The following is a 288,358-nucleotide window of genomic DNA, read 5'->3' as shown; positions in this document are numbered from 1 at the left end:
GGTTTCTGATAGTCTTCCTCAGAGACCCAGGGCCAGAAGAAAGGGATGTAAAGGGGTGTCCGTGACAGGAAGCTATGGACTGGTGGCCGAGAAGCCAGCCAATCAGAAGCAGGCAGGAGAGCCGGAGAGAGAGGTGAAGTCGCAGAGGCGTGGCCAGAAATGGCTGGAGAGTGAAAGCTGCCCCCCTTCAGCTGGGAAACAAGTACTTTTGTGCAGAACCGCGGGGGAACTGTGCGCACAGACCTCATGCCATAGCCGAGTGCCTGCCCACTCACTCCCTCTGTGCCCTCGGCAGGTTCCTTCACCTCTTTGTGCCTCAATATCCTGCCCTCTAAAGTGAGGACAAGGGGAGCGACCCTCCCCACCCCCCGACTTCTGGGGTTGCTCTGAGGATTCCATGAGCTCGTACATGTAGAACACTGGCCCACAGTGAATGTCATCTGTGTGTCACGCAGCAACATCACCCCACGTCCATGGCCACACACACCCTGAGTGTGGGGTTAGGATCTTAATGGGACCGGCTGACGCTCTGACAACTTCTTTTCCCAGACACTCTTGCTGCTCCTTTTTTCCCCTTGTAGAAATCATCGGTAATTTTTTCAAGTGAATGTCTTCATCCCCAGATTATTCACAGCCTTTCTACACCTTCCATTTATAGTGAGCATTCACAACTGTTTAGTGAAATCACGTCTCCACTGGTGGGCGATCAGGGCACCCTGGAAAAGTGAAATATCCATCGTAGGCAACTGTGGTATCTCCTCCTGCCACCACTGGAGCGACTGACTGGCAGGAAATGTCATTGGTTTGTGTTTTCACTACTCTTGCTTCAACTTCACTTCTGCTGATAGTGGTGCTTGTGTTCAGTGAAACAGAAAGTAGCCAGGTGAGCTGAAAGAGCAAGCAAAGGAAAGGGCCAGAATAATCTATGAATTCCAATTGTTTTTTAAGCCACCAGGATGAATTTTCACTGGTTCGTATCAAAACAGGGCACACACGAGATAACTGTATGAAAGCGGGAATGTGGCCGAAAGGGAACTGGTCCATCCTTAAGTTCAACACATCTTCTCAGCAACACACAGGTCCAGTTGCCAACAGGACATCCCTCCTGGAAGTCAGTCGGGCATCACAAGCCAGCATGGCCAAGGTGGACCTCCTTATCTTTCCCCACAAACCTGCCTTTCTTCCTCTGTTTTCTGTCTCAGCTAAGCATCAACATCAGATGAGTTGCTCAAGCCAGAAACATCAAGGTCAACTCCTCTCCTGCTTTTCCTGCTCCTACCTCCAGGCCTGTGGGCTCCACATGCTTCCTAAATAGCCTGTGAGACTAGCCCTCTTCTGTACACCCACTGAAAGTGTCACTGTGTGTTTTGAGCCAACCCCAAGCAGTGGCTCAAAACAGCAGTCATTTATCATTTCCCATGTGTCTTGGGTTAGCTGTTCCAGACCAAGATCTGCTGGGTGTCTTTGTGTGTCTTGAGCCTGGCTGATGGAGGCTTGGCTCAGCTAGGCTGGCTCGGGTCCACGTCGCCCTCATACTCCTTTCTCGCCCCAGTGGGCTGGCCCGAGCATGTTCTTCTCATGGAAACGTTAGAAGCACCAGAAACAAGCCAAAACACATGCCACTATTTCTGTTGGCCGAAGCTAGGCGTATGGTCTCACTTGAAGTCAAAGGGTGGGGAAATGCACTACAGCCATTTAGTGGAAGGAACTACAAAGCCACATGGCAGAGAGCAAGGTGACAGGGTAAGATAAAGAACCAGGGCCAATAATGCAATCTCCCACGTCCTTGTTATCCTGACCTAGACTCTTCACGCATCTTCTAACTTCTTGCTTTGCCTATAGCCAACCGCCCCTGACTTGATCCCAGCATCCCTTTATTAAAAATTTCCACTGCCCCTTATCACTGCCAAATTGAGCTGAAGCCCTGTACAACTTGGCTCTAATCCATTTTTCCTGTTGTATCTGTTGCCATGTTTCAGAATTACTCACCACCCCTTTCCAAATGTGCTTGTGTTTCGCACAGTTCTGTGCCTTCATAAACAGTCTTCCCTCTTCCTGCGATGATCTCCCCCATATTTGAGGTTCTTGTCAGTGAGATATCATCGACCCTTCAAGACCCAGTTCACCTGGAGCACCTTCCAGAAAGCCCTCTCAGAACCCCCCTGGGGAAAAAATTGCTCCTTCCTTTGTGATGTGGTCGTCAACTGACATTGCATCACGCTCATCCTTAACTCATAGCGATTCGAGAATACATGCTCAGCCAGAGAGAGAAAGAAAGGCAGAGCTTCAATACTTCCACCCACCATTCTACTCCGTGACTGTGGGAGCACTGAGACTTGACTGTGCTGCTACCTTAGTCATCCTTTGGTTTCAGAATCCTCTTCAGCTCCCAAAAGCCTCTTGTAGCATAAAAGGCACAGCCGACTGAGCGGGGGTCTAGTGTTTAATGATACAAGACTCTTCTCTTATAACAGCCAGGCAGCAAGCCTTTATTTCATCTGCTGTTCAACCAAAGGAACATCTATCTGGATGTGTGGGCTTGTTGCAGATCAGGACCTTCCAGTTCTCTACTGGAAATTCAAGGGACTATCAGTGGTAATAGTGTCTATAGTAAATGTTTATGTCATGGTGACTTTAGAATCTTCCCTTCACCTGAGATGCTACTCTATCATGTTTCCTACAGACTTATATCAGATTGAATTTTAATCTTTATGTCGGTGTTTCCCAGCCAAGTCATGAAGTTCTCATTGTGGCTTATGGTTCTTTATGGCTGCTGCCTGTGGCTATGCAGGTCATACACTGTACAGCTCTAAGGGGGCACTAGTCACGCCAGAGTCTATGTAAATGGGACCCCTGTAGTCATGGTGCCAGCTTCTGTGTCTCCCAGTGACTGGTACATATTGATTGCTCAAGAAATGTGTGGGTGAATGAGTAAAAGAGAAAGAAGGCAACAAGAAACCGAGCTAACTGTTCCCAAGTGAGATATTTAATAGTCAGGGTTTGAATGAAAATTCAGACAGGTTTTGCTCCAGCAAAATGAAGATCCTGTTATCATAGGTGCCTGTGATGAAATGTACCTGTAAACCCACTTGGAATGTCTTGTTTAACTACAAAAAAATCACCTTTCATCCTGCAAACTGATCAAGGTGATGGTTCCGGAAAGCACATCATGCTTCTCAAATGTTACCGACCCCGTGATCGCCCTATGCCTGATACCCTAGCGGACATCGTGAGGCATGTGTGTGGAGACAGGTCTAGATTCTAGATGAATCTTGCCCTCCAAGTCACAATAGACTTAAAGTTTCCTTGATTTCCCTTGGATGGTCATACAACTTAAATACATGCAAGAGGAGCCATCATGAACAAGAACAAGCCTTTTATCAGGTTACTTGATGAAATACGCTGAATATTTTTAAAGTAGAAGTATGCCAGTGTGGCTGGCAAACTGTTCACCCCATGGGAGAAGGTTGCCAAGGTAAATGGTCACCTTCACACTTGGAATTCGCTGTTCTGCCAGAGGACACAGGGAGGGGAACTGACCCAATCAGGACGTATGGGCTTCTGGGTGGACATGGCCTGAGGAGGGGCCCAAAAGGCAGCAGGACACAGTCAGTGATGGTCTGACCATGAGTCATCACCCCACCCCTAACCACAGCCCCTGGAGGCTCTGACCGCAAGAACACGGTGCTCGCCGCCCCCCTCCCCGTGGGGTCTCGAGCAGCAAGATGGTCACCACCCGGCCACCCTACCATCAGGACACAGTTGGCAGCATGCCGCACCAGCCAGGGCTTGATGTGTCCATTAGAGTAAGTGCCTGGTGAAGAAAGGATTCCATAAATGTTAAAGGGATGAACAAACCGATGAACAAACCAATGAAATAAGCAAACCAAAGAAGTGCAATGATATAGGGACCATTTGTGGGGGAAGGCACTGCAGTTACCTACGGAAATTCTAAATGGTGTGCACTTAGTGCTACAGCGTCTTCCCTAAGGGCCCTGTTTTCCTTTTCAAACCCATGGAGACTTGACTCTGTGCTGTTCAATAGAAAATACACTCAACCTGATGAAGCACCACACCAAGGTTGTCCTGACAGCGCCCAGCTTGGGAACCAGTGTGAGTAATAGTTGTTGAGTTCGGGGCTGCTAGGGTGCTGCAACAGTAGTGTTTGCACGTGAACTTGGGATCAGGATTTCAAAACAATCAAGGAGTCCGTTTAGTTAAAATTTAGCTTCTCTTCCTGCCCGAAGTCTTGCATGTTATCACAGGACACCTCAATGAAATAGTCACCGTTTGTTTCTTGGGTTTTGTTTTGTGCTGCTAGGTGAGCTCTCCGTGGAGGAAGCGCAGGACCCTTTCTTGGTCAGCATCCACATAATCTCAGACCCAGGGGAATCCCGACCCCTGCAGGAGGCCATCGACAAGGTCTTGGCTTGGATCCACCCTGACCTCCAGCTGTTCAGGGTCTCTGAGAGGAGGGCGTCCCGGCGGCGGCGGAAGGCCCCCAAGGTGGCGCAGCCAGCCCTGGCGGTGGTCCTCTTTCTGCAGGAGGAGTACGGCGAGGAACAGATCCTGCAGCTGCACCGCATGCTGCAGCGGCCGCCCTGGCGCCATCACCACACGGAGCGCGTGCCTAGCAGGTTTCTGCCCTACCTGCCCTGCAGCCAGGAGTTCTTCACCCTGGCCCCTGGGACACCGCTGTGGGCCATCCGGCCTGTGCACTACGGCAAGGAAATCGTGCGCTTCACCATCTACTGTCGCCATGACAACTACGCCGACATCCTCAAGTTCTACGAGCTGATACTCAGGCGGAGCCCCAGTCAGAGGAAAACGGACTTCTGCATCTTCCCCATTTTCTCCAGTCTGGATGTGGACATCCAGTTCTCCCTGAAGAGACTGCCCTGTGACCAGACCCCGGTCCCCACTGATTCCTCCGTGCTGGAGTTCCGAGTCAAGGACATTGGCGAGCTGGTGCCTCTCTTGCCCAACCCCTGCAGACCCATCAGTGAGGGACGCTGGCAGACGGAGGACCACGATGGGAACAAGATCCTTCTGCAGGTACCTTGGGGGAAGTCTGTCTGTCTGTCTGTCTGTGTCTATCTCCACTTGGGGAGAACAGAGGAACAAGTGAATTGGTTCTGCCAGAAACCCTGGTTAGTACCTGTTACAGAACAATGAGTTAAGAAAAAAGATCAGTGACCCTCTGTCTGGCTCGTAGATCAAGTCAAGGTGTCCATACTCTAATTAAACAGTTTTCACTTAGCTGCCGTGGCCATGTGCCCCAGGCAAGCAATGGCCGATTCCTCTAGCGCCTCTTCACCCACCTGCTTGAGCATCCACTAAATGCTTGTGGCTCCCGGGGATTTAGACTGAACTGATATCCCAGGGGATTTGGTATTAAAGATTCCTTAATCTACTCCCTCACAAGTAGGGAGTTTTTACCAATGAATTCTTCACTTCCACAAAGGAACTTCAGGAAAACCCATCTATGACAATGGTAAAATACGTTGACGTTCAGTAGAGAAGATACCTGTTTTCTTCATCGCTCTGGTGCCTCCCCCAGCTTCTACCCTTCCACCCTTCTGCTACTGGGCAATAGGTGGTTTAAATTCAGTGATTATTGGAAATGACTTTCTTGGTGTTTTAAGGAGTACGTGATGCCCCTGGAGCTTCTTTCATTCAGCTTAGGAAGGGAGAGTGTATACATGGAAGGAAATGGATGCAGTAGACTGTTCTGTTGCTTCCGTGGTTAATGTCTTGGCTCAATTACTGGACCCATTTCTCCTCCCATCCTTCCAGCGATTGTCCCAAACTCTTTAGACGTCATTAGTTATACTCTACAATTCAAAGTTCAGCATACAGATTTAAGAAGGTCCTATACTGGGCTTCCTTGGTGGCGCAGTGGTTGAGAGTCCGCCTGCCAATGCAGGGGACACGGGTTCGCGCCCCGGTCCAGGAAGATCCCACATGCCGTGGAGCGGCTAGGCCCGTGAGCCATGGCCGCTGAGCCTGTGCGTCCGGAGCCTGTGCTCCACAACGGGAGAGGCCACAACAGTGAGAGGCCCTTGTACCACAAAAAAAAAAAAAAAAAAGAAGAAGTTCCTATACCTACCCTACCTGATAAATGCTTTCAAGACCCAGGCTTTCTAGCATTAACAGGTAAATCCGTCCAGGCATATAGGATTTTGTCTTTCTGAAACACCTCTGCCTCTGGCATCTCAGTTTTCACATATGGCTACCTGACAGGAGAAAGCTGATAGCAAGTTCGGGGACATTGTCTTGAAAGGTGCTGATTGTATTTACTTGACTCACAGGTAAAGTTTCATAGTTTTTGTTGGTTTGGGCATTAAACATCAGAACTATAATCCACATATCACAAAATGAAGTGAGAATTTGTCACATGACAGATACCTGGCTCAAACTACAGCCAGGCCACATGGCTCAAGTCAAAAAGGTCACCTTGAGATATTTACGATTTAGAGGAACTAGATAATTTTCAGATTTCCCTTTGAACTGTGCAAATAAGAAATAATATTGCTTTATTATTCACTGAACTAAATGCTAGCTAGCATTTGTTTTATTTTTTAATTTTTTTTATATTGGAGTATAGTTGATTTACAGTGTTGTGTTTCAGGTGTACAGCAAAGTGATTCAGTTATACATATACATATATATATTCTTTTTCAGATTATTTTCCCATATAGGTTATTACAGAGTATTGAGTAGAGTTCCCTGTGCTATACAATAGGTTCTTGTTGATTATCTATTTTATGTATAGCAGTGTGTATATGTTAATCCCAACCTCCTAATTTATCCCTCCCACCCACGCACCTTTCCCCTTTGGTAACTGTAAGTTTGTTTTCAAAGTCTGTGAGCCTGTGTCTGTTTTGTAAATAAGTTCATTTGTGTCATTTTTTTTACATTCCACATATAAGTGATATCATGATATTTGTCGTTCTCTGACTTACTTCACTTAGTATGATAATCTGTAGATCCATCCATGTTGCTGCAAACAGCATTATTTAATTCTTTTTTGTGGCTGAGTAATATTCCATTGTATATATGTACCACATCTTCTTTATCCATTCCTCTGTCAGTGGACACTTAGGTTGCTTCCATGTCTTGGCTATTGTAAATAGTGCTGCAGTGAACATTGGGGTGCAAATATCTTTTCAAATTGTGGTTTTCTCTGGGTATATACCCCAGAGTGGGATTGCTGGATCTGTTTTTAGTTTTTAGTAGCTCTGTTTTTAGTTTTTTAAGGAACTTCCATACTGTTCTCCATAGTGGTTGTACCATTTTACATTCCCACCAACAGTGTAGGAGGGTTCCCTTTTCTCCACACCTTCTCCAGCATTTATTGTATGTTAGAATTTTTACTGATGGCCATTCTGGCCGGTGTGAGGTGATACCTCATTGTAGTTTTGATTTGCATTTCTCTAATAATTAGCGATGCTGAGCATCTTTTCATGTGCTTTTTGCCCATCTGTATGTCTTCTTTGGAGAAATGTCTATTTAGATCTTCTGCCCATTTTTTGATTGGGTTGTTTGTTTTTTTTGATATTGAGCTACATGAGCTGTTTGTATATTTTGGAGATTAATCCCCTGTTGGTCACACCATTTGCAAATATTTTCTCCCATTCTGTGGGTTGTCTTTTCATTTTGTTTATAATAGTTTTTTTGTGTGCAGAAGCTTTTAAGTTTTTATTAGGTCCCATTTGTTTATTTTTGTTTTTATTTTCATTACTCTAGGAGGTGGATCCAAAAAGATATTTCTACGATTTATGTCAGAGTGTTCTGCCTATGTTTTCCTCGAGGGTTTTATAGTGTCCGGTCTTACATTTAGGTCTTTAATCCATTTTGAGGGTTATTTTTGCGTATGGTGTTAGAGAGTGTTCTAATTTCATTCTTTTACATGTGGCTGTCCAGTTTTCCCAGCACCACTTATTGAAGAGACTGTCTTTTCTCCATTGTATATTCTTGACTCCTTTGTCATAGATTAATTGACCGTAGGTGCATGGGTTTATTTCTGGGCTTTCTATCCTCTTCCATTGATCTATAAATCTGTCTTTGTGCCAGTACCATACTGTTTTGATTACTGTAGCTTCATAGTAGTGTCTGAAGTCAGGGAGCCTGATTCCTCCAGCTCCGTTTTTCTTTCTTAAGATTGCTTTGGCCATTCAGGGTCTTTTGTGTTTCCATACAAATTTTAAGATTTTGTTGTTCTAGATCTGCAAAAAAAATTCCATTGGTAATTTGATAGGGATTGTGTTGAACCTGTAAATTACCTTGGGTAGTATAGTCATTTTGACAATGTTGATTCTTCCAATCCAAGAACATGGTATATCTTTCCATCTGTTTGTGTCATCTTTGATTTCTTTCATCAGCATCTTATAGTTTTTGGAGTACAGATCTTTTGCAACCTTAGACAGGTTTATTCCTAGGTATTTTATTCTTTTTGATGCCATGGTAAATGGGATTGTTTCCTTAATTTCTCTTTCTGATATTTTGTTGTTAATGTACAGAAATGCAACAGATTTCTGTGTATTAATTTTGTATCCTGTAACTTTACCAGATTCATTGATGAGCACTAGTAGTTTTCTGGTAGCATCTTTTCTATGTATAGTAAGTATCATGTCATCTGGAAACAGTGACAGTTTTACTTCTTCTTTCCAATTTGGGTTCCTTTTATTTCTTCTCTGGTGGCCGTGGCTAGGACTTCCAAAACTATGTTGAATAAAAGTGGCAAGAGTGGACATCCTTGTCTTGTTCCTGATCTTAGAGGAAATGTTTTCAGCTTTTTGCCATTGAGAATGATGTTTGCTGTGGGTTTGTCATATATGGCCTTTACTATGTTGAGGTAGGTTCCCTCTGTGTCCACTTTCTATAAAGTTTTTAGCATAAATCAGTGTTGAATTTTGTCAGAAGGTTTTTCTGCATCTACTGAGATGATCATATGGTTTTTATTCATCAGTTTGTTGATGTGGTGTATCGCACTGATCAATTTGTGGATATTGAAAAATCCTTGCATCCCTGGGATAAATCCCACTTGATCATGGTGTATGATCCTTTTATTTTATTGTTGGATTCGGTTTGCTAGTATTTTGTTGAGGATTTTTGTGTCTATGTTCATCAGTAATATTGGCCTATAATTTTCTTTTGTGTGGTATCTTTGTCTGGTTTTGGTATCAGGGTGATGGTGGCCTCATAGAATGAGTTTGGAAGTGTTCCTTCCTCTGCAGCTTTTTGGAAGAGTTTCAGGAGGATAGGTGTTAACTCTTCTCTAAATGTTTGATAGAATTCGCCTGTGAAGCCATCTGGTCCTGGACTTTTGTTTGTTGAGAGTTTTGTTTTGTTTTTTTTAACATCTTTATTGGAGTATAATTGCTTTACAATGGTGTGTTAGTTTCTGCTGTTGAGAGTTTGTTTTTTTTTTTGTTTTTTTTTTCTTTTTGCGGTACGCGGGCCTCTCACTGTTGTGGCCTCTCCCGTTGTGGAGCACAGGCTCCGGATGCGCAGGCCCAGCGGCCATGGCTCATGGGCCCAGCCGCTCCGCGGCATATGGGATCCTCCCAGACCGGGGCACGAACCTGTATCCCCTGCATCGGCAGGCGGACTCTCAACCACTGCGCCACCAGGGAGGCCCTGTTGAGAGTTTTTTAATCACAGTTTCAATTTCAGTACTTGTGATTGGTCTGTTCATATTTTCTACTTCTTCCTGGTTCAGCCTTGGGAGATGGTACCTTTCTAAGAATTTGTCCATTTTTCCAGGTTGTCCATTTTATTGGCATATAGTTGCTTGTAGTTATCTCTTATGATCTTTTGTATTTCTGTGGTGTCAGTTTTATAATCCCTTTTGAAATGTGAGAAAAGTTTTCTTCTGTGTTTGAAGACTGCCAATTTTTTATGCAAAACAATGCAGTTGTGTAAGTAAAAATTAATGAAAGGATTTTGTTTATACTAAAAGATCAAAATGAATGTGATTGTTTCTGAGGGACTTTTTCCTTTTTGCAGTATTTAGAATATTTTTTGCTCTCAATCCCTGTAATAATGTAAATGAAAGAATAAAGTAGGAAAGCTTGGCCTGAACTCCACTCAAAGGAATAATTGAAAGAATATTTCAAAGAAAAGCCACAGATTTAAATGGCTATACAATCTGTATGGGTGCAGGCTTTTGAATTTAGAGCATCCAAGAGTGAAAAGAGTAAGAAAAAAAGATTTGTATCACGGGGTCTCAGGAATTTGGGCCTTTGTTCAAAATAGTAATATGCCAGAGAGTTAAATTAATGTGGGCAGAAATGACTAATAGTCCCTCTCACAGTTCTTGATTATGGCTGTTTGAACAGGTTACTATTTACTGCATCACTGCAGAAAGCCATCCTCTGCTCTAGCATGAGAGATACGCCTGCCCACCTCTTTAAATTACTTTTAAAAGTAAAAATTTATACTTCATTCTTTAGCAAAATTAATACATTTTGGTCATGGAAGGAGGGACACAGTTGAGAGTACGCTTTTTTTTTTTTTTTTTTTTACATTCTCCTTAGCAGTGTGTTTCCCAAGTTTCATTTTCAACATACATGCTTTTGTTCCATTGGGTGCAGTTATACGTTGAAGGCAATCTTGGTTGGGTAGTTTCTAGTTGCGTTCTTAAAATATAGATTGCATTTCAGTTCCTCATCCTGCCCCGTTGAGTTAACGTTCCATATTTCAGAGACCTCCTCCAGCCGTTTAATTCCTCTGGAGGAGAAAAACTGAGAGGTTTGTTTCTGGGAGCTACTCAGCCTCTTATAAGAATTTGGAAATGTTTTTAACTAAGATCTGATTAGATGGAAAGAAAGCCTTCTACCTCCTGAAACTCACCTCTCCTTTCTTGGCATTGCCTGATTCAGGGGGAAAAAGGCGGAGAGGAGGTGGGTGGAGAGTTGCCAGCATCGGATATTGCCCGAGATCCTTCTAGAAAATGCACCTTAGGAATTTGCATCAATGCTTGATGATCGAAACTACAGCTTTATATAGCCAAGATCTGTGTTACACGAACTAGAAGTAAACTAACACTGTACTTGGAACATAATAAGTTCTCTTTATACATTTCTCTTTACTTTTTGTTGAAGAATAATATAAATGATATATACAAGGAAAAGTGCACATCACAAATATATGCTCAGTGAATTTTCACAAATTGAACATTTTCATAAGCAACACCCAGATGAAGAAACAGAACATAGAAACAGAAGAGAAGTCTTCTCTTCCCCCATTCCCGGGACTCCCTTCCCTTAAATGAACATATTAATTACTCTGTATTTCACAAAAGTGGGGGGAAGGAGTATCTGGTCAGAAAAGTTGGGAACATGGCTGTGTTATCTGGGGGTGTTTTTGTATTTATAGGTAGCTCCCACATTTTTGTGTAAAAAGACTTAGGTTGGCTGACAAAGATATAGATCATACAAGAAAGAGTAATAAAAATAATTAGATACCAAAGGGACTTGAAGTAGAGGAAAAATAATGATAGGAAAGTCAGGTAAACCAAGTATGACATCCAAAGTGCATGTCATTTCCTATCTGAGAGCTCTGCTGTTTAACTGGTAGCCACTAGCCACATGTGGCCATTTAAATTTAACATTTAAGTGAATTAAAATAAAAAATTCAGTTCCTCAGTCTCACTAGAACATTTCAAGTCCTCAGCAGCTCCATGTGGCTGGTGGCTACCATATTGGTTAGCACACATACAGAACATTTCCATCATTGCAGAAAGTTCTATGGACAGCATTCTTCCAGAAATAGGCCCCAATTTTGATTTTGAGTTCTCCAGCAGCAAAAACAGAATGGAAAATCAGCAGTGATACAATTTAGAATCCATGAGGCAAAAATAAACTGTGCTTCAGATGCACAGCTATTCCAGGTTCTGCATCCTGGGAGCAGCGTTGCTCCCACCTTCTCACGTCCAGTGAGGTGTCAGCAGCCTGCCCTCAACCGTGCTCTAGAACAGCTGCATCGAGGCCTCGCAAGGCTTTCTTACACGGAGCCTGCAGGGTGGGCAGGGTGCCCAGCCAAGTGTCGTGCAGCAAAGCCACTGCACAAAGGGAGGCTGGGCAAAACAAGGTGGTCCCTGCCTGTAGCTCCTGGGGCCTTGGCTGAATCCCAGAGGGAGGGACACACCTTCAGAGAATCTCCCCAAATTTGTTTCTCTCAGCTAAGCTTTTGGTAGATCGCGAGGGACAGTGAGCTTGGCTTGTTTCTTTGCAGCCGAGTCCCTGGAGTTCACCTGTTCCATGTAGCTGGTAAAGGATGGAGTCATATGTCTTGCGACTCAGCCAAGCTGGGTTGTATGTTGATGTCTTCTTTTTTTTTAAATATATTTTATTTATTTATTTATTTATTTTTGGCTGCATTGGGTCTTTGTTGCTGTGTTCTGGCTTTCTCTAGTTGCGGCGAGTGGGGGCTATTCTTCATTGTGGTGTGCGGGCTTCTCATTGCAGTGGCTTCTCTTGTTGTAGAGCATGGGCTCTAGTCGTGCAGGCTTCAGTAGTTGTGGCTTGCGGGCTCTAGAGCACAGGTTCAGTAGCTGTGGTGCACAGGCTTAGTTGCTCCGCGGCATGTGGGATCTTCCTGGACCAGGGCTCGAACCCATGTCCCCTGCATTGGCAGGCGGATCCTTAACCACTGCGCCACCAGGGAAGCCCTGTTGATGTCTTCTTAGGGAGCTCTAAGGAGCCTGACAAGGACACGGGCCTCAACAATAGGCCACCGCCTCCCTTGGAGGTCTTCCACGGGAGTGCCATGGGCAAGGCCAAACTCCTTAAGAAGTGATTTGGGGTCCATCCAAACACAGAGAAGCACAGTTGAGGACCCAAAGGTCAGTTTCACAAAGAGAATGCAGCTGCAATTTTAGGCTGGAAAAATGTGGAAAGCAGGTCACTCCATGTCTTTGAAGAGGTAAGGTAATTTAACAATGGCGTCTAAGCCTTTGCAAGACTTCTTCCATAGAGGATGGTCGCCAGCTGTCCTTTGCATCCTCATAAGGCAGAACAGGGAACTGGCTTAAACCAAAGGTTTTAAGTAGCATTTAAAAGACAAGAAATCCCGACAGGCAGAATTGTTACCCGTTGAAAGGGCTGCCAGGTTCAGTCTCGAGGACTGTCTTCACTGGAGAGCTTTTAACATTTCATTCACACCAGCTCATGTACTTGTCTTCTTCACCCAGCGAGGAGATTGTCTAGACAGTCAGTCCCGGAATACTGGGGCCATCAGCGCTGTGAGGACAGGGAGACGGGTGCTAGTGAGGATGCAATTGAGGGACTAAGTGGGCTTCAGAGACTTAAAAAATTTTTTTTATTTGTGGTAAAATACACAGAACAATACAGAGAACGATCAGATTTACTGTCTTAACCATTTACAAATGTATGGTTCAGGAGTGTTAACTACACTCACATCGTAGTGCAGCCGTCACCACCTCCATCTCCAGAACTCTTTTCATCTTGCAAAATGGAAACTGTCCCCATTAAACAGAAACGGCTCATACCCCCTCCCTCCGGCCCCTGGCAACCACCATTCTACCTTCTGTCTCTATGAGCTTGACTGCTCTAGGGATCTCACGTAAGTGTGATCAGACAGTATTTGTCTTTTCGTGACTGGCTTAGTTCACTCAGCATAATGTCCTCAAGGTTCATCCAAGCTGCAGCATGTGTCAGATTCCCTTCCTTTTTAAATCTGAATAATACTCTGTTACGAACGTGCCACATTTTGTTTAGCCATTCACCCGTTGATGGACAGGTGAGGCACTTCCATCTTTGGGCTATTGTGAATAATGCTGCTGTGAACATGGGTGTGCAAATACCTCTTTGGGTCCCTGCTTTTACTTCTTTTGGGTTTGTACCCAGAGGTGCAATTGCTGGGTCACATGGTAAGTGTATGTTGAATTTTTTGAGGAGAGGAACTGCCATACTGTTTTCTGTAGTGGCTGTACATTTTACATTTCCACCAGCAACATATGAGGATGGGACATGTTTTTTAAGAAAGCAGAGAGAGGCTTGCTCTTTGTTTGCGGGGTACAGTACACCGTATTCTGCACTAGGAGATAAAGAGGGCTATGGTTGGAAAGAATTGAGCAAATACTGAAGTGAGGCATTGACGCTTCACCCGACACACTCCGGATCTAGACTCTACAGCAGAAATTCTTAACGTGCTGTCCTTGGATCCCAAGCACCACTTGTATGCATGTGTTTATGTGCCTCATCATAAAAGGTACATCATATCATGTCTCTCAAAATTAACTCTCCAAAGGGTTCCCACTCTCTGGCAGCCCTTCTAGACGTTCACCAAGGCTTTCCATCAGCGGCTCACCTCTCTGGCTTTACCTCGCACGTCTCTCCCTCTGCTCCCTCTGTGCCTTCCACGTTGGCCTGCTTTCTCTTCCTCAGATGCAGCAAACTCATTCCTGCCTCAGGACCTTTGCACCTACTGCCTGGAATGATCTCCTCCAGGATCTTCACATGGTTGGTTCCTTCTCATCATGCAGGTTTCAGAGATGCCTTCCCTGCCCGCCCCACCTAAAGTAGCTCCCAGATAGCCTCCTGACCAGTTACCTTACTTCTCCACTGGACAGCTAGAAGGTCCTTTTGGAACGTAAGCCAGACCATGTGACTCCTGTGCCCAGAACCCCCGGGGGCACCCTGCCCCTTCTCTCGTGCTGTATACGCCAGCTTCCTCGCAGTGGTAGGTTGCCTCCCTGCTCCGCTCTTCTCCCGTCACTGCCCCAGCCGCCCTGGCCTCCCTCTTGACCCTTCAGAACATGCTGTGTCTGCTCTGTCCCTCTGCCCACCATCCAGCTGGCCACGTGGCTGTTCCTTCTCCCCCACCTCGTCAGGTCTGTGCTCCGTGTCCCCTCCCTAGCGAGGCCTTCCCCGGCCGCAGCATGAAGGGCACCTCCCTCTCCTGTTCCTGCACACACAGACGTGCCAGCGGCCGTACTCCTGCCCTGCTTGCCTTTTCCCCATGGCGCCATCCCCTTTAACTCACTGCATGTTGACCGAACAGAGGCTTGTCCGTCCCTCCCACCAGACCCTGAGTACCTGGAGGGCAGGGGCTTTCCCTGTTTTGCCCACCATTGGGTCCCTAGTGCCTCTAACGGTGTCTGGCACACATTAGACACTCAGTGTTGAATGAATTTGTTAAAAAAAGGAGACAGAACGGGAGAGAGGTGGGGACTTGGGGCTGTTCCGGGCAGGCCCACGGAGGCGGGTTGAGCAGGGGGAGAGCCCTGGCTGGTGGTTACAAACAGAGGAAGAGTGACCAGGGCCCGGAGGAGGGGACCGTGACAGGTGCCCGTGGGAGGACTCCTTGGGCCACAGTGCCTGCTGGCTGATGGCAAGGGGGACTCCGGTGCTAAACGCAGGGCAGGTGGCAAAGAGGATGAGTGGGAGGCCTCCCACCACCCCTCAGGTCAGGCTGGGGGCCCCAGGGAGAACAGTGGCCATGCGGACAGGAGCCCTCCTCCTGCTGAGGCCCTCTGCTCCCAGGAGAGGTGGGAGAGGAAGGGGTGGGTCAGCCGGCATCTCTGGGAGGGCCAAATGACACACGCGACAATGTAACACTGTCCCCCCTGCAGGCTGGGCACCTCTGCTTCTAGCTGCCAGAAACGGACACAGACCGTCTCCAGTTGGTCAGCTTCTTGTCTGGGGAGGAGCTTATGCAGGGAAGAGTTTACCCAAGAAATAATAACGGTGTGATAGTGAATATTAATTGCTTGCTTAGGAGCTGCCACACTGTAGGCTAAGTGCACTCTAATACCTTCCTTACTTAACCCTCTCAGCGCATCTACCATCCGGAGACCACTCGTATCCCCATCCTGCAGACGCACACCCGGAGATGTAGGTCAGTAACTGCCATGCCCAGAATTACCAACAGCAAATGGTGAGACTGGGAGCAAACTTGGGGACATTTGACTCAGGAACCCGTGCTGGCTGTGCTGTTCCCTATTCTTTTTCTTTTTTAAAAAATTTTATTGATTGATTGATTGATTGATTGATTGCCTGTGTTGGGTCTTCGTTGCTGCACGCGGGCTCTCTAGTTGCAGCGAGCAGGGGCTACTCTTCGTTGCGGTGCGCGGGCTTCTCATTGCGGTGGCTTCTCTTGTTGTGGAGCACGGGCTCTAGGCGAGCCAGCTTCAGTAATTGTGACACGCGGGCTCAGTAGTTGTGGTGCACGGGCTCAGCAGTTGTGGCTCACAGGCTCCAGAGCGCAGGCTCAGTAGTTGTGGCGCACAGGTTTAGTTGCTCCTCGGCATGTGGGATCTTCCTGGACCAGGGCTCGAACCTGTGTCCCCTGCATTGGCAGGTGGATTCCTAATCACTGTGCCACCAGGGAAGTTGCACGTGCTCTTCCCTATTCTTTTCCGAGGAACACAGCCGGGACCTGGGTGTTCCCTCTGCTGGTACCTCTCAAGCTTCAGCAGACCTGAAAATCACAGATCCCTGGGCTCCACCTCCAGAAACTTGGATCTAGGAGGTCCAGGGTGGGGCCCGAGATCCTGCATTTCTAACCAGCTCCCAGGTGCTGACGCCTGTAGCATCCTCTCTACATGTGCACTGGGCTCAGGATATTCTAAGCAGGACTACCCAGTTGTCGCTTCGTGTTTGATAAGCGCTGCCTGGGGCACATTCCCTTTTTAAAAATTATTAGAACCGTACTTAGTAGCAGGCTCAGGACAGAACATCAGGAGTACAAGTCACAGTATTGTGATGATCATTCGCAACTTAAACTACATGCATTGAATCATTGTTGCACACCTGAAACGAATATAATGCTATATGTCAATTATATCTCAATTAAAAGAAAAAAAAAGAGTACAAGTCACAAGAGGTGTCTGTAAGATGAGCCCAGAGCTTCCTGAAACTGTTTGTATCCTGTTCCCAGCCCCAAGTGCAATGCCCAGCAGCTACTCAGTACACGTTAGCTTGTCCCTCCTCCCCCTTGGTCTCTGGTGTTCTCAGGGCAGGTGCAGTGACCCAAGGGGCAGGGCATCCACACGTGCAGGCAGGGAGGGGTTTGAGTGAATGGGAGGCCATTGGGCATGCCAGCATGCTACAGCCGCCCTGGGGTTTTGGCTCCCAGTCCAGACTCTGAAGAAAATTGCTGTTTTCAGTCAATCGCATTGCCTGCACTGGGTTATTTTATCTGTGCAGATTGCCCAGGCTGGCTGAAAGTCACCCCTAGAAAATAATTTCCCAGAGCATCATCTGAGTTTGCTATTCCCGCAGAATGTGTAAGTGACATCATAGCTCTTTCAGGCCTGGAAGGAAGAGTAATTTGCCAAGGTTTTTAAGGAACCTCCATACTGTTTTCTGTAGTGCCTGCACCAATTTACATTCCCACCCATGGTATAGGAGGGTTCCCCTTTCTCCACACCCTCTCTAGCATTTATTATTTGTAGACCTTTTTTTTTTTTTTTTTTTTTTTTTGCAGTACATGGGCCTCTCACTGTTGTGGCCTCTCCCATTGTGGAGCACAGGCTCTGGACGTGCAGGCTCAGCGGCCATGGCTCACGGGCCTAGCCGCTCTGCGGCATGTGGGATCTTCCCGGACTGGGGCACGAACCTGTGTTCCCTGCATCAGCAGGCGGACTCTCAACCACTGCACCACCAGGGAAGCCCCCTATTTGTAGACTTTTTGATGATGGCTATTCTGACTGGTATGAGGTGATACCTCAATGTAGTTTTGATTTGCATTTCTCTAATAATTAGTGATGTTGAGCATCTTTTCATGTGCCTCTTGGCCATCTGTATGTCTTCTTTGGAGAAATGTCTATTTAGGTCTTCTGCCCAGTTTTTAATTGGGTTGTTTGCTTTTTTGATATTGAGCTCCATGAGCTGTTTGTATATTTTGGAGATTAATCTTTGTTCATTGCTTTGTCTGAAAATATTTTCTCCCATTCCAAGGGTTGTCTTCGTCTTGTTTATGGTTTCCTTTGCTGTGGAAAAGCTCTTAAGTTTCATTAGATCGCATTTGTTTATTTTTGTCTTTATTTTCATTACTCTAGGAGGTGGGTCAAAAAAGATCTTGCTGTGCTTTATGTCAAAGAGTGTTTTTCCTATGTTTCCCTCTAAGAGGTTTATAGTGTCCGGTCTTACGTTTAGGTCTTTAATCCATTTTGAGTTTATTTTTGTGTATGGTGTTAGGTAGTGTTCTAATTTCATTCTCTTACATGTAGCTGTCCAGTTTACCTAGCACGACTTATTGAAGAGGCTGTCTTTTCTCCATTGTATGTTCTTACCTCTTTTGTCATAAATTAGGTGACTATATGTGCATGGGTTTATATCTGGGCTTTCTATCCTCTTCCATTGACCTATATGTCTGTTTTTGTGCAAGTACCATTCTGTTTTGATGACTGTAGCTTTGTAGTATAGTCTGAAGTCAGGGAGCCTGATTCCTCCAGCTCGGTTTTTCTTTCTCAAGATTGCTTTGACTATTCTGTGTCTTTTGTGTTTTCATACAACTTGTAAAGTTTTTGTTCTAATTCTGTGAAAAATGCCATTGGTAATTTGATAGGGATTGCATTGAATCTGTAGATTGCTTTGGGTCATATAGTCATTCTCACAGTAATGATTCTTCCTATCCAAGAACATGGTATATCTCTCCATCTGTTGGTGTCATCTTTGATTTTTTTCATCAGTATCTTATAGTTTTGTGAGTACAGGTCTTTTACCTCCTTAGGTAGGTTTATTCCTAGGTATTTTATACTTTTTGTTGCGATGGTAAATGGGATTGTTTCCTTAATTTCTCTTTCTGATTCTTTGTTGTTAGTGTATAGGAACGCAAGGGATTTCTGTGTATTAATTTTGTATCCTGTGACCTTATCAAATTCATTGATTAGTTCTAGTAGTTTTCTGGTGGCATCTTTAGGATTCTCTATGTATAGTATCATGTCATCTGCAAACAGTGACAGTTGTACTTCTTTTCCAATTTGGATTCCTTTTATTTCTTTTTCTTCTCTGACTGCCATGGTTAGGACTTTCAAAACTATGTTGAATAAGAATGGCGAGAGTGGACATCCTTGTCTTGTTCCGTTCTTAGTGGAAATGCTTTCAGTTTTTCACCATTGAGAATGATGTTTGCCATGGGTTTGTCATATATGGCCTTTATTATGTTGAGGTAGGTTCCCTCTATGCCCATTTTCTGGAGAGTTTTTATCATAAATGAGTGTTGAATTTTGTCAGAAGCTTTTTCTGCATCCATTGAGATGATCATATGGTTTTTATTCCTTTATTTGTTAATATAGAATATCACATTGATTGATTTGTGTATATTGAAGAATCCTTGCCTTCCTGGGATAAATCCCACTTGATCGTGGTGTATGATTCTTTTAATGTGTTGTTGGATTCTGTTTGCTAGTATTTTGTTGAGGATTTTTCCATCTATGTTCATCAGTGATACTGTTCTGTGATTTTCTTTTTTGGTGATATCTTTGTCTGGTTTTGGTATCAGGGTGATGGTGGCCTTGTAGAACGAATTTGGAAGTGTTCCTCCCTCAGCAATTTTTTGGAATAGTTTGAGAAGGATATGTGTTAATTCTTCTCTAAATGTTTGGTAGAATTCGTCTGTGAAGTCATCTGGTCCTGGACTTTTGTTTGTTGGAAGATTTTTAATCACAGTTTCAATTTCAGTACTTGTGATTGGTCTGTTCATATTTTCTATTTTTTCCTGGTTTAGTCTTGGAAGGTTATACACTTCTAAGGATTTGTCCAATTCTTATAAGTTGTCCATTTTATTGGCATATAGCTGCTTGTAGTAATCTCTTATGATCCTTTGTATTTCTGTGGCGTCCATTGTAACTTCTCCTTTTTCATTTCTAATTTTGTTGCTTTGAGTCCTCTCCCTTTTTTTCTTGACGAGTCTGCCTGAAGGTTTTTCAATATGGTATATTGTCTCAAAGAAACAGCTTTTAGTTTCATTGATCTTTGCTATTGTTTTCTTTATCTCTAGTTCATTGATTTCTGCTCAGATTTTTATGATTTCTTTCCTTGTACTAACTTTGGGCTTTGTTTGTTCTACTTTCTCTAGTTGCTTTAGGTGTAAGGTTAGGTTGTTTGAGATTTTTCTTGTTTCTTGAGGTAAGATTGTATTGCTATAAACTTCCCTCTTAGAACTGATTTTGCTGTGTTCCAGAGATTTGGATCATTGTGTTTTGTTTTGTTTTGTTTTTTTGCGGTACGCGGGCCTCTCACTGTTGTGGCCTCTCCTGCTGCGGAGCACAGGCTCCGGACGCACAGGCTTAGCGGCCATGGCTCACGGGCCCAGCCGCTCCGCGGCATGTGGGATCTTCCTGGACCGGGGCACGAACCCGTGTCCCCTGCATCAGCAGGTGGACTCTCAACCACTGCGCCACCAGGGAAGCCCGATCATTGTGTTTTTATTGTCACTTATCTCTAGGTATTTCCTGATTTCCTCTTTGATTTCTTTAGTGATCCACTGGTTATTTAGTAACATATTGTTTAGCCTCCATGTGTTTGTGTTTTTTGCAGTCTTTTTCCTGTAATTAATTTCTAATCTTACAGCATTGTGGTCGGAAAAGATGCTTGATATGATTTCAGTTTTCTTAAATTTACTGAAGCTTGATTGGTGATCCAAGATGTGATGTATCCAGGAGCATGTTCTGTGTGCACTTGAGAAGAAAGTGTATTCTGCCACTTTCAGGTCAAATGTCTTATAAATATCAATTAAATTAATCTGGTCTGTTGTGTCATTTAAAGCTGTGTTTCCTTATTTATTTTGGTTGGATGATTTGTCCATTGGTGTAACTGGCGTGTTAAAGTCCCCTACTGTTATTGTGTTACTGTTGATTTCCCCTTTCATGGTTGTTAGCATTTGCCTTATGTATTGAGGTGCTCCTGTGTTGGGTGCATAAATATTTATAATTGTTGCTTCTTGTTCCTGGATTGATCCCTTGATCATTATGTAGTGTCCTTCCTTATTTCTTGTAACAGTCTTTATTTTAAAGTCTATTTTATCTGATACGAGTATTGCTACTCCAGCTTTCTTTTGATTTCCATTTGCATGGAATATCTTTTTCCATCCCTTCACTTTCAGTCTGTATGTGTCCCTAGGTCTGAAGTGGGTTTCTTGTAGACAGCATATATGTGGGTCTTGTTTTCATATCCATTCAGCCAGTCTATGTCTTTTGGTTGGAACATTTAATCCATTTACATTTAAGATAATTATCGATATGTATGTTTCTATCACCATTTTCTTAATTGTTTTGGGTTTGTTATTGTAGGTCTTTTCCTTTTCTTATGTTTTCTGCCTAGAGAAGTTCCTTTAGCATTTGTTGTAAAGCTGGTTCGGTGGTGAATTCTCTTAGCTTTTGCTTGTCTGTAAAGCTTTTGATTTCTCCATCAAATCTGAATGAGATCCTTGCTGGTAGGAATAATCTTGGTTGCAGGTTTCTCTTTTTCATCACTTTAAGTATATCCAGCCACTCCCTTCTGGCCTGTAGAGTTTCTGCTGAAAAATCAGCTGATAACCTTATGGGGATTCCCTTATATGTTATTTTTTGCTTTTCCCTTGCTGTTTTTAATTTTTTTTCTTTGAATTTAATTTTTGTTAGTTTGAGTAATATATGTCTTGGTGTGTTTCTCTTAGGGTTTATCCTGTATGGGACTCTCTGCACTTCCTCGACTTGGGTGGCTGTTTCTTTTCCCATGTTAGTGAAGTTTTCAACTATAATCTCTTCGAATATCTTCTCAGACCTTTTCTTTTTCTCTTGTTCTTCTGAGACCCCTATAATTCGAATGTTGGTGCGTTTCATGTTGTCCCAAAGGTCTCTGAGATTGTCTTCAATTCTTTTCAATATTTTTTCTTTATTCTGCTCCTTGGCAGTTATTTCCACCCTTCTGTCTTCCAGCTCACTTATTCATTCTTCTGCCTCAGTTATTCTTTTACTGATTCCTTCTAGTGTATTTTTCATTTCAGTTATTGTGTTGTCATCTGTTTGTTTGTTCTTTAGTTCTTCTAGATCTTTGTTAAACACTTCTTGTATTTTCTCAATCCGTGCCTCCATTCTATTTCTGAGATTCTGGATCATCTTTACTATCATTACTCTGAATTCTTTTTCAGGTAGGTTGCCTATTTCCTCTTCATTTATTTGATCTTGTAGGTTTTTACCTTGCTCCTTCATCTGTGACATATTATTTAGTGATCTCATTTTTTTTTTGATAGGTGGGATTGCGTTCCTCTCTTACTGGTTGTTTGACCTGAGGCTTCTAGCACTGGAGTTTGTAGGCTGTTGGGTAGAGCCGGCTCTTGGTGCTGAGATGAGGACCTCCAGGAGACCTCACTCCAGTGAATATTCCCTGGGGTCTGAGGTTCTCTGTTAGTCCAGTGGTTCAGAGTTGGAGCTCCCACCACAGGAGCTCAGGCGTGACCCCCAGGTTGTTAACCAAGATCCCGCAAGCCATGCAGGGCAGAAAAAAAAAAAAAAAGAGCAGAACAGTAATAAAGAGTAAAAAATTAGAAAACTAACAAATAAGTTAGAAAAAATATATATAGATGAAACAACAACTGGAAGGTGAAACAGAACCACAGTAGCAAAAAAGAAAGCCAGGAAGGGCCTTGGCTGTGGGGGATGGGGTTTAGGTGGGGACAGGGCCTATGTTTAGGACCCACAGGGCTGGAAGAGCCCCGGGTCGGGGGCGGTGCTTAGGCTCAGCACAGCCAGAGGGGCCCAGGAGTGCCTCTGGCCTCAGAGGGCAGAGGACCAGGTCCGGGACCCCAGCAGGCTTCCTGGGCCCAAGTGGGCAGAGGAAACGCTAGGCACATTTCCCCCAATCCTCAGATCCTGGAGGGTCCCTCACCACTGGCCTCTCCTCTTCTTCCCCCCCACTCCTATGCCCCTAGGACCCATGTGGTCGGAGGGGGCCCCAGAAGGCAGGGGACCAGGCCTGGAAGCCCAACAGGCTTCCCAGGGCCTGAGTGGGCGGGGAAAATGCCCGCCACATGTCCCCTGATCCTCCGGTCCTGGAGGGTCTCCCTCACATCTGCCTCTCCTCCTCTTTTCCCCTCCTCCCTCCTTCCTATGCCCCTAGGACCCATGCGGCCAGAGGGGGCCTCGGAGGGCAGAGGACCAGGTCCAGGAGCCCAGTAGGCTTCCTGGGGCCCAGTTGGGGCAGGGGAAACGCTATCCATGCTTCTCCCTGATCCTCTGAGCCCCCAAGGGTCCCTCCAGGCATGGGAACCCCTCTCCTCTCCCAGCCACCCCTCAGGGGCACCAGTCCTGTCTGGCCTCCACTTCTTCTACCCCCCTCTCCCCCACCATGTCCTACTTGGTCGCTCAGGGGTTCCTCCCATCTCTTTGGGCATCGAGGTACCCCACCAGCATCTGGTAAGTGCCCTAGTTGTGGGGAGACAGGAACTCCGTGTCCTTTCACTCCACCATCTTTGCTAGTGTTTTAGAATTTTTACATCAGTATTCATTAGGGATGTGGCTTGTAGTTTTCCTTTCTTGTAGTGTCTGTTTCTGGTTTTGGTGTCAGGGTAATGCTGGCTGTATAAATAAGTTTGGGAGTGTCCCCTTTTTTTCACTTTTTTGGAAGAGGTTGAGGATTCACATTCATTCTTTAAAGGTTTGTTAAAATTCATTAATGAAACCATCTGGTTCGGGGGTTTTCTTTGTTGGAAGATTTTTGATTACCAAGTCAATCTCCCTACCTAATTGGTCTGTTCACATTTTCTATTTCTTTATGATTCATTCTTGGTAGGTTGTATGTTCCTAAGAATTTTTGCATTTCTTTTAGATTGTACAGTTTGTTGGCACATATTTTTTCATAGCAGCTTCTTACAATCCTTTGTATATCTATGATATCAGTTATACTGTCTCCTCTTTCATTTATAACTTTTAATTTGGGTTCTCTCTTTCTTTGGTTTGTCTAGCTAAAGTTTTGTCAATTTTTGTTTATATTTTCAAAGAACCAACACTTAGTTTTGTTACTCTTTTCTCTTGTTTTCCTGTTCTTTATTTATTTCTGCTCTAATCTTTATTATTACCTTCCTTTGGCTAAACTACAGTTAGTCTTATCTTTTCTAGTTCTTTGAGGCATAGACTTAGGTTGTTTATTTGATATATTTCTTGTTGCTGTGTAGGTGTTTATTATTGTTAGGAACTTTCCTCTTATAACTACTTTTGCTGCATCCCATAAGTTTTAGTATGTTGTTTTCATTTTCATTCGTCTAAAGGTACTTTTCAATTTCCCCTTTGATTTATTATTTGGTCCATTGGTCTTTCAGAAGAGTGTTGTTTAATTTCCATGTATTTGAGGGGTTTCCAGTTTTCCTCCTGTTACTGACTTCTAGTTTCATGCCATTGTGGTCAGAGGAGATACTTACTATGATTTTGATCTTCTTGAATTTGCTAAGACTTGTTTTATGGCCTAACATATGATCTATCCTAGATAACGTTCCATGTGTGTTTAAGAAGAATGTGTGTTCTGCTGCTGTCAGAATGTTCTGTATACATCTGTTAGATCTATTTAATCTATGGTGTTGTTCAAATTTGCTGTTTCCTTATTGATTCTCTGTCTGGATGATCTAACCATTGTTGAGAATGTTTTACTAAAAACCCCAACTATTATTTATGTTGTTCATTCCTCTTCTGCTCTGTTAGTTTTTGCTTTATATATTTATGTGCTCCAGTGTTGGGTGCATAAATTTTAATATGGTTGTATCTTCTTGAAGGATTGACCCCTTTGTTATTATATAATGACCAGCTTTGTATCTTCTTACTACTTTTAGTTTAAAGTTTATTTTGTCTAACATAAGTATAGCTACCCCTGCTTTTTTTGGTTACCATCTGCTTGAAGTATCTTTCTCCATCCTTTTTCTCTCAGTCTGTGTGCATCTTTAAGGCTAAAGTCAGTCTCTTGTAGGCAGTATATCATTGGATCTTGTTTTTTTAAATCCATTCAACCATTCTTTTTCTTTTGATTGGAAAATGCAATCCATTTATGTTTAAAGTAATTATTGATACTTAAGAACTTAATAGTGCCATTTTGTTAATTGTTTTCTGGCCATTTTGTAGATCCATTGTTCCTCACTTCTTATTCTGCAGTCTTTTTTGTGTTTTGATGTCTTTTGGTATCAATATGTTTTGACTTCTTTATGATGTTCTTTTCTGTAATTACTACAGGTTCTTCCCTTGCGGTTACCATGAAACTTAAATAAAATATCTTAGAATTATAACACCACACTTTAAACTGATAACAATTTAACTTTAAGAGCATTCCTAAAACTTTACACTTTCATTTCTCCTCCCCTCACATTTTAGGTTTTTGATGTTACACATTTCATATTTTTTATATTGTATATCCCATAACAGGTCACTGTAGTCATAGTTTTTACTACACTTGTTTTTTAACTTTTAAATTAGAGGTGTAAGTGAATTACACATCACCATTACCATATTACTGAGTTTAACTTTGATTATATATTCACCATTACCAGTGAATTTCACACTACCTTCTTATGTTTTTATAATGTTAAATAGCACCCTTTTACTTCCACTCAAATAACTCCCTCTAGCATTTCTTGGAAGGCAGGGTTAGTAGTTGACTTTCCTTATACAAACTTTTGTTTGTTTGGCAAAGTCTTTATCTCTACTTCATTTCTGAAGGAAAGCTGTGCTGGGTATAAAATTATTGCTTGACAGTTTTTTCTTTCAATATTTTGTATATATCATCCCATTTTCTCCTGGTCTGAAAAAATTTCTGTTGAGAAACCCACTAGTAGTCTGTGGGGGTTACCTTGTATGTAACTTGTCTCTTCTCTATTGTTGCTTTCAGAATTCTTTGTCTTGACTTTTGACATTTTAATTATAATGTGTCTCAGTATAGTCTATTCAGGTTCAACCTATCTGGGCTCCTTTAGGCTTCATGGATCTGCATGTCCATTTCTCTCCACAGGTTTGGGAAGTTTCCAGCCATTATATTTTAAATATACTTATTGTCCCTCTCTTACTCTCCTCAGGAATTCTCATAATGTAGATACTGTTTCCTTTTGTTGTGTTCCATTAGTCCCATAGGCTTTCTTCACTATTTTTCATTCTTTTTGTTTTTATTCCTTTGACTGGGTAATTTCAAATATCCTGTCTGCTAGTTCATTGATTTTTTTTCTTCTGCATAGTCAAGACCATTTTTGAAGCTCTGTATTGAATTCTTCAGTCATTGTATTTTTCACCTCTAGGATTTCTGTTTGTTTGATGCCTTATGTTTCTTTGTTGAACTTCTTGTTTTGTTCATGCATTGTTTTCCTAATTTCGTATAGTTGCCTGTGTGTTCCTGTAGGTCATTAAACTTCTTTAAGAGGGTTATTCTGAATTTTTGTCCAGGTCTTCATAGACCTCCACTTATGGGGGTTAGTTTTTAGAGCTTTATTAGTTTCCCATGGTGATGTCCTACTTATCTGATTTTTTTTGACCCTTGATTCCTTACGTTGATATCTATGCATTTGAGTGTTTTCTGTTCCAGAACTTTGCAGGTTCACTTTGGCAGGGGCAGTTCTTTACTAGTTTGCTCAGCTTAGTGTTCTGGACATGTCAACTGGTACCATACTTGGGCAGGAAGGGCTTACTGTCAGGGTCTGTTTTTGGATGAGGCCTCTGCCTGGGCTCTGAGGTCATGGGGAGGGGAGTGTACCACTGGCTGTGAATACTGGATGGGACTCTTGGCTGGGTTCCCTGCCCAAAAAGACTGTAGGATGGGCTCCACGTTTGTCTGGACTCTCTAGTCAGGCTTCCTAGATGGTCAGGACTGGGTATTATACTCTGCAGTTGGCTGAGCTATGAATTAGTTTCCCTGCCTGGGGATGCAGCAGAACAGGGCCCAAGGCACTGTTTTGGGGACCCAAATCAGGCTGGACTGTGCACTGAATATCCTGGTCAGACGGGGCCTTAGTTTTGCTTGCAGACAGGGAAAGCCCTGTGCTGTGCTCTCTGTTCATGTGCCACTGTGAACAAGGCTGTGGGGTGGGCTACGTAGCTTCTCCTGTGTTCTGGTTAGGTCCCCTGGTCAGGTGGACTGAAGGCCATATTCAGCAGTGGATGGAGCTATGAGTTAGTTTCCTTTCCCAGGCAGGGCCCCATATAGTCCCCAAGGCCGGCAAGGCTCTTGTTTCCAGATCAAATTGGGCAGAACTATATTCTAACTTCCCTGGCCTGATGGGCCAGCATCCTAGCTCTGCTGATGGGCTGGGCCATTGGCCAGGTTCTCCACTCAGTGCTGCTGTAATTGGAGTTGCAGATGGGCTACACAGATTGCCAGGAGCTCTGGTTAGTTTCCCATCTTGTTTCAGGCTAGAGGCTGTATTCAGCTTTGGGTATGGCAATAAATGACCTTTCCTGCATGGTTGGGACTGCAGAATAGTCTCCAGGAACAGCAAGGCTCTCTGGGAATCAAATCAGACAGACTAACACACTAAACTCCCTGGACAGATGGGGCTACCTTCAGATGCAGAGTTGCTGGTCAGGTTCTCCGCTCAATTGCTGCTGGGACCAGGGCTGCCGGGTGAGCTACTGAGATTCCCAGAAACTCTGTGTAGGTTTCCTAATTAGCGGAGTTGGAGGCTGCACTCAGCACTGGGCAGAGCGGCAGGTTAGCTTCTCTGCTAAGGGGGTGGGGGTGGGGAGTGGGGATGCAGAGCACACCTCAAAGCTGAGAAGACGCTTCTCTGGGAAGCTAATCAGGCAGACCCGTGCACCAGACTCTGCTCAGACGGGGTCACCGGCTTGTCTCTGCAGACTGGGGGGGCTGCTGGCCAGGCTCTCTGCTTAAGTGCTGCTGGTCCTTGCCATTTCCCAGGTGGTCAGGCAGGGCCCAAAGCTACCTCAGCAGTGGGCAGAGGTATGAATTAGCTCCCCTTCCCGGGCAGAGCAGGAGAGTTCACGGCAAGCAGCTTTCCAGGTGCTCTGGAAGGCTTCTGGTTGGGCAGAGCCAGGAGCTACACTCAAGTAGTTTGGCTATGAATTAACCCTCTGCCTGGGCGGAGAAGAGAACTGGCTCCCAACCTGGCAAGGCTCTTTGTTTGTGGTCTTGACTCAAGCCAGCCTACACCCCAAGTTCCCTGGCTGAACAGTGCTGCTGGCTTTGCTCTGTGGATGATCAGCTCTGCCTGCCAGACTCTTCGCTCGAGCGATGCTGGGCTACGCAGCTTTGAAGTGTTCCCGCCTGGCTCTCTGGTCGGTAGGGCCAGGAGCTACCCTCAGCAATGGGTGGGCTCTGACTCAGCTGCCCTGCCTGGGCGAGGGGACAGACCTGCTACAGAGCTGTGAAGGCTCTTCATGTGAGGTCCCACATGAGGCAGACCTGCGCCCTGCTGAGTTCCCTGCTTAGTCCGTGCCACCATCTTGGCTCTGCACGTGGGCAGAGCCGCTGTTGGGACCACTACTTGGGTGCTGCAGGTAGGAACTGAGGCTGCCAAGGTCCCAGCACTGGTTGTTTCAAGCCCCTCCCACCTTTTCCATCATAGTCAGATCCCCAGGGTCAAACCCCACAGGTTCCCCTGCCATCCTCATGAGGCAGGACCAGAGTGGGGCCTCCCATGAAGGGACCCGCAATGCTGGGGGAGCTGGATGTCCCTGCTGGGCTCTCTTTTCCCACTGGGGGACCCAGGGACCCAGGGGAGACCTCTCCGTGCGGTGCTGTGCTGGCCTGGAGGAGGGGCAAGGCTGGCAGTGTGTAGCTGCTCCTCTTACCCTTCCAGTGCAGGCTGTCTTGGTCTCTGTGTGGAGGGGAGGCTTTAGCCTCACCCCATGTTCTAGAATTTCCTCAGTGGCGTTTTGCCCATGAATGGTTTGTCGACAAAAGTATTAATCCGTCGATCTAAGAAAGAGATGGAAAATTTTATTCTAGCCAAGTTGAGGATTATAACCTGGGAACAGCCTCTCAGAAGGCCCTGAGGACTGTTCCGCCTGTTAGAGGTCAAACACAGTTATATAAGTTTTTGAAACATAGGGCTGCACATTAGATGATGTATTCTTGACAGTTTACACAATCCAGACCTAAGCGAGTAGTGGGTTGTGGTTCATCGTGGCCCCTTACAAGATTAAGAAGGAAAGTTACCTTTTAAGGAGTTGTCTTGTTGGTGCTAAGAGAATGTGGCTCTTTATGACTGACCAGGTATTTCTGCCGATGGGGAGGTTTGGTCGATGCATAATGTGGATACAGTAGAGGGTAGAGAGGAGGCCGAAGGGCAGAAAAAAATTTTTTTCAGTTTAAATTTTTCTTGTCTTGCCATAAAATACGAATTATATTTCACAGATTGTTAATTGTTCTTCTTGGGAGGGGAGCAAAGTCAGGAACAACCTATGTTGCCATCTTGGTGATGTCACTCCTAGGAAAGGATCTAGAATAGTAATTCTGGCGCACAGTAAGGTCTATTAAGTGCTTGCTGCTGCTGTATCATCAGCGTTATCACCACCACCCCCATCATCATCAGAGCTAGTAAGCCACTTGCCCCAGCAGCCTAATAAGCATTCAGATGCACAGAGGAGGCTCTGCCATTAGCTGAGTTTGGTGGCTGCCCAGGGCCTCCCAACCTCAGGGCCCTCTCTCCAGACCACAACAAAGCACCTTCCTGCCTGAGACAAGAATGCAAGGTGCCTGCTTGGTACATGTGAACATCTCAGCCACATACATGGGGTTTACGTAAATTATTCTTAGAGATGCAGGCTGAAATACTTAGGAGTAAAATGTTACAGAAGCCACAAGTTGCTCTCAGGTGGTTCAACAAAAAGCTATATATAGATTCTACTACATATACATGTTCTCATACATATATGTAGACATATAGATAATCAAATGGTAAAATATGCACATATAAAACATATCTGTACATTGCAGATAAAGGGAATAAGACAAAATAATATTTGTATCTAGGGTGTTCCTTCTATTCTTTCAATATTTTTTGTATATTCGAAAAGCTTCATAATAAACACTGGAGAAAAGTACACATATTTTTTAACCAGTTTAAGGGATAGTTTTGGGGGCCTTTCATCTGTACAGCCCACTGCACGGATATTGTCAGATTTTTATTTAGAATGTATAAAAGCTATAGTATGGTAGGCAAAATATCAGAAAAATTCAGTGCTTCTCTACTCATGAATTGGACAGCTGAAGCTGCATTTCAATATGCATTATTGGAAGACCAGGAATCTTCCCATTTGACCCCAAAGCCAATTGAATTAGCAGGGCTCAGTAATGCTATGAGGATACATGTGCAGTTGTTTGTTTACGGCAGAACTTGGTAACTAAACTTTGTGATGTGGCCGATTATGAGTGATGTGGATTAATGATTTGCAATACTGTAAGTTTGTAAAAATGTATGCAATCTGCCATTGTAAAAATGTATGCAAGTAGGAATGGAAGTAGCAAGGTCAGAAACTTGAGTTTTATCACACTGAAAGACCTACTGATTCATATTCTTTTGGCTGAGGCCAGTGAATCTGCCTAAGATGTTTTATTCAGGTTTGTACTTCAGGAGTTTTGATGTTGGTTTATTTCCTTGGTTTTTTTAATCGAGATATAACTGACAAAAAATATTAGTTTCAGGTGTACAACACAATGATTCTATATTTGTGTATTGCAAAATGATCACCACAGTAAGTCTAGTTAATATCCATCACCATACATACTTATAATTTTTTTTCTTGTGATGAGAACTTTTAAGATCTACTCTTTTAGCAACTTTCATATATGCAGTAGAGTATTATTTAACTATAATTACCATGCTGTACATTACAGCCTCATGACTTATTTATTTTATATCTGGAAGTTTGTACCTTTTGACCAACTTAACCCATTTTGTCCATCCCCAACCCCCTGCCTCTGGCAACCACCAATCTGTTCCCTGTATCTATGAGTATGGTGTTTTAATTTTTTTAGATTCCACATATAAGTGAGATCATACAGTATTTGTCTTTCTCTGACTTATTTCGCTCAGCCTAATGCCCTCAGGGTCCATCCATGTTGTCACAGATGGCAAGATTTCATTCTTTTTTATGGCTGAATAGTATTCAACTGTGTGTATGTATATGTATATATACGTGTGTGTATGTATATATACACATATATGCCACATCTTTTTTATTTTTTTTAATTGAAATAGAGTTGATTTACAGTGCTGTGCCAATCTCTACTGTACAGCAAAGTGACTCAGTTATACACATATAGACGTTCTTTTTTTAATATTCTCTTCCGTTATGGTTTATCCCAGGAGATTGGAGATAGTTCCCTGTGCTATACAGTAGGACCTTGTTGTTTATCCATTCTAAATGTAATGGTTTGCATCTACCAACCCCAAACTCTCGGTCCATCCCTCTCCCCTCCTCCCCCTTGGCAACCACAAGTCTGATCTCTATGTCTGTGAATCTATTTCTGTTCTGTAGATAGGTTCATTTGTGCCATAGTTTAGATTCCACATATAAATGATATCATCTGGTATTTGTCTTTCTCTTTCTGACGTACTTCACTTAGTGTGATAATTTCTAGTTGCATCCATGTTGCTGCAAATGGTATTATTTTGTTCTTTTTTAGGGCTGAGTAGTATTCCATTGTATGTACATACCACATCTTCTTTATCCATTCATCTGTCGATGGACATTTAGGTTCTTTCCACGTTTTGGCTACTGTGAATAGTGCTGCTATGAACATTAGGTGCATGTATCTTTTTGAATTATAGTTTTGTCAGGGTATATGCCCAGGAGTGGGATTGCTGGATCATATAGTAATTCTATTTTTAGTTTTCTGGGGAACCTCCATACTGTTTTCCATAGTGGCTACACCAATTTACATTCCCACCAACAGTACACAAGTGTTTTGTTTTCTCCACATCCTCACCAACACTTGTTCTTATCTGGTAGATAAGAGCCATTCTGACAGGTGTGAGGTGATATCTCATTGTGCTTTTGATTTGCATTTCCCTGATTAGTGATATTGTGCACCTTTTCATGCATGTGTCGGTCATGTGAATGTCATTTTTGGGAAAATATTTATTCAGATCCTCTGCCCATTTTTAAATCAGATTGTTTGGGGGTTTTGTTGTTGTTGTTGTTGTTTTGCTATTGAGTTATATGAGTTCTTTATATATTTTGGATAATTAACCCCTTATCAGATATATGACTCGTAAATATTTTCTCCCATTCAGTAGGTTGCCTTTTCATTTTGTTGATGGTTTCCTTTGCTATGCAGAAGCTTATTGGTTTGATATGGTCCCATTTGTTTATTTTTGCCTTTGTTGCCTTTGCTTTTGGTTTCAAATCCAAAAAATCATCTCCAAGACTGATGTCAAGAGCCTACTACCTATTTTTTCTTCTGGGAGTTTTATGGTTTCAGGTCTTATATTCAAGTCTTTAGTCCATTTTGAGTTCCTTTTTGTGCATGGTGTAAGACAGAGGTCCAGTTTTCCCAGTGCCATTCACTGACGAGACTGTCCTTTCCTCATTGCATATTCTTGGTTCTTTCGTCATAAATTAATCGACAGTAAATATGTGGGTTTATTTCCGGGCTCTCTATTCTGCTCTGTCAATCTAGTCTCCATTTTTATGCCAATACCATACTGTTTTGATTACTATAGCTTTGTAATATAGTTTAAAATCAGGAGGTGTGATACCTCCAACTTTGTTCTTTCTCAAGATTGCATTGGCTATTCAGGGTCTTTCTGTGATTCCATACATATTTTAGGAATGTTCTGTTTCTATGAAAAATGCTGTTGGAATTTTGATAGGGATTGCATTGGGAGGTTTTTTCTACTGATTCAATCTTGTTACTGGTAATCTGTTGAGATTTTCTCTTTCTTCATAATTCAGTCTTGATAAGTTGTATGTTTCTAGGAATTCATCCGTTTCATCTAGGTTGTCCAGTTTGTTGGTAAATAATTGTTCATAACAGTGTCTTATGGTCCTTTGTATTTTTGTGATATCAATTGTGACACCTCTTCTTTGATTTCTGTTTTTATTTATTTGAGTCCTCTTTTTTCTTGGTGGGTATAGCTAAAGGTTGTCAATTTTGTTTATCTTCTTAAAAACCAGATCTTAGTTTCATTGATCTTTTCTTTATTGTCTTTTTAGTCTCTATTTCATTTATTTCTGCTCTGATCTTTGTTATTACCGTCTTTCTGCTAACTTTGGGCTTTATTTGTTCTTGTTTCTCTACTTCCTAGAAGTGTAAAGTGAAGCTGTTTGAAATCTTTGTTTCTTTTTTTTTTTTTTAAGATGTTGGGGGTAGGAGTTTATTAACTTATTTATTTATTTTTGCTGCGTTGGATCTTCGTCTCTGTGCGAGGGCTTTCTCCAGTCGTGGCAAGCGGGGGCCACTCTTCATCGCGGTGCGCGGGCCTCTCACCATCGCGGCCTCTCTTGTTGCGGAGCACAGGCTCCAGACGCGCAGGCTCAGTAGCTGTGGCTCACGGGCCTAGTTGCTCCGCGGCATGTGGGATCCTCCCAGACCAGGGCTCGAACCCGAGTCCCTTGCGTTAGCAGGCAGATTCTCAACAGCTGCGCCACCAGGGAAGCCCCAAAATCTTTGTTTCTTGATTAGGTGTTTATCACTATGAACTCCCTCTTAGAGTTGCTTTTGCTGTATTCCGTAAGTTTTGGTATGTTCTATTTTTATTTGTCCGAAGGTAATTATTACTTTTCTCTTGATTTCTTCTTTGACTCATTGGTTGTTCAGTAGCATGATGTTTATCTCCACATATCTGTGGATTTTCCTGTTTTCTTCTTGTAATTGATTTCAAGTTTCATACCATTGTGGTTGGAAAAGATGGCTGATATGATTTCAGTCTCCTTAAATTTATTAAGACTTGTTTTGTGCCCTAACATATGATCTACCCTAGAGTATGTTCCATGTGCACTTGACAATATATGTATATGATTTTGAATATTCCAGAATGAAAGTCATTTTAGTCTAAAATCAATGTATTACTTAACTATTTGTTGTCAGAAATTGCAAATAGATTTTTCTCTCTTGGACCTGAAAAGATAAGGAAATATTCCTAAAAATGAGAAGCAAAGAAAATACCTAGAACTGCTGGGCTGAAATCACACCTCAGTCATTAGGCTATTGGCTACCTGTTCATTTCCTACAAATTTTCAGGAAGTAAGCTTTTGCAGTCTTAATTGCCACCTAGCTTTCATATAAATAAGATTTTTAAAAATATTCTATTTTGATACAGAAGACCTTCTAATAACGTAAAATGAGAAATATAATTTATTTAAGAGAAAGCCTAATGTTGGACCATCTAAGCAGTGATCTGAAGTGTAAGGATTAGGATGCCCTTCTGTTAATGTTCAGCCTGGTCATCTCCATACTGTGGCCAAGTAAGGTATTCCCTTCCCAGTAGTCCTTTGTTGAGAGCCCCCTCCCCCATTCACACAGGTACAGCCAAAGCCCCATGTTAGACTAACCTAATCCTGCCTTCCAGCTGTAGTTGATGTATGTCGACTATCTGTGCACTGTCATTTTCGCATTGGGGAACTGGTATTGATTGAGAAAATAAGTTAGTCTCTGTCCAGATGGCTGAAGCTCTAACATATAAAGCTTGGGAGTGGTCAGCAGCTGTGTTTTCTACTGTGTAGAGAAAGCCACCCTACCATGAAAGAAAAGAATAGTACTGACCTACAAGAAAAGGCCTGAGAAGAGAAAGAATGGGCCTTATTGTGTATGAATCCTTAGCTCGGCTCATTCCCATGGCTTGCTGTCCTTCTGCAGTTATGAATGTCTCCTCAGTATTCTTACATAAATCTTTCTTTTTAATAGTTTGAGATGAGCTTCAGTCCTTGACAACCAAGGGAGTAATACATTCAATCTTAGAGGACAAAATTCAGTTTTGATTGCCATCTTTTGAAAGGGCCATAGAAAGGATCAATGGGAATAGCTGACAAAATAGTAAACAGGATCAAGGAGTAGGCTTCAAGGGCTTGGGATTGTTAAATAAAGAAACACTTTTACAGCGTTTTCCTAATTCTGTAGAAAGACGGTCTTTAACCTCCTTTCACCAGAGAATGTGGGTTAGGTCAGAACTAATACTTTTTCTGTTAGACAAAACTCCAGACTCCTGGGACTTCCCTGGTGGTACAATGGTTAAGAATCCGCCTGCCAATGCAGGGGGACATGGGTTTGAGCCCTGGTCCGGGAAGATCCCACATGTCATGGAGCAACTAAGCCCGTGCGCCACAACTACTGAGCCTGTGCCCTAGAGCCCGTGAGCCACAACTACTGAAGCCCACGCACCTAGAGCCCGTGCTCCGCAACAAGAGAAGCCACTGCAATGAGAAGCCTGCACACCGCAATGAAGAGTAGCCCCTGCTCGCTGCAACTAGAGAAAGCCTGCACGCAGCAACGAAGACCCAGCGCAGCCAAAAATAATGAAAGAAAGAAAGAAAGAAAGAAAGATAGATAGATAGATAGATAGATAGATAGATAGATAGATTTTAAAAACACTCCAGATTCCTGCTGTGCCATTGGTGTGACCACGTTGGCTACGTGTCTTCGTTCAGGAGGGAATCCAGTTGTTCAGCCCAGTATTTTTGCTTGTTTCCCTTTGGTCAGGTGTCCACTCTTGGCTCAGTCACTTAGGTAGCAGGAGCAGGATCATGTGACATGAACACATGCAGCTGGGACCTCCGAGGAGGTAGAGACACTGGAGGCCTGTGGGTCCACGAGTGGCCACAAGAGGATGCCATGTTGGAGGGTCCTGGAAGTCAGTCTGTGAAACTGTTTTCCCAAGATCCCCTTAAGTCTAATAACATTGATAGTTGAGTTATGAGCCAGTCTAACACCTTTCTTTCCTGAACCTACCTCTCTCTTCAGTTGCCCAGCTGCTTTGGGGTCACTAACACCTGATCACATGGGACATTTTTTTAAATTAATTTTTATTGGCACATAGTTGCTTTACAGTGTTGTGTTAGTATCTACTGTACAGAAAAATGAATCAGCAACACATATATCCCCTCTTTTTTGGATTTCTTTCCGATTCAGGTCACCACTGTGCATTAAGTAGAGCTCCCTGTGCTATACAGTATGTTCTCTTTAGTTATCTATTTTATACATAGTATCAATAGTATGTATGTGTCAATCCCAATCTCCCAATTCTTCCCACCGGCCCCCCCCACCCCAGTGTGGGACATTTCAAATGGCTGGGCTTTCCAGGCTCAACTGGCTCATCCTTCCATGAACCCAAGAACACCTAGTTAATCAGCAGACTGCAGAGACAGCAAAGCCCTGGGAGATGTAGAGTCCAATGGAGTAACATGTAAATATCTTAAGCGAAGCAAAGACTTGCAGAGCTAATGAAGCATTGATGGAAGTTGCCACAGTCTGAGGGGAGGATGCAGAAGTCTGTTCATAGAGAGAAATTAGATAACGATTTGACTTAAATCCAGCAAGATGGACCACGCAGATAACCTCTTTAACTCCTGGAATCCCTGTTTAGCAACCATAAAAGAGGGCCCTCTTTGTCCCTTCTTGTTGGAACTCCTCTTGGCCAAAAGAGCTGTCCACATGCAACCTCGGTCAGCTCGAAAAGCAATGCCAAATTGTTTGGGATAACAGTTATCTCCTTAGTGGATGTGATGTCTTAATCCCAGAATAAAATAGGATTAAGTATAGAAATAATAAAGTAAACAAAACCTGCGTTAAAAAGTTTGTGTTAGGTTCAGAAATAATTTGTTCATGTCTGGTATTTAAGAGTTTGTTGTGTTTTCGAGAATTTGGTCTATGAGAACAAGAGATCAGTATTGTGATTCCAATTTAAAATGTAGCTTAGAATTGATTTATATTTGTTGTTTTAAGTAGAGAGATATGAGAGCCAAGTTAGTAAATTTGTAACATTGAAACATTTAAGAGGATTTAATAGTCGACATCTCTGTTTAATTGATTAGATTTACTAGAGTTATTTAGGGACTGAAAAGGTTTTGTTTATTAATCAGACCACTGAACTACTTAAAAAGAAAATCAATACACTAAATGTATAAATGCAGTTTAAGATGTTAAAGGAAGTTAATTAAGCTGCAAGAGCCCTTTTAAAAATAAGTATTAATTATTAACATTTGCTAGATCTATTAGTTGAGTGATAAGATTTGGGAATTGAACTCAAACTAGTAAGTTTAAGGAAAATTTGGGCTTGAAATGGGTAGCTGTATTTAATTGGATATTAATTTTTCAGAGGTAGTTTTTAGATAGTTTTCTGTGCACAAAAGCAGATCAGAAAACCTAAGTTGATAGTCAAGAATTTTCACTGAGTGACCAATGGGATGTTAGTTTAATCCCAGCCAGAACTAGTCCAAGTACAGCCAGGCTGTTCCCCAAGACAGTAGAAGGTCCAAGGACCCAGCTACTGAGCTGGGTGAGCGTGGGACCAGGGAGACAGTTCTGTGGGCCACTCTTACTCATGATGTTCTGGGAGAGGCCCTGTTTACTCCGGGCACTCCCAGATTGCATAGAAATGGGGATCTGGCCCATCCTCTCAACGGTTCTCTGAAACTTCAGCGTGGGCCCAGCCCAGAGCAGTGACCCCAGACCCATATTCGTCCTCCAGTCCTGATAATCCCAGCGGGTTAGAGTGGCTGGTGCTTCTTCAGGCAAATGGGCCAGTGACTGCATGTCAGGTTGTTGCCGTATCTGAATATGCAAGCCTGAAATGAGCCATCCTTTATGACATCTGAAGATACTTGCATCCTATCTTGTCTTGAGTAAAAATGCTTATTTAATTGGCATATTTGTCGCACATCTATCAGGTTGTCCCATCTTTAGATCCTTCTGTTTCCGCATCTGTGTTTTGAATAGTAAGCACTTCAAAGACTGGATTTTTTTTTTATTTAATATTTTTACTTGCTTTTCACCACCCAAGAAAGCCCATACATAATTCTGGTCGGGAAAGCTCCTAAGGACATAATGAGTACTGCTGCTTTGCAAATAATAGCCACAGTGAGTTCTTGACATATTCCTGGCATGCTTCTCATTAACTCAAGAAATTGGAGGCACTGTCCTAAATTCTGTTTGCTGAGTAGGGGCATTGTTACTACAGGACTAATCTCAACAATCAACATTTTTCCCCAGTGAGGCGGATTCATGGAAAAGATTAGATCCATCTTTGCTCTTTAGAATCTACAGTGACAGTGATGTCCGTGTATTCTGGGGAAGGCTAGATGGAGCTTTTGTTCAGCCTGGGTCTCTTTTCTGTGGGGCAGTTAGTTGATCTCTTCTGATGTAGGCAGCCTTGTGTTCCTGGCCTAAGCATTACAAATATATTCAATAGTTCTCTGTTTTAAGTGAGTTAACAGACAATACTGCAAGAGGAAGCTTAGGTAAGCCATAGCTTACCAATGTGGCAGTGGAAACTTATTCTTCGGAATTTCCATTATCCATATTTTCCAGACAGAGGTTGAGAGGACAAGTTCAGTATATTTTAGCCAAAATAATTGTATAAAACGAGGGGAAAAAGTGAATGCTAACCTAATTAACATAGTGGGGGGTTAGACAGAGAGAAAAGGATATTCCTGTGCGCTAACTCTGCTTCTCCCACCAGCTTTCTTAGTGAAAGTTACATAAGGCACAGTTTTCTGGGTCTAGGTTTTCAGAATCACAGATTTTTGGAGCTGGAAGGTGGCAAGAGTTTACTTCACAGAAAATAAGAAAGAGGGTTTTTAAATTATGAAGAGCATACAGTTATGAAAATATATACTCTCAAGTCATTCAGAATATCACTTTCGGTAGCCATAAAAATAGTTACATGCCCTGGGCACAAGAGAAAATCAGGAAGTTGGACTAAAACAGCAGTCCCAGTTCTGGCTGGACGTTAAAATCACCTGGGAAGTTTTTCAACTGATGCCTGGGACCCATCCCAGAGATTTTGTTTCATTTGCTCTACAGTGGGGTATTTTTAAAAGCTTGCCAGGTGATTCTTATGTGCAGCCAGAATTGCAAACTACTGGCCTGCCTATATACAAATAATTCCACTCTCACTTCTCTTGGCATGACTTCATGACAGCCTCGGTCTCAAGGACTCTCTGCCAGTATCTGTTCTGGCACATGTGTGTGTTCACTGCCCTAATGACAGTGTCAGGGGCTCAAGTTGAGAGTGGCCAGGAGGGGAATAGTAGTCTGGCAGTAATGTAACCTTGCCCAAGTCAACTGGAAGGTTTTGAAGATGGTCACTAGACATGACTCATTGGTGTTGCCTCATTTTAAGTGTGGCTCCTTATCTGATATGGGCAGCTAGCTCATCCCTGCAATAGCGTTGCCTTTGAGTTTTGATAATCCATTTTTATTTATTTATGCCAGACAGTAGTGATGGGTGCCTAGCTATCCCTGAATTAGTCATTGGAGTCCAGGCAGAAAAACAGAGGTGTTAAGAACCCTCCACTTGAAATTTTGAGAAGCTCCAACTGTGAGACCAGCCGTTTCCCTCTACAAGGCATGCCGGGTGACCCAGTTCATTCAGCAGAACCGGAACTTCTTCCAGCCCCGTCTCCATATAAGAGGGCTGGGGGCATTGTCAGGTCAATAAGTTACCTTTGGGAGGATACAGCCCCTCTGCTTCCTCTAAGATTGAGGGTCCCCAAACCACACTCCCTTCCTGCCTTCATGAACTAGGGGACTAGTGACTGTCTCTTGTCACTGACAGGCTGATAGCTTCCATACCAGACAGCGCAGATATAAAACATTTACATCATTGCAGAAAGTGTTATTGAACAGCACTGCTCTAAGAAATAAGACTCAGGGGTAAAAGTAGAACCTTCTTTTTTTCCGACTACAAGCTTTGTAGAACCACAGTTGACCCTTGAACAAGGCAGTGGTTAATCCACATATAACTTAGAGTCAGCCCTCAGTATCCATGGTTCCTTTGTATTCATGCCATATAGTACTGTAGTATTTAGCATAGAAAAATATCCACATATAAGTGGACTCATGCAGTCAAACCCGTGTTTTTCAAGGGTCAACTGTACTTTGTTTTTAAAACTGTCTACATATTAGTTTATAAAAATAAAAATTAAAAAAATGATGATGAGGGATTCCCACAGAATTTTTGACTGCTGAGTTTATTTAAAGGCATTATGTTTCCATAGTACAAAAGCAGTGGTTCTCAGCTGGGGGCATTTTTGTACCCCTCCCATGCCTGAGAACACTTGGCAATGTCTGGAGACATTTTTGGTTGTCTCAGTATGGCAGGGGGGAGAGGGATGCTACAGGCATCTGTTGGGCAGCATACAATGAATGCAGAGGGCAGCCTCCCACAGCAAGGCACTCTCCAGCCCAAAACATCACTTGTGCTGAATTGAGAAACCTTGAGCTAAACTAAATCTCTAAGATTCCAATCAGGTTCCCAAATATATATATGTGTGTGTGTGTGCATGTTGACTGACTTAAATGAATAATCCTCTGACCTACAATATAGTAATTAGTTAAAGGTCAGTCCCACAGGCTAGCATTACACCTTCAGTGCACTAGAAAACTAAAAGGAAGAATTGAAACAATTATCTGGATAATTCAAAACCAAAAATACACTTTCTCTTGATTAATGCTCAAAGTAAAAATGGGATTTTTAAGAATTTCAGGTGCACAGTGTGTTGCTTTGATAACATTTATATATTACAATATGATTACGTCAGTAGTGTTAGCTAAAAGCTTTATCATGTCTATTATTTTCTGTGTGTATGGAGAATAATTAAGATCTACACTCTTCGCAACTGTGAAGTTTATAATACAGTATTGTTGACTATAATCACTTTGTTGTGCATTAGAGCTTCAGAACTTACTCATCTACTAGTTACAGGTTTGTACCCTTAAATAACAACCCTCCAATTCCCCCACCCCCAGCCCCTAGTAACCACCATTCTACTCTCTGTTTTTACAGGTTTGGTGTTTTTAGATTCCACATATAAGTGATGTTTGTCTCTATCTGACTTACCTTACTCAGCATAATGCCCTCAAGGTCCATCCCTGTTGTCACAATGGCAAGACTTCCCTTTTTCTCATGGCTGAATAATATTCCATGGGCATATATATCATATTTTCTTTATCTGTTGATGGACACTTAGGTTGTTTCCATGTCTTGGCTATTATACATAATGCTACCATGAACATGAGGGTGCAGATATTTCTGTGACATAGTGATTTCATTTCTTTTGGACATACTCCCAGAAGTGGAATTGCTAGATCATATGGTAGTTCTATTTTCAATATCTTGAGGAAACTTCATATTGTTTTTCATAGTGACTGCATCAGTTTATATTCCCACCAACAGTGCACAAGGGTTCCCTATTCTCTGCATCCTTATCAGTGTTCCTAATGTCATCTGTTTGATGATAGCCTTTGTAACAAACAAGAGGTGATACCTCATTGTGGTTTTGATTTGCATTTCCCAATGATAGTGATGTTAAACACCTTTTCCTGTACCTGTTGGCCATTCGTATATTTTCTTTGAAAAAATGCTTATTCAGGTCCTTTGCCCATTTTGTTTGGGTTGTTTTGTTTTTTTTTTTAAGAAGATGTTGGGGGTAGTTTATTTATTTTTGCTGTGTTGGGTCTTCGTTTCTGTGCGAGGGCTTTCTCTAGTTGTGGCAAGCGGGGGCCACTCTTCATCATGGTGCGCGGGCCTCTCATTATCGCGGCCTCTCTTGTTGCGGAGCACAGGCTCCAGATGTGCAGGCTCAGTAGTTGTGGCTCACGGGCCTAGTTGCTCCGTGGCATGTGGGATCCTCCCAGACCAGGGCTCGAACCCGTGTCCCCTGCATTGGCAGGCAGATTCTCAACCACTGCACCACCAGGGAAGCCCTTTTTGTTTGTTTTTGCTATTAGGTTGTGTGAGTTCTTTATATATTTTTTGATATTAACCCCATATCAGATATGCGATTTGCAGATATCTTCTCCCATTCCATAGGTTGTCTCTTCATTTTGCTGATCATTTCTTTTGCTGTGTAGAAGCTTTTTATTTGATCTAGTCTCACTTGTTTTTTTTTATATTGTTGTTTGTGCTTTAGATGTCATATTCAAAAAATTACTACCAAGACCCATGTCAAGGAGCTTTTTTACTATGTTTCTTCTAGGAGTTTTATAGTTTCAGGTTTAAGTCTTTAATCCACTTCAAGTTAATATTTGTGAGTGGTGTAAAATAGGGGCCTAGTTTCATTCTTTTCCAAGTGAATATCCAATTTTCCCAGCACCATTTATTGAAGAGACTGTCTTTTCTCCATTGAGTATTCTTGGCTTCTTTATCAAATAATAGTTGACCATATATGCATGGACTTATTTCTGGGATCTCCATTTTGTTCCATTGGTCTATGTGTGTCTGTTTCTATGCCATACCATAAAAACAGACAGTTTTGTTTACTATACCTTTGAAATATAGTTCACATCAGGTATTGTGATGCCTCCGGCTTTGTTCTTCTTTCTCAGGATTACTTTTGCTCTTTGGGGGTCTTTTATGATTCCAAACCCATTTTAGGGTAATTTTTTCCATTTCTGTAAAAAATGTCATTGGAATTTTGATTGTGATTGCACTAAGTCTGTAGATCACTTTGGGTAGTATGGACATGTTTACAATATTAATTCTCCCAATCTAGGAACACAGGATATTTTTCCATTTATTTGTGTTTTCTTCAGTGTCTTATAGTGTTCAGTGTACAGATCTTTCACCTCCTTGGCTAAATTTATTCCTAAGTATTTTGTTGTTTATAGTGCCATTGTAAATGGAATTGCTTTCTTTTGTTTTTTGGTTTTTTTTTGGAAAGAAACACTTGTATTTCTCAGATAAGTAGTTTACATGGATAATATTTTTGCACAGTTCATTATTACTACTGACACATGTATTAATCAGCTTGCCATATGTTGGCACAGCTGTGGTGGATTTGTCCAAATCTCTACAGATTTTTCTTTCTCTGCTCAGAGATATTTTTCTTTTTTTTTTTCACACTGTATTTTATTTTTACAAGAGATAAATAAACTGACACCAAGCATTGTAAATGGATGACCACAACAAAAGCAACAATGATTGCAATTACCAAACATGAAACACACTCATACTATGTCATAATATTGACATTCAGTCCAGTAATCCTCCACTGTAACAGTTCCTTTACTTTGCAGTGAAAATTGATTTGTATATTTTTTGCCTCTGAGTCCTTGTGGGTTTTTTTTTTATTATTCAAACAGAAAGTCACAAAGATTATAATCATCCTCATCAGTCACTCAGTCCCATGTAATTAATTTTTTTTCATCTTGATCTTTTGTTAGCACTTTTATGAATTCATCAGTTTTCCATTAGAGTTCTGAAAATGCTTATTCATTCAGTTCAGCAGTATAGTCAGTTACCAGAAACCTGTACTTGTCAGTCTTTTCCATGAATTCCTTGAAGATGAAACACTTTTATAGGAACACTTTTGCAAAAGCATCAGAGTACACCCAGAACTGTCTGTAAATGACAAAAGACTTAAAAATGACCACGGTTAAAGATTTGATGAAAGTTCATAATAGTGCAATTGACAAGGAAATTTAGTTATTTCTTTTTTTTTTTTTTGCGGTACGCAGGCCTCTCACTGCTGTGGCCTCTCCCGTTGTGGAGCACAGGCTCCGGACGCGCAGGCTCAGCGGCCATGGCTCACGGGCCTAGCCTTTCCGCGGCATGTGGGATCCTCCCAGACCGGGGCACGAACCCGTGTCCCCTGCATTGGCAGGCGGATTCTCAACCACTGCGCCACCAGGGAAGCCCTGTTATTTCTGAGATATACATTTTAAAGTAATAACTAGAATTATGACTTATAACATTATACCAGAACATATAAGATTTTTAGAAATTTCATGTAATATCTGAAACATTTATATTAATATTTCCATACAAATAACCCAAAGAAAGTTTAGTATTAGTTGTTTTTTTTGTTGTTTGTTTTTTTATACTGCAGGTTCGTATTAGTCATCAATTTTATACACATCAGTGTATACATGTCAATCCCAATCGCCCAATTCATCACACCACCATCCCCACCCCACCGCGGTTTTCCCCCCTTGGTGTCCATATGTTTGTTCTCTACATCTGTGTCTCAACTATTGCCCTGCAAACCAGTTCATCTGTACCATTTTTCTAGGTTCCACATACATGCGTTAATATACTGTATTTGTTTTTCTCTTTCTGACTTACTTCACTCTGTATGGCAGTCTCTAGATCCATCCACGTCTCAACAAATGACTCAATTTCGTTCCTTTTTATGGCTGAGTAATATTCCATTGTATATATGTACCACAACTTCTTTATCCATTCATCTGTCGATGGGCATTTAGGTTGCTTCCATGACCTGGCTATTGTAAATAGTGCTGCAATAAACATTGGGGTGCATGTGTCTTTTTGAATTATGGTTTTCTCTGGGTATATGCCCAGTAGTGGGATTGCTGGATCATATGGTAATTCTATTTTTAGTTTTTTAAGGAACCTCCATAGTGGCTGTATCAATTTACATTCCCACCAACAGTGCAAGAGGGTTCCCTTTTCTCCACACCCTCTCCAGCATTTGTTGTTTGTAAATTTTCTGATGATGCCCATTCTAACTGGTGTGAGGTGATACCTCATTGTAGTTTTGATTTGTACTTCTATAATAATTCATGATGTTGAGCAGCTTTTCATGTGCTTCTTGGCCATCTGTATGTTGTCTTTGGAGAAATGTCTATTTAGGTCTTCTGCCCATTTTTGGATTGGGTCGTTTGTTTCTTTAATATTGGATTTTTTCAAAAATCCTGCATTTTTGTTTCTTTAATATTGAGCTGCATGAGCTGTTTATATGTTTTGGAGATTAATCCCTTCTCCATTGATTGATTTGCAAATATTTTCTCCCATTCTGAGGGTTGTCTTTTCGTCTTGTTTATGGTTTTCTTTGCTGTGCAAAAGCTTTGAAGTTTCATTAGGTACCATTTGTTTCTTTTTGTTTTTATTTCCATTACTCTAGGAGGTGGATCAAAAAAGATCTTGCTGTGATTTATGTCATGGAGTGTTCTGCCTATGTTTTCCTCTAAGAGTTTTATAGTGTCTGGTCTTACATTTAGGTCTTTAATCCACTTTGAGTTTATTTTTGTGTATGGTGTTAGGGAGTGTTCTAATTTCATTCTTTTACGTGTAGCTGTCCAGTTTTCCCAGCACCACTTATTGAAGAGACTGTCTTTTCTCCATTGTATATCTTTGCCTCCTTTGTCATAGATTAGTTGACCATAGGTGCGTGGGTTTATCTCTGGGCTTTCTATCTTGTTCCATTGATCTATGTTTCTGTTTTTGTGCCAGTACCATATTGTCTTGATTACTGTAGCTTTGTAGTATAGTCTGAAGTCAGGGAGTCTGATTCCTCCAGCTCAGTTTTTTTTCCCTCAAGTCTGCCTTTGCTATTTGGGTTCTTTTGTGTCTCCATACAAATTTTAAGATGATTTGTTCTAGTTCCATAAAAAATGCCATTGGTAATTTGATAGGGATTGCACTGAATCTGTAGATTGCTTTGGGTTGTATAGTCATTTTCACAATGTTGATTCTCCCAATCCAAGAACATGGTATATCTCTCCATCTGTTGGTATCATTAATTTCTTTCATCGGTGTCTTATAGTTTCCCGCATACAGGTCTTTTGTTTCCCTAGGTAGGTTTATTCCTAGATATTTTATTCTTTTTGTTCCAGTGGTAAATGGGAGTGTTTCCATAATTTCTCTTTCAGATTTTTCATCATTAGTGTATAGGAATGCAAGAGATTTCTGTGCATTAATTTTGTATCCTGCAGCTTTACCAGATTCATTGATTAGCTCTAGTAGTTTTCTGGTGGCATCTTTAGGATTCTCTATGTATAGTATCATGTCATCTGCAAACAGTGACAGTTTTACTTCTTCTTTTCCTGTTTGTATTCCTCTTATTTCTTTTTCTTCTCTGATTGCCGTGGCTAGGACTTCCAATACTGTGTTGAATAATAGTGGCGAGAGTGGACATCCTTGTCTTGTTCCTGATCTTAGAGGAAATTTTTTCAGTTTTTCACCATTGGGAATGATGTTTGCTGTGGGTTTGTCATATATGGCCTTTATTGTGTTGAGGTAGGTTCCCTCTATGCCCACTTTCTGGAGAGTTTTTATCATAAATGGGTGTTGAATTTTGTCAAAAGCTTTTTCTGCATCTATTGAGATGATCATATGGTTTTTATTCTTCAATTTGTTAATATGGTGTATCACATTGATTGATTTGCGTATATTGAAGAATCCTTGCATCCCTGGGATAAATCCCACTTGATCATGGTATATGATCCTTTTAATGTGTTGTTGGATTCTGTTTGCTAGCATTTTGTTGAGGATTTTTGCATCTACATTCATCAGTGATATTGGTCTGTAATTTTCTTTTTTTGTGTGGTATCTTTGTCTGGTTTTGGTATCAGGGTGATGGTAGCCTCATAGAATGAGTTAGGGAGTGTTCCTTCCTCTGCAGGTTTTTGGAAGAGTTTGAGAAGGATGGGTGTTAGCTCTTCTCTAAATGTTTGATAGAATTCACCTGTGAAGCCATCTGGTCCTGGACTTTTGTTTGTTGGAAAATTTTTAATCACAGTTTCAATTTCATTACTTGAGATTGGTCTGTTCATATTTTCTGTTTCATCCTGGTTCAGTCTTGGAAGGTTATATCTTTCTAAGAATTTGTCCATTTCTTCCAGGTTGTCCATTTTATTGGCATAGAGTTGCTTGTAGTAGTCTCTTAGGATGCTTTGTATTTCTGCATTGTCTGTTGTAACTTCTCCTTTTTCATTTCTAATTTTATTGATTTGAGTCTTCTCTCTGTTTTTCTTGATGAGTCTGGCTAATGGTTTATCAATTTTGTTTATCTTCTCAGAGAACCAGCTTTTAGTTTTATTGATCTTTGCTATTGTTTTCTTTGTTTCTATTTCATTTATTTCTGCTCTGATCTTTATGATTTCTTTCCTTCAGCTAACTTTGGGTTTTGTTTGTTCTTCTTTCTCTAGTTCCTTTAGGTGTAAGGTTAGATTGTTTACTTGAGATTTTTCTTGTTTCTTGAGGTAGGCTTGTATAGCTATAAACTTCCCTCTCAGAACTGCTTTTGCTGCATCCCATAGGTTTTGGATCATCGTGTATTCATTGTTACTTGTCTCTAGGTATTTTTTGATTTCCTCTTTGATTTCTTCAGTGATCTCTTGGTTATTTAGTAACGTATTGTTTAGCCTCCATGTGTTTGTGTTTTTCACGTTTTTTTCCCTGTAATTCATTTCTAATCTCATAGTGTTGTGGTCAGAAAAGATGCTTGATATGTTTTGTTTTCTTAAATTTACTGAGGCTTGATTTGTGACCCAAGATGTGATCGATCCTGGAGAATGTTCCATGTGCACTTGAGAAGAAAGTGTAATCTGCTGTTTTTGGATGGAATGTCCTATAAATATCAATTAAATCTATCTGGTCTATTGTGTCATTTAAAGCTTCTGTTTCCTTATTTATCTTCTGTTTGGATGATCTGTCCATTGGTGTAAGTGAGGTGTTAAAGTCCCCCACTATTATTGTGTTACTGTCAATTTCCTCTTTTATAGCTGTTAGCGGTTGCCTTATATATTGAGGTGCTCTTATGTTGGGTGCACATATATTTATAATTGTTATATCTTCTTCTTGGATTGATCCCTTGATCATTATGTAGTGTCCTTGTCTCTTGTAACATTCTTTATTTTAAAGTCCATTTTATCTGATACAAGTATAGCTACTCCGGCTTTCTTTTGATTTCCATTTGCATAGAATATCTTTTTCCATTCCCTCACTTTCAGTCTGTATGTGTCCCGAGGTCTGAAGTGGGTCTCTTGTAGACAGCATATATATGGGTCTTGTTTTTATATCCATTCAGCAAGCCTGTGTCTTTTGGTTGGAGCATTTAATCCATTCACGTTTAAGGTAATTATTGATATGTGTGTTCCTATGACCATTTTCTTAATTGTTTTGGGTTTGTTTTTGTAGATCCTTTTCTTCTTTTGTGTTTCCCACTTAGAGAAGTTCCTTTAGCATTTGTTGTAGAGCTGGTTTGGTGGTGCTGAATTCTCTTAGTTTTTGCTTGTCTGTAAAGCTTTTGATTTCTCCATCGAATCTGAATGAGATCCTTGCTGGGTAGAGTAATCTTGGTTGTAGGTTCTTCCCTTTCATCACTTTAAGTATATCATACAACTCCCTTCTGGCTTGTAGAGTTTCTGCTGAGAAATCAGCTGTTAACCTTATGGGAGTTCCCTTGTATGTTATTTTTTGTTTTTCCCTTGCTGCTTTCAATAATTTTTCTTTGTCTTTAATTTTTGCCAATTTGATTACTATGTGTCTCAGCATATTTCTCCTTGGGTTTATCCTGTATGGGACCTGCTGCACTTCCTGGACTTGGGTGGCTATTTCCTTTCCCATGTTAGGGAAGTTTTTGACTCTAATCTCTTTAAATATTTTCTCTGGTCCTTTCTCTCTTCTCCTTCTGAGACCCCTACAATGCGAATGTTGTTGCATTTAATGTTGTCCCAGAGGTCTCTTAGGCTGTCTTCATTTCTTTTCCTTCTTTTTTCTTTATTCTGTGCCGCAGCAGTGAATTCCACCATTCTGTCTTCCAGGTCATTTTTCCGTTCTGCCTCAGTTATTCTGCTATTGATTCCTTCTAGTGTAGTTTTCATTTCAGTTATTGTATTGTTAATCTCTGTTTGATTGTTCTTTAATTCTTCTAGGTCTTTGTTAAACATTTCTTGCATCTTCTCAATCTTTGCCCCCATTCTTTTTCCGAGGTCCTGGATCATCGTCACTATCAGTATTCTGAATTCTTTTTCTGGAAGGTTGCCTATCTCCACTTCATTTAGTTGTTTTTCTGGGTTTTATCTTGTTCCTTCATCTGGTACATAGTCCTCTGCCTTTTCATCTTGTCTATCTTTCTGTGAATGTGGTTTTTGTTCCACAGGATGCAGGATTGTAGTTCTTCTTGCTTCTTCTGTCTGCCCTCTGGTGGATGAGGCTGTCTAAGAGGCTTGATGGGAGGGACTGGTGCTGGGTAGAGCTGACTGTTACTCTCATGGGCAGAGCTCAGTAAAACTTTAATCTACTTGACTGTTGATGGGTGGGGCTGGGTTCCCTCCCTGTTGGTTTTTTGGCCTGAGGCAACCCAACACTGGAGCCTACCTGGGTTCTTTGCTGGGGCTAATGACAGACTCTGGGAGGGCTCATGCCAAGGAGTACTTCCCAGAACTTCTGCTGTCAGTGTCCCTGTCCCCACAGTGAGCCACAGCACCCCCCCCCACCTCTGCAGGAGACCCTCCAACACTAGCAGGTAGGTCTGGTTCAGTGTCCCCTGGGGTCACTGCTCCTTCCCCTGGGTCCTGATGTGCACACTACTTTGTGTGTGCCCTCCAAGAGTGGAGTCTCTGTTTCCCCCAGTCCTGTCAAAGTCCGGCAATCAATTCCCACTAGCCTTCAAAGTCTGATTCTCTAGGAATTCCTCCTCCTGTTGCCAGACCCCCAGGTTGGGAAGCCTGAGGTGGGGCTCAGAACCTTCACTCCAGTGGGTGGACTTCTGTGGTATAAGTGTTCTCCAGTCTGTGAGTCACCCACTCAGCAGTTATGGGATTTGATTTTACTGTGATTGTGCCCCTCCTACCATCTCACTGTGGCTTCTCCTTTGTCTTTGGATGTGGGCTATCTTTTTTTGGTGAGTTCCAGTGTCTTTCTCTCGATGATTGTCCAGCAGCTAGTTGTGATTCTGGTGTTCTCACAAGAGGGAGTGAGAGCACGTCCTTCTACTCCGCTGTCTTGGTTCCTCTCCACTGGAATTGCTTTCTTTTTTTTTTTTAGTTTCTGCTTTATAACAAAGTGAATCAGTCGTACATATACATCTGTTCCCACATCCCTTCCCTCCTGCGTCTCCCTCCCTCCCACCCTCCCCATCCCACCCCTCCAGGCGGTCACAAAGCACCGAGCCAATCTCCCTGTGCTATGCGGCTGCTTCCCACTATCTATCTACCTTACGTTTGGTAGTGTATATATGTCCATGCCTCTCTTTCGCTTTGTCACAGCTTACACTTCCCCCTCCCCATATCTTCAAGTCCATTCTCAAGTAGGTCTGTGTCTTTATTCCTGTTTTACCCCTAGGTTCTTCATGACATTTTTTTTTCTTAAATTCCATAATATGTGTTAGCATACAGTATTTGTCTTTCTCTTTCTGACTTACTTCACTCTGTATGACAGACTCTAGGTCTATCCACCTCATTACAAATAGCTCAGTTTCGTTTCTTTTTATGGCTGAGTAATATTCCATTGTATATATGTGCCACATCTTCTTTATCATTAGAGAAATGCAAATCAAAACTACAATGAGATATCATCTCACACCAGTCAGAATGGCCATCATCAAGAAATCTAGAAACAATAAATGCTGGAGAGGGTGTGGAGAAAAGGGAACACTCTTGCACTGCTGGTGGGAATGTGAATTGGTACAGCCACTATGGAGAACAGTATGGAGGTTCCTTAAAAAACTAAAAATAGAACTACCATATGACCCAGCAATCCCACTAGGCATATACCCTGAGAAAACCATAATTCAAAAAGAGACATGTACCAAAATGTTCATAGCAGCTCTATTCACAATAGCCCGGAGATGGAAACAACCTAAGTGTCCATCATCGGATGAATGGAATTGCTTTCTTAACTTCTCTTTCAGAAAATTCATTGTTAGTGTATAGAAATGCAAATGATATTGATTTTGAATCCTGCAACTTTACTATATTCATTCATTCTAAGAGTTTTTTAGTGGAGTCTTTAGGGTTTTCTTTTTATTGCGGTCTAATTGGCATATCACATTATATTTGTTTCAGGTGTCCAACCTAATGATTCAATATTTGTATATATTGCAAAATGATCATAATGAGTCTAGTTAATATTCATCACCAAACATAGTTGGAAAGTTTTTTCCTTCTGATGAGAACTTTTAAGATCTACTCTCTTAGCAACTTTCATATATGCAGTACAGTATTATTAACTATAGTTACCATGCTGTACATTACATCCCTAGGACTTATTTATTTTATAACTAGAATTTTATAAGTCTGGGCCCACTTTACCCATTTCAGTGACACCCCCCCCACCACCAACTAGCCTCTGGCAATTAACACCCTGTTCTCTGTATTGATGCGCTCATTTTGTTTTCTTTTTTGGTATTTGTTTTTTATATTCCACATATAACTGTCCACATATGGTATTTGTCTTTCTCTATCTGACTTGTTCCACTTAGCATAATGCCCTTGAGGTCTATCCATGTTGTCAAAAATGGCAAGATTTCCTTCTTTTTATGGCTGAGTAATATTCCACTGTGTGTATATGTGTGTGTGTGTATGTACATACCACATCTTCTTTTTCTATTCATCTATTGATGGACACTTAGTTTCTTCTGTGTCTTGGCTATTGTAAATAATGCCACAGTGAACATGAGGGTGAAGATATCTTTTCGAGTTAGAGTCTTTAATTTTTTGAGAAAGCTCCATATTATTTTCCATAGTGACTGTACCAACTTACATTCCCAACAGTGCACAAAGGTTCCCTTTTTTCCATATCTTCCCCAACACTGTTATTTCTTGTCTGTTTGACAATAGCCATTTTAACAGGTGTGAGATGCTATATCATTGTTGTTTTAATTTGCATTTCCACTGTTGAGCACCATTTTGTGTACCTGTTGGCCATCAGTATGTCTTCTTTAGAAAAATGTCTGTTTAGATCCTCTGACTGCTATTTAATTGGATTTTTTTTTTGCCATTGAATGTGTGAGTTCTTTATATATTTTGGATAATTAACTTTTTTTTTCAGTTTGGTTTGTTTAATAATTTACAAAATGGGTCGTCAGGGGAGCAGCCATAAAGTTTACACCATATGGGTCTGTTGGGAAAATAGAAGGACCCCCTCCTTACTCTGCCCAGGAGAAGGGAGTGTGAGGTCACCAAGGACCCTAAGGGAGGTGGGCAAGAGCCTGGGGACGAAGGAGTCTGGAGAAGCCTGGCTCGTGCTCAGAAGACCACACTGGGAGGAGCAAAGTCTGGATCAGAGGTGGGTGGCACCACTGGTGCTCAAAATTGTGTGGTTTACAGAATTTCTTCTATTGAATATTAGTCTTCTTTCTCATTTGTAGATCAAAAAATTTAGTAGGGAGATTGGGACACATCATCTTGTCAAATCACTGCTTTCTACTTCTGAAACTCCAAACACGTTTTCTGCTGCCCATTTCCTTCCCTAACCCATCATCTGACCTGAATTTTCTATTATTCTAAGTACACCACAGTAGGCTGCAAAGTTCCTACTAGCTTCATTTTCACCACCTACTCCTCCCCATGCATCAGTCACAACTCCGTTGCTCTTGCCAACTTCTATGTCTTCCTCCTCTCAAAGTCACATTCATCCTCCTATTTTACTATTTCAAATCCTGTATGTTCCATGAGTCCAAATATTCCCAGCCCAAGAGACTCTTTCCATCTCCTTCACACTTTGTGACACCTACCGTGTATGGTCACATCTGCCTATAGATCAGTGGTCCTCAACCTTGACTGTAACTAGAGTCACATTGATAGTTAAAAAAAAAAAAGACAGGGGCCTAAACACAGAGAATCTGATTTAATAGGTCTAGAAGGGGCAACATGGATCAGTACATTTTGTTTTGGTTTTTGTTTTATTGGAGTATAATTGCTTTACAATGGTGTGTTAGTTTCTGCTGTATAACATAGTGAATCAGCTATACATATACATATATCCCCATATCTCCTCCCTCTTGCGTCTCCGTCCCACCCTCCCTATCCCACCCCTCTAGGTGGACACAAAGCACCAAGCTGATCTCCCTGTGCCATGCGGCTGCTTCCCACTAGCTGTGCATTTTACATTTGGTAGTGTATATATGTCCATGCCACTCTCACTTCGTCCCAGCTTACCCTTCCCCCTCCCCATGTCCTTAAGTCCATTCTCTAGGTCTACAGCCATACCACCCTGAATGCACCCGATCTTCTCTGGATAATTAACTCTTTATCAGATATATGATTTGCAAATATTTTCTCCCAGTTGGTAGATTGCATTTTCATTTTGTTGATCATTTCCTTTGCTGTGCAGAAGATTTTAGTTTGATGTATTCTCACTTTTTTATTTTTGCTTTTGGTGTCAAATCCAAATCATCATCATCAAGACCAATCTCAAGGAGCTTACTATGTCACTCCTTAGTTCCTCTTGCTGTCTGTCTTTTCGAGTTGATGATTTTTTTGTAGTAGTTTGCTTTTCTCTTTATCTGTTATCTAGTTTTGGTCTGTGGTTATTACAATGAGGCTTTCATAATATGTTATAACCATCTATGATAACTTCAATTACATAAGAAAGTTCTACCCAATTACCTGCCCCCCTCAGATTTATGTTGATGTCCCAATTTACATATTTTTATATAATTATATTTATATATTATACATTTATGTATTTATAAATACTATATTAACATAATATTACAGCTATAGCTATGTTCAACACTGTTGTCTTTAACCTATATGCTAGATTTCAAAGTGATTTACACACCACCATTGAAGTATTAGAGTTCTTTGAATTTGACTATATATATTCACCTTTACCAGTAAATTTTATATTTCAATATGTTTTCATGCTACTAATTTGTTTCAGTTTGAAGAACTTCCTTTAGCATTTCTTGTAGGGCAGGTCTAGTGGTGATTAAATTCCTTCATGCTTTTGTTGGGTAAGATATCCTTGGATGAGTTTTGTTGTTGTTTATGTGCTTTGAATGTATCATCCCACTGTCTCCTGGCCTGTAAGGTTTCTGCTGAGAAAGGTAAAGCCTTATCAGAATTCTCTGTATGTGATTTTCTTTCTGACTTTGGTTTTTGAGAGATTGATTATAATGTGTCTCAGTGAGGATCTCTTTGGGTGGGATCTCTAAGCTTCCCATACCTGGATGGCTGTATCTCTCCCCAGATTTGGGAAGTTTTCAGCCAATATTTCTTTGAATAAGATTTCTGTCCCTTTATCCCTTCTCCTCTGGGACTCGCAAAGTGAGGATATTGTTTCTTTTGATCATGTCCCACATAGTTCATGTATGCTTTCTTCACTCTTTTTCATTCTAATTTCAAAAATGGGAGTCTTGCTTAAGCTGCTGTTAATCATTTCAGTCAGCTACTTTTAGGATCTGCTCATGGAACTGTGGTAAGGAATATTTCTCTTTTGAAAATCCTTACATCAGTGATACTTAAATTCTGATGATCCTTTGTTGATATAAAATCAGTCTACCTCGTGTTTTACAGCCAACAGCAGGGTAATTCATAAATCATACTGAAAAATAAATATTCAGGGAACATGCAGAAGTTATACAAAGAGAAAGCTTTGCATTTGGGCAAGATATGTTTGTTCTTTTTCTGAGTCGTCTTTTCAGTTTTACAGATTCTGTCATTTGATCTGTCAGCCTCAGCTCCTAATCCTGAGATCTATGACCTTGATTTTCTCTCCTGTTCCTTCTTAAATGGATAGCTTTTTAATATATATCAGATCAGCAGTCTGATTGTGTCCTAGCAGTTCTAGGTGTTCACACTCCCTCTATTTAGTATCTTCTGTGATGCTTGCCACATTTTCCCAAGAGCTGATGTTAAACAAAGCTGGTCCCTGAGGCAGCCCCTCAAATACTTCTTGACTTGACTTAAAACGTTTTCTTTGTTAGATATTGCTACTGCTCTCCAGTAATACTAAAGTCCTCATTTTTTTCCATCAAAGCCACATAATAACTGTTGGTATTTATGACTTATAATATATATGTATATTTATACATATATAAGCACCTTAAAATTCCCTTGATCATAAGCGATCTTAGAAGATACGTATTTTTATCTCACATGTATTTATTCAGTATGAATTTGAGTGCCTGTTATGTGCAAATATGATTATTTTTTAAAATACTTATATAAGTACAGGTGCTAGAGGTCAATCGACCCAGCTCCTAAATACCTTAAAGCACCAAGTAAAAATTTTACAGTTAAAGCCAGTTCCTTTAAATATGTAAATGTACTTCTGTGCAGAATGTTTGTTGTGGTGATATGTAAGCTCAGGTTCAACTGAGAAAGACAGAGGCTTAATAACAATAGATGCTTACTTCTCTTCCTATGTATGGCAGCCCACAGTCCTCAGGGATCCAAGCTTCTTTTCATTCTGTCCTCCACCCTCTGGTTCAGAATGGCTGCTGGGTGGAATAGCAAATATTACTAGTCTTAAAAGAAAAAAAAGATAAATAACTTTATTAAAAAATAAGAACTTCTGTTCATCAAAAGACACCAAGAAAGAGAGTAAGATGGCAAGCCACAGACTGGATAATGATATTTACAATACATTACATCCACGAAAAGAATCCAAAATATATACAAAGAGCAGGTGCTTCACTAAAGAGGGTATTCAAACAGCCAATAAAAAGATAATATCATTAGTCATCTGGCAAATGCCAATTAATAGCATGATGAAACACCGTTACCTATCAGAATGATTAAAATTAAAAAGAATGCTAACAATAAATGTTGGCAAGGATGTGAAGCAACTGGAATACTTATAAGTTCCTGGTAGAATTACACATTTTGATGCAATCAGTTTGGAAATTTGTTTGGAAGTACCTACTAAAACTAAAAACTGCTCACCCTATGCCCCAACAATTCCACTCCTAGTTATATGCCCAAGAGAAATTAGTGCATTTTGTTAACAAAGGAGAGTAAGTGGTCAGATAAGGCTTCACAGCATCAGGTTAGGCTTGGTCTCTGAAGATGAGCAGGTGTCTCTAGGCAGACAGGCATCAGGAGCAGCATGAAGTCAGTCATGGAGATATAAGCCAATCTGGTTTGTTTGGTTGTTTGGGAATGATGGCAGTTCCAAGTGTCTGGATTGTATAGGTTGCAATTCCAGAAAGACACAAGGCCTGAAGGAGTAGACAGGGTCTTGTAGAGCTTGCTAGTTAGTCTCCTCTGCCCAGAAACATGGTCAGGTTTGTATTTAGAAAGGTCATTCAGAGAGGTGGGGGGGGGAGCTATATAACTGTTGGTAGGAAGACAGTCCAGGTGGATAGTTGTCACTTTGATGCCATTTTGCCAATTCTGGAGAATAAGTACTCTTCTTATATTCTGCATTATCCTGTCTTTCATTCTATGAGGAATGGAATTAGTATGTTGCTCTGATAATTCTTCAGAAAGTCTTACAATTCCATAGTGGCAGAGAGGAAAAGAATGGACAAATAACTGTTCAGCAAAGATTTGCTTAAACCACCATCCTATGTGGCTTAGAATCTCTTTGAAAATTTTCAAACTTCCAACCTAGAAATGTCACTCATTTGACAAAATGTACCCAGGCTTTGATTACTTTTAGAGTGAATCTTGCCTTTTTTCCCATAAGTCCTCCTCTCTTTCTACTAACCATTCAAAAAAGAACCCCAGCATTCCAGTTCAGGAGGGTGACATAGGAGGATCCTGAACTCACACCAAGTCTACAGCTAGCTATGGAACAGTTTCTTCTAAAACTATCTGAGCAATTCCTACACATTAGGTAGGAGAGGCTGAGACACAGTATCACCATGAACCCTGGCATGGTGACCCACAATCTGGAGGGCTCTCACAACTTCAAGCCTCTCCCTGAGGAGCAAAGGCTTTGAACCCCAACTTTTAAGGCCTGCACCTGAGAGACAATTACCTCTAACTTTGAGAACATCTAGCTTTGGAAGCCATTGGGGCTTGTTTCCTTGAGACCCAGAAGGTGATTGATTGATAGTGATCTGGGAAAGTTTTTGAAGGGCTTAGGTAGAATCACTCACCCCAGGGCCCAGAGCAGAGGCAGCCAACTAAAACGTACCCAGTCTTTCTGTTAAAGAGGCCAACTTGCTTATCTTAAAGCTTGAGCCTGAGGGGAGGCATCTAATTTAATACATTTCCAGGGACTTACTGAAACTCTCTCCAAAACAGAGGCGAGCAGGTGCCATCTTTACAGTCTCCCTTGCTCCAAGCTGCTGGTATCTCCCAGAAAGGAGCTTGTGTACTCCTCTCATGTCCTGCTTTTTGCAGCTGCCACCCAGGGGACACCCCTTGATCACCTGGCTCTGGTGGACAGCAGGGCTTACACTCACAGGTACCACAGGATTGTAACAAATAGAGAAGACTTCATAACCACCTAACCCCAGGGTACAGCAGAGTAGCAACAGACTTGAAAGTCCCAATCCTTCTATACAAGAAGCCTCTTATCTTCATAGCTGTGGCCTGTGGGCCAGGCTTCTTTCTAATTAACACACACACACAGGGTGACAACAATTCTCTCCAGAGACCAGGGAAGCTGGCAAGTATCATCTTCATGCTTTCCATCTTCCAGCCCCAAGTCGCCAGTGTCTCTGAGAAAGGAGCTTGTGTAAATATCTGGTGACCCACCTTTTGTGGCTGCCACCCTGAGGACACATCCTTTGACAGACTGGCTCTTGCAGCCAGTGAGGCTTGTGTTCACAGGTTCAATGGGCACAGTAGCAAACAAAGAAACAGTTCTTAACTGGCTATCACCCCAAGGCTCAGCACAGAGGGAGAAGACAGATTCTCCTCTCTGGGACACTGACAGATCTAGGAACACCCTCCCTTCTTGGAGCCACTAAGAATAAAGTAGCCTGCTTAAACAAACACAAAGGTTTGAGAGAGAACCAACTAGGGCAGGGTTGAACAATAATTTTATCTATTACATGAGGCCACTACTTCAGACTGGGAGAGGTGGCTGATTTCTCTAGTGCATACATACCAACACGGAAAGTCAAAGAAACAGAAGAATATATTCCAAATGGAAGAACAAGATAAAATCTCAGGAAAAAACCTTAGTGAAATACAGATAAGTAATTTACCTGATGAAGAGTTCAAAATAATGGTCCTAAAGATGCTCACGAGTTCAGGAGAACATTTGATGAACAAAGTGAGAACTTCAACAAAAGATAGAAAATATAAGAAAGTACCAACGGAAGTCACAGAGCTGAAGAATATAATAACTGATGTGAAAAATATACTAGAGGGGTTTAACAACAGACTAGAGGAAGCAAAAGAAATGGTTAGTAAACTTGAAGACAAGGTACTGGAATTCATCAAATTAGAGAAAGAAAAAAAATGAAAAAGAGTGAATATAGATTAAGGGACACCATCAAGCAGACCAACATTTGCATTATAAGGGTCCCAGAAAGAGGAGAGAGAGAGAAATGGGCAGAAAACTCATTTTAGATAATAGCTGAAAATATTCCTATCCTGGGGAAAGAAACAGACATCCAGATCCAAGAATTCCAAATAAGATAAACCCAAAGAGACCCACACTAAGACATATTACATGTAGTTAAAGTATCAAATTTAAATACAAGGAGAGAATCAAAATCAGCAAGAGAAAAACAATTTACATACAAGGGAACCCTCATAAGACTATCAGCAGATTTTTTCAGGAGAAACTTTGCAGGCCAGAAGGAAGTAGCATGATATTTTTAAAGTGCTGAAAGAAAAAACTGCAAACCAAGAGTATGCTAACGACAAAGCTGTCCTTCAGAATTGAGTTGATGTTTGTTAAGTCAAATCATTTTGCTATACACCTTAAACGTATATCGTAATGTATGTCAATTATATCTCAATAAAACTGGGGAGGGGGGAGAAATACAGGAGAGATAAAGGGTCTTCCAGATGATCAAAAGCTAAAGGAGTTCAACATCACAGGACTGGCCTTACAAGAAATATTAAAGGTACTTTTTAAAGCTGAAACAAAAGGATGCTAATTAGTAACAGAAAAACATGAAAGTATAAATCTTACTGGTAAAGGTAAATTTATAGTAAAATTCAGTATAATCTAATGTTGTAAAGGTGATGGGTTAATCACTTATAAAGCTAGCATAACAGTTAAAAGACAAAAGTGGTAAAAATAAATGTAACTACAATAATTTGCTGATGGATACACAAGATAAAAATGTGTAAACTGTGACATCAAAATGTGAAAATGTAGAGCTTTCAAACTTAAGTTGTTACCAATTTAAAATAGACTGTTATAAATATAAGTTATTTTTTGTAAGCCTCATGGTACCCCAAAGCAAAAACCCATAGTACATACAAAATATAAAGAGAAGGTAATCTAAGCATGCTAATGCAGGAAATTATCAAATTACAAAGGAAGAGAGCAAGAAAAGAAGGAGGAATTACAAAACAGCCAGAAAACAATGAACAGAATGGCAATAAGTACATACCTATTAATAATCACTTTAAATGTACATGAACTGAATGCTCCAATCAAAAGACATAAAGTGGCTAAGTAGATTAAAAAAACAAGATACATCTATATGCTGCCTACAAGATACTTCAGATGTAGGAACACACATAGTTTGAAAGTGAAGGGATGGCAAAAGATATTCCATGCACATAAAAGACAAAAGAAAGCTGGGGTAGGTATACTTATATCAGACAAAATAGACTTCAAGAAAAAGACTAATTAGAGACAAGGTCATTTTGTAATGATAAAAGGATTAATCGAACAAAAGGATATAACATTTGAAAATAGCTATGCACCCAACATAGGAGCACCTAAATATATAAAGCAAATACTAACAAACATAAAGAAATAGACAACCATACAGTATTAATAGAGGACTTTAATACTCCACGTTCACCAATGGATTGATCATTCAGACAGAAAATCAATAAGGAAACATTAGCTTTAATGACATGTCAGACCAGAGAACTTAACAGATATATACAGAACATTCCATCCAAAAGCAACAGAATATATATTCTTCTCAAGCACACATGAATATTCTCCAGGATAGATCATATGTTAGGCCACAAAATAAGTCTTAATAAGTTTAAGATGACTAAAAATACATCAACTGTCTTTTCCAACCACAATGTTAGAAACCTGAAGTTAATTACCAGAACAAAACTGGACAATTCACAAGTATATGAAGACTAAACAACATGCTACTGAACAACCAATGGGTCAAAGAAGAAATTAAAAAACAAATACTTTGAGACAAATAAAAATAGAAATGCAACATACCAAACTTATGGGATATAACAAGAGAAGTTCTTGCTATAGAGGGGAGTTCATAGTGATAAATGCCTACATCAAGAAACAAAAAAGATCTCAACCTATCTCTATACCTCAAGTAACTAGAAAAAGAACAAAGAAGCTCAAATTTAGTGGAAGGATGGAGATAACAGATCACAGTGGAAATAAATGAAATAGAGACAAAAAATAGAAAAGATCAACAAAACTAAGAGCCAGTTCTTTGAGAAGACAACAAAATTGACAGACCTTTAGCTAGACTCATCAAGAAAAGGAGAGGACTCAAGTCAGAAATGAAAGAGGAAAGATTAAAATGGATAACACATAAATACAAAGGATCATAAAGGACAACTATGAACAATTAGGTGTCAACAAATTGAACAGCCTAGAAGAAATGGATAAATTCCTAGGAACATACAACCTACAAAGACAGAATCACTGAACAAATAGAAAATCTGAACAGAATGATTACTAGTAAGGAGACTGAATTAGTAATCAATAGTCTCCCAACAAAACTCCAGGGTCAGATGGCTTCACTAGTGAATTCTACCAAACATTTAAAGAAAAAATTAATGCCAATCCTTCCCAAACTCTATCAAAAAAAAAAACAGAAGAGGGGGGAACACTTCCAAACTCATTTTGCAAGGTCAGCATTACCCTGAAACCAAATCCAGACAAGGATGCCATAAGAAAACTACAGGTCAATATCCCTGATGAACATAGATGCAAAAATCCTTAACAAAATATTAACAAATTAATTCAACAATACATAAAAGGATTGTACACCATGTTCAAGTGGGATTTATTCCATGGATGCAAGGATGGTTTGACATCTGCAAATCAATTGGTGTGATACACCACATTATCAAAATGAAAGATAAAAATCATAATCTTATCTCAATAGATGCAGAAAAAGCATTTGACAAAATTCAACACTCATTTATGAAAAAATCTTTCAACATATTGGATATACACGGAACATAATACCTCAACATGATAAAAGCCACATATGACAGGCCGACAGCTAACATCATACTCAGTGGTGAAAAGCTGAAAGCTTTACCTTTATGATGAGAAACAAGACAAGGATTCCAACTCTCACCACTTTTATTCTATGTAGTATTGCAAGTTCTAGCCAGGGCAGTTAGGCAAGAAAAAGTTATAAAAGCCATCCAAGTCAGAAAGACGGAAGTATTGTAAGAACTCATTTATGACTAAGGATGTTAACCATTTGTCATGCAGTGCAAATGAAATGCCATATTTTATTGCCATCAATTTACTATGGTGTTTTATATTTTGGTTTTGTATTAAAATATAATCATGTTGTGTTTTTTTCAAAAAAGGAGTAAAACTGTCACTATGTGCAGATGAAATGCTATTATACAGAGAAAATCCAAAAGTCTGTGCTAGAAAACTATTTGAACTAATAAATTCAGTGAAGTTGAAGGATATAAAAATCAATATATTAAAAATGTTTTGTTTCTATACACTAATAGCAAACTATCAGAAAAAGAAATTTTAAAAAACACCATTTACAGTTGCATCAAAAGACTAAAATACATAGGAATAAATTTATCCAAGAAGATCAATGATATATACATTGAAAACTGTAAGACTTTGGAGGGAGGAACCCAGATGGCAGATGAGTAGGATGTGGAGCTTACCTCCTCCCACAAATACATTAGAAAACACCTACAAGTGGAATGATTCACACAGAACATCTACTGAACGCTGGCAGAAGACCTCAGACTTCCAAAAGTCCAAGAAAACCTCCACATAACCAGGCAGGACAAAAGAAAAAAGAAAAAAAAAAAGAGTTGGGGGAAGCTTTCCAAGATGGAGAGGGAGTAGGAGGACGTGGAGTTCATCTCTCCCTACAAACACATCAAGAATACACCTACAAATGGAACAATTCTCACAGAGCACTTGCTGAACACTAGCAGAGGACCTCAGACACCTAAAAGGACAAGAAAGATCCCCATATAACCAGGTAGGACGAAAGAAATAAGGTAAAAGGAAGAGGAGAGGAAACAGGATGCAACCTGCACCCCTGGCAGGGAGCTGAAGGAGAGGTTCCCACATCTGGGGGAGCCCCCTCACCACCTGGGAGATCAGCTGGGACAGAAGGGAGCCTCAGGGGCTTGGAGGAGAGCCCAACAACTGGTCTGTGACAGGCAGGACAGAGTGAGACCTACACAGATGGTCCATGCCACAGTCCTGCATGCCCCAGCCTGAGACAGGTGTCTGCCGGTACACATGGGGGCTGCGTGGTGGAATGTGGGGTTTGGAGAGCAGACCCGGGGGGAGACCGTTGTTGGCTGTAAGGAGACAGCCTGTGGGGACAGGAGTGAGGAGCTCCGCAACTGGGAATGCTCGTGGAGGAAGCCCGGACCACCACAACAGAGAAGCACCATGGTTGAGTGACATGCAAAGGGCAGGGCCACCATCACACCCTCTCTCCTCACACACCAGCCCCTGCCTCCATGGGCACTAGGGAGGGCTCCACCACAGCCAGCTCACACGCCCCTGCCATCGCCTCCCCTGCACCACCCCTGCACGCCTGGGTGACCCGCTCACCCTGCTTGCCACCTGATGGGCTTGCATGTTCTAGTCCCTACCCTAGCACCCTCCCACCTAGGCAGCCTGCTTGCCCCAATCACTGCCTCGGCTCCTTCCTGCCTGATAGGCTCATGTGCTCCGGCAACCTCTGGAGCAGACTCCAGTGGGAAGAACATATGCACAGGTGGGGATGAAACCACACCTGAGCCCCAGGGGCCGTGTGACTAAGGAAGAAGAGCTGAAATCACTCTTCAAGGCTGCGTGAACCACGGAGTTACATCTCTGCTGGCAGCTTCCTAAATTCCATGCCTGTGAAACATCTGAAAGGACAGCAAGCTCTCCTGCAGCTGGGATGGGTCTGGCTTCAGCAGCTGTGGGCTTTGTGGGCACATACATGTGGGAGTTGGTCCAGGCCAGAGACTGAGCTGCCCCTATAGCTCCCACAGTGGGTCTAGGTGCATGACTACTGCAGTCCTGGGACCTGACCTCAGTGTATCTGTGCCAGTGATCTACTGAAAACACCTGAGTCACCAGGGCCAGTTGCCAGCATCCCCACAGTTAAGGGCAGACTGAGAGCAGTGGCAACAACAGTGTACTTTGTGAGTCCACACAATGGGCAAAAGGGGGCACACAACAGAGCACATTCACAGGTGAACAGCTCCAGAGCAGGAGTACTCAGTGGCTTGTCTCCCAGTGGGAGTGCTCCAGTCCCACCTGCCTCACACTGCAGATCAGAAACACAGCTAAGAAACAGATCTGGGGGCCCCTACTCCAACAACTAGGGAGCAGACCCTGCCCCTGACAGGGCAGTGACAACCACAGAGCAAAGGGGGAGCCCCGCTCAATATCCAGTGCAGGCTCTGGTCACCACAACACCAATCAAACCCCCTGTCAAGGGGATAATGGCAAAGCCTCTGAACCAGCCTCACCCACCAGGGGTCAGACACCAGAAACAAAGAATTACAATCCTGCAGCCTGTGGAAAGATAACCACAAACACAGTCTGACAAAATGAAAAGACAAAGAAATACGTTGCAGGCAAAGGAGCAAGATAAAAACCTACAAGAACAACTAAATGAAGAGAAGGCAATCTACCTGAAAAAGAATTCAGAGTAATGATAGTAAAGATGATCCAAGATTTCAGAAAAAGAATTGAGGTGCAGATCAAGAAGAAACAAGAAACGTTTAACAAAGACCTAGAAGAACTGAAGAACAAACAAACAGAGATGAACAATACAATAATTGAAATGAAAAATATACTAGAAGGAATCAACAGCAGAATAACTGACGCAGAAGAATGGATAAGTGACCTAGAAGACAGAATGGTGGAAATCTCTGCCACGGAACAGAATGAAGAATGAAAAGAGGACAGTCTCTCAGACTTCTGGGACAACATTAAATGCACCAACATTTGAATTATAGGGGTCCCAGAAGAAGAAGAGAAAAAAAAAGCGTCTGAGAAAATATTTGAAGAGATTATAGTTGAAAACTTCCCTAACATGGGAAAGGAAATAGTCACCCAAGTCTAGAAAGTGCAGAGTCCCATATAAGATAAACCCAAGGAGGAAAATGCCAAAACACATATTAATCAAACTAACAAAAATTAAACACAAAGAAAAATATTAAAAGCAGCAAGGGAAAAGCAACAAATACAAGGGAATCCCCATAAGGTTATCAGCTGATTTTTCAGCAGAAATTCTGGAGGCCAGAAGGGAGTGGCATGATATATTTTAAGTGATGAAAGGGAAAAACGTGCAACCAAGACTACTCTACCCAGCAAGGCTCTCATTCAGATTCAGCAAAGAAATCAAAACTTTACAGACAAGCAAAAGCTAAGATAATTCAGCACCACCAAACCAGCTTTACAACAAATGCTAAAGGAACTTTTCTAGGCAGGAAACACAAGAGAAGAGAACAAAAGAGGAAGGGAAGAAAAACGACCTACAAAAACAAACCCAATGATCTATATTTCTGTTTTTGTGCCAGTACCATACTGTCTTGATTACTGTACCTTTGTAGTATAGTCTGAAGTCAGGGAGCCTGATTCCTCTAGCTCCATTTTTCTTTCTCAAGATTGCTTTGGCTATTCTGGGTCTTTTGTGTTTCCATATAAATTGTGAAATTTTTTGTTGTAGTTCTGTGAAAAATGCCAGTGGTAGTTTGATAGGGAATGCATTGAATCTGTAGATTGCTTTGGGTAGTAGAGTCATTTTCACAATGTTGATTCTTCCAATCCAAGAACATGGTATATCTCTCCATCTATTTGTATCATCTTTAATTTCTTTCATCAGTGTCTTATAATTTTCTGCATACAGGTCTTTTGTCTCCTTAGGTAGGTTTATTCCTAGATATTTTATTCTTTTTGTTGCAATGGTAAATGGGAGTGTTTTCTTAATTTCATTTTCAGATTCTACATCATTAGTGTATAGGAATGCAGCCTCTTCAGTAAGTGGTGCTGGGAAAACTGGACAGCTACATGTAAAAGAATGAAATTAGAACACTCCCTAACACCATACACAAAAATAAACTCAAAATGGATTAAAGACCTAAGTGTAAGGCCAGACACTATCAAACTCTTAGAGGAAAACATAGGCAGAACACTCCATGACATAAATCACAGCAAGATCGTTTTTGACCCACCTCCTAGAGAAATGGAAATAAAAACAAAAATAAGCAAAAGGGACCTAATGAAACTTCAAAGCTTTTGCACAGCAAAGGAAACCATAAACAAGACGAAAAGACAGCCCTCAGAGTGGGAGAAAATATTTGCAAATGAAGCAACTGACAAAGGATTAATCTCCAAAATTTACAAGCAGCTCATGCAGCTCAATATCAAAAAAACAAACAACCCAATCCAAAAATGGGCAGAAGACCTAAATAGACATTTCTCCAAAGAAGATATACAGATTACCAACAAACACATGAAAGAATGCTCAACATCATTAATCATTAGAGAGATGGAAATCAAAACTACAATGAGATATCACCTCACACCAGCCAGAATGGCCATCATGAAAAAATCTACCAACAGTAAATGCAGGAGAGGGTGTGGAGAAAAGGGAACCCTCTTGCACTGTTGGTGGGAATGTAAATTGATACAGCCACTATGGAGAACAGCATGGAGGTTCCTTAAAAAACTAAAAATAGAACTAGCATGTGACCCAGCAGTACCACTACTGGGCATATACCCTGAGAAAACCATAACTCAAAAAGAGTCATGTACCACAATGTTCATTGCAGCACTATTTACAATAGCCAGGACATGGAAGCAACCTAAGTGTCCATCAACAGATGAATGGATAAAGAAGGTGTGGCACACATATACAATGGAATATTACTCAGCCATAAAAAGAAACAAAATTGAGTTATTTGTAGTGAGGTGGATGGATTTAGAGTCTCATACAGAGTGAAGTAAGTCAGAAAGAAAAAAACAAATACTGTATGCTAACACATATATATGGAATCTAAAAAAAGAAAAAAATAGGTCATGAAGAACTTAGGGGCAAGACGGGAATAAAGATGCAGACCTACTAGAGAATGGACTTGAGGACACGGGGAGGGGGAAGGGTAAGCTGGGACAAAGTGAGAGAGTGGCACGGACATAGAAACACTACCAAATGTAAAATAGGTAGCTAGTGGGAAGCAGCTGCATAGCACAGGGAGATCAGCTTGGTGCTTTGTTACCACCTCGAGGGGTGGGATAGGGAGCGTGGGAGGGAGGGAGATGCAAAAGGGAAGAGATATGGGGATATATGTATATGTATAACTGATTCATTTTGTTATAAAGCAGAAACTAACACACCACTGTAAAGCAATTATACTCCAATAAACATGTTTAAAAAAACAAACCCAAAACAGTTAACAAAATGGCAATAGGAAAATACATATTTATAATTACCTTAAATGTAAATGGATTAAGTGCTCCAACCAAAAGATACAGACTGGCTGAATGGATACAAAAACAAAACCTGTATATATGCTGTCTACAAGAGACCCACTTCAGACCTAAGGACACATACAGACAAAGTAAGGGGATGAAGAAAGATATTCCATGCAAATGGAAATCAAAAGAAAGCTGGAGTAGTAATACTCATATCAGACAAAATAGACTTTAAAGACTGTTACAAGAGATAAGGAAGGATACTACATAATGTTCAAGGGATCAATCCAAGAAGAAGATATAACAATTGTAAATATATATGCACCCAACATAGGAGCACCTCAATATATAAGGGAAATGCTAACAGCCATAAAAGGAGAAATTGACAGTAATACAATAATAGTGGGGGACTTTAATACCCCACTTGTACCAATGGACAGATCATCCAGACAGAAATTTAATAAGGAAACATAAGCCTTAAATGACACATTAGACCAGATAGACTTAATTGATATTTATACGACAGTCCACCCCAAAGCAGCAGAATACACTTTCTTCTCAAGTGTACACAGAACATTCCCCAGGATAGATCACATCTTGGATCAGAAATCAAGCTTCAGTAAATTTAAGAAAATTGAAATCATGTCAAGCATCCTTTCCGACCACAATGCTATGAGATTAGAAATCAATTACAGGGAAAAAACTGCAAAAAACACAAACACATGGAGGCTAAACAATATGTTGCTAAATAACCAGTGAATAACTGAAGAAATCAAAGAAGAAATCAGAAAATACCTAGAGACAAGTGATAACGAAAACACAATGATCCAAAACCTATGGGATGCAGCAAAAGCAGTTGTAAGAGGGGGAGTTTATAGCAAAACAGTCTTACCTCAAGAAATAAGAAAAATCTCTTAACAACCTAACCTTAAAACCTAAAGCAACTAGAGAAAGAAGAACAAACAAATCCCAAAATTAGTAGAAGGAAAGAAATCATAAAGATCAGAGCAGAAATCAATGAATTAGAGATAAAGAAAACAATAGCAAAGATCAATAAAACTAAAAGCTGCTTCTTTGAGAAGATGAACAATATTGATAAACCTTTAGCCATACCCATCAGGAAAAAAAGGGAGAGGACTCAAATCAATAAAATTTGAAATGAAAAAGAAGTTACAATGGACACCACAGAAATATAAAGGATCATAAGAGATTACTACAAGCAACTATATGCCAATAAAATGGACAAATTCCTAGAAGGGTACAACCTTCCAAGACTGAACCAGGAAGAAATAGAAAATATGAACAGACCAATCACAAGTACTGAAATTGAAACTGTGATAAAAGTCTTCCAACAAACAAAAGTCCAGGACCAGATGACTTCATAGACGAATTCTATCAAACATTTAGAGAAGAGTTAACAACCACCCTTCTGAAACTCTTCAAAAAATTGCAGGGGAAGGAATACTCCCAAGGTCATTCTATGAGGCCACCATCACCCTGATACCAAAACCAGACAAAGATGTCACAAAGAAAGAAAACTACAGGCCAATATCACTGATGAATATAGATGCAAAAATCCTCAACAAAATACTAGCAAGCAGAATCCAACAGCAAATTAAAAGGATCATACACCATGATCAAGTGGGGTTTATCCCAGGAATGCAAGGATTCTTCAAAAACGCAAATCAATCAATGTGATACACCATATAACAAACTGAAGGATAAAAGCCATATGATCATCTCAATAGATGCAGAAAAAGCTTTCGACAAAATTCAACACCCATTTATGATAAAAACCCTCCAGAAAGTAGGCATAGAGGGACCTTACCTCAACATAATAAAGGCCATATATGACAAACACAGCCAACATCGTCCTCAATGGTGAAAAACTGAAACCATTTCCACTAAGATCAGGAACAAGACAAGGTTGCCCACTCTCACCACTATTATTCAACATAGTTTTGGAAGTTTTAGCCACAGCAATCAGAGAAGAAAAAGAAACAAAAAGAATCCAAGTTGGAAAAGAAGAAGTAAAGCTGTCACTGTTTGCAGATGACATGATACTATACGTAGAGAATCCTAAAGATGCTACCAGAAAGCTTACACCATATACAAAAATCAACTCAAAATGGATGAAAGACTTGAACATAAGACTTGAAACCGTAAAACTCCTAGAAGAAAACATAGGTGGTACACTCCTTGAGATTGTTTTTGGTGTCAAATCAAAATTATCATCACTAAGACCAAAGGCAAAAGAAGCAAAAAATAAACAAGTGGGACTACATCAAACTAAAAATCTTTTGTACAGCAAAGGAAACCATCAACAAAATGAGAAGGCCACCTACCAAATGGAAGAAAATATTTGCAAATCATATATCTGATAAGGGGTTAATATCTAAAAAATATATAAAGAATTCATAAAACTCAATAGTAAAAAAGCAAACAACTTGATTAAAAAGTGGGCTGAAAGTCTGAATAGACATGGTTGCACAGAATACATACAGATGGCCAACAGGTAAGAAATGATATTCAACATCACTAATAATCAGGGAAATGAGAATCTAAACCACAAAGTGGTTTAGATACCACCTTATAACTGTTAAATGGCTTTTATCAAACAGATAAGAAATATTAAGTCTTGGTGAGAATGTGGAGAAAAGAGAACCCTTGTGCACCGTTGGTAGGAATGTAAATTGGTGTGGCCACTATGGAAAGCAGTGTGGATGTTCCTCAAAAAATAAAAATAGAACTACCATATGATCCAGCAGTTTTAATTCTATGTGTTTATCTGAAGGAAATGAAAACACTAACTTGAAAAGATATTTGCACTCTCCATGTTGATTGTAGCATTATTTACAATAGTCTAGACATGGAAGCAATCTAAGGGTCCATCTATGGATGAATGGAGAAGGTGTGGTGTGTGTGTATACACAAACACACACACACACAGAGTAGAATATTATTCAGCTATAAAAAAAAGAATGGAATCCTGTCATTTGTGACATCATGGATGTACCCTGAGGGCATTATGCAAAATAAGCCAGAGAAAGACAGATACCATATGATTACACTTATATGTGAAATTAACACAACAACAAAAAACCTAACTCATAGATTCAGAGAAGAGATTGGGTTGTTATGGGTGGGTGATCAAAGGGTACAAACTTCCAGGACTTCCCTGGCGGTCCAGTGGTTAAGACTCTGCACTTCGATTGCAGCGGGCCAGGGTTCGATCCCTGGTCAGGGAACTAAGATCCCACATGCTGCACAGTGCAGCAAAAAAAAAAAAAAAAAAGCCAAAAGGTACAAACTTCCAATTATAGAATTAATAAATCTGGCGATTTAATGTACAGCTTGGTGACTATAGTTAACAATACTGTTTTGTATATTGAAAGTTGATGGGAGAGTAGATTTAAAGTTATCATTGCAAGAAAAAAACATAACTGTGTGGTAATGGATTAACTAGACTTATTGTGATCATTTCACAATATATACAAATAACAAATCAATGTTGTACACCTGAGACTAATATATGTTATGTCAATTATATTTCAATAAAATTTTTAATTAAAAAAAATTTTTGAAGACAACATAGGCTTTTTCTGGGGGTAGTCCTCTTAGTGGGTATATGAAACCTACCCAGTGAAAGGAGAAGCAAAATATGATGCTTTTATTTAGAACAAAAATCTGGTTTCTCATGTGAACCCATTGCCCAATTTCCTTGAGACTGCACCTAATTCTTATTAGTCCCTGGGTTAAAAGGCCTTTTGCTGGCTTATTGCATAACAGACAGTGCCACACTGGTTGTGTTTCTACCCAGGACAGAACAGGAGGAAATGACCTTTCTTGGAAAGAGGTGTGAGGGTGAGAGAACATGCCCTGACCGTGATCGACCCATGAGACACTGCAGAGGCTTACTGGGTCAGGGACAGAATCACCCTTCCTAGGGATTCTATCCATATGTCTGTTGAGACACCCTGATCCTTGAAAAAGGCCTCTTTACTCCTTCCATTGCAAACTGCCCAGGCTCGAAGTTCCATGTGAAGCTCATGGGTCACTTACTGCATTTCAGCTTTTTGGTCATTTCAGGGACACAACCAGATCTCCCTGGCTGGTTGCCTTTAGGCAGAGTCATTGATGTAATGCTACTGTGTTCCTTAGAAACAGTTCCATCAACAGCAAAGAGGGAACTACTGGATTCCAGTGAGCCAGCTAGCCTGCACTGCTTGGAAGAGAAGCAAAGGAGGCCATCCTCAAGGTGCACTGCTGCTGTCACTTGGAGAAGCTCCAGAGGGCAGCCCTGAGAGCCGAAAGCTGGGGCGGGGAAGGAGGGTGTTTCAGAGTGTTGTTTCACTCTGGAAAAGTCCACTGGGGAAGAGCTTCTCGAAACATCTTTGATGGTTCATTCTCAGATTCTAGTGCTCCTGGTCAAGTCAGACAGGCAGACAGGAAAGGTCAGGAATAGAGCCATCGCCATGGGAAGGACACCAAAAGAAGGGCCATCCTTTGCATATGTGAGTTGTCATTAGACAGACAAGACCCTGCTTTTAGAAGCTGACTTCTCTGCCTCCAGGCAGAGCTGGAGAAAACCACCAGATCTGCTGCAGTCACACCCCACCGGCACAGCAGCCCTGGGCAGACCCCGGGAGCAGGGGCTGTGAAGCCTCGCAGCCACCCTCCTCCAACTCCCCACCCCAGGATCCTGCATCATCACCGGCCAATGCTGTGCCAACTGGAATCCCACCTGCCCAGCAGGCACCTCTACGGTGCACGTGGGCACCCGTCCAGTGAAAAACACTGGGTACCACCTCTCTTCAAAGCAGATATTAGGATTTATCTGGACTCCTGCCTTCACGATGCAGTAAAAAAAAATAAGAGCACAGTGATGAAAATCTCTGTGAAACCACCAAAGGTTCGTCCTCTGCTAGCTGTTCCTGATTTTAAGTCTAATTTAACACCACTCTGTCTCTGAGAGTGGAAAGCTTCAGATGTCTCCAAACAGTTCCTCAAGTGGGAACCTCGGCCTTTTGCTTCTCATGGAGCAGTATTCACAGAGGCTTCCTCTTTCAGGCAGATTCAGAGTGCAAGCATGCTCACCCAGAGCATGCCCCTCAAATAAGACTCTGGACACGCAAGTTACAGGGTGGTACATACTTATTGGGGCACCCAGGGGACTCAGCCCTTGGGAAAAATAAGATAGACATCTTAATTAATAAACACTGTCCCCCCACTGGAAGCACCCTCTGTACCTGAGGACTTCCTTCTCTAAAGAGCCTCATGACTTATTTTCTCTCTTATTTAGCCGAACTCAAATGATTGAGAAAACTGGTTTGTCTCTTCAACAGCCACTCAGCTGTCACACCTCCCAGGTACACATGGGCCTTCTGAGGCCACTCCTTATCCCATCCCAAAGCTGTGACTCTTCATTCATGCTTAAGTTCCTGCTGTGTATCGGGTACTGGTCAGGGTATGTGCTGAGCAAGATCTCCCTTGTGAAGCACAGAGCCTTGCAGAGAAGATGGATCACTAACCAGAGCAGTACAGCACAGAGTCAGAATGGCTGGGTTGGGAGTCCAGGGGATGCTGGAGCACAGAGCAGCAAGCCTTGGGGAGTGGGTCATACCCCAGGAGGAACGAGTTTGACTCAGCACCTTCCTTGCCATATTCAGTGAGGTCCCCATGCACATAAAATGCACGTAGAATGGCCTTGTGGAGTGTGATCTTTACGAGAACCATATCTTATAACCTGTACTAAAAACATTTTGCATCATATTCTTTAAGAATCTACAATTTAGACCATCAGAAATCTCCGTAATTGCTGCTCTTGACCTTCAGCTCCTTAAACCACCCTTAGCAGAACAGCTTGAGAATTTCATTATGCTGTACAGAGCCTGTTGGGCAGGAAGACAGCAGGTCACGGGGACAAACACACACCCCACACACAGAATTAGAGACTGAGGATTAAGAAGCAGATCAGTAACCCTCCCGGACTTCAGACAATACTACAAAGCTACAGTAATCAAAACAGCATGGTATTGGCACAAAAACAGACATATGGATCAATGGAACAGAATAGAGACCCCAGAAATAAACCCACACACCTACCATCAATTAGGCTTGGACAAAGGAGGCAAGAATATACAATGGAAAAAAGCAAGTGGTGTTGAGAAAGCTAGACAGCTACATGTAAACTCCCTCACACCATACAAAAAAATAAACCCAAAATGGCTTAAAGACTTAAATATAACACATGTAACACATGACACCATAAAACACCTAGAAGAGAACATAGGCAAAATGTTCTCTGACATAAATCGTACCAATGTTTTCTTAGGTCAGTCTCCAAAGGCAATAGAAATAAAAGCAAAAGTAAACAAATGAGACCTAATCAAACTTATAAGCTTTTGCACAGCAAAGGAAATCATAAACAAAACGAAAAGACAACCCACAGGCTGGGAGAAAATATTTGCAAATGATGCAACTGACAAGGGATTAATCTCCAAAATATACAAACAGCTCATACAACTCAATAACAAAAGAACGAACAACCCAATCAAAAAAATGGGCAGAAGACCTAAAGAGACATTTCTCCAAGGAAGACATACAGATGACCAACAGGCACATGAAAAGATGTTCAGCATCGCTAACTATTAGAGAAATGCAAATCAAAACTACACTGAGGTATCACCTCATACCAGTCAGAATAACCATCATCAAAAAGTCTACAAATAATAAATGCTAGAGAGGGTGTGGAGAAAGGGGAACCCTCCTATACCATGGGCAGGAATGTAAATTGGCGCAGCCACTATGGAAAACAGTACGGAGGTTCCTTAAAAAACTAAAAATAGAGCTACCATATGATCCAGCACTCCTGGGCATATATCTGGAGAAAACCGTCATTCAAAAAGATAAATCCACCCCAACGTTCACGGCAGCATTATTTACAATAGCCAAGACATGGAAGCAACCTAAGTGTCCATCGATAGATGAATGGATAAAGAAGATGTGGTACATATATACAATGGAAATATTACTCAGCCATAAAAAAAGAATGAAATAATGCCATCTGCAGCAACATTGATGAACCTAGAGATTATCATACTAAGTCAGACAGAGAAAGACAAATACCATATGCTATCCCTTATGAGTGGAATCTAAAATATGATACAAATGAACTTACCTGCAAAACAGAAACAGACTCACTGTCATAGAAAACACCTTATGGTTACCAAAGAGGAAAGGCAAGAGGGATGGATAAATTAGGAGTTTGGGATTAGCAGATACACACTACCATCTATAAAATAGATGAACCACAAGGATTTACTGTGTAGCATAGTGAACTATATTCAGTATCTTGTCATAACCAAAATGGAAAAGAATCTGGAAAAGAATACATAGAGGGAGAGGGAGCTTGCGCACACAACAGCACGCCCCTGACGAGGCTCCTCTCACTTCTCAGGGCCTGCCTCTTGTTTTGGTTCATGCCCCCAGCCTCTGCTCAGGCTGTCTCTGCGCCTGTGTGCCTTTTCATGCCACGCCCACTGCCCTCCAGTTGGCAAACCCCTCTTCCACTTCCAAGATTTTATCCAGTCGTGACTTCAAGGCAAGCTTTTTCTACCCTCTCCCCATGCTGCCTCACCCCCTCTGTAAAATCAACCCCTCCCCCCTTGGTGCCCTAAACGCCCCCATTATATCGCCGCTCACTTCATCATTGTGGCTCGCTTTATTACACTTGACCGTTGTATTGTTAATTGTTCGATGCTAAGATCGTGGCTTATTCAAAATTATCTGTGCCTGGTCCTCCAGACCTTTTTCACATCAGAGTACATAGGAGACAATAATATTTCTGTGGTACGAGAGGCTGCTGATGACAGAGACCAGTCCTCAGCACACCTTTATAACCCAGGCAAAGCTTAAGCACACCAGTGGAGGAGCTTAAAAGACTGTCAGTTAATGTTGATTGAAAAACAACGAGTCAGTCGTCTGTTTATAGGATTAAGAGATATCTGGAATTAGGCAAAAAAGATCTAAGAAATCAGTGAAAGGAATGGTCCTATAGAAAAAAACATAATCAAGAGTGAACATGGCCCCAGCAGAAGGATAAGTATGTGGATTTCTTACCCACATGGTCAGGGTCTTCTTGACAAATACTAGACTCCATCCTCGAGCTGACCTACAGCACTGCTTTCCAGGCGCCTGGTCTGTAATCAAGCCGAGCTGCTTGCTCCCCGCCCCCTGCAACTCCCTTTCTTACCTGCCAACAGTCAGCCCGTTTGTCTTGGCCTCCCTCTCCAGCACAGCCTCCTCTCCACGCGTGCCACCCACTAGGACGACAGCCGCCCGTCTCCATGGCCACCTCCAACTGAAGACTCCCGCGCTCCCGCGGGCAGGCACAGCCTCTCCCTCTTCACTCTAGTATCGTGCCTGTCATCAGGCGCCCTTGTCTGAGTTCTTTTTGTCTCCGATCCTGTCAATGAGATATAAGTTTCACGTGGTTGAGGACAGTCCTTCTCATTGTAGTTTCTCCTCCTTTACCTGTAATACGTACAAATAAGTGTGCATTGCATTGAATACAATTTCCCAGGTGGCTGTGAGAACACCAGGCTCCTGTCTAACAGGGAGGTGGGGGACTTGCCTGTTCAGGGAAGAGCCAACGTCTCGTAGCCTGCTGGGTGCCAGGAAATAACCCTCATCGTAAACTGCACTCAGCCCTCTTATTGCAGGGATTCATAAATCAGGTAATCCTATACAGAGCAGAGCCAGACCCACTGTCCCCAGATCCATTATCTGGGAAGTAATCCAGACTTTGGCCTGCAGGCCCAGTGAGCCAGACCAGGGGGAGAACCTGAGAGCAGCAGCCCCGGGGGGGCATGATCATCGGGAGTGAAGCCCCAGTTCTGTGCAGCAGAAACAGCTTCCTGCAGAGCTGCAGGGAAGGTCGGGGAGACTAGGAGGACAGGGCGGAGTGTTAAAGGGTGAGACTGCTTGTCCGAGCCCTGTGGGGCGTCCCTGGGGTTAGTCAGTAGTCAGCAGCCCCCTTTCCCATACAGTTTCTGAAAGGCAAAATAAAGGAGTATTGTGGACTTCCTTAGAGCAAGTAAATCAATGCCAACTTCCTGATAGCCCTACACTCTTTGAAGATGTGCTGCCCTGAATCATAGGCCACCCCAGGCTGTGTCCTGATGTTCACACGTGCGTGCACTGGAGTCAAGTCCTGATCCTTCCATGCTGACGTCAGTCGTATTTACAAACAGTGGGGCTGTGGTTGGAGGGAGATAAACCCTTCAAGCAACCTTTTTGCATTGAATGGTAATTCTTGTCTCCCCTCTCCTGCTCAGCCAGGCCTCATGCTTGTGGCTAATCTGTTGAGCCTCCTTGCGTGTGCACTGGAAGACGTACCGTTCCCTGTCGTGACAAGGGACGGCATCTCCCCCTGGGTTCGGAGATGTCTGCTCAGACTGAGAAGTCTGATCTGTATTCCCCCAAGCTCCGCTACCTCTGTCCTTGCTTTAGAATTTGGAGAATGGAATTTCTGGTAATGCTTTATTGCCGAGACATTGCCGGAAGTTTGCTGTCATCAGGAAATGTCTCTCACGTTCTGTAAACAGCGGAATCCCCGTCCCCGGTGACCGCCCGTCCAGCACTGATGTGATATGCCCTCTTCCCCCTGCAGGCACAGAGGGTACACAGGAAGTGCCCTAAACCCAGCAGAGCTCACCACGCCTCAGAGCAGAAAGCTGGGTCCACGCCTTCTCCGAGTGCCGCTGAACAGAGCCGGACCCCTGGCAGCGGCCCGCAGCCCCCGATGGACACTTCAGACCTGGGGCTCGGCCAGACAGGCCTGCCTACCCGGCAGCCGCAGGACTTTGCCACACCAGCCGGCAGCCCTCCCAGCCTCCCCTGGTCTTTCCAGAGAAGCAAGTCCTTGTTTTGTTTGCCCACGGGAGACCCCTCCCCGGCCTCCTCAGCTGAACCACCGTGGTTTGCAAACACAGACGGCCCGGGGCAGAGGGCGTCGGAGCGGAGGCACAGCCACCTCCTCTCCATCGATGACTTAGAGGGGGCCCAGGAGACGGACGTGGACACGGGGCTGCGGCTCTCCTCCTCTGACCTGTCCGTGGTCTCTGCGTATTCTGCACCCAGCAGGTTCTGCAGCCCCGTGGAAACGCTGCCCCCCTCCGAAAGATGCAGCAGCCTCTGGTCAGAGCGCAGGGCTTCCAGAGAAGGGCCCCTGCCCGCTGGGGGCAGCGTGACCACAGAGACCTCCTGGGCTGCCCTCCCTCTTTTCACCAAAGGGCCTTCCAGCTCCTCGGCCACAGCTGTCACCACTTCCCCAGCTTCCGACACCTCCTGGCTCCCAGAGTCACCCCCAGAACTCCCTTACGACGCTCCCGACACCCAGCAGACTGGCAGAGGAGTCCTGCCACCCTCGGTGCTGGCCGGAGGCGCGGACAACGACGTGGAGGAGGAATTCTACATCTGAACACACCCCACTCTTGTCTTTCAGACCCACAGGCTCAGGTGCCCCTGCCCCTCTGGGGTCTGCACGCCACCCGTGTTCTCGGCCCTGCTTCCCCAGGTCCCTCCGGAATCTAATTATCTGTCTCACGGGGTCGTTATTAGCACGTTTGACACACCACCCGTTCTTACCTGCGAGGTGGTGGGCTCAGTGGAAAAAAGCTGGGATTTTTATGCAAATAAATTCTCAACAAACTTAAGGCATAAAATATATGTTTTGAATACTCAGTTCCATTTGAGATATGGTTTGGTGCACTTATTTAAATGCTTCATATAATTATTTGAAATGGAAAGAAAACCTAGTCAGCTGGAGTTGATTTCACAATTTTTCATGCTGGGAAGGAAAAACAATTAAAGCCAAAAAATGTTGAATGTGAGAAAGATACCAAGTGACTTGTATGAGAGATTAGTGCACATAATTCCACCTTACTGGATTCTCCATATCTGTTTACCTTACCAGGGAGCAGTGGCCCTGAGAATTTCCAGGTACTGTTACAGTGAAAGGAGTCATTGTAGTGCATTTATAATACGATTCTGAGTTCCAAAAACTAGATTTGCACACATCTTTCAAACACATTCACTGTAACAGCTGGGGGTCTACAGAAGACTCCACTACCTAGATTTGTCTGGATCAATGAGGAAGAATCGTTCTTGGAGTTACAGAATAGTAGGTTATTAGACATAGTGGGTAGGTATTCTCAAGTTGCTTCAATTTTTAAAACCACAATCCAAGGGCTATATATACACAGATCTATGTAAATGACAGGAGCCACATTTTACACTGGTTTCTCCAGTAAACATGCATCATCACACACCCTTTTTCATTTTTAAATAATTCATAACAATTGTAACTGGCATTTTGATTGCACAGGTTAATAAATGCACTCCCCTCTTCTCCAAGCAGGAAGCTTTACACAAAATGCTGTTCTGAACCAACACTGTTGCACGCGTGCGTAGGAGCCTTAATTAAAGCTGGAGTTCTAACCTGACCTTGGCCTTTCCTGCCATTGCCTGCTTCTGTCACAGCGTGAACAGTATTTAAATATCACCTCTCTCCCACTCCAGTAAGGGTATGTTTACAATTCCAGCCTCTACAGTGCCAAGTGCTGGCATCGGGGACAATGCCGAGGTGTCCCTAGTTGCTGTATACCTTTGGGGAAGAAGAGCATAGACTTGCCTTGCTTACGTCCCACTCTGGTGCTCCCTGCCTGAATGACTCAAGGCCCAGTTTACACCTCTCTAGAAGCGCCCACACCAGCCCAGACACAGCTTCAGAATCCTCTTCAACACAGTCCTCCCGGCAGCCGTTACCAGCTCTAGACTCGAGCTGAAGCCTCAAGTCTTTGCCATCCCTGTAATGAGAACCTTACCTCCTACCGAACATCCCGCATACTCCAGGACTCCGAATTACAATATTCTGCTCTGATTTAAGTAAATAAAAATATGGTCTTCTGGGCTTCCCTGGTGGCGCAGTGGTTGAGAGTCCGCCTACCGATGCAGGGGACACGGGTTTGTGCCCCGGTCCGGGAAGATCCCACATGCCGCGGAGCGGCTGGGCCCGTGAGCCATGGCTGCTGAGCCTGTGCATCCGGAGCCTGTGCTCCACGATGGGAGAGGCCACAACGGTGAGAGGCCCGCGTACCAGAAAAAAAAAAAAAAAAAAAAAAAAAGGTCTTCTATAATTCTAGACCAGGAGTGAGCAGCAAAAGGGCTAAATAATAAATACTTCCGGCTTTGCCAGCCATACAGTCTCTGTCATTATAGTATGAAAGCAGCCTATGATATATAAATGAATGGGAACGGCTGAGTTCCAAGAAAATTTATTTTACAAGAATGGGTGGAGGGTCAGATTTGGCCCGAAGGTCGTAGTTTGCCAACCCTTGTGCTAGACTGACGTTGATTTGAGATCTCAGCCATGGTCAACGACAAAGAACAGAGGGTTGCCTCCCTCTACTGCTGTGGTGCCCGAGACCAAGAAAATACACTCTAGGGGCCACACTGGTGACTACAGAGCCACAGGGCTCAGAGCAGCGTGGGGCTTCTTTCTGCAGAGATGATGCCTAGAAGGCCGCTGCCTGTCCACCTGCTGCCCGGAAATGTGACTCACAGACAGTAGCTGATGATGCAAAACAACATGCTAATCACTCAGGGTGCTGACACAGCCCCAGGGAGCAGTAGACGAGCTCAGGATAGCAAAAGTCACCGAGGCATCCACAAGTAGACCCGCAGCCAGGTGACGGCTCCTCCTGTCTTCACCCTCATCAGCGCCCTTACTTCAGAATATTCACACACACCCCTACGGATGCTTCAGAGCACAGCGCTGATGCGCTCTGCCCTCATCCTTTCTCACCGACCCCTGCCTCAGCGCAGTGTAGTCTACCACACTGAGTGACCCCAAAAGAGGTCAGCAAACCCCTTCAAAAGCAGAAAATGCAAGATGCCCGCCATAACACCAGGGGAGAAGGGGAGAGAAGCCCACCACAGACCACACTCAGATGCTCCCTCCCCACAGACGGCAGTCACTCTGAGGAGGAGTCACGGAGACACTACTGAGGGCATCGCTCCCTCTTCTGACCTACCGCTAGCACTGTCCTCATCCAGGAGGGCTCCTGATACCCACTGGTAGATCCTGACTCTTTTGTATTATTATTGTGATAGATGCTGGCATACTGTAGGTGCTCAATAAATATGTTCAATTGAAAAAAAACATTGAGGTTGTCTCATAAATTTATTTTTCTCCTGGATTTGGCTCTGTGATGGAGGACATCTAGACTTTAACCCTAGTTTTTTGTTATTGAATGGACAAAACGTCTCCTTGACCTTGCAGTTCCCCCTAGCATTGCCCTGTGTGTGTGTGTTGGGGGGGGGGTGGTGTTAGCAAGTGCCCTGGTCTAGTTCACAGCCCACCTTGCCTCTTTTCCACATAAGACTCCCCAAATGGCTGCTCACGGTCCCACCATGGCCCACCCTACATACCACCTAGTATCTGCTTTAAAGATCAAATGTTTCTCGGGGGTCCCTAATGGACCTAGAAAGTGAGCCCCACTGAAATCATCTTGGGTCACCCATGGGGGAGGGTGGTGAGCCCCCGGAGAGACTTTTGTGACGGTTGAGAGGCTGACGTGTGGAGTACAAAGTAGGTGGTAGCACTGGCTGCTGCTTGAGCCCTGAGACCCGAGGACGAGAGTGGTCACACGGAAGCCTGCTGGGCTGCCCCGTCTAGCGCCTTCCAGGTGAGGCCAAGTGTTTACTTGTATTGGGAAGACCCTTGATTAGACCCTTGTGAATCAGGAGAAATGCAGGTACTTCCTATCCCCCTACTGGGCTTTCTGAAGATGAATGAATTCTCCATTCCACCAGGTAAGAGGAACCTGAGTAGACTCACAAAGTTCCTAGAAGAGATTTTTAAGAGCAAATAAACTGTTGAGAGCTTCTCCCTTCCAAGCCCTCAGAACTCTATCATGACCAGTTCTGGCCAGTGATCCCAAGTCTGAATTTCAGGCAAGCAGTGGGAATAGCTGGTTGGTCACCTTCCCCACCCTGCCCCGGGCCACGTTGCACCACGTTCCCGGTCTGGACATAAATGACCCCTCATGATTTGTAGGATTCCGCTTCTCTTTCATTCTCTGGAAACAACTGATCAGATACTATTAGAGGCTTGAGAAAACAACATGAGAAACTGGCATGAATAAAAATGGATTCTCAAAGGAAACATCTTTTGTCACAATTATTATAACAAATAGATTCAGGAAGGTTCAAGAACCTGAATTTAAAGGTTTTTATAGAATTACATTCTTCCAACTTCTACTGAAGGCTGTTTTCTAGTCTTGGGCATAGAGGCCTAGATACAAATGGCTTTAAATGACAATTTCTCTTAGTGAATAACAGAGGCAAACATTAATGGTAATGTCAGCACCCTTGGGTCTTCTTAAAAGCCAGTTTCTATCTTACAGGTGTGATAACTGTTGTCCAGTTATGTGCCCAATATTAGCAGTATGTTCACGTCAGACAGAAGTTACCAGAACACTTGGGGGTGCTGAAAAGCCCCTTCCCTGTGCTCCTATAACACACCCCCTAAACTCTCCATGTGTGATGAGGGTCCCACCACCCACTGCCTTGGATGGTGTAGAAAATGGAGCTGCTTCCATGGAGGATGCACAGCCCCCAGCTGGCCTAGTCTGGTTCAGAGCTGCCCCACCTTATTTGATCTCATAGGTTGAACATCTGAAAGAAGCCAGCCAGACTCCCTTAGGTCAGCTTTGCCCAGACCCTAGAACTAAACCTAGTGCGTTCTGGACAGGAGCAGCTCTCAATGTGGTTAGCACAGTCCAAGAAATGGCCAGAAATGCATATACAGAAGCGCTTTCAGGCCAAATCGCCTGGCTAAGAGGGGCTGTGGGAAGGCTTTGGTGCCACCTAGTGGCCATCGTGCCCAGGAGGGCCGACTGCCCTTTTCTTCGCAGAAGACTCCACCCTGATGAACACAGGGAGGCACTTCACTTCCATGTGTTATTCTGCATTTAATTGTTTTATTTCCACAAGGTATTGAAGCAACTGAAATTACAGTTATATAAGACGATGCAAGGGCTAAGGAAAAAGAGTCTAGAAATATTTGAACCGTAAAGAAAAACTGCTACAGATGAATTTCCTAGAAGCCAAAGCAAAAAGGGAAACATGAGCAGCTTAGTGGTGGTTCTCATTTACAATTAGAGAATCTAGTGACACTGTCTTATTTCATTGTAATTTAAGTTGCCTCAATGCTATTTCTCAACAGAAACCCAGTTTTGCTTAGCAAAGACGTCTAAAATCACTTTCTCCTCACAGACTTGGAGAAAGAACTTATGGTTACCAGGGGGAAAGGGTTGAGGGGAGGGATAGACTGGGAGTTTGGGATTGACATGTACACACTGCTATATTTTAAATAGATAACCAACAATAACCTACTGTATAGCACAGGGAACTTTGCTCAATATTCTGTAATAACCTAAATGGGAAAAGAATTTGAAAAAGAATAGATACATGTATATGTATAACTGAATCACTCTGTCGTACACCTGAAACTAACAGAACATTGTTAATCAGCTATACTCCAATATAAAATAAGTAAAATAAATAAAAATAAGTAAAATCATTTTCTCAGAAGAGCATTTTCATAAGGGATTTCCTCTGTAGGGTGTCTTTGGACCAAGTTGGTAGCGCTCCTGCTTGAAGGGTGGAATTTACAAAACCTGGAGGAGTGGACACAGCCTGCTGCTTTGGGTGAGCCTCCTTGGACATCTCCAGCCGTACTGTGGGAAGAGGGAAATTTGCCTCTGGGCAGAAAGCCTGGAAGCTGGCTTCCTCCAGTCTCTTGAGACCAGATCTGTAAAGTTCGGCAAGCAGAGGGCAAGTGGTGAGGCCCACATCCTCCTGGGAGACGGCAGGCTCCTTACCCACGGTTCTAGCCTTGTGGATAGAAAGCCCACATCGACTGGAGCCCCCTGCATCCTCATCCACATTCTGCAGTTCCAAAGTCAATTCCAATTGTCTAACACCCCTCCCCACTACCTCCACTGGTTACAAGGGCTTCTAACACTTTGAAGGCCTTCCAGGTAAGTTATAAATCCCCTCAGCCCACCCTCCACTGAGATTCCTGAAAACTGATAGGAATTCAGTTCCCTGTACCTCTTTTTTCAGTGATCTGAGTGGATTTACTTATTCATTCAACAAGAATTTACTGAGTCCCACTATGTGTCTGGCAGGGGGCTGTTTGTGGCTTTTTTTTTAATTTATAGGAGAGATTTATTTGAAGAAATATTATTGTACAACATATAAAAACTACATAAAGTCTTAATTTCCCCTCATAGGTTGATAAATTTGATATAATGAATAAACAAAAACTTTTAAAATCCAGAATGCACAAAGTACTGCACAGTTTGATCACTAAGTCAAATGAGTTGACAAACCCCACAGAACAGCTTCATGTCAGCCAAGGGGACCTGGGACTGAATGGGAGAGACGCCATCTCATCCTCAGGGAACGAACGAACTACTCCCACCGTGACTAGTTACCTCTTACCTGCAGATTTCTTTTTTTTTTTTTTTTGAAGATTTTCTTTCTATTTTTTAAAAATAATATTTATTGATTAACAAATATTCATTGAGTATATATGGTGTACTGCTATAAAGTGAATGGTGGGTTTTTTAAATTTATTTTATTTTTGGCTGCATTGGGTCTTTGTTGCTGTGCGTGGGCTTTCTCTAGTTGCAGTGAGCGGGGGCTACTCTTCATTGTGGTGCGCGGGCTTCTCATTGCGGTGGCTTCTCTTGTTGTGGCTTGTGGGCTCTAGAGCCCAGGCTTCAGTAGTGGCACATGGGCTTAGTTGCTCCGCGGCATGTGGGATCTTCCCAGACCAGGGGTCGAACCTGTGTCCCCTGCATTGGCAGGTGGATTCTTAACCACTGCGCCACCAGGGAAACCCTTACCTGCAGCTTTTATAATCCTCCTAAAGGATCTAACACAGTTACATATACGGAGTCTCGATTGTGGCATCAGCTAAACCTGGCTTCCCATTCTGACTCCACCGCTCACTCTGTGAACCCAGGGCAAGTTATTTCACTTCGCTGCACCTCAATTTCATCATCTGTAAACTATGGGCGATAATGCCTACCCTGGAGGGTCACTATGAGGACTAAGTTACAGAATTTGCGCAAAAGTCCCTATATTGCCTGTAACACAGCAGACCTTTCATAGAGGCTGATGCTCTTTCTCCTCCCTCGGGCTCCGGCAGGCACCATTCTCCTTCACAGACTCCCTGGTGCGGGGACGACAGACGGGGTTTAGCTTCCATATGCTCTTTAAAATCAGCCATTCTCAGCAACCAAGACCCAACACAGCCAAAAATAAAAATAAATAAATAAATTTATTTTTTAAAAAATGAGCAATTCCACCATCACCTCTCAGTCGCCTCTGTGGACAGAATTCCACCCGACAGGAAGTCATCTTTCCGTCATCACACCCTCCACCTCCCTGGCTTGTCTCTTTCCTCCATTTCAAGCCACTGCCAACGAAACCAGACCCTGGTGCTTGTTACCACTCAACGTTGCTCCTTCCCCCAGATCCCCAGCTCTGAGCGGCCCTCCCCTAAACACACCCTCTCCCCTCAGCCCCCCACCCAATCCCTCAAGCCTACAAAACCTCCTCCTCTCGGCCATCTCCCCACCCGTCTACCCTCCCCTCCTCTCTCCTGGTTTGCAGGCCTGCCCACCCCACCTGGAGCCCAGGGCTGACCGTCTCACTGCTGCCTGTGTAGCATCTGCACCTCTCCCTCTGTCTGTTGCCCCATCTGCCAGGCCCCCAAGCCGAGCCATCCTGCACTTTTGCTATTTCTACCCCGTGACTGCCAGACCACACTGTGGTCCATCCATCCATGGCTACTTGGCCAACTTTCACCCCACTCTTACAGGCTTCAATTAGGCCAAACTTGTTCCACCTTCCCAAATGCTCCCTAAACTGTGCACTGCTCCCAGAAGCTGACCTTGCCTCCTCTGCACCCAGGGCCAGAACCCTCCATTACCCGCTCAGGCCCCCTCCTGACAGCACAAGATGTGAGTGATTCCAACGAGGTCAGAAGCGGCAACAGACTGATGAGTAGAACAGACCTACTGCCAGATCCTCTGCCCTTGGCAGTGGTCTGAAGACTGAAAATGCAACCGGGCACAACAGAGGAAACTGGTGTGCACAGCAGGGAGACGACTCATCCTGGGGGCATGCTGAGACTTAGTCCCACTTCCTGCAAAACGAGCCTGTGGCGCCCAATGTAAATCAATCAGCCCAGGCCAGTGGCTCCGCCACTCTGCTTGGCCAGAAAGGTCATGGCAGTCCGGGCCTGTGTTCACGCCAAGCTGGCTCTGCAGACCTGTAGTGACTCCTTCGCTCCTTTGGTCAGTGTCAGAACTCACAGCCCAGCCCGGGCTTCCAGGAGTATTTCCTGGTCCAGCTGTGCCCCAGCTGGACACCGTGCACTGGATGCCACCGTGGAGGGGACCACGGCCGGGTGCCGGATGGCAGGCTCAGAACTGTGACCCAACCATGTGTGACTGTGACCATCCCCAGGAACTCTGCCTGGTCACAGCCCTATTCTGGGTCTAAGCCGGCCTTTGTGCTCAGATTAGATAAGCACTAGAGCTTCCAGCGAGGTGTGCCCTGGCCCTCTCTCACACTCAGTCACACCCCTTCCTGCCGGACAGACCTGAATCTTCAACCTCCTCTACTCACCCCACAGTGGATGGGTCTGGTCTCCCTGTGCCCCCAAATCCACGTGACCCACATTAAACTGCCACCACACCCTTACACGCCGGAAAGGACCAGCTCCTTCTCCGGGATTCCTCAGTTCTGTTTAATGGTTTCTTCTCTCTCCTCATTATACACATTCAAAAACCCAGACTGGGCTTCCCTGGTGGTGCAGTGGTTGAGAGTCCGCCTGCCGATGCAAGGGACACGGGTTCGTGCCCCGGTCCGGGAGGATCCCACGTGCCGCGGAGCGGCTGGGCCCGTAAGCCATGGCCGCTGAGCCTGCACGTCCGGAGCCTGTGCTCCGCAACAGGAGAGGCCACAACAGTGAGAGGCCCGCGTACCACAAACAAACAAACAAAAAAAAAAAAACCCAGACTGAAGCACCCAGACAGCTTAGTAGAAAGAAACAGGGTTTTGGAGTCACACGTACCCAGATCTGAATGTCATCATTGAGACTGACTGGCCGTGTGACCCTACTCAATAAACTTCATTTCTCACCCCTGGTTTCCTCATTTGCAAAGTGGAGTGAATCAGAGCTGGGTCTAGGGTAGGTGAGGAACACACTCAGCTCAGAGGCAAAATTCAAGAGGGCGCCAAAAAACTCAGCCAGCAAGATTAATAATATTTTAAGGAACAAGGCCTTCGTCATAGGGTCATTCTGAGGAATAAATGAGATCAAGAGGCAAAGCCTGGCACACAAGAGGTCATTTCCACCTTTCAACTTAGCAAAAGTTTTAAAATTAATACAGTTTATGTTTACACAAGGCTTTTAGCAGTAACTGGCACAATCTTTTTGGAAAAAGGTGTGGCAATAGATATGTCAGTGGCTGTAAAAATGCTCCTGGCTTGTAATTCAATTTCCAGGAGTCTCTCCCAAGGAAATTACCCAAAACAGAGATAAAAACATGCATCTGTTTCTCACCGTGCACTTTATAATTACAAACCATTGAGGAACAACCTGAATGTATGTATGTGTAGGTGTGTATATATACATACACATACGTAATACATACATACATAAACACATATATACATACGTAACATTTACATACATACATATATATGTAAATATATCCCTTGACCGTGTAAAACAATGCAGAGAAAAACGTTGTAAAGAAGCGTGTCAAACATTTTTCCAAAAGGAAATGCAGATGGTCAACAGGCACGTGAAACAATGCTCAACATCGCTAATCCTCAGGGAAACGCAAACCAAAACCACTATGATATCACCTCACACCTGTCAGAATGGCCATCATCAAAAAGACTACAAACAACAAATGTTGGCAAAGATGTGGAGAAAAGGGAACCCTCATACACTGTTGGTGGGAATGTAAATTGGTGCAGCCACTATGGAAAACAGTATGGAGGTTTCTCAAAAAACTAAAAGTAGAACTACCCTATGACCCAGCAGTTCCACTCCTGGGTATATATCCAAAGAAAATGAAAACACTAATTCGAAAAGATACATGCACCCCAAAGTTCATAACAGCATTATTTATAATTGCCAAGGTATGGAAGCAACCTAAATGTCCATCAACAGATGAATGGATAAAGAAGATGTGATACATACACACACACACACACACACACACACACACACACACACACACACACAGTGGAATACTATTCAGCCATAAAAAAGATTGGAGCCAGGTCTTCTAATCCCAGCCCCTTCCTTACTAGCTGTGAAACTTCAGACAGTTCTGTAATCTTCTGTGGCTCAGGTTCCTCATCTGTAAAGTGAGGACATCCAAATACTCACTTCACCTGCATATTTGTCTTCCAGGTACAGAAACTGGCTTCGTGGACCACTGCAGGACCACAAGAGACCAGAGGCCTCTTCCCCATTTCACCTATCATGTTATCCTCCAAGACTCTGATATGTCCCTATTCCAAGGAGAGCAGCCCTCAATTATAACTCAATGGAATTTCCCAGTGACACACGGGATGACAGTTTTGAGTCCGAATTGGCTGGATTCAAAAGAAAATGAAGAAATATTGTCACACCCTTGATTTGGTTGCCTGAGAGTTATGCCCACTCTCCAGTGTCTTTGTGTACTGTGTTATCCTCACCTGGGCTATGGCCATACACTCCCAACTGGTCTCCATGGCCCCAACACCTGTCCACTCCTGTCCATCTACACACGATTGCCAATTTTTAACGTGCTTTGCGCATCCTCCTGCTCAAAACCCTCCCATGGTTCCCTCTTGCCAACCAAGCAAAAGTGCCCTCTCCCCAGACACACTCTCAGGCCTTCACCGTGGTCCCCATCACCTCTTCCATCTTAGCACTTAACTATTCTATGCTTCACTAACCACACCTGGTGCTTTCCCACCCACGTGCCAAAGCTCAGGTTATTCCTCTCCAACTCTCTACCCATCAGAATCCCACCGTCCACCAAAGGCCGGTGCAAACACCTCCTCCGGGAAGTCAGAGCACCCTTCCCACTGCTGTAATGTGCTGGTACTAGGTTGTCCCTGACTCGGGACGGATCACGTGATACTTAGCCCTGTAGTTGTTCAGATACGAGATTTATCCACCCAGGCAAATTATAAAGTAGTCTTTAGTCTAAGCAGTACCTCGATAAATAAGATTGGAAGGGGTGAGTGCGTGAGAGATGTATTTGTTTGTGGCTGGCCTGGCTGGTGCTCCTTTCATGATAAATCCCCATCTTCACATTCCCAAGTCAAGGCCCCTGACCCTGATCAGGCCGCTCACTTCATAATTAATCAATCCACAGTCCTGGAGGGTTGAGAGGGGGAAAATTGTGCGCAGGGAGGAAAACTCATGAGGCCGTGACCGAGCAAGGCTGCAATTACCCTAACCTCAGCCACTTACTGTATTTGTTGGCTTTGATTCCATCTGCCTCCACGCTTCCAGTCTGAAAACGCCTGACTTTACTGCCTATTTATATGGAACTTTTTCTCCCTGTTTCCTCCCTCACCTCTTTTTAAACTTTAATTCTTTTTTCTGGGTCTTTAATTCCCCCCATTACATATTTCTGAGTCACCTATCCACTCCCACATTTGGATGCAGATGCACCCTGGTTTGGACCAAGGACTGAAACAGGACTGGTAACTCTGATCTCCAAAATGTTTGTCTTTGCAAACATTTGGAACTAAACATTGAGGGCACTTGCTCACAGAACCTTTTTCCAACCTAGAATTTACCCACTTTTCCCCACAGACATCCTATGTGTACGTAGCTATTTTTAAACTTTACACCCACAAAACTCTTGGCAAAATCACAAACTAAATGGATTCCAAACCCAACTGGCTTAAATCCACATGTTTGAAGAAGAACATTGAAATGGCATGAACGTACTTATTTGCTCTCTTTACTGTTTGTCAGGATAGAATTAGAGCCTTTTAAGGTACGGCAGGGAGGTTAGGTGCCTGACCTGCTTCTTTGCCTTGGACTGAAAATCATTTCCATTACCACTTTCCAAAATGTCCCTTGGGGCTGGCCTCCTGGACCTCCAAAGCCACACATACAACATAAAACAGCAGTGGGTCCCTTCAGAATCGTCTAGGCTCCAAGAATCTCTCAGAGCTGCACGTGCTCCCTGGAGCTGCGGTGCCCAAATTCTGTCGCTTGCTTTGCATTTTCACCATATCCATGTATTGACTGAGATTATTTACTTATTTTTAAAATCAAATGGAAAACCAGCAGACCCTCCAGCGTCAGGTTGCAGAACAATGCAGTGCCATAACCCACAGCATGAGGCCAGAGGATAATGGGGGTGGGGGTGGGGCTGCCGGCCTCTTGCAAGGATGCTGCTACCTCTGTGTGCTCAAAGCTCCGGTCTTTCCTCTCAGCACATCTACGGCTTTGAGGCTGTTCAAAAGCATACAGTGAAAATGCTCCTTGCAACAAGACAGACACTGCAGGAGCTGGCAGTGTGTCCATAACCCAGGAGGGGGAAAAAAAAGAGGAGCAGGTGATGGAATCTCTGCATTGGATCGTGTCACCATCCCCTCTTAAAGCTCATGGCAGCTTCCCATTGTCTTTGGAACAAAAAGTCCAATTGCCTGTCCCCAGGCCAAAAACCCTTGCATGGTCCAGCCCCTCCATCTCTATCCAACCTCATCTCCCATCCCCTCTCTGCCTCACTCACTATGCTTTGATCCCAACAGACTTCTTGGGGCTGGTCCATGGTGGTGGCCATCATGGCCAGTGGAGCCGAATGGACCTGAGTGTGACAAGCACTGTGCCCCAGGCAGGGTCACAGAAGGCCTCATAGCTGCCCATTCCTCTGTCCCCAAACCTTCCTGTTACAATATCAAGACATAAAAATGACCAGAAATAGATCCAAACCTTGAGTGGCTCATAGTCAACCAATAGAAACAAGCCTTTAAACATACAATTGCCCTACAATACGGTCATGGCAACGATACAAATAAGAACCATCCTGTGTTGTCCAGAGGCGGGGGCGGGGTGGAGAGAGACAGTGAACTATTTCTGGGGAACCAGGAAAAACCTTCTGGAGGAGGTGAATGCTTCTGCAGGTCTGGGAAGATGAGTGATGCCAGAGAAAAGGGATACAGAATAGCTTTGGTGAAACTGGAGAAGTTGGAGAACATGAAGGGAAGAAATGCTGAAATGAGCTCTCATTTTGAAAAAACAATCTCTAGTAAAAGAAATCGCCTCAACATCATTTTCAATAGATATCGGCCAAAACTACCTCAGCTGTTGACCTTAGGGTAGAATGATGGTGGAGGTCTCTGTAGCTCTAGGAAACTGAATGCAAAGAGAAATAAGGCATGAATTTAACTTTTCATGGAGAGTCCTTTTAAAAGAGCAGGCTACCCAAAGTAGCACCTGCATCGGAGGGAGACCAGCACAATATGCATTCACTTGATAATGGACGTAATTTCTTGGCTGTAGATCAAATTTATGATGAGGTTGAGTTGTATTTTTATGTGCTGAATGCATGCTTGAGAGTACATCAGGTCCTTCTGGAAACCTGCCCGTTATTGCATATGGAACTGAGCATCATTTTACCAGTTGAAACCACTCTAGCTTTATTGCTGTTACTTTGCTTTTATGAAATACTGTTGCTCCTACCTACCCTTCATTTACCACTATGCCCTTAGTCAGCAAAGAAACCACCCTGCTTCAAGGTACCTACTGAAAACTACATTCCATGTTAATAATGATAAAATAAAGAGCTGACATTTATGAGAATTCAGTGTGCCAGGCCTTGTGCTAAGTATTTTATATACATGATCTCATTTCATCTTAAATGTGTGAGGTTGTAGTTTTCACCATTATACACATGAGGAAACAAAGAGATGATAAGAAATCAGATGTCGAAAACAAACTATGGTTACCAAGGGGGAAGGAAGAGGAAGGGATAACTTGGGAGATTGGGATTGACATATGCACACTACTATATATACACACTACTATATATACACACTACTATATATATAATAGATAATGAATAAGGACCTACTGTATAGCACAGGGAACTCTACTCAGTACTCTGTAATGACCTATATGGGAAAAGAATCTAAAAGAGAGTGGATATATGTATATGTATAACTGATTCACTTTGCTGTACACCTGAAACTAACACAACATTGTAAATCAACTATACTCCAATAAAAATTAATTTAAAAGAAGAAATGATCATGATCACACAACTAGCAGATAGTAGACACTCATCACATATTCGTTCTTTCTTTTAAATACCTATATTGAGTATTGTTAGGTTGTATCAGAACATGTAAGTCGTATATAACAGGAACTCTCCCCTAAGGAGTTTACAACACAGCAGGTAAAGTAAAACCGCACACAAATATCTAGAAGGAAGAGTGTGGTGTGTGACAAGTGTTATGAGCACTGTTTTCTTGTAGAGAAGTGAGGAATCACTCCAGTGAAAGCAAATGACAAATGAGCTGGGTTTTGAAGAGGAGTAGAATTTTAAGAATAAAATGTGAGAACGTCCTTCTAAGCAGAAACATTTCTTAAGAAGAGCTCCCCCAAAACAGGAATAACTAAACCAGCAACATCTAGTATAACATATTTTATTATTATTTTATCATTTATGGTTTTGTTAAGAAAATATTAGGGCTTCCCTGGTGGCGCAGTGGTTGAGAATCTGCCTGCCAATGCAGGGGACACGGGTTTGAGCCCTGTTCTGGGAAGATCCCACATGCAGCGGAGCAACTAAGCCTGTGCGTCACAACTACTAAGCCTGCGCATCTGGAGCCTGTGCTCCGCAACAAGAGAGGGCGCGATAGTGAGAGGCCCGTGCAACGCGATGAAGAGTGGCCCCCACTTGCCGCAACTAGAGAAAGCCCTCGCACAGAAACGAAGACCCAACACAGCCATAAATAAATAAATAAATAAAAATTTAAAAAAAAAGAAAATATTAATGTATTGTATTTACTTATTTGCACATGTAATTGTAAGCACAATTCACAAGACTGTTCTTCTCAGACCCACACCTTAATAAATCTGATGGTCAAAATCTGGTAAGTGTAGCACATAGCTGTTTGGGACTAAATTCAAGTTTCAGAAGTTATAAGCACATTCTATTAAAATTCTATGCCTATGGCTTAATTATGGTCATTATCAAGACCAACGATAGCAAAAACTGTCTCCTTTTAAATAGGGAAGGTCCTGCTTGGATCCTATGGAAGCAGGAGTTTGCCTGGTTAAGAGTCTGACTGCCTTTGGAAGGTAGTCAGCAGTATCCGTATATAACATATGAAAGATCTGGTTCTATGAAAGTCAAATATGCAAAATGGCAAGTCCATCCATGATCAGTCAGCACACCTAGGGCCACAGAGACCCACCTGAAGTGTCTGTGTTGCACTTGTAGTTTGACAGGCGACCAGCTTCTTCCCTCTGCAACAAGGGGGACCTGGGCAAGGGGATAAGCCTCTGCCTTCCCTCTACCTCCAATCAAGAGCTGAATTCTTCCCACCACTTTGATGTTTGGAGCAAAAGGAAAGAAGAAAGGAAAATATCTAGAGGGTAAGAAAAGGAGCAAGAGGGGACTTCCCTGGAGGTACAGTGGTTAGACTTCGCCTTCCAATGCAGGGGGTGCGGGTTCGATCCCTGATCGGGGAACTAAGATCCCACATGCCTCACGGCCAAAAAAAACCAAAACAAAACAGAAGCAAGAACTTTCCTGGTGGTGCGGTGGTTAAGAATCCACCTGCCAATGCAGGGGACACGGGTTTGACCGCTGGTCCGGGAAGATCCCACATGCCGCAGAGCAACAAAGCCTGCAAGCCTCAACTACTGAGCCTGCGCACCACAACTACTGAAGCCCACGTGCCCTAGAGCCCATGCACCGCAATGAAGAGTAGCCCCCGCACGCCGCAGCAATGAAGACCCAGCACAGCCAAAATAAAAACAAAAAACAGAAGCAATATTGTAACAAATTCAATAAAGACTTTAAAAAATAACGGTCCACATCAAAAAAAAATCTTTAAAAAGAAAAGGAGCAAGAAAGAAGGAAGAAATCAAAAGCTCCCCAACAGCTCCTGGCTGCTGTGGTCCCAGAGACGGGAGGGAAGCCTTGGTGGGTATCCAGTGCTCCTGGGCGCCCTGACTCAATCCTGTGACTTCAGTACCGTTAAAGCACTTGGCACCTCTTTAAGAGGAAAATTTACATCTCCTCATTTCCCTATGGAGGACACGAAGGACAGAGGTTTTAAAATTCTTATCAAAAATAAGGACAACCAGGCACAGAAAGGAATAATAAGGTATGAACATCAGACAGTTGACAAAAGTCAGATCTGTGACATTTTCAACGAGGTCGAAGAATGTCATGAAATTTCCAAAACAAAATTAATATTAATTTGCTCTCTTTGTGAAATTATAATGTTACCTCTGGAAGGAGGGAGTGGGGTAGAGGCTGGGAGGATGTAGTGGAGGCCAGGGGTCATCGGAGCAAATGAAGCAACGAGGGTGAGGCGCCTGGAGCATGCAGGCAGATGGGTCCCCTGGCTCCACACGTGGACTTCACCCTTGGATGAGGGCCATTTGCACAGTCTAAGCTTGTCACAGAGGTCCCTCAAGTCATCAGAGTTTGTCCAGCGTTTCCCTAGCTAAGTACAATCAAGTTGGGAATGTGAGTGTTTGATTTTTATATAACAAATATAGGGTCTTCAAAGCAAGCACCCTGCCTGTCTGGATTTTTGTCTGTTCATTTAATTACACTGTCTGAGATTCCTTCCTGCATCACATCACCTCTAGACAGCATAAAGATGGCACCGTAGTTAAGACCATTCTGCTGAATTGCAAATGTCTTCCACTGCTCTGGGCAGCTCACTCCCCCACCACAGATCTCCAGCAAAGCACCGTAAATCAGCATGTTCTAAACAGCTGAACCAGAAATAACTGAAGAGGATATTTAGACCAAATGGAGTGGGAGGCCAGGATGAAAGATTTAAACATAAGGAAAAATGTATGATGAAAGAACAAAGAGAGATGAATTAAGCAGAGCCCGTTTTTATAGTACATGGAAAAAAGTGATATCTTTGCAAAAAGTCTTGCTAAAATCATGCCTGATACTAATTTTTTTAAATTCTTCCACCCCTGTCCCATCAAATTAGTGTCTTCAGGGTCACTGTAGCATTAGCCTAATTAGAGCCAGTGACAGAGCCAATGTCCAGTGACAACCTACAGAATTGGAGAAAATATTTGCAAATCATATATCTGATAAGGGCTTAATGCCCAAAATATATAAAGAACTCATACAGCTCAATTAAGAAACAAATAATTCAATTAAAAATGGCCAAAGAACCTGACACTTTTTCAAAGAGGATATACAAATGGCCAACAGGTGCATGAAAAGGTGCTCAATATCACTAGTCATTAGGGAGACACAAATCAAAACAGTGAGATATTACAGCACGACGGTTAGAATGGCTATTAGCAAGAAGACAAGAGACGACAAATGCTGGTGAGGATATAGAGAAGAGGGAACTCTAGTGCACTGCCTGTGGGACTGTAAATCGGTAGAGCCACTATAGAAAGCAGCGTGGAGATTCCTTAAAAAATTAGAACTACGATATGATCCAGCAACTCTACCTCCAGGTATATATGCAAAGGAAATGAAATCACTATGTCACAGAGATACCTGCACCCCCATTTTCATGGCAGCATTACTTACAATAGCCAAGACATGGAAATAACCTAAGTGTCTATCAACAGAGGAGTGGATAGAGAAGATGTGGTGTGTATAACAGAATACTATCCAGCATTTGCAACAACAGGAATGGAACTTTAGGGCATTGTGCTACATGAAATAAGTCAGATAGAGAAAGACAAATACTGTGTGATTTCACTCATAAAATCTAAAAAACAAACCATCAAAAATTTTTAACTCACAAAAATAGAGATCAGATTTGTGGTTACCAGAGTGGGAAGCGAAGGATGGGGGAATTGGATGAAGGTGATCCAAAGGTACAAACTTCCAGTTATAAGATGAATCGGTGCTGGGAATGTAATGTACAACATGATGACTCTAGTGAACTCTGCTATACAGTATATTTGAAAGTTGCCAAGAGTAAATCCTGTAAGTTCTTATCACAAGGGGAAGAAAACTGATTATTTTTTGTACCTGAATGAGAGATGGATGTTAACTAAACCTATCATGGTAATCATTTCACAATATATGTATGTCAAGCCATTATACTGTACACCTTCAACTTATACAGAGCTGTACATCAATTATATCTCAATAAAACTGGGGGAAAGTACCTCCAAAAAATAAATAAAAAATAAAATAGTCACTCCCTTGCAGCCTGGGGTAGTCATGTGACCCATTTTTGGCCAGTGAGGTATAAGCAGAAGTCTACTTATGTGGGATTTCTAGGGAAGCTATTATTTTGTTGATGAAAAAGGACAGACTCAACTGGCCCATCACTTTTTTCTTTTAACAGATTTTTTTTTTAGAGAGAAATTCTAGGTTCACAGCAAAGTTGAGCAGAAAGCAACAGAGTTCCCATAAGCTCCCCACCCTCACACATGAACACCTTCCCTACTGTTAACACGCCTGCCCTAGAGGGGTACGTTTGTTACAGTTGATGAACATACATTGACACATTGTTCTCACCCAAAGTCTATAGCTTACATTAGAATTCATTCTTGGTGTTGTACATTCTCTGGATTTTGACACATACGTCATGAGATGTACCCACCATTACAGTATCATACGGGGTAGTTTCACTTCCCTACAAATCCTCTGTGCTCTCCCTATTCATCCCTCCTTCCCCTCTATCCCCTGGCAATCACTGACCTTTTTATTGTCTTCATAGTTTTCCCTTTTCCAGAATGTCATAGAGTTGGAATCATACAGTAGGTAGCCTTTTCAGATTGGCTTCTTTCACTTAGTCATATGCATGTAAGGTTCCTCCATAGCTTTTCATGGCTTGATAGTTCTTTTCTTTTTAGAGCTGAACAATACTCCATTAACTGGATGTCCCATAGTTTATCCATTCACTTATGGAAAGACATCTTGGTTGCTTCCGACTGGCAATTATGAACAAAGCTGCCATAAAACTCTCTGTGCAGGTTTTTGTGTGGACAAAAGTTTTCAGGTCTTTTGGGTAAAAAGCAAGGATCGCGAATCCTAGATTGTGGCCCATCACAGCTGCACTTTGCCTAGTGCCCTTCATCCTGCCTGCAACTCAGGGGCAATGATAGAAGGCAGGGCAGCCATCCTGCCAATCCGAGCAGAGGTGCTCCAGGATAAGGAAGGAGCTGGAAGCTAGGGGGGACCTGGGTGCACAGTAGCTTCGTTAAGTAGCTACGTCAGCCCTGGATAATCCACACAACTCTTCTGTTACATGAGGAAAAACTGATCCCATTTTTGTTAAACTACTGTTCAGCCAAACACAGTCCTAACTGGTACAGAAGCCTTCTCCGTGTTCCTGAAATCACTTGGAATGGGAAGCTTATGGACGATAGACTTGGTTCATAAAATATTGTCAGCCTGGAAACAACTGTGCAGCTTCCCTTTTTTTTTTTCTTGATTTAAATTCCATCTAAATCTCGCATCTCTTGCCTTTGTTTCAAATAGGCTTTTCCCCCCTCAGAGTGAACCTCAATGACCAGAGAAAGTGCATCGCCAGTGTTGGAGGTGGGGAGAGGAGAGGGGAGTGGGACCCTCTTCCTTCTTCATTAAATACCCAGTTGGGAGCGTGAAAACACCATCTGCAATTCAGTACCTGCTGGGCAGAGGATGTGTGTTCTGAGGAGAGAATCCATTTGCTTTTATGCGACAGGGTTTTTTTCTTTCCCTGTGAAAGTCCTATTATAAAAACAATTTGTCTCATTAAAGGATTCTGTTCTGCAAAAGAAGGAATTGTCTGCACAGCTGCTCTTCCTTAGAAAAGGCCTAAGTACTGGAAGGAGGGTGATCCTGACACTTCCGCAGAATCTGCTTCTGGAGCCAGAAATAGCCCGGCCAAGGCAGGAGTCCACCCCAGGCTGGAGGCAAGACAAGCTCTCCGACCCCATCAGCGCTGCTCTGTGGTCCAGAGGCCACAGTGGCAAAATCCAAGGGAAGGAAAAGGCCTGAGGCCAGCTGGCTCATGTCAGGGAATGATTCTCTAAAACCCCAACCCTTTATCGTGTTCAGCAACTCTGAATGAAAATGGGCCCTTTTCAATATCTTTATTGTGTGGAGGTGAGTAATTTGATTAGGGAAGTCCCTTTATAAAATATAGACGTATCGCTTCTCGGCCTTTTGGCTAAGATCAAGTGTAGTATCTGTTCTTATCAGTTTAACATCTGATACATTCTCTACCCGAGAACAACGTATTAAACGGATTTTTGGAGCAACGAGTTGGAGTGAGAGCTTGCTTCGTCCACTCCACGCATCTACCTGGTATTGCAGTATTTCCAGGACTGGTGCACCCCTCCAGGGGAAATAACTGAAGTTTACAAAGTAACAGAATGGTGATTACTAATCTACACACCTTATCAAGATAGTGACTGCTGTGTTCACCTCTGGAGGAGACCAGAGTGTAGAGCAGGGGTGGCCATACCGCAGCCCTATGGCTATGTGCTGCTATTCAGTCCCAGATGTAGTCCTGAAGCAAGCATGAAGAAAAAGTCATTAGGAGTTGTATTAATATAAACCGTGGGCTTCCCTGGTGGCGCAGTGGTTGAGAGTCTGCCTGCCGATGGAGGGGATGCGGGTTCGTGCCCCAGTCCGGGAAGATCCCACATGCCGCGGAGCGGCTGGGCCCATGAGCCATGGCCACTGAGCCTGCGCATCTAGAGCCTGTGCTCCGCAACGGGAGAGGCCACAACAGTGAGAGACCGCGTACCGCCAAAAAAAAAAAAACCTTGAGGGCGAGACTGTCTCTCTGCACCCACGCGTGTGTATCTATTCACACGTACTCTTTCTCCTCCTAATAAACACTTTACTTGTTTCACTAATTTCCGTCTCTTTGTGGAAATTTATTTCTACCAAGCCGATGGGCCAGGGCCTTGTCACTGGCCCCTGGTGGTCAGGTGGCTAGGATTCAACATCTCACTGCTGCTACCTGACTTCAATCTCTGCCAGGGGAACCGAAATCCTGCTTCAAGCCACTGCAGGCCGAGGCCGTCAGAGATCAGTATCAGAGCAGGGAGAAAGGTAGGAAAGACAAAGGACCTTTCCACCCTCAGCAATATCACGGTAGCAGCACTGAGGTCACTACCCCCCTTTTACTGGTCATTATCACCAATCTAACTTGTGGTCCCCAAGCCCTGCTGGCAGAGAACAAACACATCCCTAGGCACCTCCCTCAACCACTGACAGTGACCCTGTGGCCTGGCTGTCCCTAACTGGTGACTTCATACCATCAGGCATGTCCCTTTGGCCCACTCTGCAGCCTGGCAAGCCTACAGACTCCAGTGCTGTCTGGCCTCCTGGGCCCAAGCACCTGGGCAGATTACACCTTCTATTTGTTCTAAAATGGGGACCTCAAGGGAATAACAGGGGCTCCCTCCAGGGCTCCTCCCTCTGTTCACACAGACCAGACCTGATCAGCAAACACTGTGGAAGAGCAGACATCCAGCCAGGATACAGGAGGACACCCTCTCCCACGCACCTGCCCCAACTACCTGCTCCTTCTCCAGCCTGGCTCAACACTCCCCAGAAAAGGTCACCTCTCACTCTCTCCCGTCAACCTTCTTTTATATTGGGAGGATGGATATTCGCAGCAAGTCCAGGGGAGCTGCCTTGTCTGTTAGTGGGCTGCTTTCAGGACTTGGAACATGAAGTCCTTAGAGCCCTCGTGGGCTGTCATCAGAATTGGGGAAAAACAAAGCATGCAATTATTATTAATGCCCCTTGTAACGTTCTTTACAGCACGCTAAAGGCTTTCGTGTACATTATCTCATTTGATCCTCACAACCAGTGGTCTTTAAACTGGGGTACATGTATCACTGGGGGTCTCCGAAGACTCTCCAAGAGGAACACTGTGCCTGGATGGTTCTGAGGGAATCAATTTTTAGCGCTCAGCTTTCCTCTCCTACAACTGATGTGCTGAGCGCGCCCTTTGGCGGAGCTATTAGGAGGGTCCCCTTTCCCATGTCTCCTTCTCCTCCTTTACAAGAGAAAGTAATGCCTCTCACTCATCCCAAACCTTATATTTAATTTTTATTGTAGATCACCATGTGCCTTTCAGCATATAACTCAGAAGGAGTCCAAAAGAACCGATCAATCTTGCAGTTATAAAATGCCTTCTGTTTCCATCAACTTATTTTTGTGAGCGAGATTACCAAACACCTCAACCCACACACATGAAAATTAGAATGCAACTGAAGCTAAACCCTATCCCATTTAGCAATAATATTCTTCCGCTACACGTTTTAATAACATTAAGGAATATATTTTCAGTAAAATCTGATTTATTTCATTATTTACCAAACTGTGTACTGTATGTTGTTTTGGTCAGTTGTGTTCTAACCAATAAATCATAACAATAACAATTCAAAAGAAATGTTTGTAATGGGCCTATGGTCACAGGAGATAAATTTTTTATATTTCAACTTACAGTCATATTTTTTGCTTCAGGGAAGTACGTGAGGCTCATGGAGCACACGCTCAACTGCCTGCCTTACAGCCATGTCTGCTCCCCTGTGTATCATACGTAGACTTTCCCTTCCACAATAGACTCTCACTTTCCCAGCCAACTCGCAGCTAAGGCATAGGCATATGACTAAGTCTGGCCAAAGAGAAATGAGGGAAGTTTGCCACGGGGTTCTGGAAAAGATTTTCCTCCCTGATAAAAAGAGTGCCATTTCCCTTCCTGCATTTGGATGGGTAAGAGGATGTGAAGCCTGGAGCCACTGCAGCCATCATATAACTATGAGGGAAAGCCAAGAGAACTGAAGCAAAGGCAAGCAGAGACCTGACATTATTCACCTTCTAAACCAATGCTGGAAACACCTTCCTCCAGATTCCCCATTATAAGAAAAGACCAAAGCCTTAATGTTTACGTTATTTTTAGTCAGTAATTCTATTGTTTTCAGCCCCAAAATATTCTGATATTGTCTCTACTCTACACTAAGGGCTTGGGATTTTAGGTACCCTGGGAGCCAGCAGAAGATTTTAAGATTTTTAGCAGCAGAGTGGCCTGTCTTTGAGAGCCATTTGGAGAACTGGAGGAGAGAATGAGGGCAGGGGACCAGTTACAATCACTAGTCATGATTAACTCCTACCTTCACATACAGAGCTTTCACGGAAATTTATTGTACTCTCTAACATGAGTGCTCAATTTTAACATTTTTATTAGTTAACCAACAGAGCAAGCTGCTCTGCCAAGCACTGCAGTCCACAGGTGAGTGGTCTGGGGCAAGTGAAGAGGGGACATGAGGCAACTCCGTAGCCCACAGCATGTGGTTTGCAAGGTTGCTCCATTCTTTGACTTTTCCCAGGTGGTGGGAAGAGAAAAGGGAGAAGCCAGAGCAAACATCATTTAGTAGAAACCCAGAAGTTGCATACATCACTCCCACTCACATCCTATTGGCCCAAATTCAGTCACATGGCCATACACAGCTGCAAAGGAGGCTGGGAACTGTAGTTTAGAGCTGGAGGCCATGTGCCTGGCTGAAACAGAGCTTCATTACTAAAAGGAGGAAGGAAAAATGGCTATCAGAAGGCATTTTGTTTCAAAAGTATCCACAGTATAATTTAAGGTGTTTGGGATTGGGCATCAGATTTCCTTAAAATTAGTCAATTCTTTTAGGAGTAGAATAGATGATATAAGACTCTGAGAGGTACATATTTGAAATAATTCTCATTTCATTGAATAAATATTATCATAGATTCAGTGACATACAGATTGAATTGGCCTCTGAATGTAGAGCAGGTGTCAGGAAGGAAAAAGAAAAAAAACAGTCTGGTGTAGGGTCGGCACCCGCAATAACCAGCAGAGGGGGACAAGGAATGTGAGCAGATCCGCATACGATGATGCTCTCAATTTCTATCAAACCATGGTGACATAAAAAAGAAATGCCAGGAAAAGATATTCCCAAAATATAACTGAATTCAAAAATGGTGCCCGTGGGACTTCCCTGGTGGCCCAGCGGTTAAGACTTCACGCTCCCAATGCAGGGGGGCCTGGGTTCGATCCCTGGTCAGGGAACTAGATCCTGCATGCCGCAACTAACATATCCTGCATGCTGCACCTAAGACCCAGTGCAGCCAAATTAATTAATTAATTTAAAAAAAAACGGTGCCTGTAGGTGTAAGAGACCCTATGGTGGGCACATTCCTCCAACAGGCATCTGACTCACCGAGCATTCACTGATATCTGAAATGGATGGTCATTTGCCTGTGGCTTTAAAAATGGAAAAGAAGAAGAATATTTGAGCAGGAAATCCAGGCACAGCAATGACAGCTTGCTAAAGAGCTACTGCTTTACTTTTTCTATTCTCCCAGCTGCAAGAAATCATCAGCACATCAAGGAAAAACATCGAAAGAGCTGATGAGTTGTCTTGTAAGAGCAAAAAAACCACCATCTTTCCTGGTACAAATCAGCGCTCCACAGTGAAGCTACAAGCCTGCTGGTGTCCAAGTTTTAAGTAAAGGATCTAATTTAACAGAAGAAGCAATCCCAGTGCTATTAAGCCCAATTTAATATTTATTTATACCCAAAGGAGCAGGGACACTAAGTAGTTTCCTCTCCTTGAGAGGATATATTTGTAAGAGTGTTTTGTAAATTATAAATCATCATGCAAATGCTATAGAGATGTATGCATACATCCCACATATATATGAATGTGTATTAATACTCCCCAGGAGCACCGAGAAGTTTCCTCCACTTAAAGGGTCTCTGAGATATTATATATAATGATGCTTTATAAATGCTGAAGCGCAACACACATGTAAGAAGCTGGCAGTATTTTATTTGATTTTTTTAAAATCAAGGCAGGCAGTATATCCTACATGGGGCATCCACACCCGGACCTACCCATCAGAGGCATCAGGCAAGAAACTGACAGACAGACGTACCAACAAAGCCAACGCCCACACAGCAAGGACTCTGAGAGCCTCATGGAAGCCACAGTCTTTTGCCATTTTGATAAATAAGACTCTTAAATCCAACCTAAGCAGCTATGACTTGTTCCTTTTCTGTGCTCTGACAGGCTGAAGGAAAGGATAATAAGGCTTTCTTTGCTTCTCTGTTTAATGAGGTATTACATTTACCCCCAAATTTAAATGAACAATTAATAAAGCATCTAGCATCTTGCAGACTCCTGGAGATCAAAGGCAAATTGAACAATCCAAGGTAATCATGTTTAGCAACATACTGTCTATTTTCTTCCTTTCCATGTATAGACCAGGGGCTCCCTCCCCCACCACCAAAGCTGTGAGTGAAATAAAAGAGAAGGAAGAAAGTCTAGAAGATATGTAATAAAGCGCTTAAAGCAGACTGTCACCAGAAGTGACAGAGATAGAGATGAAAAAAGGACTGTAGGTTCAAAGCATCACCATAAACAGTCTTTTACACAAAAGGAATTACAATAAAAATCTCCAAGTAGCAAAAAAAGAGATCAACCCCAGCCAGCAGTCCATTCCTCTGAAGCAACATTAAAGGCAATCAAATTCAGGTGCAACCAAGACTACGCATCATCCCTTGGAGTTGCCCTGACAGCACCTGCCCCCGCACTCCATCACACTTCACTGCCGCACACTCTATTTTCAAGGACTCCACAAAGGCAGCTCGCCTTGGGAGGCTCACTGAAGCCAGCTGGCCCTTCACGTTGCCTGACTACACGCGGCCAAATTGCCAAACAGAGTCTGGCCTCCTCGGCCTTCCATTTGGGATCATCAAGACCCTGCCCTCAACATCTATATGTTTGACTTTCATCCAATCCAAACTCTCACACTATACCCTGGGACTCCCGAACCCTTCCCAGAGCTGATTTGGCCTTCGAGTCATACTTGGAGCTTGGACCAGCTGTTCAAAGCCACAACCATTCAGTTCAGCCAGAACATCACCTTGGCTCATTAGCAAATGTGCAATTGTTGGACATGTTATCACATTCTGCCTTTATCTTATACAAACTACTGGAAAGTGGGAATTTAACTGTTGATATTAGTGCTATAGGAATGACCTTCACCAGAACCAGTGTTGGGGGCTTTTCCTTCAGCCTCACTGCCTCCACCCACCCTGGTTATTAAGGATCCAGTTTTCTGTTTAGGGGCCCTGACAAGTGTCCTAGGCCATTAGAAAAGGGGTGGCCACATAGGATGAGCAGGCATTCTGTCCACCGCCTCTGCCCAAACGTTGATAGAAAGAATTATTCCTCTTCCCCCAGAACAAGGGCCATGCAGGGCTCCCTCCAAGTCAGTGTAGCCTATGCGGAGAGGGAGAGGAACACATGCAAATTCCCTGTACTTTCTGCTCAATTTGGTTGTGAACCTAAGATGCTCTAAAGAAACTGAGTTTATTAATTTTTTTAAAAGTCAGTGGAGGGCTTCCCTGGTGGCGCAGTGGTTGAGAGTCCGCCTGCCGATGCAGGGGACATGGGTTCGTGCCCCAGTCCGGGAAGATCCCACATGCCACGGAGCGGCTGGTATCGGGAGCCATGGCCGCTGAGCCTGCGCGTCCGGAGCCTGTGCTCCGCAACGGAAGAGGCCACAACAGTGAGAGGCCCGCGTACCGCCAAAAAAAAAAAAAAAAAAAAAAAAAAGTCAGTGGAAGGTCTATAGGCATTGGTTTGCCTCCCCACGTGGCTTCCTGGTGTCCACAGTGCACCAGGGCTGGGTCACACCCCCTCCCCCGATGCTGGCCACTTCCTCTCCTCCTCTCCTGTTCCATAGGTTTGCTCCCTTCCACTCAAACCCCACAGACCCTCTTAAATCTATGCCACTGTGGTAGGCAGAAAAATGGCTCCCAAAGATGTCCTCATGGCTGGACTCTCTGAATACATTAGGTTACATGCATGGGGGAGCTAAGGAGGAGCTGCAGGAGGAGTTAAGGTTGCAAATCAACTGACCTTCATACGGGGCTGAGCCCAATGTTATCACAAAAGTCCTTACAAGTGGAAGAAGAGGGTAGAAGAGAATCAGAGAAAGAGATGGGACAACAAAAGCAGCATCAGAGATACACTATGTTGCTGTCTTTGAAGATGGAAGAATGGGCCGTAAGTAAAAAGATAGGGACAGTATCTAGAAGCTGGAAAGGCAAGAAAACAGATTCTCCCCTAGTGCCTTCAGAAAGGAATGCAGCTCTGCCAGCATCTTAATTTTAGCCCATCTTAATTTTAGTCTGTAATTTCAGACTTCTGAATCACAGAACTATAATGAATTTGCATTGTTTCAAGCCCCTAAATTTGCGGTTATTTGTGACACAGCAGCAATAGGAAACGGGCACATCGATTTCAGCCACTTCTTCCCCCTGTGCTCTCCAATGATAATAATCCTTCTACCTGAACAATGTGCATCCTTCTCACGAGCTGGATGGGGGATGCAGGCGGGGCACAGTGATGAATACTCCAAGGGATTCTCTTGGCTCTCTAGAGATATGAGGTACAAGCATCATAAGTATTACACGCTTGGAAGATCTGGCATGCCACAACTGGTGAATAAAGATTCACTTCAGGGCTTCCCTGGTGGCGCAGTGTTTAAGAATCCGCCTGCCAATGCAGGGGACACGGGTTCAAGCCCTGGTCTGGGAAGATCCCACACACCCCAGAGCAACTAAGACCGTGCACCACAACTACTGAGCCCGCGCTCTAGAGCCCGCGAGCCACAACTACTGAAGCCTGCGCGCCTAGAGCCTGTGCTCCACAACAAGAGAAGCCACCGCAGTGAGAAGCCCACTCGTGGCAACTAGAGAAAGCCCGCGCGCAGCAACAAAGACCCAACCCAGCCAAAAATAAATAAATAAAATAAAAAATAAGAATAAAAAATAAAAGATTCACTTTCAACCAGGTGTCTCAGTCAAATGCTTATACAGTCAAATACACAGCCAGGCTATGTATTTTATGAATGCTTATTATTGATATAAACTCTTAATCAATTAAATAGATGTATACTTAACTCTCTCTCTCAGCCCAAAAGCCAGCTTAATGAAGATATACTAGAAGCATTCCCATGAAGGTCAGAAACAAGATGACAAGGTCATCCACTATCACCTCAGTTATTTATTTAACCTTGTTCTGGGGTACTAGCCAATGCAATCAACCAGTAGGAAAAAAAATTGGATGTATAAAAATTGGAATGGGAAAGATAAAATTATACTTACTTGCAGAGTATAAGATTGTTCACATGAAAAAACTAAGAGAACCAAAACTATTATAAACAAACAAAAAAGAATTCAAGTGTTCTGGTCCAACATGGCAACACAGGAAGCTCCTGAACTCACCTCCTCTGACAGACACACCAAATCTATAGCTACACATTGAACAATTCTCTCTGAAGGAAATCCAGAAACTAGCTGAGTGACTCCTACACACTGGGCAACTGAGGAAAAACCCACATCAAAAAGAGTAGGAAAAGCTGAGACACAGTCTCACCATAAACCCTACCCTGGCAGAGAAACATATAACTGGGAGGAAACTCACACCCCCAGATTCTCCCTGAGGAGTGAAGGGTTTGAACCCAACATCTAGTGCCCCAACTTCCACCTGACTTCCACCTGAGCGACAGGCCCCCAAACATCTCACTCTGAAAGCCACTGAGGGATGCATCCATGACAAGCACAAGATGATGCAAACAAAGATGCAGTCCTTAAAAGGCTCATGAGGATTCACAATGGCTAGCCCCCCAGGGATCAGTCCAGAGGCAGTAGACACATATGCCTATCTTTAAATCGTTCCCTGAAAGAGGCCTATCTGCATACTTTAAAAGCTGCTACCTGAAGGTCAGGCTTCTAATTCAGCACACATCTAGGAATAGACTGCAGTTCTCCCTGCAGACCAGGGAAGCCAGGAGGTGCCATCTTCACACTTTCCCTGCCCTGCTCCAGGTCATTGGTGTCTCCTTGAAACAACCTGTGCACATGTCTGGGGCCCTGGCTTTTGGAGATGCTGCCCCAAGGACATAAATCTTTATAACCTTGGTCTGGTGGCCAGAGGGTCTCGAGTTCCAGGTTCCACAGAATTGTAGCAAACAAAGAAACACTTCTTAACCAGGTATCCCTCTCAGGACACAGCAGAGAGAAATGCCCAGCCTCACTCTTTCCCTGAGAGACGTCCACCTGCATACTTTAAAAGTTGCTGCTTGAGGGTACAGTATCCAATGAGCCTGCATCAAGATGCTTACTGAAATCCTCCCCTCTGGGACACTGACAGGTCTTGGCACACCCTCAACTACTGGGAGTCATTAAGAACAAAGAGGGTGGCTTGGACAAACACAAAGATTTGAGAAACAACAAAGAGCTAGGGCCAGTCTAAACGATAAGTTTCATTTTCTCCACAAGACCACTCCATCAAGACTGGGAAAGGTGGCTGCCTGATCTAAAGCACCAATACCAGAAAGCACCAGAAACGAATACAGAGAGTCAAGGAAAATAAAGAAACAGAGGAGTATGTACTAAACAAAAAGCAAGATAAAACGTCAGGAAAAAACATTAATGAAATGGAGGTAAGTGATTTATCTGATAAAGAGTTCAAAATAATGGTCATAAAGATACTCACCAAGGTCAGGAAAACAATGAATGAACAAAGTGAGAATTTCAAAAAAGAGAAAGAAAATACAAAAGCACCAAACAGAGATCACAGGGCTAAAGAATATAATAATTGAACTGAAAACTTCAACAATAGAGGGGTTCCACATCAGAGTAGATCAAGTGAAAGAAAGGATCAGCAAATTTGAAGAGAGGGCAATGAAATCTATTTAATCAGAGGAGCAAACAGAAAAAAGAATGAAAAAGAGTATAAATTGCTTAAGAGACTTATGGGACACCATCAAATGGACCAGTATTTGCATTATAGGGGTTCCAGAAGGAGAAGAGAGAGAAAAGGGGGCAGAAAGATTATTCAGAGAAATAATGGCTCAAAACATGCACAACATGGAGAAAGAAACAGACATCCAGATTCAGGAAACCTGGAGAGTTTTAAATAAGATGAATCCAGACATATATACACTACCAAACGTAAAATAGATAGCTAGTGGGAAGCAGCCGCATAGCACAGGGAGATCAGCTCAGTGCTTTGGGACCACCTAGAGGGGTGGGATAGGGAGGGTGGGATAGGGAGACGCAAGAGGGAAGAGATATGGGAACATATGTAAACGTATAACTGATCCACTTTGTTACAAAGCAGAAACACACCATTGTAAAGCAATTATACTCCAATAAAGATGTTAAAAAAAAAAGTAGCAAGAGAAAAACAATTATGGGCAAGGAAATCCTAATAAGATTATCAGTAGATTTCTTCAGCAGAAACTTTATAGGCCAGGAGGGAGTGACAATATACTCAAAGTTCTGAAAGAAAAAACTGTGAACCAAGAATACTCTACCCAGCAAATCTGCCCTTCAGGATTGAAGGCGAAGTTGAGTTTTCTAGAAAAACAAAAGCTAAAGGAATTCATCACCACTAGACCAGCCTTACAAGAAATGTTAAAGGGACTCCTTCAAGCTGAAACGAAGGATACTAACTAGTAACAGGAAAACATATAAAGGTATAATCTCACTGGTAAAGGTAAAAATATAAATTCAGAATAATGTATGTTGTAATGGCGGTGGGCAAATCACTTTTAAATCTAGTATGAAGGTTAAAAGACAAAAGTAGTAAAAATAACTATAACTTCAATAATTTGTTAAAGGATATCCAAAGTATAAAGATGTAAACTGTGATGTCAAAAACATAAAACATGAGGCTGGGGGCAAGAGTAAAAATACAGAGCTTTAGTATGCATTTAAACTTAAGTTGTTATCAGCTTAAAACAGATTGTCATAAATAAGACGTTTTATATAAGCCTCATAATAACCAGAAAGCAAGAACCTATCATTGTTACACAGAAGAGAAAAAGAAAGGAATCTAAGCATACCACTACAGAAAACCATCAAATCACAAAGGAAGAGACAAATAAGAAAGGAACAAAGAAAACCATTAACAAAATGGCAATAGTAAGCCAATTCCTACCAATAATTACTTTAAATGTAAATGAACTGAATTCTCCAATCAAAAGATATAGTGGCTGATTAAAAAAAAAAAAAAAAAAAAAAAGCCCAAGCTCCAACTACATGCCACCAACCAGAGATTCACCTCAGCTTTAAGGACACACAGACTGAAAATAAAGGGATGCAAAAGAATATTCCATGCAAATGGAAACCAAAAGAAAGCTGGGGATATTATACATATATCAGACAAAATAGACTTTAAGAAAAAGACTGTAATAAGAGACAGAAAAGGTAATTCTGTAATGATAAAGGGGTCAATCCAACAAGAGGATATAAAATTTGTAAATATTTATGCACCCAACATAGGAGCACCTAAATTTATAATGCAAACATTAACAGACCTAAGGGAAGAAATAGACAGTTATGCATAATAGTAGGGGATTTCAATACCCCACATTTCCAAAAATGGATAGATCACCCAGGCAGATTAACTTGTATGAGTTCTTTATATATTTTGGATATTAACCCCTTATCAGATACATAATTTTCAAATATTTTCTCCCATTCAGTAGACTTCATTTTCATTTTGTTGATGATTTCCTTAGCTGTGTAGAAGCTTTTTAGTTTGATGCAGTCCCACTTGTTTATTTTTGCTTTTGTTGCTTGTTGCTCTGGTGTTGTATCCAAAAAAATCATCGCCAAGACCAATGTCAAGGAGCTTACCCTAGAGTTTTATGGTTTCAGGTCTGACATTCAAGTATCTAATCCATCGTGAGTTCACTTTCGTGTATGGTGTAAGATAGGGGTCCAGTCATACAACTTAATAGCAGTAATCAATAAGGAAACATTAGACTTAAACTGCACACTTTTTTTTTTTTTTTTTTGCGGTACACGGGCCTCTCACTGCTGTGGCCTCTCCCATTGCGGAGCACAGGCTCCGGACGCACAGGCTCAGCGGCCATGGCTCATGGGCCCAGCCGCTCCGCGGCATGTGGGATCTTCCCAGACCGGGACACGAACCCGTGTCCCCTGCATCGGCAGGTGGACTCTCAACCACTGCACCACCAGGGAAGCCCAAACTGCACACATTTGACCAGATGGATTTAACACACACTTACAAAACACTGCAACCAAAAGCAGCAGAATATACATTCTTTTCAAGCACACATGAAACAATCTCCAGGACAGATCATATGTTTCAGGATACAAAAATCAATATACAGTTGCATTCCTACACAAATAATAACAAACTATCAGAAAGAAGAATTAAGAAAACAGTTCTATTTACAATTGCATCAAAAAGAATATTTAAAAATAAATTTCACCAAGGAGATGAAAAATCTGTACACTGAAAAACTAAGTCATTGCTGAAAGAAATTGAGGAAGACACAAATGAATGAAAAGATATTCTGAATTCATGGATTGGAAGAATTTGTTAAAATGTCCATATTACCCAAAGCAATCTACATATTCAAAGCAATCTCTAACAAATTCCAAATTTTTTTCACATAAATAGAAAAAACAATTCTAAAATTTGTATGGAACTAAAAAAGACCCCCACATAGCCAAGAAATCTTGAGAAAACAGGACAAAGCCAAAAGCTTCTCACTTCCTGACTTGAAACTATATTACAAAGCTATAGTGATCAAAACAGTATGGTATTGGCATAAAAATAATACATAGACCAAAGAAACAGAGAGTCCAGAAATAAACCCACACATATATGGTCAATTAATTTTCAACAAAGGAGACAAGAACATACAATGGAGAAAGGATAGTCTCTTCAATAAATGGTGCTGGGAAAACTGGACACCCATGTGCAAAAGAATGAAACTGGACCCCTATCTTACACCATGCACAAAAGTCAACTCAAAATGGATTAGAGACTTGAACGTCAGACCTGAAACCATAAAACTCTAGGGTAAGCTCCTTGACCTTGGTCTTGGCAATGATTTTTTTGGATACAACACCAGAGCAACAAAAGCAAAAATAAACAAGTGGGACTACATCAACCTAAAAAGCTTCTACACAGCTAAGGAAACCATCAACAAAATGAAAATGCAGTCTACTCTGACTGCAAGAGAGAATATGTTTCCACAAAAGAAAAAAAGAAGTATAACCTTGAATTAATTAAAATTATTGAAGAACAATTAAAGTGTTTTGAAAAGATTTTTTAAAATGCAGTCTACTGAATGAGAGAAAATATTTGCAAATTATATACCTCTGATAAGGGGTTAATATCCAAAATATATAAAGAACACATACAACTCAATAGCAAAAAAAATCTGATTTTAAAACAAGCAGAGAAACTTAATAGACATTTTTCCAAAGACATACAAATGGCCAACAAGTACATGAAAAAATGCTCAACACCACTAATCACCATGAAAATGCAAATCAAAACCATAATGAGATATCACCTCATACCTGTCAGAATGGCTGCTATCAAAAAGACAAGAAATAACAAGTGTTGGTTAGGATACAAATAAAAGGCAACCCTTGTACACTATTAGTAAGAATGTAAATTATCAGCCACTATGGAAAACAGTACAGTGTTTCCTCAAAAAATTAAAAATAGAACTACCACATGATCCAGCAATTCCACTTCTGAGTATTTATCCAAAGGAAAAAAAATTACTATCTCGAAATTATATCTGCACCCCCATGTTCACTGCAGCATTATTTATAACAACCAAGACATGGAAAGAACCTATCCATCAACAGATGAATGGATAAAGAAAATGTGGTATATATAAATACATACAATGGAATATTATTCAGCCATAAAATGAATATATATTACCATTTGCAACAACATGGATGCAACTTGAGGGTGTTATGCTAAGTGAAGTAAGTCAGAGGAAGACAAATGCCATCTGATCTCACTTATTTGTGGAATCTAAGAGAAAAAAAAACCCAAATGCAGAAAAAGAACAGATTGGTGGTTCGCAGAGGCAGGAATGGGGGCTAGGGGAAATGGGTGAAAGGGGTTAAAAGGTACAGACTTCCAGTTATAAGGTAAATAAGTTCTGCAGAGGTAATGTATAGCATGGTGACTGAAGTTAACAATACTATATTATATATTTGAAAGCTGCCAAGAGACTATATCTTAAAATCTCATCACAAGGAAAAAAAATTGTAACTGTGATATTGTGAATTATAAGAAGTATGTGTTTGGTCATTCAAATGACCAAAGTATATTTCTCATATACATTTGGTCTTTGCCCTTGGTTCTTGGCTCACAGCTCCTAAAACCCTTAAAATTTCCTGAGATTAGAGCAATGGGGGCATCTTTTATTATAATATTTGGTCTCTTTTCCTCAGTTCCTAAAATCACTTCAGATCCACAAAGGTGAAATCGGTGTCATGTTATTCATAACAATCCCCTTTCCACCACAATGGTGTTTATGTTAATGAGGTGACTTTTGCAAAGCACTTAAGGATGGGACTGGTGGCCTGGGAAACCCAACTTTAAACAGACAGATGGAACTTTCGGTCTCACCCCCTGATTTCCAGAGATGGGAGAGGGGCTGAAGATTGAATCAACCACCAATGACCAGTGATTTTACCAATCATGCCTATGTAATAAGGCCTCCAGAAAAACCCAAAAGGAGGGGGTTCAAAGAGCTTCCAGTTTGGGGAACCAGACTGCTTCCATGTGCCACCATGCCAGCACCAAAGTCCACCAAGACAGAACCTCTCTTGTTCAGGACTTCACTCTATGTATCTCTTCATCTGGCTATTGATTCGTGTCCTTTAACATCCTTTGTAATAAGTCAGTAATCTAGTGAGTAAACAGGTTTCCTGAGTTTCTGTGAGCTGCTCTTGCAAATTAATTGAACCCAAGGAGGGGGTTGTGGGAACCTCCAATCTGTAGCTGGTCGATCAGAAGCACAGGTAACAACCTGGGCTTGTGATTGGCATCTGAAGTGGAGGGTGGCCTTGTGGGACTGAGCCCTTAACCTGTGGAATCTGGTTCTATCTCCAGGTAGATAGTGTCAGAACTGTGTTAAACTGTAGGATATCCAGCTGGTGTTGGAGAACTGCTTGCTTGCTGGTGGTGTGGAAACACCCCCCCACACACATACACATTGGAGATTAGGTGCAAAACCTTTCAGTAACTATGTGAGGTGATAGATGTTAACTAAACTTACTGTGGTGATCATTTCACAATATATACATATCAAAACATTATGTTGGGGGCTTCCCTGGTGGCGCAGTGGTTCAGAGTCCACCTGCTGATGCAGAGGATGCGGGTTCGTGCCCCGGTCCAGGAGGATCCCACATGCCGCAGAGCAGCTGAGCCCGTGAGCCATGGCCACTGGGCCTGCACGTCTGGAGCCTGTGCTCCGCAACGGGAGAGGCCACAACAGTGAGAGAGGCCCGTGTACCACACAAAAAAAACAAAAAAACAAAAAAAACACACATTATGTTGTACATCTTAAACTATACAGTGTTCTACGTCTACTGTATCTCAATAAAATTGGAAAAAAAGAATTCAGTAAGGTAGCTGGCTATAATATTAACATATAGAAATCAATAGCCTTCATGTATACAAACCACCAATAATTAGAAGAAAAAAATGGAAGAAAAGATCCTGTTTCCCACAGCAATAATTTAAAAATCCCTAAGAATAAACTTAAGGGAAAAATTATAAGATATGTATAAAGAAAACTTTAAATCACTGCTTAGGGACAGAAAAGACTTCAGCAAATGGAAATGCCTACCATATTCTTGGATAGGAAGTCTCTATAACATAAAAATATTATCAGGGGCTTCCCTGGTGGCGCAGTGGTTGAGAATCCGCCTGCTGATGCAGGGGACACGGGTTCGTGCCCCGGTCTGGGAAGATCCCACATGCCGCGGAGTGGCTGGGCCCGTGAGCCATGGCCGCTGAGCCTGCGCGTCCGGAGCCTGTGTTCCACAACAGGAGAGGCCACAACAGTGAGAGGCCCACATACCAAAAAATATATATATATATTATCAGTTCTTCCTATGTTAGTGCATAAATTTAATGTGATTTCATTTAAATAGCAATAAGATTTTTTAATGGACCAGTTGATTCTAAGTTTATATGGAAAAACAAACGAACAAGAGTAACCAGGAAAATAATGAGGGGGAACCATCCCTATCAGATATTTAAACATAAACCTAGTAATGAAAATAAAAACAAAAATAAAGAAATGAGACCTAATTAAACTTAAAAGCTTCTGCACAGCAAAGGAAACCATAAACAAAATGAAAAGACAACCCACAGAATGGGAGAAAATATTTGCAAATGGTACAACTGAGAAGGGATTAATCTCCAAAATATACAAACAGCTCATGCAGCTCTATATCAAAAAAACAAACAACATAATCAAAAATGGGCAGGAGATCTAAATAGACATTTCTCCAAAGAAGACATACAGATGGCTAAAAAGCATGTGAAATGATGCTCAACATCACTAATTACTAGAGAAATGCAAGTCAAAACTACAATGAGGTATCACCTCACACCAGTGAGAATGGCCATCATCAAAAAGTCTGCAAACAATAAATGCTGGACCTAGAGGGGTGGGATAGGGAGGGTGGGAGGGAGGGAGACGCAAGAGGGAAGAGATATGGGAACATGCATATGTATAACTGATTCACTTTGTTATAAAGCAGAAACTAACACACCACTGTAAAGCAATTATACTCCAATAAAGATGTGAAAAATAAATAAATAAATAAATAAATGCTGGAGAGGGTGTGGAGAAAAGAGAACCCTCATACACTGTTGGTGGGAATGTAAATTGGTACAGCCACTATGGAGAACAGTATGGAGGTCCCTTTAAAAACTAAAATAGAGCTACTATATGATCCAGCAATCCCAATTCTGGGCATATATCTGGAGAAAACCATAATTCAAAAAGATACATGCACCCCAATGTTCACTGCAGCACTATTTACAATAGCCAAGACATGGAAGCAACCTAAGTGTCCATCAACACATGAATGGACAAAGAAGATGTTGTACATATATACAGTGGAATACTACTCAGCCATAAAAAAGAATGAAATAATGCCATTTGCAGCAACATGCATGGACCTCGAGATTATCATACTAAGTGAAGTAAGTTAGACAGAGAAAGACAAATATCATATGACATCACTTATATGTGGAATCTGAAAAAAATGATACAAATGAACTTATTTATAAAACAGACACAGTCTTCAGAGACTTCTAAAACAAACTTATGGTTACCAAATGGGAAAGGTGGTGGGGAGGGATAAATTAGGAGTTTGGGATTGACATACACACACTACTATATATAAAATAGATAATCAACAAGGACCTACTATATAGCACAGGGAACTCTACTCAATATTTGGTAATAATCTATATGAAAAAAGAATCTGAAAAAGAATGGATATATGTGTATGCATAACTGAATCACTTAGCTGTACCCCTGAAACTAACACAACATTGTAAATCAACTATATACCAATATAAGATAAAAATTAAATTAAAAATAAAAATAGGTAATTTCCTGGCGGTCCAGTGGTTAGGTCTCTGAGCTTCCACTGCAGGGGGCACGGGTTTGATCCCTGGTCAAGGAACTAAGATCCCATGTGCCATGGCCAAAAAAAAAGAAAAATTAAAAAATTAAAATTAAAAAAAAAACCATAAACGTACTCAACAGTGTGGACCTAGTACAAAAATAACCATACAGATCAAAGACAGAACTGAAATGAATCCAGATACACAGAGGAAGTTATTATATAATAATAAGATTTTCAAATCAGTGTGGAAAAGATAATGGTAAATTAACTGGGTGGTCATATGGAAAAAAAATTGGGACCATGTGTTATACCTTACACCAGAAAAACAATTCCAGGTGGTTAAAATATTTAAATGTAAAAAATAAAATTATAAAGCAGAAGAAATCATAGGAGAATTCTTTTACAGTCTCAGAGCAAGGAAGGCCCAAGTATGGTACTGAAAAGGAAAACCAGACAAATTTTGTTACATAAAACTTGAGATTTTTTGAGACAAGTATCATCATAAGCAATGTCAAATCCAAATGTCAAACTGTGGGGAGGGCCAGGAACCATCTGTAGTTTATATCTCAAAGAGCTGATTTACTCATATACAAAGAACTCCTATACATCAATAAGAAAAATTAGCAGAGCAAAAGAATATGATGAGACATAAGAAAATGTGCCAAATGCAGGTGGGAGTAATGTTGCTAATCAACTGATCTTAGAATTGGGGTGAACCCAGCTCATCACAAGGATTATTATTATTATTATTTTTTTTTTTTTTTTTTGGTGGTACGTGGGCCTCTCACTGTTGTGGCCTCTCCCGTTGTGGAGCACAGGCTCCGGACACGCGGACTCAGCAGCCATGGCTCACGGGCCTAGCCGCTCCGTGGCATGTGGGATCTTCCTGGATCGGGGCACGAACCTGTATCCCCTGCATCGGCAGGCGGACTCTCAACCAGTGCGCCACCAGGGAAGCCCAAGGATTCTTAAAATTATAAGGAGGAGGCAGAGAGGTTCGGAGTAAAAAACATAACCGTAGAAACAGGGTCAGAAATGTGCATTCATAAGAAAAGAGATGCATTCATAAGAAAAGAGATGCATTCATACGAAAAGAAATCCACATTAAAAACCACACTTAGATCCCATTTTTAATCTATTACGTTGGAAAATATCAAAAAGTTTTAGGACAACTTTAATGGCAAGAATGTGGGGAAAGAGGCATTGTCATATACGGCAGGTGAGAGGGTACTAGTACGACCTCTATAGGATGACAGTTTGGCAATATCTAATAAAAATCCCATGTATTTTATGCTATCAAATAGCAATTCCAATCAAATAATTTATCCTGTAGATATACTAGTACATATGAGAAATAATGCATGCATTAAAGCATTGTTTATCGTAATAGGAAAAATCACAAATGAACCAAATGTCCATTAATAGGGTACAAGTTAAATGAATTCTGACAATGGAATATTACACAGCTGTAAAAAAGAAATAAGGAAGGTCTTTACTGATATGGAACAATTTCTGAGATACATAATTAAATGAGAACATCAAGGAGCAGAATAGTGCCTACAGTATGCTTGATTTTTTAAAAAGGGAAAAAAGACATGCATATATGGTAAAAAGTTTTAAATGCAAATATGAATATGATTATATATATTTACACACACGCATGCATGCACACACACACGTAACTGTTGGCATGAACAGAACTGAAACACAAGAGACCAGTACTCTTGGCTGCCTCAGGAGAGCAGACCTGGGAGTTAAGGACAGAAGAATGAGAGAATATTTTCAATGTATACTGTTTTGTGCCTCTAATTTTGCAACCTTATAATTATAATACCTTTTCTAAAAATAAAATATAAATGAAAGATTGTGCCTAAAAAGAGAATGTATAACTTGGGATTTTACTATTTTTGAGCCCTCTGAAATTGGAATGCCTCCTCTACCCATAGGTCTCATACTATACTTTTTGGTTTTTTTCTTTTTTTTGCGGTACACGGGCCTCTCACTGTTGTGGCCTCTCCCGTTGTGGAGCACAGGCTCCGGACGCGCAGGCTCAGCGGCCATGGCTCACGGGCTCAGCCGCTCCGCGGCATGTGGGATCCTCCCAGACCAGGGCACGAACCCGTGTCCCCTTCATCGGCAGGGGGACTCTCAACCCCTGCGCCACCAGGGAAGCCCTCATACTGTACTTTTACTGCTTAGTGGATACCAACCAAGTGGGACTTAAGCTGAGGATATGCTGCATTTGGGTCTAGTGGGATATACTTATATGTTGTTTTGCAGTTTCTTGACTGTACATAGTTAAGTCATGGCTGGTGTCACAGGCTAAGAACGGCTTCCAGAAAGGTCCCCATCAGCCCATAGGTCACACTAGCATATGAACACGTCCTTTTTGGCACCTGACACTACAAGAACTTGGGTGGTCAGAGAGAAATAAGGCTTGAAATGTCCTAAGCCCAAAGCTTGTCTCAGGAAAATCCTTCCAAACCCCAGACATGTAAAAATGTGAGCAGAGAATTCAGTTCTCATAGGGGCCTTGTCAAGAATATGCTCAATAATACAATTATAAACATGCCACACATTATTTTTTTTTATTTCCATGGGAATTACATGGAACAGAATTTATTAGTATACCTGGGTCCATAAAACACAAACCTATAGTAATTTAACACAAATATTTTATACTTCAGTATATGCAGTCACATGTTTTGGGTATCCCAACTATCAATTTAAAATATTTTGATCTTATATATCAGTTATATCGCAATAAAACTGGGGGAAAAATTTGTGATCCTTTATGCTAGTAAAGTGTGAATTATCTTTCTAGTCTCTCTATAGAAAGATAATCTGATTTTGGTATAGTATTACGAAAATCACTGTTATAAGAAGGGGTGGACAAAAAACGTAGGGGAAAAGTATTATAGATGTGGGACGGGTACTTAGTTCATTAAAATATTAGACTTTTTCTGGATCTTGTGATTTGTGTGATATTGGTCAGGTATTTCCAATTTGTAATTTGTTGTGATTTCTTTCTTCATTCTAAGTATTTGTTTTCCTACCTAACTTGTTTCGAATATTTTCTATATATACTTTTTAAAGGAGTCCCCACAAATTCTGTAAGTTTCAGGCCCCAGACTCACACCTGGTATTTAGGATCAATTTAAAATTTGAATTTTCCAGTCTCTTGTGACTCCCATTTTTGTTCTAAGGACTATAAATCCCAGATCAGCGAAGTAACTTGAACCAGTGGAAACAAAGCCCCTGGTCTCTGAAACTCCCATTAACTCTCTTCTAAACCTCTGTCTCCTCGGGGCACAGAAAACAAAAAGAGGTGTCCCCCAAATCTGCTTCCACCTCAGCCTGCTTGTCCTCAAGTGCTATCACGCTCCCTACCTGCTCAAGGCGTCAGGACACTTCTCATTTTGTATCTCAAAGCAGAGATTTAACCCTAAAACTTACTTCTCCCGGCAATAGAACCTCCACACAGCTACACATTGCAGGCTCATCCGTAGGACCTGACATGAACCCAGCTTATGAGAGATGGCCCCAAATTTCCAGGCTACTGTGCCACTTTGAATTGCATTACGCGGGAGGCTTTTTCCACCTCCTGGCTATTTCACAAAATCCAAGATTTCTCAGCAGAACTTTTTACCAGTTTGTTCTGTTCAGCTATTGAAGCTTTAGTTATAACTCTAACCTGAAATCTATGAGAAACCCTCAATAGAGGTTTTCGGTTGCTGGGGAAAATCCCCCTACACCTAGCAATTGTGAGAATGCACCATTCAATTCTTTCTTGCCAAGAGGAGCTGCTGCAGGGGATGTAGTCAGCTGTCAGGATGATGCCTGGGCCCAGTGGGAGTGCCAGGCCACTCCTCCCACAGCAGGATTCTCTAGTGGGCAGTCTTTGCTTGGGGTCCCTATTGGCTGGCCGAGAGCTTCTCAAAGCTGCACCAAATTCTCCAGCTCCTTCTACCAACACTTTCTCCCCTCCAAGGTGTCAGACAGGCATCTCCGATCAATGGCTCTCCCCTCTCCCATTCTCCCTCTCTTTATTCTTCAAGGTTTCTCCCCCCAGTGACTCTCCTGCACATCAAATTTCATCTTCGCACCCGCTTCTCAAGGACTCTGATGGATACACTATCCTAGAACACTTGAATCGTGTTAGTAAGAGGAGGAGAAAGTGCTGTTTTTCTTTTTGCAAAGAAAGAAGGAAAAGAAGATTTAGAGGGCACCTACCAAGTGTCAGGTATTTTCAAATACGTTGTCTCATTTAACTCATAACAGTAAGCACTATTATTCCCAGATTTTTAAAAATCTAAGGGGAATTCTGGTTAGTAAAGTGGTTGCTGATACCCTCAGTACTTTTACAGAGCTGCCAGCCCTGCTTAGCTTTCTAGAGAAATTCTAGATTTGGAGTCAAGATGCAGTTTTCACGAGCCTCAGTAAGGGGTGCATTTTGTTGTAGGTTGAATGGAATGAGGACTGTTACCTGCAGTAATCTCATATCCTTCCTTCACCCCAGCCCCTCTCAGACAAGAAATCTGCCAGTGGGCCTTTCCCTCACTGATATGCCCACCCCTCTTGTTCTAAGAATTCTCTGGCAAAGCCCAAACTGAGTCTGAATCCACCCTGGGGAGTTTCAGCCTTCAAATCTGACAACAAAAGTCATATCAAATGGTGACTATAGAATATCATGGATGGTTAAAAAAAAACTTTTATGGTAAAACTCCCTAGCCTTTTAATTTTAAAAAGAAAATACAATCAATATGGTCAAAAAATAGCTTAAAAGGTTGGACAGCTATATTAATTATGATAGCACCAACTGCTGGAACACTGACCCCTCTCTTTTGACACCCAGTAGAAGCTTGTATCCTGCTTGCCCCACGGCAGTGGTGGCAAAGAGGATGGTGAGGGGGCCTTGGCAACAGGCAGTCAACCACTAAACCAGGTCCACAGTGGCTCTTCCATTTTCAGTGCACGGCATTTCCAAGGTTGACTTGGGTGTCAACATCCAGGTAATATGGAGAAGCAGGTAGAGAAACACCTGCTTCTTTATCACTTTTGCTAACATTAGAGCCATGGATGAGAACCACTCACGTGGCCACACCTGGATGCAAAGGAGGCTGGGAAGTGTGTCCCTGGCTGGACAAAAATGTGACACTATGAAAGAGAAATGTGAGTGTTTGGGGGAGAGCTGGCTATCTCCGCCCAGTAGGCATTGCTACCTAGGATGACTACCATCTCATTTTGCCCTGGGTACTCGCAGTTTTAGCACTGAAAGCTCCATATCCCCGGAAACCCCTCAGTCCCAGGCAAACTGGGACAGCTGTCACCCCATTAATTGAAAGTGAATTAATAATTTAAAATAATAACTTAGAAAATGGACAAAATTGCTTTTCATGCATTCAGAAGATGTCAGAAAAAACCTGAGCAGGTAATTAGAAAGATTCGTTTTGAACCATTTTTTCCAGATGGAGAATTTGCTAACAGCCAAAGGCAAAATTTTAAGAATTCATGAACACACTGATGAGCAAGTAAAAGAGTCACAAACACCTGAAAGTAAATTGGAAATAAAATATAAAAGCAATAAAATCCAAAACCATTAAAACCATTCAATATGCTAGAATATGAGCAGAAATGCTTACTAACATACAAAATATTGCTGAACTGCCTCTCTGGCAAAATAAAGTTATCAATACCTGAAAAAACTGGGGTGATGTTCATTTTTGCCAGTTCACCCTGTTGGTCAATGTGTTATTCCATCAATTTGTCTTTAACCACGTCGTGATTCTCTGCAGAGAAGCCCTCTCAAACCAACCCAAACACAGGCAATCCCTGCCTTATCTTGTCCCCAGTCCTTTCTGTCTTTGCATCTTTCTGCAGCTTTGCCTTGCTAGATTTTGTTCTCCTTGTAAAACAAGTACCATTTCTCTCAAGTACAGAGGCCAAACGTTCCCTTTTGGTGTGCTCTCCTCTCCTGCTTTCTACAACCTCTTAGTCCAAAGGGCAACTCAAATCAATGGAAGAAATAAAGCCTGAGAAGACCAGGTCCTTATTCTCTCCAGAAGGAAGTGATGCTTCTTTATTACCCTCCCATACACACACACATATCAGAATTATTACCCTCCCTCCCTCATGCTCACATCATATTACATTCAGCTGCGTCTGTGAGCGCCTTTCATGGGCTGCTGGGAATGTGTGACCTTTGCCACTCTGATTTCCTTGAGGGATTCCTTACGAATTTCACATTGCATATTACTCCTCTTAGGAGCTCAAAAAATACAAAGCCTTGAAGTTTGACTCAAAAACATTAGATGAGGAAGAGATCCACAAACTTAGTCTCACGAGAAAGTGAAATTCTCTAGGGAGACTGGAATACTGTAGCATTTGCATTTAAACAATTTTGATCAGCAATTTCTGTGAGAAATTTGAGCTCTAGAGGGCTATGCAGACAAATCAATAAATTCTGGCTTTCCACTGTAGCTTTTGAGAACCACAAACTTTTCATTCTTATCCCGTGCCTTTGAGTTTTCAGTGCACTGACTCCAGCTACATTTCCTGGGCGGTGGAGTTAGTTTGTTTAGGTCATTGCTGATTGAAAGAAAGGGAGTGGGGCTGAACCAGCTTTTCACAGCTGTGAATCCCAGTTGGGAATCCCCAGGGTGCTGAAATAACAGTCCCCTGCGCTAATCCAGTCTTGGCTTTTCCTGGGGGCTGTCATTACTGCAAAATGAGGTGAACTTGGTGGATAAAAAGTGCCAAGGCTGGGGAATTAGCAGTGATGCAAAATCACGTCTCCGGCATGATAAGGGGCTGTGAACGGAGAAGAAGGTAACCACAGAGACCGAATGGCCATACTATAGCCACTGTATATACTGCTATATATATTATATAATATGCATTTGATATACGTATATACTATATATATACACACATTATTTATATATATATATGTATGTACTATAGCCACTATATACACTACTATATATATCTACGATAACTAGGGGCTGCATGTGTATATAGATATGTGTGTGTACACACACACACACACTCTGACCACTACAGCCACTACTATAGCGGCTCCCTGACCTCCTGCCCATCTGTCCAGCACCCCTATTCCCGCCTCACTGGTCTCTTTCAGCACCCTGAGCGCCATGCTGTCACCCACTGCACGGCCTTCGTGCCCGCCCTTCCCACATCTGAATCTCTTCTTCTACAAACACCCCTCACCTACTCACTCGTACTAATCTTAAGGTCCCAGCTCAAAGGTCACTTCCTTAGAGAAGGCTGTCCTCTCAAATGAGGTCAAATCCCCCATCATAAGCTTTTTTTTTCCTGTACAGCAGTGTTCACCGTTTATTATATAATTAGGCTGGTGTTGAAATAATATCTGTCCCCCCCAATGGACTATTAGTTCCAGGAGGACAGGGATCTTGTCTAACTTGCTCACCTTTGCATCTCCAGAGCCTAGAATAGTACCTAGCTGTAGTAGAGGTTTGATTAATATTGGTGGCATGGATGGATTTGGGTCTGATAAGGAACCCAGCCAAGACGCAGTATAGGTGGAGTGGAGAGGACGCCCGGTGGAGACTTCCTCCAGGTGCCATGGATGTGCCCTAAAGTGGTGGTTCTCAAATTTAAGCCTGCAGTAGAATCACCTGGAGGGCTTGTTAAACCGCAGATTACTAAGGGCCGTCCCCAGAGTCTTCGCTTCAGTAGGTCTGGACTGGGACGGGAAATTTAAAAATAACAGGTTTCCAGGTTACGCTGAAGCTCCTGGTCCTGGGACTTCCTTTTAAGAACCACTGTTCTAAGACATCAGGCAGTTAGCCACATCAGGCAGTGGCTGCTAGAAGCAACCCAGCCACTCCCAGGCTTTTCTATAAGGAAGAGTAACCAACACACCAGATCTTGGCAATCTCACTCCTATTTACATCAGTGACTCTCAGCCATCAGTGGGCTGCAGAATCACCTGTGAAAATGCGCAAAGCTCAAACCTCGGAGATTAAGTTTCCATTGATTTGCTTGGGAACTCAACATCTACAGTTAAAAATCCTCTTCAGGTGATTTTAAAGTACAACCAGGATTGAGAATCAATGACTGAGATCATGGTTGGTAATTCAACCAAAAATTTTAATTGTTGCAGATGTCTAACCTGTAATCACCGAGGTTTTTCTAAGAACCATGTTGTGCTCCTTTATTGGACTAAAGACTAGTACCACACAGCATGATTACAGGTAAAACAGAAACCTGTCTCTTACTCCAAATAACCATGTTAAAGGTACCACACAGCATGATTACAGGTAAAACAGAAACCCGTCTCTTACTCCCAATAACCATGTTAAAGGAAACTGTGCTTGGCGTCAGAACCGGAGACCAGAGGGTAGGAGATCATTCCTTCCTTCAGTTCTTTACTGGGGGATGACTATACCAGGTATGGTATTAAGTGCTGGGGACATAATGATGACTGGGACACAATGAGGCTGGCGACTGTGAACACCAGAAGGACACAGAGATGAGGGGAAACAAGACGCCATTTGGTCCAGAGACGCAGTCAGAACTGAAAAGACCTACCTGGTGTCCTCCGGGGCCCCCGGGGTATCCAGTGGGTCGCAGCAAAGCCGAGACGCTGAATGCAGGAGCAGAGGCCTCTGAGACCTGCAATACAAACCCGGCAAAGGAAAACAGCTTGATTGGGCGCACCTGAGCAGACCGAGTTTGGCGTTCTGAAATGCTGCGTGTCAGGGTTGGAGGGGAAGGTTGATATATTACCAACGGATTGCATCTTGGTGGGGAACAGGTTGTGCCCAGGGATCCCGCTCTGCCGCAACCCCTCAACTGGGGGGTTCTGGCCATCAGAGAAAACGCACACACACGCACAAACATCACACTAGCAAAACTAGAACGAAAATCTCACTAATGTCTGAGCAAGTTCCATACCTTTGAAATGCAGGGCCCTCCAGAAGTAGCTGGTTGGGGACTAAGCCAAGCTGGAGCCTCCTACTCCCCTGTCAAATGATATCTTTGGGCAGATGTAGGTTCTGGCCACTCAAAGAGAGGTCGGAGAGCCAGCGCATCCCCTGGGAGCTGGGTGGAACCGGGCCGAGAGGGAATCAGCAGGCCAACCAGCACCCCAGGGATTGCGGGCTGTGGAAGTTGAAGGCCTGAGCTCCGCTCGCTTCTCCAGCCAGGCCTCATCTGAGAAGCACCAGAGGAGCTGTTTTCACCACTAGGGGCGCCCAGGCCCCACGCAGACCAATTAACCAAGAACGTGAAGGTGGGGTCAGACAGAGGTCTTTTTCCTGAGCCCACAGGCCCATGAGGAGTGATTGCTCTGCAGAAAAAGCCTCCTGATGGGATCCCGTTCGCAGCTGAGCCACTGCCTGGGAGGGGCTGCGAGAGGGTTGGCTCTTCCTGCCCTGTGAGGTCGGCAGTCAGCCTTCCTCCTGCGGAAAAATGTGCATCCCGGGCTCTTAAAATCAGCTGACTCATTCTTAACTCCCGTGGCCTAGAGAGAGGACGGTGTTCAACGCCCCATCCCTGCTCAGGACACACCGAGTACCCCGCTACGTTCTCTCTGCTGAATGCTGCCCCTTCCCTTATTTATTCAGCAAACATTTGTGGAAGAAGAGGTCTAGATTTACTGAGCACTTAGCCGGTTCAGACAGTGTCTGCGGCTGAGGAGAGAGCCGGGGACAGCAGGGGTGCTTACAGAAAACAGTCTAGAGCCCAGAAACAGACACCAATGTGTAAACAAATAAATGGACAATGTGTCGGATAAGGGCTGCCATACCCAGGATGATGTTATCATGAGTCGCTTGGAGGGAAGCGTTTCTGTGGATTGTCTGATCAGAAAAGGCCTCTTTTCCGAGAACATGACATTTAAGCAGAAACCTGAATTATAAGAAGACACTGGCCACCCTGGAGCAGAGAGTCCCAGGCAGAGGGTACAGCAACAATGCAAAGGCACTGAGGTGGGAAGAGCTCGTATCTAAGGAGCACAGAGGACAAGGTCAGGCAGTAGGAGGGGCCTGCACATCCACACGTAATGGGAGAGGCCACAGGAGGAGAGAGGCGATATGACTGGCAGTTGTTTTTTTTTAACATCTTTATTGGAGTATAATTGCTTTACAAAGGTGTGTTAGTTTCTGCTGTATAACAAAGTGAACCAGCTGTACGTATACATATATCCCCATATCCCCTCCCTCTTGCGTCTCCCTCCCACCCTCCCTATCCCACCCCTCTAGGTGGACACAAAGCACCGAGCTGATCTCCCTGTGCTATGCAGCTGCTTCCCACTAGCTATCTGTTTTACATTTGGTAGTGTATGTATGTCAATGCAACTCTCTCACTTCGTCCCAGCTTACCCTTCCCCCTCCCCGTGTCCTCAAGTCCATTCTCTATGTCTGCGTCTTTATTCCTATCCATGACTGGCAGTTTTTAAAGATCGCTCTGGCTGCTGTGCGGAAAATAGAATGTCATACAAGGAGCAAGGGAGGAAGCTAAGTGACCAGCACGATTCTCCAGATTAGAGGCCACATCCAGCGTCGAGGATCTGTGGTATCAAAGCACAGGCTGCTGTGTGCACCCACTGAAACCCTCACTGGACAGTTCTATGGAGGACTTTGGGGCACTGTTCCTGGCTCTGTACCATAGCCTGCTTCTTTGGCCCTCCCAGAGATGCTGTGAGCCACCAATATCCTTTAAAAAAAATTCTAATTCTGCTCAGAGCAGCCAGAGTTGGATTCTGTTCCTTGCCACTAAGAATTTTAACATGGTTAAGCACATCTTGAAATCAATAACAAACAAATCAGAAGTTCTTGTGTGTTAAATGCAAGTGATACACCGACATAACTCAGTGTAGGCTTAGAGAGCAGAAAAGTATGGTAACATGATTTAATAATAAAAAGACCAATGACTCCAGTTTGCTGGACCTGCCTAGTCTGTATCTGCTGACCCCATGTACTGCTTAACAGCTCTCTCATTCTCCAAAGCTTCCTGATTTGGAGGATAAGAATCATCCTCCTTATTAAGTCCTGGAGCATAACTTTGATTCTGGGTCCCCAAGTCAAAGCTTCCCGACAGGCCTCTGTCTTATGGCCCATCCAGCCATGACAAGAAACAGCTCCTTCTACAGTACCAAATGTCATGGCAACTGCGGGGCTGTGGGGCATCCATCAGTGATGAGCCTTTTTTGGTAACCATACCAATGCTCTCACTGTTATGGGGGTTGAATTGTCTCCCCACCCCCAAATTCATGTGCTAAAGCCCTAACCCCCAGAGCCTCAGGATGTCACTGTATCAAAAGATAGGGTCTTTAAAGAGGTAATGAAGTTAGGCTGGACACTTAATCTAACTTGACTGGTGTCCATATAAGAAGAGATTAGGACACAGACACATACAGAGGAAAGAGCATTTGAAGACACAGGGAGAAGACGGCCATCGACAAGCCAAGGACAGAGGCCTCAGGAGAAACCAACCCTGCCAACACCTTGATCTCAGACTTCTAGCCTCAAGAACTGCAAAAAAATAAATACCTGTTGTTTAAGCCACCCAGTCTATGGTACTTGCTATGGCAGCTCTAGCAACTAATACACTCACGTAACACAACGTAGACCGGCATTCTCTCAAAACCTCCACCTTAAACAGAATTTTCCATTGCCCTGACCTACAATTAGCACCACTCAGCCGAGGGACCCTCAGCTGCTGCAACGTGGGCCAGCTAATCTGCCCAGGCAGATAAGCCAAGCCAGTTAATCTTCAGTACCTGGCAGCCCACTTCTGTGTAATGACCAAATATGGAGAGTTAGGGGTTAACTGGGGCTCCTTTAATCCATGCTGACTGCCAGTCTCTGTGTATACAGGGTACAGAAGGTTAAAAAGTATTAAGAACCTTAAACATGAACTTGACTCATGCCCACTGCTCCTGGCAAAGCAGGTTTCCAGGGTTACAGACTTGATGCCCGATCCTGTCCTCATACATAATACTTGCTTTCATCCCTGTGTCCTGGAGCCAACTCATAGATCTGAAGGTTCTCAGAGAGAAAGGCTTGTCATGAGGCTGGTCAGCTGTCTGCTATCAAGGCCTTTTATGGGATCAATCAACAATATTTTATCAGGTATTCCTGGCCCTGTGACGGTTTCAAAGAACAATCACCCTTGGTTCCTGCCCTCAAAACAGTGACTGTATAGTTGGGGTTGATGTGGTTTAAGAACTTCAAAGTTAATAAAAATAAAAGAGCTGAGTAACTAAGCAAAGACCAGGACCAGCTCCTGGTTCTTTGTCTCGTTAGCTGTGTGACCAAAGTCAATTCTTCCACCTCTGAGTCTCAGGGGCCTCCTTTGCCAGTTGAGGGTAAGAATACCTTCCTCACAGGGTTCTTGTGAGAAGGGAACTAAACAGTATATGGAAAAAAGTGTCCAATAAGGAGCTGGCACCTAGGAGGTGCCCCTTTTTAAAGAGAAGAAATTGACAAGTGTAGGCCACGCTCGCAATAGCTGTGAGTGAGGGGAGACTCAGGAAGCGCATAGGACCTCGTTCTCACATTTGTCCAGTATTTACTGAGCACCTACTATGTGCCAGAAACCCAGGTCTATGTTGGGAATACAAGACCAGGTCCCAAGATGCTCCCGGTCAGCTGGAAGCAGACAAGCTATACCCAGACAGGTGTGGGGCAGGAAGCGGGAGGGGCTCACACCTGAGGAGGGTGTGGCTGAGTTTCTGTAATGCTGACTCAGCAGGCCCTTCACTGAAGAGATCTATCAGGAAGGGTGTCATTTTCACACACACACACACACACACACACAGTTTATTGAAGTTCTCACACTACTTTGCAATTCTATGTTTTGTCTATAATGGCACCAAGAGACCCACATAGATTTATATCCATTTTCAGGTTTCTGTAATGTGATGGGTTTTTGCTTTCTATTTTCTCTTCTACAGAAAATGAAAACATAGATGAATGTCTATGATGATTCGAACTATAAAACACTTACAGACATGTGGTCTGTTTTCCCCTGAAGTCCTGATGTTTATCATATGCCAAGGTCCTGAGGCAGGCAGTTTGGTCACACAGTCTGTGAGGCCTCAGCCGCTGACCTGTGGGGTGAGGAAGACGGGTCTGAACAAGCCTGGGCTGCAGTCTGAGCTGCCCCCTGCCAGCACTAACCAAAGGGGATGGACAGTTGGGTTCCATCTGCTACTGTCATTCTTCTGGGGGGTCCAGTTTGAGCAGGGGTGATACCTAAAGTCAGGTGGGGGTAACATCATAGTTCTCTGTGGTCCACCTGAATTCAGGGAGGGTCCCAGGCGGATGCAAGGTAAGGGGTCTTCACTCAGACCAAACAAAGACCCAGGGAGGAGCACTGGTCTCAAAGGGGGCCTGGGCCGGAAGCCATAGGCACAGTGGCACGTAACAGGAGGAGGCGAGGCGTTAAAGGCAACAGGAGCCCCTGCTGGTCCGGGACTTAATCCGAACGCAGTGCTTTCTGCGTGACGTCTCCCATGAGCCTCACAACAAGCTTAATGAGTAGTTCTTCGTGAACCTCATTTTACAGACGAGGAATCAGAAGCTTGGAGAGCTTAGGAAGCAGCCCAAGATCCCACGACCAGTAAGCAGAGACCAGAAACCCAGCCCAGGTCTGACTCCCAGGTTCTCATCTTTAACCTCTACACCCCACTGCCTATAGGTCAAGCCCCTGGGCTTTCAGTAAATACGGGCTCATGCCCACAACACTCAGGCCCCCAGGAGCAGGATGAGGTCCAGGCCTTGCCCACTTGGGGAGATAGGTTCTGCCTGTGTTTACTGGCCTGGTCAGCTTTGGCTTAGGAGCCGGGTAGGGCTGTTCCTCCAGCTGAGGAGGGCTGGGGGAAGTGGGATGAAGAGCTGACAGTGGAAACAGGTAAGAAGTGAAAAATTCAGGGCTTCCATTTCTTCTATTCCAAATATATAAAATAAACATTTGGATGGCAAACTGAGTTTTCGACCCGGATGTTTGATTACAGATCTTCACATTTTCCTCATGTTCAGGAATTTTCTAAAATGATATTCGGATGCTTCATGGTCATTCTGGTCATTCTGAATGCATCTGGTAAGCCCAGAATAGAAATGGCTGGTGTTTCAACAGCATATCATCCATATAGTTTTCATGAAGAGTTTTACGTGGAAGAAGCAAACCAATGGATACCCCTTGCGGTAACAGTCACTGGAAATGTTTATTTCATAAGGAAGAATGTTGTCATATTCAGATCTATGAAACAAGTTGAAATGGACTTTCAGCCAGGGGACAGCAGGTGACACCAACATGGTGGATGTCAGGATGCTCCATATCCAGAAGACAGACCTATTCCCTACTTTGGGGACCAGAAGAAGAGCCCCAGGCGTTTGGGGGGGGGTCTATCCAACCTCCAGCATGTGAGAAAGGAGGGCTCAACCCCCAATGGGGTTTCAGGAACAGGGAAAGATTGTGGGAAAAGGAAGGACCAGCCAAAGGGTCACTGGAGTCAGCAGCTAGAGCAGGGAGCATGGAAAGACTCAAACCATAAACTCCTAGGGAGTGGGTGAAGTCCTAATTCCAGAGGCAAAACAGAAGATCTGTAGCAGAGAAAGGGCAGGACTGAGTTAGCCAGAAACGATGGCCAGAGTAGACGTGATTACACAGGGATAGGCCTTTATAACCTGTCCTCATAGCCCTCGGATGAGGCCCTCGGCTGGGGGAGGGGGTCTGTGAGAGATGCTCCCTGGTTCAGACACATCCAAAGGTGATTCCCGAGCAGCTCCCTGGCACTCCCAGCAGGCATGGGCACCTCTAAACATAGGGTGATGCTCCCTTGTAGTAGATTCCTGGGGCTGCTGTAACAAAGTACCACATATTGGTGGCTTAAAACAACAGAAATTTATTATCTACAATTCTGGAGGCCAGAAGTCCAAGATCAAGTCCATCCAAACAGCCTCGTCTTTACTTGACAGCTTCTGCAAAGACCCTATCTCCAAATAAGGCCACATTCTGAGGAATTAGGGTGTTAGGACTTCAACATATCTTTTTTGGGGGGACACAATTCAGTGCATATCACCCCGTTTTTACCAGGCCTTCAAGCAGTCAGTGTTCCTCAAACCCAGCTGTCCATTAGGTATTAAAAATACCAACATCTGGGCTCTACCCTGAGACTCTGGTTCACTGGGGCTGGATGGGGCCCAGGCACCTGTACTTTCTACAAGTTCCCCCAGGCAATGCAAAAGCATGGCCCAGTCTGAGCACTTCTATCCTGGGAGTAAAACAAGGTAAGGAACCAGAGACACAGGGCTGTCCTCTGCCTGGGGGAGTCCTCTGCCTACCGCTGTCATCCTGGGCTGTTGGTTGAGCAGCCCCGAGGAGGGCGCTTGGATGGAAAACATCAACTCTTTGGAACAGCCTTAGATGATAGCTCCCAGTGTCTTAGGATGAGGGAGTCTGGGGTTTTCGTGCTTTTCAACCATTAAATAAAAAACGTGTCTGGGAGGGGGAAGGGTAAGCTGGGATGAAGTGAGAGAGTGGCATGGACGTATATACACTACCAAATGTAAAACAGATAGATAGCTAGTGGGAAGCAGCCGCATAGCACAGGGAGATCAGCTCGGTGCTTTGTGACCACCTAGAGGGGGGGGAGGGAGATGCAAGAGGGAAGAGATATGGGGATATATGTATATATAGCTGATTCACTTTGTTGTACAGCAGAAACTAACACACCATTGTAAGGCAGTTATACTCCAATAAAGATGTTAAAATAAAAAACAAACCAAAAAAGTATAACTAATCTTCCTCTTCATGAAGATGTATTTGCCTAGGCCTACCCTAAGGAGAGTCCTGGTGGTTTCCAGAGCATGTGATTGCCTGGCAGGCCAAAGAGCCAAAGGTTTTAAGTGAAGCTGAATATTATAAAGAAAACTGAGACTGACTCACCTTGCTGCAAGGTAAGACGGGAGATCACAGCCACATCTTCAGCCCAGGAAAGAGAAAAGTAATGAAAATCTAGATGCCTGTGACAAACCCCTTAAGCACCTACAGGCCTGATTGTATGCTACTCAAAATAATTTTTGCTCTATTTTTAAACACTGTTGAAATCAAAACTAAATTAATATGGGCTCAAATTTGAAGGGGAGGGAAAAAGGCACCAACCTCCATAATGAACAGACAAGCTAATTAACGTATCTGAACAGAGGAAGAAAACCATAGAAACTGATTGGAAATCATGTGGATTTCACTCATATGAGAGAGAAAGCAATTTAAATATTCTCCGGCAAATTAATTAAATCTAAAACGCACCCAGAATGCGTGTTGTTCCAGCTTCCTGCTGAGTTCCGTGGGAGAGGCTTACCTTGCCTTCTGACCAATAAGAATTTCTCAAATGCGTTCTGAAAATGTGTTTTAGAAGCAGGGCAGGAAAGACAAGCATGCAATTGGATGTATGTTATTGGGCCTGTGTTACGGTCATCCTGGTGAGGATCAAGCCCACCGCTGGCCTCTTCTTTCTTCCTATGTCCTCCACCCACCCACTGGCTGGACAGGCTCATCTAAACTCGGAGTAACCGGGCCCCACTGATGCTAAAGCCAGGATGCCCAGCTGCTGGGCTGCTTGGAGCCCCTTGGCTAATGCCAGTTAGGAGCAGCCTACAATCTAGTATTAAAATTATGCTGCAGGCTTCCCTGGTGGCGCAGTGGTTGAGAGTCTGCCTGCCAATGCAGGGGACACGGGTTCGCGCCCCGGTCCGGGAGGATCCCACATGCCGTGGAGTGGTTGGGCCCGTGAGCCATGGCCGCTGGGCCTGTGCGTCCGGAGCCTGTGCTCCACAACAGGAGAGGTCACAGCAGTGAGAGGCCCGCGTACCGCAAAAATTATGCCGCTATTCAGCTGGGAATTTTTCCTAAAGTCACAGTCATAGGTCCAGGAAGTTGTGGCCTCTGCAAGTACCTGATCACGACTTACCCAGGGAGGTGTTTAAGTATCCTCCTCCTTACCACATTGCAGGCAGGAGTCAGGTGACTGAGCCTTGATTCCCACCAGCTGTGTGAACACAGTCAACACTAGAGACAGCTCCAGTTCATGCTCTCACTGTGCCCTTTATTTTCCATACTATAATAGTAATTATATTGCTTTTAATGCTATTTGTGTGCTGACTATCCTCCCACTGGACTGTAAGTCCCTATGCAGACAGGACCGTGTGTATTTCACTGCCCACTCCCGCACCCAGCACAGTGCCTGGCATGTGGGAGGTGCTCAGTAAATGTTTGCTTAATGAAAGAAATAAATAAGGAGGAGAAAAAGAAAGGTGAACTGGTGGGGATGGGAGCGGGAGAGAGAGATGGAGACAGAGAGAAGGCAGGCAGGCAGGAAGGAAATGTTTCTAACCTCAGTTTCCTCATCTGAAAAATGGGCCAATTATTCCTATCTCCTAGGATCGTTATGGCTAAATGACTATTTGCGCCTTCATTTGTCTTCCGGAGGCCTTTGTACAAAGTGCTATGATAGAATTTTACACGGATATTCATTTGCACATATGTGTCTCCCCTTAAACTGTGTGCTTCTCTAGGGCAGGGGCTGTGTGTTTCTTTCACTGTGTAATCACTGCACCCGTGTGTTTCTTTCACTGTGTAACCCCAGCCCGCCAGCGTCTGGCACATAGCATTTAACACCTGCCTGTGTGCATCCTGCCTCTCCCAGGAGGGGACCCTGGCAGAGGCAGTCGGCCCAGACGTCCACCCTCAGCATCGCCCAGTTCTCCAGCCAGTTCTGTGCAGTCCCAGCTGCCTCACCTATGAGATGGAATGCATACTCTGCCCAGGCTTGCAGAGGGGAACACACAGGGAGAAACAAACCAGAGAGACAATGAGGAATCAGAACGATGCTGCTCTTGAGGTGGGAAAAAAGTGCCTGGACGCCTGGGCTCACTGGCTCATTTGCATAAATCTGCATCCCAGGCTGGGTCTGTCCTCCCTCTGGTCAAAGCTCCCCTATTTGGTGGGCTGGCCTTACTCTCGCCCAGGCATTTCAGAACAGAGCGTTCTGGCCACCACCTGTGCAGCTCAGCTCACTCAGCCTGAACCCCCAGAGCTGTGGCCATGGCCTTCCCAATGGGTGGAGGACTTCCCAGTACTTGCACTGGGTTATTTTTCTCCAGTAGACTTACCTTCCTGTTGATAGCAGGTTTCGCCCTTGTTCAAACCAGTTTTCAATCCCCAGCTTTTACGATAACTAACAGAAAAGTCCACTGGGCCCTGAGTCCTCACAGGCATGGAGAAGGATTCAGAGATTTTAGAAATTAAGGTTCACCACTTGTACCATATCCTGCTGTGATGTTAATTGTAGGTCTCAATTCCCATCTTACAGATTGAGGAAACTAAGGATTTGCAACGTAAGTAATTTGTCCAAGATTGAGATTCAGGTTTGCTGACTCCAGCACCTATATTTGACACCCCCTCTCCAAATTTTCCAAAATATCCATGCAGAGAATTCCCTGGTGGTCCAGTGGTTAGGACTCTGTGCCTCCACTGCAGGGGGCACGGGTTTGGTCCCTGGTTGGGAACTAAGGTCCCGTATACCATGCAGTGCGGCCAAACAAAAACAAAAACAAAAAAGCCCAAAATATCCATGCAGTTGACTGTCTCCTCCAGCAGCCAGCCCTGGAAGGCATCTTGTGGGACTGTGTGGACTTTTTTGCTTATGGGCTGGGATGAAATGGGAGAAAGAACAACCAAGGCCTGGGGTCCTGCACCTGCCCTGGGGGTTCACTCAGTTCTCAAAGAAACTGACTTCTAAAATCCACCACCTTGTGGCCTGAAGTACCTGAACCCACACAAACCAACAAACGGCACTGCCTGGGCGGACACCGCAGGCAGCAAATGTACATTTTTTATCATTTGTGTGCTCAATTGCATCTAATTGGCTGCCCAGAGAATAGCAATCTACCAGTGGTGTTAGAGACATGCCCTTTCTTTTTGCCTGGGGACAAACCCCTCTAGGCTGGGACCCCTCTGAGAGAGGGAGAAATCTCAGCAGATTGGGTGGCAAAACAGATGCTCAATGGGCTCCATTATTCTTGGAAGATGGAGGGGCTTCAAGGGCTTGGAGCTAATCTACCCAGGTTTACATCTGAGCCTGATACTCCCTAGAAGTGTTTTAGGGCAAATCACCTCTCTACGCCTCCATCTCTGATCTATACAGTAGGAACAATAGCCAGCACCTGCCTTCTAGGTGACATGAGGATTAATGAAATACAGATAAGAATCTTAGCTCAGTGCCTAGAACACAGTAAGGGCTTAAAACGGGAACCACTGTTTTCTTTTTTTATACCGCCACTCTCCTGGGCTTGGAGGTGGCCAATTCTTTCCTGACCCTTTTCCTGTTTTGATTGCCAGGATGCTGGACCTGGCCTCTGAGTAGATGGCATGATGGCTGCTGGCCCCATCACCCCACCCCAACTGTCCCAAGAGTCAGTGGCCGGAGCGCAGACCTGGGCACTCCCCTGGTACACACGTACCTTTCCCGAACCTTCTTCCTCACCTCACTGGCATTGGCATCCCAGAGGATAGAAAGAAAAGTGAAATAAACAAGTTATTCCACTCATCGGAGTGCAATCACAGGTATTTGGGGTTTTCTTTACATTTTTATTCTATTAAAATATTTCGGCCATGACCATGAGGAACATTTGCTTAACTGGCAGGATGATTATGAAGATTAAATGAGATAATGTTTATAAAAGGCTTAGCATGCCACATAGCCAGTAAACGTTGGCTCTCATTCAAAAGAAAAAGAAGTTTAACCAAAAACAAGAATATATTTTCTAGAACTTCATAATTTACAAACTACTTTCATATGGCTTATTTCATTTAGATACTCACAACTTCAGATGGGTTTATTGTTGCCGCCTTACAGATTAGGAAACTGAGGTGTAAAGATATTAAAGACTGGACCCAGGTGACTTAGTGTGTAGCAACATGGCAGAGCCAGGATGCAGCTGCAGGACCATGGCCGTGGTCCTGCTCGTGGACTCACCACGAGGGGCTGCAGAACGCAACTCCCGCTCGCGGGACCTCGCTCCTGTCCTCCTGCCCAGGGGCAGCTCTCTGAGTCTGTCTGACAAAGAAGTCCAGCATCGCCTCGCCCTTATTCCTGACTCCAGGCTCCCTGTTAACTCCTGAGTCTAGAAACCAGGCATCCATCCCTGGACCCCACAAGCCCCTCCCCCTCGGTGGAATCAGGATAAGCCACAGGCCTGATGGGTACACGAGGGGAGGCCTGTTTCCCCCAAGGTGACAGGCAGGATGCAGAACCCTAGGGCTGGCATGGGATAGGAGGCTGCCTCTGGCAGACAAGTGGCGGTTCACAGTTTCCCCACCAGGCCACGTGGTCCAGCCCCCTGGAGCCCAGGATGAGAATCCAGGAGACCCCACTTTACTATGGATCCACCTGGGAAACCAAAGGCAAAGCTATTAAAGCATTTTTTTTTCTTATTTGTAGAATGGCTCAAATACCGCTCTTTTCTTATCTCGTCACAGGAAGAAGTTTTGAGTAAAAAGTAAGATCTGTGTAGTATTTTGAATTCTTTGTTTTTTGGGCGGTGGGTGAGTTGACAAAGTATCCGTTAAGAGAGTCATTCTTCCTTCCATTCATTCATTTACTCATCCAACAAATATGTATTAAGCACCTTTCACATGCCAGACTCTGTTCTCAGAACTGGGGATACAGCTGTGAACAAGAAAGAATGCCTTCCATACCCATGGAACACAGTGTCCAGAAAATCAAAACCACAAGTACCCAAGACATTATCTCGCTGTTATTCTCCTAAGTATTTTTGGTAGCAATTTTTTCAATGAAATGCTCCCAAATGAAAGCGGCACCACCCTGCTTCCAGGATGAGAAGCCAGGTGTACTGGGAAATGCAAACGAATCTAAATCCAGATTGGGGTAAACAATAGGTGGTAAGGGTAATCCACTGTCCAGTCTGAGGTACATGAAATGATGTTTTGTAAATGATGCCTCATCCTACATTTTAAGAGGCACGAATGAACACCTGTTTGCTGTGCTTAAAACTGATAAGTGAGACTTCCCTGGTGGCCCCAGTGCAAGGGGCCCAGGTTCGATCCCTGCTCAGGGAACTAGATCTCACATGCATGCTGCAACTAAGAGTTCTCATGCCACAACCAAGGAGCCCGCCTGCTGCAACTAAGGAGCCTGTGAGCCTCAACTAAGACCCGGTGCAGCCAAATAAATAATTTTTTTTTAAATATAAGCTTTTCCACCAAAATCATTCTTTTGCTTGTAAACACGTTTTTCTCAAAATCACTTAGAATTGTCAACATGCTTATTCCATTACTAATAAGCATATGGCTATCTCTTCTAAAGGAGATAAACATCTGCTGTATCCCAAAGTCATAAACATGTTTTGGATGGTACAGAAAAAGCAAGTAATATATTGGTAAGTTGTGGCAACATGCAAAGAACTTATAGAGACAATGATGGAATGGTTTATGTACAACCAACATGGCAGATGCAACTGTAAACCAATGGACTGTGAGGGGAGCCCAGAGTACTCAGGCTCCCCAGTTGGCATCTCGTCCCAGCTGCCGGACCACATGAGCACTGACAACTCCTGCATCTACCCAGTGTAGCATGAGCAGGGTACAGTCTGCCAAGTGCTGACCATAAGGGACTCCTGCCTTTGAGGAAGGTGGAGAACAAGCTCTCTGCCAGTGGAAACCACTGGATACACCAGCTGAGACTGGGTGGCGGCCAAAGCAGTGAGGGAAAGCCACTCCCAGACAGGTAGGCATGCCTTCCACCCTGTCCCCTTGCTGGCCCCCGGGGACCCCTGAGTTCACTGAAGGAAATAAAGGCATGAACCTCATTTAGGGTAAGTGGTGCTTGTGCCTGATGGTTCCTACTCCTTGACGTCTTGCACCTGGGTCTTTGCTTTGCCTCGAGGTGTAATTCCTCAGAATAAACCACCATCACATCATTATATGCGTTGCCAAAGCCCAATAAGAGGTCGTAGGGAGCCCAGCATGTGTGAAACTCCCCACTTCTTCATGAACAATCAGGTATGGGCGCTACTGCAGTGAAGATGCTCCTGGGGGTGATGCAGTGGGCCTTCAAGGTGCAGCATTGCTCCTAAGGTGTGTGACTTTGTGATAGCCCTGACTTGTCCGCAGAGACCTCAACCCCTCAGCTAAAGAGCCAGCAGGACTGATAAGCCTTCATCATCCAAAAGACCAGCCCACTAGGCTCCCTCGGGGGCCTCCCCGGGCTCTGCCTTGTGTCTGCAGCCCAGAACCCACACCCCCTTTCCCATGTGGCTTGCTGGGTTCTTACTAAGAGCTGAATCTGTGCTTGTCACTGCTATTCCTACGGACATTAGGTCTCTGGCTTAGGCATCCATAAGCATTCCAGAACTGTGCCAGCATCTGAGGTTTCCTTGAGTGGCCCCCCTTCCCCAGCATTCACAGACTCCACTGCCAAGCAAATCACATCACTGTTAACCACTATCACTAGTGTTTTGAAAAGAGAAATAATGTTTTTAAATCTCACTCCCACACACCCCGACCTCTCTCACCTCCCGATCTCCCGTAGGGGCGCGTTAACTGAATGTGTGCGCTGGGAACTCCGCCTCAGCTTTCAAAATAACCTCCTCACATCGTCACTTGGGGCCTCACCGTAACGTCTCAGCAGCAAGTCAGAAGGTGGAGGTACAGCCTCCCAGGACGCACAGTCGGGGCTGCTCTGAGAGCTGGGCCCCCGGGGGCAGGACGTGAACCCCCCAAACCACTGTGCCAAGGGCCACTTGCAATGTTAGATTCGCAAAATGCGTTAAAACTCTTTTAATTGTTGCTCTCTCCGCCCCTTCCCTCTTCTCCCTCCTCCTTCCACCCCCCGCCCCCCGCAGAAAGGTGATCGTTTGGGCTTCCCTGGTGGCGCAGTGGTTGAGAGTCCGCCTGCCGATGCGGGGCACACGGGTTCGTCGTGCCCCGGTCCGGGAGGATCCCACGTGCCGCAGAGCGGCTGGGCCCGTGAGCCATGCGGGCTGGGCCCGCAGAGCCCGCTGGGCCTGCGCGTCCGGAGCCTGTGCTCCGCAACGGGAGAGGCCACAACAGTGAGAGGCCCGCGTACCGGGAAAAAAAAAAAAAAAAAAAGGTGATCGTTTGCATTAATGTGCCATTTGAACATAGAATGAGAATTGACTGTGTTGCTGTATCCATGTGGCTTCCCCTCACAGGCTCCTCCCTGGAGTCCCCAGGGTCTCCCCAGGGACCACACGGCCTCCCCTACCCCCAACCCAACCCCTCCCTTGGGCAGAATTTGTCTAAAGCCACAACTTAAAACACTTACCGGATTCCCCAGCCTTGCCGTCCTGCTCCCATTCATAAACCCTTGCACAGCTCCTCAGTGGCTCATGCTTTTTCCCAGATTGTGGCTTCCATGTGACCAACAGCAGACGTTTCTGACATGGTGGGCTCAGGCCACAAGGACGGCGTGTCAGAAATGAAGAGGACACAGCAGTGCACCCGCAGGGGATCACGGCCACGGCAGTAGTCGGCCCAGCCCAGAAAGAGCTCCCTTTCCTGGTCTCAGGTTTCAAGGCCTCCTAAGTGGGCTTGCGATCTGTCAGAGTCTCTTCCCTGTGTATTCACTGTATTTACACAACTTGCCCACATGCCTGTCCGGCCATGTCATCCAGCAGCCAGCAGGGTCCTGACTTGCTGGGTTCATAGGAGGCCATGGGAGTTTTCAGAGCTGAGCCGAGCCAGAGGGTCCTTTTGAGGTAATTCAGGGATGACAAATACATTTCTTTGCATAGTCTGTGCTGGACTGAATGTTTATCCCTCCACCAAATTCATATTTTGAAGCCCAAATCCCCACTGTGAGAGTAATAAGAGGTAGGGCCTTTGGGAAGTAATAAGGTCACAAGGGTGGAGCCCTCATGAATGGAATTGGTACCCTTATAAGAAGAGACATTAGAAAGGTGATCTCTCTTTCTCTCTCTCTCTCTGTTTGCCATGTGAGGATACAAGGAGAAGGTGTCTGACTGTCTACAAACCAGGAAGCAGGCCCTCACCAGACAGCAGATCCACTGGTGCCTTGATCTTGGACTTCCCAGCCTCCAGAACTGTGAGAATAAATTTCTGTTGTTTAAGCCACTCAGTCTGTGGTATTCTGTCATAGCAGCTGGAGCTGACCAGGGCATGAATTAACTATGATAAATTAGAAGCAGCACCCTCAAATCCTACTCAGAGAAGCCTTGTAGGTCAAGGCCAAGCTCCCAGGAAAGCCTGTTGCAATAAATCAGTGATGCCCACAGCTCTGTGGTGAAGGAGGAGAGGCACATGTCCTGGGCTTGCAGCGCTTGGGTTGATTTTTCCCACTGACTACAGCTGCCAATTCCTAAACATGATGCTGGCTTAGTGAGGACCAGCCTCCACTGTCTAGTTATCCCAGGCTGAAGACTAGAGAGGAAAACATGGCATAGTCCCAACTCTTCTTGTTTTATTATTATTTTTTAAATCCAACTAATAAAAATGGCCAAAATGCTAACTAATCACACAGAAATATATGAGAAAATAACACTGAAAAGCAAGCTCTACAGAACCAGAATATCCAAACACAGTTTGGTACCTTTTTCATATTTTCAACCTTAATTACTCTCTGCTTAATTTTCCCTGTTCTTAGGATTATTTGGAGCCAGCTTTGAAGCAGAGCTGTTCTCTGCACTGGTTCTGGTACCACACTGGACTGCAGAGCAGCTGGGATGAGCACCAGAGCTCATCAGCATAAACAAAACCCCAACATGCCCCAAGCACACAGCCCCAGCATTTGTAAGGTCCCCAAACCACTTCCACCTCTTTGCCCGATCACCCGCTCTCCTTTGTCCAGTTCACATCACATGGCCTGTCACCCGATATCTATATTTTAAACTTCTCATAAACACAAATATCACCCTTCCCAATCAGAACAAAAATATGAGGGGAAAAAAAATCACCATAATGGGAAAAGAGTTTGAAAAAGAATCAACACATGCATACGTATAACTGAATCACTTTGCTGTGCACCTGAAACTAACACAACATTGTTAATCAACTATACCCCAATCTAAAATTTAAAAAACACCATGAACCCCTCTGACATCTGCCCAACACAGCCTCTAACTCAGTGATATCCACCTTCCATTAGAACGACATAACCATGCATTGATCACATGACCTAAATACTTCCTTCCCTGTGACTCTTGCAAGCACTTACCATTTTGCATTCTCTAAATTTTTCATAGAAGAAAAGAATTAAGAATTGAAAGACAAGCCACAGACTGGGAGGAAATATTTGAAAAACATATCTAATAAAGAATTTGTTCCCAAGATAAACAAAAAGCACTTACAATTCAGCAGTAAGAAAACAGGCACGCTGACGCACCAAATGCTAACAAAGATGTAGAGTGACAGGAACTCTCATTCATTGCTTGTGGGAATGCAAAATGGTACAGCCACTTTGGAAGACAGTTTGGCAGTTGTTTCTTACAAAACTAAAAATACTCTTACCATACTATCCAGCATTCATGCTCCTAAGTATTTACTCAGATGAGTTGCAAACTTACGTCCACACAAAAACCTGCATGTGAGTGTTTACAGCAACTTTATGCATAATTGCCAAAAACTGGGATTGATCAAGATGTCCTTAAATAGGTGAATGGATAAATAAGTGGTGGTACATCCATACGATGGAATATTATTCAGAGGTAAAAAGAAATGAGCTATCAGGCTTCCCTGGTGGTGCAGTGGTTAGGAATCCACCTGCCAATGCAGGGGACACAGGTTCGAGCCCTGGTCCGGGAAGATCCCACATGCCGCGGAGTAACTAAGCCCATGCACCACAACTACTGAAGCCTGTGCGCCTAGAGCTGGCAACAAGAGAAGCCACCAAAATGAGAAGCCCCTGCTTGCCGCAACTAGAGAAAGCCCGCGCACAGCAACGAAGACCCAATGCAGCCCCCCCAAAATTAATTAATTAATTTTTAGAAAAAGAAATGAGCTATCAAGCCACAAAAAAGACATGGGGGAATCTTAAATGCATATTGCTAAGTAAAAGAAGCCCGTCTAAAAGGCTACATACTGTAGATTCCAACTATGTGACATTCTGGAAAAAGCAAAACTAGGGAGACGATAAAAAGATCAGTGGTTGCCAGAGGTTGCAGGTGGGAGATTGGGAAGGGTGAATAGGTGAAGCGCAGAGGATTTTAGGGCAGTGAAACTATTCTATATGTTACTGCAATGGTGGACGCAAAACATTATATATTTGACAAAGGCCATTAAACTGTACAACACAAAAAGTCAACCTTAATATAAATTATGGACTCTAATTAATAATGATAACATATCAGTTATAACAAATCATACCAGGGCAATATATTAATCACTGGGGAACCTGGTGGGGGATTGTCTGATGAAGGACTTTACGGGCATTCTGTGCTTTATGTTCAATTTTTCTGGAAACCTAAACCTGCCTTTAAATAGTCTATTAATTTTTTTAAATGGCAATAAAGTATAAAACATGGGAATTTAATCAAGAATGCATATAAGATCTCTATTTTTAAAACTTTAATGTTTTGTTAAAGTAGTCTATTACAGAAGATGATTTTAATAGGGAACCCCCTTGCACTGTCTGTGGGAATGTAAATTGGTACAACCACTATGGAGAACAGTATGGAGGTTCCTTAAAAAACTAAAAATAGAGCTACTGTATGATCCAGCAATCCCACTCCTGGGCATGTATCTGGAGAAAAACCATAATTCAAAAAGATACATGCACCCCAATGTTCGTTGCAGCACTATGTACAATAGCCAAGACATGGAAGCAACCTAGATGTCCATCAACAGAGGAAGGGATAAAGAAGCTGTGGTACATATATACAATGGAATACTACTCAGCCATAAAGAAGAATGAAATAATGCCATTTGCAGCAACATGGATGGACCTAGAGATTATCATACTAAGTGAAATAGGTCAGACAGAGAAAGACAAGTATCACATATGTGGAATCTAAAAAAATAATACAAATGAACTTATTTGCAAAACAGAAACAGACTCAGACATAGAAAACAAACTTATGGTTATTGAAGGGGAAAGTAGGGGCAAGGGATAAATTAAGAGACTGGGATTAACAAATACACACTACTGTATATAAAATAGATAATCAATAAGGACCTACTGTGTAGCACAGGGAATTCTATTCAATATTCTCTAATAACCTATATGAGAAAAGAATCTGAGAAAGAATGGATATGTGTATATGTATAACTAAATCACTTTTCTGTACACCTGAAACTAACACAACATTGTAAATCAACTAAACTCCAGTATACAATAAAATTAATTTAAATGGAAAAGGGATGATTTTAATAAATGGAAAGACATTTTATAGTCTTGGATGGGGTGATTTAATATTATTAAGACATTAATTCATTCCAGAATAATCTATACATTCAGTGCCATCATAATCAAATTTTAGTTGGATTTTTTGAATTATTTCATAAACTTACTTTCATATTATTGATTTGGAGTAATAAAAGTCTATAGAAAGCTGAATCAACATTGAAAAGGAATGGTAAGGAAGAGGAACTTGCCCTATTACATACTAAGATACATTTCAAAGCCGTAGTACTGAAAACAGTTTGATAGAGATAAATGGACCGATGGAATGGAGTGGAGAGCTCAGAGATTTAACAGATGAGAGAAGGGGCCTACAAATCAATAGGAAAGGATGATTGGAATACATCAGAATTAAGGATTTCTTTCTAACAAAAGACATCATGAAGATAGGTAATAGACAATGGACAGAAAAGGAGAAGATATTTGTGATATCGAAAATTGACAAGGGATTTATACTAGATATGGGCTGCAAACATAAGAAAAAAACCCAACTACAATATAGAAAAATGGTAAAGGATATGAATAGGTAATTTCAGAAAAGGAAACACAAAAATAAGCATACGACGGCATGCTTAAAATCATTGGTGATCACCTAAATGCAAATTAACTCAATGAGATACAATTTTGCACCTATTACACTGGAAAAATAAGAGCTGGGAAGTACCAAGTATTGGCAGGAATGTGGGATGTTGATGGAGTGTAGATGAGTTTGAAAGTGATTTGCCTTATAGTTTATGCCTATAAAAAATCAGGTTGTGAAAAATTAAAAACTATAATTAAAAGGGTGCTGCACCTCATAGCTGCCTGTCTACAGGAGATTCACCATAGCATCCCTGGTGAATGTGGGCAGAGTGGACACACATTATGAGCCATGAGAGTCTGGGCTCTCCACCAAATGTCTTGGAATCCCACAGCCATGAGGGATTTTAAGAGCCCCGTGGCTCCTGAAAGACACCACCAGGACTGTGGCAAAGAACATGAGCCTTGGCATCAAGGTGGCCCTACGTTCAAACCCAGCTTGGCCTCTAACTAACTGTGGGAACTTGGGCAAGTACCTTGAGCTCTTTGAGCCTGTTTCATCCTCTCCAAAATGGCGATAATAATACATTCCTCATAGGACTGTTGTGAGGATTCATTGCAATTATGAATTGAAAGGATATAACAGAGTACTTGGAACACAGTAAGCGCTCAATAATGTTCACTAGTTTTGTTGTTATAATTATGATAAGTATCTTCAGGAGTGGAGGCTCCCTGAGCAGTGTAACCAATATCCCAGCATGGCAGAAACAAGCATGATAACCTCTGCTTAAATGGTCAGAGAACAAAGAGACTTACCCAGGTTCACAGCTGAGCACACACACAAAAAATTGCTGCCCATCTTCCATTTCATTCACAATTTGAAATGTTTAACCTACAAAGGAAATTTTTTTTGTATGTTAATTTCCCTAGTATTTTTTTCTTGAGAATGTAAAAGCAATTTAGAATGATACATTCTTAGAGTCAGGTAGGAAGGAATGCTCGCAGAAGTCACACAGCTAGACTTTTTCGAATTTGGGAAAACTTTTCATAAGCATCTCCCCAACTCCACCACTGGCAGAGTGAATCAGCTTCTGCTCAAATAATTGCAACCACGGGGAACTCACAGCATTGGGAGACAGCCCTTGCAAGTTACCATGGTCCTCTTCATGGTTGGTTCTTTTTCTTAAAACCGTCAGTATCAACATCAAAAGTCTGCACTCAGGGAACAAGACTGTAGGTCCCCTGAGAGCTGAGCCCAGGTTGCTGGTTCACTGCTACATCCACCAGACCTGGCACAGTGCCTTGGAACCTAGTAGGCAAGTTAAGAGCTATTGGATGGATGGATGGATGGATGGATGGATGGATGGATGGATGGATGGGATACCAGCTCTGGATGCTGTAGAATAAGTTATACACATTTATTCCCCCATCATACTACAACTTAGAGTTCAAAGCATGCAAGAATGCACTATATCTACATTAAAGATTTGGGGAAATTTCATGTGAAACAGTTCTAGAGGTGTAACTATCCTAAGACATATAAACTATTCCCGGCTTGAGTGTCAACAGTTTACTTTAAAGTGAATTACCCCCTGATTACAAGGGTGGGAGTAGTCGTCAGAAGAAAAACAGCCTCATTCTTTTTCAAATATTAACTCTAACAGGTGCCTGAGAGAAAGTTACTAGATCTTCCAAATCTTTTCTTTAATCATTAACAACATATAACCTACCATGTATTTTGTACTTAATACAATGCCTAAGACCTTAATTGAAATGCATGCAATTCTGAATAGGTCACAAGGACAGACTTTGGATAGAATCTGCTTATTCTTTCCCAAAATGTGCATTCGCTTATTGACAACATGGTCTCTTTCTCGAACTGAGTCATCAGATTTATTAACTGTTGTATCTGAGAAGAACAAGATTGTTAATAGTACTTATAATATTTATTATATTACATATAAATAAGAGCATTCACTTTTATTAATAATAAATAAGGCAAGTCACCCTGTTCCAAACTGACTGTGCTATATCTTGCATTGGTTTTTTTTTGTTTTTTTTTCTTTTTTGCAGAATGCCATTTGCTAAAAGTCTCAAGTCATGCCCAATGACTGATTTATTGTTTTCTTCACAGGAGGAGGGGAGAAGCATTAGGTACCTGGTACCCAGCAAAAGCCCTAATGGCAGAGTTATCAGTGAAATTCCTCAAAGTGACAAAGGGTTAGATGAGGGGTTCCTTGCTGGTACAACCAGGTCACAAGCCTAAGAAGGCTTGACGGGGTATGGCTGGCTCCCTCCCCAGGGCCCGCTCTGTTTCCGATCTGGGCTTGGCTGGCCGGGCTGTGCTCCTTCCCCTGGCTCTCTGCGGGACCTCAGGCTCCAGGAATTTGGACCGAGTGGTAGAGACATCGCCGACAGAGACGGCAATTGCCAGCTTCCTCCCTATGCTGTCTTGTGATTCAAAGCAGATTCTGCTCCACTTTTTTAAAAGGGGAGCACGTTAACGCTGGAGACCCACAAGAACAGAAACAAGCGAGGAAACTCTGACCGTCCCATACAAGAGTCCGTGAGTAAACAGCTCATCTGTGGTGAACCACGGCTGGGATGTGGTCACGGGGAGCCCAGGGGCATGAAGGTCTAGTTGCTCTGTCCCTGCGGGAGGCGATAGGAGCTTCAAGACCACTGGGAACTGGTCATTTCACAATGACCCTGGGCTGGGACCCTCCACCTCCAAACACACACACAGAAAGACCCCCACGTCCATGCACGTCCCTCCCACTGAGACGCCAAGTCCTCCAAGCACTGCCTTTGTGCTTGCCTACAGGATGGAAGAGTTGAGAAAAAGGATGCTCTTCCATGTGGGGTCTTTATCTGAAATAAACACCTTTGAGTCCAGTGGCTTTACATGCAAATTTCTCATCCTCAGATGACTTTGGACTGGGCCTCTCTCACACCAATCCTGTCTGACACCAAAGTCAGACAACTTAGCAGAAATTGCTGCAGGCTGTCTATGTAGCATAGTCACTGAAGACACTTTTTGCTTTACCTTCTTTTCTTTGCATTAATTTCCAACTGATGCACTCTCTTCCTCGAAGGGGTACCTTTCTGTAGTAGGAGTTATATTTGTATCATTCTACTCTCTGTGAAACTGTTCTTTTTTATGAGAATAATTCACATTGCAAGAATTCTGATAAGCTGGGTACAATTAGCTCATGGCTCGATATTTTAATGTGCATTTAGATTCCCAATATTTCATGTACCACCCATAGGAGACCAGGACTGGAGTCTTGGGCCTCTTTCTATGCTCATGTATTTTTAAATGAGCCACCGAGCTCTCTAAACCTCATCATCTCTATATTTACAATATAATAACAGCTACCTTGTAAGATTGTTGTAATGATTAACTGAGAAAATATACTAAGTCCTTTTTAACATAGTATATTCTTCTTATTATATTACTATTATATTACTATTATTATTAATGATAGACACAGCCCAGCTATAAGCTGGCTAAGTACCAAGAAACATGAGTAGGATGTACTTCTTACATTTATTTTCCAACATAATGGTTTGCTTCTGGTCTGACCAGAGCTTCACCCAAGGTCACACATATAGTACGTGACAGAGCAGGCCTAAAATCCAGGCCTTCCAACTCACAGTTTGGTTTCTCAGTATTTCTAACGCAGACACAACAGGATACAGTGAAGCATCTGGTGCGGGTGGACGGGGTGGGTAATAAGCCAGCTAAGTGATCATCACCCTCAGCCTGTCCCAGCGCCCGATGCCTGCTTCCCTGCAGGATGGACCGGCTCTTGCCTCACTTGCCTCTCTTCCCTCCACTGCAGGAACCATGAGGTCTGTCCTGCTTGCTCTCTTCCTCCTTCATGCCTGCCCCCCTGGAGGAGCCAGCGACCTCCCTGAGGACCTGACGCTGCTGAGGACGGAGCTCGCGCTTCGCCTCTACCGGATCGTGGCCACGGGCGGCAACCGAACCAACCTGGTCCTCTCCCCCGCCGGCGCGTTCATCCCTCTGGAGCTCCTGCAGTTCGGAGCCCAGGGGAACACCCAGAGGCAGCTGGTCCAGGCCCTGGGGTACACCGTCCACGGTAAGCGGGCCGCTGCTCCCCCTACTCTGCTGCCCACGCCCACTGCCCTGCTCACACTTACCCTCCTCCCGTTCAGGCTGCCCCCGGGGGGCAGGCAGAGAAGGTTGCCCACGGGCAAGTGCACAGCAGAAGGCACTCAAACTCTGCATCGTTACTCCAGATGATGTTTAAGGTTCCCTCTACTCTAGGTTTGGTGGCAATTTCTCAGTTGCATTTCACAAGCCGTTTCATAGCGCTTACTAGGTGTCAGGATGTGCTTGAAGCACTTTACAAATATAATTTAATTCATTGTCCCAACAACCCTATTGAGGTAGGTAATTATCTCGTCAAACCTATTTTAGAGATGAGCTTAGTTAGGCACAGAGAGTACAAGCAACGTGCCCAAGATCACACAGCTAGGAAGCAGCAGAGTTGGGACTCAAGCCCAGGCTGTCTGGATTCAGAGCTCATGCTCTTGACCAACCTGCTTTCATAAATCTGTGACTTCAAGTCAGGGCCATACCTACCAACATAATTCTATGATTATGGGCTTCAGAACAGCTCTGTCAGTGGCGGCAAGAGTCTCATGAATGCCAGGTCAGCCACGCCTGGCCCACACTCAGGGCCTGGCAAAGCCTGGCCTTGGTCCCAACCTCCCAACTCCATACAAACACTGACACTCGTGCACACAGCTTTTTCTTCTCTTAGAATAAGATGCCAGTAAAAAAGGATGGGAGCTACAATTGTATAAATTAATACTTTTTAGAAAGTGCAGGAAGTCATGGCAAGAGCTTCCTTTGAGTTGGAATCTTGAGTTGGCAAGTAAAGGTGAGCACTCCAAACATCAGGCCACAAGGCACCAGCTGTGCATCCTGTCCCCCTCCATCCATACCCTGTCCTTTGCCAAAACAATTCTTGGGGGCCTGCTGGCCAACAGACAAATGTGTTTTCTCTCTGGGGATAAGTGAAGACAAACATAAGTTATCAAGCTGGATTTTCCTCAGCAAGTATATCACGGAAATGCACGTATCCATGGACTCACTCTTGGATAGCCACATTAGATTCAGTGCAACGCAATCCATCAAGTACTTTTGAGCTCCTGCCACGTGGGCTGGTATTACGCCAGGAATTTAGCAGCCAGGTATGTAAGGAAACCGCTGAACACAAAAGCTTAGTCTCATAGGAACGATGTGCATAGAAACACATTCTAACACAAGGCAGTGAGTGTACTCATTTGAAATAAGTTAGTACAGGGGAGGGAATGATTTATTCCACTGGCAGATCAGGAAGGCTCCCCAGAAAACATGACACCTGAGCTAGGTAATGAAGAATAAATAGGAATATGAAAGAGGGGCAGGCATTTCAGCCTTGAAACAGATTCTCCCAGAAGTCAGGGTTATGGGGAAAGTGAGAAATGCAAGTGCAGTTACCCTGCAGAGAAAGAGAACTGATGACAGTCAATTCTTTGTTTACAGGGACAATCATGGTACCTGGTTAACCAAATATGATGATTAACAGGGTTTCCATAGAGCCCATTCAAGAATTACCAAACTTCCAGAATTGCTTAAGGGTCAGACTCTGTGGAACATAATCCCACCTTTTTTTTTCTTACTCATAAATGGCTTCATTATCTTATGGAGTCATGGTTAATTATTATAAACAGGAATGTGCTGCTTACAGAGTTCTAGTTAATAGAATACCCCTGGATTTTTGTTTGCCACAAAATTGCTCAGAGAATCACATGCGTGCTGATTGAAAAACAACCTGCCACTGCCCACCACCCCTGCCCTGGCCCAGCCTTTCTTTTACAAGTGGGTGCAGACCAGGGACATGAACCCACAGTCCACGGGCTTGGGGCATTGTTCCCGTCTGATCAACAGAGATCCATCCAAGTTCACAGTGGGACCCATGGGCCCTGTCTTCTCACTGACATCCAGTCAATAGGTGACCACCAGCAGCTTTGCCAGGATCCCCACTTGCTGGTGCTAAAGCACAGCATGAGTTTCAGAACAGGCACCAGTGATATTCCCCCAAAATACCTTTGTTTTCGCCGCATGAAACACACGATTTCCCAATGATCCAAGTTGGAGGAATTTCCATTGCTTTTCCAGGTAAATTAATAAAGAACGCTTTACAGCTTTCTATTCATCACAAGAATGATGCTGGGAACAGAGGCCTCAGAGATGGAGGTAGCCTGGCCCCTGGGAAAGAATCTTGTTTGATGACGCATATGGACTCACTTTTACAGTCATTATGTCATTTGGTCCTTATAGAAACCATATGCAATCGCTAGGCCTCCTAAAGTCCCCATTTTACAAGTGAGACAAGAGGTTAATGATTTGGTAAGACTCAGCTCACCCACCAGGCAAGTGGATTCCAGTTCCAGATTTTCTGACTCCAGTCCTATGCTGTTTCCTCAACTCTTTAGCCCCACTGTCAACCACTGAGCAGTTGCAGAAACATATCTAAGCACCTTACCTTCTTGATTTTTCACCAGACTCATCCTCATCACTCTCTCAGCTCAACCAAACCCTTTGCACATCATCTGAAACTTAACCCTCTTTAATCAGCATCACAAATTGCCAACTGAGAATTTTATATACATTAATCTGACAATCCAGAACCCCTCCCCCCGCCCCTGGATTCAGCGTCACATTCAAGACGTTCAGTTCAGCTAATGTATTGAGAAGGAAGGCTCTTTCCAAGCTGGTCTCTCAAATGAGTTAAAAGGCTGGTCTGCAGCGGGACTCAGGAAAATACCATTTCTTCTAGCACTTTCCTGCCACTCTGCGCCATCCCAGGGACCCTCCCTTCAGACCCTCCACCCTCCCCACTACATTCCTGATCTACTGCAGCCCCCTGGTTTCCCTCCTTCTGGCTCAGCATTCTGTTAGATCCATCCAGCCCCTCCAGCAGGCAGGACAGCTTTGTAGGAGGGGAGGCGGGGGAGAGAGGAATTGAAGCAGCAGTTTCAAGGGCTGGGGCGGAGGGGGGAGCCGATTGTCACCACTCACGTCAGTCCCTTTTGCCCCATTACAGACAAGACCTAGGAAACGCGCAGCAAAACAGGAGGCTTCGTGAGGCTCTCCCGAGCATAGGAGCAGACTGTTCCCAGCCCACCTGTCCTTCACCAGAGGGTGGGAGTGGGGAGGGTGACGCCGGGTAACACTGAGCAAGTTTATTAATTTGCCTGAGCCCCAGCTCCCTCATCTATACGTGGGATCATAATTGCACTTAATTCACAGGGTTGTAGAAAGGGTTAACCGTGATCACGCATGTAGAGCGTTTAACAGAGTGTGAACACCGTCAACCTTCAGTATCTTTTATTCTGACGATGTCTGTTCATTCCGGCAGCATCTAGAAAAGCACTTCCAATGTGCTAATGGTAGGGACAAAGCAGGCTCAGGTGGAGACAAGATTTCTCAAGCCTCTTGACTCTGCTAATTGGACGTGCCAGGCTAGAAGGACAGCTGGTCCTCTGGGCCAGAGAGGGTGAGAGGACAGAGAGCTCTGTGACCACCCCCTAAGGTCACGTGACACCGAGGACCACAGAAATGTCTCCGTTCTCCCCTGCAGACAGTCTACATTCTACAGGGACATGATTCCATAAGTACTTATGACCTTCCTCAGTAGAGGAAAGTCTGATGGGTATTTTTTTTCATTCATGGCTTTTCTCATTAAAATAAAAAAGCAAGCACTTGAGTAGCAGCACAGTTGTCGACTCTAAGAAGCAGCTTTGGTAGTGAAAGTTCTGTGGAGTAGAATCTGCCCACAACCCCGTTCTGCAGCCTGGTGGCTGGGGACCCTGGCCAGCGTGTATTCTGGATGCCTGTGTCCCCAGAAGGACTCTGGCCGGCACGTCAGGGGTAGGGGGTCTGCTGCTGCCTCTTGGCCTGGCCTCTGTGACATGAAGGAGGAGACATGGTGTGCACAGACCTCCAAGCCAAGACAGAGCGTCACTCTACCTGGCACCCTGGGAGAGCCAGTAGGGGCAGGGTGGGGCAGGAATAGGGTGCAAAGCCTGGGTGTCACGGGGGAGATTTGTGGGCAGCCACTGGGCCATGCCTAAGACGAAGGGGAGGCCAGGAGGACAAGGGAAGGGCTGTATTCCAGAGGCAGCCTGCCTGGGAAGGGGTCCTGACTGCTGGAAAAGCCCGGCCTGCACGTCTCAGGAGGATACTCAACTGTGTCGTGACTCAGCAGCAGGCGAGAGGCCTAGCTCCAGCTCCAGATGCCCAGGGCTGGGGGAAAGAGACCCGCAGTTGTGAACAATAGCATGAAAAAGAAATCTACTATTGATTATGGAGAGAAGGAAGCAATCTCCTGTGTACGTAGTGAATAACCAGAAGTCCAGCTGCCATCAGGAAGGTGGAAACCATCGACTCTCTCAAATACCTATTATTTCCTCAACATTCTTGCAGGTTCTCGCTGACATGAATAACGGGCTGTCTGCTGGGGCTCAGGGGGATGAGGGAATGTAGCACTGGGCTACATTTCTGACTCAAGGTGTTTAGGAAGCATAGTCTCTGGGAGGTTGGTAGTCTTTTTCTATTTGACTTAATCCCAGGCTGATTTCTTTCAAATCTAGCACAGTTTCTTCCCCCTCAACTTTTAATCTGTGTATCCAGGCTAATTCCTGAGCAACTTAGCTATGACTTTACCAATTTGACTGTCTATGGTGGATGAACCATGGGAAATAAGAGTGGAGCCTCTGGGGTCCCATTCCCATGCAACGTGCAAGCAGAGCTGGGGCTGACTCCTCTCTTACACTCACCATTTTGATTGATCTCAACATCTTTTTTGCAGACCCAAGGGTCAGAGAGTGGCTTCGAGCTGTTTATGCCGCACTACCCAGCACCAGCCCTGGCACCAAGCTGGAGCTGACCTGCACCCTCTACGTGCAAACAGGGATGCCACTCACCCCCTGCTTCGTGGAGCAGGTCTCCCGGTGGGCCAACAGCAGCCTGGAGGCAGCCAACCTCAGGGAGCCCAATGGCACCACCATCCTGGCCAACGGATGGGCCCCCAGGCAGACCACAGGTAAAGGAAAACCGTCCACCTTGATGAGGCTAAAGGCGGAGGGCTGAAGAGACAGGTCCCCCCCGTTACTCATCAGAAGCCAGGCGACAGGTACTCAGGCCGCCCTCAATTGCAGCAGAAGCTTCTGTTGGAAGACCTTACCCTTGAGTGAAGCAAAGCTCCCTTTGGGTCCCATTCTGCCCCTCCCCCACCCCAGAGACACAGGCACAAACGCAGGCACACCCAGAAGGGCGCTCTTCAGAGCCTCCCACCCCCAGCCGAGCCCTGCAGGCTTTGTTCCATGCAGTGCCCCAAGGTGTGTTCCCACTGAGCTCTGTTCTCATCGACAGCTAACTGCCTTCAGAGCAAGATGCAGTAGGAGCCCCAAAAGTGGTACCTTGGGAATTTAGCTTAAGGAAATACTTGTATGTAATAAGATGGTTAGCCCAGTATTATCAAAGAAAAAGACTGATACATAACCTACCTGTCCAGAAATTAGGGATGATTCAATGAACTATAGCACCTACATATCATGCAGCTGTAATCACCATCAAAGAGGATGAACATCATTAACACCTACTGAGTGCTCAGTTTATCCAGAACCCTTCTAAGTGCTCCGTGCCTATTAGCTCAGTTCCCCCTCACAGTAATACTAAGAGGTAAGTGCTATTATTGTCCCCATTTTACAAACAGAGAAACTGAGGCACAGAGAATCATGCCTCCTGCCCTGCACCCGCAGAGCCAGGATTCTAACCCAGGCAGTCTGGCTCCAGCATCCTTGATGATTACAAAGGTTACACAGAAATAGGAAGAACGTTGAAGACCCAGGGTTTAAAAGACAGAACAGGGGGCTTCCCTGGTGGCGCAGTGGTTGAGAGTCCGCCTGCCGATGCAGGGGACGTGGGTTCGTGCCCCGGTCCGGGAGGATCCCACATGCCGCAGAGCGGCTGGGCCCGTGAGCCATGGCCGCTGAGCCTGCGCATCCGGAGCCTGTGCTCCCCAGCGGGAGAGGCCACAGCAGTGAGAAGCCCACGTACTGCAAAAAAAAAAAAAAGACAGAACAGGGAATACGTACTTTACGAATTGAGAACAATATGTTTGCCGGCAGGAGTGCAGAGTTAAAATGCAGACGTTAAGATCTTTATTGATGAGGAGGTTTCCTCTCTTTCAGTTTTCTCCAACGTTTCACAATGTCTTTCAATTGACTTAAAAACGTTTAACTCCCTGTTGCAGCTGTTGTGCTGCTGGGAGACGCAAGGCCACGGTTTGCTGCTATCAACCCTGCGGGTAGGGGTCGGCGTGGCGCCGGGGGAATGGATGGTCCTCCAAGAAAGAGGGGTAGTTGGTGCCCCGAGACCGGGGCCAGGCTGCTTGGGTTCAAATCCAAGGTCTCTGTCTTGGGTAACTGGGCGGATGGTGACTTTGTAGCTCACAAGTATGAGACCTTAGACAACCTATCTGAGTCATGGTGCCCCATCTTTAAAACTGGGAATAACAATAGAACTGGCAGGGGGAGTTGGGGAGCGTTTGCTAAGCACTGAAAACAGAGCCTAGCGCAAAGTGTGTGTTTAGTAAATGAATAACGAGCTGGAGCAACGTGGCCGCTTGACGGGTGGCCAGCCCGCTCCGAAATTTCAAGCCCGTGCCCTGGACGTTGTTGTGTAAACAAAAGCTCTGTCAGGCATAAGGCCCAGCAGCATTTGGGGCCATGGGGGTGGGGGGTAGAGGTGACACTGTGCAGCGTCTCCCATCACAACGCCCAGTCCCTCCCAGGGGGCTGTCTGAGCTGCGCAGGCCTTGCGCTTCCTGGGAAACGGTCCCAGCTGGAACACAGCTGGAACAAGCCAGAGCATCCCAAGCTGTTCGGGAAAAAATTAAAGCATGGTCTCCAACCACAGCTCATTACAAACACTACAGTTCCACAACTAAGTACTAAAAAGCAAGCTACAAACCCAATTTCGGGGATGCCTCAGCACCCGGGAGGGTGTGCACGCAGGCGTCAGCATCACAGTGGCGCTCCGCTCTCTGCCTGCAGGTGAGCGTCCCGGGGGCTCCACCTGGGAGCAAGGCGGCAGCGGCATGGAGTCCGCACAGCTGGTGCTGGTGAGCACCGTGTCCTTCCAGAGTGCCTGGCGGCACCGATTCTCCTTCTCGGACACTCAGCTCCTGCCTTTCACCTGTGCCCAGGACGTCGTCCTCCAGGTCCCCATGATGTACCAAACGGCCGAGGTCAACTATGGTGAGCCGCGAGAGCCCGGGAGGGAGCCGTGAGGGCAGGAGGGGAGGCCAGAGCTTCGCTCTGAAAGGATGGGGCTGAGCATCACTGCGATACCCTCGGCTGTGCGGGGCCCATGGAGGAAGGACAGACCAGGGAGCAGGAGATTGTCAGGATAGTGAGGGAGCAGACGGGGAAGAGAAACCAGAGTTCATGCCTGGCCTTCCCTTCTGCGCTGAGTGAAGGGGGGAGTTAGTGTGAAACCAAGAATGTTTGGGCAAACCCCTTCCCCTGGCAGTCACTCCCGTAAAATGAACACCGGCCTCAGTGTTCGGTGCTGAGAAAGGATGGAAGGTTGAGAGTCCAGTCTAGAAGGTTCTCGAGAGCATGTCCACCCGAAAGTGCCACTGGCCTGAAATACCAGGGTTCTCTGCCTGCCCACCCTGCCCACTGTCCCTCACTCCCCTCGCGGTGGAGGTACGCCAGGCTGCCCCCCATCCCAGCAGACTAGTGAGTGCTGTGGATGCTCCGGTGGGGCCCCAACGAGGCCAGGGAGGGAGGGACCCCGCTGCCCATCCCCCGCTGCCCTGCCCCCTACACACCTCCTCTCCCCGGCACCCCGCCAAACCCTGGTTTGCAGGCTCAGCTCCCTCCGGCTTGCGGGACTAATTATGTTGTTATTCACTAATTAAGCCAGTGAGACTTGAATCAGTGTTTTAGGAACTTTGGTGTTTAGAAAACTTGTTATCATCCTGGTTTGATTCCATACAGGACCCTTGTGAGTTCTCAGTGAATTTATTCATTAGCTTATTCAACCAATACTTATTCATTGAGGTCAAGTAAGATGGGAATGAAAGAACGTCTATTGAATAAGTAAAATGTACCTTCACAGCGGATTGTAGTTCTTGCTCCTAACATTTTCCCGTCGCTGCTGTGACCCAGGCTGCTTGATCTGTCCGCTGGGTGGTGGCTGGCAGGCAGGCTCTGAGAGGCTCTTACTCTCCCCAGCGTACAGTGCACAGTGGCTGGCACATAATGGAGGCTGAGCAAATATTTATTGAACAGATACCATAAGGAGTATGAACCATGCCCCTGTCTTTCCCCACTGACCCTAAGATTTTGCCTTAGTGACCCGCCAACTCAGCTGTCCCTTGACATTAAGGCCCAGGCCCCCCGGTCCTCCCAGGGAAGGGATCAGGCCTGGAGCTCCACCCAAGACCGGGGCTGCCACAGACCGCCAGGTCTCCCCAGCCCAGCTGGATGCTGCATGTTACTTGCCCATCTTGCCCTGTCACGGAGGCTGGCCACTGCCTCTGCATTCACCAGCATCCCTCGCCGGGTCTTCTGATCTCTGGCCATCTGGGTCTGCTGCCACCTGCCGCCGTCCCATCACACGCTTCTGAAATCAGGCTCTGCCCAGTGGCCTGGACTTGTCCTCAGCCAGCCATTGCCATAGCCCACAAGCTCCCAGCTGTCCGTCCTGAGACCCACAGGGTACAAATTACATCAGGTCAAATCCAGCCCGGACTCCTGTTTCGTTAGGCCTGTACAGTGCTTTCGAAATTGAGAAATTTCCCGTGACATCTGGGTTTAGAGCTTTTGTCGAAAGACAGGAAAATCTGGCCCAAAGAGCCTGGGTCCTGACATGGCAACAACAAGCCAGGACTGGACTGGCTGCCCCTTTAAGACAGGCTCTCCCGTGTGCCATCATCCCCGCCCTGCCCAGCCGCTGCCGGCCCTGCGGCTCCGAGCCCCATGAGAATATCTTAGAGATGTTCTAGGTCTTAGGAGTAGAAAAGATGGCCACAGCTACCCACAGTCTTCGGCCTCAAACTGTTCCCTGAGGCAGAGGTGGACACCGTGTTTGTTAATAAAATGCATTGTTTCCAGTTCTGTGAGCTGGCCCTTCCCAGGGTCTGGCACTGTTAGGTTCCCTGGGCTCCTGGGACAGAACTAACCCCCCATCCGCTGAATCCCCAGGCCAGTTCCAGGACCCTGCGGGCCATCGGGTAGGGGTGCTCGAGCTGCCATACCTGGGAAATGCGGCCAGTCTCCTCCTGTTGCTGCCAAGAGACAGAGACACCCCACTGAGCCACATTGAGCCTCACCTCACAGCCAGCATCCTCCACATCTGGACCTCCAGCCTGAAGAGAGCCAGGATGGACGTGTTCCTGCCCAGGTGAGCAGCTGCGTTGTCCTGACGGGGGGCTCTGCAGCCTGCTCCAGTCAGCCAGACCTGGAGCCCAGGCGGCCTGACTTGAGGGTCTGTACAGTTACCTTGGAGGAATGTGCCCTAAATCTTATCACATCCTAAGAGTGTACAAACATCATTATCAAAACCAAAGAGGCAAGATCGCTTATGCAGTTGAGCAAATACAGATATAATTCTGATCCAAAGGCAAATTAAAGCATACAAATTCAAGACTTTAAGTCTTTGTGCTGAAAGTTTTATTCTTTCTAAATAAAGGTGAGCCTTTCTTTAAGAAAACCCAATGGGTACCAATACAAAACCCCAATAGGTCAAAAAGTTAAACGATGGTGCTGGATTTTGCTTCTGCAAAACAAAACCTATTTGCAAACCTCATTACTTTACAAAGGATTCCTCAACAAACATCTTTAAATGATAAGCTTCTCCAGTACATTTGAAATCAGGGTAAATGCATAGTTAATTTGTACACCAGCATTAAGCAAGAAAATTATCCAAGGGCTCATTTGCAGCATGTGGATTCTTCGTGTGCCTTCGCACTGGCCGCCTTGGGCTCCTCCACTGACCAGGCTGTCAGCAGCGCTGAGCCAGAGGCCTTGGCAGTGGTCCCTCGAGGAGTTAAACATAAGTCCAGGCACTGGAACAAAAACACATAGAGACCCAGTGAGTGAAGGGCCAAGGTCTAAAGTGGGATCCGGTATAGCGAGGGCAGAAGGTGAACTAAACTCGAAGACAAAGCCTATCTCTCCAAGCGAAATATTTAGACCCCAAATCAAAGTCCAAAGACTGGCTACTTCAACGGATCTCTCTGGCATGGAGCAGAAGCAGCCCTGATCTTTCTGTTACGTTTGAGAGAAGCTCAGCAAAGGAAGAAGAGGGTTCAAGGCTAAAAGTGGAGAGAAAATGCAGCCAGGTGCAGGAATTTGCTACAGTCTTTTTGAGCATATGAGGCAGATGGCTGGCCTTGTCCTGGAGCAGCTGATATAAGGAAGAGGCCTCAGGGAGGTGCCTAGCTCCATTGCGAACTCTTCACTGGTGCTGAATCTGCCTTTAGAACTTGCAAACCCTTGAGTAATGATCCTAAAAAACTTTGGAGGACAGAGAAGGGACAGGAAGGCAGAGGTCATGGTAACCCAAGTATTGCTTCACACTTGACCTCATCCAGATTAAAAAAAAAAAAAAAATTAAGCTCCCTAAGACTGCCTGCTGTCTGAGCAGGATAGAAGATTTTAGGGAAATAAAACTCCCCTTCCCTTTTAGGGCTATTTCACAAGCAAAACTAACCAAGTTTTAAAAAACTAGCTTTAAGCCCTTTAGGGAATAAAGAAAGAAGTAAAAACTATTTTAGGTCTAGATTTGGGTACAAAACTTTGGACCATGGTAGACGCAAGTCAGCTTTTGGGCAAGAATTTTCCTCTAGTTCCACAAATCATTGATTCATCACTTAGTATGACCTGCTCTAAAGTCAGCCTGCAAGAGCAAAAACTTGGGCACTCTGTGGGTAGCCAGGCAAAAATTGTACGGCAATGACGTGTGCCTTCTGGTTAAACATCACCAAGCAGGGCATCAGTAGGTTCTGGATGAATTATGATATCTACCTTCCAAAGTAAACTTTTATTTATAAAGAAATAAAATAGAACATATAAGGACTGTCAGTCTTCATTAGGAACATTATCATACCAAAAGAATAATCAAGAAAACCCACAAGAAAGACTAATTATGTCACATATATATTTGTTTAATGAGTAAAACACTTAGTTTTTAGGTCAACAAAGTGGGAAGCCAGGTTTCCTAACAATGAGCATTTTTTTCTTATATTAGACATGATATGTGCATTTTCTTAAACCCACCAGATCTCACATATCCCAGATGAGTTTGCCCTTCCTTCAAGGAGCTGCTGATCATCATCATGTGTAGCTTTTCTGAGGGTGTTTCCTTTCTTTCTTTTTAAATTGAGAGATAATTCACATACCATAAAACCCATTCTTTTAAACAAATTTACAATTAAAGTGTACAATGCAGAGGTTTTTAGTATATTTGCAAAGTTGCGCAACAACCACCACTATCTAATTCCAGAACATCGTCATCACCTCAAAAAGAGACTCCACACCCTTTAGCAGTCACTCGCATCCCCCTCGCCCCAGCCCTAGGCAATCTACTTTCTCTCTCTGTGGATTTGTCTTTTCTGGACATTTCACATAAATGAAATTTTGCAATACATGGCCTTTTGTATCTGGCTTCTTTCACTTGGCATAATGTCTTCAAGGTTCATTCTTGTTGTAGCCTGTGTCAGTACTTCATTCTATTTTATGGCCAAGTAATATTTCATTGTGTGGATATACTACAGTTTATTTATTCATTCATCCATGTATAGACACTTAGGTGCCAAGACACTTTTTGGCTTGTTTCTGTTTTTTGGCTGCTACAAACATTTGTGCACATTTTTGTGGCTATATATTTTCAATTATTTTGGGTATATACCCTAGGAATGGAATGACCGGGTCATGTGTTAACTCTACACTTTACATTTTGAGGAACTACTAGACAGTTTTCTAAGTGGCTGCACCATTTTACACTCCCACTAGCAATGTATGAGGGTTCCAGTTTCTCCATATTCTTGTCAACACTTGCTATTGTCCTTTTTTTCCCTAAGACCCTCTTCATGTTTAATGGGTACAGAGTTTCAGTTTGCGATGATGAGAAAGTTCTGGAGCAGATACTGGTGATGATTGGACAACAATGTGAATGTACTTAACACCACTGAATTATACACTTAACATTGTTAAAATGGTAAATTTTATATAATGTATATTTTACCATAATTTTTTTAAAGGCCCCTCTTTATGGAGGCAAGGGTGATAGGGAAAGGGAAAAGACTGCCTTCCCAAATTGTGGATTAAAAAGTAGGGATGTTATAAAGCTTGCACTCAGGAACTGTGTTGTTATTCTTAGTTATATTAGTCAGGATGCGTTCACCTCCTCTGCCCTTCAGCAATGCCCTCCAGCAATGCCCTCCTCTGTGCTTTGGCCTCCTCCTCAGGCTGGGGGCAAGTCACTGCAGCCTGGGTGACCTCACAACTGTGTGTGACAACAGCTGTAGGGGGAAGCCCCTGTCTTTTTGATTAGAGCCATAATGGCACGTGAAGTGGTCTCTCAGTCTGACTTTCATTTATATTTCCCTAAAGACTACTAATGTCAACAATCTTTTCATGTGCTTGTTGGCCATTTATATATCTTTTTTGGAGAAATATCTGTTTGAATTCTTTGTTCATTTTTAAATTGGTTATGTGTCTTTTTATTGTTGAGTTACAATAGTTCTTTCTATATTCTAGATACTAGCTCCTTATCGGATACATGATTTGTAAATATTTTCTCCCATTTTGTGGGTTGTTGTCTTTTCACTTTCATAATGGTGTCCTTTGAAGACAAATGTTTTTATTTTGATGAAGTTTAATCTATTTTTGTTGTTGTTTCTTGTGGGTTTTTTTGGTGTCATACCTAAGAAACCATTGCTTAACCAAGGTCACATAGATCTATGTCTATGTTTTCTCTAAGAGTTTTCTAGTTTTCACTCTTATATTTAGGTCTTTGATCCATTTTGAATTAATTTTGGGTATGGGATGAAGTAGAGGTCCAACATCATCCTTTGCATGTGGCTCTCCAGTTGTTTCAGAGCCATTTATCGAAAAGCCTATTATTTCTTCCCGTTGAATTTTCTTGGCGCCCTTGTCAAAATCAATTGACCATAAGTGTATAGGTTTATTTCTAGACTTTCAATTTTATTCCATAGGCACAAATATCTATACTTTTGCCAGTACCACACACACTCTTGACTGATTACTATAGCTTTTTAATATGTTTAGAAATCAGCAAGTGTGAGTCCTTCAACTTTGTTTTTCTTTTTTAAGATTGTTTTGGCTATTCTGGGTCCCATGCGTTTCCATATGAATTTTAGGATCAGCTTATCAGTTTCTGCCAAATAAACAGCTAGAATTTGGTAAGGATTTTGTTGAATCTATAGATTAATTTGGGGAATAATTTCTTTATAACAACATTAGGAGTTTCAACCCATGAACACAAGATATGTTTCATTTTATTTAGATTTTCTTTAGTTTTTTCCAAAAATGTTTTGTAGTTTTCAGTTACAAGTCTTGCACTTCTTTCATTAAATTTATTTCTAAGTATTTTATTCCTTTTTGATGCTATTGTAAATGGGATTTCATTTTCAGACTGTTCATTGCTAGTATAAAGAAACACAGTTGATTTTTGTATCTTGATCTTGTATCCTGCCACTTTGATGAACTCACCTATTAGTTCTAATAGTTTTTTTTTTTAATTAATTAATTTATTTATGGCTGTGTTGGGTCTTTGTTTCTGTGCGAGGGCTTTCTCTAGTTGTGGCAAGGGGGGGCCACTCTTCATCGCGGTGCGCAGGCCTCTCACTATCGCGGCCTCTCTTGTTGCGGAGCACAGGCTCCAGACGCGCAGGCTCAGTAATTGTGGCTCACGGGCCTAGTTGCTCCGCGGCATGTGGGATCTTCCCAGACCAGGGCTCGAACCCGTGTCCCCTGCATTGGCAGGCAGATTCTCAACCACTGCACCACCAGGGAAGCCCTAGTTCTAATAGTTTTGTGTGTGTGTGTGTGTGTGTGTGTGTGTGTGTGTGTATTCCTTAGGATTTTCTATATACAAGACCAAGTCATCTGTGAATAGATATACGTTTACTTCTTTCTTCTGATTCTGGATGCATTTGCTTTCTTTTTCTTGCACAATCACCATGCACACCCTTCAGTACAATGTTAAATAGAAGTGGTGAACATCCTTATCTTGTTGCTGATCTGGGGGAAAGCATTCAGTCTTTCACCGTTAAGGATGATGCTAGCTGTGGGAGTTTTATAAATGCCCATTTTGAGGTTGAAGACGTTCCCTTCTATCCCAAGTTTGTTGAGTGGTTTTTGATTTTATGAAAGAATTCTAGATTTTGTCAAATGCTTTTTCTGCATCTCTTGAAATGATCACGTGGCCCTTGTCCATTATTTCATTAATATGGTGTTTTACCTTGATTGATTTTCATATGTTAAACCCACCTTGCATTTCTGGGATAAATCCCACTTGCTCATGGGGGATTTATATGTCGCTGGATTCAATTTGCTAGTATTTTGTTGAGGATTTTTACGTCTATATTCATAAAGGACACTGGTCTGTCGTTTTCTTGTGATATCCTTGTCTGATTTTGGTAAAGGGTATTTTTTTTTAACTCAAGATATTTTTGTAGCATTTCTTCTGGACTGGCCTTCGTAGCCATACAAAAAACAAATCACTGCCATCTTTCAGAGTCATACCTCACTTTTACTATTGTCTTTAGTTACTAAAAGTGATATTACCCAGTTTTATCACCTACCATAACCACCATACTTGGCTTCAAATGTGCCTTAGCTCTTTCTCAATATCACTGCAAAACAATAAAACCACAGTGGTAACAATGAAGTGCATGAGCTGCACTGGGCATTGTTCTGAAGACTTTACAAGGACTGTTTCATTTAATCTTCACAAAGCTAAGAACTAAGCACTAGTATTAAGCTCATTTCACAAGCAAGGAAACTGAGGCAAAGAGAGGCAAAGTAACTTGCCCTGGGTCCCTCAGGTAGTAAGAGGCTGAGCCAGCTTTCAGACGCCGGCACTGGATTCCCAAGTTCATGTTCTTAACCACTGTGTTTCAGCATTGAGAGTTCTCAAAAGAATGCAGTTTAAGGAAGAAAATTTCAGAAAAGGTGATCCAAATTTTTTTGAGAAATATCAGCATACTTAGAGAAAGCTTGCGCCTTTTTTTTGAAACTACTGAACAGATTCAAAACACACATATATGTGAAAATCTGATTCCTTTGTTTAAAATATTGGTTACATTGTCTTGTATGGCAGTGAAGAACTTTGATATTGTGCAGTATTTTTATTCTTCTACAAGTTCTGCATGGTTTATAGAAACGACCATCTAAATTCCATTTTGAACTTTTTTATTCTCAAAGAAAAATAATGTCAGCCGTAGTTTTAAAGGCTCCTTCAGCGTTGAAGTTTTAAATGCCTTGCCCTTGAAGAAACATGAGGAAGTTGGCATGCTGATTCTTCCCGCTCTCGGGACTTGCTAGGAAAACCAAAGACCCACGCTGCACACAGCAAACATGAAAATATGTTGTATCAAAGATAAACACATTAAATGAGACACTCTATCAATTGGCAGTTAATCAACAACTTCTTTTCTGCACCTACTGTGTGTGAGAAGCCACCCGGGATGTGAGGTAGTGAAGTGTAGACGCCAAGAGCACAGGCTCTGTGCTCAGCCTCATCTGAGTTGAGCTCCACCACGTACTCAGGACGTCCTCTTGGGCAAGCTTCTTAAACTCTTTAAGCCTCAGTTTTCTCATCTGTAAAATGAGGATAATAATAACATAGTCACGTGAAGATGAAATGAGAGAATGCACATAAAGTACTTGCTGTAGTGCCTAGAACATGGTAAGCACTCATTAAATATTATTATGAGGAACTAAAAACTGACCAGCCTCTCTTCTCAAATAGTTTACAGTATCATAAATAACAGTAACAGGAAGCAGAATGTTCTATACATCAGAAGAGTAGAACAAAGTATTTAAAGGGGCCTTAAGAACTGACCATTACAAAACAGCTGGGGAAGAGGAGGGGTAACAATTGAACTGAGCTTAGAGGAAAGGTCTCAAGGGAGACCTGGAAAAAACAACAGAAGCAAAGGTCCAGAGTTGGGAGAGAGTGCTGTGTGGTCAGATTAGTCAGGGGGTCTGGGAAGGAGCAATGACAGATGAAGCTGGAAATGAGCCTGGAGATCCCTGACTTTCAAGTGAGGGGGTTTGGTTGTCATGTGATGTGTATGAAAGTCCACTGAGTGAGAATTTTAAGTGAAAGTTGATGGTTTGTTTTTGTTTTTTAGGTTTAGGATCCAAAATCATTTCAACTTGAAAAACATTTTATATTCCTGGGGAGTTACCGATCTCTTCGACCCACTCAAAGCTAACTTGAAAGGAATTTCAGGTAATACCAGTTCTTCTTCCAAGCTTATTAGCATTGTGTTTGGGGCAGTTTTTAATCAGTAATCATGCACTGATGAAGGGATTCTCATCTACAGAGCCTTCAGAGGTAAACAGCCAGAGTTAACATCATTTAAAAGAATTTAAAAACTGCTTTGCTTTATATAAGAATTTATTGCTTCAGATAACAGATTTCGGTTGGACTTTGTTGAGGAGGGGGTGGTTCTTGAGACCACCTTGAAGCACCGTTTTCGGATGCCACCTTCAGAGTAAAGTCAGTGACCACAGGACACAATACAACTCCCCTCCTCTGCCCGGCATGACTAGGAGATGCCAGAGACATTGGTGCAACAGAGCCCTTCGTTCTGACCTCCTGCCGTCCTGATGGCCTCACGGTCACTCTGTCTCTACCTCCCCTCCCCCCCCCCACTTCCTGTACCTCTCAGTCCTCTTCTAATGAGCTAACCTCAGAACTTACCCTCATCCATCCAACTTCCTTTCTTCAAATTACTCATCCATCTACAACCTTGCCTTAAAATGTCCTCCCTCCCAGAGTCTATATTCAATTTCTTGGCTTGCAGTAGACAAGCTACTCCTAATCAATAGGATCTGTATTCATGTATGGTCTGACAGACTTACATCTAATGTTAAAAGAGAGTGGAATGCCAGAACCTTATCTTCCAGAATCCTCTCAGGAGACCACTGGCTAAACTATTGCCAACTCCAAAGGCTCAGGTTCATTTCTGCTCTGGATGGTAAATTATCTATACGAAGATGACACTGGAGCAGGCATAGCCATTGGCCTTGATGTTTTCCTTGCCTGATGAGCTTGTGAAATCTCTGTTTTGAATGCTAGAACCTCATAGCACAGATAAGTTTTCTAAAGGCTTGCTCAGATTTCTTTAAGCAATCACAGAAAAACATGGGAGTTTGGTCCACAAGAGAAGTCTCAGCTTGGGCATTAGATGTGACCAGTTAGACTACATGGCACATTAAATAAAACACAGGAGGAAGGATCTATTCTAGATTGTTTATAATCCACCAGCTCTGAACTCATTGCCAAAACAAGCAAAGAGATAAGCAAGGTGATACTCCAGTTTGGGCACAGTGCCCCAACAATGCCTGGCACACAGTGGATATCCAGTAAATACTGTTGACTTCGTTGAATGACTCTACCAGAAATTTTGCCTGGTGACACAGACATAATCTAGCACTGCCAGGAAAAGAGGAAGATTAGAGCAAAAGGATGAGAAGCAAGGAAGGAGCCAGGGATGAAGAACTTGAGTGCACTCTGTCTTTAATAACCTGCAGAATCCAATCACAGTATCTTTTTGTGGCTCTGGAGCTCAACTGTGGCATTCCTGTTTTGATCATCCTAGTTCAAAACTTTGGGGCCGTTCTGACCTTTTCTTCCACAACACTACGTTCAAGTAATCACTGTGACTCACTGCTCCTTCCTGGTTCTCAAACCTCTCTGCCTTTATGTCTTAGAAGTGCATCCTAAAATGCAGTCAGTTCTGTGTCCTCAAACAGGACTGAGCGCAACCCACATCGTGCAGTTCCCTTATTGGTAAAGACTTCTGAGGCCCATGGCTCCTTTGATAAGATCTAACAAGCAGCTTAGCTTTAAAAAGAACCTTTTAAAATACCTAACCTCTTGTTTTATAATGCAATTAAAGCCTACTTATATTTGCTCCAATCAACAGAAACATAGGCTCATGGATCTGGCTTGTTAAATAATTGTCAAGCAGTTACCATGCACCAAGTGGGAAGCTTGCATGCATATTTCCTACAGATAAAACACATCCACCTTACAATCTTCTCCCATAAAGTTTTGTTCCTCTAATGCAGGGGTCACCAAATGATGGCCCACCACCTCTTTTTATAAATAAAGTTTTATTGAAACACAGCCACTCCCATTCATTTACAAATCATCCGTGGTTGCTTTCCTGCTATGACGGCAGAATTGAGATGTTGCAACAGATGCCACATGCTCTGCAATGGCTAAAATATTTAATATCTGGCCTTTTACAGATAGACTTGGCCAACTAAAATATTGCTTTCCAATGCTGTTATTTAAACATAATCAAAAGACGAGTCACTTCTGTGCCCGAGTAAGCTGTTGACTTAATTCTGGAGACATGGCCACTGAATCTCTCTAACAAATCGTCGTATCATGCCTGAATGGGGTATCCACCACCCACCTCACATCTTACTTATGGAAATGAAATTCTTTATCATATAGCAAAGCATCAGCAGAGAGCCTGTCAGAGAGTAAATGATCAGAAAATCTTGGCCTCCCATCTTACACTTAACAAAGGGTTGCAAACAGTTTTGTGCTATTGATGGAAACTAAACAACCACGGGGAACATTTGGCTTTTTCTTTCCATTTGGTTCCAAAGCCCAGAATCATTTTACTCAAGTTCCCCTGCTCCATTTAAAAGTCACTCATCTCTCCTTTCATGGCATCAGATCCTTTTTTGGCTGCATGAAGAACTTGCTTGATATCATTTCAAGGCCCAGCTGAGACCAGGGTATAATTTTCCTCCCCAGACAACCTTGACACTATATGTTATGAAGCTTTTAAGAATAATTCCAGTTTCACTTACACTAAAGACATCAGCTAGAGATACCCTTTTTGAGCAATCCCACTTCCTATAGGATCAGCAGGCTTTGATACCAACCCATGCTTCCTAATCCAAGAAATACTCCTCGTGCACCAACTTGAAACTTTGAAGAAACTGTCTTATTCTTGATTTTTTTAAGTGAATAGTTTTCAATCTCTGCTCATGAAGAAGTACAAGTTCCCTGTTACTATGATGTGAATGAGGAAACCACCCACAGTTGTTTGGTTGTGTACTGAAGTTAACTTATGCCATACCAGATGACTGGGCAGAGCTGCAGTAGGTCATCAAGATGGCAACACAGGTCATTCCCGACTTCAGTCCCTTTCTCAAGAAGACCAACTAGCAACTATCCATAGACAAGTCACCATTGTGGAAATACCCCTACCAGGGGTTGAGGCTGAGCACACCTCTGAAACACAGAGACTGAGAAGGACCACATTAGAAAGGTAAGAGGAGTGGCTACACTCAGACCACATCACCCCTCCTCCAGGCTGACATAGCACTAGGTCTATGGTTTCTCCAGTGGGAAAAGAGAGCCCAAGGTAGACATTCAATGTTGCAGGACACATCCTGGTAGGCCCTCTCAGGTCTCTGATCTCAGGGAATCAAATAAGAGATGGAGAAGACGGGCAAAGCTTACAGCAATCGGCACTCAAACCTTAATAGACCATATTGCAGTGGCACCTGAGTAAAGACCCCAGCCAGCAGCAGTGCCCATCTGCAGAGCCAAGCCAGTGGCCCCATCTGGCCAGAGGGCTCAGTTGGCAGTTCTGTGATTTGGGTCTCCAGTCAAAGGGCCATACTCCCAACCCACCCAGGCAGGAAAGCAAATTCACAGCCCAACCCAACTGCCAAGCATAGTCTCAAGTCCTGCTCATCCAGGAAGCCTGGCCAGAGAACCCAGATAGCCAGGAAGCCTATCCTACAGCCCTGCTTGGGCAAAGAGCCAAGCCAGATGGCCTGCCCAACTGTTGAGCATAGCTCCTGACACCATACAACCAGGGAGCCTGATTGGTGACTCTGGACGGCCTTGGAGCCCAACCCATGGTACCACCAAGCCAGATCCCGGCCTGTCACCGCACCTGGCACAGAGCCCAGCCAACAGCACCACCCAGTTGGAAAATACAGCCTGAGACCCCGCCTGACCAGGAATGATTGCAGAGCCCAGCCCATAAGTGCCCAATCATGGTATCCAATCAGTGCACCATCCTGCCAGGGAACACAGCCTGCAACCTCACCCAACCAGAGGTGATTACAGAGCTAGTGGCCCAACCCAACCATAAAACATAGCCAGAAGCACCACCTGAACAGGGAGCCCCCGCAGTGGCCCCACTTGAACGCACAGTCCAGCCAGCAGACCCACCCACCCAAGTAACCCAGCCAGCACAACCCCTGCAACCTCAGAGCATATGCAGTAGCCTTGCTCAAACAGAGACCCTGATAGAGAGCCTTACTTGCCCATGACTGCTACCAGCTGACTGGTGAAGGTCTTTCCCCGCCAAAGCAAACCTGTGAAGTCTGGAAGAGGAGACTGCTTACTTAAATACATAGATATTAATGCAAGGAATGAAGGATCATGGAGAATCAGAAAAACATGATACCACCAAAAGAAACAAATAAAGCTCCAATAACTACCCTAAAAAAAATGGAGATCTGTTAACTGTCTAACAAAGAACTCTGAGTAATCCTCTTAAAGAAGTTCAGTAAACTACAAGAATGCACAAACAAAATTAGGAAAACAGTGCACAAATAAGTAACAAGTTCAACAAAGAAATAGAAACAATCAAAAAAACAAAACAAAACAGAAATCCTAAAGCGTAAGAATATAATGACTGCACTGAAGATTAAGAGAGCTTCAACAGCAGACTTGACCAAGCAGAGGAAAAAAGAATTGGTGAACTAGAAGGTAAGTCATTTGAAATGATCTAGTCAGAGGAGCAAAAAGAAAAAAAGAGTGAAGAAAGTCTATGGGAGCTGGGACATCCATCAAAAGAAACAATATATACATTATTGGAATCCCAGGAGGAGAAGAGAAAGAGAAAGGGATATAAAGTCTATTTAAAGCAATATTGGCTGAAAACTTCCCAAACTTGGAACAATAAATAAATGGGCATCCAGATTCATGAGGGCCCAATGACCCCAAATAGGTTGAGGATGAAAAGGGCTACACTAAAACACATTATAATTAAATTGCCAAAAGTCAAAGACAAAGAATTTTGAAAGCAGCGAGAGAGAAGAAACAAGTTACATACAAGGGAACCCCCATGAGACAATCAGTGGGCTTCTCAACAGAAACTTTGCAGGCCAGGAGAGAGTGGGATGACACATTCAAAATATTGAAAGAAAGAACTGTTAACCAAGAATACTATACTGGCAAAGCTGTCCTTCACATATGGAGAGACAAAGACTTTCCCAAGCAAACAAAAGCTGAGGGAATTCATCACCAATAGACCTGCCTTACAAGATATGCTAAAGGACATTCTTCCAGTTAAAATAAAATAATGCCAATTAACATCGTAAAAATGTATGAATGTGTAAAAATCACTGGTAATAGTAACTATATCATCAAAATCAGATTCTCTAATATTATAATGGTGGTATATAATTAGTTAGAACTAATCAATAAATTCAGTAAAGTTGTAGCATACAAAGTCAACATACAAATATGAGTTGTGTTTTTTATACACTAACAATGAACTATCTGAAAAAGACATAAAATAATCCCATTTACAATTGCATCAAAAACAGTAAAGTATGTAGGAATAAATTTAACCAAGGGGATGAAAAATCTCTACACTGAAAACTACAACACATTGATGAAAGAAATTGAAGAAGATACAAATAAATGAAAAGACATCTTGTGTTCATGGATTAGAAGAATTAATGTTGTTAAAATGTCTATACTACCCAGACCAATCCTCAGATTCAATGCAATCCCTATCAAAATTCCAGTGTTTTTCACAGAAACAGAAAAAAACAATCCTAAAATTTGTATGGAACCACAAAAGACCCAGAATAGCCAAAGTAATCCTGAGAAAGAACAAAGATGAAGGTGTCACACGTCCTGATTTCAAACTATATTACAAAGCTATAATAATTGAAACAGTACGGTACTGGCATAAAAACAGACAAACAAATGGACCAGAATTGAGACCCCAGAAATAAACCCATGCATATGGAGTCAACTAATATTTGACAGGGAAGCCAAGAATACTCAGTGGGGAAAAGATAGTCTCTTCAGTAAATGGTGTTAGGAAAACAGGATATTCACATGCAAAAGAATGAAACTGGACCCCTATCTTACACCACTCACAAAAATTAACTCTAAATGGATCAAAGACTTAACTGTCTGAAGCCATAAAACTCCTAGAAGAAAACATAGTGGAAAACTCCTTGAAATTGGTCTTGGCAATTATTTTTTGGATATGACACCAAAAGCACAAACACCAAAAGCAAAAGTAAACAAGTGAAACTACATCAAACTAAAAGCTTCTTCACAGCAAAAGAAATAACTCACAAAATGAAAAGGCAACGTATTGAATGGGAGAAAATACTTGCAAACTACATATCTGTTAAGGGGTTAATATCCAAAAATGTCTAAGGAACTCATACAACTCAATAGCATATCATCATCAGCATCCAATTTAAAAATGGGTAGAGGATCTGAATAGACATTTTTCCAAAAAGACACCCAAATGGCCAACAAGTACATGAAAATGTGCTCAACATCGCTAATAATCAGGGAAATGCACATCAAAACAATGAGGTATCACCTCACATCTGTGAGAACAGCTGTTATCAAAAAGATAAGAAATAGCAAGTGTTGGGAATTCCCTGGTGGTCCAGTGGTTAGGACTCCACGTTTTCACTGCCAAGGGCACAGGTTCGATCCCTGGTCGGGGAACTTAAGATCCTACAAGCTGTGTGGCACAGCCAAAAAAAAAAAAAAGAAAAGAAAAGAAAAAAAATAGCAAGTGTTGGTAAGGACGTGGAGAAAAGGGATCCCTTGTGCACTGTTGGTAGGAATGTAAATTGGTGCAGCCACTACGGAAAGTAGTCAAATAGAACTACCAAATGATCCAGCAATTTCACATCTGGATATATATCCAAAGGAAATTAAATCACTGTGTCACAGAGATATCTGCACCCTCATGTTCATAGTAGCATTATTTATAACAGCCAAGACATGGAAAAAAGCTAAGAGTCTATCACCAGGTGAATGGATAAAGGAGTTGCAGTACATACATATGCAATAGAATATTATTTGGCCATAAAAAAGAAAATCCTGCCATTTGCAACATTATAGAAAAACGCTGAGTGCATTACGGTAAGTGAATTAAGTCAGAGAGAGAAAGACAAATACCGTATGGTCTCACATATATGTGTAATCTAAAAAACCTAAACTCATAGAATCAGAGTGTACAATTGTGGTCGCCAGGGTGGGGAGAATGGATGAAGGTGGTCAAAGGGTACAGATATATTACTTGAGATATATACATACATAAAATATCACATTGTACACCTTAAATGTACATAATGTTACATATGTCAATTACATCTCAACAGAGCTGGGTTGGAGGGTGGGGAGAAAGAAAGACGTGAGGAGTGGGCTAGAGGAGAAGGATGGAGAAAGGAACTAAGACCTACTTTCAGAGGCCATTTCAGATTCTTTCCAGCACTCGCTCTGTATATGCTGGGCTGGGTGCTATGTGACACACACTTGCCATCTACAACTAAGTGACAAGAGGATGAGAAAGATAAACTAGAAGCAAATTCTGGCAATAACTTTTCAAAGTCATTAATGTTACCAATAGTAAGTGATAATAACTGGGAAGACAAAAGACACAGCAAATGATAATGTTTGTCCTGCTTTGTGAGAAGCTGAGGATGAAATGTAGGATTACTACTTTATATTTTGCAAATCTTACATTTACACAATGTCATATTATCAAAACTCTTAAGCCTTTTGAGAGTATGGCCAATCACATACAAAGAATGACGGGCTCCACTCACAAAGGGGAAGGGACACTAAAACGGTCATTTGGATGAGATTTGCCAAAGACTCGTTCTGTGCTGTGCCCCTGTGATTCCAAGGACAGCAACCAACATTTCCTTACAAGTGAAATCAGATTAAAGAACATTAAGTCAGTTGTTTTTATGGGGAAATGAAACAAATGTACAGTGTGAGGAGTGTCGAGTATTCATTCATCCAACATTTACTAAACACATACGTGTACCAAGCATTATTATGCTAGTTGAGCAAAGTAAATATTTAAAATGAATAATACAGCTTCTGCTTTCTGGGAACTAACAATCTAATGAGGAAAGTTGAGCTGGAAATACTTAAAGAAGATGTTATGGAAGAAGAGTAGAGTATGCCAGGGAGGGCAGGAAGAATTTTACCCATTTGCTTTGGATATTGAAATGTAATATAGGAGCATAAGAGTTTATTTTTTTGGGGGGGGAGGTGGCTAGTTTCCCAAAGTATGTTCTATAGAATGCTAACCTGCTAAATTTGGAGACAGGAGATAGTGTGGGTATTTCCATGGTGAAACACTACATAGTATAGCCCTCCTGTGGAGATTCACTACGAACATTAGCAAATTAGCAGCTCTAAGAAGTCCACTATTAAAAACAAAAGCACAAACCTATTCAACTTGCAATTCCCATTGTAATTACTCATGGAACCCTTTTTAATAGAATAGCACCTATAAACAACCTTGGGAACAAATTTTGGGGAAACAGGTTGTACAGCCATCAATGGCACTAGACAGCTGCCAACACTGCAGGAGAGGATGAGCCCAAAGCCAGGAGAATCCCTTTGTGCTGATTTCATTAGTTGCATAACATTTCCAGAGCTACTTAACAAAAGTAAGCAAATAGGGATCTGTAATACAAGATCAAGCAAGAAAAACACAAACCCACAGATGACTCCTGAATCCTTATTTTGATCACAAATATTGGTCTTCTGAAATATTAACTCTTACCAGAGATAAAATGTATGAGAGATGAGGATGCTGGGACATGACAGGCTATGGGTCTTAGCCTATGTCTGTGCAAACATGTAAATGTCAATTATTGGACCACTCCTGTAATATGGTGGAGAAAAAAGCTACTTAAATGAAACCTCCATTGCAGTTTCAAGAAATTCAAAGAGTCAAGCCCATCTAACCAAAAACTCATTCATACCAACCAGTCGACCCCATTTCTCACATTGTGCCAGGGTGCCTGGACTCTAACACAAATGCATTTACTATATTCTAGCTGATGAAGAACCTTTGCTCATTTCATTAACATTCATTTTAAATGTCCAGATGGCATACTAGATAGTAATGAAGTCACAGATTAGTAAAAGCTTCTCATGACCATCAACCATTCCTTATACACACAATCCTGATCTGGGCACTGCATTTCAGTTTGCTCAATGAGTTAGTGAGACAGGCTAGTTAGTATAGAGAAATTTGTTTCTTTTCTAAAAGATCCTACAGAAAAAGACCAACTGCTACAATCAATCAGATTCTGCACCGGTTTTAGGACAAGCGATGGCAAGTGAATGTTTCCGTTGATTTTTCTCCTCCTCTGGCCCTTGTCTGGCCCCCTTCACTGATGCTGCAAAATATCTGTTCCTTACACTGAACACAGCCAGCTCACAATTTCCTGTGTATGCCTTATTTACAAGATGGATGAAATGTTGCATATTCTGTACTCCACTGGTATTATTCTCTCACAACATTCATTTGCCATCCCCTTGTATGTGCATGAGAAATGCAAAACAATTTAAATATTAGTCTAAGATCAAGCAAAGAAGCCCCCTCAAAATACATGTCCATCACAATGATTATTTTAAGACTCCTGCCACAGCTCCCTTTCTAGTGCATGCTGCAGTGGACTAGAACACACTTTTCCAAGGTGGTGGCATCTGTATGGAAGGGTGGGGGTGGAAATAGGCACTGCACCTGCTGTCAGAACACCTGCATATGCCCGACTGGACCTCTTGTCAAGTGTGTGGCCTCAGATGACTTCACAGCTCACTCTAAAATGAGAGGGCTGGACTGAATGATTTCTAAAGTTTCTTCTCATTCTAAAGATTCTTACTTTCATTGTGTCATCAAGTACCATTTCACTGTGGAGAGCTGTTTAAAAATGATTGATGGCTAAATTACAAAAACCTGTCAATTCCTCTAACGCTTGGGTCACTCAGATTCCTATTTGCTAAGCTTATAATATCTTTGAAATTGTTGGCATACAACTATTATAGTTCTCATTTTCTTTGCAAATTCTAGCCAATAAGGCAAGATAATTGCATAACTGATGTACTCAGTATACAGAATGCAGTCATGAGGCATGAGACATTTTTTATACACTGCCTTTTAAGGCCCATAGTACAAACCTCTGTCATTTAAAAGTGGCTCCTGAAATGCAGCCCAAGAAGGCATTCAAGGGAAATCATCTCAGAAGCTTGCTGAATGTGCAGATTCCTGGGCTCCAGAATTTGCATTTTAACATGTACTATGGCAATTCTTATGCCACTGAAATTTTAGAAATACTGACTAAAGATTTCAACAGTAACTAGAAATTATTTTTGAAAATTAACTATTAAAAAAAATGGGGCACAGCCCTGAATGTTAATCTGAGAGGGGTTATTTATTAGATAATATACCAAATTTGAGGTTTTGAAAGTTGCATAAATTATTGTACCTTAAAATTTCCCAAACAAATCTCTTCCTAACTACACAGTAAGCAGCATACGAACGAGACTGTAAGTAAAGTCCATTCTTTAAAAATGTCCTCAAATCTTTCAACTAAATGCATCAAAATGCAGATAAACAATCACATTTTTATGTCCTGGGATTAGGCCAAGATGGCGTTTATGTTTCTGAAGCAATCCACAAAGCCAAGATTGAGGTTTCAGAGGAAGGCACCAAGGCATCTGCAGCTACAGGTATGTTCCTAAGAGCACAGAGTGTCAGCAACACTCAGTCAGCTGCTTCCCACTTATCTCCCTTTGTTAGATTTATCCAGTTCAACCTTCACACTTCTAAGCCTCCCCACTAAAACCCAAGTCCAGATGTAGTAGAGCATTCTTAAAAAAGAAATGTTAACAGAACAAAGTTTTTGAAAACTGATGGGAGAAAAGAGCCATTTTGAAAAGGATTTGTAGCACGATCCCATAAACAAGGAATAGAGTCATTCTGAAAATTACCTTCAGGAAGGAATTTATTCCATGGAATATTTTGAAAATAGGACACAGTGTTGGCTAAGTGGTATCTTTTCCCTTTAATTTTCCCATTTGCACCCCATCATAACACTAAACAATGCTATATCATTAGGATGCTTTTATTTCTCCAAAAATCAAGGCATATAAGTGACTTCGTATCCAATTTTAATAGTGACTTTCCTCAAATGAAGAGAAAATACAATGGGATTCTATTCTTTATCTTTCCTGCAGCTCTGTTGTTACTGAAAAGGTCTCGGATTCCTATTTTTAAAGCAGATCGGCCATTCATCTTTTTCCTGAGAGAACCCAACACAGGTATTACAGTATTTTTTGATAGGAATCACATAAATTAAATATTTATCAGCATCTCTCTAGCAACAAAGCCTCGTTTGTCCACCCTAACCTAAAACAAGCATTCCTTCTAGCTGGTTTCCATGGTGCTTCAGAAGCTTCTCAGTTGCTATGTATCCTGAGAAAGGGGAATATTTCATAACTACTGAGGAAACTAATATCCTCTGTGGCTTTTTTGCCTTCTGTTTCTCTCAGCTCATTTATAGTTGATGTAGGTCTTTAAAAATTCAGGTTTCTACTTCTGGGGAGACTTAAAAAGTCATGAAAGTAAAATAAATGATAAATCTTTTTTCCCCATTGTTGCCGAGTTTTCTTGGCCTTGTAGGATGAAAGAATTCCTTCAGGCCACTAGAATGTCCAAGCAGTCCTCTGGCTCTCAGCACCCCTAGTATCCTAGGGAACGCACCTGCATTTCTATAGTTTTCCTGTTGATCTTTCTCAAGCTTGCTGAAGCTACACAAAAATCAAATGTTTGCCCTAGTACTTGTTAAGTCTCACCATACAACCTCATCTTAATCCAAAGAGGGGATGGTACAGGCAGAGAGCCTTAGCACATCAGAAGGACAAGCAGAAGTCCTTTAAGCATCAACAACAGTGAACAAAGTATTCAAATTATTCCTCTTAATGTTACCCCACCCTCTCTGGCAATTACTTATCAGGCTAGGAAGGAAAAAGAGATTCTCAGTAAAGAGTTGTTGGCAAGTCTAAACAACGTGTTAAAAAGAAATAGGATGGAACAAGACTAACAAAATCAAGCAAAAGTGGATCTACTTTAACTAAACATCAGGCATTATTTTTATTTATGGAGAGAAAAAAAGTCAAGTTAGAATAATGAAAATTACGCATAGGTTTTACACAAATTGTTAAGGAAATACTGTCAACATCATTTTATCTGAGAATCATTTGCATACTGCTGTAACTTGTGCTAGAAATCAAAGAGACACATGTGACAAAAAGGATGAAGATAATCATTCACTAGGAAATTAATCTATTGGGGGATTATTTGGGGAGCAAGAGTCCATCAACAAAATATATCCTCTTAGTATTTCATGATGATCATCCCAACCCCATATTTATTAAATGAAAATGTCACTTATCACTCAGAACAGGCAACAGAGAGCCCTCTCTTAGAAAGGATACAGGTCAAAAAATGAAAGATGAAAAAAAAAAAAAAAGTCAGGTTCTACTCCCTCAAGAAACAAAGAAACAGGACTAAACTTGAACAGAAAGGTCACTGTCAAAAGCTCATAGCCAATAAAGGTTGATGACAGTTAAGAGAGAACAGTTTCTCTTTTGGAATTCAACTGCATAAAATGATGTAAAATCTTTGAACTACCTAGTAAAGGACACACCACTGTTTCCGTGCTAAGAGTTTCCAGAAGGCCATAGTAAACAGAATGAAAATACAATCCAACACCAGTTCCATAATCCGCCGCACGTCTAAATACAGTCCTTGTGAATTTATTTACCTCTCTTTCTGGGAGGTACTTGCTCATAACACACAAGGCAAAGTGGCTATTCTTCTGGTGACGGGGTATGGAAAGGACAAATGAGTCTCAGCCTTCAGTACACCAAATTGACAAAGCTTACTGATAAGGGTAAATAATGACTCAATCAGTTGACAAATGGGACACATACAAGAACATTACAAAAAATGATCTTAACCTGAAAATTAAACTGTTGGAGAACATCATTTGTCCAGCCTACAGTCATCCATCCATTGATCTAAAGGGCCTAAAAGACATGATATTCCCCTCAAATGTACTCCCCCTCCCCTTTGCTTACAAAAACTCTGCAGTATTTCACTAATTCAACTAATATGCCCAGTTTCTTAAAATGTAAAAAAAACCTGCAAGAGATGAGATATTAAGCTTGAATTTTGATGGGTTTCAAAGCTTGTGACTAGGTTTTGGGATGAGGGCGTAGAGTATGGAGGCAGAGAGATTAAGGACAAAAAGAGGAGACGGAACAAACTGCTTCCTTCCAACTCCCTCTAGGGTTCATACCCCAAAATGTAGTAAAGGTCAAGCAAGAGTCTAAAGGATTATTACCTCATGAGCAACCTGTGAAATGCAAATAAGAACTTTCTGATAAGGAAAGTGGCCAAATATTGGACTAGATTGAGTCCCTTTCCTAAATATTCTTGTTAAGCATTAACTTTTAACTGAATGACTTGTAGTCCCCCTCCTGTTAATCTCAGAATCTAAACATATATAATTTAAAACCAGACAGTATATTCTGGATTTTGTGTATCTCTTGTTGAATTTAGCAATGTGACTGCAGCTAATTACCTTAACAATTCCATTTACTAAATGATATCCTGCTTAAAGGTATTTTGTAGAGATGAAAAAATGTTTAAAGAATTGCATATGAAAATACTATTTAACACTACATTAAATGCTTTTTTTTCTTGACAGCATTTGTCTTCAGTATTGGGAGAGTTTCAAATCCCCTAAACTGAATTAACAGATCTCAAGCATGTTCTCCACTTTCATCTATGCTTTTCTTCATAAAAAGTTACAATTTAATTTTGCTATACCCTTGATTTTAAAAATGTTCTGCTAAAGTATAAAAAGATAAGGGTATGTGATTTTCAAATATTATGAACCTAAAAATACTTCAATTTTACCATAATTTTATAAATTTATTTCACCCTCTCTTTATCTAAATGTATTTTAGCATTCTTTTCTACTGGTTATCCCAAAAGCACTACAAGGCACAGCAGTGATCTATGAATGGTAAGTGAGTCAGGTCACAGGGTCACGTCCTCAGTAAGGACACGTGAGGCCATGTTGGACTGAGGGTGGACAGTGAATAGTGTTCAGTTTTCCTTATCCTGGATAACTTAGGGAGAATGCAAAATGAGCAAAGTCATTTTAAACATGTTTCCTTTCCATTTAGCTTCTAAATAAAATGGAGAGTTGAAGTGTAATAGCAGAGCAGAACAAAGAGATCCCTGTTGAAACCCCAGTCTGTTGTGAGACTTCTGTAAGTATGGCATCAAGCTGCTAAATGCTAGACATTTCAGAGTATGTGGTATACCCCAAACTTACAACTCCCTAACTGACGGCTTCACCTTAGTGCCATCCACAATCCTAGTGAGAAAGGAAAAGGGGTTGAAGGAAAGTAAGTAAGGAAACCAATAAAGTCCAAAGGCGTCTGCTTTTTAAACAGCTTTAAAGAGTCTGCCTATCCGCCACAGATACCATCATTTCCATTATCGAGGCAGAAACGGAGCATGTTGGAGTGGCCAACAAAATCTAAGAACATAGAGTAAAAAGACAATGCAGATTATGTAACATGTAATTACAGTTAGGTTTAACAAATGTGAACTTCAAGTGGTGTATTTTTTCCAATGCTAAAAAGCAAGGCCTTTAAAATTCCATTATCTTAAGATGGTTTTAAATGATTACTTTAAATGTGATTATTTCCTAAACCACACAAGAGTAAAATAGAGCATTTATTGATGGAATAACAAAAGTGCTTGTCTTAAATATTCTTCAAAATACATTTGTACAACTTACAATAATATATCCAAAATAACTGTATATACAAAACATTGCCTAGTTTTAATGTATGTGCTTTTTTCCCCAAAAATTACAAAGTAACTTCTTTTTTATTTTTTTGGCAAAGTTCAACCTTAACAGAGGTGACAATTTTAAAGGTTGGTTTAAGAAAATAGAACCTGAGGGAAATTGACACGCAAGAGTCAATGACAAGCAAGAGATTTGGAGGAATATTTTTAGTTTGTTAAATAAAAATGTTTTTTAGAGTGATACTTTTCACATTACAAAAATAAACCAAAATGAAGAAAAGGTCACTGTAAAATGATGGAAAAAGGATCTGTAGACTTGCTCTTAGTATTTCAAAAAGCCAACAATGCATGTCAAAAAATGAATGCAAGATCACAACAGTCTTGTATTTACTTTGTATTTGGAGAAGGTAGTGAAATAAGTGGCCACATTCTGTTTTCTTTTAATTGCTATTAATATGGTTGATCTGATTGGCTCTTCGATGAATTTCATCCAAGAAGTTCTCCAGTTGTTCTATTAGCATTCTTTTTTTAAACCTGTATAAAAAAATAAGTAATAGCACTCTCAATTTCTTTTTAACAAATAGTTATATATCAGTATAATCTTTTTTAAAAGAGAGAAACTGCCTTGGAAAGATTTTTCAAAGTGAGATGAAAATGAAAAATCAACAACTTTATGATATATAAAATCTCTTGGAAGATTAGCAAATTATTTTATCAGTAGAGTATTATAGTGTGTTCCTAAAACAAATAATCCAGGCCTAAGTACAATGGGAAAGAGGTTGTTTCTTCCACAATCAAAAAGAAAAAGGGGAGGGGAAAAACCCTAATAAATACAAGGGTTATAAATATTCCAGCAATATGGGCTCCCAAAGCAATGACTCCAATAGCTTCTTATGCTCTTTGAACATTGAATGTTGAATGGAATATGAATAAAATATGAATATAATTCCCCACAAAATGGAAGAAGAAATGAAATTTGGGCAATCGCATTTAAACTGTGGTGTTCTACTATTACAATTTGAAAACTAGCAAATCAAGGACGATTAGACACCTGTAGTATAGGGTATAGCAAACAAAGTTCAAGTGGCAATTTTTAAATTTTTGCGGTAATAAATATAGTAGACTAAAATTGCTTTTGTCTGCCTAAGTTAATACTGCCGATGCTTTTCAGAATATCCCAAAACACTGCCCAATCTATACCTACTTCCTCTCTACTTGTAAACGAATATGACTACCGACCATAATACTACACAACTCTCTAAAAGGTGGCAGAAGTAGAATGCAGGCACCCGGAATATAGCTAAATCGATGATGAAGTCTGAGTTGACAGAATGTTACATAAAGAGCAGAATGGGTTAAATACTCAATATCAATAATATGAAAAGTTATGGCCTTATCTTGAAACTTCAAAGTAACCTATGCTCTAGCCACTCATAGAAAAAAAAAAAAAAGAATTAACAGCTTTATCTAAAAAAACCTTTACATGTAGGATGGAAGAAACTGGGGGACTAATTAAAGGGTGGGTATCTTGGAAGGTGAGATGAGACAAACGCTGTTTTCTTACATTACTCAAATTCTAGAAGTCTTGAAGAAGAAACAATAAAATGCTTTTTTACTCACTAAACTCATACAACTATGCTTTCCAGTTAATTGCACTTCATAGTTACCATTTATAATCTTGATCCACATTCCTTGTACTAAAGTACATAATCCTGGGCTACTGAGGCAATCAGAATAAGGCCCATTTGTCCAGCTCTGGTCCCCTTAATTACATGTTTTCCCATATACAAGTGAACTGCATTCAAATATTGCCTTTCAAGGTTACCCTTTATCACTAATATTAACTGTAGTTCAAATATACAAAGGAGAAAAATTAAAGACTATAACATATAAAGACACCAAAAAGCCACAGAGTAGGATAAATGAGAATTATGCAAGAATCTGTAAGAGAGAAAGGGTCCATGATTTCTGAAGAATTTCTGTGTAGCTATTTTTTAAGTGAACTTCTTTCAATAAACTGAAAAAAAGAGAGAAGCACTTATATACAAAGGGGTGTGTCATGTACATGCATAACAACACAAGTATAAAATAGATACTGTTAAAATACCAACTATAGAAAACTGGGGACTCACTGCATCATATCATAATGTACAACAGATTATTTACCTTGATGCTTCTTTAATGACATTTTGTAAAAATATTAGTCTTGTTTGTAAACTGCCTTGCACATGCTTCAGTAAAGTGAAGATCTTTTCATATTCTTAAAACAAGAGAAGCAAAAAGAAAAATTAAATGGCTTTAATTTGCACTCTTATTCAATATTTTTCTATTACAGCTTACTACATCAAGATATACTAAGACAAAACCAAAACTAGTCTACATAAAATTTTCACTGCTCATTAGAGATTTTATAATACACATATTTCATCATACATCAACAAAGATAAAATAGCTTTTCAAACGCTGCTTTTTTTTGGGTAAAAGTTCTCAGTAGGGTATCAAATATAAAGCTTAGAAGGATGAGTAAACAGCTTTTTGGTAGTGCCACAGAAAAATAAGAAGTGGCCTTTACAAAAATCCATCCTTATGACAAATTCTAAATTACAGCTAACCCGGGGAGTGGATAAAATAGAGGCGGGGGGGGGAAGTTAAGAGTGCTGTCTCACAGGAATAAAGACGCAGATGTAGAGAATGGACTTGAGGACACTGGGAGTGGGGAGGGTAAGCTGGGACGAAGTGAGAGAGTGGCATGGACATACATACACTACCAAACGTAAAACAGATAGCTAGCTAGTGGGAAGCAGCTGCATAGCACAGGGAGACCAGCTCGGTGCTTTGTGACCACCTAGAGGGGTGGGAGGGAGAAGCAAGAGGGAGGAGATATGGGGATGTATGCGTATGTATAGCTGATTCACTCTGTTATACAGCAGAAACTAACACACCATTGTAAAGCAATTATACTCCAATAAAGATGTTTAAAAAAAAAAAAGAATATACACGTCGTAATTGGTGGAAAAAAAAAGAATGCTGCCTCAGTTTCAAGTTTTCACGTAAAACTCTGCCAAGGACTATAAGCTCCTAAATGGCCAGTACTGAGTCTTACCCACTTCTGGACCACCCATGGGCCACCGCACCATCATAGCAGGTGATCTGCCAACATCTTTGGGATGAATGTCAATAATATTGAAACTTTATCACACGAAGTTCTTCTGTACTCATATAATAGATAGCTTTCATAATTTTAGTTTTTTGGCCTAAACACATCCCTGATCACTATTATAGTTTAAATCTTAAAAGTTAAGATGGTAGGTACGTACTATGCCTAGAACTTTACAGATACGAAGTCATTTAATAGTCACTACACCTGTCTGGGTTTGCTGTTACCTTAAAATTCCAGTTGCTGGTTGACAGAATGCTCAAAACTATGGGTTCCTGTCATGGTAGGAACCATGCGTATCTGTGAGTTCCTGCTCTGCTCTCAGTCCCTCCTACTTACCACACCTAACACAGTACTTTGGATATAGCAGATACTCAGTAAGTGTTTGTTGGCTGAATAAAGAACCAAATCTTATATAGCTCATATGTTGTTTAAGAGTGATTTAAATCAGATCTATGCTTAGTTTATTTGACTTTTTTTGGGTTTTTTTGAGCACAAACAGAAATCAAATCTGATGTTTGTCTCTAATTATACGTACTTCTTCCTGGCTTTCGGATCTCTTTCATTATTTGTGCTTTTAGTTCAGTGTTGACCTCTTCATGGCTTCTGCAATGCATCAATTTCTTCCCTTTGTTGAGTGAAGATGCTGGTAGATTCTCTTCAGGACATCGTTCTTTATCTCTTGGCTCCTCGTGATTTTCTAAAAATCCACCAACAGTGAGGTCATTAGTTCCTAAGTGGTCATGGCCAAGAGCTTCTGTATGATTGGTTGGTCGTTCCAGTAAATTGGCTGGAGAAGAAGATGCTGAAAATTCACTTTCCATAGCATTTGGTGTAATATCTGATGAAAGTTGGTCTGCAACGTGATTTTCAACCACATCATCTATTGTTGAATCATTAGTGGCTTCTGAAACTAAAAATAAAAATAAGAAAAAAAAATGATGAGAGCCAATTTCAAAGCACACAGTAAAGAAAACCTCAAAGAAACAATATTACAGCAAATCACAACTGATCTCCCTGACTGATGCAAATTAACAATTTGATATGGTTTTTAAGCTTTGCCAAATATATGGTATATTTCAATGTGAAACATTCACAATATTTTAAAAACATGTATAATTTTTGCCCTTAGGAAAAATAATAAAAGCCAGTTTCAAACAACTTTTAGTTCTCTGCTTTATTCTATGGCAATTTTATTGAATAAGTAGGTTTTTAATGCTTTAGGGAAATATATGTGATCAAGATTATCATGGTTATCCTTTTATTAGAGAGTACTAGTTCACTCCAACTTACCTCTACCTTGTAAGTTATTACCGTTTAGAGGCAAAAGTGAACACAGGGAGTTTAAGCTGATCAATATTCTGCAGCAACATACCACCAAACTTCCACAGCGCCCCCTTTTCTTATAACCATCCATATAGTCTTCATTACTCGAGCAGTGAAGAATAGCTGGTGCCCACTTTAGTTCACTAGACTACTAGACTTAAAAGCTTGCAAGCTTACTACTTAATATTAGATTATTGTACTTGCTCCTCACAGAAAGCAGCTAAATTCTAAGTTCTCTGACTGCTCACCAAACCACCAGGACGCCAGCTGAATTCATCTCTTTACTGTTCAAAATGTAAACTCATCCCCACAAAAATTCCCTGAACTTCTGACTCCCTCCCTCCTAAATTCTATTCCATGATATGCAAACTTTACTGAATATTCTCTAGAGTAACTCCTGCTTTAATCGAAACCCAACTCTCCTGCAAAGAAACTGCTGTCTCTCAAACACTCTCTGTGGACTTAAAATAAGGATGTGGGGCTTCCCTGCTGGCTCAGTGGTTAAGAATCCGCCTGCCAATGCAGGGGACACGGGTTCGAGTCCTGGTCCGGGAAGATCCCACATGCCACACAGCAACTAAGCCCGTGCGCCACAACTACTGAGCCTGTGCTCTAGAGCCCACGAGCCACAACTACTGAGCCCATGTGCCACAACTACTGAAGCCCACGTGCCTAGAGCCCGTGCTCTGAAACAAAGAGAAGCCACCGCAATGAGAAGCCCGCGCACCGCAACGAAGAGTAGCCCCCGCTCGCCGCAACTAGAGAAAGCCTGTGCGCAGCAACAGAGACCCAACGCAGCCAAAAATAAAATAAAATAAAATAAATAAATGTATAAAAATAAACAAATAAATAAGGATGTGGAGTCACTAATCTCTTCACCTTCCAATGCCACTTCAAGAACATTTCTCCATGCACTCTCGAAAAATTCTTGCTCTTCTGAGATTTAATTATCCCACTCAACTCATCCTCTCTCTCCTCATCACTATCTTTACTGACCTCCAGAGCACACCCGTGGTCGCAGATGTCTCTGGCACCCGGTTCACAGACTTCCTTCCACCCCATGTCCCTTGGGACATCATTCTAGGTCCTTACTACTCACAGTGCGGTTTGTGGACAAGCAGCATTAGTACCATCAGAGAGCTTGCCAGAAATGCCCATCTTGAGCCCGATCCCAAACAATGTATTAGAATCTGTAGTTTAGCTAACCACTCCCCCGACCCCCACCTGGTTTCACATACACATTAAGGTTTGAGAAACGCTGTAGTATGTGACATCCATGTCTAAGGACATCGCCTCCTAAGAACCTGGCCTCCCAATTCCTCAATTTCTCATCTCCAAGGAACTTTTCCACCCACCCATTTGCTTCTCAAGTGAAACACAAATTCAGGGATGGAGGCATGTATAACCCTCATCTTTGAAGTATTCCTACTATTGCTCTTGAACTCTGCCAGACTTTCACTAGCAATTCCTCTACGTTCTCCCTTATATTAATCAGATTCCTTCTAGATATCCACTTTCTTATCTAACTTATATCCCAAAATGTATCACTTTTTAAGTGTCCTAAATTCTCTCATTCTATTGTCCTCCCATGACACCTGCCAAGCAAAAATCCCAAATTTGATGATGCAATCTATCTTCTTGCTGCAGACTCACATGTGGAATGATGAGCAGGCACTACTGGAGAAATATGACACAGCTCTACAGAGTGGTCACAGTCACCACCTGTACCTGGATCTTAGCACTGCCTAGCAGTCTTATTACAACCTTTTCTCCCTCTACCACAAAAAAAAATCATTCAAACCTTCTCCACTGTCTTAACATCTCTGACTTTCCCAATGTCTCTTTCCTCTCAGTGTACACATCACCTCCAACTTCACAGAGGAAAGCAAAAGCAGAAAGAAGGTGAACTTCCTCGACTTCCCACCGTTAAACTTGTGCCCACCACACCCATTCAGCTTTAATGGAAGAAGCATCCTTCATGTGGGCTCTGGACCATTCATTCCCTTTTGCCTTCTCAGTGATTTTGTGATTATACTTTCTCTCATCTTCATTTTCAGCTTTTCCCTCTCTATTGGCTCCATCACACCAGCATTTAAATATATTCAACTCTGTCATCTTAAAGACCTACAGAACTATTCCAATCCTCTCAAATGATTTGTTTAAGAAGTATCTGAGACCACCAACCACTCAATTCTCTTTCCATTTAGCTTCCATAACACTAAATTATTCCCTATTTTCTCCTCTTTCTTGGATTCTTCCTTTCTTCTCAATCTCCTTTTCTGAACCGTATTTCTCCTCTTAACTTTGGTAGTTTCAAAGTTCTGCTCTAGGCTTTTTCTTCTGTTTCCCTTGGTTACTCCAATGGGGCTTAAGGCTGCCTCCCATACCTATCTCTCTAGCCCAGTCCTCTTCTCGTAAGTTCCAAACTCAATGATCCATCTTCTAACTTAGGAAATCCACTTGGCTATCTAACAGACACTTCTAAACTAAACTCAATTCAACCTCTCTTCTTCCACTCCACCCCTGACACACTGAAATACCCAGGGTCTCTCAACTCCTCCCTTGCCCTGTCTCCATCATCCAGCCAGTCATCACCAAGTCCTTTGCTGATATATCCAAGTATTTCTCCAATACAGGTTCTTCTCACAACCACACTCCCAGGTAACCATTAGCTCTTCCCTGTGTTGCCTAACGGGTTTCTGTGCAACCGTAACAATTATTTAACAATATCAAATACCCAGTCACTGTCCACAATCTCCAATTACCTTATATAGTTTCTGTTTGTGGAAAGTTTGATTTCCTTTGATTCAGAGTCCAAATCAGACCTGGACGTTGCAATTGATTTACATGTCTTAACTATCTTTTAATCTATAAAAATCCTGTACCTCTTTTTTTCTATGCATTTTTTTTTTCTGGAAAAATACACACACACACACACCAGATTCTTTGTCCTATAGAGTTTCCCACAATCTGGATTTTTCTAATTTTATCCCTGTTTTGTTATTTAACATGTTTCTCTGTCCCTTATATTTCCTAAAAATTGGTAGTTAGACAGAGAGGCTTGGTCAGATTGATGTTCAGGGTTTTTTTTGGGGGGGGGGCGGGGGGGCAGGACTACCTCAAAAGTAGTACTGTGTAATTCCATCAGGAGGTATCATACTTGGTTTTTCTCCAGTTAAGATGTCATTAGCCATGAATGATCACTACCTATAATTAATGAATCCATTAATTAAGGGTTCCCTACATCAATTCTCATTCTCCCCTAATAATATTCCACATAGTAAAGTCAGCCTGGTCTTTATAAAATGCTAATCAGATCAGATCACTACCTCTTTAAAACCTTTCAATGGATTCTCATTGTCCTTAGAATAAAGTCTAAAATCTTTATGTTGGCTTCCAAGACCCTCCATGATCTAGACTCTGCATGTTTATCTTTCAGTTCTCACTTTGTCTCATTCCCAACAACACTTGCTGTAACCAGCATTCTTTCAGTTCCCTTAATGCCCTGCTCTTTACTGTATGCATCTGCACATACTCTTCTTAGACTACTACTGAGGCATAGGCAAATGCATAGCTTTAGTTTACTAATTCCCATTCATCCTTCAAGTACTGGCGTAAACAGAACTTCCTCAGTAAAGTGCCTTGACCCCACAGACTAAGTTAAATCCTCTTGCCAAATACTTCCACAACATACTTGACTTCCCTTTTGTAACATTCATCACACTTCTAATGAAATGTTCAATGACTTTCTTTCCTCACTCATTATAAATAAAGGCAGAGATCACTATTGTCTTGTTCACTGCTATACCTCAATGCCTAGCAATGTCTAAATTAGCATATCATTTAATAATTAGTTGTTGAATTAAACTGAAATTGAAAACCATCTTTCTGTGGGTGTTGATAATGCCCCTTTAAAAACTGTTATTTTTAAATACTTAAGATTTGCAAATGATATTTCAAATCATGATAGCTATTAAGCATAATGAATATATGAAATGTTCAATGATGTTCATTAAAAAGACATAAAAATGATTACATGCTAATTTACAGTAAACAAATATCTTCTCTAGACACTCTTGGACCTTATCAGTTGTTTCTATATTACAAAAATCTTTCCCATGAAGAACCAAAGAGCAGCAAATAACATTTAAAGAAAAACCTTACTTTTATGAAGAGGAAGGGGTTTAAGAAGATCTGGCTGTGCTTGAGTCATAGCTACAGGTGGTCCTTTTCCTCCAATATGATTGTTCACAACTGGATTCTGTTGTCTGCCTCTTAGTAGTGGAGACATACAGCGACGTCTTTTAGGGATGCCTTGCATATTTGGTTCTCCAGGTCGTTTATGTTTATTTTGAGGCCCAGCCACAAATTCATCTGCCTCATCTATCATCATACCCTATAACAAAAAAGAATATAATTTCCCTAGCTTTACATACAGTTTTTAATTGCACAACTAATTCCAATTCCCAATAAAATAACTGTATTTTAACTGTTGACATTTATTAGGTATTCTACCAAGAAAATATAGCTTCAGCTTTCTTTAGTTAAATTAAGAACTGCTCCTCTCCACAGTGCCTAGTGTAAATAAATTATATCATGGAACATTTCAAATTTACCTTTTTATCCAGCTTAAAGGGGTTGCCAAATGTATGCAACCTTCGAGGCTGATCAGGATCAAGTTCTCTTAGTGGAGAAGGTACTTGCTTGAGGTATTCCTGGTAATTCCCCATTTGTGCTATAGGAACACTGTGCACTTGATCTTTTCAAACAGAATAGAGCAAAAACAAAAGTTAACCTCACTAAAACTACCTTCCAACTAGTTATCAAATAATGTCTTCTTATGTATGAATGCTCTCTGGTTTATTCTAGTCAATCTTTCCTTACCACATATACTTTTTTTTTTTTTTTTTTGCAGTTCGCAGGCCTCTCACTGTTGTGGCCTCTCCCATTGCGGAGCACAGGCTCCGGACGCGCAGGCCCAGCGGCCATGGCTCACAGGCCCAGCCGCTCCGCGGCATGTGGGATCCTCCCGGACCGGGGCACGAACCCGTGTCCCCTGCATCGGCAGGCGGACTCTCAACCACTGCGCCACCAGGGAAGCCCCTTACCACATATTCTAAATTATTTTGTGACCATTATAAATATTGTGACATAAAATCTTGAGATTTTTTTAAAACAAAATTTTAAATACTTGATTTTATCTTCTAAACAAAGCAAAAATATTGCAGTTAATTTCAGTGTATAGAATAAGCATATGTGTAACCTTTCTATGAAAAGGAAATGTCTCTTCTACTCTATTCCAAAGAAGCAGAATTTAATTAAAGCAGAATTTATAGAAAAGAGATATCACATAGATGACCCTGTTTATATAAAACTATAGTTGAAATGCTTACATGAGAGTTGGCAAAGGGTTAAGTTCTCATCTGACTTGATTTGTAGTAGGTGCCATGGGTACAGTTGAAGGAAATACCAGAATAGGACATATATTGGCCATCCAGAGTTAAACTAGTTAAACTACCAGATACTAGTAGATCACAAGAAAATGATTTTGTTTGTGCATGTACCTGTGTATGTGAATGTATGAAGAAAGCTAAAAAGGAAACTAAGCTGCTAACAAAGGTCATTACCTCTGGGGAATAGAATTTGGGGCAACAGTGATGGTAGGAAGAAGTGTAGAGAATCAGGGATGACTCACTTTTTACTTCATTCAATGAGAATGTAATACTACTGTTATAATTCTTTAAAAGTTACAATAACACTCTATATATTTCCAATATAAAGAAATAAGTTTACTGAAGAAATACCAACATTAAAACCATGATCTAACCTTCATCCTGTCCTTTAAGAAATCTGCGGGTGCTCTTCAAAAGATTAGATCTCATTCTTGTTAAGTGATCCAAAAGATTCCGTCTTGGTATGTCATACGCATTTCTAAATGTCTGTGGCTTCAAATCCTGTTAAAAAAGATTTAAAGAGAAGATTTATTTTCAAACATAGAATTAAGAGACTGAAATCTCTAGCCTGCAGCATAGCTTTGAAAATAAGATACACAAGTTAACTAACTAGCTTAAAAAAATAAAGAGATATGATGCAATCTTACTGTACTGTTTTAATAACCAAAAGATAAAAATTTGGTAGTGAAGCTCAACCAAATAATCTCAAGCTCATATCTGTCCAAGATTTTATTACATATTCTGGCTAAGAGAAGTAAATAAAAGCTTTGATGTATAATTTACATACCATAAAACTACCCATTTTACATAAACAGTCTGATGAGTGTTCATAAATGTATAGTTGTGAAACCATGACTACGATCCAGTTTTAGAACATCTCCATCATCCCAGAAAGTTCCTTGTGCCCATTTGTAGTCAATCTCTATTCCTATCCCCAAGCAACCACTAATCTACTCTCCTTCTCTCTACATTCCATTTTATAAACGGAATCTTGCAATATGCAATCTTTTCTATCTGGCTTCTTTCACTGAGCATGTTTCTGAGATTCAACCATGTTGTTTGTGTACTGGTGTCTATTCCTTTTTACTGTCTTTTCCTCTTTACATGGATATACCATATCTCTATCCATTCACCAGTTGATGAACACTTGGACTATTTTCAGTTTGGGGCTGTTACTAATGCTGCTATGAACATCTGCATACAAAGCCTTTATATACACATATTTTCATTTATCTCGGTAGATACCTACCAGCAGAACTGTTGGTATATAGCAGTATTTACCTTTCCTAAGAAACTGCAATCTATTTTCCATCAATAATGTATAAGAGTTCCAGTTGTTCTACAACCTTACCAACACTTCATATTTTTCAGTCTTAAATTTTAGCCATTCTAGTGGGCATAAAGTGGGATCTCATTATGGTTTTAATTTGCATTTCCCCAGTGGCTAATAATGTTGAACATCTTTTTATGTGCCTGTTCAAGTTTGTATATGAGCTGTCTGTTCAAATATTTAGTCTATTTTTTTTATTGGATGTTTGTCTTTTTATTATTGAGTTCTATGAGTTCTTTATATATTTTGAAACAAGTTTTTTATTCAATACATGCTTTTCTCCCAGACTACAGCTTGCCTGGAAGAAACATCAAAGTTTCTTCTGAAGACAAAAATTTCAATTTTAATGAAGTTCTACTTATCAAGTTTGTGTGTGTGTGTGCTTTGTGTGTTGTATTTTAGAAATCTTCATTGACCCATAATCCAACATCTTAAAAATTTCTTCCTGTTCTGTTGTAGAAGTTTATAGTTTCAGTTCTTACATGTATGACTATGATCACTTCAAGTAATGTGAGGTAAGGGTCAAGTTCATTATTTTGCATATGGATAGCCAAGTGTTCCCATGCTATTTGTTGAAAAGACTGTCTCCTAACCCACTGAATTATTTTGGCACCTTTGTTAAAAATTAATTGACTCTACGTATGACGGCCTACTTCTGTTCTACTGATCTATATATTTTTCCTTATGCCAACAACACAACATGTTGATCGCTGTAGCTTTACAGTAACTTTTAAAATTAGATAGTGCAAATCTTCCAGCTTTATTCTTTTCCAAAATTGTTTTAGCTACTCTAGGACCTTTACACTTCCATATAAGTTTTAGAATCAGCCTGTCTGTTTCTACGAAAAGACTACTGGGATGAAGATCTTTTTTTTTTTTTTGCGGTATGCGGGCCTCTCACTGTTGTGGCCTCTCCCGTTGCGGAGCACAGGCTCCGGACGCGCAGGCTCAGCGGCCATGGCTCACGGGCCCAGCCGCTCCGCGGCATGTGGGATCCTCCCGGACCGGGGCACAAACCCGTATCCCCTGCATCGGCAGGCGGACTCTCAACCACTGCGCCACCAGGGAGGCCCTGGGATGAAGATCTTTTTAATGAGTATTCACAAAGCACTTCAGGATCATGCTGTGTACCCAAGGTCAGCAGTATAAAAGTACCAAACTACAGTGAACTCTACCATTAGCTATGTAACTTTAGGCAATCTCTAAGCCTGTTTTCTCATCTATAAAATGAATGGGATGGTTTGCTCTTTGCAGTTCATCCATTCATCCACTCACCATGTACAGTGTTTAACTCTAAAATCTAATGATTCAATAATAATATAATTGATCATTATTCTGCAGAGGTACAGAAGTTCGGACAAACTGAGTATCAGTTAACAGAAAACTTGCCATATTCAACAATATAACAGACTATAACTATATCAGTACTAAATTCACATAACCATTACCTTATTGAGCAAAGCAACTTGGAACCCAGTGTATTCTTTCATATTAAGGTCTAGCAGTCTGTGAGGAACATCCTCTGAAATTCCCTGGAGCAGCTGTTGAAAATCTTTCCTATAAGCCATTGATAAACCATGTGATCTGCTTCGGACTTTAATTCCAGTTTCCGGTACTACTTTTTTGCCTACAGAACCGATGACTCGATCAGATTCTATTTTCGCCTAAAGCAAAAAAAAACCCAAAAGTTGTCTTGACATAATCTGAAGTGGTAAATTAAATGCTAATCATTTTGGTCTTCCATAAATTAAGTTTTTATTATATTTAAAAAGTACATAAGAAATTTAAAACTCTACTTAAGCAGAGAAGTTTATGTCAAGTCCTTGGTAAACTGAACACAGTTTAAACAATAATGTCTTATGATTTTAAATCATCACAATTCTTACTTTTTGGAGCAGGGTTCACAAACACAACTTCAATTTATTTTATTTATTAAATACCCACTACACCTAAACCATGAAATGTAAATGTACCCTAAATAAAAATATATATTTCCAATTCAGAGGTGAAATAAAATTAGAAAAAAAAACTCATCAACATTTACTTAAAGACATTATTACTAGCACATAACTAAATGTTCATAGATATGGCAAACACTGATGGAGTTTTTCACTGGAAAGCAAAATAGCAATATTTTGACTCTTTCCAACCTACATTTCAATTAGCACTTGAAGTAGAGATGGCAGAAGTACTGGAAAAATTGTGTTTTATACAATTTTAATAACTTGGCAGTCAAAGTGTATACTGCTTGACTACTATAGTATCTATTAATGTGATTTATGCCCAAAATGAAAAAATTCAGTATTTTTACAAATATTTCAAAAGAAACTCCCATTTTGAAAGAAAAAGCTATAGGTTTAAAACATAAAGCAAAAGAAACTGACTTTTTTGTCTAAGAAAAACAACTTTCTAACATAAATTTCCCAAAAGAAAACAAAGAATGTTCACATACAGGAAGGCTAGGACCACATTAATAAAAGCTATTTTCACAAACTAGGAATTACTACTTGAAATGATCATTTCAAAACACAGCATACCATTTACTTGAGACAGAATTATGTTAATATATGATATATGTGGTTTTAAAATATAATACATTAATATGATGGAATTCTATTACAATCATCAAGAACTAACACCTGGCCTATTGACCACCTTAGCCAAAACCATTCAAAGTACTTAATGGCTCTATTTCTTAACATTACCTGCTGACTCAATTTTTTGAGGTATGAAATGACACTGTAACTAAGTCCATATTCCATACTGTCTGCTATTAGGTTAGGTGCTCCCATCATTCTAACAGCTTTCTTCAAAGGCTACAGGAAAAAAGAAAATACCACTCAATGCCGAGCTTATCAAAAACTTATAGCTATATGTATTGTCAATTTTGAAAATTTCGCCTCCCAAAATGTCTCCTTTTCTTCAATAAGAGTCACATAATCATATTTGTACTTCATTAAAATGTTTGTCAGTGGTATGAAAGGCAGTTTGAAATACTAAACAAGAATTAGAGGCTATAATAACAACACCCAGAGCAAGAAAGGGTGAAGTCCTGGACTTCTTAGCATCATTGGAGACACTAAGTTTGGAAGAAGAGGGCAGGAGACACATTGCAGAGGTTGATTTGATAGAACTTGGGTAGTAAGTAGAAAGAGGAGTCAAGGAAAATAGAAGATTTCTGCCTTGGGTAACTGGAAGGGTTGTGGCTCGACCCCTCACTAGCTTTGAGACCCTGTACCAGGTAATATAACCCCTCTGTGCCTTAGGTTTCTCATTTGTAAAATGATAATAATAGTATCTACCTCATAGGGTTGTCATGGGATTAAATGAATTAATGCATGTAAATACATCTGGCACACAGTAAGCATTCAGTAGGTATTAATCATTACTACTATTATCATTAGCTGAGCTGAAAAAAACAGAAACAAGCTCTGAAGGAAAAATGAGGAGGGAAAAATCATCTAATATTTACTGTGGATGTGATATAGTGATTTTCAATTGTAAGGACTAACTGAGAGCCACTTTGTGCAAGGAAAAATATCACTAGCAGGACTGTCTAGCCCATGTGAATGGGACAGAGTCAGAAAAGGATGACAACCACCCCATGACATATTAGAAAGTGTATAAAAGCACTGGTGTCAAACTGGAATCAAATCCCAGATCTGATACTTAATACTCATGTGGCTTTGGCTAAATCCCAATTGCTATGAAACATAGGAGTCAAACATATGCAACAGTTCATATTCAAGTGTTTCTTCCTTTTCCCTCTCTTACATAGCAGGCACTATGTGCTAGACACACACAACTTTTCTCTTACAACTATAACATATGATTTTCAAAGCTCAAGAAATTAGTGTTCTTATTAGGGACCATTTAGAAAGATTAGTTACAGTCAAATACTGTAACATTCCTGCAGCAAAAGCAGAAGTAATGTTTTAAAGTGCTTTTAGTGTACGTCTTTTTGTTAAGAAGCTACTTTTCACAAAATAAATAAAGTAATATATTTAATAATATATGCATTATTGGTCCTATCTATTATGATACACTAGGTTTTAAGTAATATTTCCGGAGATTTAGGGAATAATGCAACACAAACCTTTTTTTGTACCCTTAAAGGGAAATAATTATAAAACTTCAATTTAGAAAGGTAGTATAACAATTGAGGTTAAAAGCTTAAATTCTAAAGCCAGGCTGCCTGGGATTGAATTCCTGACCCCCAAATATTAGCTATGTAGCCTTGGATGAATTATTTAATCTTTTAGTGCCTCAGTTTCCTCATCTGTGAAATAAGAACAGTGATTTCTGCCTCATAGGGTTACCATATAAATGAAATGAGGTTAATACATGTAAAGTGCTTAGGATAGAACCAGGCCTGGGTAAGCATTATACATACATACATACATATATATACATACATATATATATGTATATATATATATTATCATCATCATCATCATCATTATTCTGAAAATCACTGAAACATTTCTTTCCCATTACATTTATATGGGTAATTTGTACACTCAATTTTCATGACATTTATTCTATAACAGCAATAAATAAAAGTTTTAATACCTACAGTAAACTATAAGCATGATATAAAATTTTATAAAAAGTTCTATTTTTAACAATAATATTCTTACCCCAAGATAGTAGGGAGGCATTGTCTTCAAATAACTTTCAAATGACTGTCTCCATTTCAATGTTGGTTTTGCCTTATGTACTTTAAACAAGTCATCTATAAATTTATAATGTGAACAAACTATCATCATTCATTGTTTTCACACATGAAAATCAAGTCAAATAAGTTTCATTTTTAAAGTCTGCTTTCTTATTTATATAAGAGAGAGAGGAACATCTGACCTATACTTTTAACAAAATTAAAGGTGGTAAAATTTTTGGTTCTGGCATTTTTGAGTAGTAATACCACTTTAAAAATAAAAAGGTGTCAATTATGGTCTAAAATTAAATGTAATAAAGGTAGAATCAGAAAATACACAAGGAAAATCTAGATATGAAACAGATTTGAAGACAGAAACAAAGTATGCATGATGTTTTCTATAAAATACACCTACTAATATTTTGTCTGTAACCTTTAAATCTGATGCAGTTCCATGAAGGGAAAGATGTCTTCTCCAACAGTACCCCTCAAAAAATTATAGCCAAATGGTCCCCAGAAACCAACTTTAGGCTTATCATATTATTTTAGAACAAATTCATCATTTAAAAAAATTGCCAAATGAAAATTAAAAGTATAGATAAATCCTTAGAAAATACTCAGATCTTATAAATATGATATGCTTCTACAAAATGTCTAATTATTTACCGAATACAAAGCCTGCATTACTAATTCTAACTATGTAAGAAATCTAATTGCAAAAAACTTAGAGAATACTTAATTTAGAAACTTAAAATATAATATCTTCAATAGTTTGCAGAATCAAAGGTAGTTTGACACTGACTTTCAGTTTATCAGAAACATGCACGGGTTGCTATAACACAACCTTATACAGCTTCAGTGTTTTAGAATTTAAAAAAAAAAAATCTTCATTAACTTCCAGAAGACAAGAAAACTTAGAAAGGGAGGGATGTTCCCAAAGTTTGTTTTTAGGAAAAATTTGTATGTATGCTAAGCCACAGAGAATGTGATGAGAATAACTTACCTAAAAGGGGAAGGAGGACTGGGTAATTGTAAGGCATCACAAATAAGTTGACACAGTTCAGTGCTGTACTGGCTTTCAAGTAACCAAAGGGATGGCCAAGTTCGCTATATTTTGCACTATTGCTCACATATACCTGTTAAAAAGGAGTAGTTAAAACTTCACCTTTAATAACCTTTACAGAATGTTATATAAACCACGGATTCAATTTAACTTTTTAAGAAACATCAAATTAAATTTTTAGAGATTCTGATACTGAGTGAAGTAAGTCAGACAGAAAGACAAATATCATATGATATTGCTTATATGTAGAATCTAAAAAAAGGCTACAAATGAACTTATCTACAAAACAGAAATAGAGTTACAGATGTAAAAAATAAAACTTATGGTGTGGGGAATGGGGAGGGATAAATTGGGAGACTGGGACTGACACATACACACTGCTATATATAAAACAGATAATTAATAAGGACCTGCTGTATAGCACAGGGAACTCTACTCAGTACTCTGTAATGGCGTATATGGGAAAAGAATCTAAAAAAAGAGTGGATAGGGCTTCCCTGGTGGCGCAGTGGTTGGGAGTCCACCTGCCAATGCAGGGGACACGGGTTTGAGCCCTGGTCCGGGAAGATCCCACATGCCGCGGAGCAACTGAGCCCATGTGCCACAGCTACTGAGCATGTGCTCTGGAGCCCGTGAGCCACAACTACTGAGTCCGTGTGCCACAGCTACTGAAGCCCACACGCCTAGAGCCCGTGCTCCAGAACAAGAAAGCCACCGCAATGAGAAGCCCATGCACAGCAATGAAGAGTAGCCCCTCCTAACTGCAACTAGAGAAAACCTGTGCGCAGCAACAAAGACCCAGTGCAGCAAAAAAAAAAAAAAAAAAAAAGAGTGGATATATGTATATGTATAACTGATTCACTTTGCTGTACACCTGAAACTAACACAACATTGTAAATCAATTATACTCTCAATAAAAATTAAATAAATAAATAAAATTTTAAATCACTATAGTCGTTCAGCTCACCTGCCAACAGGTTTGAGGAGATTTTCTTTCCAGGATAAATTGAGTCAGCGGTGAAGGTTCCAACTCATATTTGTCAAAAGGCAATTTGTCAATAACCATCGGTTCACAGTCTGTACAGGAAAACTTCACTACAGGATGAGATGTACGAGGTGGCTAGAGGGGAAAGTCTTATTATTACTCTTTCACAAAGTACCAGAAACAAACTCCTTTTTAGTATCCCTCACTACCAAAGTTTACTCAGTTTCTCAGTTTTGCTAGTGAGAATTTAATTTACTACCAAAAGCACCACTAAGCTGAAAGAAAATACTTAAAAATGTAATGCTTAAATTATATATATAATGTTCACAAGAAAAAAACACTTCAAAATCTATACAGAATTAAAATTTTTGTTAAGTCTTAAAATCAAATTTATCAGAAAAATTAAATGCAAAATTTTGGAATTAAATAAGTGTTCAGGGCTTCCTGGTGGCGCAGTGGTTGAGAGTCCGCCTGCCGATGCAGGGGACACGGGTTCGTGCCCCGGTGCGGGAGGATCCCGCATACCGCGGAGCGGCTGGGCCCGTGAGCCATGGCCGCTGAGCCTGCGCGTCCAGAGCCTGTGCTCCACAATGGGAGAGGTCACAACAGTGAGAGGCCCGCGTATCGCAAAAAAATAATAATAATAATAAGTGTTCATTAATTTTTATATATAAGAAACAACTAATTTAATAGAAACCTTCCTAAGTCCTCAATTGTAGCAATTTAACTACTTGGCTTCCAAATTGATGACACACATTGATCAGTACAAATTTTTGAATATACAATATATTAGGGCATATATATATTTATACTTATAAATTATTAATTTATAGGTACATAATAAAATATATATCGAAATAATATTAAAAATAGAAAAGAGTAAACATACATAGAAGTCCTAATGCGTCCCTTCCCTATTCCAGCAGACTGTATTGGTTACCCCTGTGTTAAATACACCCTACTTTGGAGGCCCTGTTGTAGAGCTGCAAAAACCACAATACTTTAAAGGAAAAAAAAAGCAAGTTACTCTATTTCCCCCTTAACAGTCTCCTTCCTAAAAATCTCACCAAGTGAAGATTAGTGAAGAAAATATGAGCTATGAAGAAATAATGTGAAATTTCATAGCTATAAAGGGCTCCTTTTGGCCTCAGTTACTATCTACATATACCGGTGGCTCCCAAATCTACTGTATAGGGACCAGATTTCTCTCATTGCTCTTATCTATCCAACTACCTACTGTACATAACCTGAATTTTCTATAGGTCCCTCAAATATATTATTACCCAATTCGTTATTTCACCCCCAAACCACAAAACCTGTTCTAAAAAACCTAGATGTTAGCCTTAATATCTCCCTCTTATCTTCCATACTTAACTGTCACAAAGAATTAGATTAAGTGATACCACAAATTCTAAGCCACTTAGCAGAACACATAAACATGGCAGATGCTCACTACTTTAGTTACTGCCCTCTGTCAATGCTAAATTCTCATCTCTCTAAAAATTTACCTTCTATTTCTTACCACTCTGATTCATGCCTTCATCATTTCTCAGACTAGATTAGTACAACTGTTCATTTTTAATTAGTCTCCCTAATTAGTCAGCCCCCTCCAATCAATCCCATGGCCATGAAAGATAAATATAATCATGTAATTTTCCTACCTCAAATTATTGGGTAAAAATAGCAGCCAACCACCTAAAAATAGGGCCAGATTCTTTTCTTTTAATATTGTTTTACAAAGAGCCTTGACAATACGGTCCCCCCCAATCTGCCTTTTAACCACCACACCATGTACACCCTGTGCTCCAGCCATACCAAAATGACTTGCAGTTGCCCAAACAGATCATTATCTTTCATGCCCCGGTGTTTCATATGTTATCACAAGCTGCTTTACTATTTTCCCCCCTGCATAATGCAAACAAACAAAGTTTTGAAGACTGAACTGGCAAGGTAAGTACCAACCTCTAAGAAACTTCTTCCCTGACACAGTCTCACCATGTACCCCAAACACATACCAGGCAGTTAGGCACCACCTCCTCTGGGCTCTGCTCTGCCCCCTATGATAGTTAGCACACTGTAGTCTATTATGTTTATATGACTGACCTTCCTACGGAATGGCAAGGTTCCAGAGGGGAAGTATTGTTTTGCTCCTGTACCTAGCATGTACCTGACATACAGCGTATTGAATGGGTCTGTGAAACTCATCTATTTTTTTGGATGACAATATTGAGATCCAAAAAGAAAAGGGGGGGCATTTATTATTTCATTTAATCCCCAAAATAATCCTATGAGATAGGAGTTACTAGCTCTATTTAACAGATGGGAAATTGAGGCTTAGAGAAGATGATTAACCAAAGACACATGGTTAATAACTGGTAGAGCCATGATTCAAATTCAGAACCAGTCTCTAATAAATCACATTTAATTTCAGTATCAATACTTCTTATATGAAATACTATTATTTATAAAAATTTCATTTCCCCTCAAATATCCTTCAGTTACTAAATTTTGCCAGTTCTAATATTCTCTCTCTCTTTTTTTTATCATTCTCTCTTCCATCATCTTAATTCAAACTCTTATATTAAGTGAACCAAAGAAATAGCCCTCTAGGTAAATAGCTTACCTTCCAGTTCATGTAACAACCACCAGATTAATTTTCCTAAAGGAACACTGTTAACAATGCCTTCAGTTCTATGAACCCTATTAAGAAAAGCTCAAATTCCTTAACCTTGCATGTAAAGTCATGAGCAATTTGGTTTATTTAATAGTACTCTCAATGTCCTACATACATATTATGACCCACCTATCCTCACAGTCACTTTCCATTCCTCTAAATTCACCTTGTTCTTTTTTACTTCCATACGTTTTTCCTCACACAGTTTCCTCCTCCAACTGAAATCCTACCGACACTTCAAAATCCTCTATGGCTTGTAACAATTTGTAATAGACCACTGGAGCAATATTAATAGATAATGCTTGTGATACTGGTTTTGGACTTCTGATTAGGACTTAACAAGTACCATATGTACTACTGTAGGTGTTAAATAAATATAATAGAATGAATAACCAACAATATAATATTTCATATAAATATGATATCTGTTCCATAAGAATTCTGAAAGGGCTCTAGAGGAGAAAGTAATATGAGCAAAGAAATTGAGAGCTTTTCTAAAGCCAGACTAAAAAACTATGATGGTTCGATCCAAAAAAGAAAGATACCTCATTGAAATGTATAAAAACTTAATTTCATGTACTACATTAAATCCCTAATGAATAAAGGAAATATCACTTTATAGACCTTGTAGAGAATAAAAGTAAAAATTATCCTAAAGAGTTGATATTGGTTTAAAGCATAAAAGGTTTCAAAAAGAGTTCAGTCTAATTCATAAATGATAGCTGCATGAAACATTATTGAAGACTGCTGAATGATCTTTGAAATACAACTCATCTTCTAAAGGTAACATCAAAAGAACCGCTGTCATATCCCGTGGCGTCCTCAGTTACTACAAAAAACACTAATCTGAAAAAAGGGTATTAACAATATTTAATAGATATTTGTATAAATTTACCCTATTATTATAAGAACCATACAGTGAACACTGATAATTCACCAGGATCATTCAACAAGCCTCACTGTTTCTAAAAATAATTCCTATAAACAAGACCAGAAAATCTTTGCTACCTTAAACCTCCAGACTGAAAACACTGAATATAACTAAAACTATGCAAGTCAACATGAATTTCTAAGACTAAGTCCTAAAAGATTGCAGGCAAACCATCAGAATTATTTTCTAAGCCTTCATTTAAACTGTATATTATGTCCCAGAGACAAATCCTCATGTTACATTATATTTAGAATCCAAAGAGAAGTTCTTGTTACTATGCTTCTGTAACCAGATGCCAATAATAAAAGCATAAGCATAATGTTAGATTCTAAAGGAGACAGATGCCTCTTCTCTATTACTTCCTGATGAACAATACAGTATACTTAAGCAAGTAACAGCTCATCAGAGCACTTTGAGCGCCTGTCTAATTCCTATACAACAGCCACACCTTTAACTGACGGGAGCACTTAAAACTAGTAGGAAAAGCAGTTAACGGTTACTATTACAAAGTCACCGTCTCTCTGGTACTTACTAGTGTTGGAGAATTCTGATCTGGCCAAAAAGACTCTGGAACAGGCCAGTGACCTATAGGAACCCCAGTTTTAGGATTTGGTCTGACATATATGAGTTTGTGACAGCTATGCCAAGGCTGAGATCCCAAAGGCCTTGATACATCTGGCTGCCCATCTACAGCAAAGAAATCAAAGCAAAGTATGTATCATTAAAGGAAAAACATAAGCAGTTAAATTACATCTACTATTACTTAGTAAAAATGTCTTAATACTTGTTTAATTCTGGATTTTCCTATTTTTCTTAAATGGTAGAATACTATCATGACTAAGTCTTAACATTTAGATTATATCAGAATTCACTAGAGAGTGACATCAGCAAATTCCAACTATGAGTTCAATAGGTGAAAAGAGGTCCCACAGCATCTTTTGCTTGTCCAATCCGAGTATGTAAAACATACTTTATGGTAGATACTTGTTTAACGAATGACATGTTTTCCCCACTAGATGATAAGGGCGAACACTCAATTTCTTCACCATCGTGCTTGGCTTAGGAAATACTAGGTAAGTATTGCTAAATGAATATTTCTTTAAAATCAATCTTTTTAACTAAAGCCTAATAACTAAAATGAAAAGTTAATATGCAAATCCAGATTTGAGGTGCCTACCTTTAATCTAAAACAATTCTAGAAAACAGTAACTCTCTGCAACAGTTCAGTAAACATTTACTTAGTGCCTAACTCTAAGCAAAGTCCTAAAATAATTTTAAAATAAATATATTCCATGTGTAACAATTCAATTTTTTTTAAGTTTGTTTTTTTAAACCAGACACAGTATGCGATGTATATAATCTTCCCATCTTCTGCTCCTTCCCTATAATCCCTTCTGAGGGTACCACTTCCTCATCTCTATGACCTTTCTCTTCTCCCAATTACCCACTCTAGTGGATCACCTCTGCCAGTGCCATTAATGACTTTCTAATTCTTGTCATAAGCTACATCATACAAGGCAGAAGGTCCAGATGCAAACTGTCCATTGGTTCTGGTAAAACTCCTCATACCCTCTGGCTAATATAAATAGTTCACGATCACAAAAGATTAGAATAAAGCCAGGTGGGGCTCCGCTAGACTTTAAAGGATCAAGCTGAATTGGCAAAGGCTGGTTTCTCATTTAGGGAACCACACCAACCATTTGGTTCTGATCAGTCTGATCTTTAGAAAAAATGTAGCTAAGGAATTAAATAAACACTTAGGGTTGAACACTCTTGTGAATTAAGGGACATGGAAGAAGCATATATACTAGAGAGAGTCAGCATTACAATACTAAAAAGGAAATATGCTACTCTGTAAATGTTTAAAAAGGGTTTTGGCACTTATAAATTTTCAGGCTATGAACAACCAATATAAAAAAGCGATGCTACCAAACCACTGTCATATTACCTTGACTTTCCTATTTAATCTTCCCTCTTTACCAACAGCTGTTTTGTCATCTTAATAATCTGGCCTTAACATTGACAAGGCCAAATCATAGTAATTTTTCAGTTCTAGCTGAATACTTGGTAAACCCAGTTTAAAATGTCTATAGGAGAAGTACAATAATACCTTCTACAGGGGAAGGATCTGGTCCTGCTTTCTCAAAGTTTATTACCACTCCACTTTGTACTTTCTGCACCAAGGACTCCAGACACTGATTAAGCATTCTTGGAGAACATACAGAGTATGAACGGCCTGAAATAAAAAGAATAAAGTTGCAAAAATTCCTACTTTTAACAAAAAAGAACCATAGTAGGGTTTTTGACAATACTGATTAACAAAAGTTCAGTGATAAAGTCTGACCTTTTCATTATCTAATAGAAGAATAACAAAACAAAAATAGCTATTCTCAATCAATCAACAATTCCATTTTGTGAGAGTATGTAAATTTTTCTTTGTAATTAAAGGTATGTGGAAAATAGAAATCTTTGTGTGAACAAACCACAATGAAAAAAATCATTATATATATATATACACACACAATGAATTACATGAAATGAGATATTAAAATATATATAAATATAAAAAACTATCTCCAACTGTTTTCCAACACAATTTATCTTTATTACACATATACAACATCTGGTAACTAACCCCCAAAATCTTACTCCTGCTTAACAAAAGTATTATCACTAAAGATTAATGCTAAGGACATAGATGATACTCAATAATTATTTAATTGATCTGCTGGTAGGTACTGCATATTTTAAGTGTTTGCACTTTAATATAGAGATAGTAGCATGTGCTTTTCTGAATTTCATTTGGCTTACGTACTTAGAAATTACCTATCTTAAGTGAATTTCCCTCTTGAATATTTTAACCTATAAAATTTTTAGTTCAGAAGCATTAAAATGCTAGTGGTTAAGAAAAAATACCAGTGAAAAGACTTCTTAAACAGGGATTTTTCAATAAATATATCTAGACCTGTGCTGTCCCATATTGCAGCCACTGGCCAAATATGGCTACTGAAGACTTTGAAACACGGCTAGTCCAAATTGAGATGTACAGTAACTATAACATACACACCTGATTTTGTAGATGTAATATAATGTAAAATACCTGAATAATTTTTAATTACCAATATCATGTTGAAATCTTTTGTATATATTGATTTAAATAAATATTATATAAATTAATTTTACATGGTTCTTTTTAGTTTTTTGGTGGCTTTTTTTTTTTGGCTGTACCACTCGGCTTGTGGGATCTTAGTTCCCCAACCAGGGACTGAACCAAGTCCCTCGGCAGTGAAAGTGCAGAGTCCTAACCACTGGATCGCCAGGGAATTCCCTATCAGTTTCTTTTTAATGTGACACTATAAAATTTATAATTATATATATAACTTATATTTCTATTATCTGTACTGATCTAGACCACTGCTGAAAACCATGACAGCTAAAAATCTTTGATCAAACATCTTACAATGTTATTTGCAATAAGCTCAATACGGAAAAGTCCTATTCCTTAAGAAATTCAACCAGTTATTACCAAACACGTTATATTATTATATTTGACATATCAAATTACTCATATCAATTTACACTCAACATGTGATTTGCTAAAGGCTACTCAGAAAAGAGAACACTAGGCAGTACAGTGATTCAAATCCTCAGAGTCAGCTTAGAGTAACAAGCATCATATAACAAATGGCTTACACTGAATACAACAATAAGAGCCGTACTTATAAAAATACTCACCAATTACTGAGTGTCTATGTACCTGGCACTATTCTAATCACTCTATTAATTTATCCAGTCCTAGCAACAATTGTATTGGTTACTTTCTCCATTTTACAAATGGGAAAACTAAAGCATGGAGAGATTAACTAATTTATTCAAGTTAGTATAGTAGTGCAGCCAAGATTCAAACCTTTACAAGGTATTAGACACTTTCATCTGGATATACCTTCTTCCCTGAAAACCACGATGTTAATTTAAAATAGAAAGCCTATATGGAACCACACTTATTTGAAAGAATTGGCAAATTAAAATTTTTTGAGTCCATTTAAACATATACATAAAACAATACATAAAAAGGCTGATCGTCTTAACACAAGAAGTATTTAGAAGATTATATAGAGGTTCAATATCTTATTTCATGATATTTAAGCATATTCCCAAGATGTTAATAAAAAACAGAAGTTCTTAAGTATAAAATTGTGGCAATCCTTTCTACTCCCCTAACCTGTGTCATCAACTAATTGATTAGGAAAATATAAGAGGTTATGATCTTAGTATGAAATAAAATTACTAACAAAGACATTTTATGAAAATTGGAGAAAAAATAAACTTGAGTCACTTAGAAAATAACAAAAATTCATTAATTCTTTTGAAAGTTAAAGGAAATTTTGCCATCTTTACAAAGTGAACCTATAACCTATGTCATGTTTCTTTTCTTCTTTATGTCAAAACTCACCTCTTGGAATGTTTAACACCTTGTATTGAAGGATAAAGTTTCTGGGATCACTAATAATATTTGTGAGAAAAGCACATACTTTCAAGTCAAGAAGCTGGCTCACTTGTGGTTAGAGGATCCCCCCCAAAAAATCTAAACATAGTGAGTCTGAAGGCAGTAAAGTGAAACAAAGGAAAAAAAACTTTCCCCCGGAGTATACTAGATTAGCATTTTAGTAAAATGGATAAGAGACAAAAGGAACATTTCTAAGTTGGGCAACAGTCCTTATAGAGGCTAAGAAAGTTAAATTTATTTAATCTAGAAAAGCCTTACAATTTTTATAAAAAGCTTTTTATCCTCAATACTTCCACCAACATGTCTATTAGGCACTTTTAAAATTTGATGTCATACCTGTGCCTCTCCCAAACCTGCTTCTCCTCTGAGTAACCATCTCAGCACTTGGCATAGCCATTCAACTCCAACTGTTCAGGCCAACTGAATCATCTAGGAATCAGCCTTGATTCCTTCTTCCCTCATTGCCCTCAGTCTCTCCTTTCCATCAGACCACCTCTCACCCACCACCTCCAAACCTAACACTTTAGATCAAAGTACTATTATCTCTTCTAGTCTCCCTGCTTCCATTCTCACCACTTTACAGTATATTCTCATCCAACAGCTGAAGTGATCTTTCAGAAACAGAAATCAGATGTCACCTCCTATAAAAAGCCCTCCAATGACTTCTCATCACACTTGGAAAATAAAAAATATTTATTATGGCCTAAAAGGCTATTCAATACTTGGCCCTTGCCTACCTCTCTAAACAAACCTGTTACTCTCTACTTCTCCCTACATAAGCTCCAGCCATTATCAGCCTTCCTGTTGCTCCCCAAAACATGGGGCATGTACCTTCTCCTATTATTTCCTCTACCTAGATCTTTGTATGGCTTACTCCACTATTCAGATTTCTGTTCAAATGCTAACTAGACTTACTGTGGTGACCATTTCACAATGTATACAAATATCAAATCATTATGTTGTACACCTGGAACTAAAGTATCTAAAAAAGAAAGAGGGTTGACGAACATGCTGTAACAATAATTTTAGAGGGATTCATATTTTTAAGATACAACCAGGGCTGATTTAATCCCTATTCAAACAACTGACTTTAACATCAAGGTTAGAGATATGCAAATGTAATTTATAAATAATGGTTGTTTTATTTACTTCTTTAGACAAAGAGTATAATAATCTCCAAGGACATGCAATATTTTAAATTGATTCAAACTGGGGTAAGCATATCCTTTAGGTTTATGGTTAAAAAAAAAAAAAAGTCACCTCCTCAAAAGACCTCCCAGGAATACTCATTCTCTGCCTCATTACCCTCTGCACCCTCACCCTATGTTTGTTTCTTGATAGTGAGGAGAACTCTCTGAAATAGTATTTATTCATTTTACATGATTTCATCTGTCACACAGTCCAAAAATGTAAGCTTTCTGTCTATCGTTCCTGCTGTATTCCCAGGATCAAAAACAGTTATTGGGCACAGAGTATTCATTAACTACCTGATAATAAAAGAAAAATGCTTACAATGACAATTATATAATTTTTAAAGTATACATTAAAAATATAACAAAATATTAATTATTTTGGCAACACAGGCAAATTTCTTTCCATTTTTTCCTTAATGAACATGAATTGTTCTATAATGGGAAAAATAAATGTACACACACTACTCTGATCATCAAGTTTAAAAATGCACAGAATTGTTAGCAGTGATTACATATTTGGATAGTACAACACCATTGGATGTTAGCTTTTCTGTTATTTCTACTTTTCTGGTGTTTTATCCTCAAAACTTTTTTTAGTCAACATTCTTTGGAAAAAAAAGAAGAAAACATACTATTCATATAATATGGAAAGGTGAGTGACATTTGACCAGCTTCCCATTGTTGCTAGCAGGAGCATGAAGAGAGGTAGATAAACCACTACGTCAGAACAGATTCAGGATGTATACTGGGGAAAGCTCCCTAATTCCTTGACCAACTAAGTTTTCTGGGTCACTGAAAGATATTACCAACGGTGATTTCGGAATCTTCTTCTAACTTATCTTCTTCACATACCTATCTATATGGGATACCCTTTTTGTCTGTGAAATTTGCAGATCTCCAAAATCCACAAAATTTTAGAAGGCATCTAAAATATTAATTAGACTTTATATTTTCCTTTAACTTACATAGCTGGCTATGATAGAATCTCAATAGAGCACTGACAGTGTATGGAGACTATGTCACAGCCCCTGACACAGATGAAATAGCGGTATGCCCGACCTGGACATTTTAGTATCAAATTCCCTAAGCAAGAACTAAAAGGCGCCATGAAAGCAAGAATACCATGCCTGTCATATTCACTATGGAAGTCCTAAAGCATGGAACAGTGCTTGGTACACAGTAGGCACTCAATACATATCCATATGAATTTAACCCACCTGTTAACCAATTCCACATTATAAAAGTTCTGAGTCTCTTACATATTCTGTTTCAAGAATTTCACTAATGTTCACTGAGCACAGTGACCACCTGGACTAGCTGGCTAAGAGTTCACTACCTGTTTCCTCTAACCTATCTAGCTTCCTCTTTGCCTCTGGGGAAAACTGTACTTAACCAGGCATTAATCATTACCTGGATAATGAGATGATTCTCAAAACATTTTTTCAGAGAAAATAATTCTACGGCATTTGTAAATCATTAGCAATCTTTGTAGATAAGAAAATAAGTTTAACAACTTCAAATACCAGCATTTTCTATATGGTTAGAAAAAAAATATCATGCATTATCAGACCCAATAGTATTCACATCCTATTCAAATCGAATCAAAGACCTTCATCAATGTAGTTTTAAAACCATCTATGTCTACTAACTTCTAATATTAATTTGTTGAACAAAAACACACATGGAGATTTTGAAATGCACATTTTAAAACATTCAGATAAACTCTGCTTAAGTCACTGAATTACTGCCAGCAAAGAACTTACCGCCTGTCACTTCACACATTGGTGTGATTGCAGAGTCATCTAAAGGCACACCTGTCAACTGCTCTGATTCTACTGACATCGTGCCAGGCAACCGCAGCACTAATGCAAAGAGTCTCTGATCCCAACGAAAAGGTTCCTTGGTCAATTCGCTTCCAGGCAAAGGAGAATTAAGAGGTAAATGGAGCTGAAAGTAAGGGGAAATAAAAAAACAATAAGATTTCCAACACTATTTCTCCCAAAAAGGCTACATTAATGACACATATTTAAACTACATCATGAGTCATGAGTCTCCTATCATTCAAAAACAACAAGCTCAAAAACAAAAATTTATATATATATATATATATATATATATAAAACAGCATATAAGATATTATTACTTCAATTTTCTTAAGCTTTACTCAAAGAAGACCTCAATTGAAAAAAATCTATTTCTGTAATGCTTTTCAGATTTCAACATAACTCACCACCAGGTGCTGGACTGCTTCTAAATAAATCATTTCATTTAATCATTAAATCAACCCTATGATAAATATCTTAGGGTTCCTATTTTCTAGATTAAAAAAAATGGGCCTCAGAGACAATAAATGATTTGGCCTCCCAGGTCCAAGTCAGTATTTTTTCTTTTTCTTTAATTAATTAATTTATGTATTTATTTATTTGTTTTTGGCTGCTTTGGGTCTTCGTTGCTGCGCGCGGGCTTTCTCTAGTTGTGTCGAGCAGGGGCTACTCTTTGTTGCGGTGCACTGTCTTCTCATTGCAGTGGCTTCTCCTGTTGTGGAGCACAGGCTCTAGGAGCACAGGCTTCAGAAGTTGTGGCTCACAGGCTCTAGAGCGCAGGCTCAGTAGTTGTGGCGCACGGGCTTAGATGCTCCGCGGCATGTCGGACCTTCCCAAACCAGGGACCGAACCCGTGTCCCCTGCACTGGCAGGCGAATTCTCAACCACTGTCCCACCAGGGAAGTCCCGCAAGTCAGTATTTTTTTCTACCACACCACAGTAGCCTCAAACACCTCCACAGTTAATGATTTAAATATGCTTCATTCCATAGAAATGTATCTTCCCAAAGCATTTGCTTCAAAGTAAATTTTATCACTCTAGTTACATATTAAATGTATCAAAGGTAATGATTCTTACTACATCTGAGTAAAGGTAGAGGGTTTGGGGGTTCCTTCCATGTGTTTTTTAATCTATGTCTCTCCCCATGCCCCTAGGACCTGCTCAATCAGAATCCAAGATTCTTAAGAATTTTTAAACACTTTAAAGTGATTCTAATGGGTACCTCTGAACCAACAGTCACAAGGTACTAACAGGTCCACACATCAGTCTTAGCATAAGTAAATGGGGACAACCAGACAATATGGGCCTCATGATGTGAAGTACATAACATTGAAAAAAGGAGGGAAAGAAAAAAGGGAAGGAAAGAAAAAGGGAAGGAAAGGTTGAATCTGAATCTAACCAAGCCTTCAGTTCTAACCACCAGTTTACAGGGACAACTGAGCATGGAGGATCAAGTTATCCACCACCACAGGGAGCAATCAATCAAATCCAGAATGTTATAGGACAGATGACCTGGTTTCTCCAATGAATCAATGGCACGAAAAAGCAAAGAGTGGGAGTGGGGAGGGCTGGTGGAACTGTGAGAGAATAAGAGACAAAACAATCAAGAGCAAAGATTTTTAAGACAATCGGGAAAATCTGAAATACATGTTCCTGGTATTATCAATAATATTTAAGTGTGATGATATAGTGCTTAGGAAAACAAAAGTCTTTATCACTTATAAAATTTTTTAAAACAGAAATGAAACCCGGGATCAGCATACTCAGGGATTGATTTATACAAATACTGGAGTTTTCTTTAAAATACAGAACACATTTCAAAATTATCACTCTGCTGTATACCTGAAACTAACACAACACTGTAAATCAACTATACTCCAATAAAATTTTTTTTAAATAAATAAAATAAAATAAAATTATCACTTCCAAATTAATTGCCAGAGTTTATACTACTTTTGTCAAAAACAAGACATAATCGTATTGCTTACAGCCTTTCTATTTCTCACCTTGAAAATTTCTGAACTTGATAAATTAGGGATTGAAGTCATTCTACACTGACTTAAGAACTCAAGTTTCTTCAATGACTTACATCAAACCATTAAAAAAAAAAAATCAGATTCAATTCTAAGAAGAGAGTTCCTAGCAAAGCTCTGCTAAAGTGGCACCTCTCTCCAAAAGACTCATGTCGGGCTTCCCTGGTGGCGCAGTGGTTGAGAGTCCGCCTGCCGATGCAGGGGACACGGCTTTGTGCCCCGGTCCGGGAAGATCCACATGCCGCGGAGCGGCTGGGCCCGTGAGCCATGGCCGCTGAGCCTGCGCGTCCAGAGCCTGTGCTCCGCAATGGGAGAGGCCACAACAGTGAGAGAGGCCTGCGTACCGCAAAAAAAGGAAAAAAAAACAACAAAAGACTCATGTCAAGAGAATCTGCTGCAAGATTCCTATATCAGGATCAGCCAAGATTTCATGCCCATGGTCAAGAGTCATGAGCTTTTCTCCTGGCACTGATCCCACTTTTAAGGCAGAAGTCAGAGGCAATAATAAGGAAGGACTCTTAAATTAAGAAATCTGGGCCAGGATGTTCCCTGAGGAAGGTTTTCTAACCTCAGAGGTTCTGTGACACTTGCAAAACAGCTTGGGAACTCCAAGACCTTGCTGCTATCACCACACCCTACCAGAAGATAAATATCGAAGCACCAATGGCACTGGAGGAAGAAGATTTCAACTGTTAATGCAGTAGCTCTGGAAAGTAATGGATACGTGGTCCTGTCTCAAGAATCCAGTGGGTAACAGCACTGCAGAGACCTCATGTATAAATAAATAGTGGATAGAACAACAACAGACCCCAAATCATGTACACATACACACACAACTTATCAAGTAATGCTCACACACACACACACACACACACCCCTAATCAGATAAAGATGAGCATTATCTTTTTATTGGCTGCACAATGCTAGATCTAGAATGTACTTCAAGTAAAACAAAAAGCCAAGGGTCACAAGCATATTTTACACATAGTAATATCAATTTTATAAACTTGTCAAATTTTTATTCGTTTTTCTATTTCTTATTATTTGCACCTTCCATATCACGACCACCCTCCCTCATCACCAAAGAGGCAGGAAAAACTCCTCTATAGCTGAAACACACTAGTAAAATAGGAAGGAGTGAGGGCAAACAGGGACAGGAAAAGATAAAAAACCTTAGTGAAAAAATATTCTCAGGAGGGTTGAATTACTCCAAACCTAAAGTCTACAGTTGAAATTCTAGCAATGTCTTATAATCACCAAGGGAGGTCTTTCTGAATATGTGGACTTTGAAAATCAAGGCAAATACCACGTAAATCAAGTAGAAAAATATAAAATTAACCACTAGAAAAATGTGCAATAAATATGAATAGATAATTCCCAAAGTTAAAAATGGGCAACAACAAAAAATAATACCCGAGGAAACTCATATAGCCTATAAATATGTAGAAAGATGCTCAAATACACTAATCATCAGATAATACAAATTAAAGGCAAGATGCAAAATGAAACATAGAGAAGAGCATCTATATGCACTATTAAACAATTACTTAGTGTAGTTTTAGATGTGTATAACATACACATATAGGAAAAGTAAAAAAAACATGAACTGGACGGCTACACACCGAATTCATGATAATTGTTGCTGCTTGGATGGGGAAGAGGGAGGGAAATAACACTGAGTAAGGGAAGAAAAGAAACTGCACTTAACTATCTGCAATGTTCTCTTCCATTCACTAAATTTTTAAAAATCCTCAACAACAAAAAAATCAAAATGAGCAAATATGGCAGAAATTTTTGTATCACTTACTCTCATCCAGAATATTAGATTAATATGCAAAAACACAGTAAACTATCCATTCAAGCAGTTATCTATACCTCTTTTATAACAGTATTATCATCTTATAACAAAATTAAACACAAGAAAACTTCATACACGTCTCAACTCAATAAAAGGTAGATTAGATATAATCACTAGCCCCAAAGCTCAGACATTTATAAGAACATTAACACAGACTTCTGCTTATACTTAACTGGCTATTAAAATATACTGTAAGACAGTAGAATATTTCTTGAAAATTATGTTTGCTTTCTCTCATCATTTTTTATGCCCCTACCAAATATTAGGCATTTAGGATTTGGAGGACTTAGAGATGCATGATAAAATATGGTCCCACTACTCCCAAGATTTCTGAGGACAGGGATCATGTTCCTAAAGGAACTGGTTTTAGAGATGTGTTTAAGGAGAAGCTGACAAACAGAAAGAAGAAGATAGAAAATCACAGTACTGGCTATCAAGATATTTATTAGGATTTTTATTTCTGAACACTTGACAGGAAAATAGTTTTATAAAAGCCGTTATTCTGAGACTTAATTGCAGGAAACTTTAGTAAGAGAGTACTCAAATTTAAATGTCTGATGAGGCAAAAAAAACTGTCATTAGCAACAACAATTATACAGTAGTAACTATTATATGGCAGACACTATTCTAAACCATATATGTGTGTGTGTGTGTGTGTATACACACACACACACACTCATTTAATCTACAAAATAAACAAACGTGGCAGGCACTACACACTCCTATTCACAAATGATAAAAACTGAGGCACAGAGAGCCTTGCCAGAAGGTACACAGTAAATGATGAGGAGACAGAATATAAACCCAGGTAGACCGGTTCCTGATGCTGTGCTCTTAGACACTGCATTTTACTGCCTGTTATTAAAACCATAATCTGCATTTAAAAAAATCAAGTGTTGAGGTATTAATGTAAAAAATAAACTAATCCTATTAAATGGAAGAAGAAAATTTTAATTATGAAAATAACTACTTTTAGAAAAAAATTTTAATCATCCATTTCTGAATCAATCAGCTGATTTTGAACCACTAATTACTAAATGTTATGAATATTTTAGATTATTTGTTTTTTTTGTTTTTTTTTTTTTGCGGTACGCGGGCCTCTCACTGTTGTGGCCTCTCCCGTTGCGGGGCACAGGCTCCGGATGCGCAGGCTCAGCGGCCATGGCTCACGGGCCCAGCCGCTCCGCGGCATATGGGATCCTCCCAGACCGGGGCACGAACCCGTATCCCCTGCATCGGCAGGCGGACTCTCAACCACTGCGCCACCAGGGAGGCCCCAGATTATTTGTTTTTATAAAGCACAATCCTATGCTTTTCCCCCAGTTACTCTTTGATGAAAAGAGGCACTTTTCTCCCTCTTGCTATTCACTTCCAGTTCTCAAGTACATGGGTAATAACAACAATAACAATAAACAACAAGAACTGTTAGCATAATGAGCACTCACTATGTATGTGTCAAGCAACATTCTAGGAGCTTTTCATGTTTATAACAAACCAGTGGGGTAGGTACTATTATGATCCCCATTCTAGAGACAAGTTGCAATGTAAGATTGTGTGTCAAGAGAGAATACAGACTCAAATAACCCCTGCTATATAATCAAGTTTAGAGCATCAAAGAAGGACTGCAAATTTTAAGAACTGGATGAATCATGTGTAATTCAATAATACAGTAACTTTCCGATAGCCATGACATTATTGGTCTTTATTAGGGTCTTCATAAGATTATACTTTGCAAAGCTTTGGTCTAATGGACTAATAAACACAGAAAACTTTATACTAACCAAGTTTTATTTTTACTTGAATACAATTGAGGTTTTCTATATTATTATTTTAAATGGTTAATTTTATTGATCTCACCATTCCAGATTTCTTATATAATTACCTTGGTGGCTGACAGAAAAGGAAATATAACTTCAATTTAAACTGAGGAAGACTGTCCTCCTTTTCCTTCTTTCCTTTGGATAACTAACTATCTTACTGCCCTTTCTCACCTTTGAGTCTTTCCTGAATTTCTTATAAAAAGAAGAATACAATTTATTTCTCCATAGGTATGAAAAACAAAGGGCAGATTAGGAAGGTGATTGTCTATCATTAGGCATACTCAAACTTTATGTACTTATAATAGTGTGACTTCCCCTTAACTTGTTTCATATTTGTTTATGGTTCAGACCCTAATTATTTGTGATTTTGCTAAGGCTGGACTAAAGATCAACTTAAATTTTAATCAGTTATTCTGTGAGTGCCTACCACAAGCATGGCATTATTTCAGGATTTAATAAGGACTCTACCAAGCCAAATAAGTAAGATTTGGATAACGTTTTAGCTAGCTCACTTTAAGATAACCAATTATAAAACTTCAGATAATCAGGATTCTCATACGTTATTACTTGTTTTTAAATTTGAAGAATGTAAAAAATAAATAAATAAAAGTCAGCAAACAGTGAAAGAAGATAAAAGAAGTTTCTTTTAAAAACATTTTTAATTCAGGACCCAAACGGATTTCTCCTGGCACACAACCTAACTCACTCCTGGATGATGATCACATCACGAGAGTCAGGTGACTGATCTGTACCAACTCTTAGGAGGTTTCCCCTTGCAGCTGGATATTCTGCCAACTGGTTCTCTTACTGAAGTAACTCATTATAAGTCCTTTAATAATTATACTTCCTACCTTAAGTTTTAATGACCTATTTCCCTGACTGCCTATCCCTCTCCAGTTTGAGAGAAGGCAGGGAGAGGGATCTGATTATTTTCTGTGGCCCCCCCATAGTATTTGTCCCATTAACACAGCCTAAGGAAAGGACTAGAGTAGTACAGTACGAGGAGCGGAATGAGGGCTGCAGAGCACAAGCACCAGTCAGCGTCCTGCCAACATTTGTGCTCCCCCCAGCCCAAACCATACACAGATATGGATGCAAACACACAAACACAGATTCCACTGTCATACTGTGGTGGGTCGCAGAACCAGCTAGTCCTACCTCCAAGAGCTGAAGTATTATTCTTCCCTGATATATGAAACCAGCTAATCTCTATGTCCCTTGTATGTACCCACACAGAGGATATAAAGACACGAGCTGCAAAAATTTGCCTGACACCTACAGCAGAGGGTAGAGAAACAACCATTCCATATGGTGAAGCCATTAACAACTCCTGAATCGAGCTCAATGTACAATATTCACAATGAGAATTTATACATGGACATACTTCTACTGAGGCCACACAGAATACAACCTCATAAATTCTAGCCTTAGAATTTAGAGATACAAAGAGTGTGGTCATATATTCTTTCTTGCAAAAATTTTTTACCTCACACACCAAACCAAAACTTGTCTTTATAGTTTAATGCACTGGCCTAGTATCAATGAACTTGGCACAGTATCAAAGAAGTAATTAGGTCATCATTAATACAAAATTTTTAATTGTTAACATGTGGGGCATTTTTCTTAAATATTAAGAATGGGGATCACAAATCAAGCTATAACTCAGGAATTATTTAATGAAAGGCAACACAGCAGACACTGTAATTTCCTACCTTCAAGAACATGTAAATAATTATAATATGTTATGATATGTACAATAGTAAAAGTATGCATGAGGTACAGAGGAATAATTGATTATTTAGGGGATGGACCAGCGAAGGCTCTCCAAGGAAGTAACATTTGAGTTAGTCTGAAGAATGAAAAGTTTACTGAGAATCTACAACCTTTTGCAGATTGCAGGGCATGCAGAGTGAAGATCATGATCAAAAAGATAAAAGGCAAGAAATAACAAATACTGGGATAAAAAATTAAATTAAAATTCAGAATTGCTGGAGAGCAACATACAAAGGAGAGAAACTGAAGATTTTAAGAAAGCCTTTAAGAATGGGTAAGATTTTCCTATATATACATAAAAAAAAGATAACAAATAAGGACCTACTGTATAGCACAGGAACTCTTCTCAATATTCTGTAATGACCTACATGGGAAAAGAATCTAAAAGAGTGGATATATGTGTATGTATAACTGATTCACTTTGCTGTACAGCAGAAACTAACACAACACTGTAAATCAACTATACTCCATTAAAAATTAAAAAAAAAAAGAACGGGTAAGATTTTAATATGGTGGAGATAGAGGAATAATATTTAGTGGAAAGAAGCATGTGAGGAAGTAAACAGGAAGCATTCAGGAAATTAGTAGCCTATTTTAGGTCAAGTTTAGAGAAAATATAGGGGAATGATAAGGAATTTTTCTTCATCTGCTCATCATTTCCTAGTCTTTCCAACTCTACTAAAACAACTCCCACACTAAGTCATCAAAGATCTTTTTTTGGCCACGGTGGTAGATGACAGTGTGGTCAAAGTGTTCCAGACTTGAGTCTTAACAGGCCTCGAAGCTTCACTGCCAGCCCGTTGGGAGCCAGTCACCAGGTAAAGAAGCTTGAACTAGACCACTGCCTGATAAGAGATCTTACGGAGAGACAGAAGTCACAGGGACAAGAAGCAAGGTGCCCAGGCAACAGTGGGCACCAAAGCCCCAGACATGTAAATAAGGCCATCTTGGATGTTCCAGCCCCAGCTAAGCCCCCAGAGAAATAATAAACTGTTGTTGTTTTAAGCCACTAAGATTTAGGATGATGTGTTACACAGAAATAGATAACCAAAGGAGTCATTAAACCTAGTGAAGATTTTTCAGATTTAGCTTCCCAGCAGCATTCAAAACTATTTACCACTCTTTAGAAAGATACTCTTCCTTTGGCTTTCACCTTGAAATATTCTCATGGCTTCCCCTCTGCTTCTTCGGCTGCTCCTCTGTCTTCCACCCCGACCCTCCCCTCAATCTCTAATACCTAGCCATTACATGCTGCTGACGCTCAAGGCTCAGTATTAAGCCTTGGCCAGTTTATACTCTAAACCCTCAATCCACCTACTCACAGCTTCAATCACTACCTATACTCAGATAATATCTTACAATTGGATATGTCCAGCCTAGATCTTTCTTTTGAGCACCAAAATATTCTTCTGCCTACTTGCCATTCCCTCTTGGATGGCTCAGTTTGCTCAAAACTGAACTCATGCTTTTCCTCCACCCCAAATGGTACTCTCTCAAGATTCCCTAGCTCAATGAATGGCACCGCAATCTATCCAGTTTTGCAAGAAGCCATCTCCCTCTTCCTTATACCCCCAAATGCAATATATGTCATCAAATTTGGCTGATTTAACTTTCTAAATATCTCTTGAAACTGTTGCTTCTTTCTATCCCTTTTACTATCACCAACCTCCATGACCAAGCTATTGTCAGAACTAATGCAACAATGCCTAACTGGTCTTCCAACATCCACTTGTCTTTCACTCTTCCACCTCCTACCTCTAAATAAAACCCTTGGATGACTTCCTATTGCATTCATATTAATAACATTAATTGGCATGGCCTCAAAACCCCTTGTGTGGTCAAGCCCAACCTTCTTTTCCATTTTGTACAATGATCCCTCTTTTTATGCTCCAAGTCACATTAGCCTTCTTCTAGTCCCTCAGTCTCAAAACATACTCAAAACTTTTGGGAAAAGAGCCTTTGTACAGTGCCTCTATCTGGTATGATCATCCTTCCCACTTTTTGTGTAGTAAATCCTCCTCACCTCTTCAAATCTTAGCTTTCAATGACCTTCTTGACTAGATCCAGTGTGCCCTTATTATAAGCTGTCACCATACATACTCCTCTCTTTTGTAGGATACATGATCACTGCAGTTTTACTTTTATCACATGATACTTTTATTAATGTTTGTCTTCTCAATTAGACCTAAGGGGACTGAGCTCCTGATTGCTTTATCATTTGATCCTCAGAGCACAGCAGTGTCTAGTTCATAGAAGAAACTCAATAAATATGGCTAAATGAATAAAACAGATGGATGGATAAATAAGGTAACTGGCTTAACTGTGAAAGGCCCTGAGGAATCTAGTGGACAATGGAAAACAATGAAACATTTTGAACAGTAGAATAATACACTCAAGTGGTGTGCTTTAGCATAATTATTGCCATGGAAAGACAGATTTGAAGGAAACCAAGACAAGTTAAGGAGCTAATTAATAGTTTAAGAAAAACATCAAGGTGAATGATGGCAAAAGGAATAGGAATGAAAGCAAGAAACAAATTAATGAAAACAAAAAGCAAGGGACTAATACCAAAGACAATTATAGAGGAAAAAATACAGATTATGATATGCCCCCTAAGGCTCTGATGCCTTCTCTACTTTTACTATTGCAGTGATGATTTAACATGTTCAAATGATAACAAGTTACTGTAATACATGAAATGTGACTTTTAAAAAAATGCAAAACTAAGTTCCAAAAGGACACACACACACACTCTAAAAAAAGAGCACTTTTCTCAAAAGATGTACAATAATGTTACCAACTCTAACGTATAACTACACATAATTGTTAAATAATATCCCAAATTATTCAGAATCTAACATAAAACATTTAAACTGAAATAAATTATAAAGTATTAGGTCAGAAGGTTAATTTAAACCACATTGGTAAAGAAACAAAAAATAGAGTAAAAGCCTTGTGAATCATTTTGAGACTCATTATTTCCCAGGTAACTGAGAGCAATTAATGCTTCAATCATAAAAACTTATCAACAAACTTTCTTCAGTATGTTATACATGTCCCTATCGTCTGGAAATACATTGTACCCCCTAAAAAATAACAGTAATAAACTTTTCTTGATAATTCAAAGAAGTAGGGAGAGAAAAAAGCTTAAAGACCTCTTTTTCGTACCAAATATTGCCCCAAATCACATGGCAAGTTAGCAGGCTGACAAGTCTTCATTAACTGAACTCTGTGCCGGGGTTTTAATTACTCTGCTTGAATCAGCGTATTTAGTCCTCCACCACACCTGGTTACCTATAACTTAGATTCTAAGATATATCACCAATTTAATGTATATTTCCTTGCTTCCCCAAAATTTAACATTAAGTGTACATGAAACTTTTTCCAACAATAGCGCATAATTATCCATAAAGTTGCATATCCCCTCCTTCCTCCATCTCATAGAGTTTCAGGGTGTTTCAGTATCAGAGTTTAGTTTAAGTCTTCTCCACACTGGGTCTAGAGGTTCTTCTGGATCCCTTTTGGCCATCATAAGTTAAACGGAGCATCAGAGTCGTATTTTATAGCCTGTGCTTATGATCTTGACCTCTTTATAGCACCTTTAGTTTGAAGAGTGTCACTTCAAGGTATATCAAAGGCTACTAGAATTTCATTTGCAGTTCCTATTTGATTAACCTTAGAATATTTTTGTATTCTCTTTATTTCAATGATAAATTAATTACTAGATGATATAATGCTTCTCTTTAAAAGGTTGGCTTTGGGGGCTTCCCTGGTGGCACAGTGGTTGAGAGTCCGCCTGCCAATGCAAGGGACACGGGTTTGTGTCCCGGTCTGGGAAGATCCCACATGCCACGGAGCGGCTGGGCCCGTGAGCCATGGCCGCTGAGCCTGCGCATCTGGAGCCTGTGCTCCACAATGGGAGAGGCCACAACAGTGAGAGGCCCACGTACAGCAAAAAAAAAGGTTGGCTTTGAACAGATATTGGATTCTTCAGTAACAGTTCTTCCCAACTGGTAAAAGAGTCATAATACCATCTCATAGCTTTGAAAGTTTTACCTCTCTTCTCAGAAATTGGGCAATTTCAACTGTCTTTATATTGCACTGCCTGTTGTATCTCAGGTGATCTAATGTATGTATCATATTTTTTGTTTGTTTCAATGCTTATTCACTGTAAAGTAATAATTTCCTTAAGGATACAAATTTATGTTAAACTTCTGAGACTTCTGGATAAAAATATGTAACAATCAGATGTAATATGTGAACCATGTTTGCATTCTGATTCAAACAAAACAATCGTCAACATTTGTGAGAGAAGTAGAGAAACTGGAATATAGAATGGATGTTAGATTCTTTATTAAACACCTTAAATTTTTTGTTAAGCTATAAAAAGAAATTAAATTTAAATTAGAGTAATTATATTTTAAACTTAAATTTAATAAGATTTTTAAAAATAAATTATTGTTAAGCCATATTGAACATTGCAGGGGTGTGTGTGTGCATGTGTGTGCATGCGCATGCGCGCATGTCCTTATATGTTAAAGATGCATACAGAAGTACTTACGGTAAAAATGATATAATGTCTGGAATTTGCTTTAAAATATTCCCCCTAAAATGTATATTGTATATATAAATGTTTACATAAATGTATAAATGTGTATGGGGTAGGGGCAGAACAGGTGAAATGAGACCAGCAAAATGTGGCTAATTATTGAAGCTAGGTAAGGGTTCTTGAGGTTAATTATTTTATTTTCCCTACTTTTGTATATGTTTAAAAGTTCCACAATAAAAATTTCTTTGATTGGACATATGTGAATAACCAACACAACAATTAAAAATGCAAGTAATTAAAAGCCTCTGAGGAAAGGAAATGAGAATGGGAAGTCTTGCTTTTACTACTAGCCCTCGTTGTGCTTTTACTACATTAGCCAAATGTTCATGTTATTTAAACCGAAACATTTTAACTCTTTTAAACAGAATATAAAAAATTTCCCCTGACACGAGGTGCTAATAAAGCAAATAGTTCAGCCCAAGTGAGAGCAAAATGACCCACACCTGTGCATCAATATGCACGGACACAGGCAGTACCAGATATAAGTCCATACAGTCTAGCTGAAAGCTAACAAACTTCTCCTGATTTCAGAAACGCTCAGAGGGTAAGGGTGGATAATATTTCTTAGAGCAAAAGAAATATAAAATTATCCTTTAGGGGTGGGAGGATGGTAAGGAAACCCTGACACAAAGAGACTGGTAAATTTATCTAAGTAACTGCAGATTCTGGAAAAAGCAAGATTTAAACCCACATTCTCCCAGTTTGCTACAGCCTTGTTACATATCTGGATTCTCATCTAATGTTTACACTGCATTTAGTAGTGTGTCACACTACTAAAATCTGTTTTTCTCCTTGACTTATAGTAATTAATTTCAGACTGCTGCTTCCTGAGCTCCTATGTCTACTTACATCACCACTTTTGTGTATGTTTCCTCATCTATTAAAATATATAACAAGGATATATATGTATATAAACAAGGCTGGTTTAAAATTAAAAATTAATCAATGTAATTCACTATATTAGCAAAATGAAAAATGAAAAATCGTATGATAATCTCAACATATGCATAAAAATTGACAAAATTCCATACTCATATTCATGATATTTTAAAAACAAAAATCATCAAACTGGGAACAAAGGAGGACTTCCACAACCTGATAAAAGGAATATAGAGGGGCTTCCCTGGTGGCGCAGTGGTTGAGAGTCCACCTGCCGATGCAGGGCACACGGGTTCGTGCCCCGGTCCGGGAAGATCCCACGTGCCGTGGAGCGGCTGGGCCCGTGAACCATGGCCGCTGAGCCTGCGCGTCTGGAGCCTGTGCTCCACAACGGGAGACACCACAACAGTGAGAGGCCCGCGTACCGCAAAAAAAAAAAAAAAAAAAGGAATACAGAAAAAAACCTACAGTTAAAATCACACTTACACAGTGAAAGGTTTCACTCTCACCTCATTCGCCAAGACTGGGAACAAGGAAAGATGTCTACTCTCACCACTTCTACCAGTACATTAAGACAAGAAAAAGAAACCAAAAAGCAGACAGATACTGGAAAGAAGTAAAACTGTCAATATTCACAGACAACACGATTTTATATGAAAAAAAATTCCAGGAAATCTGGAAAAAAACTGCTAGATAATAAGTCATTTTAGGAAAGTCACAGAATTCAAGGTCAAAATATAAAAATAAATTTCTACGTACTAGCAGCAAATAATCAAAAATTAAATGTAAAACAACTGATTTACAGAAGTGTCAAAATATATGTATAAAACTTATACAAGGAAAACCACAAACATTGGTGAGAAAAATTAGACTTAAAAAATTTGAGAGATATACCATGCTCATGGATCAGAATAACCAATAATGTAAAATGTGGATTTCCCTGAAATTAACTTAGAGATTCAATGTAATTAAAATCAAAATTGCAGTAGGCTTTCTTGTAAAACTTAACAAGCTGACTTTAAATTTGGAAATTTAAATAAATTTAAATATGGAAAATTTTAAATATGATTTAAATATGTAAATTCAAAGGCCTAGAACACACAAAACAAGTTTGAAAAAGACAATGTTGGAGACAAATTGCCTTCAAGACTTACAAAGCTACAGTAGTAGAGACAGTGTTATACTGGCAAAAGGCAGAAATAGAAACCAATGAAACAGAATAGAAAGTCCAGAAACAGACAATCAAATATGTGGCCAATTGACTTTTAACAAAGATGCCACAGCAGTTCAATGGGTAAAGGATTACCTTTTCAACAAATGGTACTGATACAATTAGTTAACAGTGTATCCAAAAAATGAACCTCAACACTTTCTTCCCATCATACATAAAATTCCTAAATGAATCATGACCCTAAAAGTAAAAGCTCACACTACAAAACTCCTTAAAGAAAACACAGGAGAAAGTTAGTAACATTAAGTTAGGCAAAGATTTCTGAAATAGGACACAGAAAGCACAAACCATAAAAGAAAGAAAGAAAGAATCCAAAAAAGAGGGGATACGTGTATATGTATAACTGATTCATTTTGCTGTACAGTAGAAACTAACACAACATTGTAAAGCAACTATATTCCAATAAAAATTAATTTAAAAAAAGAAAAAAATTAAAAATATTTGCTCTTTAAAAGACCCTGTAAAAATTGAAAAGGCAAGCCATAGACTGGGAGAAAATACTTGGAAAACATGCATCCAATAAAAGACTTGTATCCAGAATATGTAAACGATTCTTATAACTCAATGATAACAAGTAAAAAATGGGCAAGAGAATCAGAACACTCACTTCACCAAAGAAGATATACAGGTGACATATAAGCACACGAAAAGATGTTCAACATCATTAGTCATTAAGGAATGCAAACTAAAACCAAAATGAGATACCACTACACACCAACTATACTGTCTAAAATTAAGACTGAAAAAATTCAAGTGTTGGAAGGATGTAGAGCAACTAGAACTCTCATACACTTCCTGGTAGGAATGCAAAATAGTACAGTCACTTTAGTAAACAGTTTGGCAGTTTCACTGAGCCCACGAGCCACAACTACTGAAGCCCGTGTGCCTAGAGCCGGTGTTCTGCAACATAAGAAGCCACTGCAATGAGAAGCCCGCACCTGCAACGAAGAGTAGCCACTGCTCGCTGCAACTAGAGAAAGCCTGTGCACAGCAACGAAGACCCAACGCAGCCAAAAATAAATAAATAAAATAAGTAAATTTATTAAAAAAAAAAAAAAGCTTGTCAGTGACCCACCAATTACAATCCTAGGTATATACCCAAGAGAAATGAAAAGATATGCCTACAAAAGGATTTTCATGCCAACGTACACAATGACTATTATAATGGTCCAAAAAAACAAAAAACAAAAGGGAAAAACCCAAGTGTTCTACTTTGGTGAATGGATAAGCAAATTATAGTATAGCCACACAGTGGAATACTACTACTCAACAATAAAAAGGAGCAAACTACTGATAGATGCAAAAATGTAGATGAGCCTCAAAAGCATTATGCTAAGTGAAAGAAGACAGGCACAAACTACACACTGAATGATTCCATTTATATGAAATTCTAGAAAAGGCAAAACTATACACACACACTCACGCGCACACACACACTGTGACAGAAAGCATGTCGGTGGTTTCCAGGGGACAGTGATGGAAATTAACTGCAAAGGGCATAGAGAACTTTTTTGGAGTGATAGATATATTTTATATCATTATTGTGCTGTTAATAACACAATATTTACATTTGTCAAAACTCATCAAGTTTTATACTTGAAATTGCTACATTTTATTATATATAGATTGCAGCTAAACAAAGAGGACAATAACAACAAAAGAAATATAAGCAAACACAAATTTGAAAACCATATATTTAGTGGCAAAAAAAAAAAAAGGGAAGAAAGAAAAGGAGAAAAGGCTCTAGAATACATATGCCATTTAATTTGGAGTCTGGTGCCTTATACTATAACTGTGCTGCCTTCTTTCTGAGAACGCCTCTCTAAATATCCAGGTGAGAATATTCATCCTCAATCTTTTCCATGGGACACAAAAGATGTGCATGCGAGCACACATGCACACACACTCCCATGGGAGTATTAGACTTAATTCTTGGGAAGATAATCTAACTATATATATACACCCTGCTCTCGCCCACTTAAAAGGCAACATAACAAAATGAAAGCATCGAGTGGCTTCACTGTAAGGGATAGAGTTGAAGTACTTTAAACTCTTAACAATAAATTACTTGGCACACGTTTCACAACATGCTGAGACCCAAACAAATGGAATCACCAGCTGATTCATTCATTAATTCACTCTGAATAAAAATTTACAAAGAACTAATGCTGTCAGATAATGAATAAATGATAAAAAAATCTGCAGAGTATTAAAGTATTATAAATTATCAATCCTAAAGAAATTAGGTCAATTAGTAAGTAGTTCATGAGCTATAGCTGAGCTAGGGACAAGGTAACACTAATGAAATAACTACAGAATGATAATATAGGTACATAATCAAATGCTAAATTTTGTCGTATTTATAAATGCTGTAAAAGTTCACTCAGGGTACGAATATCAACTGAGTGACTGCTCTGTGCAGTGACTGTGAGTGCAGTGACTGTGCAGTGACTCTGGGGTTACAAAGGTAAGCAAAAGGAAGATAGGGTAGTCCTTGCCCTTGTGGGGCAGGAAGGCAGGCTGACATTAACCAAATAAGCACACAGATTACCATGTAATTACACACTAAGCTAAACGCTGTAAGGGAAAAAGGTTTTCTTTTTCTCTTTCCTTCCTCCTTCCTTCCTCTCTCCCTCTCTTTCTTTCCTTCCTTCCTTCTTTTTCTTTCTTTCTCTTTCTTTCCTTCCTTCTTTCTTTCTTCCCTTCCTTCCCGCCTTCCTCCCTCCCTCCCTTTCTTTCTCCTTTCTCCCTCCCTCCCTCCTTTTCTTTTTTTTTTAAAGAGCAAAACAGAATCCTATGCTCCTGCCTTAACGAATGCAGATCACTCCCCCCTGGTGAGTCTCTTGCCCTGATATTTTTCTAACTAAATCTCTACATCCCATTAACACCCAATCTTTCCTGATAGCACCAGTGTTACTTTCACAGGCAAGTCTTCTCTAACCCCTACAAAAATTAGAAGTCTCTCCTTTTTGCAGTGTGATAGAGAATAATAAAATTTCTCAAGCACTTATTTTCTCATTTAATCATTACAACAACCATAAGATACAGTTATTATTATCCCCATTTTAAAGATGAGGAAACTGAAGCTTAGAACAAGAGAGAATTAGGTTACATCTCTAATTAGCTGCAAAGCCAGGAATCAAGCCTGGGTCTTTATAACACAAACACATTCTTTAATTACATTCTTTAAATATCTACCTTAAATTTGAATTGGAAACACTAATATGAATTCATGACATATTTTCTTTCAGAAAAAAAATTCAGTTGTAGTATTGAACTAGGATGTGTTATAAAACCAGTGTCAACCATTCAGGTAAAGCAGACAGATCAACAAAGGAGAAGGAACGAGGGGGCCTAGACAATAGCTTGGAGCAGAACCACCCTACCTCCCAGACCACCAACCAGTTCTGTCTTTGATGAGAGAGAAAAAGAAACTTGCTTTTTAAGCCACTATTACTCTTGCCCCAATTACAGAAGCTGAACCAGTATCCTAAATCATATACCTTTCCAGAAGCTTTTCACAATCCTTGAAAGTTGAACTAGATGCCTGTCAATTTGTTTTGCTTTGTTGCAGAAAATATTCATTCGAAGAGGCAATTTTTGTGCATTAAAGGCAGGGAAGCACATATTCTAATCAAACCAATGCTAGATGCCTTTGTGATTTAATAAATAGAAAGCTGGCACCTCCAGGATCAAGTCCCATTCTAGTCCCATTACTCAGATTTGCTTGGATAATGTAGATGGGAAAAAAGCTTCAAATAAAGTTTTAACATTTTCAGTGGAACTGAGTATTTCTTAAATCTACTTCCTCAAATATAATACAGCCTTAGCTCTTACTCATAATGAACAACAAAAAAATCCATATAACTAGTATCAGGCCCTTACAGATTCATTTCAGTTTCCCCCTTCCCAATACATGTAGGAATAATTCTAAAACTCAAGATTTAGTCCTTCAACGTCCTTCCTCTCCCTAAGATTCTACCCTTCAACAATCATAATCCTCAGTTATTTTTCTGTTTATTTCCCAAACTGAAATTATCTGGTGGAGAAAGGATATGTGAAAGAAATCTGCCTATCCTAGAATTTGCTGCTTGGGATTAGAGAAGAACAACACACTCTATTATATCACCTTTATATTTCTGCCTAGTATGAGAGTTTTATTAAAAAAGGATGTACTAAATGTCACTGAATTGTTCACTTTAAAATGATTAATTTTATGTTATGTGTATTTCACTTCAACAAAAAATATAAAAACCTTAGCAAAAGCCAAGCCCTTTACCAACCTAGCTAGAGAGAATAAAGAAAGAATAAAGACAAAGATGGAAGTAGGAGGGAAAAGTTAAATAATGATGATGATGATGATGGTGACTGTAACGAATCAATTCATAAGTCTGACATTCAAAAAGAAAGAACAGAGACATAAGAAGGAAAAGATTGTCAAAGAAATAAGAACATTTCTGAAACTTAAAGGATATGAGTTCCCAAACGGAAAGGGCCTGCCAGGAGCCCAACACAAAGTCTAGTGGCAGTAGGATAAGTTAACAAGTAAAATAATGAACAAAAACCGGGATTACAGTGAAAAGAAGAAAGCCCTAAAAGTGCAGAGAAGAAAGTACAACTAAATGCCAAAAAGCTTCACAAGAGGTAGCATTTGACCAGTGTCTCAACAAATACTGAGTAGGTTTGGGGAGTGAAAGGTGGAAAGAGACAGGAAACATTCCAAAATTATGGAACAGGCCCTGACAAAAGACTGACATGTATTCAAGGAACAATGGGGTCAATTCATTGTTGGTGAAGCACTTAAAGGTAGTAAAAACCAAATAAATCATGGAAAAAGTTGGAATAAAATCATTAAGTGATTTTTATGCCCAGTTAGGGAGTACAGATATCCCAAGGGAGGAAATGAGGGGAAAAGGGAGAACACCTAAGTAGCATCAAAACTCAATTAGAGGGGCTCCCCTGGTGGCGCAGTGGTTGAGAGTCCGCCTGCTGATTCAGGGGACATGGGTTTGTGCCCCGGTCCGGGAAATCCCACATGCCGCGGAGCGGCTGGGCCCTGTGAGCCATGGCCGCTGAGCCTGCGCGTCCAGAGCCTGTGCTCCGCAACGGGAGAGGCCACAGCGGTGAGAGGCCCGCGTACCGCAAAAAAAAAAAAAAACAGAACAGAAAGCCAGAGGAAAGCCAGGAGAATATAAATCCAGAAGCCAAGAGAAAACTTTATGAAAGAGCGTTCAACAGTACTGGCAAAACATCATGAAAGAGAAAAATGTAAAACCAACGGTTGGATTTGGAAGATGAGGAAGACATTGCTGACCTCATTATGGGTAGAATCAGAAACTAGATTGTAGGGCTTCCCTGGTGGGGCAGTGGTTGAGAGTCCGCCTGCCGATGCAGGGGACACGGGTTCGTGCCCCGGTCTGGGAAGATCCCACATTCCGCGGAGCGGCTGGGCCCGTGAGCCGTGGCCGCTGAGCCTGCGCGTCCGGAGCCTGTGCTCTGCAACGGGAGAGGCCACAACAGTGAGAGGCCCGCGTACCGAAAAACAAACAAACAAACAAACAAAAAACTAGATTGTAATAGATTAAGGAGTAAAAAAGAGGTAGGGAAGCAAAGGAGACAGCAGAAACAACTTCTAAATTTGCTGTGAAAGGAAATTAAGGAAATTAAGAAAGGCACTAGAGAGGGAAATAGATGTCTGCAGGTAAAGATAGGAGTTTTCCCATTTGTTTTATTTCATTTCTTTAGAATGGCTGAGCCAGGGAGGTACTATCTATTTCAGAACATTTTCATCACCCAAAAAAGAAACCCCATACCCATTAGCATCTCATCTTATCCCCAACCCCTAGCAACCACTATTTCTGTTTCTATGGAATTGCTTGTTCTAGACATTCAAATAAATGGAATCATGCAGTAAGTGGCCTTTTGTGTCTGACTTCTTTCACTTAGCATATTTTCAAGGTTCATCCACACTGCAGTGTATGTCAGAATTTCATTCCTTCTTAAGGGGATCAACACTTCATTTGTACAGATATACCACACTTGTTTATGCATTCATCAGCTGATGAACATTATATCGTTTCTACTTTTTGGCTATTATAAATAATGCTGATATGACATTTTACGTGGTAATGTTTTCATTTCTCTTAGGTGCATACCAGGAGTAGAATTCTGGGGTCACAGAATAACTGTGTTGAACTTCTCGAGGAACTGTCAAACTATTTTCCACAGCAGCTACATTACATTACACTCCTACCAGCAATGAGGGTTCCAGTTTCTCTACCTTTTCATCAACATTTGCTTTATCCATCTTTTTTATTTTAGCCATTATAGTAGGTATGAAGTGGTATCTCATGATGGTTTTGGTTTGCATTTCCATAATGGCTAATGATGGTGAACATCTTTTCACGTGCTTACTGGCCATTTGTATGTCTTCTGTGGAAAAATATCTTTTCAAATCTGTTGCCCTTTTTTAAAATTGGGTTGTCTTTTTATTTTTGTGTCATAAGACTTCCTTGTATATTCTGGATACTAGGCCCTTATCAGATACGTGATTTGCAAATATTTCCTCCTGTTACTATCTTTTCCACACAGTATCCTTTGAAGCACAAATGCTTTTAATTTTGATGAAGTCAAATTTATCTAATTTTCCTTTGGTTGTGTTTCTGGTGTCATGCCTAAGAAACCACTGCCTAATTAATCCAAGGTCATCAAAATTTACACCTATGCTTTTTCTTTCAAGGGTTTTGGCTCTCACATTTAGGCTGCCCACCCATTTTGATTTCATTTTTGTACATGGTGTCAGGTAAGAGTCTAACCTCACTCTCTTGCATGTGGATATTCAGTTGTTCAGTACCACTGCTTGAAAAGATTATTCTTTCCCCATTAAACTATCTTGTCTCCCTTTTCGAAAATCAATTGACCACAAATGTATGGTTTGTTTGATTCTTGATTTTATCTATTGATCTATATGCCTATCCTTATGCAGTACTGTACTGTTGGTGGGGGGGGGTTGTTTGTTTGTTTTTTTAAATCACACACTAGCATGTAAAGAGTAATGGACTTGAAGTAAAAATAAACACCAATGGTCAAGTCCCAGCTCTGGCTCTTACTTGGGAATTGGCTATACTACAAAACTCATTTCCTTACTCTCGCAGAATTAGGAATTAAGTGAGATGTGAAATTACCTTGTAAACAATAAAAGGTAACACAATTAAGTTTTGTACATATTTTCTTAATGATTACGACTGAACCTCATAAACTTTGGCAGCCAGGAATAAAAGTAACATAGTAAGAACCTTTCATAATCTGTTCTAAAAAACAGTGCCTAGCACATAGTAGGCCCTCAATAAATATATATTGAGTAAAATTAACTATTTTCTAATTGCTTTGTTCTCTATTTTCTGTAACTGTTAAGACTGAGGAAACAACTTATAAATTTTAAATCATCAAACTTCAGGTTTTTCCTTTAGTAATTATTTCCTTGGAGGAAAAAAAGGTGTGGGGGGGGGAGTAAATTTCCCTTAGGCTACTTCTAGCTTTTTAATATTATCCAATATTCTACTTAAGAAGGTTCTCCTCATATGATATTTAATAAGAAAAATTTTAAATATTAAAGTCAAAGTGAATTCTATAAAATTTAGTAACAACATGATTTATTTAGTTGGTAGTTCTTACAGTTAACTCTATAGTTACAATGTATACCCTTTAAGTTTAGGAGGAAAAAAAAAAACACCTTTTTTTGGTTCCAGCAGCTTAAGATCAATATTTGTTCAGAGGAAAGAGCAATTACTTGGGAATCAGCAATATGTTTTATCCAAAAAATTTCAAAAGTGAGGTCTTTAACAACTTTAGTGAAATATAATTACCAACCATAAAATGCACCCATCTTAAAAAGTGTCCAATCCAAACTATATCCAACCTCCTGGGATCAACCATTATGGAAAAGAATATTTAAAAACGAATGTCTCTATGTGTATAACTGAGACACTTTGCTGTACAGCAGATATTGGAACAGCACTGTAAATCAACTCTACTTCAATTAAAAAAAAAGTGCCCAATCCAATTATTTTTAGTAAATTTACAGAGTTGTACAACTTCCACCACCATCCAGTTTAAGACCATTTCCAACACCCTGAAAAGATCACTTGTGCCCATCTGCAGTGAGTCCCCAGTCCATTCCCGGGCAACCACTAATCTATTTTATGGACATTCCATAAAATGTTGTAAAAACTGAATAACACAACATGTAGTCTTTTGCACCTAGCAGAATGTTTTGGAGGTTCATCCACACTGTAGCATGTCAACAGTTCATTCATTTTCATTGCTAAATAATATTCCAAGCTTCTTTATTTTATGTCTGGTATAAAACAACCCACAAAAACAATTTGTATCCTCTTTTACAAAGAGGTTAAAAAAAAAAAGTTACCAAAAATATTTACTCCTTGTATACTCCACACTACTGCCACTATCTTTCTAAAATTCAAATCTGATCGCTTTTTCCTCTGCTAAAATCTCTTCAACAATTACCATCAACCTATAAGGCAAAGTTCAAGCTCCTTGGCAGAGCACACACTGTGAGCCATGTTGATCTGTCCAGTCTCATTCCCTATTGCTCCTTTCTTGAGCACTCTGCCAGCAATCAGTTACTGAGGTATACATGGTTCTCCCATGCTCTCTTCTATCACCTACATGCCTTTGAACTCAACTACTTCACAAATTTGCATTAAGTTTTCAAGTCCAACTTAATACATCATTTCCCAGAGCCAGCCTCACTTTCTCAGCAGCTTGTGCTGTAATCAAATTACTTCTTACACCATGCCACAACTGTTTACCTATCTCTCTTACCAAACTCATCCCAGCACCTAACCTTATGTCTGAACATCACTGGTATTCAGTAAGTATCTGTTCAATTAAACAATACATTCTGACTACTAATATTCTTCTGCTCACTTCAATAAGGAAGATCAACTGTACTCTAAAACTGATGGTGAAAGGATCTAACAGAAGTAATATAACACAATTGCAAAGTCTAGGGCAGTGGTCTGCAAAACAGGGTATACTCCAGGGGTCAACAAACTATGGCCCTCCAGCCAAAACCAGCCCACAGCTTGTTTCAGTAAATAAAATTTTATTGAAAACAGCCATGCTCATTTGTTTAATATATTGTCTGTGGCTGCTTTTACCCTACAACAGCAGAGTTGAGTAGTTCCAACAGAAACCATATGGGCTGAAAAGCCTAAAATATTTACTATCTGGCCTTTAAAGAGTTTGTCAACCCGAAATACATCATGATGCATGGCGGGGGGAAAGAAAATATCAGAACTCCCTTTATATAAGTTTTTCAACTCATCTTTTAAAATTCTTACTTTTGTATATATTTTCTAATATTAATACATCAGTGATATATATAATTTCTAAATGTAAAAATGTACACACACACATTAGGGATTGTGCATGCCCATATTATTTTTTTACTAATATAAGTGACTCAATTAAAAAATTTTTTTAAACAAAAACCTAGTAAGTCTTATTAAGACAGACAAGTTTTAGAGTTTATTGAAAATTTAGCAATCAAGATTATTATATGAACAATTAGGTTCTGTAAGTACTTCAAAGGACAAGAGACAGAGGCCTAGAATTAAATATTTTCCAAACCAAAATGCTCAAAACATCTCTAAAGAATCTTTTATGGGGTTAAAAATGTTACTCAAACGATGCAGGTAGTACTAATTCTTCAAGATGAATGCAACCAAATATGTGTTACATAAATCCAAACTGCTTCAAAAGTGGCTGTTTTTAAAAAAAATCAGTGTAACAGACAAATCAAATGCCAATTTGCCCTTCCAAGCCCTGAAGCCCAATTGCCTGATATATAATCAATATATGATAAACATATAAACTAAGAGAATACTTCACTACATTTTTTTTAATCCATGGGTATTTAACATAATGCAATTTTGTAACTCAAGTGTTCCTTAGTTGTGATAGTAGGCTGTTTCCATTTACGACAACAGATACTAACCTAAGGTTCTGAAGGGCCCAGGAAATACCAAATTCCTCCCTTTATAGATCTTAAGGTTAGGAAGGTGGTTTCCAATAAGTCAAAAGTTGAGTTCTGATCACCATCCTCAACAAATTTATATACTAAATTTACCAACTGAACCTGGATTTGTCAGGTTAGGGTTGTCATTCTGTGTTGAATCATATTCTCCAACAAAAAGTAACAGCCCCCAGAGAGAACTACACTCTACTCTGCTCACCTTTAAGGCTCTTTCTGAGGCCTTCCGAGATGACTAGCATCAGACTTTTGAGGAAGGCTAGCCATTAGACAAGGCTTTTCCCCACGATCTGACTGCTTGAAGTGACATCCAGGATCAGGTCGATCCTGTATCCAGGAATCATGACCCTCCCTGAGGCACCAGTCATCATGAGACAGTCAGTGCACTTTGGCACTTCTTGAAAACCACTGGACTGCTCCTTTAGCTGAAAGGAAAAAAAACATCAAAACCACAACAAACAAAACAAAGGGGGAAAAATCAGTAATTCAACCTGAAAAGACAGAGCGTGGGGAAAAATATACCAAAACAGCCTTGTCTAGATCAAAATGTAGCCTTGCCTTGATGTAAAGATCATAGTTTCAGTATCGTTCCAGTCAATGCACGTTTATTCTTAATACGCAAACCTAAAGAATTGTAAATCTATTGTATTACATCTGAAAAGAACAATTCAAGGTGGAAGTTATATAAAATAGCTATTTATGGAACACAGCTAAACAATATAATGAAGGTATTTATAAAAGAGTAACAGCCTCAGGCTCAGGTGAGTGTGCCCCATCAGGAGACCAAGTACTCAGCTTTTTCATGCTCTCAAATTGTAATCTGACTTAGAGAGGCATGAAATACACCTAACAGACTGACTTGAACTGAGTTTAATTGGCAGAAACTGCCAATGCAGTCAAAGCCAATCTTAAATTACACACTGTTGAACAGAAAAGGAATTAAGCTTCCATCCTCTTTAAATGACTTGACACTACTACAAGGTACACCCCCTGACACACAATGCTCTTGTCCTAGCATTCTGACTATCAATGTTCATGCTAGTTTAAAAAATAAGCACTTGAAGATGTTTACATTATGGCTTTAAACAAAATAACTTAAAGATCTGATAAATAAATAATAAGATGAAAACGATTATTTATTTAATCTGCTTCAAAATAAAAATTCTATCAGAACCCAGAGATAAAATTCTGCTTATTTGGGCTTCCCTGGTGGCGCAGTGGTTGAGAGTCCACCTGCCGATGCAGGGGACACAGGTTCGTGTCCCGGTCCGGGAAGATCCCACATGCCGCGGAGCGGCTGGGCCCGTGAGCCATGGCCGCTGAGCCTGTGCATCCGGAGCCTGTGCTCCGCAACGGGAGAGGCCACAACAGTGAGAGGCCCATGTACCACAAAAAAAAAAAAAAAAAAAAAATTCTGCTTATTTCTGTTTTTAAATACAAAATACTTTTCCTAAGACATAATGTTAAAAGGCAAGAAAAAGTCTTTAAGTTTACTGTTTAAAAAGTTGGCTCATAACTCCTTTAACACATTTGTACCCTAAAGTTAATGATACTTGATCAAACAATTATTTTATATTCTTTTCTACTACTTATCCAATATCCCCATCTCAGTCACCACTACCAATAATATCCACACATAGATTCCCAAGTTGAAAACCTCAAAATACTACTAAAACCTTGGGTTTTGTTTTGTTTTTACTTGTCTGAGAATATGATTAAAGCTAGAGACCTCTGTCCCCCAGAGAACTGTGCATATATATCTAGACAATGTCTGGATAAGATTTCAGGGGATTTACAGAACTCTCTGAAGCCCAAGCAGGGACCCTGGGTTCAGAACCCTGTCAGACACTTGGCTTTTTTCTTCTCCCTTACCGTCCTTGAGGACCTGCCTAGCACACCTATGAAAACCTATGAATCTCTCAGACTTCTGCCTCCCTGTCCGGCGCTGGCTTAGTTTTGGCACACCCCATGTTTTTCCTGGGTTGTTGCATATAGTCTGCTAATTCTTCCCAGTTTACCATCCTTCACATCTATCTTCTTCCACGTTCTAGCAAAGTACACTCACTAAACTGCAAATCTGCTCGTGTGACTCATCTGCTTCGTATCTTCAATACCTCCTCTGCAAACGTTAACAGAATGATGTCCAGTCTCCTTAGGATGGTTTCATCTGGCCTCCACCTGCACTCCAAGCATCCACTTCTCCTACCTACACTGACCATATTCCACTCATAGAATTTACAGCCTCCCAATATACTGTTCTCATGCCTTCATACTTACATATATACACTGTTCGCTCTTCCTGCAATGTCATGGCTCAATTCCTTACTCATTCCTCAAAACTTAGCTTCTCTCTTTATTTCTGCCATGAGATTTATCTTAGAGTGTTAAAAATGCTCATTTACTTTCCTATCTTGAAAGACAATATGTTTTCTAGGGGGCAAAAGCCTTGCTCAATTCCATCTTTGTGTCCCCAGTACCTAGAATATAGCAGTACTAAATATAAATGTATGGTGTGCCACGATTCTTGTACACAACCAAAGTCACTATGCAGCACAAGAAAAATCATTGCTGAATTAATCTAAATTATACTTGAAGCATTGAAAATTGGAACAATTCATTATGGAAGGGTATTTTAGCAGCAACTCTCTAGAAAGCAAAAATTAAGTGTAAACATCACCAATTCTATGTATATATAAACTTTAAAAAAAATGCTAGTTATGAACATCCAAATCAGGAATTAAAGCGTAGTAAGGGTAAGAGAAAACTACATAGTCCTTTCGATAAAAACTCCTAAGACAGATATAGCAAGCACATGACAGACAGTATGAATTAATTACTCCCCCTTTTTTACCCTCTTCTCCTCTACCCTATTCTCATTCTCAGGGTCTAAGAGAACTCTTCAATACAGCATACCATATGCAGCAACTAAAGACTGACTGCAGTTGGTACAAAAGTTAATACCTGAGGGCTATCCAATAAGTGATTCTAAGTCATATCAAACACAATAAAAAAAATATTCACAGAAGACCTATTCCATATCCCTTGGACACCCAATTCCCAAGTTTAACAATTCTAAAGGTCAAGAATTAATTTTTATCTTAAACAAAACATACTGCTGGCCATGTACATCAAAAACAGTTTTATCTTGTTTGGTTAAAGTTGTTTATTTTTACATGTATTTTTGTAGTTTTAAAATATATATATTTGTAGTTATGTTCTAAAACTATGGTTTCGAGCCATAGTTGATTCTGATGCATAGTTTCTGGGTATCAAAATCAACTTGGACACATCCAAAAATACAGATTCCCAGGTACCTGCCCAGATCAATGGAAGCAAAATTTCCAGAATTAGAGCTGAGGCATGTATATTTTATAAAACACTTAGGTGATTTTGATGCAGTCATTTGAAAACTACTTTTCTAAATATCAGTAGTTTATATATGTAAGAACTAGAATCAGAAGAGTAATAGAAACATCTCTAAATGAAATTTTTCTTACATGTATAGCATCTCTTATTGCTTATTGGTTCTGACAGGCTAATAAATGCAGGGTGAAGTTGCTTCACCCTCTGAAATAAAAACTATTTTGATACATCTTAACACAGAATTCTAGATAATAGATGAGTAACTGTAGCCACACAGCTTCACTAAAGAATGATCAGCCAGCATTTCCTTTTAATTATTCTATTATAGTGTCTGTCTAGAGGCAATCCTTAAGAGTTTTTCTTTCCACATGACCTTGAAAAAAGATTCTTTCAAAAAGAGTATTGCAAATGTGGATTGCAGAAAATTCACTACAGGTATTAAATTGAAATATATCATCAACTGCTTTTAATTATGCATTTTTATTATAATTACATATTTTCAAATAATAATAATTGTAGATATTATACATTTCTATAGCACACCAGAAGTAAGGGGTTGAGAGAACACAGCCAAAAATATGGGCAAAAAAGAAAATGCAGGGCTTCCCTGGTGGCGCAGTGGTTGAGAATCTGCCTGCTAATGCAGGGGACACGGGTTTGAGCCCTGGTCTGGGAAGATCCCACATGCCGCAGAGCAACTGGGCCCATGAGCCACAATTACTGAGCCTGCGCGTCTGGAGCCTGTGCTCTGCAACAAGAGAGGCCGCGATAGTGAGAGGCCCGCGCATCGCAATGAAGGGTGGCCTCCACTTGCCATAACTAGAGAAAGCCCTCGCACAGAAACGAAGACCCAACACAGCTATAAATAAATAAATAAGTAAATTTAAATCATATGGGCTTCTAAGAAGACCTCTGCATAAAAAAAAAGAAAGAAAATGCAAATGATCTATATCCAACAAATTCTTAGTAAATGTTCTTGAAAGTTGAATTGATAGAGACTAACATATTTATATAGTAATGTTACACATATGTTTAGAACATTTGAATCACAAATCAGTAAGACAGGAGCTAATCTTGATAATGAAAACTCAGAAACGAATTTACACACAGATCTGTTTAATACAGTCTATCATACTACAATGACGTCCCTCAAGATTCCTTAGAAGTCTTTTTGAAAAAGAAAAAAATAAAGACAAAATTCCCCCAAATTCTAAGCGTTTGGGAAACAACAACAATTTTAAATATGTGTTTTAAAATCTTTGTAGACACAATTAAAATAGTTTTGACAGCTTACGGCACATATTTTTGGTGACTTTAGTGAAATACAAATATTTTATGGTGGGGGGAGATGGGATTTCTGAATTATTTCAGATAGTAGAAACAGATTTAAAAATTCTGGATTGTCTTTTAATCAGTGTATATCGTGAAGAGTTAAATACAAACTGTAATTACAGATCTTAATTATAGATTATCCTTACAAAAGATAAAACCATTAAACATTGCCCAGAATGATCCAGAAAAATCACTAATACCAGTCCATATCTCAAAGACTGATGGGACTTCTGCATCAACTTTTGAGAACTGACAAGTTGAAAGATAAGACCCCAAACTATAGCCACTTGAACACACAGTTGAGGTTCCTCAGACATTTCTTTCTACAAACACATGCACTTTCTGAACATCTTCCAAGCAGTTATGAAAGTAGCTGTCCTAGTTTGTCTTAAAAAGCTGGGAAAGCTCATAAGGCAAAATTTTTAATGCCAAAAGCCAACAGGATTTTTTTGACTGCAAGTATCTTCTCTAAAATGTTAGCCTCCAGGGCAATCATAACTGATAAAGAGATGCAGAAAGAGTCTTCAGCAAATCTCAATATTTGAAAGATAACACTACTATTAGCACTTTCAAGGAAGAGAAAAATAACTGCTACATGATCCTGGAATGTCATTCATCACCAAGAAGGTACTGGCAGGATTTCTTCTGACTACTTTATTGAGCAATATAGTTAGCCATGTGTTCCTGGAACCATAGCACAGAATAGTTTTCCACTGCAAAAGAATATCAGAGAAGATCTTTGCAAGCAATAAAAACCAGAAAAAATTTTTTTTTCTATAACTCTAATTAAAATATGGTGATTCTACCAAAACATTTGATACATTAGTAACATAACATGATAAATGGTATTATGAGTATATGACCACAAGTATGTTTATCAACACCAAAGATGAAAAAAAAAAAAACCACCAAAGATGACTATTATGGCAATAATATAAATTTCTTGTGTATCAGAATTCAAAGTCCCATCTAACTCAGAGCTCATAAGTGAAAATACGGCAAACAACCAGTTTTACCAAATAGCTACATTTAAAAAGAAAAAAAGTCAAAAAATACACACATACTCTTCCATCACAAGCAGTCATCAAAAGTCCTACAGAGTTATCCAAAAAACACTACACTAGAAACACACTCATGAACAATTCCGACAATGGCCTGGACTTTTATTAAATAAGGCCAAAAAAGATCATTAAAATTATAAATTAAGGTAAAATGATTTTATACAGCTCAGGATTTTTGTCCATAATACACACTGTTTCTCTCGTAATTGCTAACATACTGCTAAATGATGAACCATCACAGAGGAAATGGTATCCCTACATTATTTTGACAAACAAGTTATAAGTAATTAGACCATTCTGGCCTGTACAAATTTAGCCAGGTCAGGAGGCAGTATGGCACCAAGTTTTTCCATTAACTATTTTCTACACTCAAAACAACTTTGTACCAGGTTTCTCTATAACTTTCACAGATATAATCTATGAGCCACATCCTATACCAAATCATCCACAAGATCCTTGCATTTAATCCAAATTAAAATGACTATAAAAATTCACATTACACAGGATTTGACATATGTACAAGATAGGTAATATTAACCCACCCCTCCCTCTTTAGCGCTCCCATACACCTAGTAGGCATCTCTAGTTTATCATTCATAAAACCACTTAATAGGCAATTCTCCTCCATAAGACTGTGAACTTAAGAACTAGAAATCCACCCTATTCATCTCTGTTATCTTCACTGACTAGAAATGCCCAGGTCATAATAGTCATTCAAGGGACACTGAGTGAATAAGAACATAATACCTACATCACAAATGTATAGAAAACAGAAGCAGACAAACAGGAAATCAGGTAAATAGAACATAAATTTCCAGAACATATAATAATAGAATTAAACAGAAAGACTGTAGATAGCATCAGGGAAAAGGCACTGGGTCTTGAGGGGCTGGGATGTCTTTAGAATTTAGATCAATTCTAATCCAGAATTTGGCAATAATAAATGTTATAACCTTCAGCAAATCACTTTGCCTCCCTGGATCTCAATTTCCTCATTTGTAAAATAAAAAGTAATACTAGATGAGCTCCATGCTTCCTTACATGCCATAAGGATGATTTCAAAGCAGCAGGAACACTTATTCCTGAAAAATAGTACTGGCAGAACAGATAAAATACACTGTGTGAGATAATATAACTCGTAAGCAAAGGGTATTGTATGGGTGGGATGCACAACTCCATAAACCGTAGCAGGTCACATTAATAGCGGTCACAGGTAATCAAGAATTATACACATACCTAATGTGGAAATCATCAACACAATCACTCATTCAATAAATCTTTAAAAAGAATCAAGTTTTGCCAAAGGCAAATGTTAAGAGAACTAAAGAGAAAGAGGCAAAGGGAACATTCTGCTTGTTATCTCCTAGTAGAAATTACAACAATATAGATCACATGTACCACACACATGCATACACACACACACAAACACAAAAGCAAACCAAAAAGCACCTTTATGCTTTTTATAAATTGTTAATTCTCCTCAAAATGAATAACATAATTTAATTACTTAGACTAGAAGAGACCAGGATTCCAGCAATCCCACTACTGGGCATATACCCAGAGAAAGCCATAATTCAAAAACACACATGCACCCCAATGTTCATTGCAGCACCCTAAATGCCCATCGACAGATGAACAGATAAAGAAGATGTGGTACATATATACAACGGAGTATTACTCAGCCATAAAAAGGAATGAAATTGGGTTATTTTTAGAGAGGTGGATGGACCTAGAGACTGTCATACAGAGTGAATTAAGTCAGAAAGAGAAAAACAAATACCATATATTAATACATATATGTGGAATCTAGAAAAACGTTACAGATGAACCGGTTTACAAGGCAGAAATTGAGACAGAGACGTAGAGAACAAACACATGGGCACCAAGCCGGGGAAAGTGTTGGGGGGGGATGGTGGTGGATGAATTGGGAGATTGGGATTGACATATATATATATATATATATATATATATATATATATATATATATATATATATATATATATATACACATACATATACTAATATGTATAAAATAGGTAACTAATAAGAACCTGCTGTATAAATAAATAAATAAATAAATAAAATTAAAAAAAAATTAAGCTTCCACAATATACACATATAGGGTACATCCTCTGGCCCACAAAATGAGTCTTGTTGGAACATTAAGAACCAAACATGCCGATGATCAAAGAAACTCCTAAACTTGAAACCCAACACAACTCAGAGACCTATGTTCCAACCGCATATCCAAAATAAACCTTTGCCTTATAACAAATGACTCTTCCACCTCAGATAAGAAGTAGCAGTGAAAAATTTTGATCTTGATGACTACCAGACTCAATACAACAATATTTATAATCAATATTTTTAAAATATAAGCTCTGTTCTCAGAACTATGCTAAATATTGTAGAAGATATAAGAGAACTAAAAGATAAGCTCCTGGACCACAGGAAAATCTTCCCAACTTTACTAGCAAGGAGTTTTAGGTTATTATAAACACATAGGTCTATTTCTCCAATATCTTTCCCAAGGACCTAGGAAGAAAGGTGAGCAATTCCAACATCCATGTATATTTCAAGATATTTTTTTAAAGCTAGAGGAGGTCCTACGAAACAAATATTACAAACAAACCAGATCCAGATATATGGGAACAAAATATACTGTACCCCAAAGGGCATTTCTACAAAGGTGGTAAGACCAGAGCACCCTGAATGGATAATCTCACATGTAGGAATATAAATATAAATGTAAATATAAATATAAATGAGAAATACCTTTGTAGTCATCATAACTACAAAACAAAATCATTAGTATTTCTGACCTGATTATTGATATCTCAATCTTTCTCTCAGTCAAATTTTTCAAAAGGAAGGTAAAGTGGGAAAAATCAGTTTGAGAACTTCAAATTTAAAGTTAAGCAACATATTGATTGTTCATGTATATAATCAGTGTCTATCTGTTCCTGATAGTGGCAGGATATAATTGGCTATACACATCAACTAAGTTTAAGAAAGCCCCAAAATCCATTAAGTTCAGCTATGGAGTGTTCCAAGGCTACTAATTATGTATAGACTATAAATTATTTAATTATGAATTTTAATCTACCTAAATTTTTCAACTGTCTCTCTATGAATTATATCCTAAACTCCCTTCAACATCAACTGCTCAAACAAAATAATTCTGGCTCTTTTCCCCTCAAGTCAAGATCAGGCAATAACAATTCTTTACTAGTTCCAATGCTTCATGATAGAACAATACAGTTGTTCTTTTCGTTACAGCCTACCAAGCACTTTCATATACATAATTTCATTTCAGTCTTCCAACAACCCTGTGAGGTAAGGCAAGAATTATCACCTTTATTTCACGAACAAGGATAGAAATTTAGGGAAGCTAGGTAACTGATACAAACTTCACTGCTAGAAAGTAGTTGAACAATGACTAGAACCCACGTGTCCTGACTCCATATCCAATCTGCATTCCACAATGTCACACAAATGAAAGTATTTCTAAAAATTACTGAACTTAAAGACTACACTCTTCCTACTTAATCAAACCGTGTGTAAATACAGTGAGAATTAAAATTAAGATTCTAAATCAAATGCAAGCAGTAAAGAGAGTAGCCTAAACCATCTCCTTTCTACAACAACCTATTTTAATAAACGAAATGTTCAAAAGCAATGTTCAGGGACTTCCCTGGTGGCCCAGTGGTAAAGAATCTGCCTTGCAATGCAGGGGACACAGATTCAGTCCCTGGTCAGGGAACTAAGATCCCACATGCTGAGGGGCAACTAAGCCCATGTGCCACAACTACTGAGCTCGTGAACGTCAACTAGAGCCTGCGTGCAACAAGCTACAGAGCCCACGCGCCCAGGAGCCTGTGCACCACAACTAGAGAAGAGAAAACCCACACGCCACAACTCGAGAGAAGACTGCGCACCACAACAAAGAGCCCACGTGCCGCGACGAAAGATCCCGCATGCCTCAACAACAACAAAAAACAGCAGTTCAAATACTAAACTAAAAACAGCTTAAGGTTAAAATAAACCTTTTTCACTCACCCTATCACATCACACACAACCAACTCCGCACAATGCATGCTAGTAGAGAATACATGAGGTTAGCTGTAAATTACTTATATGGTATTTGACGTAGAATTAAAATACCCAAACACCTTCACTTTTCCTAGTTTTAACCTCCTCTTGGCTTTGCTACTCTAGTCTAGGAGTCTCCATAGTGCAGTACACATGACAGACCACTGAAATATGGGAAGAAATTATTAGAATGCTGTCTCCATTTTTTTAGCCTGAAAATAAGAATTCATTTTACTAAATCTAATATATGAAAATATATGAACTGACACTGTGACCCTCACATAAACTCAAAAATACATATATAATTGAGATGGGTGGTAGGCTCCAAAATTTTTCACAGAAGGGATTCCTATTCAAGAAAATTTAGAAGCCATTGCTACAAACAACAGAGAAGGTAAATGAGTTCTAGGAGTCAGATGACTCTAGATTGCATCAAATAAAGAGAGAACCTACTTAAGGTTTCAATATCCTACAATGTACACATAAATAAAGATTTTTCAACTGCATTTGCATAATCCATGCTGATATAAACATAACTTACCTCATCCTGGACTCCACTGGTAGTAGTCAACTTGCTCCCATCAGTAATTGTAATAATTATTGCTGGCTCCAAAAAAAAAGGGTTTCTTCCCTAAAGTCAAAAAACACATTGATCGTGTTAAGGTCTAGATCAGCTTAATTTTTCTGAGTAAAAAGTCAGTTTTCAGAACAGTATATAAATCCCCCTTTCTTGTTTTTAAAGTTTATTTATAGCACATATCTTTTGTATATTTTTTTAAAAGGTTTAGAAGGAAATGTACTAAACAGAGGTTAACCTTGAAGGGTTAGAATTAGAAAGAGGAAAAAATAGATTTTTCACTTCTTTCTACATTTTTGTATTGTATTAACTTTTACAGTGAGCATCTACATTTATGTAACTAAAAGTATTTAATTTCTTAAAAGGGACCCTACATTTCAATTCTAGTGATTTGACATATCTAGATATTACAAATTAAGATAATAGGTAATTTTCTTTAGAAACTTCTTAGAGAGGAAGGCAAAATACTAGGTGATCCTTTACAAGTAATCTATGCCTATAATCAAAGTATCTAACCAAGTGACTAGGTATGGAAGGGCTCTAAGAGCTGGTTCCAAAGAAACACTAGGCCTACCCTGAGCTTAGCAAAATTTTAAGAACAGTCCAACGTGAAAAGTTAAAAGTAAGAAGGATGGCTACTTAAAGAAATTGCTTGGTGAGAGGAGTAAAAAAAATAACAGCAGCGGAGGCAATGGAACACAGTGGCACAGAGCTCTTAAATGCTCTATAGTTAAGGTGAAATAACATCAATAACTTCCATTCAAATCTCTGGCCAAGTCACTCTATGAGTACTATGATCAATTCTAGGTGACACATTTTGTTCGGGACTCAGATAAACATAAGCTTATCTTTTACATATAAATGACTCTCATTTGAGATACTGAAGCAGATTCTGTATAACTCTTTAAGACAAAACCATGACCAGAGGGTAGAAGTTTCAAGAGGGTAAACCCTAAGCTGGAAATCAAAGGTATCAAATTCTCTGCAACTAACAGTGTTCAAGAAAGGACAGAACAAAGTTGTGTTGGGTATGATGTAAAACAGCATATGACAAATGCACACTTTAATGGGCATATGAATCACTCGGTGATCTTAATAAAATGCAGGCTCTGGTTCAATAAGTCTGGGACAAAGACTAAGGTTTCGCATTTCTAACAAGACTGCAGGCTAGGAGACGCTAATGTTCACTGACCATACATAGAATAGCAAGAATGTAGAAGGGTTATATGCATGTAATATCTTATGGTTCTGTAACATTTTCCTTACACGTATATATAACTCTCAATCATTAGCAGATTACAGTACATACTCCGTATTTGTTGAATGAGTTTACCAGCACTTTTCACATACGGTAATTGTGATTATAACCTAATCATAAAGTGGGAGCAGGGGGATATCTGGTATATTAAATTTCTTGATCAAGTCAAGAAAGTGTATGTAAGTGGCATATACCATTTTCAAACTGGTGTCCAAGAAACAATGGTTCCAGGTAGAGAAAACTTCCTCTGGTCATATAAAATTAAAATATGTTGGATACAACCTTTTAAGCTCTGAAATGCACAGTCACATTCAAATGTTACTAGAACCTTACAGGAGAAAGACAAGAATTTCCCTTCCCTTCCTCTTCTACAACATTCAAGGCAGATGGAACACATTTTGGGAGACATTACATTACACACCATTCACCCCCAACATAAATTCTCATAATGCAGATCTTCTCTTTAATCGAGAAACAGGCAATGTTCATATTCCCAACCTCTGAGCTTTGATTGGCTCCCTCAAGAAGAATGCTCTTCCTTTTCCCTGCCCAGAACCCATCCAATTCCTAATCATTTTTTAAGGCCCAGTTTAAGTCGTCCTCTTCTGTCTTGAAACTTTCCCTGATTACTCTGGCCTTGAATAATTCAGCCCTTTCCCTCTCCAAATTTTAATAGTGGTAGTTTTCAAACTTAAGTAAATAAAAGTATAAATATAACATTTCCTCAAATAAAATTGGATTTGGAGTGCTTTCATGGAGTACATTTTGAATACCACTTCCCCACAGTGTTTATCCTCTCCTTCTCGTATTTTCAATTTAAATATACAACACCTCACACAACAACATATATGTAATTAACACTACTGAACTCTACACTTAAAAATGGTTAAGGTGGGCTTCCCTGGTGGCGCAGTGGTTGAGAATCCGCCTGCCTATGCAGGGGACACGGGTTCGTGTGCCAGTCTGGGAAGATCCCACATGCCGCGGAGCGGCTGGGCCCATGAGCCATGGCCGCTGAGCCTGCGCGTCCGGAGCTTGTGCTCCGCAACGGGAGAGGCCACAGCAGTGAGAGGCTCGCGTACCAGAAAAAAAAAAAAAATAAATTTAAGCTAAATTCAAACACTAAAATCGAAGTTACTTTTTCCTTGACAACAAAGCTTTCAATTGCTACTTTACTAGAGTCTTATACACATAATACTCCTCAGAGTCTACGCCTGGAATTACTGTAATAACAGGTACTTGATAATAACAATAAAGCACTTATATTTATCTGATTTAACCCTAAAAACTTGGTGAGGTAAAATGTTCAGGGAGATTAAACAATATAACCCTTAGTCACACAGTTGTAACTGGCAATGCCAGAACATGATTCCAACTCTAAATCGCATGGTCTTTCTACAGCATCTGAAGGTCCTACTGGTAGCAGCTAAATTCTCTTGAATACAATTCTACACCAATGTGGGTTGTGCCACAGTCACACAACAATGAATGTTATTACAATTAGTTTGGTTTACTATATTCTATCTGCAGTAAAATTAACTACGTACAGTAGGACTATTCCATTACTTGGTTTCCTGTTGCTCTGTGATGTCTTACCTACCAATTTTTCTATATATAAATCAATATACCACCTCCCAGCAAAAACACAGTAAAATAAAATGCTATATAGATATCACTTACTTTTGAAAACTATATAACTTCAATCAACTTTCACTTTACATACAAACAAAAAAATAAATATTAAGTTTTAATGACTTTAAAATTTGGAAAATACAGGTAAAGATCAAAGGCAGAGAAAAGTAAAGAAAAATATGGCTAGCTGTCAGACTTCCGGGGAAGATGGCGGAAGAGTAAGACGCGGAGATCACCTTCCTCCCCACAGATACACCGGAAATACAGCTACACGTAGAACAACTCCTACAGAACACCTACTGAACGCTGGCAGAAGACCTCAGACCCCCCAAAAGGCAAGAAACTCCCCAGGTACCTGGGTAGGGCAAAGCGGAGAGATTCCCGCACAGAGGATCGGTACCAACCGGTACTCACTAGCCCGAGAGGCTTGTCTGCTCGCCCGCCGGGGCAGGCGGTGCTGGGAGCTGAGGCTCGGGCTTCAGTCGGAGCGCAGGGAGAGGACTGGGGCTGGCGGCATGAACACAGCCTGAAGGGGCTAATGCGCCACAGCTAGCCAGGAGGGAGCCCAGGAAAAAGCCTGGACCTGCCGAAGAAGCAAGAGACTTTTTCTTCCCTCTTTGTTTCCTGGTGCACGAGGAGAGGGGATTAAGAGTGCTGCTTAAAGGAGCTCCAGAGACGGGCGCGAGCCGCGGCTGAAAGTGCGGACCCCAGAGACGGGCGTGGGACGCTGGGGCTGCTGCCGCCCCCGGCAAGAGGCCTGTGTGCGAGCGCAGGTGACTGTCCACGCCCCCCTTCCAGGGAGCCTGTGGAGCCCGTCACTGCCGGGGTCCCGGGGATCCAGGGACGGCTTCCGTAGGAGAACGCACGGCGCGCCTCGGGCTGGTGTAACGTCACGCCGGCCTCTGCCGCTGCAGGCTCGCCGCGCACTCCGTGCCCCTCCCTCCCCCCACCCCCGCCCCGGCCTGAGTAAGGCAGAGTCCCCGAAGCGGCTGCTCCTTTAACCCTGTCCTGTCTGAGTGAAGAACAGATGCCCTCCAGCGACCTACACGGAGAGGCGGGGCCCAATCCAAAGCTGAGACCCGGGAGCTGTGAGAACAAAGAAGAGAAAGGGAAATCTCTCCCAGCAGCCTCAGAAGCAGCGGATTAAAGCTCCAAAATCGGGCTTCCCTGGTGGCGCAGTGGTTGAGAGTCCGCCTGCCGATGCAGAGGACACAGGTTCATGCCCCGGTCTGGGAAGATCCCACATGCCGCAGAGCGGCTAAGCCCGTGAGCCATGGCCGCTGGGCCTGTGCGTCCGGAGCCTGTGCTCCACAACGAGAGAGGCCACAGCAGTGAGAGGCCCAAGTACCGAAAAAAAAAAAAAAAAAAAAAAGCTCCACAATCAACTTGATGTACCCTGCATCTGTGGAATACATGAACAGACAACAAATCATCCCAAATTGAGGAGCCAGGAGTCAGTGCTGTGCCTCTGAGGTGGGAGAGCCAACTTCAGGACACTGGTCCACAAGAGACCTCCCAGCTCCACATAATATCAAACGGCGAAAATCTTCCAGAGATCTCCATCTCAACACCAACACCCAGCTTCACTCAACGACCAAAAAGCTACACTGCTGGACACCCTATGCCAAACAACTAGCAAGACAGGAACACAACGCCACCCATTAGCAGAGAGGCTGCCTAAAATCATAAAAAGTCCACAGACACCCCAAAACACACCACCAGACGTGGACCTGCCCACAAGAAAGACAAGATCCAGCCTCATCCACCACAACACAGGCACTAGTCCCCTCCACCAGGAAGCCTACACAACCAACTGAACCAACCTTAGCCACTGGGGACAGACACCAAAAACAACGGGAACTACGAACCTGCAGCCTGCAAAAAGGAGACCCCAAACACAGTAAGATAAGCAAAATGAGAAGACAGAAAAACACACAGCAGGAGAAGGAGCAAGATAAAAGCCCACCAGACCTAACAAATGAAGAGGAAATAGGCAGTCTACCTGAAAAAGAATTCAGAATAATGATAGTAAAGATGATCCAAAATCTTGGAAATAGAATAGACAAAATGCAAGAAACAGTTAACAAGGACCTAGAAGAATTAAAGATGAATCAAGCAACGATTAAAAACACAATAAATGAAATGAAAAATACTCTAGATGGGATCAATAGCAGAATAAATGAGGCAGAAGAAGGATAAGTGATGTGGAAGATAAAATAGTGGAAATAACTGCTGCAGAAGAAAGAAAAAAGAATAAAAAGAACTGAGGATAGTCTCAGAGACCTCTGGGACAACATTAAACGCACCAACATTCGACTTACAGGGGTTCCAGAAGAAGAAGAGAAAAAGAAAGGGACTGAGAAAATATTTGAAGAGATTATAGTTGACAACTTCCCTAATATGGGAAAGGAAATAGTTAATCAAGTCCAGGAGGCACAGAGAGTCCCATACAGGATAAATCCAAGGAGAAATAAGCCAAGACACATGTTAATCAAACTGTCAAAAATTAAATACAAAGAAAACATATTAAAAGCAGCAAGGGAAAAACAACAAATAACACACAAGGGAATCCCCATAAGGTTAACAGCTGATCTTTCAGCAGAAACTCTGCATGCCAGAAGGGACTGGCAGGACATATTGAAAGTGATGAAGGAGAAACACCTGCAACCAAGATTACTCTACCCGGCAAGGATCTCATTCAGATTTGATGGAGAAATTAAAACGTTTACAGACAAGCAAAAGCTGAAAGAGTTCAGCACCACCAAACCAGCTTTACAACAAATGCTAAAGGAACTTCTCTAGAAAAGAAACACAACAGAAGGAAAAGACCTACAATAACGAACCCAAAACAATTAAGAAAATGGGAATAGGAACATACATATCGATAATTACCTTAAATGTAAATGGACTAAATGCTCCCACCAAAAGACACAGATTGGCTGACTGGATACAAAAACAAGACCCATATATATGCTGTCTACAAGACACCCACTTCAGACCTAGAGACACATACAGACTGAAAGTAAGGGGATGGAAAAAGATATTCCATGCAAATGGAAACCAAAAGAAAACTGGAGTAGCAATTCTCATATCAGACAAAATAGACTTTAAAATAAAGACTACTAGAAGAGACAAAGAAGGACACTACATAATGATCAAGGGATCGATCCAAGAAGAAGATATAACAATTGTAAATATTTATGCACCCAACATAGGAGCACCTCAATACATAAGGCAAATACTAACAGCCATAAAAGGGGAAATCGACAGTAACACAATCATAGTAGGGGACTTTAACACCCCACTTTCACCAATGGACAGATCATCCAAAAGGAAAATAAATAAGGAAACACAAGCTTTAAATGATACATTAAACAAGATGGACTTAATTGATATTTATAGGACATTCCATCCAAAAACAACAGAATACACATTTTTCTCAAGTGCTCATGGAACATTCTCCAGGATAGATCATATCTTGGGTCACAAATCAAGCCTTGGTAAATTTAAGAAAATTGAAATTGTATCAAGTATCTTTTCCGACCACAATGCTATGAGACTAGATATCAATTACAGGAAAAGATCTGTAAAAAATACAAACACATGGAGGCTAAACAATACACTACTTAATAACGAAGTGATCACTGAAGAAATCAAAGAGGAAATAAAAAAATACCTAGAAACAAATGACAATGGAGACACGACGACCCAAAACCTATGGGATGCAGCAAAAGCAGTTATAAGAGGGAAGTTTATAGCAATACAATCCCACCTTAAGAAAAAAGAACATCTCGAATAAACAACCTAACTTTGCACCTAAAGCAATTAGAGAAAGAAGAACAAAAACACCCCAAAGTTAGCAGAAGGAAAGAAATCATAAAAATCAGATCAGAAATAAATGAAAAAGAAATGAAGGAAATGATAGCAAAGATCAATAAAACTAAAAGCTGGTTCTTTGACAAGATAAACAAAATTGATAAACGATTAGCCAGACTCATCAAGAAAAAAAGGGAGAAGACTCAAATCAATAGAATTAGAAATGAAAAAGGAGAAGTAACAACTGACACTGCAGAAATAAAAAAGATCATGAGAGATTACTACAAGCAACTCTATGCCAATAAAATGGACAACCTGGAAGAAATGGACAAATTCTTAGAAATGCACAACCTGCCAAGACTGAATCAGGAAGAAATAGAAAATATGAACAGACCAATCACAAGCACTGAAATTGAAACTGTGATAAAAAATCTTCCAACAAACAAAATCCCAGGACCAGATGGCTTCACAGGCGAATTCTATCAAACATTTAGAGAAGAGCTAACACCTCTCCTTCTCAAACTCTTCCAAAATATAGCAGAGGGAGGAACACGCCCAAACTCATTCTACGAGGCCATCATCACCCTGATACCAAAACCAGACAAAGATGTCACAAAGGGCTTCCCTGGTGGCACAGTGGTTCAGAGTCTGCCTGCTGATGCAGGGGACACGGGTTCATGCCCCGGTCCGGGAAGATCCCACATGCCGCGGAGCGGCTGGGCCCATGGGCCATGGCCGCTGAGCCTGCGCGTCCGGAGCCTGTGCTCCGCAACGGGAGAGGCCACAGCAGTGAGAGGCCCACGTACGGCAAAAAAAAAAAAAAAAAAAAAGATGTCACAAAGAACGAAAACTACAGACCAATATCACTGATGAACAGAGATGCAAAAATCCTCAACAAAATATTAGCAAACAGAATCCAACAGCACATTAAAAGGATCATACACCATGATCAAGTGGGGTTCATTCCAGGAATGCAAGGATTCTTCAATATACGCAAATCAATCAACGTGATACACTATATTAACAAATTGAAGGAGAAAAACCATATGATCATCTCAATAGATGCAGAGAAAGCTTTCGACAAAATTCAACATCCATTTATGATAAAAACCCTGCAGAAAGTAGGCAAAGAGGGAACTTCCCTCAACATAATAAAGGCCATATATGACATACACACAGCCAGTATCGTCCTCAATGGTGAAAAACTGAAGCCATTTCCACTAAGATCAGGAACAAGACAAGGTTGCCCACTCTCACCACTCTTATTCAACATAGTTTTGGAAGTTTTAGCCACAGCAGTCAGAGAAGAAAAGGAAATAAAAGGAATCCAGATCGGAAAAGAAGAAGTAAAGCTGTCACTGTTTGCAGATGACATGATACTATACATAGAGAATCCTAAAGATGCTACCAGAAAACTACTAGAGCTAATCAATGAATTTGGTAAAGTAGCAGGATACAAAATTAATGCATAGAAATCACTGGCATTCCTATATACTAATGATGAAAAATCTGAAAGTGAAATCAAGAAAACACTCCCATTTACCATTGCAACAAAAAGAATAAAATATCTAGGAATAAACCTACCTAAGGAGACAAGAGACCTGTATGCAGAAAATTATAAGACACTGATGAAAGAAATTAAAGATGATACAAATAGATGGAGAGATATACCATGTTCTTGGATTGGAAGAATCAACATTATGAAAATGACTCTACTACCCAAAGCAATCTACAGATTCAATGCAATCCCTATCAAACTACCACTGGCATTTTTCACAGAACTAGAACAAAAAATTTCACAATTTGTAAGGAAACACAACAGACCCCGAATAGCCAAAGCAATCTTGAGAACGAAAAATGGAGCTGGAGGAATCAGGCTCCCTGACTTCAGACTATACTACAAAGCTACAGTAATCAAGACAGTATGGTACTGACACAAAAACAGAAAGATAGATCACTGGAACAGGATAGAAAGCCCAGAGATAAACCCACGCACATATGGTCACCTTATCTTTGATAAAGGAGGCAGGAATGTACAGTGGAGAAAGGACAGTCTCTTCAATAAGTGGTGCTGGGAAAACTGGACAGCTACAGGTAAAAGAGTGAAATTAGAACACTTCCTAACACCATACACAAAACTAAGCTCAAAATGGATTAAAGACCTAAATGTAAGGCCAGACACTATCAAACTCTTAGAGGAAAACATAGGCAGAACACTCTATGACATAAATCACAGCAAGATCCTTTTTGACCCACTTCCTAGAGAAATGGAAATAAAAACAAAAATAAACAAATGGGACCTAATGAAACTGCAAAGCTTTTGCACAGCAAAGGAAACCATAAACAAGACCAAAAGACAACCCTCAGAATGGGAGAAAATATTTGCAAATGAAGCAACTGACAAAGGATTAATCTCCAAACTTTATAAGCAGCTCATGCAGCTCAATAACAAAAAAACAAACAACCCAATCCAAAAATGGGCAGAAGACCTAAATAGACATTTCTCCACAGAAGATATACAGACTGCCAACAAACACATGAAAGGATGCTCAACATCTTTAATCATTAGAGAAATGCAAATCAAAACTACAATGAGATATCATCTCACACCAGTCAGAATGGCCATCCTCAAAAAATCTAGAAACAATAAATGCTGGAGAGGGTGTGGAAAAAAGGGAACACTCTTGCACTGCTGGTGGGAATGTGAATTGGTACAGCCACTATGGAGAACAGTATGGAGGTTCCTTAAAAAGCTACAAATAGAACTACCATATGACCCAGCAATCCCACTACTGGGCATATACCCTGAGAAAACCCTAATTCAAAAAGAGTCATGTACCGAAATGTTCATAGCAGCCCTATTTACAATAGCCCGGAGATGGAAACAACCTATGTGTCCATCATCGGATGAATGGATAAAGAAGATGTGGCACATATATACAATGGAATATTACTCAACCATAAAAAGAAACGAAACTGAGCTATTTGTAATGAGGTGGATGGACCTAGAGTCTGTCATACAGAGTGAAGTAAGTCAGAAAGAGAAAGACAAATACTGTATGCTGACACATATATATGGAATTTAAGAAAAAAAAAAGTCATGAGGAACATAGGGGTAAGACAGGAATAAAGACACAGACCTACTAGAGAATGGACTTGAGGATATGGGGAGGGGGAAGGGTAAGCTGTGACAAAGCGAAAGAGCGGCATGGACATATATACACTACCAAACGTAAGGTAGATAGCTAGTGGGAAGCAGCCGCATAGCACAGGGAGATCAGCTCGGTGCTTTGTGACCGCCTGGAGGGGTGGGATAGGGAGGGTGGGAGGGAGACGCAAGAGGGAGGGGATATGGGAACATATGTATATGTATAAGTGATTAATTTTGTTATAAAGCAGAAACTAACACACCATTGTTAAGCAACTATACTCCAATAAAGATTTAAAAAAAAAAAAGAAAAGAAAAATATGGCTATCCTCATTTCACCGATTTACTCACTTAACCCTACTGTGCCTAAGATCCCTTCCTTTCTAAGGTGAAAGAGTTTAGTCAAGAATCACAATAAGAAAAGCAGTAGTGTTAGTTATGATAAAAATTAGAATAATGAGGGACTTCCCTGGTGGTCCAGTGGTAAAGAATCCTCCTTACAATGCGGGGGACTTGGGTTCGATCCCTGGTCGGGGAACTAAGATCCCACATGCCATGGGGCAACTAAGCCCACGCACCAGAACTACTGAGCTCGTGCGCCTCAACTAGAAAGCCCGCGTCCTGCAAAACAACAGAGCCCACACGCTCTGGAACCTGCGCACCACAACTATAGAGCCCACACGCTCTGGAACCTGCGCACCACAACTATAGAGCCCACGCACCCTGTAGCCTACACGCCACAACTAGAGAAGAGAAAACCCGCACACCACAAGTAGAGAGAAGCTTGCACACCGCAACGAAGAGTCTGCGTGCCTCAAGGAAAGATCCCAGGTGCCTCATCGAAGATCCTACATGCTGCAACGAAGAGCCAACGCAGCCAAAACTAAACAAAAAGTTTTTTAATTAGAATAATGATTTAATGAATGTAATTTATACACAAAAGGAGGGTTTTTTTTCTTCAGGGAAAAGTTATCCCAACCTCTATATAAAGCTGATTGTCTTAACATTTATCTAAGCATAAATTTCTAAATCACCTGCAGCAAATGAGCAAACCATGTTGTGCCATGAAGCTTCTCATGTATAGTTTTAGGCTGCTCCTCCTCCGCCTTTGGTAGTACACTTACTCTGGGCAGAAGCACATAAGTAACTGGCATCTTTCTCTGACATTCTCTTTTATCCAGCAAACTAAAACACATTTTTGGTTGTCTGTCAGTATTACAAGATTTTTTTTTTCACGTTTTACAAAAAATAATTTAACATTTCAAAAGTCTAAAGTTATGATTTAATCAGTGTAATATAATGTTTTTAGCTATTCAGGGCCAAGCCTCTGAAGTTTAATAATTCTCAAATCTTTATATTTAAAAGTCACTACTTTCCATTTTTATTCTTAATAAGTATGTTTATGAAGTTACTCAATTTGGGGACAGTTCATATTCGAATTTGCCTCAAAATTCACCTTGGTCATAAAGCTAGACTTTATCTTAGTTAAGGGTTGAAAAGAAAAAAAAAAAAAAAGAAAAAATTTAAGCTCTGCTACAACAAAGGCAGCCAGTAGAGGGACTAAAAGTTTACTTTTGCCATTAGCAAAACTAAACTCAGATGTTTTACTCTCACTGGTTTTTAGCATAAAGAAATCTAGACATGTAACAAAAAATACAGTGCAAAGTATAATACTCTACCTCTAGAGATATTTACTAATGGAAATCTTGTCATTTAGAAAATTTGGTTTTAATATTGGTTAAAAGTCTCAGGTAAAAGAGTTTTGTTAAAGACAAATACAAAACTTTTACTTCACGTAAGTTCTCTCAATAACTTAACAGTGTTCTGATGTTAAATGAATTAAGGCATAAAATCTCAATAAGAACATTTAAAGAATATAATTAGAGTAAGTAGGTCTTATCCACTGAAACCTATTTCATTTTTGCAAAGAAAATGCTTTTGAAAATGTTAAAACAAGTTATTTAGCAAAAATAGTTTTGAAAACGTAAAATCAAGGCTCATTTATCTTCAAATATAAACTAACCTGGTTCTCAGAATCAGCAGTTTTAGTTTTACCCAAGAAATTTAAAATGTAGGGGGAAGAGGCACAGGAATTTTACTGTACCCTTAAACATGTCTTTATTATCTTCTGAAACGAAAGAAAGGCAGCCCTGAGCATTCAGCAGACCTTTTAGTGGCTACCTCTGCTGCAGGACCAAAGGCCTCAAGTTTTCTTTCTGTGCCACCATGCTCCACCATGATTATCACTGCTTTAAACAAATCCCAGAAAGACAGCCAAGTGCCTGTCTATGCTACACTTTTCCCAGGGCAGGGAACATGTACACCAAAGATCCACTCACTGGCCCTCGCCTGTGACAGTATCTTTGGCTAAACCCACATCTATTACCGGCTAGCTGCTTTGCTATGTGCCAGGAAAGCTATGGCCAACAGAAATCAACCAAAAAGATGTTAAGCTGTATAACATTATACGTCTAGGCTGAAAGTATATTACCTAGCAGAAAAACAAAAGCTTCCAGAAAGAGCACGTGCTTTTTTTCAGTCTAAAACTTCCTTTTCAAGTAAATTACAGTGACAACAAGCAAAAATGTAAGGAAATGGAAAGGGCAGCCCTGAGAAATAAGTGCTATATCACTAAAGGTTCTCATGCATATACAGGACAAGTACCTAGCAGGATTGCTGCTAAAAATTCTGTAAGTTAAGTTCAAGACTAGAGCTTTAGGTTCCCTTTATTTACATCACTGTAGAATCTATATAAATACTGAAAATATGAAAAGAGTCCTGCATTATCTACCTTATTTTTCTCTATTACCATAGATAATAAAGAGGTAACAATATATGTTCTAAAATAGGATAAACCGGGCTTCCCTGGTGGCGCAGTGGTTGAGAGTCCACCTGCCGATGCAGGGGACATGGGTTCGTGCCCCAGTCCGGGAAGATCCCACATGCCGCGGAGCGGCTGGGCCGGTGAGCCATGGCCGCTGAGCCTGCGTGTCCGGAGCCTGTGCTCCACAACGGGAGAGGCCACAGCAGTGAGAGGCCCGTGTACCGCAAAAAAAAAATAAAAATAAAAAAATTTTTAAAATAGGATAAACCACCTCATATTCATTTAGAAACTTTTTCTGACACTTCCCTTTATAATTTGTCAAAAATCAGATTCTATAAAAAATATAAAATACAGAAACATTAATATTAAACATATTCTTCTACTTTAAGCTTATTTCTAAAAGTATTAGATTGCAATTCACATCCAAAGTCTTATTAGTCATAATACTAATAAACACTTCTACAACTACACAGAATTGAGAAAAGAGGCTTTTAATACATACTTTGCAACACAAGTCAACCAGAATAAATAACATTCTTTAGTTCAGTATGGCTCAAACTTCAGACATTTGAATACCACAACCAGAATTTTTTCAATATCTACTTATTACCTGCACTAATATTTATATTCTTAATATTTTTCTTTAAATCAGTTCCTTTTTATTTTAGCCTCAAACTCTAGCAATAAGACCTATGAAATCATAGTTCTGATGTGCAAGTTATATTTTCTATTCAATAACTCACTGTCATTAATATTGCTTAGCTTTTTTTTTTTAAAGGGTGGGGGGGTTCATTATATTATAGGGATGAATGCACAACTCGTTAATTACACGTTCCAAACAAAATATAATCATTATTTAAGTAAGCAAAGGCCCAACAGGCTTACATTAAAATCAGTATTCCAAGGCCAGAATTACAAGTTTTATGTTTGTTTTCAAATTCAGCAAGATAACTTTTAGAGTCAAGATCCCAAGTGGTGTGGCATAAATAAGTCTTTTGGTGTAAAAACTAAGATATTCATCTTAAGAAATTAGTGCTTTGGGTGGTGGTGTGATGAACTGGGAGACTGGGATTGACATATGTACACTAATATGTATAAAATGGATAACTAATAAGAACCTGCTATATCAAAAAATAAATAAAATAAAATTCAAAAAAAAAGTTTTTGCTAAAAAAGCAAAAAAAAAAAGAAAAAAAGAAATCAGTGCTTTAAAAATAATACTTTCGACTACATACAAGAGATTTCTGAAGGATACACATTATAAACTGATTAATCATGGTTGCCTCTGAAGAACTGAAGTGAGCAACTGTATAACTTTCTCTAATGCTTGAACTTTTTAACTACGTGCATTTATTACATATTCAAAACAAGTACTCTTAAAAATTAAAATGTGAGGGGCTTCCCTGGTGGCGCAGTGGTTGAGAGTCTGCCTGCCGATGCAGGGGAAACGGGTTCGTGCCCCGGTCCGGGAAGATCCCACGTGCCGCGGAGCGGCTGGGCCCGTGAGCCATGGCCACTGGGCCTGTGCGTCCGGAGCCTGTGCTCCGCAACGGGAGAGGCCACAACAGTGAGAGGCCCACATACCGCAAAAAAAAAAAAAAAAAAAAAAAAAAAAAAAGTAAAATGTGCTTAGTATCCAAAAATAAAACTTTAAGAAAAATATCCTAGTGTATAGAAACCTAGTACTTAGAATACATTAAAGTATAAACTAAAGAAAAACATGTTAAAATTCCCCATTAAAAGAAATATAATTTTAGTTTCAAGTAATGCCATTATACAATTGTGTACCAATACAGTTCCTTTATCTATTTAATTCCTTATTTTTAAAAAAATAGCATTAGGGCTTCCCTGGTGGCGCAGTGGTTGAGAGTCCGCCTGCCGATGCAGGGGACACGGGTTCCTGCCCCGGTCCGGGAGGATCCCACGTGCCACGGAGCGGCTGGGCCCGTGAGCCATGGCCGCTGAGCCTGCGTGTCCGGAGCCTGTGCTCCTTAACGGGAGAGGTCTCAACAGTGAGAGGCCCGCGTACAGCAAAAAAAAAAAGCAGTAGAAACAGATGGAATAATAAGACTTGAGCAAAAGTAGGAGGGAATCTCATATATTTATTTTAACATAATGAGTAAGGAGCAATATCCTAGGATTTGATTTAAATAATAAACTAAATACAGCTGATCCTTGAACACAAGGGGTTGAGGGGCGCTGACCCCTGCACAGTCAAAAATACACACATAACTTTATAGTCGGACCTTTGTATCTGTGATTCCCCAACCTCAGATTCAACCAACCCCAGACTGTGTAGTACTGTAGTATGCAAGAAAAAATTCCACATGTGTCATTCAAGGGTCAGCTGTAGTAGTAATGTAAAAAATAAGAACTGAAGAACTACTAGCTTGACTTTGTGAAAAAGATGAATATTAAACTCAATGACTGACAAGACTAACAATGAGTGCATCAAAGGACAGTAATATAAATTAAATATATTTAAATATTAAATATTTAAATAATTTCACAGAATTTTGAGATTTACATCTGAACTGGAGTCTAAAATTTGGATAAGATTACTCTAACAAATAAATAATTGGTTTTGGCATTATTTAATACATAGTAGCAGGCAAACAGTGTTTATACTGGCATAAAAAGAGTAATGAGGGTATCAGAAATATAATTTTACTTAAGAAATACTAACATTCTGGATAAAGAACCTAATACATCCATTATACTAAATGGATTACGTGGTATTAACTTAATTCCAGCAAAGCATGTAATAATAAACATGTTAGGGAATTCCCCGGCAGTCCAGTGGTTAGGGCTCTGTGCTCTCACTGCCAAGGGCCCAGGTTTGATCCCTGGTCAGGCAACTAAGATCCCACAAGCTGTGCGACACAGCCAAAAAAATTAAATAATAATAAAAAAAAAAGTTAGAAACATAACAGAAAAAGTAAAAAAATAAAAGCCAAGATGAAAACGTATTTTCAAAGATAGGTAAAGTTATGCAACAATAATGCTGAAAATTAATTTAACCTCAAAAAAAAAACCTCATACAGATCTGCCTATTCTATCAAAAATAATCATCTCCTTGGGTTGTTGACTATACCAAACCTACAGATATTACTTTTGCAAAAGTCTGATTAAATCACATCTTTAACCATTATCATTACTTCCTTCTAAACATCCACACTATGAATATGCTCTCAGAAGAATCATCCACACATACCACAGCTATCCTACAAAAAAGGTGGAATTCAACCACAGCATTCTACCTAAGTATCTTTAAGACTACAATTGAAAATGAAGAACTGCCTAATAAATACTGCATATCAGTAAAGTTAGCAATAAAGTACTAAACTTCATAAAGGAAAATAATTCATGATAAGCACTTGGAAAAACTAATAGTCTATTATTTCCCATATGCTATGGCTTAAGGTCAACCTCAAAATAATTTAATTGGATAAATCAAAATGTGAGATTTAGTTTTAAGGGGCCTTGCTTTGTAAAAAAAAATATATATAATATATGGAATTTTCATTTTCTAGGAAAGAATTTGTGGTAACCCAATTTCAGTAAGTATTTTTAGGAGGAAATATTTAAATTTCTCCAAATCCATTATACAGGTATATGAACTTGAGTAAAGAGTTTCTAGAAATTCATTCTTGCTAAATTCTGATTCAAACATTTACTGATGCTCATGCTAAGCATCTTCCCAGGTGTTTATAGATTTAAGTTTTTCAAAATAGATGACACATTTGGGAAACAAAAAACTAACCACATAATATTTGGGTTCTACTGTTAAAAACAAATTTTTACAAGCCTTCCTATCTATACATACAAATCCACCAAGGTTTTAAGTTAGAAATGAACCTCATGAAAAAGCAGATGTCACATATGGATGGGTGGTTGCCTGCACAGATCGCTACATGTTTTTGATTGATATTATAGTTCACTGAAATGGAAGCTCTAAGAACATGACAAGATAACTCTTTTTTACATTAGGATTTACATTAAATATAATCTTGTTTGGGATTAGATATTATCCCTTCTTGATTAACAATAAAATTTAGAGGTAAAGATCTCTTACTCTTTCTACTATTTGATTTAGGCCCAATTTTCTGAATGCAATTACTTGGGTATTCCTTCTAACTTACTGGTTTGAGAAATGGGATTGACAATTTAAAATGCACAAAAAAATTCAAAATTCTACATTAGTTATTACCTTCCATAGTACATAAATGATCAGGAACCATCACAACTCAAGCATTACATCAGAGGCCATAAAAACATCACTTGGCTTATTCCTAATAATCCAAAAGTACTATTATCTGTCATTATCTTAGGGACCCAGACTTTGTAACATCATCCACTGCAGTTTGCAGTCTAACCTTTCACAGAGCACTGCATACTCAATCATCTTCAATATCTGTGATTAAAAATAATCAATTGCTTTTAATCCTTTCAGAATACTTGTTTGGATGCTTCCAGTGACTGAACTCCCAATAAGCAGACTTTGTTGATGTTTCCTAATATCTAACTAGGTTCACCAGCTTGAAGACAAAGTGAGAGTTTTCCTTTAACATGCCAGCATCAATCCTGTCAATGACTAGTTACAAATCACATTACCTAATAGCTAATGCTACAATTACTTTTTCTCACATACTCAGAACTGTTTTCCTTTCTATAATAAAGTTTTTTAGATGATATAATCCTCCCAAGGACCTTCACATGTTCCCCAGCGTCTACGAGCAAAACTAATAGATGGAAAATGTTAAAACATCATTTCCTTCTAAGGCAAAGATAAAAAAGGCAAGAGTACGTAGGACCTAGAATAAGTTTTGCTAAGTCATCACTAGGCTGATAAATTAGTCCTCTGATTAAAACTAATCCTCTTAATTATAAGATTTTTAAGTTAAAATACTTTTGAGGCACAACTATCTCTCAATATACCAATAATCAAATTTCAAATCACATAGGCCCTAAAAGAAAAATATCATCACATAAAATAATCCTTCCAGGGTCATCCTATTATGTACTTTTCCCACATAAATCTACATTACAAACAATAAAATGGATCATACCATTTACATTTGACCTTTCTTCTGCACAATGACATCCTCCACCCCATCCTAATCATCACCAACCTGAATTCTAAAATATACTGTTACAAAGCCCTAAAAATGGGCTGAGATCTAAATTTCCTCAAAGAAGCTTAAAACTTTTCTTGCTTTGAAAATCAAAAACATGTTTGTTTGTTTGTTTGAAGTACTCACTGTTATTAAACCATTTCTGAATAAGAATAAGAGATGTGGGGGAAAAGACTTTTGTAACTCCAAGGGGAAAGTATTTTTGGAGTAACCTACAGAGCTTCAATTCAAAGCCAAAAACCATTATGTTCCCTATGGCAAGAAATTTTACTTTAGCTGAAACTGCTGGACAGCTAAATCTAGCTTCTTGTGATGTATACATGTTGGGTTATGAAAAAACTTTTGTTGTTTTTTCTCAAAGGTTTCAGATTATAAACCTTTTCCAAGCAGGCACTTTGCTAGATGATTAACAAAATTATTTCCAGGGCTTCCCTGGTGGCACAGTGGTTGAGAGTCCACCTGCCGATGCAGGGGACACGGGTTCGTGCCCCGGTCCGGGAAGATCCCACGTGCCACGGAGCGGCTGAGCCCGTGAGCCATGGCCACTGAGCCTGCGCGTCCGGAGCCTGTGCTCCGCAGCGGGAGAGGCCACAACAGTGAGAGGCCCACGTACCGAAAAAAAAAAAAAATTATTTCCAATACCGAAAAAAAAAAAAATTATTTCCAATCCTTAAAAACTTTTTCAAGATTGGTATTACCACCATTTGTGGATGAGAAATTTGAGGCTCAGTGAGGTTAAGGGACTTGTCAGTCAATACAACATAAGCTAGTAGCCCCAGAGCCAGGCACAGCCAGTTCTAATGAAGCAGTTCTTTCCCTATCACCACAAATCTTGTTCTTTAAAAAGCTGGATAAAATACCCTACCCACAATTCCAATTTTTAAAATTCAAATAAAAGGAAATTCACAAAAATGGTAATACATGTATTACAGTAACAAATTATACCATGTATCACTCAATTTTTACCACGATCCTGCAAGATAGATTATTTCGTTCTATTTTCGTAATGAGGAAACTGAGGTTGAGAGATTACATGACTTGCCAGGAACCCACGGGTGGACTAGGAATTCATAGAGTGAAACAGATTTTTCTGAATCTTAACAACAATGCTTAGAGATTTTCAAAAGTATCTTAAGTCAAAGGAAACTAATTGATAGTTAACTAATTACAAAGCTGTCCAGGTAAAAACTTATAATTATAGCAGTAATGTTGGCACACTACACGGGAAAAGTCAACTAATTAACAGACTAGGTTAATAGTCCTGTATTATCTACATCAGAAACTTTAAATAAACTATGAATATGAAATCAAACAGTATGTGTACACACACACACACACACACATTAGCATCCAGGCCTTAAATTACGAATGGTATAAAATCCTGGCAACTATCCCCCACATTCACATTTGTTTTTTTTCAAGGAGTTGGGAGGGAGGAGGGAGTGGAAAGAAAATCCAACTGAATGTATCAAACAGTAATTTAACAGGTGTTACAATAAAAGCTAAGTGTAACACAACAACACAATGAAACGCCTGCTTTTCACAGAGCAACTGAAAGGACGCACACTTCATTGGAGAGCTACTGATACACCCCCCCCCAGAGGGACTCAGACCTACTGGCTATACCTTCCAATAAAATTTGGTCTTAAATAAAATACAAATTACTAATAAAATCTGCATGACTTGTTTCATAAACAATTGCTCTCTTTTGAAATTTTTCATAATGTGAAGAAATTCAGCATTTTAACTTTTCTTAAGGGCCTTACTTTCTACATTAATACAATGAGGAAAATGGAATCTAACATCACTTTCAATTATAAAGCCCTGGAAAACAATAACCATAATAATATTTACAGAAGGTCTACTGAAAAGTCCTGTCAGTAGATGCAAAAAGTTCATTTTTTTTTCCAAGAGTTTATTTAAAAATTTACTAAGCTTCATAATTAGAATATGTGTATTTAAGGTATATCTCAACAGAAAAGGTTGGGGGGAAATAAGAGAGATCAGGGGAATAAAGACAAACAAAAACAAAACCCAAAAAACTCAGTACTTTATGGTTTGGGACCATGCTTAAATTAAACAGATTAATAATAGGGCTAAACGAAAATTAAGTTTGTATAAAGAAATTACTTATTTAAAATGAAAGAAAACACAGAATTCCCTGGCAGTTCAGTGGTTAGGACTCTGTGCTTTCACTGCCAAGGGCCTGGGTTCAGTCTCTGGTCGGGGAACTAATATCCCGCAAGCCGAGTGCCTCGGTCAAAAAAACAAAAACAAAATAAGAATTAAAAAATGAAATAAAATAAAATGAAAGAAAACAGGGCTGGTATACGTCAACACTGACCAACCAAAGAAAAGAAACCCACCAAGACGATTTTACTTATAAGAGTATAAATTTGAGTGAAGGATTATGATGACTAAAAATAATTTTAAATATTTAGGAAAATTTCAAGTTATAAAATATTATATGATCTCCTTGGAGAAATCCATAACACAAACATGGCTGAACAATACTTTTAGCTAATTCTGACCATAAATGACCCTAAATCAATTGAAAATAACTGAATAAGTGAAATTCTTTCATTCAAATATTTGTTCCTGGCTTTTAAATTTTCAGCTGTACAGTTTAATACACATAATTATTGACATTCTTCTGCATAAAGGGAAAATAAAAATTTCTTTGAAGAAATGGAACGTATTATTTACCTTTTGTACTTCTGATTTATTTTCAATAATTTCTAATTAAGAATGCAATTGATGTCTTTAGGATATTCTTTTTCATTCTCTTTTTAAAAAAACACACCAGGATGGTTTTTTGATCCTTTAGAAAACAGATTTAGAGTATAAAATTATGAAGATAAATTATAGCAAGTATTTTCAAAGAAAATAAAACCTGGGTCTTGAAATGTGTCATTTAAATTACCATCTTTAAAACTAATGCTCACAGATGACATGACACTATACATAGAGAATCCTAAAGATGCTACCAGAAAACTACTAGAGCTAATCAATGAATCAGGTAGAGTAGCAGGATACAAAATTAATGCACAGAAATCGCCTGCATTCCTATACACTAATGATGAAAAACCTGAAAGAGAAATTAAGGAAACACTCCCATTCACCACTGCAACAAAAAACAATAAAATACCTAGGAATAAACCTAACTAAGGAGACAAAAGACCTCTACGAAAAAAACTATAAGAAACTGATGAAAGAAATTAAAGATGATACAAACAGATGAAGAGATATACCATGTTACTGGATTGGAAGAATCAACACTGCGAACATGACTATACTACCCAAAGCAATCTACAGATTCAATGCAATCCCTATCAATAACCAAGGGCATTTTTCACAGAACTAGAACAAAAACTTGTACAATATGTATGGAAACACAAAAAACCTCAAATAGCCAAAGCAATCTTGAGAAAGAAAAATGGAGCTGGAGGAATCAGACTCCCTGACTTCAGACAGAGCTACAGTAATCAAGACAGTATGGTACTGACACAAAAACAGAAGTATAGATCAATGGAACAGGATAGAAAGCCCAGAGATAAATCCACACACATATGATCACCTTATTTTTGATAAAGGAGGCAAGAATAATACAATGGAGAAAAGAGAGCCTCTTCAAAGTGATGCTGGGAAAACTGGACAGCTACATGTAAAAGAATGAAGTTAGAACACTCCCTAACATCATACACAAAAATAAACTCAAAATGGATTAAAGATCTAAATGTAAGGCCAGACACTATAAAACTCTTAGAGGAAAACATAGGCAGAACACTCTATGACACAAATCACAGCAAGATCCTTTTTGACCCACCTCCTAGAGAAATGGAAATAAAAATAAAAATAAACAAATGGGACCTAATGAAACTTAAAAGCTTTTGCACAGCAAAGGAAAACATAAACAAGACGAAAAGACAACCCTCAGAATGTGAGAAAATATTTGCAGATGAAGCAACTGACAAAGGATTAATCTCCAAAATTTACAAGCAGCTCATGAAGCTCAATATCAAAAAAACAAACCCAATCCAAAAACGGGCAGAAGACCTATATAGACATTTCTCCAAAGAAGATATACAGATTGCCAACAAACACAGGAAAGAAGGCTCAACATCACTAATCATTAGAGAAATGCAAGTCAAAACTACTATGAGGTATCACCTCACACCAGTCAGAATGGCCATCACCAAAAAACCTACTAACAATAAATGCTAGAGAGGGTGTGAAGAAAAGGAAACCCCCTTGCACTGCTGGTGGGAATGTAAATTGATACAGCCACTATGGAGAACAGTGTGGAAGGTTCCTTAAAAAACTAAAAGTAGAACTACCATACAACCCAGCAATCCCACTACTGGGCATATACCCTGAGAAAACCATAATTCAAGAGTCATGTAACACAATGTTCACTGCAGCTCTATTTACAATAGCCAGGACATGGAAGCAACCTAAGTGTCCATCAACAGATGAATGGATAAAGAAGATGTGGCATATATATACAATGGAATATTACTCAGCCATAAAAAGAAATGAAACTGAGTTATCTGTAGTGAGGTGGATGGACCTAGACTCTGTCATACAGAGTGAAGTAAGTCAGAAAGAGATGGTAACATATACGGAATCCCCCCCAAAAAAAGGTCCTGAAGAACCTAGGGGCAGGACATGAATAATAAAGACACAGACATAGAGAATGGACTTGAGGACAAGGGGGGGGAAGGGTAAGCTGGGACGAAGTGAGAGAGTGGCATGGACCTATATACACTACCAAATGTAAAATAGATAGCTAGTGGGAAGCAGCTGCATAGCACAAGAGAGATGAGCTCAGTGCTATGTGACCACCTAAGTGGGGTGGGATAGGGAGGGTGGGAGGGAGACACAGGAGGGAGGAGATATGGGGATATATGTATACGTATAGCTGATTCACTTTGTTATAAAGCAGAAACTAACACACCATTGTAAAGCAATTATACTCCAATAAAGATGTAAAAATAGGGCTTCCCTGGTGGCGCAGTGCTTGAGAGTCCACCTGCCAATGCAGGGGACACGGGTTCGAGCCCCGGTCTGGGAAGATCCCACATGCTGCTGTGCGGCTAGGCCCGTGAGCCATGGCCGCTGAGCCTGCGCGTCCAGAGCCTGTGCTCCGCAACGGGAGAGGCCACAACAGTGAGAAGCCCGTGTACCGCAAAAAAAAAAAAAAAGGATGTAAAAATAAACAAATAAATAATAAATTAATGCTCAATAGGAAATAAATCATAGCCATGTTATACTACTTTGAGCTCAGTAAAACCTTCTTATTAAAACATCCCTTGATCTACCTAATAGATGTGCTCCTCAAAAGTTCCTTGCATATCAAACTTGTGTAAATCTCATGTTAAACGCATTAGGGGGAGCTCCCTATTTGAAAGAATCCTAAAACATGTGCTTTTGTCGTCTAAGGGTTCCTTTTCTAACTTGTATTCCTATGAAAGAATGACTTTCTGACTTATCTGCTAATTGATATTCATCCAGTTTTCATTTAACATTTTTTTTAAAATACTATCCTTGTACTTTATCCCATGCTTATCAACTGCCATTAAGACAACTTAGGTCAGGTTATATTGACCTTTCACACTGCTTCCCCAGGGAGCAATATAAAGCCCCACCCTGGGAAAAATATATATATACTTAATATGCTACTAACAGATTTCAAAGCATGTAATAAAAATCAGCTTTAAATATCACCAGATTTTTATAACTGATTTCAAATTCAAAGGTGAAAAATAAGAGAAAACCAGAGGTGAATAATCTATGGAGGGGAGAAAAAGTATGCTTTGTGTCTACTGAGCACTTCATAATTTTTAAATTACATTTTAATATACCATCCCATTTCAGACTCTCATCGACTCTCTAAGGGTATAAATGGCTTCATTACTGGCAATTTGGGAAACGAAGAAGCAGAGGCACAGGGCAGTAAAGTGACTGCCCAATGTGTCATAGCAATTCAATGTCAAGGTCAGAATTGGAATCCAATTTTCACATTCCTAGGCATTGCTCTTCTTTTACACAATTAAAGTTGGAGAAAAAACATTTAAGCAAGTTTGACTATAGAGTCCCCTATCCATCAATAATTACTGAAAATAATTTCAGGAGACTTAAGTTCAGGCGCTCGCCAAGACCTTTCAAAGGGAAAAGGACAGTCTCTTCAACAAATGGTGTTGGAAATACTGGATGTCCACATGCAAAAGAATGAAGCTTACTTCATTCTACACCACATACCAAAATTAACTCAAAATGGATTAAAGACGTAAATGTAAGACATAAAACTAAAACTCCTGAAAGAAAATATAGAGGGAAAGCGTCAATACATAGGATTTGGCAATGATTTCTTGGATATAACACTAAAAGCAAAGGCAGCAAAATAAAAAATAGATATATTGGAATACATCAAAAATTTAAACTTCTGTTAAAAGGACAATCAACAGAGTGAAAAGGCAGACCATGGAATGGGAGAAAAATCTGCAAATTGCACATCTGATAAGGGGTTAATATCCAGAATATCCAGAATATTTAAAGAACTCCTACCAACAATGGAAAAAAATAACAATTAAAAAATAAGCAAAGGGCTTGAACAGACATTTCTCCAAAGCCAGTATACCCAGCATATGAAGAGATGTACAATATAAATAATAACTAGGTAAATGCAAATAAACCAATGAGATATCACTTCAAATCCATTAGGATGGCTAATATTAGAAAAAAGGAAAATAGTGTTATCAAGGATGTGGAGAAATTGAAATTCTTGTGTATTATTGGTGGGAATATAAAATAGTGCAAACTTTATGGAGAACAATATGGCATTTCCTTAAATTTTTTTAAATAGAATTACCATACAATCTAGCAATTCCACTTCAGGGTATATATCCAAAAAAACTGAAAGCAGGATCTCAAGAGACATTTACCCCATGTTCACAGCAGCATTATTCACAACAGCTAAGAGATGGAAGCAACCAACGTGGCCATCAACAGATTAATGGGTAGGCAAAATGTGGTATATACAAAAAAATTTTTTAAATGTGGTATACACATACAATGGAATATTATTTAGCCATAAAAAGAAATGAAATCCCAACACATGCTACATGTATGAACCTTGAGGACATTATGCTAAGTAAAATAAGCCAGTCACAAAAAGACAAATACTGTATGATTCCATTTATAGGTGGCATCTCTAGAGTAGTCAAATTCATAGAAACAGAAAGTAGAATGGTGCCGTTCTTTGATTGCCAGGGGCTGGGGTTAGGGGGGAAATGAGGAGTTATTGTTTTGAAAAGACTTTCAGTTTTGAAAGATGAAAATGTTATGGAAACTGGTTGCACAATAATGTGAATATACTTAACACTACTGAACTGTACACTTAAAAATGGTTAGGATGGTAAATTTGATGTTATGTGTTTTTTACCACAATTTAAAAATTAGAAGAAAAAGTTCAGAGACTTAAAAAATGTCTCCAGTTCATATTCAGCACAGAATGTTCAAGTATAATAATCTACTTTCTTTTGAAAAGATACCTATAGGTCAATAAATACCAAACTATTGTTTACATATTTCTTGATAGCCTAAAGGAAACCAAAAACCCAAATGGGAATCAAGTTTTCACTACTTCACCTACCAACATTAAAAGAGAAGCCTTTATTATGTACTACCTGAGAACTAAATGGGTACTGCTGTTTTGGTAAAGGGAAAAAAAGCAGTATTATTAGAAATCTACCTGAATTATCTGCTAAGTTCACAGATAGCTCTTTATGCTGAACAATAAAACTGGCTAACATTATTCTCCCTAAGATTCATTCAATTTGATGGTGTCTAAAAGCCACCATTTTTCAATGAGGTAAACACTTGGAATAGAAAACCCTCAAAAAATTAAACACATATTATACTTCCTTTTATGGTATTACTCAAGGATTGTCTTCACCAAAGGCATACAGTAGTAGGTCAGGTACCATTCTAAGTCCTAGAACAACTGAATCAGTACTAGTACATTCAGTAGTAGGAATGTGGAATCAGTCCAGTGACAAAAATGATGAACTGCAGGCAAGAGTAATATTTAGCAGCTAAACCTAACTGGAACCTAACTTAAAAAATAATAATAATAAACAATGTTGAAAACATTGACAGAAAATATAACAATTTGGAAAAGTATGAAAAATAAACCGATCTACATAGGCAACTTTAATCAGACCTCTAAAACTTTATACATGTCCAAAGTTTAGATATTAAGGCAGGTTCAAATTTTCAGTGGCTCTCAAAAGATCAGCATTATTTGAAACTCTGGTGAATACATGTGGGAAAAAAAAATCTATCAAATTTGGCTGCAAGGATAAGCAATTTAATAAGTTGTTACTATAATTTATAAAGAAAAGATTGACTACACATTGTTCCATGATTGTAGGAGTATCAGCAAATGGTACTGATTATCAAAATTAAATATTTATAAGGACTTCTATATGCAAGGAACTTGTTAGTGAGATATCCAAAGTGCTTGAGAAAACATTCACCAAGAATCATTTTTTTCTCAGCTACTTTAACCTTACTGATGCCCTGCAAGTTCTCTTAGTATCCTAGCTAATATCTCAAAGATGTTTTATTTGTAGGTATGCCAACTTATGCAATATAGATAGATATTAAAAATACTCTTGGAATTGATTATGGAAACCACATATGTGCATGTATGTGGGTGGTGGGAACATGTGTGGAAATATCTATATAAATATACAGATACATATAAACCCCATTTAAGTGTTTAAGAAAAATTATTCACAAACATATAAAGGTTTTTAGGTGTTCTATAAAATCAATATGCCCTTTCATCTAGCTCACCTTTTCTCATTTCCTTCAACTACTGAGATTATATACAAGCATTTAGTACTGTGGGCTCCGAAGATCCTAATATAGAGCATGAAACGGGAAGTATTTACAAGAGAAACACTGAGGTTACAGAACACTGGTACTCCACAAAAAATAGGCAGATAACCTTACGAAGAAAATACATGAACTATATTCAATATGAAATATCTGAGACATCCAAAATTCTTGATAATTTATCCTTTTTTTGAATACAAAATGTATATTTAAATCAGCAAGAAAAAAATCTTATGGTGAAAAATTTCTTCTGGGAAGATGTTTTCTTCTAATTAATCATGAGACTCAATCATTGTCATTTTCATTTGGAAAATTGTGGCTTCCTTAGTTCTTTTAATGCTAGTATCATTTTCATGTGCTAATTCAGGATATTACTCCTTGCATCCTTGCTTATTCATCAAAATAACTGAAAGGCATAATCTCTCCCCCCTGTTGAATTAATAAATCTTAACATACAAAAACATGCTATCTCCAGGCTCTTCTCTTGGTCAAAGTGGTAAGAGCACAGCAGGACCACCTTCAACCTCAAACTTTCTGTGAGCTTTATAGACAAGAACTTAAGCATCCTCTGGTGGAAGATAGCAACTTGGAAAAGGAAAATACGGGTTTAAATTACAAACGTCCTCAGCCTCTCCACGACAATCAGTTTTTTCTAAGGAAACACCTAAGAAATATTTTTAATAGGAAGTAGAAGGTAAACGTGTCTATATGCCTTTCCCACTTATGAAATGTGATGCAGAAGATCAGGAAATTAGTAGTTCTGCTATACACTGACAACCTGACAACCAAATAATAACAGTTAGTATATCCAATAATAAGGAAATAAGGATAACTGAATAATGGCAAGTTTCATATCTGTCTTCGAACTCAAAGTTTAGGTCAAAACCTTAAGCAATAAGACTGCACAGCGCTACAGATAACAAAGGAAAATGAAAGGGAAATAAATCCATTAGTTTAAAGAAACAAACTGAAAAGTTCATGGCAAACCTGCCCAACTTACTAAAAGCTGAAAAATAAAGCAGCATGAAAGGGGGAACAGAAAAAGATTAATATGTGAGAAAATACATGAAGTGCAATTCCATAATTCCATAAAGATAGAAACAAAGTGACTCCAAGTTGCAACATATACTTTAAATGCAACAAAACTACATTCAACCATTTCCAAAGCCAAAGATGTTCAGGCACTGAAAAGTTACCCTTAAAAAGTAAAGCATAAACATTTCTAAAACAAGCGAACAATTCTGCTTCTTTCTATATAAAGAAACCAAAAGCTGTAGTTGTGGGAAGAATTTCCCTGAAATTTGTGAAACTCCTGAAAACTGTGGCTCATGGAACTTGGGGACAAGAACAAAATGTGTGCCTAAAAGTATCACTGTGGTAATAGTGCTTTGCACAACAACATAGGAACTGAACTCCTTGGATTTAATATTCCTTTGTTATGTGTAACATTACATATTCTTCAGTATCTTTTACTTCCCAGGCCAGTTATCTCAAAGTGTTATAATGGACCACCTTGCAATATCCCATAATAAACCATCATGTGATTTAATGGTCTTGTCTCATCTTCAAAGAGATAACAGCAAGTGCAATAGAGGAACTGGGAGAGTTAAGTGAGAAAGGAAGGGTTCTTTCATATTTTCAAACAGCCTCTTTTCCAAGGGTTTGAAGTTTAAAAACAAAACTCTGGACCTGCCATTTAATTCAAGAATGGCTTCAGAATTCTTCCTGCATAGTGCCTTACTGGACACACCTCAAAAGCTGAGAAATCTTAATGTACTCAGCCAGTTAGTGCACTACAATGAAAACCTTCTTACCTTTCAGAGCTATACAATATGGTTAAATTAAACCCTGATACAACAAATAGAATAATTTCCTCTAACATTTTAAGACCACTAATCAACTAGTGTCTGTCAGTCATGGCAAGAGTTGCACAATTGCCTGTGGACAGACTACCAGAGAAACTGAGTGTGGTGAGGCAGGAGGTTTTCCCATTTATTTCCTGAGTGAACTTTAAGGAATTAAAACTAAATTTATGTCAACTTCATAGCAAAGAATTCAGATTCGAATTCTGAACACAAATACATTTTAAGAAAAGAAAAAAAAAATGAGGGCTATAAAACCATATACAGTGTGGTCATTGTTTCACTTTTGTATCATGTGCTTACTGGATTTTAATCTGAAATGTTTTACACTTGTATTTCACGTTATACAGTTTTGGGACTGGACTGTTTTTCCACAAAAAGAAAAATCAACTGTTTTTCCACCTTAATAGTCAACCTACCTGCCCATAGTTGTCTATGCCAGTTACTAATCTATTTAAATTTAATAAATCAAAAGCTGTCCTTAGGGATTGGCCAAGAGTCGTAAGTCCTTCAGCCTGAAGGTTTTTCAGTTCATTCATAAACGTTGCATGGTTTTCTTTCCATCCGGCCTGAAAAGAAAAACGTAAGAATTTTTTTTCATCTTTCAAAGCCATGTGCACACGGACGGCCGTTACAATCTGCCGTTCACCAAGGAGCTGCTTCACTTTGCTGGACGGTTTTGAGTAACGTGTCAATAACGCATCACTGCTGAGGAAACTCTCTTCCAAAGGAGGCCAAGAATAAACCTGCTGGCTCTACAGCTTTCGGTAGCTACCAACCTTCGTACTTTATAACTTCCCCGGGAAGCGTACTCCCCAGCCTCATACCCAGAATTCGGGGATGCAAAGATACTGGTGGAAAGCAGAAGTGAGCGGGACTTGCGAAGTTCACCTAGCGCGCTGTCCCACCGGCCCGCGGCCCTCTCGGGGAGACTCCGCAGCCCCAGCCCCACGGCCCCCCCACCCCCGCCCCGGCCTCGGGCCGGTTCCCCTTTAATGCAGACCCAGGCTCGGCGCTGCCGGGCCCGGCTGTCACTCGGGCTAACTTGAATAAATATCCCCCACAGTTCATTGCTGCCGCTCACGCCGCGGAGGGGAAATGTCGGCCATGTTGATCGCAGCGCCGCCGCCGCCGCCGCCGCCGCCGCCGCCGCCGGGCCGGGCTGGGGAGGGGACGGCGGTGGCCCGGCGACTCCGCGCCGCGCCAGGACGCTCCGTAGCGGGGGAGGGGGTGGGAGCCCGCAGGGGAAAAGACCTCAGCGCCTGGAGCACAGCGGGTGGGGGAGGGGAGCATAATGAAGGGTGAATGGGGGGGCGGGGAGGGTGAGAGAGGAAGGAACAGGGAAGGGAAGGGAAGGGGGAGGGCGAGGGCTGTTACCTTGATAGCATAGGGCGGCTCTTCGAAAGTGACCAGCATATACCTGTCTCCTCTGCTGGCAGGGTCCCGGGCACGGAGCTGAGGGAGAGCGGGTGGGGGACGGGAGGAGGAACAGGGCGGGCGAGAGGGAAGCACAGAGGCGAGGTTACCAGGCGGAGAAGGGGCGCCCAGCGGCCCCGCCGCCCCCCACAGTACCGCACATGCCGCAGCCGCCCCACACACACAGATCGGCCCCCGCACACCGCCCGGGGCCGCAGCCCCGGCCCGGGCCGAGCCCGGCTTGCAGCGCCCGCCCGCCCGCCCGCCCGCGCGGTGGGGGAGGGGGTCCCCGAGCCCGGCAGCTCCCGCAGTCAGGTCCCCGACACCTCCGCCTCGCCACCCCCGGCCGCCCTCCCCCCACCCGTGCCGCCCGTGGGCCGCCGGACCGGGGTCGCCGCCCGGGCTCGGTCAGTCGGTACCTTCATGAAGGTCTCTACCGCGCCTTTGGCCGTGTCCAGGTAGGTGGTGCCCAGATGGCTGCGCTGGTTCATAGAGGCAGACGTGTCTATCAGGAACAGTAAGATGGGCATAGTGCTGGCCGGGGACACCGGGGCCCGAGGTGGTGGAGAAAGAGGAGATGGTAGAGGTGGAGGCGCCGGTGGCGGCGGCGGCGACCGCCGCTACGCGGGGCGGGGGAGCGCGGCCCCCGGGAGGAAAACACGGTCTGGGTCTTTCCTCCGGCTGCGGGGAGTTTCTCCCCCGATAGTTGAGAGGAAACTCCCCAGACCCAGTCCTCCCAGTCGTACCCCCGCCTCCGCCTCCTCCTGCCTGCCTGCCCGCTGGGGCGGGCGCCCGGCCGTCTGTCTGTCGGTCCGTCCCCCCCGCCTCGGGGGTCCCGTCCCCGCTCCCGGCCCCTGTGTGTGTCCCAGCGGGAGACGGGCCTGGCTCCCAACCCCACCCCCGGTGCAGGGAGTGGGGACCCGGGAGCTGGCGAAGAGGGGAGTGGGCTGAGGGGAGATTGGCCCTGGGGCTGTTGGGAGAAGTTTCAGGGACTCCCTCCGCACCCCGGCGGTGTCACCACTTTCTCAGCCCCTCTCGCTACTGAAGCGCTTTTCTCTCTCACACTCCGGTTTTAACTCGGGCAGGGGCTGCAGAGGCTCCGCCTCCTGACACGTCCTCTAGCCATGTGATGCACCGCCCCGCTAATCTATTGGCTGGTCCCTGGCCTCTTATTAGCATATTCAAACAGCTCAGGGGCGGGGGAAGCTTGGAGGCTGGCTCCGGGAACAGTTATGGAGCACGCGCGGAGGCGGAGCGTCGGGTGCGCGCGAGAGCGAGCGCGAGGGGCGAGCAGGCGGGCCGGCAGACGCGGAGGCGGGCTCCGGGAAGGGGCGGGGACAGCCCGCGGAAGGACGGCGGTATGGGGGCGGGGGCCGCGTCGGCGCGCGCAGGGCGGCCAGGGCCGTGAGTCTGCGCGTGAGGCCCGTCGGCCTCTCCTTGGCTGTTGGAGGTGATAGGGGTCGCAGAAAGGGAAATGGAGGCAGGTCTCAGCTCCTGTTTCGAGGTCGCTGTAGCGAACCCCTTCCCCAATGGGCGAGTGAGGAGGGATGAGTAGAGTGATCCAACGCCCGGTTAGGAGTCGGGGCAGGCTGGCGGTCATCCTCCGGAGTAGGGCTCGGGGCCCGCGGTCTTCGGAGGAGGTTCCTTGGGCCTCGGAGGGCCGGCCCCAGCGCGGGCGGGCCCGGGGCGGGGGAAGGGAAGTGAGAGGTTGTTTATGACCAGGGACTAATCTCCTCCGCGAGTCACTCCGCTCCCGTAGGGGAGTGGGGACGAGGGGCGATCCTCGCCCGCACCCTCGTTTGGCCTTGGGCAGCGACCGAGGGTGAGGGCTGGACCTAGCCAGGAGCCCTCTCGTTGGAGGACCCACCAGAAACGGAACAAACCCTTTTTTTTCCGAACTCAGCCCTAAAAGGGCAGCCAGGGGAAGACTCAAATATCGATAAACAGTTTATTGCCCTTTTTATACTCGGGGAAAAATAACCCGTCCTACCCAAAGAAATAACCTCTCACAAGCCATGTTTACTTAGGGCCACAGAATATCAATCTCAGAGCTAAAAAGGGCCTTAGAAAAGCAGCGTCCATTTCTCTTGTTTTTAGATGAACAAACTGACTTGGCTTGCCCAGGTGACACATGGGCATGGGTTCTCCATAACCCTGCCAGTGCTCTTTCCTTGCACCCTGCTGTCTCAGACTCGATCCAAATACTGCCTGAAGGCAGCCGTTCTCGGATAAAACCAGCCCCAGTCATCAGGCTTGATGGCATAATGATTCCTCTCCTAAATTATGTCCGAGGAAAAGTTGCCTCAAATATACTAGTTGAAAACTTAAAGACATTGCCTAAAATACAAGTTGAATTAGGGACATACGACCCGTATAAGACTGTGTAGAGATTTATAGGGCCTCTCCTATTAGCCTAGCATTTCGATTGTTTATGCTGAAATTCTTAATTATTTGCCTACTGGTCACTCAAAGAAGTTGTTCCTATTACCCTTAACACAGAACAGACATGTTTTGTGGCACCTTTTTTAAATTTTGAATTTTATAACTCGGACTTTTCCTAATATTTAAGACAACCTCTGAATTTTTGTTAATTTATAGTAGGGCTATTCAGTAATATGGCGTTCTGTATGTGCCATAGAAGAGTAAAATACTTTTAAGAGTTGGACTACTAAAAGTGGAGTAGCGAGCTTACATCCAGTATTTGCTGAGGACCAGTGGAGTTAAAAAATGATTAAAATATTGTCCCTGCCTTCAAAGAGTTTGTGGTTTTTCTAGAAGAATATTGCCTACATATTATTAGCTACTACAGAGTAGAAAGTGATTAGATACTAAATAATTCAGAAAAGAGAAAATTTTTATTTCCCTAGGGTAATGAAAGAACATTTTCCAGGGTCAGTAAGTTTAAGCGGTGCCTTAAAGCAATGTTTCTCAAACTGGGATCCTAGACCCTGGAGATAAGAATTAGAGTTCTTTGATACTTTAAATTTTTTGTTTTCATTTTAATGACAATATACAAATTGTTTTATTAGTTATAAAGACAAATTTTTTTCTTTCAAAGTGATAATTTGCAACTGAAAGAGACTTTCCTAGAGTTGGTCTTCAGATGTCTCTATCAGTGCTTTCAAACTGTGCTCTGTGGACTCCTGCCTTTCAGAAAATGTATTTGCTAGAAACATAATTTCTTTTATGTTTCTCAGGTTTGAGAAACACTGCTTTAAAAGATCGGTAGGATTTGGGTATGTGGGTAAAGGAAAAGAAGCTGCTGGTGAAAACTCCTTCTAGACGTTGAAAATGTAGTAAAGAAAGGAAGTTAGCACAGCATTGCCAATGGCTTCCTGGGGAACAATCAAGTTCATCTAGGCTGGAGCACCAGGTACATGAAGAACAGTGTAAGATCCAGAAAGGTAGGTCAGGTCTGGATGGTAGAGGGCCTTTATTCCAAGCTAAGACTTTTTTTCCATATAAATTGGAGTTTTTAGTTAGGGTGCTGAGTACAAAGCAGTGTTTGAAGGGAATCGAACTAGATGAGTGAGGTAGATGAACATGCATTAATAATGAACTTACCGGGCTTCCCTGGTGGCGCAGTGGTTGAGAGTCCGCCTGCCAATGCAGGGGACACGGGTTCGTGCCCTGGTCCGGGAGGATCCCACGTGCCGCGGAGCTACTGGGCCCGTGAGCCATGGCCGCTGAGCCTGCACGTCTGGTGCCTGTGCTCTGCAACGGGAGAGTCCACAACAGTGAGAAGCCCACGTACCGAAAAAAATAAAAATAAATAAAAATTATGACCTTACCTATTGCCGTTACTTGAAATCATTTCCAAAGGAGCCACCGTGGTCTTTCTTCCCTGGATCCATGGAGTTGGCAGATTGTTGCACTAGGCTCATAAGTGGAGGTGTATGGTAGAGCCAGGATTAGATGCAAAGATCAGGAGAGCCGAGTGCAAGGAGCCAAACTGGAGCATATAACCAGAACCTATGCTTGTGGTGGCACCTGAGATCAAAGGCCAGGTTACCAGTTCAGAGGCCCAGAAGTGCTGGAAGGCAAGGCCCCAAGGCAGAACAGGAAAAAAATCAGGACATACATAAGCAGCAAATCAAGAGGCAGTCCAAAAGCACGAAGCATTGACGAGTGGTCCCTAGACAAAATTGTGAAATAGGCCAAGTTTATTCTTAGTGACTCTGGTTGGCAATTAAGCTATTAGTTGGTGATGGCTTAAATTAGTGGTTCTGGGCCAGGAGATGCACATCAGCATTATCAATAGAGCTTAAAAATAATAATGAATGTACCAAATCCCCAAACCCAGAGGAAAGTGATACAGTAGAATTGGGATGGGCCCTCCACCTCTCATTTTTTAAAAAGCTATTCAGGTGAATCTTAAATAATGCTGATTAAGAGCTATATGCTTAAAGTATAAGAATATGTGTCTAGCATCTAGTAGTACTCAGTAAATAACTTTAAAAATTCACATACCCTTAGAGTTATTACATTTCTTAAAACTCCTAAAATAAATCTGCAAACTAAAAGGGAAAAAAACTATAAATGTGACACCAATATAGATAACAGTGGAGTTTCATCACATGCATATTTAAATTGCTTGAATTCAACTATGTTTGACAAAAAGGAAAAAGAGAAAACAAAATAATGCCAGAGACTCCCACTGTTCCCCTCAATGAGCTTCGGCCTTGCAGGAAGCACAAGATGGGAAGCATGAATCTCTTCACTCAATCTCTGTGATTCTAGAATGTGATTCCAGAAAGATTCTGGTTATATGCAGGCTTATTTTTCTAAAACATGGCCCCCAAATGCAAGCCAACTATTTCATCAGACTCAACTGAAGAAACAGTGAACTCTTGCAATGCTAGAGGGAAAACTAGTTGGAGTAGGGTGTGCTAAGCCCTGTGCTGTTGCAGTCTAAGGGATTAGAGAAGACTTTTCTGGGAGGACATTGGTGGGAAGAAGTATGTGGGAGAAAACATGCTCTTTGCTGCTGTTTTTAAAGGAATGCTGCCCAAATGCTATGGCTCCGATTTAAAAGGGAATGAATTAATTATACAAAACCCTCTGAAAGAATGGTAACTCTGGCTTAAACAATAGCCTAAATTGTTGAAGTGGAGCTATTCTAACAATTAAGAACTGATGAATTATATTCATTTGTAGGAGCCAACCAGAGCCCTTTTAAATTATTTTAAACTAAGCAGGGTAACACGGTTTAAAAATAATTACATGCCAGTGACTTGGCTTATGGTGTCTGGTTGTACCATCTGAAAAGAATAATCAGATGAACTTGGTGTGCCTCACACGTAACCTAACAAAGTTTCCTTTGGCTGTCTTACCATTCATTTCCTCAGCTCTCTGTTTTACTCTTTGAGATCACAATAGTCATGTTGAGAGGTCGAGAACATAAAAAAAAAATGAAGTAATAAGCATAAAAAATTAGATGCGAAATTATGCAGCAGAAAGTATTCAAATAATATATATGGAAATTTAATTTTGGTCATCCTAATTTATAATATTATATAATACCAATTATATAATTATATAATGTCAATCCTCAGAAAAAAATGCTACTAGGGACTACTATTAACAAGAAATTAGACCTTTCCAACGAGCAGCATTTCACAGTAATAGTTGAAGTCTTAGGCGATTCAAGATGAGTACTGAAAATGAACATATCCAAATTGAGAATTAGAACCAAAGTGGAACAGTTTCTCTATCAAAGGAGCATGAACATAGCCGTAATTATTTAAACAACTGTTAATAGCCCACCTACTATGTGATAGGCACTATTGAAACCCTATCACTATGGTAAGCCCTAGAGAGTTTATAGTTTAATGGAAAGAAGACAGAAAAATAGTGAGAATACACTCTTATGATGTCAGCAGACCCCAGGCATGATACAACCAGACCTGTCTTAGAAGATTGTTTTGAAAATGCAAGATAAGATACCATATTTTATCAATTCTGAGACACCACGGATTCTAAGAAATGCCATTACTTTGGGGCACTGAAAGAAAAAAAAATGCTGCTAATTAAACTACAACATGGGAATTCCCTGGCGGTCCAGTGGTTAGGACTGGGCGCTTTCACTTCAGGGCCCCAGGTTCGATCCCTTCTTGGGGAACTAAGATCCCACAAGCCGAACGGTGCAACAAAAAAATTAAAAGGGGCTTCCCTGGTGGCGCAGTGGTTGAAAGTCTGCCTGCTAATGCAGGGGACACGGGTTCGAGCCCTGGTCTGGGAGGATCCCACATGCCGCGGAGCGGCTGGGCCCGTGGGCCACAACTACTGAGCCTGCGCATCTGGAGCCTGTGCTCCGCAACAGGAGAGGCCGCGATAGTGAGGGGCCCGCGCGCCGCGATGAGGAGTGGCCCCCGCTTGCCACAACTGGAGAAGCCCTCGCACAGAAACGAAGACCCAACACAGCAAAAATAAATTAATTAATTAATAAACTCCTACCAAAAAAAAAATTAAAAATAAAAGTAAATAAATTAAGACATATCGCTTTCTTATCAATTAGACTTTTCCCATACTGTAGTGAATTCTACCAACCAGGAGCATTAGTGATACAACATGTTTTAAAAGAATACTCCACTATTGTCTTCAGTATTTTCTTCTAAACCATTGGCTTCCATTCCACAAGTTTTGATTCTGGTGCTTTCTTGATCCAACTAGAAGGTGTCCGTGAAAGGTTTCCAGGCCACAAACAGGATGTATGTCCTTTCTTTAAACGGTTAGTTGACTGAAACGTCTAAGGTTTGCGATTGCCTCATTGTGCCACCAAGAATAACCATGACGTTTGTGCATGTACAGGCTGTGACAGCTACATCACAACGGCCTTCTGGTGACAGCATCCTAAGATGCAGCGACTGAAAGATGAATTCCAGTTCTTCAGATGTAAAAGAGAAAGCGACGTACATGTTAAAATCAGTGAGATGCCGGGACTTCCCTGGTGGTCCAGTGGTGAAGACTCCGCGCTCCCAATGCAGGGGGCCTGGGTTCGATCCCTGGTCAGGGAGCTAGATCCCTCATGCCGCAACTAAGACTGGTGCAGCCAAATAAACAAACATTAAAAAAAAAAAATCGGGGAAATACTATTTAGTGCTTGTGGCTTTTAAGGTAAGCATCATTAGAATATACAAAGAGCTCTGTGAGTACTGAGGCCACAGCAGCGAATCTCACAAAGTGACATTTGAGCAGACAGAAATCCATGGGGCTGGAACATGTGTGTGGAAGAGTGGCAGGAGTTGAGGCTGGACCACATCAAGGGTTTCATGTGTCCAAGCAAGAAATTTTGAATTGTATCTTTAGGTGATAGGAAGACAGAGTTTTGTGGTAAGGGAATAATATAATCAAAACCTTATTTTAGAAAGATAACTTCAGTAACAATTGGGAAGATGGATTAGAATGGGAATACAGTAAGCAAGGAAATTAGGTAATTTCTGCCTTAATTCAGGGAACAAATAGGAATCACTGTGGATGTGACAACAGGGACAGTAAGGTAAGGCAGGTGTTATAAAAGACATGGGGACTTCTCTGGTGGCGCGGTGGTTAAGAATCCACCTGCCAATGCAGGGGACACGGGTTCGAGCCCTGTTCTGGTAAGATCCCACACGCCCAGAGCAACTAAGCCCATGTACCACAACTACTGAGCCCACGTGCCACAGCTACTGAAGCCCACTTGCCTAGAGCCTGTGCTCCGCAACAAGAGAAGCCACTGCAATGAGAAACCCGCGCACCACAACAAAGAGTAGCCCCCACTAGCCGCCACCAGAGAAAGCCCGCGCGCAGCAACGAAGACCCAACGCAGCCAAAAGTAAATAAATAAATTTTTAAAAGTAAAAATAAAATTTAAAAATAATCTATAGAAAACTAAATAAATAAAAGGCATGGAGGTGATATATTGTTTATAGAAAAATAAATAAATAAAAGGCATGGAGGTGATAGACTCCATGAATTGATAGGACTTGGTGAACTGAGGAGATGCAGGCAGAATCATGATATTGTGAGATTAAATCCATCTTGCATCATGTGAAGTGAATATCAAACTACTGGTAACTATAAATTCTAATAAGAACCAATGGTGTTTATTCAGTCATTGGTTCAACAAATATTTATCGAATCTCTAGTATGTGCAGCAGCTAGAAATTTAGCAGTGAATAAAACAGGTTGGAAAATGCCTGTCCTTATGAAGTTTACATTCTCGTGGGGGAGGGAGGCAGTAAAGAAGATAAGCATATGGTATGTTCACTCTACGTGTGAAAGAGGAAGACTAAAGCAGGAAAGGTAACAGTGTTACAGAGGGGGAAGGGCTGCCGCTTTAGATAATAGAGAACAGGGAAGACATTGAGAACATGACATTTGAGTAGAGACCTGAAAGAAGTGAGAGGCAGAGCTGTGCAGATACCTAGGGGAAGACAGATTTTATCCATGTACTGAAAACATCTGTAGTTTGAAATGCTGATACATTTTAAAGTCTTATCTGTTGGTAAGTATCCTTGGATACTTAAGTATTTTTATAACAAGTAGTATTAATAATAACTATTTTTGGCTGATAATACATGTTCTTACTAATACCAGTATTGTTCTAATTAATAATAATAAGTATTCTTTGCTAATATACATGCTCCCTGACAGGCAGAATACCAATTATTCATTAAATATTATTGAGAGATTTATTTATCTTAAAGTCAACAGTACAGTTTTAGATTTTGGGGATTCAATGGGGAGGGATAAATTGGGAGACTGGGATTGACAAATACACACTACTATATAAAATAGATAACTAATAAGGACCTACTGTATAGCACAGGGAACTCTTCTCAGTACTCTGTAATGGCCTATATGGGAAAAGAATCTACAGAAGAGTGGATAGGGCTTTCCTGGTGGCACAGTGGTTAAGAATCCGCCTGCCAATGCAAGGGACACAGGTTCAAGCCCTGGTCTGGGAAGATCCCACATGCCATGGAACAACTGAACCCGTGCCATACAACTACCGAGCCTATGCTCTGGAGCCCACGAGCCACAACTACTGAGCCTGCCTGCCACAACTACTGAAGTCCACACGCCTACAGCCCGTGCTCCACAACAAAAGAAGCCACCGCAATGAGAAGCCCCCACTCGCTGCAACTAGAGAAAGCCCGCACGCAGCAACAAAGACCCAATGGAGCCAAAAATAAATAAAATAAATTCATAAGAAAAACAATTATGTGGTGTTCATCTGAAATTCAAGTTTAACTGGGCATCCTGTATTTTTATTTGCTGAATCCGGCAATTCTATGCCCTCACTGAACCTACAACCTAACCTACAGGTGGCAGAGATTAGTAACTACAATTAGCATACAGTGCACATGCTGTATAACCTGGGAAGCCATAAAACAGAAGACACGGGGACTCTAAATGGGTGGAAGAAACCTGCCTGCCAACCAAGAACATCCATCCTTAAGAGCAAGAAACAAACTTGTCATATTTGCGCCATGTGTTTTGGATCCATTTGTCCCATGGTCTCTTTGTAACACCAGCCTAGCCTAACTACCTTAATGTGTCAGTCCTGAAATCTACTATCATGCCCAGGTTTACTCCAGAATCAGAAGTTTTCATGTAATGTACCAGCAACTAGAAAAATATGTAAATAATTTTTACCAACAGAGAGGTAAAAATGCTTGTACTGTAGTCATCATTCTCTCAGGTGCTGGTTTTAAAAACTGGGGTGCCCAGTGTTGGGTATGAACCCTTCACTCCTCAGGAGGAAGCTCTGGGTTTTGGGTTCCCTCCTGATTATAGGTCGCCATGCCAGGGGTGGGAATTACAGTGAGATTGTGTCTCAGCCTTTCTACCTGCTTCAATATGGTTTCCCTCTAGTTTGCCTCACGTGAAGGGGTTGCTCCGCCAGTTTTTAGGTTTTTGTTCAGAGGAAATTGTTCTCTATACAGCTGTAGATACATTGTGTCCATGGCAGGAAGTGAGTTCAAGGTCTTCCTAGGTAGCTGTCTTGAGCCAGAACCATAGTCATCATTCCGACATGGCTTTAAACCTGAGTATTTTCAAGGCAGTCATGAGGGACATCAGATCAATAAAAGAAAATTACATGATTGATGGTTTCACTAAGCAACTAACACTATACATTATTTCTGGCTATTAAAACATTTTAAAATATTTTTTCTTTCAAACAGTTATTAAATGTAGAGACAGGTATTGTAGGCTCTGAAAATTATAAATAAGACATGATTTCTGATTTCAGAAAGCATAGGGCCTAGTAGAGCAAATAAAGATACATAATACTAAGCACAGTCTAATCAGTGCCAAAAGATAAGTGCAAATAATATCCCTAATTGAAGTGAGAAATTCATTCAGGCTAAAGAAGAATAGAATAAAGCACCTGAGTAAGGAAGTATTTTTCTTCAAAGCTTTACAATTTTCTAACTTTAAATTTTGTTTAAAAGAATTTGTCAAAAATTTACAAAATGCAAAAATAAGAGAGAAAACAAAATTCACTTTTAATCTCACTACACAGATATAGCCACTGAGAACATTTTAGTATATATTCCCTCCTTTATATTTTAAATAGAATTAGGGTCTTTTATATATATTTTTTCTATCCTGCTTTTTTCCCACCTAATATAATGTAAGCCTTTTTCATTAAATAATGTTTTCAATATGACTTTTAATAAGTGCATAATATTCCATCCCATGGATGTATCATGATTTACTTTCTTATTACTAGATATTTTATTTCTAGATGTTTTACTTTTATAAATAAGGATGCACTGAACAGCCCTACATATTAATCTTTGTAATAATTCAACAATTATTATTTGAACACTAGTTACTGCTCTGGATGTTGGGGATACGTTAGTGAAAAAAAGAGTCCCAAATCCCTGCCCACATGGGGAAGAGGAGGAGAGAGACAATAAATATGTAAACTCTATATTTGTAAGACAGCGATAAGTGCTCTAGAAAAAAATAAAGCAGGGAAAAGGAATAAGTAGTAGAGCTAGGTGCTTCCCTTTTAAACCTGTGTGATAGAAATAACTAAAACACGGAATGGAATTTGGTAAATGCCAAAAAGAAGTTCAAAATGCAATGAGGGACATTACCTAATTGGACAGGACAAGAAAGAGAAACCCACCAACTTAGCAGAGAACAGGTGGACAACCAAAGCCAAAGCAAAGAGAAAAGAGAATTTCCAAAAGGGAAACATATTTTTTCAAAAGTTAAGGACATAGGACTTCCCTGGTGGCGCAGTGGTTAAGAATCTGCCTGCCAATAGAGGGGACATGGGTTTGAGCCCTGGTCCGGGAAGATCCCACATGCCGCGGAGCAACTAAGCCCGTGAGCCACAACTACTGAGCCTGCGCTCTAGAGCCTGTGAGCCACAACTACTGAAGCCCGCGCGCCTAGAGCCCTGCGAGCCACAACTACTGAAGCCCGCGCGCCTAGAGCCCTGCGATCCACTACTGAAGCCCGCGCGCCTAGAGCCTGTGCTCCGCAACAAGAGAAGCCACCGCAATGAGAAGCCCGCGCACCTCAACGAAGAGTAGTCCCCGCTCACCGCAACTAGAGAAAGCCCGCATGCAGCAACAAAGACCCAACGCAGCCAAAAATAAATAAATAAATTTATTTTTTTAAAAAAAGTTAATGACATAAAGTGAAGGCTGAACAAAAGCTATTAGATTTGAGAAAGCCATTGTTGACTTTTATAAGGAATATAAAGACAGAAGAAATAAGGTGAATTAGATCCCAGGGATTTTTTTTTTTTTACTTATTATTTTTTTTGGCTCTGCCACACAGCTTGTGGGATCTTAGTTCCCTGACAAGGGATGGAACCCAAGCCCCCTTTAGTGGAAGTGTGGAGTCCTAACCACTGGACTGCCAGGGAATTCCCACCAGAGATTTTAGTGAATGACTGAAGGCAGAGAATATAAACTTCTCTTTCTGAACTAAAAAAAAGAAGATGGGATGGTAGCTCAAAGGACCAAAGAGAACCTTTATTTTAAAGTGAAGGAAAAACCTGAACATGTTTTTAGGTAGAGAAAAAATGGGGGGAAACTGAAGATGTGAGAGAGGTATGGGGGGGCAGTCTCAGGAGAGGAAACGACAGGGTCAAGAGCACAGGTGGGAACATGAGGATGTGAAAGAAGGGGCACTGACTTCTCTGAGACCAGAAATAATGACAATAATATGAACAATGCCCAGCACCGTGCCCAGTGTGATGTTAATTGACCACAAGCCTGCCCAGAATTTGGTGAAACATTATTCTGGGTGTGTGTGAGGGTGTTTTTGGATGAGATTAATATTTGAATGGGTAGACTGAGTTAAGCACATTGCCCTCCGCCAAGTGGGTGGGCCTCATCCAATCAAAGACCTGAATGGAACAAAGAGACACCCTCCCTTGAGTAAGAGGGACATCTCTCCTGACCACCTTGAGCAGGGACTTCAGTCTTTTCCTGCCTTCAGACTCAAAACTGTAACACTGGCTCTTCTTGGGTCTCAAGCCCGCCAGCTTTTGGACTGGGACTACAGTATTGGCTCTCCTAGGTCGTCTCCACTTTGCTGACTGCAGATGTTGGGACTTCTCAGGCTCCATGCTCGTGTGAGCCAATTCTTTATAAACAATCTCTCTCTCTCTCTCTCTGTCTCTCTCTCTCTCTCTCTCTCTATATATATATATATACATATACATACACACATATATGTATGTTCTATGTTCTGTTCCCCTGTTTCTATTTGTTTTGTTTCTCTGGAGAACCCTGACTAATATGTCAGTATATGACAGATGTGTAATCCACGGTGAATGACAAAATCAATTATAGAGAGATTCAGAGGTGGAGAGAATGGGTCCGAGGGAGCGATGGGAAATGGATGGCTGCCCAAGCCAACCAAGCTAAATGCTCCAGGGAAACCTCTTTCGTGGCTGCTAGGGGGATTGGATAGTATGGACAAGCAAGCAGACCTTCTGAGCTCTTCATGGGCAAAAATCCCGGCCAGCAGGTGGTCAACCTCTAGGACATTCAACAAGCATACCTGTAGGTGGTCAGAACTCTGAGTCAGAAATATGAAATCAAGGGAATGGTCAGAAAACATGCATCTCATCACCTACTTGTGCCAGGCACTCTGCTAGAGCTTCCCATGATCATTTAATCTTCTTACAAACCTGCAAGCTAAGTGTTCTTTCTTTTTCGGAAAAGGAAATGGAGAACAAGTAATATTAATTAACATAGTCCAAGGTCACAAAGCAGAATAGACTTAGAACCTGGATCTGAATCCAGAGGCATAATCCAGGGCAAGCCTGACAGGAGTTGTCGTTGACCCATCCATGGGAATTGGGACTTAGGGCTAGGGCTCCAATCCCTATGCAGATGTAGGAGCTGGGATACTTGGAACAAAAACAAGGCAGAGCCTCAGACACAGAGGAAAACATAAGGGAGCCAATCAACAAAATATAGTATAAGGGAGGAATTTGCTCATAAGAACATAGCAGGAAGGATAATGGAGTGAGGGATTCTAAGATGTTAGTAAGAATATCATTTTAATATTCAGTTCGCTAGTCTCCAAACACTAGTGTTCTAAAACAGTGAGTAAAATAGCTTTACATCTTATTAGGCAATATCTATCACAGATGATGGGCACTTAAGAGCACTCATGACATCCACTTAATTTGCCAGATTAAGTGATGCTCCTCATTCCCTCTTTAAATCATGCCCACATTGTGGTATATGCCCCAAACTAGTAAAATTTCCTTTGCTATCATTGTGAACTTCACCCACTACAAGTTCCATGCTTGTGTAATCAGTTGCATTTTTCCCCCAAGCCCCTTCATACCAGCTGAACTTGTATTATGTTAATTATTACATAAACCAATGGAACGTGAAACAGTCACTAAATAAATCGCTGTCAAATTAGGTGTAAGCAAAACAACTACAAAAGCCTAGAAAAAAAAGTAAAAATCTATAAATATTTTGCATTTCAAAAGATTGACAAATGAAATACAGTTGACCCTTGAACAAAGCCGGGGTTGGAGCGCCAGCCTACCACACAGTGGAAAATCTGAGTATAATTTATAATTGGTCCACCATTTTTTGTAGTTCCTGGGTATCCACCATCCACATCAAATCCATGAATTCCGGACTTCCCTGGCGGTCCAGTGGTTAAGACTCCACGCTTCCAACGCAGTGGACACAGATTCGACCCCTGGTCGGGGAACTAAGATCCCACATGCCACACGGCGCAGCCAAAAAAAAAAAAATCCATGAATTCAGTCAACTGAGGAGCATACAGTACAGTAGTACTTACTATTGATAAAACATGCATATAAGTGTAACTGTGGAGTTCAAATCCCTGTTCAAGAGTCGACTGTACATTTGCAGTTCAAGGTATTGTAGCTTTAGGTATGTAGTGTCATTTTTAAAATTTCTCTGCTTTAGTTGACTTTTTCAGTCCACCAATCACCTACCAAAGTTGGATAAGAGGGCTTTTACTATGCTCTGCATTGTACTTGTATAGTACTTTTGTTTTTTTCTAAAAAAAAACACAGTCTGTCTAGAAAAGCAAAATTCAAGGCCAAGTCCACCTTCTTTTAGTGATTCCATTCAGCACTTTTCTGTTAAACCTCAATACAGAGTATAATAATACTACATGTCTGTTTAGACTATTCCTCTAAGTCTATAATGTGACTCCTGTGTATTAAATTCTGTATTGCAAACATTTATGGCTCACTAGTATTCATAAGATTGCCAGGAATTATGCATTTGGGGGCCAAGTTGTTGTTGTTTCATTATAGGCCAATATGTACAGCATTCTAATAGTTCTCAATGGAAGGAATCCTAGAGACAATCTAGCGTGATTCTCTTGTATTAAAGATAAGTAAACTGAGGTCCAGGGTTAAAGACACTTGTCCAAGGAAAAAATATATTGAAATAAAATTAAGGGAAATATTTCAATAGCCCCTAACAATTGTACCTTCCCCATAATATATAACACTTAAAATCTAAGATTCTTAAAGCACTTTTAAATCAGACCATTAATGATTCTGATACCTATGTATCAAATTATTGTCCTATTTTCTACCAGCTGGGTTGCCTCCTCTCAGATACTGACTGAACGGTCAACATTTTCTTTGCAGGTGAATCAGTTGAGAGTTGCATTCATCCGTGAATAAGAAACCTGAAAAACAAGGGTTATTTTTATCATCTGTGTCAGTGTTAGGCTGTCCAGGCAGGCCTCGTTTGTCCACTCTTAAGTTTTATAATGTCATTAAGAACATGAGGCTTTCTCAGGTTTTTGTTCAGCCAGTCTTAATGTGTGCTTGTCAACTGGTAATAAGCTATTTCACCTGAAGTATTGTAGGTTTGCTTTGGTAAAAGAGATGAGAAGAAGAAAGCAAGTCAGCTGAGCTGGCTTTCCTTAGAAAAGAGATTTTCTGGAACCATCCTAATAATTTCCTCTCAGATCTGATTGGCCAACTATGTTACACGGCCACTGTCACCTGAATGGCAGCTGCACTATGTGATAAGAAGCCAACCTGCAATCTCTGTCACTGCAGGACTGTTGCCAAGATTAGGAAGAACATGTGTGTGGCATCAATAGCATGGCTCATAGTAGATGCTGAAAAACTGGCAGCTCTTATTGTTAGAAAAAAATGAAACTAGTGGTGATGTCTCCAAATTTCTTCCATAGTAATTATGAAGAAATGTAGTAATGTTTTCATGCATGTAGAGAATCCAATATGGTAATAACATAATTTTTAGTAGCAAAGCACATTTTTACTGAACTTCCATTTGGCACTAAAATATTGGTATGGCAACTTTTTTTTTTTTTAGGTACGCGGGCCTCTCACTGTCGTGGCGTCTCTTGTTGCGGAGCACAGGCTCCGGACGTGCAGGCTCAGCAGCCATGGCTCACAGGCCTAGCTGCTCCGCGGCATGTGGGATCTTCCCGGACCGGGGCACGAACCCGTGTCCCCTGCATCGGCAGGCAGACTCTCAACCACTGCGCCACCAGGGAAGCCCTGGTATGGCAACTTTTAAAAATTCATTTGATTTACCAGATTATCATTCTGGACACTGGTCAATAGTTTATGAATATGCACTGTAGTCTCAAAAGTTTTAAATATAAATGACCTTTTTCTCTCTTATGTTTCATGAGTTGGAAAATATTTGTTTATTGTACTTAATTATCATTAAAAATATATTTTATCATAAGTAAAGCATGTTCACATTGGTGACATGTTGAGAAAATAACATCTGTTGGGCCATTAAAATTTTACAAGTATTTATTTGTATTATTCATACAGACATACATATTCATACATATTATTGTTAAATAGAGATCTTGACTTTAAAAAGATGTGTCTGTGGAGATGATTGGGTTTCTGGTTTCAGGTCCAACAATTTCTAGTGTGCTATAGGCATTGCCACTAGAATGGAAATCCCAGAAGGTTTATATAAGGTACTTGATTTTGTGAAGCAACAAGAAGAAAAAAGACAAATATGTATTTTATAAGAAAATTAACCATTTTCACATAGAAAAATAAAAAATATCTGCAGAATTTCATAGATGTAAAAATACCTAGAACTAACATCTGCCTCATATGTGTAGTTTACCATGTACCAGTCAATCCCATGATAAAACAAAAAGCTGAAGCACAATCCAATATTGTGTTATACTGGACTTTTATGATATAAATCGCTTTGAAATGAGTAGGCAAAACAAATAAAAAGCTTCACATAAAACCTCTGTGTAAATATTTTCTGTAAAATTAATTAAATATGAAAGGGGTATATGTATGTGTAATAAAAGAAAGGGAATGTAGCCATTTTAAAAGTCTACCTAGGTCATTATGCTTAGTGTTTTACAAATACTTCTTATCTCCCCATCTTTGTAACAACTCTGAGTACTTAGTTATTTCTCCAGTAAGGGGAATCACATGGAAAGGA

General features: G+C 40.9%; 3 protein-coding genes and 1 long non-coding RNA gene across 4 annotated transcripts in view; 2 read left to right on the top strand and 2 right to left on the bottom strand.

Moving 5' to 3' along the window:
• LOC308605254 overlaps positions 1-74,957 on the bottom strand; it is a 76,264-nt gene extending 1,307 nt beyond the window's left edge. Inside the window, exons 1-2 of the long non-coding RNA XR_014013656.1 lie at positions 74,768-74,957; positions 55,145-55,231 (exon numbers count right to left, since the gene is read on the bottom strand). This is a non-coding gene — a long non-coding RNA (uncharacterized lncRNA). The remainder of the gene's footprint in view (positions 1-55,144; positions 55,232-74,767) is intronic.
• Positions 1-77,231, top strand: part of FAM124A (family with sequence similarity 124 member A) — a 102,245-nt gene extending 25,014 nt beyond the window's left edge. Inside the window, exons 3-4 of the mRNA XM_081215067.1 lie at positions 4,322-5,055; positions 76,187-77,231. Of these exons, the coding sequence (XP_081071193.1) occupies positions 4,322-5,055; positions 76,187-76,996 (1,544 nt within the window). The 3' untranslated portion in view covers positions 76,997-77,231. The remainder of the gene's footprint in view (positions 1-4,321; positions 5,056-76,186) is intronic.
• A 58,630-nt stretch (positions 77,232-135,861) lies between these two features.
• On the top strand, positions 135,862-177,856 carry SERPINE3 (serpin family E member 3; the record flags this gene model as incomplete). The annotated part of the gene is made up of 12 exons (XM_081214691.1): positions 135,862-136,013; positions 136,447-136,521; positions 136,976-137,059; positions 145,929-146,071; positions 146,185-146,445; positions 151,231-151,464; positions 153,479-153,682; positions 155,639-155,837; positions 162,820-162,920; positions 173,400-173,486; positions 173,994-174,077; positions 176,531-177,856. 12 exons carry the CDS (start codon positions 135,862-135,864, stop codon positions 176,572-176,574), a joined length of 1,668 nt encoding a protein of 555 aa, XP_081070817.1. The 3' UTR covers positions 176,575-177,856.
• Positions 177,857-178,003: 147 nt separating this feature from the next.
• On the bottom strand, positions 178,004-272,480 carry INTS6 (integrator complex subunit 6). The gene is made up of 18 exons (XM_081215023.1): positions 271,847-272,480; positions 271,389-271,466; positions 270,431-270,580; positions 241,397-241,486; positions 206,688-206,871; positions 201,335-201,460; positions 199,757-199,911; positions 195,602-195,754; positions 194,575-194,707; positions 193,555-193,649; positions 191,620-191,730; positions 190,363-190,578; positions 187,959-188,085; positions 186,748-186,890; positions 186,296-186,527; positions 181,344-181,718; positions 179,815-179,908; positions 178,004-178,182 (listed from the first exon to the last, which is right to left on the bottom strand). Exons 1-18 carry the CDS (start codon positions 271,955-271,957, stop codon positions 178,089-178,091), a joined length of 2,667 nt encoding a protein of 888 aa, XP_081071149.1. The 5' UTR covers positions 271,958-272,480; the 3' UTR covers positions 178,004-178,088.
• Positions 272,481-288,358: the final 15,878 nt, after the last annotated feature.

Source organism: Mesoplodon bidens (genome assembly GCF_964165515.1).
Source record: "Mesoplodon bidens genome assembly, chromosome: 17".
In the NCBI taxonomy this organism is placed as follows: domain Eukaryota; kingdom Metazoa; phylum Chordata; class Mammalia; order Artiodactyla; family Ziphiidae; genus Mesoplodon; species Mesoplodon bidens.
The sequence above is the reverse complement of the archived record's forward strand: the minus strand, read 5'-3'. Positions and strand labels throughout refer to the sequence as shown.

Excerpts from the sequence above, each read along its gene's own strand:
- INTS6 (XM_081215023.1), bottom strand. The coding sequence starts at position 271,957 with ATGCCCATCTTACTGTTCCTGATAGACACGTCTGCCTCTATGAACCAG. Across the intron at positions 270,581-271,388 it reads AGCCGCCCTATGCTATCAAG|GCCGGATGGAAAGAAAACCA; the intron begins GTAACAGCCCTC and ends TTTTCTTTTCAG. Across the intron at positions 179,909-181,343 it reads GATCCGAAAGCCAGGAAGAA|AATATGAAAAGATCTTCACT; the intron begins GTACGTATAATT and ends TCTTGTTTTAAG.